Genomic DNA, 215,310 nt, shown 5'->3' with positions numbered 1-215,310 from the left:
CCCTGCTGACTCACTGGGAACCCAACCCACCTAACTCCCCCAACACCAGAGGCACTTTCTCCAAGAGCAGCCAGCCTCGCCTTCATTGCACTCTTTCTTGGAAAACTATCAGAGTATGACAGAAATTAGGAGGGTGGCAACTGGCCTCAGTGTGCTCTGACACTTTTGCTGAGTACCTTCAGGCTCAGCACTAGCACTAAACCAGAATTTACATTAACCTGGTGACCAAAACACTTCCCACTCTAGTGACTCTCTGAGACCCTGCCTCACCCAACGTGCGTACCGCATGAGGCTTGATCAGTGGCTGAACCTTAAGGGAGCTGGCAGGTGGCAGCAAGCTTTGGGATGTCTGGGCGTTTGCAGAGAAACCCCAGGTCTGGTACTGGTGGCAGAGATCCTTAGTTCACAGTGTGGCCTCTCCCACTTTGCCTCCAGTGTTAGTACAAGCAATGAACAACCACAGATCTCTTTGTAGCTCCTATCAGGTAGTCCCTGACCATTCACAGGTAGTGGGTGACCTGGGCCTTCACCAGAGCCCCTCCCAAGAGGTCCCAGAACCATTATACTTGGAGGTTGGCTTCAGATCACAGCAGAACACCACCCAATTAGTCCCACAAACAGCACACCCAAAGGGTGGTCTCAACAGGCACCAGAGCCTGCTGGGGCGAATCTTATTCAGTGGGGTAAGCCCCCCCACCCCCCAGCAGCCTATAAGCTGTATATGTGGCAAAACCCCACAGCCAATCAGCCTGAGGGTCAATCAAACCCATTGACATGCCAATAGCAACCAAGGCTCAACTATAACAGGAAGTCACACACAACCTGCCCAAGGGATGCTCCTGGAGTACCCAGTGCACGTGCTCAGGGAGACTGTGCCACTGAGCTGCACAGGGCACCTACTGCATAAGGCCACCCAGCCTAGACTGGGGGACATAGCAGATCTACCTAACACATAGAAACAAACAGAGAGCAGCCAAAATGAGGAAACAAAGAAATATGTCCCAAATGAAAGGACAGGAGAAAACTCCAGAAAAAGACTAAACAAAATGGAGGCAAGCAACTACCAGATACAGACTTCAAAACAATGATTATAAGGATGCTCAGGGAAGTTAGTGAGAACTTCAAAAAAGAGATGCAAGCACGAGAAAAGACATAGAAACAGTAAAAAAGAGAACTAGTCAGAAGTCAAGAATACAATAACTAAAATGAAGAATGCAGACTAGCAGACTACGTGAAAAAGAGGATCAAATCAGCAATTTAGAAAACAATGTAGCAGAAAACACCCAATCAGAGCAGCAAAAAGAAAAAAGAATCCCCAAAAATGCGGATAGTTTAAGAGACCCCTGGGACAACATCAGGCATAACAACATTCACATCATAGAGGTACCAGAAGAAGAGAGAAAGCAAGGGATTGAGAATCTATTTGAAGAAATAATGACTGAAAAGTTTCCTAACCTGGTGAAGGAAATAGACACAGAAGTCAAGGAAGTGCAGAGAGTCCCAAACAAGATGAACCAAAACAGGCCCACACCAAGGCACATTTTAATTAAAACGGCAAAGGTTAAAGACAAAGCGAGAATTCTAAAAGCAGCAAGAAAAAGGCAACTAGTACCTTATAAGGGAATTCCCATTAGATTGTCAGCTGATTTCTCAACAGAAACTTTGCAGGCCAGATGGGATTGGCACAAAATATTCAAAGTGATGAAAAGCAACGCCCTACAACCAAGGGTACTCTACCCAGCAAGGTTATCATTTTAAATCAAGGGACAAATAAAAAGCTAAAGGACAAGAAAAAGCTAAAGGAGTTCATCACCACCAAACCAGTATTACAAGGAATGTTAGAGGGACTTCTTTAACATGGGGTAGGGAGGCGCAAATTTATGTATAATAAAATGGTTATATATTTTTATTATATATAATAAAAAGCTACATATCTATCAACAATTACTTTCAATTTAAATGGATTAAAAGCTCCAATCAAAAAACGTAGGAGGGCAGAATGGATAAGAACATTTAACCCTTATGTATGCTGCCTATAAGAGAATCACTTCAGGTTGAAATACACATACACAGGTGGAAAGTAAATAGATGGAAAAAGATATTTTGTGAAAATGGAAACAAACAAAAAAAATGGTGTAGCCATACTTATGCCAGACAAAATAGACTTTAAAACAAAGTCTATAACAAGCGACAAAGAAGGACCCAGTAATCCCACTTCTGGGTATTTATTTGAAGAAACCCAAAACACTACTTTGAAGGGCCGTGTGCATCCATATGTTCATTGCAGCACTGTTTACAATGGCCAAGATGTGGAGGCAGCCTGGGTGCCTGTCAATAGATGAATGGATAAAGAGGAGGTGGTACCTACATACAATGGAATATTGCTCGGCCATCTGTGGTGGTATGGATGGACCTGGAGGGTATTGTGCTGAGGGGAGTGTCAGACAGTGAAAGACAGATGCAATGTGATTTCACTTATACTCATATGTGGACTCTAAAGAACAAAATAAACAAAACAGAAACAGGCTCACAGATACAGAGAACACTTTGATGGTTGCCAGACGGGAAGGGGTTTGGACGTGTGGGTGAAAAAAGGGGAAGGGATTAAGAAGCACAAGTCATGGGGATGTAATATATAGCATTGCAAATATAGTCAATAATACTGTGATAGTACAGTATGGTGTCAGATGGTTGCTGGATTTATCATGGGGATCATTTCTTTAGATATATAAATGCTGAGCAACTATTGTGTAGCCCTGAAACTCATATAATATTGTATGTTAGCTATATTTTTAATAAAAATCTTTTTTAAAAAAAGAATACTTGCATAGTATTCCTCCTTTCTGTTTATCTGATTCGAGATGGATTCTACCAACCCTGTACACAATCAATGACCTTGTTCCAGATGGAGATAATATATTTGAGTGGATTTACCTGTGCTCCTGTAAAACTGGGTAGAAAGAAGAAAGGAAGTGAAAGCTGTTGAGTTAAACTCAGTATAGGGATGATTTACAGGAGTATTTTCTATTGTAAAACGAGCACTTGGGGAAAATCTATTTTGTATTGTCCAAAAAAATTAGTAATTGAATTAGGAAACTGATTCCTAGTCATTGATTTTTTATCCTGATAAAGGGGCTTTTTTTTAACTTTATTTATTTACTTAATTTATTTAAGTGTGTTTTTTCCAGGACCCATCAACTCCAAGTCAAGTAGTTGTTTCAATCTAGTTGTGAAGGGTGCAGCTCACAGTGGCCCATGTAGGGATAGAACCGCAACCTTGTTGTTAAGAGCACCACTCTCTAACCAGCTGAGCTATCCGGCCACTCCTATCCTGATTTCTTTTCATTTGACATATGAATGAATAAGGGGCTCTAATAAAAGTGACAAGCTCAGTTTTATTAGAGAACAAAAGTAACCTTACAGAATGATCTGATCATAAATTCCTAACTAGGCAGGTTATGGTTTAAAAGGTTGATGTGTCTTAAGCCAACCCTGTCCATTGTTCTGGTGCATCCAGATTAACACACCTTTGAAATGCCAAAAGTACCCTCTTTCAGGCCCCACAGAGGTGTAAGCACTCTAAGGGAGCACATAATTTTAAGTATCCTGTAAACCAATCATAGAGATTTACCCACCTTGCTTTTTCCCACCTTTATGCAATCTTCCTTACATTCCCTCCTTAATTCCAAATGTATAAAAGGAACAGCAAAACTGTCATTCTTTGGAGCATTTGAGATCTTGCTTCGGGGCATGTCATCAATTTAGCTCAAAAAAATTCATAAAAATTCTCTGCAGGTTTGGATGTTTCATATGTCAACAGATATTATTTATAATTTTAGAAGAACAATCAAGATGGAATGTTTACTGTTACTATTATCTCAGACTTTTGAGAGATGTTACTTTGGAATTTCAAACCTTCCTTTTAAAGGAAACTGAAAGAGGTTACTCCTCATGGTGGCAGGAGTGAGACCAAAACCTGGGCCTCCTGATTTCATCATATCAGCATTTGATGCTGGTATGACTGGGTCTCCCCAGAAATCAGACTCTGAGATAGAGTTTCATGCAGGAAATATATTGAGAAATACATTGGGAATATATCAGAAGTGCCCTGGGTATCAATACCTATGGGTGAGTGAAGAAAAGAGTTGAGCAGAGAGGAGTAATGTAATTGCAACAAAGGTCAAGTGGTCCCACAGGGTGTTCTGGAGCTGGGATGGCCCTTCTGAGATATCCTATCTCAAGGCTGGGCCTGGGGCCTCTACTGTGTTTTTCTGAAAATAAGGCCTAACCAGAAAATGAGCTCCAGCATGATTTTTCAGGATGATGTCCCCTGAACATAAGCCCTAATGCATCTTTTGGAGCAAAACTTAATATAAGACCCGGTCTTATTTTCGGGGAAACACGGTAGTATCCCTCCCTAATCAACCAGCCATTGGAAGCAGGCTGATTTCAGAGAGGAAGCATAGTCTTGAGGGGGTGGTCTCAGTCTTTGTCTGAGGGAAATTTTAGGAGAAGGACTTTGCTGAAGGCTGTGGGTCATCATCACTCTGAGCAGCTGATAAAGAAGGGTAACTCACAGCCTCCACTACCATACTGAACACTGTCTTGGATAGAATTAACCTTTGGTCATTCACAGAATGTGAAAGAATTCACGAGACTTTACAAGAGTAAGAAAATATTTGTTGAAAGTCAGAGAGAGAGAGAGAGAGAGAGAGATCTATTTGGAACTGGCAAAAGGAGTTTTGCCAAGGTAGTCTGATAGGAAGAACTGTGGAAGATCTTGGAAGTTACCAGCAAAGGGAGTTTTGCCAGGGTAGAGTCCAACAGGGACAGCTGTGCCGATGAGAAGGAGTGCTATGGTCTTATATTTTTCTAAGCAGAATGTAGGGTGCTTGTCAGCTTGCAGGGGGGTGGCCATTACTATTGTCTTCTCCTGGGAACTGTCCTGTTCCCATCTATGATGGATGTCAGCTTGCAGGGGGTTGCTGTTGAGATTGGGAACTGTTCTGTTCACATCTATGATGGGTGTTTGTTAGTTTTCAGGGAGTTGCCATTGTGATTGGAAACTGTTCTTTTCCTACGTGTGGTTGATGGAAGGTGCTTGTCAGCTGGTAGGTGCAGTGCTAGCCAGGGAATTCAGAGCCAAGCAGTTAATTTTTAAGCTAATTCCTGCTAACTCACAAGCTCACTGCTGTTAAATCTTTGCTTGTCCTACCCTGCCAGCTCACAAGCCCGCTCCTGTTAACTCTTTACTTGTCTCATCAAACAGTAGCTTGGTAATGATGCTTTCACATAGGTCCACTAAATTTCTCCCACTAGTTAATGAGACTTGCTGATAGATCCTTGATTTTTATCAGGCTCAAAAGAAGTACAACTTATGTAGCCTACTGCTAAGATCCTATCAGGAACTTGATAATATTTATTGATAGATAAAAGTCAAAGAAATTAATTATAATATTAAATGTGGTTTGAAGAAGGTAACTTATATAATGACATTTTTCCTAAACTAAATTTATTCTTTGGAATTAGAAACATGATTTATCATGTTGAACACATCATAATTTTAATATTAGAAAATCTCTTTGCTTTTTGATTGTCTGAAAATGAGGAAAAAATAATGGGGATGGGGAAAAGAAATTAGAAACCAACATGTTATATTAAGATAAAAAAAACATTAAAGTAACCACAATGAGATACTACCTCACCCCAGTCAGAATGGCTATCATCAATAAATCAACAGACAACAGGTGCTGGTGAGGATGTAGAGGAAAGGAACCCTCATGCACTGTTGGTGGGATTGCAGATTGGTGCAGCCACCATGGAAAACTGTATGGAGGTATCTTAAAAAATTGAAAATGGATCTATCTTACGACCCAGCAATTCTACTCCTGGGTACCTATCCAAAGAAATCCAAAATATTACTTCGAAAAAATATATGCACCCCATATGTTTATTTCAGTGCTATTTACAATAATCAAGATATGGAAACAACACAAATGCCCATCAATAGAATATTGGATAAAGAAACTGTGGTATATTTATACAATGGAATATTACTTGGCCATAAAAAAGAATGAAATATTACCATTTGCAATGACATGGATGGACCTAGAGAATATTATACTAAATGAAATAAGTCAGACAGAGAAAGACAAATACCATATGATCTCACTTATATGTGGAATCTAAAGAACGGAATAAATGAAAATAAAAGCAGAAATAGACTCAGAGATATAGCGGGAAAAAAACTGAGCATTGCTAGGTGAGGGGGTGGGGATGGGGGAGAAGGTAAAGGGATTAGAAAGTACAAATTAGTAACCACTATATCATCACAGGGATATGAAATACGGTTTGGGGAATATAATCAACAATGTTGGAAAGATCATGTAAGGTGCCAGATGGGCACTGGACTTATCAGGGCTTCACTTCATAGACTGTGTAGATGCCCGACCAATGTGCTGTACACCTGAAGCTGAAATAGAATAATATTGTATGTCAACTATAATTAATAGAAAAAAAAGAACATTAGAGTAAGCCTGAAAAAACAACTTTTATGAAAAACTTCCCTGTTGTCCTAATTAATTGCACAGTTGCCAAAGAGGAAAAAACCCTGCTAACAGAATTCTAAGTGAGCTTGATATCCTTTTTGATTTGTCGCCAAGGGGCACAAAGTGAATAAATCAATATCCCTATAGCATACACTTTAAAACGCTAAATTTTTATCTCCCTAATAGTTTCTTTTTTATTAAGAAATAGGATTAAAGAAAATCCTTACATTAAAGTAGGATGAAGATTTGAAGTCAGAAGGATATAACACTAAAATAGAAGGCATTGTATGCTACTTATTAAAAATGTGGGTTTGTATTGAATGGCTCAGGTGTTCTCACCCATCTGGAAGATCATTTGGGCTACAGTTATGTTTAGTGTACTTATGTACCTCTGTCCGTGTGCACAAAATAACTTTGATCTAAGGAAAAGATATCCCCGAGTTTTAACTACTGCTCCAAACGGGAAGCAACCCTCAAGAATAACCATAAAAACAGAAGAATCCAAACATCACAAATAGCGTTGAGAACTGTAATGAAAGGCTTTTCGTGTCACTAAAGCATCCCCTGACAGGCTCAGCTGCAGCTGTTAACATTTGGGGAACATTTCAAAGGGAAGATATGCCAAAGTGTGGCAGTAACCCCTTTCAGGAGACAGGCCTAAAGGAGCAGCCACAGAAGCCCTCATGAGGAAGCGGCCTTGCCGTCTCTTGGTTAGTGGCGGGAAGCAACAGGCTGTCTCTTCTATTTGAATCATGACTTCTCAAAATGCCAAAGAATCAACCAGTTGAAGCATAAGCTGAGTTTTAACATTTAAGAATATTATATATAACAACAACAAAAAGTTGTTTGGATATATTAAGTGAGAGCTCAAGATAATCATTACAGAATTTTACAATTTTTTTGTTTTGGTAAATTGTTTACTGAACAATTTCTGAGGCAAAGAAAAGGCGGTGCCTGGTCTCCCACAGGCCTTCGTAAGCAGCACCATGCAGAGAGAGCACCATGATCTGAAGGGAGCTTTGCTGGAATTCTATGATGAGTAGAACTCTAGAGCTGGCATATCATTGCTAGTGTGTCCTCTAGCAATGCTGAAATAAGGCCAATACCTTCACCCCATTTCTTCAACCACCATAATTTACCCTTGCAATAAAGTCACATTCCAAATTTTCCTGTTTCCCTTTTCTTGAATGAGACAATGTATTCATGGAGTTGCCTTCGCTCTATTACCCAATGTCCTTTATCCTTTCCTTTATCAGGAGTATGTCCACATAAAAATAGAACTACTTATGATTCGTTATATCACAAAGAGAACAAGTGATTACCTTATCTACCAATTATTATGGTGTTATGTATACCCAGATCCTCTCATCTGCTAAAAGAACCAACAACAAAAACCTTTAAAAATAAATAAGAAACATTTTATGAAATATATATATAAAATTCCAGGGGGGTTATCAACTTGGAACTTTATAAAGACCACAAAAATATTTGTTGACCACAAAGTTACTCTCTGAAATTATAACTGTATCATATAGAAACATACAATTTGCTTTGCACTATTTTTTCCCAAAACAAAAGGTTTCTGATATCGTATAATAGATATGTCCAGTGAGATCTCTTAGGATGGTTTAAAAAAACTTTGCTCTCTGAACATCAAATATGTGGTGAAAACCTTCTGACTTCTTTAGGGGGGGAGGGTTTGAGGGGGCTTCAATCAACAGCATCTGAAAAATCTCTCCAGTTGTGCCTGGACCAGACCGGTCTCTATAACAGGCTCATTTCTCTTCATACCAGAGTCTCAGGGAATATCCCTGGTTTGCACTCCATAGTAATCTGGTTCTAGTCTTTATACACCCCCTTTGAAACTGGTACCTCAGTCTGCCCTTTCTCCCCAAGTTCTCTATTGTGTGAGTCAGAGATTCCCCCCCCCTTGTTTTGGTACCCCATGCAAAGGGTCATACTCCTACACCTAGTTCTGAATCTCTATATCTTAACCCCAGCCATACTGGATTCTGTACTTACAAGAAAGATAGTGCCTTGGGCGCGGGTCAATGACCACCATTTTGCGTGACTTTTGATAGTGGTAAGCAAGGATTCACAGATCTCACGGTGCCCGGGTGTGGGCAGATTTCAACTACTGCTGACAGCTTGGAATCCTCGCCAGCACTGCGGAATGGGTTTTCAAGAACCCTGCACAGGAGTGTGTGAACCACATCCCATCTAGCCAAGGACCTCTGTACGGTGCTGAAGAATAAGTTTAGAAGTAGAAGCTACTCGTTCCCTATTCAACGTCAATGAAAGAGTTTCCAGTGTGCCCCAAGAAGCAGTACTTCCTCACTCTTTTTGCCCTTATAGTCCTTATAGTTGATTTCTTTAAGAGGGAGGGAGTGCATTTTATCCAAAGGCCACTGTGTGCTCATGTGCCAGGATTCTAATTTATCCTGACCCAGCCCACCTATATACTATTGCATTTTATTTTTCTCTCTATTGGTTTAGGAGACACTGTCTAAATTCATCCAAGTCTACATTTACTCATCTACTATCTCCTTTCCACAGAATATTGACTGCGTATTTGAGGAGCGTGTACATTCCTTTACTTTTATCCAACACATCTACCTCCCCACCACAAAATTCATATACAATTCCACGTGCAACCTCACTCCATCAGAGCTATGGCGTCTACTCCCGCCACCGTGCTTCATGCTCAGCACAGAGCTCCTGCATATAAACTAGCACAGGAAATTTGCTCCAATATTCAGCACACTGATGCTCACACCACCTAGTCTGTTCTCTGTTGAACACTCTTTGTTTTGTGCCCCCATGTTTGCTTCCCACCAACCGCCTTGAACTTGACTATCAAACTGCTTCTTCTTTCCTACATCTGACCTCACCCAGGACTGTGTCCCAAGGCTCCAGAGGGAAACCTATCTTTACATTTTATCCTCTAGTTATTATGCTATTTCTTCTGTCCAGAATACCCTTCCTTGTCATTGCTTTCTTATATAATATGAGCATATGCAGTTTCCCTAATCATTTTCCCTTTCCTAGCCCATATGAATTACTGTCCATTCTGGGCTATCTCTATACCTTTAAATTGCTTCTTTTGATTGTCATACTACGCAGAAATTTATGTATTTATGTGCCTGCTTTTCCACTTGACTTGGATTTTTTGACATCGGGGTCTTTGTCATTTTTGATCCCAATTTCTAGCATAGGGCTTAGAACACAATAAGCCCTCATTTATTTATTCAGTCTTTAGGCAAGTATTAATTGAGGACCTATTGTGTTCCTGCTCTCGTGAAGCATAGAGGAAAGTGGAGGCAGCAGCAGCTAGTCGTTTTTTAAATCAAATTGCATTACAGCTTGACTCAATTGCTTTTCCTTTCATTTTCTGATCCACTATCACTCTCCAATACAGCTTTGTTGGAGTCTTAACTTGAGTTCTGTGGTTGTTGATTCCTGTGTTTGCTTTGACTCTTCTAAAAAAAAAAAAAAGAAGAAAAAAAAAAGAAAAACCTTCAAATGGTAAGTGAAAGGCATTTCCCTTGTACCTGAGCACAGTGATGTCACATTTTATCTCAACTATTGTTTTTTTAGTTAGGAAAACCCTTTTAGGTTATAATAATCCAGGATTTTATTTTTAAGTGTCTTTCTTTTTTTTCAATTTAAAGAAAATTTAAGACTGAGGCACATAGTCATTTTTCCCATGAATTTTGTTTTCAAGCTTTTAAAAAAGTTGTTCTTGACAGAGTTGGTTTAGTCACAGTCAGTGTGGTGTGGTTTGGGGGCAAAGGGGCCTCTGGCTTCAAGTCCTATTCCATGTGCCCAGCCCCAGCCTTCTGGTCACCTCCCCCCCTCCCCTCCAGCCTTCGCTTTCACCATTACAGCTACCAAGAAGACAGCCACTGGGAAGATGCCTGGTGCCCCTGATGCGAAGGAAACTGGCCAAGTTTACACTATAATGACAATAACCCAAATCACTTTATCTTAGTCACTAATTAGCAAGCAAAAGAGGTTGCCTGAAACTCGTGGTGACGTGAGAAGAGTTCATTGTAAATGGGCATGAAGGATCTTACTGGAGTGATGGAAACAATGGCAACTGATTTATGGTTATGGTTGCACGACTTGGTAATTTACTAAAAAAGTCATTGAACTGTACAGTGGAAATGGGTGAATTATATGATATGTAAAATATACATCAATAAAGATATATTAGAAAGCAAGGTGTACAACAGTATATTTAATATGCTACCATTTAAATGAAAAAACAGGAAACCAAAAAGAAAGGCAAAAGAGGCTGAACCTTAATGAAATGGTACACAAAGTTTTTCAGTGAAAATGGTTAGCTTTCTTTATACTTGGACTTTTACACTTATTCTGTGCTTCAGTCTAGCCTTAATATTGAAATACCAAAAATATGGCCATAGGGGCAGGGGGTTGTCTATGGAGAGAAGAGGCAAAAGTGTCTGTACTGCTGTTCACTGGTGTGGCACGTAGAGGCTTTAGCAGGGCGACTTGCTCCCAAAATATCTTGAATTGTGCATGGAGCTGTGTTGTAGGCAATTTAATTTTATGTGTGACCCATATGTCACACTGAATGGGAAGAGGGTGGGAATATGCTTGGGTATCAGGTGGGTGGTATTTGGGTGCAAAGGCTGGAGGTGCAGGCCCTGAGTAAGGCCAGGTGCCGGGGGTGGGGTGTGTGTGTGAATTGTGCATGTGTGGGAGAAAGTATGGAAAGGAGGAACAGCTAGACAAGAAGAGTAGGGGAGGTGTATTAAAGAGGCAGTAAACTAAAATTGAGGTGTGTGTACTAGTATAAGAGACAGAGAGAGACGAGAGACAGAGCGAGAGAGAGAGCGGGAGAGAGAGCGGGAGAGAGAGAGAGAAAAAGAGAGAGCAAGAGAGAGAGAGAGAGAGAGAGAGAGAGAGAGAGAGAGAGAGAGAGAGAGAGAGAGAGAGAGAGAGAGAGAGAGAGAGAGAGAGAAAGAAAGAATTCCTGTGATCACCAGACATCACGAGCTCATGGTTGCTAAGTAGCTTTGTGTGCTTACTATCTTTTCTAGCAATGTTCCGTGACTTTATCCTGAAGTGGACACAGCCATATAAAAATATGTTAAGACAATGCCATCTGAGGAGCATGGCTGATTGCAGCAACCTGGGCAGGTAAAGGAGGCAGGACACCATGCTGTCCTTGTGGACCATCTCTCCTGGGATTTCTTCCTGGACTTCGGTGAAACAGGTTCAGAAGTCACCATGAACAAAAGTGGCAAATGGGTGAGTCTGGGGAAGAGATGTGGTGGTTGAAGAATGTGTTTGATTATTATTATTTGTAGAAGTTTAATTCATTCTACATTTTTGTTTCATGGAACACAGACATTTTCCTTTTTTAAAAAAGGCATCAGAAAAGAATTGGCAGCCCTGCCTGCCTTTGTTTGGAGACCTCCATGCACAGACCTGACAGACCACCTGGCTAGGGTCACAGCTATTCACGCCCAAAGCCAGGACTAAAACCATTATTACTAAAAGTAGTTTTGTGGAAAGGCCTATTTTTGGTTTTCTTTTCAAATGTATGTGTTCGTATAAGTTCACTATTTGCTGGAAAAACAAAAAACAAAACAGATCAGTCCGTCAGACCTGGACTTCGTTTGGCCTTCTGATTTACAAGTTGTTTTTAGCCAATGACATCGTGCTGAGGGTTCAACCTTCATTTCAAATAGTGTTTCCCTTCCTATAAACTGCAGAGCCTGAATTCAGTATTGATTAAAAAAAAAAAAACACTCTAGTGTTTTCAGATTATAAACCTAAATGCAGTATTTTAATAATAGGGAGTGAATTATATAGTGAAGTGAATTGTATGTAGAGTGAATTATATAGTATCAACCCCCAAATTCATGTCCATTAGAACCTGTCAATGTGACCTTATTTGGAGATAGGGTCTTTCCAGGTGTAATTAGTTCAGATGAGGTCATAGAGGACTAGGGTAGGTCCTAAATTCAATGTCTGGTGTCTTTATAATAGAAAGGAGAGAGACGTTCAGCTACAAAGACACCAAAACCCTCACATGGGAAAAACGCCATATGAAGGTGGAAGCAGAAGTGGGAGTGGTGTTGCTGTAAGCAAGCATTGCTGCAACCAGCAGAAGCCAGCAGAGAGTCATGGAACAGATTGTCCCTTAAAAGCTCCAGAGGAAACTAACCCTGCTGACACCTTGATTTCAGACTTGTAGCCTCCAAAAACAGGAGAAAATAAATTGCTGTTGTTTTAAACCACCAGTTTGTGGTAATTGGTTACGACAATTACCTAGGAAACCAATGCAGCATATGTTCCGCCACTTTTACTCCACAGCAGCGCTGCCTACACAGCAGCCTGAGAGACTTCATTACAATGTAAAGCAGATCGTGTGGCTGCTCCGCTCAGAGTAGAGGACAAAGTCATCAGAATGGTCTACAAGCTCTGTACCAGCCCCCATCTCTCACCTCATTTCATCTCTTTTTGCCACACTGTCCTTCTCAGTATATTTTTCTTATATACCTCAGGCTCTTTGCCTTTCTGTCATACTAGAATGTTCTTTTGCTGGTATACACATGGCTTCCTCTCTTACCGCCTTCACATCTTTACTCCACTGGTATCTTAACGAGGCTTCCCCTAACCTCTCTATTGAAAATCACCGTCTGTTCCCTAACCGAATTGATGCCTTACTTTTTTCCTTAGCACTTATCACCTTCTAGCACATCATGTATTTTACTTGCTTATCTCATTTATCCTCTGTCTTCCCGACTAGAGAATCGGCTCTCTAAGGACAGAAGTTTTGTGTATTGTGTTTAATACTGTAGCCCCAGCAAAAATGAGCCTGACCCATAGTTGGTACTCCATGAATGTGTTGGACGAGTGCGTGCATACACTGTTGTGCAGTTGTGCTCTCATGTGTATATATGAAAGCATCTAATTTCTGAATACCTTGCATGTGACTAGCTGCCAAAGCTGGCATCAGAACTTAGTTACTGTTACCAATTCTAGGCTTGCCCCCAAAGCTGGACATTTGGCAGCCAGGGCCGGGAGCACCTGCTGCTCCTGGTGCCTATACAGTGGAGCCTGGAACACCGTGCCCACGAAATCCATGTGGTTCTTGGAGATTAGTGTCTCAGTCTGCTCAGGCTGCTATAACAAAATACCATAGACTGGGTGGCTTATACAACAGACATTTATTTTCTCGCAGTTCTGGAGGCTGTGATCAGGGTGCCAACACGGTCAGGTTCTGGTGAGAATCCTTTTCCTGGCTTGTAGATGGCTGCCTTGTCGCTGTGTCCTCACATGGCAGAAAAAGAGCTCTGGTGTCTCTTCTTATAAGTAGTTCTGTGGAATCAGAGCTCCACCCCGATGACCTCATTTAACCTTACTCACCCCCTCAAAGCCCTATCTCCAATACGGTCACATGGGTGTTAGGACTTCAACACCTGAAAGTCAGGGAGGTGGGCTATAATCCAGTCTATAGCATCAGTGCCGCATCCAGAAGTATGGGGCTAAGGACACTTCTGTGCAGTAGCATTCCATAATCTTTTCTCTGACACAAATGGCACATAATTCCAAATACTAAATTCTTTCAAGTAATGTAGACCATATTTCATTCATATTTTGGCAACTGCCTGAATATAGAAATGTAAGTGATTGATAACCTATAGACAGAGCCTTTGTACAATGAGTTATTTAACTCCCACTTGGCATTTTGTGGTGAGTGGTTAGACGTGCAATCTAGGGATAGTTAGGGTTACAAATGAAACTTACTTCTTTTTTTCTACTCTAAGACCTCCTGCTCTTAAGCAAGTGTCAAAGGTTTAGTCTCTCCTGAGCTTCTTTCCCACCATGACCCGGTCTGAATGCTTTCAATACACCACAGCAGATGTCTCAGATACGTCATCTGTCACAGGGTGGCTGGGCAAGAGGGTATGGATGAATCACTGCTGACTACCCCCACTATTAGAACTTAACGCACATGGCCTATATATAGACTGTGGGTTGATGATATGAAGAGTGAACTTTAAAGCAGGAAAGCAGCTTTGCCTCACCAAGTTATGTGATCATGGGCAAATCATTTATCCTCTTCTGGCCTCAGTTTCTCAATTTAAACATAAGAATTTGGGTAAGTTCCTTCCACCTCTAATATTCTGGGACAATGGCCTATTTACAAAACCTATAAATCAAAGAAAAAACGGAAGTACCACTAGTCAACAAGAGAATGGATTATAAGGTGCCCACTTTTTAAAAAGCAGATGGAGAGGTCTCATCATCAGGTCAGAAACAAGAGGACCTTTTATCGTGGGCTCTTCTTCCGGTGCTTCCACTGAAGTTTTTGTAGGGGATGCTGGAGGCCACTGAGGTTTTTGTGCCTGCAGGGAGCAGCTGAGTGTCTGAAAACTGATAGAAATCAAAATAAAATTCTGGGACACCTAGAGCCTTTTGAATATCATATATAAATTTATTTATTTATTTATAATAATTTTTAATTTTTCAATTACAATTAGCATATAATATTATATTAGTTTCAGGTGTACAACATAGTGCTCAGACATTTATATAACTTAATAAATTGATCATACTGATAAATCTAGTCCCGTCTGACACCATACATAGTTATTAAAATATTATTGACTATATTCCTTATGCTGTACCCTACATCCCTGTGACTATTTTGTAACAACCAATTTCTACTTCTTAATCCCTTCCTCTTTTTCACTCGTTCCCCCAAAACCCTTCCCGTCTGGCAACCATCAAAATGTTCTCTATATCTGTTTTGTTTGTTTGTTTGTTTGTTTGTTTGTTTCTTCAGATTCCAGATATAAATGAAATTATATGACATTTGTCTTTCTCTGTCTGATTTACTCTACTCAGCATAATACTCTCTAGGACCACCCATGTTGTTGCAGATGGGTAGATTTCCTTCTTTTTTATAGCTGAGTAATATTGCATTATATATGTATGTATCACCTCTTCTTTATCCATTCATGCATTGATAGACCCCCAGATTACCTCCATCTCTTGGCTATTGTAAATAATGCTGCAGTGAATATGGATGTATATGTCCCTTTGAAGTAGCATTTTGGATTTTATTCAAATAAATATCCAGGAGTGGGATTACTGGATCATTCTTTTTTCTCCTGTTATAGCCTTTGTCTTAATGTCTATTTTTCCTGGTAGAAGTATTGTTTCTCCAGCTTTTTTTTTTTTAATTTCCACTTGCACAAAATATCTTTCTACATACCTTTACTTTCAGTCTGTTTGTGTCTTTCGATCTAAAGTGAGTCTTTTCAAGAGAAAGAAATAAAAGGCATCCAAATTGGTAAGGAGGAAGTAAAATTATCATTATATGCAGATGATATGATACTATATATAGAGAACCCTAAAGACTCCACCAAGAAACTATTAGAACTGATAGATGAATTTAGTAAAGTAGCAGGATATAAAATTAATATTCGGAAATCAGTTGCATTTGTATATACCAATGATAAAATAGCAGAAGGAGAAATTAAAAAAACAATTCCATTTACAATTGCTCCAAAGACTATAAAATATCTGGGAATAAATCTAACCAAAGATGTAAAGGATCTGTACTCAGAAAATTATACAACACTGAAGAAAGAAATGAAAGAAGACATAAATAGATGGAAACACATTCCATGTTCATGGATAGGAAGAATTAATATAATTAAAATGTCCATACTGCCTAAGGCAATATACATATTCAACGCAATTCCTATCAAACTACCAACGACGTTTTTCACAGAAATAGAACATATAATCCTAAAATTTATATGGGACCATAAAAGACCCCGGATAGCCTCAGCAATCTTGAGAAATAAGAACAAAGTGGGAGGTATAACGATACCTGATTTCAAACTATACTACAAGGCTACAGTAATCAAAACAACATGGTACTGGCATAAAAATAGATACATAGATCAATGGAACAGAATAGAGAGTCCAGACATAAATCCATGCCTATATGCCCATCTAATCTACGACAATGGAAGCAAGAATGTACGATGGGGTAAAGATAGTCTGTTCAATAAGTGGTGTTGGGAAACCTGGACGGACACATGCAAGAAAATGAAGCTGGACCACCTCCTTACACCATATACAAAAACAAATTCAAAATGGCTTAAAGACTTAAATGTAAGATCTGAAACCATAAAATATCTAGAAGAAAATATAGGAAGAAACTTCATGGACATTACCCGGAGTAAGATTTTCACTGATATATCCCCTCGCGCGAGCGAAGTAAGAGAAAAAATAAACATGTGGGATTACATCAAACTAAAAAGTTTTTTCACAGCAAAGGAAACCATCAATAAAACAAAAAGGGATCCTACTGTATGGGAAAAGATATTTGCCAATGATATATCTGATAAGGGATTAATATCACAAATCTATAAAAAACTTACTCAACTCAACTCCAAAAAAACAAACAACCCAATTAAAAAATGGGCAGAGGACTTGGGGAGACATTTCTCTAAGAAAGACATACAGAAGGCAAGAAGACATATGAAGAAATGCTCAACCTCACTAACCATCAGAGAAATGCAAATAAAAACCACAATGAGATACCACCTCACTCCAGTCAAAATGGCTATTATCAATAAATCAACAAACAACAAATGCTGGCGCGGATGTGGAGAAAAGGGAACGCTAGTGCACTGTTGGTGGGACTGCAGATTAGTGCAGCCACTATGGAAAACAGTATGGAGGTATCTCAGGAATCTGAAAATGGAACTACCCTATGATCCAGTAATTCCACTCCTAGGCATCTACCCGGAGAAATCCAAAACTCCAATTCAAAAATCTGTATGCACTCCTATGTTTATTGCAGCACTTTACACAATAGCCAAGATATGGAAACAACCAAAATGCCCATCGGTAGATGACTGGATTAAGAAGCTGTGGTACATTTATACAATGGAGTATTACGCAGCCATATAGAAGAAAGAAATCTTATCATTTGCAGCAACATGGATGGATCTAGAGAACATTATGTTAAGTGAAATAAGTCAGAAAGAGAAAGACAAGTACCATATGATCTCACTTATATATGGAATCTAAAGAAAAGACTATGTGAATGAACTAATCAGAGTCAGTTTTGGGGACGCAGAGAAAAAACCGAGAGTGGTTAGATGGGTGTGTGGGAGGGGGTTGGGGATAAGGGGAAAGGTGAAGGGATTTGGAAGCAGCTGGTAACCACAAGATGGCCTCAGGGTTTTTCTTTTGAAAATTAATTTGGGGAAGGTATTCTATAATGTTGTAAAGATTTTGTTGGGTATCCGATGGACATGCGTCCTATTTGGGAGACCACCTCAGGGATACTGTGGATACCTGATCATGGCATTGTACATCAGAAGCTAAACATTAATGAATGCCAACTATAATTTTATATATATAATGTGATGGTTCAGTGTGAGGTCGGAGGGATAGTGGATGGGGGGAGGGGGGTTCACAGTATGAGGGATATAAATGATGAACGTCTAAGTATTACCTTGTTTTGTACACCTGAAACTAATAAATAAATTGATTAATTAAAAAAAAAAAAAAAAAGAATTAGCAAAGAACCACTCTAAAAAAAAAAAAAATAAAAAAAAAAAAAATAAAGTGAGTCTTTTGTAGGCAGCATATGTAAGAGTTTTATTTTCTTATCCATTCAGCCACCCTCTGTCTTTCATTTGGAGCTTTTAATCCATTTACATTTAAAGTAATGGTTGATAGATATGTAGTTATTGCCATTTTATTACTCATATTTTGGATTTTTTTTATTTCTTCTTAAAGAAGTCCCCTTAACATTTCTTGTAGTACTAATTTGGTGGTTATGAACTCCTTTAGCTTTTTCTTGTCTAGGAAGCTCTTTATCTCTCCTTCAAGTTTAAATGATAGTCTTGCTCGATAAAGTAGTGTTGATTGCAGGTCCTTGCTTTTCATCACGTTGAAAAGCCAATCCTTTCTGGCTTGCAAATTTTCTGTTGAGAAATCAGCTGACAGTCTTATAGGAGCTCCCTTATAGGTAACTAACTGTCTTCTCTTGCTGCTTTTAAGATTCTCTCTGTCTTTAAGCTTTGGCATTTTAAGTATGATGTGTCTTGGTGTGGGCCTTTTTGGGTTCATCTTGTGTGGGACTCTCTGTGCTTTTTGTTCTTGTATATCTATTTCCTTCACCAGGTTAGGGAAGTTTTGTGTCATTATCTCTTCAAATAAGTTTTCAATTCCTTGCTCTCTCTTTTCTCCTTCTGGTACCCCTATGATGTGAATATTGGTATGCTTGATGTTGTCCCAGAGGTCCCTTAAACTATCCTTATTTCTTTGGATTCTTTTTACTTTTTGCTGTTCTGATTGGGTGTTTTCTGCTACCTTCCTTCCCAAATTGCTGATTCGAACTTCTGCTTCATCTAGTCTACCATTGATTCCCTCTAATGTAGTCTTTATTTCAGTTATTGTATTCTTCATTTCTGACTGGTTCTTTCTTATGTATTCTATCTCTATTTTTATGTTTTCTATCTCTGTTGAAGTTCTCCCTGAGGTTGTTGAGCACCCTTTTAACCAGTGTTTTGAACTCTGCGTTTGGTAGATTGGTCGTCTCCATTTTGTTTCATTCTGTTTTTGAAATGTTGTTCTGTTCTTTCATTTGGGTCTTGTTTCTTTGTCTCCCCATTTTTGCTGCCTCCCTATGTTTGTTTCTATGTATTTGGTAGAGCTGCTATTTCTCCTGGTTTTAGTAGAGTGTCCTTTGGGTCCTCTGGTCACCTGCACTGGGTGCTCCAGGGATGTCCTTTGTGTGGGTTGTGTGTCCCCTCCTGTTGCAGTTGAGCTTTGGTTTCTGTTTGCATGTCCATGGGAGGTATTACCCTCAGGCTGATCAGTTGTGGGAGCTGTTATGTAGGGGTTGACCCTATAGGGCAGGATCCATGTTAGCAGGGCTCTAGTGCCTGCCCAGTCTGCCCTTCAGAAGTGTCATCTGAGGACGTGGCATGGTGGTTCTCTGGCATGGTCCAAAACAGGCCACTGGGTGTACCAGCCACAGGGCCTCCTAGAAGGGGCCCTACCACAGGCCCTGTTCAGTCACTGCCTATACCCTGCTGAGGCCGCTTGGTATATGAGCCACAAAATGATCTGCAGATGTCTTCCATTCACTCTGCACTTAGAGTTACCTTGAGAGGCAACTCAAGGTAGTGGAGGCCAACTGCCACTAATGCCAGGCTTGGGGCCATTTAGCAAGAAGTACAAGGCACGTTGAGGCCAAATGCTCATTGTTTGGGGCATGTGAAGCTTTGGGAGATTTTTGCAAGTGTCCACAGCATGAGCCCAAACAGGACATTTGTATGGAAAAGCCACTTGAGTGGACCTACAAGTTTGGTGTGACAGGGTCTCAGGGAATCACCAGGGTGGGATGAACAGTGTAAGACAGGTTGATGGAAACTCACATATGGTGGCTGCCTGTGTCTGCATGCTGGGAGGATAGGGGCTCAACAAAGAAACACTGGCTCCAGCCAGGACTTCTGTCTAGGAAAAAACTGTCCTTCCAGCCTTCATCCTGAAACTAGGCAATTCAGTTCCTCCCATATGTCCCTAGCATCTTTCAAGTTGCTGGCTCAGTGCTGTATCTCAGAGTGAGTGAGTCCATCAATGAATAAGTCTGTGCATGGATCTTTTAAGAGGAATGCCTGGGACTTCAGCCACCCTCTAACTCATTTAGCCACCATCTCCACTGGTTTTCACAGCCAGAAATTGTGGAAGCTTCTCTTCCCAGCACAGGAAACCTGAGCTTGAGAGCCTGGTGTGGGGCTGGGACCCCTAGCTCCTCAGGGGGCACTTCTGCAGCCAAGATATCCCTTCTTATTTTTAACGGCCAAATGTGGGTTTGGAACCAACCCATTCTGTGTCTCCACACCTCCTACCAGTATTGACGTCACTTCTTCTGTATCTCCTTAGTTGTAGGTCTTCTGTTCAGCTAGAATTCAAGAGGAGTTGTTCTGTAGTTTAGTTGTAATTTTGATGTGTAATTATGAGAGGATGCAAGCACAGCATTTATCTACACTACTGTCTTGAACAGAAACCACATCATATGTAAATTTAATGAAGAAAGAAATGTTTTCCTTCTGGGAAATCCCTGAGAACCTCTAGCTGCCTCCTTGCAAGGTCACATGGCCACAGGGACCCTGCCTTGAGGATATGGTCTGAGATAGTCTCCCCTGCCTTCCCTAGGATCTTTCTTCTGTCATTTTGTGTGTTCTGAGGACAACACAAAAACATGCCTTTGGTTGTAGTAGTGTGAACACATTTGCCACATTTTCCTACATCCCAGGGAATCAAAATTGGAAATAGTCACGTGAACATTGACTATAATTTTTGTGTTTTCTTTAAAATAAAGTTTTTAATTTTTTTTTTCCAGAAATACCATCTTTAAGGTCACTGGTTCTCTTGCATGGGGATATCAGTGATTCTAAACCTAGCTACATTTCAGAATTACCTGGAGTGAAAAGGGGATGTAAAATAGTTGTGCCTAGGCCCAACTTCCAGAAATTCAGATTTGGTAGGTTTGAGGTGGGACCCAACATATGTATATTGGAAACAGCTCTGTGTGGTTGAAAACAATGGTAAAAATGATGACACTAGAGAGATAACTAGAGTAGAAAGTTCATAGAGAACACAAATAAGTCACCCTTGTAAAAGCCCAGCTTTCATTGATGACTTATGTGGACACATCCTTATGGTGTGAGTTGATTCTACATGACATAGTCTTCAACTGAAAAGCTGATGTAAAACAAAACTTGAAACATTTTTATAAGAAATAAAACAAACTCCTAATTCTTTAATTCTAACACAAGTGTTTTCATCTTTCCATTTTATCTTATAGTGTTCACATGCTCATGTTTTTTACATATTTATAATCCCAATGTAAATGCCATTTAAAAATTACTGCCTTTTAAGTTCAGGTTTATAAAAAAATATATTTGACATTTCTGCAGTATTCATGGTTTTGGCTTTTAATGATCACATAATATGACATATTTTTGATGCACTATGTTCTTCTCAATGATTTTCCTATTGCAGAAACTTAACCATTCAAGGCTCTTACAGATAGCCTTGCAATAAAAATCTTTGTGCATGTAGATTTTTGCTTCTGTGGGATTAGTTCCTTTGGATAAGTTCCCAGGAGCAGGATTACTAGGTCAAAGTGACAGAACATCTATTGGCTCTTGCTACATATTGCATAGAATGTAATTTTAAAATATTATACATATATGTTTATGCATAGAAAATGGGTCTTATTATAGTAGTATCAGGTTCCCAAGTGTTGGATGGAACTGAGTTCACTCCAATGTACGGAATCTTAGTGACATCTCTCTTTGAAGGTAAATACAGGCAGATACGACTTCCAACAAATTTTAGTCAGTTGTTGTATGTACAAGTCAATGGAAATGATGCCATTTCCATGGGACTTTTGAGGGATTCTCACAACTGTTTCATTTCAATCAAACAAGACTGTAAATTTATGGATTCATTTGAAAGGTTATTCACCACAGTACAGATTAATGTATTCCTCATGGTTATTTTAAATAATGGGTTGTCAAATATTTGTTGAATGAATGAATGTATAATTGTTCTGTATATTGCCTTGTCTTAATATTTAATACTTAATTTTGATGAAGTTAATAAAAAGGTACAAGATCTTTAGCTTTACAAATCAAATTAAAGAGAATTAAAGTACAAGAAATATCACTTTTAAGAATAAAAAAACCAATATCATAGTCCATAATCAATTTGCCACATACGATTTTCTACTCCTCATTGCTTAATTTAGCAGTTCAAATATATAATAGTTAACACAATATTAATGTCAGTTTAATAATTGCCAATTGCTAAAAAATTTGGAGGACATTTTTAATGCCCCCAAATTTACAACTGTTTCTATAGCCCTCTGTGTTTTATATCATTGACATTATTTTCATTGGCATTATTTTCTTACAGAGTTTGGACTCTAAGTTGATGATGAAAATAGGCTTGCGCTAGGCATCAGCTGTCATTTCTTTGGAAGTTTTGATTATTTTAGTCTTTTGGATTCCAGTAATCAAAAATCTATAATCTACCTCAAAATATAAACTCTATCAGCTTTTTCCTTCTTAAAATGTGTATATTTTTAAAACCACCTGCTTAAAATCTCACATTCTGGGATCACAAATGAATATTTACTAAGAAAAATGTTGGTGGTAAAGGTATTGGCCTACAACATCTTAAAGAAAAAGAAGTTTTAGATTGAAAAGGCAGACTGTATGGAAGAGGGACTAGGCACTGGGAGGCCAGGTCCAATCTGTCTCCACTTTTCATGGCTGGCTCTGCTAGCCTTCCAGCCTTCCTCTCTGGATCCATGCATTTACGTTTCTTGCTCCACACTTCCGTGATGTATAGAGCTCCAAGTAGAGGAAGTAACAAGTGCAAAGGCCCTGAAGTAGGAGCTTGACAATAATATTTGAGGAATATAAAAGAAGACCATGTGGATGGAACAGAGTAAGTAGAAAGAATAGTAGTAGAGACTAGATCAGAAAGTTAACAGAGTGGAGATGGGGGCTCAGATTTTATGGGGTCTTAGAGGCTATTGTGAAGACTTCAGCTTTTATGAGGAGTGAGTGGGAAACCATTGGAAGATTTGATCAGAGAACTGACTTGATCTGAGTTACAACTTTAAAGTTTCTTCTGGTTTATAGAATATGGACTATTGACGGACAAGGCAATAATCCAGACCAGACAAGATGGGCCAGGATTGCAGCAGGAGAGGTGGTAGGAAGTGGTCTGATTCTAAATATATGTTGAGCCAGTAAGATTTCATGGTGAATTAAATGAGAGAAAAAAACAAGACAAAGATGACTCCAAGGATTTTGGCTTGAGCAATTGGAAAGGTGGACCTGTTAATGAATTGAGATGATGATGGTTTTGGAAGAAGTAGATTTGAAGGGGAAGATTAGGAATTTGGTTTTGGACATGTTGAGTTTGAGAACCTAATTAACCTTTAAGAGATGTCAGATTATCAATTAGATGTTTGTGTCTGGAATTTAAGAGAGACATCTGCTAGACATAAAAATTTTGGAGTCATCAACATACAATTGATATTTAAAGCCATGACACTGAATGAGATCATGAAGGGAGTGGTGGCAAAAAGAAAATACAAGAAGTGCAAGCCTGAGCCCCAGGGTAACTCCAAAGTTAAGTAGTTAAGCATACTGGTCTGTTATAACATGTTCACATTTTGCTGTAAATGTTTATGCTTGTACTACCTTTCCATTACACTATGATCTCCTTGGAAAGGACTAAATCTTATCTGAGCTATCATTTGTCTGAAAAACACACACCTGTTTTTTAAGTATACAATTCAATGATTTTTAGTTTTTACTCATTTTGAATTTTCAGCGACAGGTATGTGGTAAGCACTTAATAAGTATTTTTAGAATAAATGTTTAAATTTTGAGTGAATTAATAAATGAATCAATGCACGTGATCTTAGATCAGCCCTTTACGTGTCTGGCTATCACTTATTTGTGTACAAAATGAGGGTGCTGAGTAGAGGATTTTTAATTTTCTTTCAACTTTGGAATTTAAATTTAAATGTTCCAAATATTTGTTTAGAAACAGGGAATAAACCTCAGTGACCTGCTCAGGTTTTACCATCACTAGTTTTTATAATGATATAAGGCAGGAAACTTTTAGCCCAATGAGAACTGTTTTTGACTTTGTTGGGTCAGGTTATAGCCATTGTAACTAAGAACATTGTTTGAAACTGAATATCTCACCACCTATCAGGCATAAGAGAGAAAAAACTTGGGATCTAGTACTATTTGGTTTATAACACACATACACACACACGCGCAATTCACACATAAACCTGGGTGAAATGTTAAATGGAACCATATTTTACAGGGTTCCTGTATTTCATATTAGAGTTAATTCAACATGAACTCTAAGTATATTGTGGTAAGTTAAAGATTGTAATCCCTGGGGCAATCACTGAAGACTATCAAGAGATATAACTACAAAGGCAATGAAAAAATTCAAATGGAATGCTACAAATAATGGATGAACACAAAAGAAAATAAGAAAGGAGGAACAGAGGGGGAAATAACAGATGAGACAAATAGAAAGCAAATAGCAAAATGGTAGACCAAAATCCAATCAGATCAACAATTACATTAAATTTAAATTGACTAAGCATGTCAATCAAAAAGCAGAGATTGTCAGATTAGATAAAAAAGCAAGACCTAATTATTTGCTGTCTACAAGAGACACACTTTAAATACACAAACATAAATAGGGTAAAAGTATCAAAAAAGATATGTTTAGTAAATTGTAAGCATAAGAAAGCTAAAACTATATTAGTAAAAGATAAAATAGAATTCAAAAAAAAATTAATAAGAGGCAGAGAGAGACATTTCATAACGGTATATTATATGTTGTTATGATTATATATGTAGAGCTTCAAAATACATGAAGCAAAAACTGATAAAACTAAAGGGAGAAATATATTAATATCTCCAGCTACGTTAATGGATAAATCCAAAATAGCTGGAGATATTAATATACTTCTCTTAGTAATTAATAGAAAAAACAGCCAAAAAAATCAGTTAGGATATAGAAGAGCTGAGTAAAATTATCAACCACAATAACCTGGTTGAGATTTATAGAGCAATGCACTCAGTAACTTCAGACTACATAATCTTTTCAGCATATTGAATGTTCATCAAGACAGACCATGTCCTGGGCCATAAAATAAATCTCAAAAGATAGAAATCTTACAGAGTATGTTCTCTGACCCCAATGGAATTAAATGAGAAATAACAACAATAAGATAAATAGAAAAACGCCAAATACTTTGACATTAAACAGCACATATCTGAGTAACTCATAAGTCAAAGAAGAAATCACAAGGGGAATCAGAAAATATTTTGAACTGAATGATAATGGAAACACATTATATCAAAATTTGTTTTGCTAAAGCAATACTTAGATTGAAATTTATAGCCTTAAATGTTTGTATTAGAAAAGGAGAAAAGGTCTAAAATCAATTATTTAAGTTTTGACCTTAAGAAATCAGAAAAAGAATAGAAAAGTAAACACAAAGTAAGCAATTAGAAAGAAATAAAAAAGATAAGAGAAGAAATAAGTGAAACAAAGAACAGATAAAAACAGAATATTAATAAAATGAAAAGTTGGTTCTTTGGAAAGATCAATGAGCAAAAAGAGAAGGTACAAATTAACAACATCAGGAATAAAAGCAGGAACATAACTATAAAATCTACAGGCATTAGAAGATAATAAGGATATATTATAAATTGGACTTAGATGAAATAGACAATTTCCTTGAGAGACACAATTTACCAAACTATCATAAGAAGAAATAGAAAATCCAAATAATCTTATACCTACTAAAGAACTTGAATTAGTAATTTAAAACCCTGGCACTAAAAAAAACAAAAACAAAAAAACAAACAAACAAACCAAAAAAAACCAAAACCCTAAAAAACGAAAAAACAAACCTCCAGGCCCAGATGACTTCGATGGTGGAATCTACAGGCATTTAAGGAAGAAATAATACAAATCCCTCAAAAACTATTTCAGAAAACACAGGAGGAAAGAATACTTTCCAACTCATTGTATGAAGCCAATATTAACCGACACCAAAACTAGGCATAGATGTTACAAGAAGGGAAAATTACAGACTGATATTCTTCATAAGCATGGATGCAAAAATCCCAAACAAAATTTTGGCAAATTAAATTCAGCAAAATATAAAAAGGATAATACATCATGAACAAGTGAGGGTTTATTGCAGGAATGAAAAAGTTGGTTAACATTTGAACATTGATCAATATCATTGACCATATTGAGAGTGAATTTTTATGATATCTGTCAAGAAACTTGAAATACAAGGGAACTTTTTCACTTTAATAAAGGACATCCATAAAACAAAACAAAAACATCTTAGGGATAAGATCATTCTTTATGTTGAAAGACTGAATATTTTTTTCCAGAATTGGCAATACAGCAAACTTGTTCATTCTCACCATTTCTATTCGACATTGTACTAGAGATCCTGACAGGAAAATAAGGGGGGAAAAAAGGAAAGAAAGAGAAAGAGAAGGCATATAAATAAAAAATGAAGAAGTAAAGCAGGTTTTATTCACACATGAAATTATTATATTCGTAGAAAATCATGAAAACCAGAAAAAAGCTACTAGAACTCATAAGTGCTCAAGATATAAGAAAATAATATACAAAAATCAATTAGTATTTCTACATAATGAAATGAAGAATTAGAAAATCGTGTTAAAATTCTATTTATAACATAAAAAATGTAATACTTATGGAAATTAAGCATGAACAAAGCCTGTACACTGCAAAATACAAAATACTACTGAGAGAATTTAAAAGTCTAAATAAATGGTGAACTACACCATGTTAATAGATTAGAAGACTATTTTGTTAAGATGTCAATTCTCATCAAATTGATCTATAGATTTAATGCAATTCTAATCAAAATTCCACAGGCTTTTTTGGAAAAATTGACAAGCTGATTATAAAAGGACCAAGAACAGCCAAAATAATTTTGAAAAAGAAAAAGTTGGATAAAAAAAAAAAGAAGAGAAAAGATTGGAGAAATCACTCTACCTGATTTAAAGCCTTATTGTAAAGCTGTTAGTAATTATGACAGTGTTGGTTTTCCTAACATTAGACATGTAGACCAACAGAATAGAATAGAGTACAGAAATAGAGATCTACATTTGTGATCAATTGATTTTTGACAATGGTACAAAGGTAATTTAATGGGAAAGTATAGTCTTTTCAAAAAATGGTGCTGGAACAACTAGAAATCTATATGGAAAATAATGAACCTCAACTCTCACCTCACACCACACAAAAACAAAACAAAATGGGTCATAATCATAAGTATAAAAGCTAAAACAATAAAGCTTCTGGAAAAAATAGGAGAAAATCTTTATGACATTGAGGTACATTTAAAAAATGATATTTTTGATAGAATATATAATACAATCCATAAAAGAAAATAATCGTAAATTAGACTTCATTAAAATAAAAAGAATTAGCTCCTCTAATGACATCTCTAATAATATAAAAATGTAAGCCACAGATTGGAAGATATATTTGTAACAGATATATCTGACAAAAGACTTATGTTCAGGATATATAAATGACTTTTACAACTTAAAAAGACAAACTCAACTTTACTAACAATTGTCACCCCAATAAACTTTAATTAAAAAAAAGACAAAAAAAGACAAACACAATTCAATTAAAAATAGAGAAAAGATTTGAAAAGATACCTCACAAAATGACATATAGAGAATGGCTAATGATTACATGAAAACTCATCAGGGAAACACAAAATTGTCATCAGGAAAATGCAAAATGATCAAATATACGGTGATGGAAGAACTGACTCTGGGTGGTGAACACACAACGGGATTTATAGATGATGTAATACAGAATTGTACACCTGAAATCTATGTAACTTTACTAACAAGTGTCACCCAAATAAACTTTAATTTAAAAAAAGAGAAAGAAAGAAAGTGCAAATTAAAATCACAACAAATACAACTTCACGCTCACTAGAAAGACTAAAATTTAAAAGAAAATGTGATAGTTGAATGTATGCGTCAATTTGACTTAATCAGGCGATGCCCAGGTATTTAGTTGAACATAATTTCTGAGTATTTCTGTAAGGATGTTGCCAGATGAGATTAGTATTTGAATGGACTCTGTAAATTGCCCTCCCAATGTGCGTGGGCATCGTCCAATTTGTTGAGAGCCTGAATAGAACAAAATATGGAGGAAGGAGGAGTTCCCACCTTTTTCTGTCTCACTGTTTGAGCTGGGACATCTCTTCTCATGTTCTAAGGTCCTTGGACTGGAATTTACATTATTGGCTCCCTTGGTTCTCAGGCCTCAGGCCTCATACTCCAGCTTGCAGGTCATGGGACTTCTCAGCTTGCATAATCACATGGACCAATTCCTCGTTATAAATCTCCTGTTATATCCTATTGTTTCTCTTTCTCTGAAGAACCCTGACTAATACAACTTACAACCCCAATTTTAGGTGAAGATGTGAAGCAACTGGTAATTTTCTATAAAATGAGATATATACCTGTCTTATGACCCATCAAAACTACTCATAAGTATTTACCCAAGGTGAATGAAAACAAATTATATATATAGTCAAAAAAGCCATATACAAGGATGTTTATAGCAGTTTTCTTCTTAATAGTCAAAACCTGGAAATAATCCAAATGTCCGTTAGCAAAAGAATGGATAAATGAATTTTGGGATTATATCTTTGTAATGAAATACTACTCAACAATAAAAAGAACACTCTTCTAATATATGCAAAAATGTGGATGACTCTCTAAAACATTATGTTGAGTAAAAGAAGCCAGATACAAAACAAATACATACTATATGATTCAATTTTTATGAAATTCTAGAAAAATAATCAATAGTGACAGAATGTAGATCCGTGGTTGCCTGGGGATGGAGCAGGGAGGGGTGCAAGTGGGATGGGGCAGCTAGGATCTAGCTAGTGTTTTGTCACTAACTAGCTGGGTGAGCTTATGCAGCTTACTCCACCTCCCTGGTCCTTTGTTTCTTCAAATGTAATAGATAACTAAATAAACCCAGGTCATATGTACTCGCTGATCTGTAAGGTCCCTGCCAGCACAGTTCTTGATTTTTTTCTGCAAAAAAAAACCAAAATCATGGAAAAGTAAAGGAAATGAGTTTGTTAGTAATGTTTACACTGAATTTGTGAAAGTTAGCATAATTTCTATGAAGGGAACAATTATGTAGCATATTTTTTATTTGCCAGAGAAAATTATGAATTAATATTAAAATAGGCCAGAAAACTTAAGAAAGTTTTTACTGCAAGAGGCCTGTGACTTTGATAGGAAACGCTGAGTAATGGGTGTGGCAAATAGCAGAAGGAAGTGAAAGTAAACAAAGAAAAAGAAACACCACATCCAACGAAATGAGTTCTCTTATAACCATCCAAATTACTTTCCTGATACAAATTAGGTAATGGTAAAAGTTAGATCCATTTATTTTCCTAGTGAGGTATTGTTCAGAAGCTATTATGTACTATTTATGACAGTCAAGCAAATGAGCCCCCAAAATACATTTAATAAGGACATTTCACTAGGCCCTTCTCTTAAGAAACACACTGTCTGTTTCACAACAATTCCGTGAGGGAGGCACTTATCCCATTTTATGGATGAGGAAACTGAGACACATTCTATTTGATTACCTTTCTAAAAACCAAGACATTCTGAATTTGGAAGCACAGCTGGCCTCATGGCTTTGGGATAAGGGATCACAGGTTGATAACTAAGTTGCTCAGTTGTGGTGAAGATAAATGTGATAATATGTATAAATCTCCCAGCACATATTCAGTTTTCTATAACGGGTAGTTATTACTTGAAGAAACAAGTAATTTTAACTGTTAAAATTAGTAAAATGTCTTGAAAAATGGAAGATTAGGAAGGCCCTGGTGGCCAGGCAATCAAAGCAAAGGAAACCATTTCAATCAAGTTAATTGTGTGACAGTGGAGGGCATATTCTGGGAACTGGAAATAAGTCGGTGGCATTAGGTTTGTGGATTGTGGAGATGAGGCCAGAAAGTTTGGTTGGGGCTGCAAATTGTGGACAGCTTGGATTGTTTACATGCAACAGCAGGGAAACTAAAAGCTTTGATGTGTGGAGTTTGATAAGATCTTATTAATGTTTTAGGAAAAGAACACTAGTGACGGAGTAGAGCATGAGATAGAGAGACTAGTCAGGACATTCTTGCAAGGTTTGAGCTGAGATTTAATGAAGGTCAGATATGGGGATGAAGAGAAAATGGAACATTTGGAATACAGTGGGACACACAACCAAGACCTTGGGTGGGAGAGAGTGAGAGGGAGATGCTGGAGCTCAAATGTTTCTGAGGTTTCAAGCATAAGTCACATCTAGCCCAGTTAGGACTTGTGCTTAGTGCTTCAATAAAAAAGGACTAGGTTTGTATGGAAGGATGAGTTCAATTCAGGATGTATGAGTCTGAGATGTTTACAGACCATCCAGTTGGAATTATGGGCCTGGGGCTTGGGAGATGAGTCAATTGGAGGCAGATGGAGCGTCATCCCCTTAAAGATCACAGTTGAAACCGCCCAAGTAGATGAGGTCATTGAGGAAGAACATATAGCATGAGACAAATATCAACATTATTAACCATTACAAGGGTCTTCCTCCGTGCGTGAGAGATCTTGGTTGACAGGGGAAAGAGCATTAACTAAATTAAAAGATCTGAATGTAAGTCTCGCCTGGGCTGTTGCATATGTACTCTCACTAATTCTCTCAAGACTATTGTGAGATAGAAAATGAAGGGAGGAAGGGCAAATCCTTGTTAAGGTTCATATTTTCAAGGTTCAGGCAGAAGAGGAACTGGAAAAGGGAAGAAAGAGCAAGCTTTTTGAAAGTTACATTAAACCTCCAACAGCCAACTTATCATCTGACAGAGATCCTGCCTCTGATACTCCTGGACCCTAGATAAGGGTTAGGATGCACAAATCAGAAGATGTGCAACCACCTATGGGGACGTTAGGGAAGTGCCAATGCATGGGGCAAGAAACTCTGTTTAATTGTGGGTTGGGCTGGATTGAGCTGGTCCAGGAAGGCTCTGAGAGGAGAAGACATGAGTGCTGGGTTTTGAAAGACCGCAAAGCTTGGAGAAGTGGAGAAGAGAGCAGGAGGATCTTCGACATCAAGTATTTCCTCTTAACTCATATTTACAAGTGAGGTATACCAGAAAGTCTCCTACAAACTCATAATAGTTACAGCCTGTCTCCATTTTAATTCTAAAATTTCCTCTTACTCCAAATGTTACTGCAACATATGTATCTGTTCATCAGGTTTGGTACAACAGTGACATTTGATCTTCCTTTTAAAACATCAGCACATTTCAGCTTTTCCTTCAGTTTGCTATTTATTTTAGTTCCAATATTTATTTACAGACCTGTGATTTTTTTTTTCAATGTTAATTCTCTTAATGTCAAATAGGGTGGCTTTCTGCACTATTGACATTATGCCTAGAGATTTTTAAAGAATAATTAATTCCCAATCACTTCCATATTAGTGGTCCTGCCCCACAACTCAGGAGGGACCCTGGAGCAAGGTCATGTCCCAGAACGCAGTAGACATTTGCTGCCTTAGCTTCCCAGCACTCATTCACGCTCCTGTTCTTAAGAGCACTCTGAATTCCTTGTTGGGAATTACTCGCTCCTTACTGTGACAGTTTCAATGAGAGAAGTCAAGGAACCCTGCCTTCTTGCCAAGAGTAGTCATTGACCACACTGGACCAATCATTTTTTATTCTAAGACAGTGCATCTTGAGCAAAGTAACTCAAGGACTAAAGGAAATGGAAGAGGATTCATTTCAATAGCGATGCACTGGGGAGACCATTGATTGCTTCCCACCACTTGGATTATCAGAGCTACCCTGGGTCTAACCTCTGTGAGTCTTGTTCTTCAGATCCTCTTTTGATTCTCCAGGTTCTTTCTCTAGTAAATTGTCTTTTAACTTAGATCTAGTTTCTAGAGTTAAAAAAATTTAAAAATAAAAGCAGACAGACAAAAAGAAATTCTCACTGATCTTACTACAAAATTCAACGGTTTCAATCGTCTGCCAAAGTTACCTCCATAGATGTGGGAAATCAGGAGTGATAGGATGGGTAGGAAAGCATAATTAAGAGATATTGTGACAAATGATACTTTGTCTATTTCTCCCCCAGTAAATTGAATTACTGTCCACACAGTTGCTCACAGAAGAAACCAGATAAATCATGCTTGATAGGCAGCCATGCTATGCTGGGTCTACTCTCTGTCCTCTATCATCTGCTGTCTCCCCCATGGGATGGTTTGACTAGAACAAATCAAGAGAACAAATCATCCTTTCTCTACTGCCATCATCCTGGCCCAAGTCTGGACTGCTGTAATCAATTCCTAACTGACCTTTAATCAGTAGAAATTTGTTGATGACATTCTCCTTATTTAAGCCATTTAAGCCTTTTCCTGGCAACCCATTGCTCTTAGAATCAAGATCAAAACCTCTTTATGGCTCACATGACCTTGGGTGATCATAACCCTTCTTACCTCCACAGTTGGTTGTAGGCCTCTCACTTACTCACACTCACCCACCCTGCATACTTGAACTTTATTGGTGACTTTCTATCCTGTCTACCTACCAAGGTTCTTCCCTGAATCAAGTATGTTAGGCAGGCAGCTTAAAACACTCTTTCCTGCAATTTTCTCCTAACTCCCAGTCAGCTCCAATCATCCTTCAAGTCTCAGCTTCAGTGTCACCTCCTCAGAAAAACCTTCTCTGTTCCCTACCAACACCGGGCAAAGTCTACCATTATTTACATTCACAGCAACCTTATTCAATATTTAACCAATGTTTATTGCACATCTAACACAGGCATTGTCTAAAAGTTAGGAACATATCAGCGGATATCTTCTACTATTTGTACATGGTGTGTATCACAATTTAATTAAAATAAATTATTAATATCTATCTTTAATATTAGATCGTAAATGTCATGTGGACAGAGACCATTGTCTGCCTTGTTTACCAATGCCTGGCTCAGAATAGGTACCTAATTAACATTTGTTGAAGAAACAAAATAATTGAGCTTTGGAGTCAAATAGACTAAATTTGAATACTTGATCTACTACTTATAAACGGTGTGATTTGGGCACAGTTTCACCCTCTTACAAATGTGAATAATGACAGTGCCCACCTCATAGTGTTGGTGTGAGGACTAAGTCAGATGGTAAGTGCAATGTGCTCACAACAGTGTCTGATATATAAGTCCTTATGCAAATGAGGCATTCGATTATTAAAGATAAATTTTGTATCACAGTCATGTCACAGAGCTGTCGTTTTGAGCCTGCCCATTTATTGCAGCCTACATTTTCCTAGTCATGTCTTCCCCTCTTCTTCCCCAGAATTTTTGCTGTGGTGTTGTTCGGCTTGGCTAAATGTACTTGCTTCCATTCCTTCAGGCTTTCTCTGAAAACTTGTACTGAGGCAGCACTTTTTGTTTGCTATAAATTTCCCCACTTACAGGGAAGATTTTTAATATGCATGTACATGCGGGAAAAAAAGGAAAATGATACATATCCTTTGGGAGGATTATGCCAAAGAATTAGCAGTAACAAATAGGAGTAGCTGTATCTCAAAGAACATAATAGACATAAATCAAAGTGAAAGAAAAATAAAGAGTCAGATGGCTCCAGCTTTTGATTATCCTGATCAGGATTATATATAGCAAATCTTGGTATGTATTTCTGCTAAAAGTAGTAAATGCACAGAAGAAATAACTTAGAACATACCCATCAAACTGCCAATGGCTAGGATAACATGCTCACTTCTAAAACCTCAAGGGAAGAATGAGAATACTCATAATTATGGGAAGCACGAGAAGGGATAGTAAAAGCAACCCCAGAAACCTATTTTACAGTTTAGAATCCCTTCCCGGATTCCTCTTTAAGGTGAGGGGTCAAGCTTTACCTACCAAATCACGCTCATCTCCAAAGCTAAGCCTTGGCTCCACCCTAAAGAACATCCCTACTTCAGCAGGGAAATGCTAGAGCCACAGTCTGGAATGAAAGGTGCTTGCTTTTTTAGTAGCATGCACCAGCCTTATGACTTTTGCTGCAGAATCCTGACAGCAGGACCTGTCACTTCTCAGAAATCTGCACGCCAGGGTCCGCCTGGTGGCTCCTAACGCCGAGGTCACTGGTTCGATTCCCACATGGGCCAGTGAGCTGCGCCCTCTACAGCTAAGATTGTGAACAACGGCTGGGCTGCCTGGAGCTGGGCTGCCTATGAGCTGCTGTGAGCTGCCCACCCATCACCAACCGGGGACCCACTGCTTCAGTGGTAGGAGTGCAAGGCTCTTAATACCAGCATGGGCCAGGGAGCTGTGTCCTATACAACTAAACTGAGAAACAATGGCTTGAACTGGAGTGTGTGTGTGTGGGGGGGGAGGGGAGGCGGAAAAAGGGGGGGAAATGGAGAAAAGAAAGTGGAACACATGACCCTTCCCTTTAAAGTTATAGCCCCAAAGTTGTATATGTCACTCTGCTTGCATCCCAAGACCACGTAACACTCAGATGCAAAGGAGCCTGGGTGATGGAGTCATTCCAGTTGCCCATATGTACAGATAAAATTCTGGGGTTTACTTACTGAAGGAAAAGGTTAGAGCTCCCTGACCTGAGCACGCCATCTCCTTGAAATCCTGGTGATTGTTTGCACTCTCCCAGCGCAGGGATGCCTTGGATCTTAATTGAGTCCAATCGGCTCTGATGGTCTTGGACTGATCTATTAGTTGTGGTTCTGCCTCACACACTAACATCCACGTGTGCTCATTCTTAGCATCACAGATTGGTTGTGCTCAGAGATGCTCAGTTACCACCTAACCCTGTAGACCTGTCGTCATTCCTGAGCCTGACAAGACAAACTATGGCTTATTTCATTGCCAAACAAGCGTCCCTGGAAATTAGTGGAATTCAGTACAATTTTCACACTATGTAATTTTTTCACAATGACCACGTATATTTCCTATACATCAATTCAACAAGAAAAGTATTATCCTCGTTTTACTGTGAGGTAAGAGAGGCTCAGAGATGTTAAGTGGCTTTCCCTAGATAACTTCATGGCAGAAGCAGGATAGCACAATTCCTTGAAGAAAATTATTACAAATACAAATCACTGCAATGCATAGAAGTGTGTTAATGAAGTGCAAAGTGCAAATGAAGAGTTCAAGGAATCCATAGTGAAAAATAAACTACTCTGGCTGGAGTGGTCACAAATTAGGGAGGAGATGGACCATGTGGGACTGCTAAGATATTAATACGTCTTGATATGGCTAGTGTATGAAGATTTTTTTTTTTCCAGAGGAAAGAATCTATAGGATGTGTGTGGAAAGGAGGGGGAGGGAGGGAAGAAAGAAGGAAGAGAGAGAGAGAAAGAGAGAGAGAGAGAGAGAGAGAGAGAGAGAGAGAGAAAGAGAGAGAGAGAGAGATTGTTGTAAGAAATTGGCTCACATGATTGTGGGGCTGGCACGTCTGAAGTCTGCAGGTGTGCAGGGCAGGCCGGCAGGCCTGAGATCCAGGGAAGAGTTGCTGTTGCAGCTCAAGTCTGAAGGCAGTCTTGAGGCAGAATGCTTTCTTCCTTGAGGAAGCTGTCTTTTGCTCTTAAGACCTTCAATAGATTGGAGGAGGCCCACCTACATTATGGAGAGTAATCCTTATGACTGTTGATTTAAATGTTTATCTCACTTAAAAATCACCTTCACACTGATTTCTAGACCGGTACTTACCAAATATCTGAGTACTGTGCTAACAAAATTGACACATAAAATTTTGTGTCACAGCTAAGAAGAGGAGAGGCAGACCAGGGTGGGCTTTGAATACTAGATAAATGGTTTAGCTTTATTACTTTATAAAATGTGTATAATAGCACTTGAAGCATAGTAGGCACTCAACTTGTAATTCCTTTTCTCTGTAGGAAGATTTTGAAAGTTGTTGAGTGGCATGACCAAAGCAGTACTTTCAGAATATATTTTTGGTAGTAATTGTATGATATATTAAAAAAGGAATGAAACGAAGAGAAGGGATATAAATGAAAAATCTATTGCCATGGATTAGGCATGAGGGAATAGATCCATCACTAACTATTAATATCTGTCAGGTGCAAATACATGCTTTAAATACATTATCTCATTTAATACTAACAACCACCCAATAAAGTAGGTACCACTCTTACTAATGAAAAACAGACACCACCACCCCCACCGCAAATGAACTTGCCCAAGATCTTATAAACTAGTAAATGGTGGAGATGGGATTCAAACCCAAGTCTGTCTGATTCCAATCTATGCTGTCATTAATGAGGGTCATAGCAGTGGAAATAAAAAAAGAGGGGGACAGATTCCAATAACATCGTGGAATTGAAAGAATGGAGCAAATCATCAGATGTCCCAGTGACAGACCGAGGACTTTCAGGAAAAATAGGGTAGCTCGTATTAGAGGCTGGTTTGGGAAGAGTCAGAGATTTTTGGATTCATTCAAAAAGTGTTCATTTAATGATGATTGTGTAACAGGCTTTGTTCTAGGCACTGGGGATCCATCAGTGAACAAAACAGATTAACATCCCTTTCCCCACACTTTCCGGTGTGGAGAGTCAAAGAAATCAATGATGAATAAGTACATTGCAGTTTATGTCGAGGATAAGTGTTACGGAGAAAAATAAAGTGGGAAAGGGGAATAAGGCGCATTTAGGGTGGTCAAAAAAGTCCTCATTGAGAAGTCACTCAAGTAAAGACCTTAGGGAGGGGAGGGAGCCAATTATGCAGGTGTCTGAGGTAAGCATTCCAGCCAGAGGGAGCAACAAGAAGAGGGAATGAAGAAGAGGATGAGACGAGGGTAGAGGTTCATTGGGTAGGACTTTGTAGATCCTAAGAAATCTGGCTTTATTCTGAGATGAGAAGCCACTGGAAGGTTCTGTGCAGAGACGTGTCAGGATCTGATTTACATTTTAAAAGCACCACACTGGCTGCTGTGTTCAGAAGAGTGAAGTGGGAGGAGGTGGAAGCACAGAGGCCAGGGAGGTGGTTGCTACGACAATCCAGGAAGACCTGATGACAGTGTGGCCCAAGAAGGAGGCAGAGAGTAGTGGTCAGAAGTCGGCGTGTATTTTGTAAAGAGACCAGATTTGTTGATGGTTTGGATGTGAGATCTAAGGGGAACGTGTATGAATTTTAGAGTGAAATTTTTGTATATAAGTGGCAATATCTAATAACTCTCAGAAACATTAAGACTGGAGCCCAAGGGAGGACAACGCTGGAAACGAAGATTGGAGAAACATTCACAGTAGTGCCAGTAAGATGTCTTATGAATCAGCATAGTACTATTACTGCTAATTTTGGACGTCTCCTACTCATGGTGATATTACTTGATTCTATTTGTGATTAAGGCATTTGATCATTTGAGTCATCACATAAAACATCTGACAGTTGACAGAACTTAGATTTGAAAAATCGAAGGGGTGACGGGTATTCTTTGATCTTTTTAGTTCCTTTTGTTTCAGGCTGCTTAATTTGTATTCATGAAAAATGTGTTATATCCACCTGTGATGAGCTATCCTACTCTTCCCACAGACACTAACCTCATTGTTATTTGGATTCAAGGCTTTTTAAAAAATGTATAAAACACTAGGATTAATTAAATGTTCACGTTTGGGCTTATAAATCCTTAACAGAAGTAAAACTGGCTGTCACTGGCTTTTCCTTGATGTGTTCAAGACTCTGATTTATAGTTAAAAATAAGTGTTACATAAGTGAAATTCTCTGTGTGCAAACAGCAAATCTAAGATTTAGCTGCACAGGGAGAAGTCTCCTCTTTTACAGAAAGAAGCATTTAACTATTCAGAATGTTCCAAGACTGCACTGGTAGTCTCCAAGCTTATAGAACTCATGAAAGTGAAAGTGTCCCATGAATGTCCTCCAACTTGACTGTGATTGGCTTTGTCTTTTCTTCATGGTCTCACGTCAGTAAGAATCTCTTCTTGGTTGCTTCTCATCAAGTATGATCACCGCTGTGCAAACATGGTGATAGTTTGGTCAGACCTCCTCTGCATCTCTTCATCCTGCAGCCTGTCCCCTCACACTCTTCCTTTTTTACAGTCCCACAAATTTTCTTCATAGAGAGAATGCTTCTTGCTCCCATTCTTAACCTTCTCCAACTGCTTTGTCGGAATATATTTAGTGACTGAGAAATTACATGATGCTTACATTATGACTGTCATCATTAAGAAATATCTTCCGACATATAGTGGATTCCAGACTGAAGATTTTTAAATTTAGAAGCTTTCGGTTTTTTTAAAAAAATGTACATCTTCTCATCAATTCTAATTAATAGAAAATGAAAGACTTGAGTGAACTTGTAATAGTAACAGTCAACTTTGAGAGCTTCCATTTGTCATGCACTTTATGTATTTTAACTTGTTTAATTCTTACAATAAAATTCTATGAAGCAGGTATTACTAGTATGCCCATTTTACAGATGAGGCAACTGAGTTTTAGACCATTTAATTAACATGGCCAAAGTCATAGAGTCAGAAATTGAATATAAACTCAAGATGTGTGGCTTCAGGGTCCACATAGAGCCTGTACATTCCTCTGCCTCCATACTTCTTCGCAATGAACTTCAAATTTTCTTTACTTGTAATAGCTAGGTTCCTTGTGTTTCTTAAGGGTCACAGAACCTTTGGCAGTTGGGTGGGATAATTCATTGTTGTGTAGGATAGTCCCATATTTTGCAGGATGTTTCACATTCCTAGCTCCTGGCACCGAAGGCCAGTGGTCACTGCCTGGCACCCCCTCCATTACTGAGAAACCAAAGTTCCCTCATACATTTCCAAATGCTTCCCAGTTAAATGTCTCCAGCTGAGAATCACCAGTCCCACAAATTTTTTACAGTCGCACAAATTTTCTTCATACTGAGAATGCTTCTTTCTCCTCAGTGAAGGGGAATGACTGCATAAAAATAAATACATGCATACATAGTCTCTCTCCATCTCCCTATCTCATAACTTCTCTAGAAGTTTCTTAAGTGTTTATAAATTTGTAACCTTTTAAAACTTTTATAACTTTAAAAACACTGCAACACAACTGATAGGTAAAGAAAACGATCAGGTTATGAAAATAAGGTAATATTTTAGATGTGTTTGCTCTTCTTTATTATTTATGAATAAACAAGTTTGAGCCTAAAAAATCTTGGATAGTTTGATATTAAGTAAGATAAACTCTACTGTTTACCCATCTGCCTAGCAAACTTTTTTTTTAAATAGTGCAAAGGTAAACTTGAATTTGGCCTCAGCCAATTCTCAAAGTCATACATTTGAAAGTCATGTTTTTTTTCTCCTATGTCTATTTTTGGCTGTCAAACTTCAGACCATTAAGCAAATGCCTGTTGCTCTTTTACCAGAACCAACTTTTCCTCAAGGAAACTATAATAAGTAAAATTCTTTAGTAGAATAAAAATGAATTTTGGGGTTTTCTATTTTCTAAGCTATCCTAGGTCCACTTAGAATTGGAGCTAAATCTCTAAAGAAGGTCACCCACTTTATAAGGCTGAAATGTGGACTTTTAACTTCATTTGTTTTATTTATTAAAATTTTTCAAGTTGACATTCAATATTAATTAATTTCAGGTGTACAGTAGTTAGACATTTATAGAACTTATGAAGGGATCCCCCCAATAAGTCTAGTATCCACCTGGCACCTATACAGTTATTATATTATTAATTATATCCCTTATGCTGTACTTTACATCCCTGTGACTATTTCATAACTACCAATTTGTACATTTTAATATTTTTACCTTTCTCATCCAACCCCTGAATCCACTTCCCATCTGGCAGCCATTAGTTTGTTCTCTGTACCTATGAGTTTGTTTCTGTTTTGATTGTTCATTTATTTTGTTTTTTAGATTCCACATGTAAGTGAAATCATATGGTATTTGTCTTTCTCTGTCTGAGCACTTAGCATAATACCCTCTAGGTCCATCTGTGTTGTTGACAATGGTAAGATTTCATTAGTTTTTATGGCTGAGTAATACTCCATTGTATATATGTACCACATTTTCTTTATCCAATGGTCTATTGATGGACACTTAGGTTGCTTCCATGTTTTGGCTATTGTATATAAAATGTCCTTCTTTGTCTCTTGTTACAGCCTTTGTTTTAAAATCCATTTTGTTTGATATAAGTATTGCTACTCCAGTTTTATTCACTTCAATTTGCATGAAATATCTTTTTCCATTCCCTTTACTTTCAGTCTGTGTATGTCCTTTGATGTGAAGTGGGTCTCTTATAGGCAGCATATGTATGAGTAATTTTCTTCTCCATGCAGCCACCCTTTGTCTTTTGATTGAAGCATTTAATGTAGTTACAATTAAAGTAATTCTTGATAGGTGTGTGGTTATTGCCATTTTATTATTTATATATATTTTCTTCTTCTTCTCAAAGAAGTCCCTTTAGTATTTCTTGTTATACTGGTTTGACAAGCTCCTTTAGCTCTTTCTTGTCTGGGGAGGTCTTTACCTGCCCTTTGATTCTAAATGAGAGCCTTGCTGGGTAGAGCAATCTTGGCTGTAAGTCCTTGCTTTTCATCACTGAATATTTTGTGCCAATCCTTTCTGGCCTGCAAAGTTCCTGTTGAAAAATCAATTGACAGTCTTATGGGAGCTCCCTTGTAGGTAATTGCTTTTCTCTTGCTGCTTTTAGGATCCTCTGGATCCACCTTGGCATTTTAATTATGACGTGTCTTGGTGTGGGCCTCTTTGGGTTCATCTTCTTTGGGACTCTCTCTGTTTCTTGGACTTGTATGTCTATTTCTTTCACCAGGTTAGGGAAGTTTTCTGTCATTACTTCTTCAAATGCTTCTTTCTCTTTCTGGTACCCCTATGACATGAATATTGTGATGTTTGAAGTTGTCCCAGAGCTCCCTTAAACTATCTTCATTTGGGGGGGATTCTTTTTTGTTGTTCTGATTGAATGTTTTCTGCTACCATGTCTTCCAAACTGCTGATTTAATCCTCTGCTTCATCTAATCTGCTATTGATTCCATCTAATGTATTCTTTTCAGTTGTTATATTTTTCATTTCTGAGTGGTTCTTTTTAATGATTTCTATCTCTTTGTGTAAGTTCTCACTAATTTCATCAATTCTTCTCTTAAATTCATTGAGCATCCCTAAAACCAGTGGTTTGAACACTATGTATGGTAAATTGCTTGCCTCCATTTTGTTTAGTAGTTTTTCTGGAGTTTTGTCCTGTTCATTCATTTCGGACATTTCTGTTTCCTCATTTTGGCTGCCTCCTGTGGGTGCTTCTATTTATTAGGTAGACCTGCTATGTCTTCCAGTCTTGGCAAGGCGGCCTTATGTAGTAGGTGGCCTGTGGGGCCCAGTGGTGCAGACTCCCTGGTCACTTGAGCAGGTGGTCCAGGGGTGTCCCTTTGTGTGGGTTGTGTGTACCCCCCTTTTGTAATTGCACCTTGATTGCTGTTGGCACGTCAGTGGGTGAGACTGACCTTCAGGGTGACTGGCTATGAGGACTGGCTGTGGCTACAGCAGATGAGCTGTAGTGTGGGGGCTAACCCAACGGAGGGAGATTTACTCTAGTGGGCCTCTGGTGCCTGCTGAGTCCACCTATTTTGTGCGTCATTTGTAGAACTAATTGGATGGTGCTCTGGTGTGGTTTGAAGTCGGCCACACTTCAGTGTGTTGGTTCTGGGGCCTCTTGGGAGGGGTTCCAATGCAGGCCAAGTTCAGCTGCTGCCAGTGCCTGGTCCAGGGCCACCTGGAGGCAGCTACAAAGTGATCTCTGGTTGGTAGCTGCCTGTGCTTGACTTGGAGGCACCTAGGAAAGGCTATGCTGGGAACCAAGGCCTACTGCCACTAGCGCTGGGGGCCGCTTGGCAAGAGGTACAGGGCATTTCGAGGCCAGCTGCTGTTTATTTCGGGTTTGTGGACCTTTGAGAGATTTTAGGAAAGCCCATACCATAGGCTGAGGCTGGCAGCTTGTGAAGAACAGCTGCTGAAAAGAGGTTCGGACTGGTGCATGGGTTGGGTAGGGCAGGGTCTCAGGGAATCACCAGGGTGGGGCAAATTTTATGGGAGACTCAGATTTCATGCCTGCTTGGGTCTGCAGGCTGGATGGGGAGAGGGCTCAGCAAAGGAGCAATGGAGCCTGCCAGCACTAACTTCATTTTTAATTGACTGCTTTCTCAAAGATGTTATAATAATGCTCTGAGGAATGTTACTAGGAGGAATACATTTACTGAAGGAGGAAAAAAGTCAATTATAAGATGTGTCCTGAAATAGATATGCATAGAACTTCCCCTCCCTCTTTTGGTTTACTTATTAAAATAGCCTACTAGTCTTAAGCAAAATACTTTATAATTTTAAGCAATAGCTTAGGTATTGGCAACAGCCAGGTGACAGCATGCTTCCAGAGCTTGAACAACGTAGTAGAGGAGATATACCTTGATGCCCCTAAGAACTTAAAATTTAGGCCTTTTATTGTTAGAACTGTTTAATGATGTTGCAGAGATTTAAAATAAAAATTTTCCTTTGATAGCTGTGAAATGAGAAAAACCCACATATACTGGTATCACAAAGTGTTGAAATACATATTATTGAAATTGCCTTGAAATATTTTTTACCTTAGAAAATAAGGCAAAACATATTTTAAAAAGTAGTTTATCCATAATATGAATATATATTTTAATTTCATTAAAAAAAACCCTACCATGCCAAATATTTTTACTTACCCTTTGTGCTTTCTCTGAATAAGGGTTAGAGATGGTTAAAGGAATAGTCATTGCTAGCACTTTCCAGGATCTATTTTGTGAAGGAATACGGTAACCTTCTGCAACTGTAACTTCTGGTGGCTTAAGGCCAGAGGAGTGTGCTTAGTCTGATCTGTGGAAAGGAGCAAACTATTGGATCTGAGTAGTTAATAGGTTTCAGAATTCTTTATGAAAGTGAAAATGGTACTGCCTGAAAGTATAAAAGGATCATGTTGGAAGCATTAGTGAGAAAAATGAAATGCACTTTTAACTTAAAAATTATTTTTTATCTTCAAAAGCTCCAATGGATTAAAGGAAAACATGCACTTATTTAAGTTTTCAAAAGATATGAGAAATATTTTTTCCATATTGATGTTGTTATGTCTAAACAAATTCTCCTTCACAACTGAGAATATTGTCAATGAAAGGATAATGTTGACACAAGCACTACAGGATATATGCTAAGTTGCGGTTGGGGTTAGGGTTGTGGTATGGATCTGGAAGAGTTGTAATTAAACTAAATGAAATAATTTAAAGAAAGAGAAAGACTTTCTATAAAACAGGCTTAACTATAGATGATGGGATCTAAGCAAAGGGAAAAGCAAGAAAAAGTTAAAAAGAGAAAAGTACAGGATTCTTGGTGGAACAATGGTAGTTAAAAGCTACAATTTAAAGTTTTATACACACACACATACACACACATACACATAAAAATATACATATATAAAATTAACTGGATAACTGAGTCAAGTATTTTGGTAATTATAGAGAGAAAAGACAAATCTTGCAATCAAGGGGACATTTGGGTTTGAACTTTATAAGCTGGTTATGTTCACCATTTAATTATTCAGTTCTTATTACATTGCTTGTATTGTCTTGTGTTGTATTTTGAAAAGCAAATCTGAACCAAAATTACATTTCACAGATCTGAAAATTAAAACTACAACATATCTATATATTAAAGTGAAAGGTCACAAAATTGCTACATGAAAGACTGAGAGGCTAAGTCATATTTATGACACGATGACATGTTTAGGGCATGGAGTAAGGGAGCCAATACAGGCTGCAGGGTCTGACCTGTGTTTGAATCACAGCTGCAGTTCATGTTGGGGATGCTTACCGTGTTTCCCCGAAAATAAGACCTAGTCGGAAAATCAGCTCTAATGTGTCTTTTGGAGCAAAAATTAATATAAGACTGGGTCTTATATAATATAATATTGACATTTTATTATATTATATTAGACTCAGTATTATATCAGTCCTAGTATTATATTATATTATATTATATTATATTATATTATATTATATTATATTATATTATATTATATTATATTATATCTGGTCTTATATTAAAATATTTTAAATATATTAAATATATTTAGATATAAAAATATATTTAAATATTGTATTAAAATATATTTTTTATTTTAATATAAGATTGGGTCTTGTATTAATTTTTGCTCCAAAAGACGTACTAGAGCTGATGGTCCGGCAGGGTCTTATTTTTGGGGAAACACGGTAAGTCTCTCTGATGTCTCCTTTCCAGGTGACTCCCCTTAACTGGAGTAATAACTGCTCAAAGAGTTGTAAAGATTGAGAACTACAAGTATTTGTAAAGCACTAAGCATAATGATTCCTAGATTTTTTTAAATGGCTAGATTTCCTACCTTTTGTTACACACACACACACACACACACACACACACACTCACACACACATACCTTGCTCATATTTATTCATTTTAAAGAAAATACTTAGAGGTTTTATATGAAGTTTTTTTGGCTTATTCATTTCAAAACAATTTATATAATAAAATTCAAGTATAACACAATATTAGATTATGCTTCAATTTTTTGTTTTACTATGGGATTAACTGGTACACAATGTGTCACATGTATGAGGCAGATGTTAGTGCTACATATTTTTATACCTATTAAATTTTGATAATATTTTTCATTTACATATGTAAGACTGGTTAATTTTCTCATAAAATACATATTGGTCTCTTTTCCTCTTGATGCTTCACAAAATCAAGTACCTTACATAAAACTCCAGATATTGTCATTCTTGCAACTGAATCAGAAACCCAATGATCCCACAGATACATCTTTTGAAGGTCAAGATCTTTACTTAATGATATATGAATAATACAAATAAATATTTGTGGTAAAAGTATAATGCTTCAACAGAAGTTATTTTTTTCAACATGTCACCAACTTGAACATTCTTTAGTTATGATAAAATATATTTTTAATGATAATCAAATACAATAAACAAATATTTTCCAACTCATAAACATAAATAGAGAAAAAGGTCATTCATACTTAAAACTTTTGAGACTACACCGCACATTTTGAACTATTGACCATTGTCCAAAATGATAATGTTAACCAAATGAGTTTTTAAAAGTTGCCATACCAATATTTTAGTGCCAAACAGAAGTTTGGTAAAAATTTGTTTTTCCACTAAAATTATTTTATTTTATTACCACATTGAAATCTTTCCATGTGTGAAAACACTTCTTAATTACTATGGAAGAAATTTGGAGATCACCAATAGTTTCATTTTTTTAACAAAATAAATTATCAGTTTTTCAATGTTTACTAGGAACCAAGCACATGCTAGGCACCACATATACGTTCTTCCTAATCCTGGCAACAGTTCTACAGTGATAAGACTGCTGTGCAGCCACCAGGAAGATAAGAGTGGCCATGTGACATAGCTGGCCAATCAGATCTGAGAGGAAATTATTAGGAGTGGTTCCAGATAATTTCCTTTTTAAGAAAGTCCAGCTCAGCTGACATGCTTACTTTTGTCCTTCTCATTACTTTTATCAAAGCAAACCTACAAAACTTGAGGTGAAATAGCTAATTATGAGTTGACAAGCACACATTAAGATTGGCACAACAAGTAAACAGAGGAAGTCTTATGTTTTTAATGACATTATAAAACTTAGATTGGACAAATAAGGTCTGCCTGGACTGCCTACCACTGACAAATGTGATAAAAATAACCCTTGTTTTTTTCAGGTTTCTCATTTATAAATGAATGAAACTCTCAACTGATTCACCTGCAAAGAAAATGTTGACCTTTCAGTCAGTGTCTGAGAGGAGGCAACCCAGCTAGTACAAAATAGGACAACATTTGATGCATAAGTATCAAAATTTGAGAACCTTGGATTAGAAGTGTTATAGATCATGGGGAAGATACAATATTGGAAGTTGTTTAAACATTTCCCTTAATTTTATTTCAATAAATTTTCTCCTTAGGCAAGTGTCTTTACCCTTGTTTTCAGTTTATTTATCTCTCTTTTTAAATTTCATTGGGGAATATTAGGGAACAGTGTGTTTTTCCAGGGCCCATCAGCTCCAAGTCGTTGTTCTTCAATCTACTTGTGGAGGGCGCAGCTCAGCTCCAAGCCCAGTCGCTGTTTTCAATCTTTAGTTGCAGGAGGCGCAGCCCACCATCCCATGCGGGAATTGAACCTGCAACCTTGTTGTTGAGAGCTCACGCTCTAACCAACTGAGCCATCCGGCCACCTCACAGTTTATTTATCTTGAATACAAGAGAATTGCACTAGATTATTTCTAAGATTCCTTACAGAGAGAACTATTAAAATACTGTACATATTGGCCTATAGTGAAACAACTCCCTGGCTCTAAAATGCATTATTCCTTGTAATCTTATGAATACTTGTGAACTATAAATGTGCACAATACAAAATTTAATGCATAGGAGTCCTAATATCACTAAAACTTAGAGAGAGGAATAATCCAAACAGACACGTAGTATTGTACTTTGTACTGAAATTTACATAAAGGTGCTGAATGAAGTCACTAAAAGATCATGGTCTCCGGTTTTGAATTTTGCTTTTCTAGACAGATTGTGCCTTTTTAGAAAGAACAAAAGTCCTATACATTTATAGTACAATACAGTAAAATCTCCCTTATCCAATGCTGGTAGGTGATTAGTGGATCCAAGAAGTAAACTAAAGCCAAAAAAATTTTTTAAATGATGCTTCATGCCTTAAACTTTTTATTTTAACTTGAACTACAAGTGTACTTCATTTGTCAATCTTTGGAAATGCAAAATACTTGTAGATTTTTACCTTTTCAAGCCTCTTGCAGTTTTCTTGCTTATGCTTGACAGCAATTTCTTCAGTGACTTTTGTTTCACATCCCATTGGTTTGCATAATATTTAATTAAAATAATTACAATAACAAGTACAACTGGTACAAAGGGGCTTGGGAAAAAATGCAACTGACTCCACAAGCATGGAACTTGCAGTGGGAGCAAGATATATTATATTAAAGGGAATTTTACTACTTTTGAGCATATATGATGCTGTGGGAATGTTTTAAAGAGGGAACAAGGAGCATCAATTAATCTGGCAAATTAAGTGTACGTCAGGAGAGCTCCTATGTACCCATCATCAATGATAGATATTGCATAATCAGATGTTAAGCTATTTTATTCACTGTTTTAGAACATGGGTCTTTGGAGACTAGTGAAATTGAATATTAAAATGATCTTCTCACTAACATCCTAGAAGCTCTTACCCTTTTATCCTTCCCATCTTGTTCTTATGAACGAATTTCTCTCTTATATTTTGTTGTCTCATCATTTTCTTATGTGCCTGAGCCTATGCCTTGTTTTCATGTCAGTCTTCACAGGGATTGGAGCCTTTAGCTTACAGGTTAGATTAAATGATCAAGGGAAGCTGTAGCGGAGTGCCTGGCATAAGTAAGCTATGAAATGTTTTATTCCCATTTCTTCATGTTACTTCCTAACTCAGAGCTCTAACTACTGATATTGTTGAATCTCTGAGGTTGACCACTGCTGCCAGGATCTTTGTCCTTCCGAGCCTGGATGATCAGCTTGCCTGTCCATACTATTAGCCACTAAAGGGATTTTTCTCAAGCACTGAGCCTAGCCCCTAGTCTCACTGGTCAGTACGGTGACCATCTATTTCCTATGGATGCCTCAGTATCTATCCTCTCCACCTCTAAATTTCTCTATAATTGATTCTGTCATTCAACATATATTTAAACACTTAACTATATATTGGTGTATTAGGGTTTTCCAAAGAAACAGAACCAATAGAAACAGAACCAATAGAAACAGAACACAGTATACACACACACACACATTGGACAATTAAGTTCATGAACTTTCCGCTGTGTAAGTGCATGGTGGAAAGCTCGAAAACTTAATTGTCCTTTCGTATATTATATGTGTGTGCGTGGAGAGAGAGAGAGAGAGAGAGAGAGAGAGAGAGAGAGAGAGAGAGAGAGAATATAAAGAATTGGCTCACAGGATTATGGAAGCTGACAAGTCCCAAGAAAAGCAGTCGGCCAAATTGGAAACCCAAGACAGCCAATGATGTCATTCCAGTATGAAAGCTGGAAGGCTTGAGACCCAAGAAGAGCCAATGTTTCAGTGAGTCAGAACACAGGAAAAGACCTAGCTCAGTGCAGTCAGGCAGGAGGAGTTCCCTCTTACTGGTGAGAGGGTAAGTCTGTTGTATTTAGGTCTTTGATTGGATGAGGCCCACACACTTTGGGGAGGGCAATCTGCTTTACTCAGTCTACCCACTGAAACGTTAATTTCAACCAAAAACAGGCTCACAGACACACCCAGAAAATTGTTAGACCAAATATCTGGGCACCCTGTGGCCCATCAAGTTGACACAAAATTAACCATCACACTGGGCACTGTGCTAGGCATTGTTCACATTCTTGTCATTATTTCTGGTCTCAGAGAAGTCTGTGTCCCTTCTTTCACATCCTAATGCTCCCATTTATGCTCTTTACCCTGTCGTCTCCTGTTCCTGAGACCCGCTATACCTCTCTCACACCTTTGGCTTTTCCCTGCTCTTTTTCTACCTAAAAACTTGTTTGGGTTTTTCCTTGACCTCAAACTAAAGGTCCTCTTTGGTCCTTTGAGGTACCATCCCATTCTCTTTTTTAGTGTGAAAAGAGAAGTTTATGGTCTCTGACTTTAGTAATTTCCTAAAATCCCTGGTGATCTAATTAACCTTGTTTCTTTTGTCTCTATATTCCACTAACAAGACCCTTACAAAAGTCAACAATAGCTTTCTCAAATCTAATGGCTTTTGTTTAGTCTTCACTTTGATGTTGCAGTAACTTCTGAAAATACATTCTTTTCAGAAGGGAAATTCTCTTTTCCCTTTGCTTCGGCAAGTTGAGTTCCTGGTTGTCCACTTTCTTCTCTAATTTTTTTTGGTTTCTCTTTCTTGTCCTTTTAGGTAAATGTTCCTCACAGCATTTTGAACTTTTTTGGCATTTATCAAATGCCGCTCCACGTTTTAGTTATTTCTATAGTACAGAATTAAAAGAAAACACCTAGCCCCACGACTTCTTATTCCTCTTCCCTGCTTAATTTTTCTCCAGAGTACTTAACCACTATCTGACATCATATATAGTTTACTTATTGTTTCTTTCCTCCTCCTCAGGAGGGCAGGGATTTGGGACTGCTTGTTCATTAATGTGTCTCTAACATCCATGGCAGTAACTAGTGTTCAAACAATAGCTGTTTAATTATTACACAGATTTACATACAGGGTTGTTCAATGCATCATTATTTATAAAAAATAAAACATCTGGCAATAAACAAAATATCTAGTAATAAGAGGAAAATAAATGATATGACCATGAGATGGGATATTATGCATTTATTAAAAATCACATTTAGAAATTACTTAATGAAAAATACATTATATTAAGCAGGGGAAAAGCATGAATGAAAAGATTAACATAGTCCAATTTTATTTAAAATATAAAGGAGGGGATATATTAAAATGTTACCAGTGGCTTTGTCTGAGCAGCAAGATTAAAAGTATTTTTTGCATTTGTAAATTTTTGACAAATCTTTAAGGTTTTTTTAAATTATTTTTTTTCAGTTACAGTTGACATTCCATATTATGTTTCAGGTTTTGGCAAATCTTTTAAGTACTATAAAAATTTAAAGATCGAAAATTGTAAAGCTTTGAAGAAAAAAATGCTTCTTCATTCAGTTGCTTTATTCTCTTCTCTAGTCTGAATGAATTTCTCACTTCAGTTAGAGATGTGAGTTGTACTTATCTTTTGACACTGATTATATGCTGCTTAGTTTTACATATATGTATTTTCTCTACTAGGCCCTACACTTTCTGAAGTCAGAAATCATATCTTATTTACAATCTGCAGAGCCTACAGCACTTGTTTTTGGTCAATAACTGAAAGAAAAAACACATTAAAAATGTTTTAATCGCCAGGAACAATATATACTGTTAGTTGCTTAGGGAAACCATCAAATAATGTAATTTTCTTATTTGATCTGGTGTCTTTCATGACTGCCTTGAAAATACTCTTGTTTAATGCTATATTAGAATGATGACACTAGTACAAGCATTTTTAGGGTTTGGCCTACCTCTCTGTTGTCTTTATTTACATATATTTTATTAGTTGTTGGTACATTATATGAAACTTTTGATTCTAGAGTAAATTTGAGCATGATAGATTTCAGGGACTGAAACATTAAGTTCGTTAGGCTAGGCTGGTATAACAAAGAGATCATGGTACAAATGGACCCAAAAACAGGACAAGTTTATTTCCTGCTCTTAAGGGTGGGTGTTCATGGTTGGCTGATAGGTTCCTTCCACACATTTACAGTCTCAGGGCCTTCCATTTTTGGCTTCTCAGTATGTCTACAGTATGCTAATTATATTTAATAATCTCTGCCTCCAGGTTAGATTATAAATTCAAGTGAAGCATAAAATTGCCAGATTCAGCAAACAAAAATAAGGGATGCCCAGTTAAATTTGAATTTCAGATTAGCTACACTCAAATTTTAGTATAAGTATGTAATATTTATATTTATTAATTTTTCTTTTTTATTATTTTATTATTAATTTTATATTTATATTTTATTAATATTTATATTTATATCATGTAATATTTAGTACATGATTATACTAAAAAATTATACATTATCTAAAATTCCAATTTAGAGTCCACTTTTGTCAGGCAACTCTATGAGGGTAGGGATTAGATCTATCTTATTTAACACCGAATCCCCAGAATCTAAAACAGTGCCTGTTGACTTTAAGATAAATAAATCTCTCAATAATATTTAATAAAAAATTGGCATTCTGCCTTTCAGGCAGAACCTGTATCAGCAAAGAATACTTATTATTATCAATTAGAATAAAACTGCTATTAATGAGAATTTGTATTAAGTATCAGCAAATACTCATTATTGTTAAGATTAATTGTTAATGATATTTCTTCACCCTGTAAAGAATATTTTTCAACCGGGACGACTTGAACATGTATCAGCATTTCAAACCACAAGTTTCACTAAACTTCAGTAAGCGGATAAAATCTGTCTTCCCCTAGATTTCTGCACTGCTATCTCACTTTTTACAAGTCTCTCTACTCAAATGTCATTTTTTTCAATGGTGCTTTCCCTGTTCTCCTCTTATCTAAAACTGCAACTCTCCTCCCTTTGCAACAGTTACCTCTTCCGTTCCCGCTTTATTTTTCCTCCTTAAATTAAATATACCATATAATTGACTTATTTATCTTGTTTATTGTCTACCTCTCCGGCTAGAATGTAAACTTCAAGGACAGGCATTTTCCTCTGTTTTATTCACTGCTCAATTCCCAGATCTTGCACATACTAGAGATTCAATAAATATTTGAACAAGTGACTGAATAAACACCAATTGTTGTTATTTTAAAGTTACCAATAGTTTGATATTTACTTTACATGACACAATATGGATTTAACCTCAACTATATCATGATTCTGCCTGCATCTACTCAGTTCACCATGTCCTATCAATTCTATCACCTCAGTGTCTTTTATAACCCACTCCTTACCTTCCCTGTTGCCACTTCCACATTCGTTCCAATAAAATGATTCCTATTTGTTCTCTGTATTAATGCAGAAATTGCCTGATTGGTCTCTTTGCCCAATTCTAATCCATCTTCCCAATTGTTACTAAAATTATTTTTCTAAAGTGAGAATCTGATTATATTACTACCTTGCCCCCAAACTGTCTCCCTATCACTCAAAGATAACATTCAAAATATTTTACTTGGACACTTGAAACCCTTTATGATGTGGCCCAGCCGCAACTCCTACCACTCTTTCACACGTTCCAGCCCCAAGTGACTTGTCTGCTCAAATACCACTTACTTTGTAAGAATAGCTGCTCTATCCTCAGTGCTCAGAGGTCTCTGACACTTATTTTACGAACTACCAGCAGTAAATGGTATTTTACTGATTTTACGATGTACAGTTCTGTTTTAACACCTCTAAGATTGGAATTTAACTTGCAATAATGGTATCTTACAATGCTGTCACCAGAAGGCTCTTGTGATGTAGCTATCTTAGCTTGTACATGTGCAAACTTCGTGGTTATTCCTGGTGGCACAACTAGGCAATTGCAAACCCTAGACATTTCAGTCAACCATTTAAAGAAAGGATATAAATCCTGGTTGTGGTCTGAAAACTTTTCATTGATATCTTCTAGTTGGATCAAGAAAGCACCAGCATCAAAACTTGAAGAATGGAAGCCGATGGTTTGGAAGAAAATACTGAAGATAATAGCTGCGTATTCTTTAAAACATGTTGAATCGCTAATGCTCCTGGTTGGTAGAATTTAATACAGTGTGGATAAATTCTAATTGATAAAGAAGCATTATGTCATAGTTTAATTAGTAGCATTTTTTTTCTTTCAGTGGTCCAAAAATAATGGCATTTCTTAGAACCCAAGGTGTCTCAGCATAATGAAATATGGTTATGTTGCCTCACACTTTCAAAACAATCCTCTAAGACAGGTCTTGTTATATCATGCCTGGGGTCTGCTGACTTATCCTAAGAGTATTCTCATCACCTGTTTGTCTGCCTCTGTCTTTCCATTAGATTATAAACTCTCTATGGCCTACCATAGTGCCTGTCACATAGGTGTGCAATTAATATTAATTTTAAAAATTACTGCAATTTTCATGTTCTTTTGCTAGAGAAACTGTTCCACTGTGATTTTCATTCTCAATTTGGATATGTCACTTTCAGAACTGATCTTGAATTATCTCAAACTTCAACTATTACTGTGAAATACTGCTCATTGGAAAGGTCTAATTCCTTTTTAATAGTAGTCCCTAGCAGCATGTTTTCCTGAGGATTGATATTATATAATATTAGGATGACCAAAATACATTTTCTTATATTACCTGAATACATTCTGCTGCATAGCTTTACATCTAATTTTTTATGCTTGTTATGTCATTTTTTTGATGCTCTCAACCTCTCAACCTCATTGACTATTTGTGATCTCAAAGAGTAAAAAGCAAAGCTAAGGAAATGGTGAGCCAAAAGAACCATTGTTAGGTTACATATGAACACTAGATTAATCTGATTATTTTGTTCAGATGGCACATCCAGAAACCATAAGCCGTCATTGGCACATAATTATTTTTAAACCATGTTACCCTGTTTAATTGGTTTAAAGTAATTTAAAAGGGCTCTGGTTGGTTTTTACAAATCAATCTAATCCATCAGTTTTTTCAATTCCGTTAGAATAGCTCTATTTACACAATTTAGGCTATTGTTAAGCAAGAGTCACCATTCTTTCAGAGGGTTTCATAAAATTTATTCATTCTCTTTTAAATGGAAGCCACAGCATTTGGGCAGCACTCCTTTAAAAGCAGCAGCAAAGAGCAACTTTTCCCCCCCTTACCTCTTTTGATCAATGCCCTTCCAGAAAAATCTTCCGTAATTCCCTAAACTGCAACAGCACAGGGCTTAGCACACACTACTCCAACTAGTTTTCTCTCTAGCATTGCAAGAGCTCACCACTTCTTCAGTTGAGTCTGATGAAATAGTTGGCTTGCATTTAGGGGCCATGTCTTAGAAAAATAAGCTGCATATAACCAGAATCTTTCTAGAATCACAGGGATTGAGTAAAGAAGAGATTCATGTTTCTCATGTTTCCCAAGGCCTAAACTCACCAAGGAAAACAGTGGGAATCTCTAGCACTTTTTAGTCTTTGTACTTAGCTGTCCTGATCTTTGTATCTAATCCTGGCTCTACCATACACCTCCACTTATGACCCTAGTATGACAATCTGCCAACTCCCTAGTTAGGGAAGAAAGAGCGATGGCTCCATGGAAAATGATTTCAAATAACTGCAATAGGTAGTAACTGTAATGCATGCTCATCTACTTCAGTAATCTAGTTTGATTCCCTTCAAACACTGCTTTGTACTCAGCACCCCAACTAAAAACTCTAATTTATATGGAAAAAAAAAATCCTTAGCCTGGAATAAAGGCCCTCTACTGTCTAGACATGACCTACCTTTCAGGATGTCATACTATTCTCTGTGTAGCTGGTGCTGCAGTCTTGCTGAACTTCACTGTTCCCCAGGAAGCCATTGACAATGCTGTGCTAACTTTCTTCACTAAAATTTTAAATGTCTAGGACTTTTTCATTGGCAGCTTCCTCTTCCTCTACCCATATATCCAAATCCTTTAAAGGAGTATTTCTCAAACCTGAGTAATGTAAAATAAATTCTTATGATTCTATAGAATACATTTTCAGACAGGCAGGAGTCCATAGACCACAGTTTGAAAAGGACTGACATAGAAAATCTATAGACCAATTCCATGAAAATCAGTTGCCAATTATCACTTAAAATATATATATATATGTATATATATATACATATATATATGTATATATATGTTTTTTAATGGGTAAAACAATTTGTATATTGTCGTTAAAATGAAAACAAAAATTTTAAAGCATCAAAGAATTCTGAGTCTTAGCTCCAGATCCAGGACCCGTTTGAGAAACACTGCTTTAAGGCACAGCTTAAACATACTGACCCTGGAAAATACTCTTTCATCACCCCAGGGTAATGTATTTTTCTCTTTTCTGAGTTATTTAGTATCTAATCACTTTCTGCCTTGTAGTAGCTAGTAATACTAATGTAGTCTTTTTCTAGGAAAACAATAACCTCTTTGAAGGCAGGGACCATATTTTAATCATTTAACTCCACCTGAGGTCCTCAGCAAATATTGCTTGTGAGACCTGTATTGCATCTGTAGCAGTCCCAATCTCCTAAAAAAATCTCTCTTCTATGGCACACACTCACAGGACAGCATGTTACTGAAACAGCCCTACAATAAATGAAAAGTTCAGAGGTTGTTTTAAATACTAGGAAGAGTCCAAGTTATGAAAGTAAAAGATTTTTAAAAAGGGTCACAGAGCATGTCTCTTCAGTGTTAACAGGAACTACTTTTTTCAAATGATCAGTAAAGAATTTCAGCGTGAAGAGTGAAAAAAAACACACACACACACACACACACACAAAAAGAAACACGCAATGCAAGGCCTAGTAAGAGAGGCCCTAAAAATACCTACCTAGTCTTATGAGAACTATTATGTCCCTAATTCAACTTGTATTTCAGGCAGTATTCAGTTTTTTAACTGGTGTGGAGGATTCATTCCTTCAGGTACGACGCCTGAGGCTCCTTTTAACCTGGACCGCCTTCCCTCCCGCCGTGTTTGAAACGAGTCTGAGCGACAGCACACAGGGTTACGGGAACCCCGTTCTCTGGGTCACCTGGGCAAGCTGAAGTCAGTTTTTTCATGTAAAAATCAAGGGTAATGGATTATGGTTTGCTCCCGCCCCTTTTAGCTCTGAAATTGGTCTTCTATGGCCCGTGAGGAAACAAGCTTTGAGAGAAGTATTTCGTTGGGTAGAACCGGTTATTTCCCCCTGAGAATAGAATGGGCAACAAACTGTTTATCGATATGTAACTCTTTTCCCATCCCCTTTACGGCTTTCTTGGCAGGTCCTCGAACAAGAGGGGTCCAGCCCTCACCGCGGCTGCTCCCCGAGGCTGGGCGGACTGCGGGTGAGGTCTGTCTTCCGTCCCCGCTCCCCGCGGGAGCGCCGCGGCTCGCGGAGATCAGTCCCTCGTCATAAACAACCTCTCACTTCCCTTCCCCCGCTCCGGGTCCGCCTACGCTGGGGCCGGCCCTCTGAAGACCAAGGAACCTCTTCCGGAGACCGCTGGTCCGCCGCCTTCCCCTAATTGGGCGTTTGATCCTATATTTATCCCCTCCTCATGGGCCCACCAGGGAAGGGGCTCGCTACAGCGACCTCGGACGGGGAGATGAAGCGAGCCTCCATTTCCCCTCCCTCGACCCCTATCACCTCCAACAGCCAAGGAGAGGCCGGCAGCACTGACGCGCAGGCTCAGCCGCGGCTGGCCTGCGCGCGCCGACGCGGCTCCCACCCCCACCCCGCGATCCTTCCGCGGCCCGTCCCCGCCCATTCCCGGAGCCCGCCTCCGCGTCTGCCGACCCGCCTGCTCGGCCCTCGCGAACGCTCTCGCGCGCACCCGACGCCCCGCCTTCGCGCGTGCTCAATAACAGCTCTGGGAGCCGGCCTGCAAGCTTCTCCCTCCCCTGAGCTGTTTGAATATGCTAATAAGAGGCTAGAGATTAACGAATTGAATTGCGGGGCGGCGCGTCACGTGGCGCGAGGACGTGTCAGGAGGCGGAGCCTCTGCAGCCCCTGCCCGAGTTAAAACCGGAGTGTGAGAGAGAAAAGCGCTTCAGTAGCGAGAGGGGCTGAGAAAGTGGTGACACAGCCGGGGTGCGGAGGGAGTCCCTGAAACTTCTCCCAACAGCCCCAGGGCCAATCTCCCCTTAGCCCACTCCCCTCTTCGCCAGCTCCCAGGTCCCCACTCCCTGCATCGGGGGTGGGGTGGGGAGCCAGGCCCGTCTCCCGCTGGGACACACACAGGGGCCGGGAGCGGGGACGGGACCCCCGAGGCGGGGAGTACGGACCGACAGACAGACGGCCGGGCGCCCGCCCTAGCGGGCAGGCCGGCAGGAGGAGGCGGAGGAGGGGGTACGACGGGGAGGACTGGGTCTGGGAGTTTCCTCTCAACTATCGGGGGAGAAACTCCCCGCAGCCGGAGGAAAGACCCAGACGGTGTTTTCCTCCCGGGGGCCGCGCTCCCCCGCCCCGCGTAGCGGCGGTCGCCGCCGCCGCCACCGGCGCCTCCACCTCTGCCATCTCTTTCTCTACCACCTCGGGCCCCGGTGTCCCCGGCCAGCACTATGCCCATCTTACTGTTCCTGATAGACACGTCTGCCTCTATGAACCAGCGCAGCCATCTGGGCACCACCTACCTGGACACGGCCAAAGGCGCGGTAGAGACCTTCATGAAGGTACCGACTGACCGAGCCCGGGCGGCGATCCCGGCCCGGCGGCCCGCGGGCGGCTGGGGTGGCAGGGAAGGCGGCCGGGGGCGGCGAGGCGGAGGTGGCGGGGACCGGACTGCGGGAGCCGCCGGCTCGGGGACCCCCTCCCCCACCGCGCGGGCGGGCGGGCGGGCGGGCGCTGCGAGCGGGCTCGGCCGGGGCCCGGGCTCCGGCCCCGGGAGGCGTGTGGGGGCCGATCTGTGTGTGGGGGGCGGCGTGGAGGGGTGGCCGCGGCGTGTGCGGTACTGGGGGTGGGGGCGGGGGGCCGCCGGGCGCCCCTTCTCCGCCTCGTAACCTCGCCTCTGTGCTTCCCTCTCGCTCGCCCTGTTTCTTCTCCCGTCCCCCGCCCGCTCCCCCGCAGCTCCGTGCCCGGGATCCTGCCAGCAGAGGAGACAGGTATATGCTGGTCACTTTCGAAGAGCCGCCCTATGCTATCAAGGTAACAGCCCTCGCCCTCCCCCTTCCCTCCCCAGTTCCTGCCTCGCTCGCCCTCCCCGCCCCCCATTCACCCTTCATTATGCTCCCCTCCCCCACCCGCTGTGCTCCGGGAGCGGAGGTCTCTTCCCCTGCGGGCTCCCGCCCCCTCCCCCGCCCCGGAGCGCCCTGGCGCGGCGCGGAGCCGCGGGGCCACCGCCATGCCCTCCCCAGCCCGGCCCGGCGGCGGCCGCGGCGGCGGCGCTGCGATCAACATGGCCGACATTTCCCCTCCGCGGCGTGAGCGGCAGCAATGAACTGTGGGGGATATTTATTCAAGTTCGCCCCAGTGACAGCCGGGCCGGGCCGCGCCGCGCCGGGCTTTGCATTAAAGGGGCATCGGCCCGAGGCTTGGCCGCTCTGCCCCGGCTGGCGAGGGAGCCGGGTGGGAGGCCGCGGGGCTTGGTCTCCGGATTCTTCCCCGGAGGGCTGCGGGCCAGTGGGACAGCTGTAGGTTAACTTCGGAAGTCCTCAGGTCGGCTTCCCACTGGCACTTTGCATCCCCAAATTTTGGGTACGACGTTAGGAAGTAAATCTCCCAGAGAAGTTCCAAAGTAGTTAGGCTGTGAGCTACCCGAAGCTGTAGCGCAGGCAGGTTTATTCTCGGCCACCTTTGGAAGAGAGTTTCCTCGGCAGTGATAACGATTTTAACGCCTTAATACCAAACCATCCTGAAAAGTGAAGCAGCTGCTTAATGAACCACAGACTGTAATGGCTGTCCATGTGTGCAAAGCTTTAAAAGATTAAAAAAAAAGTCTTACATTTTTCTTTTCAGGCCGGATGGAAAGAAAACCATGCAACGTTTATGAATGAACTGAAAAACCTTCAGGCTGAAGGACTTACGACTCTTGGCCAATCCCTAAGGACAGCTTTTGATTTATTAAATTTAAATAGATTAGTAACTGGCATAGACAACTATGGGCAGGTAGGTTGACTATTAAGGTGGAAAAAACAGTTGATTTTTCTTTTTGTGGAAAAACACAGTCCAGTCCAAAACGACATAACATGAAATACAAGTATAAAACATTTCAGATTAAAATACACTGTACACGTAATACAAAAGTGAAACTGACTATACTGTATGTGATTTTTATAGCCCTTTTTTTTCTTAAAATACATTTCTATTCAGAATTAGAATCTGAATTCTTTGCTATAAGATTGACATAAATTGGTTTTAATACCTTACACTCAGGGCATAAAAGGGAAAACATCCTGCCTCACCACACAGTTTCTCTGACTCTATCCACAGGCAGTTAGTCTGCAATGATTATAGACACTAGTTGATTAGTGGTCTTCATTTCTATATTACTAAAAACGTTAGAGGAAATTATTCTGTTTGTTGTATCAGGGTTTAATTTAACCATAGTGTATAACTACTCTGAAAGGTAAGATCTTCATTGAAGTGTCATAATTGGCTGAATACATAAAGATTTCTCAGCTTTTGAAGCATATGTAATAGGCAACTATGCAGGAAGAATTCTGAATTCATTCCTGAATTAAATGGCAGGTCCAGAGGTTATTTATTTATTTTTAACTCCAAACTCTTGGAAAAGAGGCTGTTTGAAAATATGAAAGAACCTTTCCTTCCTTCCTTAATGCCCCCCTTCCATTCACACTTGCTTTTATCTATTTGAAGATGAGACAGGAGCTTTAAATCACATGATGGTTCGTTATGGAATAATGTAAGGTGGTCCATTGTAACTTTTTTTTGGAGATTGCTGGCCTGGAAAATAAAAGATACTGAAGAATGTGTAATGTTACACATAAAAGTATTAAACCCAAGGAATTCGTTTTTTATGCTGTAGTGCAAAGCACTGTTACCACAATGATACATTTAGGTATACATTTTGTTCTTTTCCCAAGTTCCATGAGCCACGGTTTTCATGAGTTTCACAAATTTCAGGGGCATTCTTCCTACAACTTGTGGCTGCTTTATATAGAAAGATACAGAAAATTTCCCTGGTTTTAGTAATGTTTGTACTTTACTTCTTAGGGCTTATTTAGCCATATAGCATTTAAAGTATATTGCAATTCAGAGTCACTTCTATTTTTACTGAACTGCACTCCCATTGTTTAATTAAGTAAATGGGTATTTCCTTACCACATTAATCTTTTTATGTTTCCCCTCTCTGCTGCTTTATTTTGCAACTCTTAGTAATTTAGGCAGATTGGCCATGAATTCTTCAGTTTTTTCTGTAAAATAATGGGTTTCTTTTCCCTTTCATATTCTTTTGTTATATGTAGTGCTTAAGGTTTTGATCTAAACTTTCAGTTCAAAGGCATGTTTGAAACTTAGCATTTGGTTATCTTACTTGGTTGTCAGTATATACTAGAACTATTATTTCTTCTGCATCACATTTCTTAAATGGGAAAGGCGTTTAGAAACATTTATTTCCTACCCGCTAGTTAAGAATATTTCTTAGGGTGCTTCCTTATAAAAACATTGTCATGGAGAGGCTGAGGACGTTTAAACCTGTATTTTCCTTTTCTCAGTTGCCATCTTCTGCTGGAGAATATTTAAATTCTCGTCTATAAAGCTTACAGCAAGTTTGAGGTTTAAGGTGATCCTGCTGTGCTGTTACTACTTTGACCAAGTGAAGAACCTGGAGATGAGGATGTTTTTGCATGTTATGACTTATTAATTCAACAAGGGAAAGGGATAACGCTTCTCAGTTATTTTGATGAATAAGCTAGGATGCAGGGAGTTAATATTAATGCTTATGTCCTGAATTGGCACATAAAAATGACACTAGCATTAAACTCATTTAGGAAGCCACAATTTCGAAATGAAAATGAAAATGATTGAGTAGAGTGTTTAGTGAGAAAACATCTTTCCAGAAGATATTTTTCATCATAAGACTCTATTTCTAATTTAGATATTTTCAATTAAAGGAAAGGATAAATTGTCAAGAATTTTAGATTTCTCAAATACTTAATACTAAATATAGTTCATTTATTTTCTTTGTAAGAGTACTTCGCATCAACCTATTTTCTGTGAAATATTTTTATTCTGTAACCTCAGCGTTTTTATATAAATATTTCCCTTTCGTATTCTATACTAGGATCTGTGGAGCCCACAGTACTAAATGCTTATATGTAATATAAGAATTGAAGGAAATGAAAAAAGGTGAGCTAGATGAAAGACAGCATATTGGTTTTATAGAGCATCTAAAAAAATCTTTTAAGTTTCTGAATAATTTTCTTAATCTAAATGGGGGCATATATGTGTATGTATATACATGTGTACATATATATCTATATAGACACAGAGATACTGCCACACTGCTCCCTCAACATATATGCATAGGTGGTTTTCCATAACCAATTCCAAAAGTGTTTTTAATACCTGTGTTGCATCTGTTAATTTAGTGAACATACTTGCAAATAAAACATTGAGATATTCACTAGTATGCTAACAGAATTTTCAGGACATCAGTAAGGTTCAAGTAGCTGAGAAAAATGATTCCTATTGAATGTTTTCCGCAAGCACTTTGAATATTTCACTAAAAAAATTCCTTGCATGTAGGAGTTCTTATAAATATTTAATTTTGATAATCAGTACCATTTGCTGATATTTCTGTAATCATACAACAATGTGTAGCTTCTAGTCAATCTTTCCTAATTATAGCAGCACCTTATTGCTTATCATTGCAGTGAAATTTGATACATTTTTTTCACAAGTGTTCACCGGAGTTTCAAATAAGGCTGATCTTTTGAGAGCCACTGAAAATCTGAACCAGACTTAATACCTAAAGTTAAGACATGTCTAAAGACATGTCTAATCAGACTTTTAGAAGTCTGATTAAAGTTTTATATGTAGATTGGTTTAGTTTTCATATTGTCCCAAATTGTTGTTTTCTGTCAATATTTTCAACGTTGTCTTTTGTTTAAGTTAGGTACCAGTTAGGTTTAGCTGCTAAATATTACTCTGGCTTGTAATTCATCATTTTTGTCACTGGACTGATTCCACACTTCTATCCAATATGCTACCATGTTTCACTGAAAATATAAGACCTAGCCAGACCATCAGATCTAATGCGTCTTTTGGAGCAAAAATTAATATAAGACCCAGTCTTATTTTACTATAAGATCGGGTATAATATAATATAAATATAATATAATTAATATAATATAATATAGTATAATACAATACTGGGTATTCTGTTTGCTCCTAAAGACGCATTAGAGCTGATGGTCCGACTAGGTCTTATATTCGGGGAAATGTGGTAGTACGGATTAGGTTGTTCCAGGACTTAGAATGGTACCTGATCTACTATTCTGTGTCCTCTGTGAAGATAATCCTTGACAAATACTCCAAAATGAGACACAGTAGTTTAATTTTGGGGGGATTTTCAATGCTAAGTGTTTACCTCATTGAAAAATGGTAGCTTTTAGAAGAGGACAAATGGAATGAATCTTAGGGGGACTAATTTTAACCAGTTTTATTCTTCAGCTGTTTGTGGACTTAGCAGATAATTCAGGTAGAATTCTAATGCTTTTTTCCCCTCCTTTACTCAAGCAGTACCCACTTCGTACTCTGGTAATACAAAATACAGGCTTCTCTTTTAACGTTGGTAGGTCAAGTAATGAAAACTCCCATTTGAGTTTTTGGTTTCTCATAGGTTGTCAACAAACGTATTAATAATAGTTCAGTATTTATTGATCTAGAGACATCTTTCAAAAGAAAGTAATTATACTTGAATATACTACTATTCTGAATATATGGACGGGAAACACAATGATGAATTTGGTAAATTTTTTAAGTCCCTGAATGTTCCTTTAATTTTTAAATTGTGGTAAAGAACACATAACATCAAGTTTACAATCTTAACCAGTCTTAATTGTACAGTTCAGTAATGTTAAGTATATTCACATTGTGCAACTAATTTTGGAACTTTTTCATCTTGGAAAACAAACTCTGCCCGTTAAATAACTCATTTTACCTTCCCCCCAGCCTCTGGCAACCATCATTCTACTTTCTGTGCCTATGAATTTGACTACTCTAGCGATACTTCATATAAGTAGAATCATAAAGTACAGTTGACCCTTGAACAATACTGGGGTTAGGGGCGCTGACCCCTGCACAGTCAAATCCATGTATAACTTGACTCCCCCAGAATTTAATAGCCTGCGATTGACTGGAAGTGTAACTGATAACAAAGTCAATTGACACATATTTTGTATTTTATATATATTATATGCTGCATTACAATAGGCTGGAGAAAAGAAAATGTCAAAATTATAAGGAAAATATTTACAGTAACTATACCTATTTATTGAAAAACATTTGTATATTGGCTTTGTAGAAATGCCTAAGCAAGTCCTTTGCTCATTAAACCTTTTTTTTTTTTTGAGTTGTAGGAGTTCTTTAACTGTTCTAGATATTAATCCCTTATCAGATAATGTGATTTGCAAATATTTTTTCCCACTCCATGGATTGCCGTTTCACTCTGCTGATTGTCCTTTGATGCACAGAACTTTTCATTTTTGATGTACTTCTGTTTATCAGTTTTTTCTTGTGTTACCTCTGCTTTGGTGTCATTGAGGCAGTCATTACCAAATCCAGTGTCATTGAAGCTTTCTCCCTATATTTTGTTTTAGGAGTTTTAGTTAGGTCTTACATTTAAGTTTTTAATTCATTTTGAGTTAATTTTTGTATATGGTATAGGTTATGGGTCCAGCTTCATTCTGCATGTGGACATCTAATATTCCCAACACCATTTGTTGATGAGACTGTCCTTTCCCCACTGAGAGGTCTTGGCAAATCCCTGAACTTTTAAGCCTCCTCAAGTTATTTTCAATAATTATTGACAGATAGGGGACTCTAAAATCAAACTTGCTTAATTGTTTTTTTTCCCCCTCTTTATTTAATTGTGTAAAAGAAGGACAGTGGCCAGGAATGTGAAAACTGGAATCCCAGTCCTGACCTTAACATTGTGTTACTATGTAACATTGGGCAATCAATCACTTTACCACCCTGGTCCTTTGCTGCTTCATTTTCCAAATTGCCAATAATGAAGCCATTGTACCCTTATTGTAGAATCAATGAGAGGTTTAAATGGAATGATATTTTAAAATGTACTTTAAAAATCATGACGTGTTTGCTCAATAAGCAGAAAGCATACTTTTTCATCAATAGATTAGTTTATTTACCTCGTGTTTTCATTATTTTCAACTTTAAATTTGAAATTATAATTATAAAATATCTAGTGATTTAAAGCTGATTTTTATTACATGCTTTGAAATCTAGTAGCATATTAATATATTTTTTCTCGGGCTTTGCATTACTTCCTAGAGAAGCAGTGTGAAAAGTAAAGTACTATAGCTTGGCCAAAGTTGTGTTGATGGCAGTTGATAAGCATGGGATTAATACAGGCATGGTGTTTTAAAAAAAAAAAACGTTAAGTGAAAACGGTGTAAACAGTTTAGCAGGTAAGTCAGAAAGTCATTGTTTTGCAGGAATACAAGTTAGAAAAGGAACTCTTAAGAGACTACACATGCTTTAGGATTCTTTCAAATAGGCAGCTCCCCCTAGTGCGTTTAAGATGAGATTTACACAAGTTTGATTTGCACGGAAGCTTTGAGTAGCACATCTGTTGGGTAAATCAAGGAATATTTTAATCAGAAGGTTTGACTGAACTCAAAGCATAAAATGGATATAATTATTTCCTGTTGAGCGTTAATTTTAAAGGTGGCAATTTAAATGAAAAAATTTAAGACCCAGTTTTTATCTTTGATAACACTTGGTATAATTTTCTTCATAATAGCACTAAATCTGTTATAAAGAATCAGAAACTACTCTGTTATGATCTTTTAAAAGAAAATGAAAAAGAATGTCCTAAAGACATCATTGCATTCTTAGTTAGAAATTATTGAAAACAAATAAGTAAAAAAGGAAAAAATAATAGACTATTTTTTCAAAAATAATTTTTTTTTCGCTTTGTGTAAGAGGATGTCAATAATTATGCATTAAACTGTAGAATTGAAAATTAAAAGGCCAGGAACAAATCCAATACTTGAATGAAAGAAGTCCACTTATTCAAGAATTTTGAATTGATTGAAGAGGTCATTTGTGGTCAGAATTAGCTAAAAGATAGTTTAACCATGTTCATGTCATGGATTTCTTTAAAGAGATTTTACAGTATTTTGTAACGAAAAATTTTTTAAATATTTGAAATTATTATCTATCATAATCCTTCACCCAAATTTATAACCTATAAATCATCTTGGTGGGCTTTTTTGTTGTTGTTGATCAATGCTCATGTAAAGCAGCCACATTTTCTTTCATTTAAAAAAAATTTCTTACATAAATAACTTAATTTTTTAAATCTTATTAATCTGTTTAAGCATGGTCACCAGGCCATAAACAAAATACAGAAGATTTTCTTGTTTTGATTGAGGTTTTTATTCCCTGATCCCTCTTCCTTTTTATTGAGATAAAACTTAACTTTATTTTTCATTGAAATGTAACTTAAAGCACAAATCCTAAATTTGAAGCTTAGTGAATTTTTATATATACTGTTGAAGAAAAATTGAACTTTTGCATCTACTGACTTAACTTTTCATTGGACTTTCTAGAAGTATTTTCTTAATGATTGTTTCATGGGGTTTTAGAATTGAAAATGATGTTAGAAGTTTACTTCATCTTCCTCATTTTATAGGTGAAGAAAATAAGGCCTATAGAAGTTAAAATGCTTAATTTCTTTTTAAAGACATTTATGAAATATTTTAAGATTTCAATTGGTTATTGAACAGTTCTGCAGCTTTTGTTAGTAATTTTTATATTTTTTAAGAATAAATTTTAGTTAAAAGTATAACCAGTAGATCTGAGTCCCTTTTTGAGAGGTATGTGTATGATTTTCTTTCTTTTTTTTTTTTTTAATTTATTGGGGTAACAATTGTTAATGAAATTACATAATTTCAGGTGTACAATTCTGTATTACATCATCTATAAATCTCATTGTGTGTTCACCACCCAATGAAATATGCATTCTTTCATTTCCTCTGAAAAATCAGGCATTTCATTTTGTCAGTGTGTTATATTAAGCCTTTCTTGTAACAACACCCTATTACAATGTTGTTCATCCCCAATAGTATGGTAAACATTTAACAAGGTAAAACTTTCATATCTGAAACCTTTGAGGAAAAAACAATACAAGTTGTTTCATAATTCAACACACGTGCATCATGAGAAGCTAGAATGAGCTCTTAAGTAGTTCCAGCTAAAGTAACATTTTATGCCATAGGTAACACAGTGGTTTTCGGTTTTGAATTGAAGCTCTATAGGTTGCTCCAAAAATACTTTCCCTGTTGATGTTAGAAAAGTCCCCAAGTCTCTATTTCTTGTTCAGAAACAGTTTTATAACAGTGAGTACTTAAAACATGTTTTTGATTTTAAAAGCAAGAAGGCTTCTTTCAGGAAATTTAGATCTGAGTCCATTTCTAGGGCGTTGTAACAGTGTATTTTAGAATTCAAATTGGTGATGGTTGGGGTAGGGGTAAAGGGAGAATGTTTTTATCCAGAAAATCAAATGTAAAATGTATGATCTCTTTCACTGTTTATTATATAATGTAGATTTATTGTGTGTGTGTGTGGGGGGGAAACAATAGGATAAGCCTAGGAAGAACTTTTTCATGGGGCAATATTTCTTTTTTTAGGGCATATGTTGTTTGAAGTGTGATTGTTGATATATTGAGAGATAGCACATAAAAAATATTTTAACTTATGATTAAGAGGATTAGTTGTAACCAAAGGACAAATTTATATCAGCCTAGTGATGTCTTATCACTAGTCCCTATGGACTCTTGCCTTTTTTTATTTGTGCCTTAAAAGGGCATGACATTTGAACATTTTTTTATCTGTTAGTTTTGCCCAGATAAGCTGAAGAACCTCTGGTGAAGGTCTTTGGCAGGATTAAATCATCTAAAAAAGTTTATTATAGAAATAAAAACAGTTCTGAGTATTTGAGAAAAAATAATTGTAGCATTAGCTATTAGGTAATGTAATTTGTAACTAGTAAATGACAGGATTGATGCTGGCATGAGAAAGGAATCCTTTCCCTTTGTCTTAAGGCTGGTGAACCTAATTAGATATTAGGAAACATCAACACAGTCTTCTGGGTATTCTGGTACACTGGAAACATCCAAACAATTATTCTGAAAGCATCAAAAACAATAGGTTATTATTTTTTGACAATAGATTATTTTTAATCACTGTAATTGAAGATGGTTGATATGCAGTGTTCTGTGAAAGGTAGGCTGCAAAATAACCGCAATGAGTGATGTTACAAAAGCTAGGACTGAAAGAAAATGACAGGGTGTAGTAGTACTTTTGGATTATTAGCAATAAGCAAAACGGTGTCTATGGACTTTGGTAATGCCTGAGTTGTGATGATTACTGATCATTTAGGTACTTTGGCAGGTAATAACTAATGTAAAATTACGAATTTTTGTTGTGCAATTTTAGATGTCATTCCCATTTCTTAAATAAGTAAGTTAGGAAGAAAAACCAAGGAATTGCCTCCAGAAAATTGGGCCTATATCAGGTAGTAGAAAGAGTAAAAGCTCTTTATATCTAAATTTTGTTGTTAATCCAGAATGGATAATGTCCAATCACAAACAAGATTAGTATAATGAATGTAAGTCCTAATGCAAAAAAACTATCTTGTCATATTAGATCTTTTGCTATAGCAGCAATCTAAAACATAACAGTCTGCAGTCCTCCATATGTGATACCTGCTTTTTCATGAGGTTCATTTCTAAGGGAAAGCCTTGGTGGGTTTGTATGTATAGTTAGGAAGGCTTATAAAATATTTTTTTTAGCAATAGGTCTGAAATAAGTGGTTAGTGTTTTGTTTCCCAAAATTGTGATCATTTTGAAAATTTTAAAATTTTAAGTCTGTATATACTTGGGAAAGTATTTAGCTCAAGCATCAAGCATCAGTGAGTGAATCGGAATCTAGTACGAATGGATTTCTAAAAACTCTTTACTCAAGTATATATACCTATGCAATGGATTTAGAGAAATTTAAATATTTCCTCCTAAAAAAATCTTACTGAAATTGGATTATTACCCATTCGAGAAAATGAAAAAACATATTTTTTACGAACTAGGGCCGTTCAACACTAATATTGCATTATGATTTATCCAATTATTTGCAGGTCGGCCTTCAGATGTAGCATATGGGAAACTATAGACTGTCAGTTTTTCCAAGCGCTTATCATGAAATTTTTTTCTTTATTAAATTGAATGCTTTATTGATAACTTTACTGATACGCAACATTTATTAGGCAGTTCCCTCATTTTCGGTTGTAGTCTTGAAGATACTTATGTAGAATGCTGTGTTTGAATTTTGTCTTTTTTGTAGGACAGCTGTTGTGTGTGTCAATGATTCTTTTGAGAGTATATTCGTAGTGTGGATGTTTTTAGAAGGAGATTTTTTAACCATAGTGATTAAAGATGTGATTTAACCAGACTTTAGCAAAAGTAATTAATGTCTGTAGATGTGGTGGTAATCAACAACCCAAGTAGATGATTAATCTCAATGGAATAGGTAGATCTGTATGATTTATTGTGATCAGATTTTCAGCATTATTGCTATGTAACTTGTCTTTGAAAATATGTTTCCATCTTGGCTTTTATTTATTTATTTTCTACTTTTCTGCCATGTTTCTAACATGTTTATTATTACATACTTTGCTGGAATAATTTTTCCCCAAATTATTATTACCCAATCCACTTAATACAATGGATATATTAAGTTCTTTATCTAGAATGTTAGTATTTCTTAAGTATAATTATATTTCTGATACCCTCATTACTCTCTATGGCAGTATAAACACCATTTGTCTGCAACTTTTTAAATATAGCCAAAACCAATTTATTTGTTAGAGTAATCTTTTTCGAACTTTGTACTCTAGTTCAAATGAAAAACTCAAAATCTGTGAAATTCTTAAATATTTAATATTTCAGATATATTGAATTTCTCTTACTGCCCTTTGATGCGGTAATACTTAAGTTGTTGAGTTTCCTTAGCGTTAACTTTTTTCATGCAGGTCAATTTTGCAGTTCTTATAGTCAATATTTGTTGCATCATTACTATTTTGTTAATTATTTAAATCAAATTCCAGGGTATTGCTTCTTAGTCATTATATTAAAATGAATATATGGATTCTCCTGCTTTTGCTTGTCTTGATTTTCATGTTTTTCTGTAGTTACAGACTTTAATGTATTCTAGGATACTAGGTTTTTATACAACAGCAGGTTTTTAAAGTTTCATTTTTGGATACTAAGCACATTTTAATTTTGAAGAGTACTTGTTTTGAATATGTAATAAATGCCATGGTTAAAAAGTTCAAGCGTTTATAGAAAGTTATACAGTTGCTCACTTCCATTCTTAGGAGGCCACCATGGTTAGTCAGCTTGTAATATATCCTCAGAGATCTTTTGTATGTAGTCAAAGGTATAATTTTAAGAGCACTAATTTCTTACGGTGAATATTTTAGAATTTTTACACCAAAAGTCTTATTCTATACCACTTGAGAGCTTAACTATAAAAGTAATAATCTTGCTGAATTCTGAAACAAACATAAAACTTGAAATTCTGGCCCTGGAATATTGATTTAAGTGTACACCCCTCAGGCCTTTATTGATAATGTTAATGACAATTACTGAGTAGAAAATATAGTTAGCACATCAAAACTATGATTTCATAGATCTTACTGCCATAGTTTTAGGGTAAAATTGAAAAATGGAACTGATTAAAGAAAAATATTAAGTATCTGAATAACAGTACAGGTAATAAGCAGATACTTGAAAAAATTTTAGTTATGGTACGCAGATATCCAGAGTTTGAGCAATACTGAACTAAAGAATATTATTTATTCTAGTTGAGTTGTGTTGCAAAGTATGTATTAAAAGCTTTTTTCCTCAGTTATATGTAGTTGTAATAGTGTTTATTATTATCAGTATTGTGACTAATAAGACTTGGGATGTGAATTGTATCCTAAGATACTTTTCTTTTAGAAATAAGTTTAAAGTAGAAGAACATTACGTTTATCAATACTTTTGTATTTTATATTTTCTTTATAGAATCTGAATTTTCACAAATTAATAAGGAAATGTCAGAAAGTTTCTAAACGATGTAAGGCAGTTTGTCATACTTGAGAGAAACATCATTAATCTCTTTATCATCTGTGGATAATAAAGTAATAGAGGAAAATAGTAGGATGGATAATGTAGGCATCATTTAATATTTTTGCTATTTATGTAGATTCCACAAAGATATAAATAAAGGGTACCTAAACATCTAATCTAGCAACTTACTGTTAGAAAATTTTTAACAGCAATCCTGCTTAGTAACTGTCTAATATATGCATGATAACCTTTAGTGGTGTAATACATATTTGTCAAGGCAGCCCTTTCCATCTTTTCTGCTTGTTACTGTTATTTACTTGAAAAGGAAGTTTCAGATTGAAAAAAAACACAAGCTATTTCTGGAAGTTTTTGATGTTCTTGCTAGGTGATATGCTATTAACCTAGATGTACAAGATGTTATACATCTTAACATCTCTTTCGTTCATTTCTATTGGCCATAGCTTTCCTGGCATGTAGCAAAATAGCTAGATAGTAAGTAATAGGTGTGTGTTGGCTGAAGATGCTGCCACAGCAGAGCTGACTTTTGGTACACATTTTCCCTTCAGCAGAAGCCTTAAGCTGTGAGAAAACTAGCACGTACAGGTACTTGGCTGTATAGGATTGTTAAAAGGGCTGGTCACAAGGTGGAGCCTGGTGGCACTGGAAGACCACATGAGCCCTTTGGTCCTATAGCGGAGTAGCCACTGAAAGTTTTCTGAATGCTCAGGGCTGCCTTCCTTTTGCTTTAGAAGATAATGAATAGCTAAGACTTCATTACGGGTATAGTAAAATTCCAGTGCCCCTCCCCGCCACTACATTTTAAACGTTTGGGTAAAACTAAAAATTCTGATTCTGAGAACCAGGCTAGTTTATATCTGCAGAGAAATTAGCCTTATATTTACATTTTCAAAGCTGTTTTGTTTGCAAAATGACTTAACATTTGAGAAGCATATTTTTGTTGTTGTTGCAAAAGTGTAATAGTTTCTCGTGGATAAGATCTACTTTAATAATATTCTTTAAACTTTCTTATTCGTATTTTATGTCTTAATTGAATTGCTTAATACCATGAATTTTTAAATTATTGAGAGAACTTAAGTGAAAAATTTTTACTTTATAAAAATTCTTACCTGAGGCTTTGGACCAATATTCAAATCAAAATTTCAAAATGACAGGATTTCCGTTAGCTAATAGCTCTAGAGGTAGAGTATTATACTTTGCAATATATATTTTCTAGTGACATGTCTAGATTTCTTTGCCAAGAACCACTGCTTTCAGAGTGCAACGTCTTGACTTGAAGGCTGCTAATGGCAAAAGTAAACTTTTAGTCCCTCTACTGGCTGCCTTTGTTGTAGCAGAGCTTATTTATTTATTTATTTATTTATTTTTTGAGATGTTATAACTAAGATAAAGGCTGTTTATAACTTTATGACCAAGGTGAATTTTGAGGGAAACTCTAATATGGACTGTTCCCCTAATTAAGTGACTTCATAAACATATTTAAGAATAAAAATGTAAAATACTCTTAAGAATAAAGATCTGAGAATACCTCAAATAAATAAGTGAAATGAGGATAGTCGTATTTTTCTTTACTTTTTTCCTATCTCTGATCTTTATCTGAATTTTCCAAAATGTAAAGCCATTAAAGAACTTAATGTTTTATCTTGTGTATGGACTCCCTCAAAGTTGGTTGAAGTTACATAGTTTTCAAAAAGTAAATACATATATTGCATTATGTTTCAATGTGTTTTTGTTGGGGGGAGGTATATTGATTTATATATAGAAGAATTGATAGTGCTCGCTTTGGCAGCACATATACTAAAATAATTGATGGGTAAGAAATCACATCAATAGGAAACCAAGTAAAGGATTAATCCTATCGTAGTTAAGTTTGCTGCCAGTAGAATATATTAAATAAAACTAAATTGATTGTAACGCCATTCATTATTGTGTGAATCTGGCATAATCCAGGTTGGTGTGGAATTGTATTGAAAATTAGCTGCTACCAGCAGGACCTTTAGGTGCTGCAGAAGGCCATGGAAGGAGTTGCAGGAAGGAATTGCAATAAGGTTCTGGTTTTGGCAGGTACTGGGTGCCTGTGGGTTGTATCATTAAATTCTCTCACCAACTTTTTAGGGTTAAATGAGGTAACGTAAGTTCTTTATTTTTATTATCAAGTAGTTGGTCATTATAGTAATTTCAGGCATAGCCTCTGTGGGGAGAGTATTATGTGTGTAAGACTAGTGAAGTTTCAACTAAAAGCTTTGTTTTGTTGTCAAGAAAAAAACAACTTTGGTTTTAGTGTTTGAATTGAGCTTAAATTTTAATAACTCAGAGACTGCTAAATTTGAGTACATTCTAACTTGATTTTTAGACATTATGGTTCTTAAGAAAGTATGTATTTTTGGATTGACATCCTCCATAAAATTCTTAATTATAAATGACCAGTTCTCTGGGCTCTGGAGGATAATTCTCCGTGCGCAAATACAGGAATAAGAATGGATAGGTGTCAAAGTTTTGGTCAGAAAATACAACTTTGATTTAGGTTAATATGTAGAGGTGATACAGGGACACCTGCAAGTATTTGGTCCATGCTATGGGGGTTTTAAGAGATTTGCTGATTTGTTTTTGCAAGGTAGCAAGTCAACCAAAGTATTACAGTTTTAGCTTAAGGGTGGAATCAAAATACAATGGTTTTGAAGATATTAGGACATCTTGTTTTTCTTTATCTCCCTTTGCCAATTTTTGAGCTAAAATGGTATTTGTAGAGACCAGGAGAGGAGAGTTATTGTTATGTATGTGCATGGGTACATACATTTATTATGTATGAGTGTAGAGATTATGTATTTTGTACCTAATACAATGCCTGATACATTGTAGCCACTGGTTAAGTGTTTGAATGACAAATGTGAATATGAATGGACACTGGGTGGCTGGACAGATAATAGGAGGGTAAAAGTGTACCCTTGGAGGTAGTGTACCCTAGCAGATTCATGGCTGGTTCCGTGTTAAGTTTTGGAAGCATTCATTTATATTGAGATAGAAAGGTAACATATCTATATTTTTTTGAAGCTTATTGAAGTTTGAGTAATTTTAAATGGTTCGGTGAACTTGGGGAGGTTTGTATTAGTCTGCAGTCAGTGAATCAGTGAATAATTAAGTGCCCAGTGCTTAAATATTTTGTGCTTAGGGCTGAGGAAGAAATACAGAGGGTGCCAAAAAAAACTGTAGACACATTTGAGGAAAAGAAATAACTGTATCAAAATTGTAATACTCAATATATACCGATAACAAAAGATGACTACAAGTAACGTGTATACTTTTTTTGGCACCCGGATATGACACGATCCTTGCCTTCACTGTATTGAAACACATGAAACAATAGTAAATAATACAAGATAGTGTATTTTAAAAAAATTTGTAGTAAGAACACATGGTTTCATGGAAGAAGAGGAAGACTTAAACTGGGCCTTAAAGAATGATTAGGAACTGGATGGGTTGTGGGAAGGGGAAAGGAAAAGCATTCTACCTGAGGGAATCAGGTAGAATGAACATCAGTTGGGATGAACATTGCCTGTTTCTAGATCCATGAGAAGTCCTACATTATTAGAATTTATTATTTATTTTGGGGGTGAATGGTGTGAGACACAATATTGTGTAACACCGTATTTCCAAAAATTGACCATGAATGTTGTAGAGGAGGAAGGGAAGGTAAATTCATGTTTTTATCCTGCAAGGCTTCTGTAACATTTAAATGCTCCTGTGCATTTGAAATCTTCTAGAGGTTTTATCCAACGTATTTTATTTGACCAGAGGAAGCTTTATCCATCTGGAACCACAGTTTCTTGGACATTAGTTTGAAAATGTATATGTCACTTAAAACAAGTTGTGTGACTTGATCAAGAAATTTAATCTGTCAGATACCCCCTTCACACATACTTTATGAGTAAGTTATAATCGCAATTACTGTATTTGAAAAAGTATTTGTAAATTCACTCAACCTTCATTTTATTGAGATCTCCAAGCGATTCATAGGCACATTAAAATTTGTCATATGCTTTGCTACATCCTATTTAATAAAATTTCATTCCATCCTTTCTTGAACACAGTAGCAGAGAATTTGATACAATTGATTTCAAACACCAGGTTTACCCTTTTGAAACTTCTACCCTTTGGTCATAGTTTTATACAGAATGTGATTGATATCTCACATGAGAGCCATTTATGGGTAAAAGATAAGCTTATGTTTATCTGAGTCCCTCAGAAGACTTGTTACCTAGAATTGAGCATAGTACTACTCATGGAGTGACTTGGCTAGAGAATTGAATGGAAATTATTGAGGTTATTTCACCTTATGTATAGAGCATTTGAAAGCTCTATGCCACTGTGTTTCATTGTGTCTGCTACTGTTTTTGTACTCCTCTTGTTGAGCAATTTCTTGTAGTAACCACCCTTCTTAATTTTAATTTTTCAGACTATTATTAATTTGCTAAGCTGAGAGGAGTGTTTTCATGGAACCAGCTCTTAGAGCCGGTTCTTCTTTCCATATACCTAGTCACTTGGTTAGACATTTGATTATAGGCATAGATTAAATTACATGGTAATGTTCACCTACTTTTTTTGCCTTCTTTTTAAAGAAGGTTCTCAGAAAATATTTTCCTTTTTAATTTGTAGTATCTAAATATGTCAGACTATTAGAATTGAACTGTGGAATCCCTTTGAATTTAAATATTTAGTGACATAAATATGAATGCTCACTGTAAAATTTAAAACAATGTAGGAAGAAGTGAAAAATCTACCTTTTTCTCTACCTATTTCCATTCCTTTAAGGTTATCCTCTTTTTTCCTTCCAAAGTTTTTTTAAATGTATACTATATGTAAAATATAATAACAAGAAAGTGGGATTTATGAACTGTTCTGAGAATTGACTTTTTACTGAGAAAACTTAAACTAATGTTAAGACCTTAATATGATCTATGTATTTTTGGACTTTAGGGAAGAAACCCCTTTTTCTTGGAGCCAGCAATAATTATTACAATTACTGACGGGAGCAAGTTGACTACTACCAGTGGAGTCCAGGATGAGGTAAGTTATGTTATCTCATCAGGGATTATGCAAATGCAGTGGAAAAGTCTTTATTTTTACGTGAACTGTCAAATACTGAACACCTTACATAGGTTCTTTCTTGGATAATTAGATATAGTCTAGAGTCATCTGTCTCCTAGGACTTAATGTATCTTTGTTGGTTATAACAATGATCTTCAAATTTTCTTGAGGAGGAAATCGCTTCTGTGAAAAAATTTTGAGCCTATGTCCACCCCAATAATATGTGTATTCTTGAGTTTATGTGAGGGTGACAGTATCAGTCCATACAGTAATTTAGTAAAATTCTAATATTCAAGTTAAAAAAATGGGGACAGTATTTTAATAATTTCTTCCCATATTTCAGTGGATTGTCATGTGTACTGTACTGTGGACACTCCTAGACTAGAGTATAGCAAAACCATGAGGAGATTAAGACTAGAAAAAGGGAACGTTTTTGGTTATTTTTATTCTAAGTCAAGTATAGTATAATAATTTGTAGCTTACCTCACTGTTCTCTACTAGCATGCATTATGCAGAGTTGGTTGTGTGCTGTGTGACAAGTTGAATACAATCGAATTATTTTAACTTTAAGCTGTTTATATTGTAGTATTTGAACTGCTTGAATATTTGTTTTTAAACACATATTGATACAGAAAGGAGATGGCTTTAGACTACTCTTTACTGTTTGCATTTGCTTTAGAATCTTAACTTTAATTCTCATTTTATTTGCAAAGGGTTTGATTAAGTAGGAAAAGTATAATTTTTAAATTCAGTAATTTTTAGAAATATTTTCATTGTGTGACATTGTAGAATGCAAATTGGATATGGAATCAGGACATGTGTATTGTATTCTAGTCTTGGTTCAACTACTTTCTAGCAGTGAGCTTTGTACCAGTTACCTACCTAGCATGTCTAAATCTCTGTCCTTGTCCACGAGATAAAGATGATAAGTCTTGCCTTAACTCATAGGATTGTTGGAAGACTAAAATGAAAAATGTATGTGAAAGTGTTTGGTAGGCTATAAAGAAAAGAACATATTATTCTATCATGAAACATTGGAACCAGTAAAGAATTGTGGCTGCCTGATCTTGAGTAGAGGGAAGAGACCCAGGATTGTTTGGTTTGAGCAGTTGATATTAAAGGGAATTTAGGCTATAATTCATGGAGATAAAGCTGAAAAATTTAGGTAGATTAAAATTCATAGTTAAAAAATGAATATAGTCTATACATAATTAGTAGCCTCAAAATGCTCCATAACTGACTCTAATGGATTTTGGGGCTTTCTTGAACTTGTCTAATGCTTTCTTGACATGTATAATGTCTTGCCATTATCAGGAACAGATAGACACTGAGTGTATGTATACATGAAATGCTACTTAACTTTAAATTTGAAACTTTCAAATTCATTTTCCCCACTTTACCCTCTTTTTGAAAAATTTGAGAAAGATTGAGGTATTATCAGGTTAGAAATATTAACAGAACTCATAACAATTAACTTCTTCAATTTTATTTTATATAAATTAGAAGTCTTTTGATGGTTTGTTTCATTTTGTTTTTATTCTTAATGATTTTGATTTGTAGTTGTGATGACTGTAAAGGTGTTTCTGTAATAATCCTATACGTGAGATTATCCATTCGCGGTGCTTTGTCTTACTGCCTTTGTAGATATGTCCTTTGCGGTACAATGTATTGTTTCCATATATCTGTATATGTTTTGTGTGTAATGTTTGTTTTGTAGGACCTCCTCTAGCTTTTAGAAATACCTTGAAATAGTACATGGATATTGGAATTGCTCACTTTTCTTCCTAGATTTTTGGGAAGGATGTTGGAGAAATGGGACTATGTGTTTACAGTAACCTAAAACCACCTTGCTAATAGGTTGGAAAGATTTTCCTGTGTGCAAGAATCTTACCTTTTCTCTTCTATGTTCTACAGTATTTAAGCATAGTACTGAGAACAGAGCTTACATTTAAAAAATACTAATTACAGACATTGTTACATTGAGTCTGGTAGTTATTAAGATGAAAATTGATTACTACTATTTATTTGAGGTAGAAGATTCATTTGTTTTAAGGCAAGGTTTATTTTGGTTCTGTAGTTGGAACATAGGTCTATGAGTTGTTTTGGTTTTTGAGTTCAGGAATGTCTTTGATCTTATGCATGTTTGGTTCTTAATATCCCAGCAAGACTCATCTTGTGTGGCAGAGAGATAATGTACCCCTGATCTGCATATGTTGAAGCTTAATTTTTGCTAAAATGTTGTGATATATTGCTCTGTTCTAGCCCAAATAATTAAATTATGTGATTCATTTCAATTTATACAAAGCATAAGGATGCTTTTTGTTTTGCTGTTTTGTGTGTGTATATACGTTTTGCACGTGTGCTACGTATGATCGATATTGTAATTTCTACTAGAAAAATAAACAAATATTTGCCTTTATGTCTCTCTTTCTTCAGATTTCTTAACTTTTGGCAAAACTTGATTCTTTTTCAGATTTATTGAATGAGTGAACGTGTCAGTAAATTTCACATTAGGCATGTGTGTATATAATTCTTGACTGGCTGTCGTTGCTAGTATTGTGACCTGTTACTATGTATGGCGTTGTGTATCCCACCCAAAAGATATCTTCTGCTCCAGAGTTACAGTATAATATCTCACATGGTATATTTGTTGTGTTAGTGCTGTTTTTCAGGTATAAGTGTTCTTGCTGCTTTAAAATCATGCTTATGTCATATACGAAACATAGAACTCATCTAGTTTTACTGTTTATTTTATAAATGAGAAAATTGAGATACAAGGAGGCAAAGTGATTTGCTCAAGGTTATAATATTTGTTACTGCCAAAATCTGGATTAAAATTTATCTAAATTCCAGAGACATTCCAGCCCTTCCAGACCAGTGCTTTCCCCCTGATATATCTACTGCCTCTCTGATTCTGTTTTTATGTGTTCTTAAATTTTACCTTCTATTTACCTGACTTCCTGTCTGTCTACTTCAGCTCTCCGTGCAATTTTGACATAGGTATTATGTTCTTATTTACTCAGTGTACCTTGAATGACTTAATACAACGGCATTTCTAGGCAATGAGGATAACCATGGTAAATAGGGTGGATTTCCAGTTCTCAAGTTCACCGTCTTATGAGGGAGATCACCTATTAAATGGTTTTATGAATGAGACAATAGATATACCTACTAAATGTATTGGAGCACCGAAGAGGGAGGGGAGGGTTAATATGACCTATCTTGTGCATATGTCAAATCCTGTGTAATGTGAATTTTTATAGTCATTTAATTTTGATTAAATTGTGGATAATTTGGCAGAGGATGTGGCTTATAGTTTATATCTGTGAAATTTATAAAGACATCTGGTAAAGTTGTTTTGATCCTAGAAAATAGTTAATGGAAAAACTTGGTGCCATATTGTCTCTTGACCTGGCGTAGTTTATACCGTCCAGAGTGACCCAATTTCTTATACTTTGTTTGTCAAAATAGTATAGGGATACTGTTTCCTCTGTGGCAGTTCATCACTTAGCCTTGTGTTAGAAGAGGAGCGGCTTTGTATTACAAACAAAAATCTTGAGCTGTTTATGATCATTTTACCTTAATTCATGACTTTATCTTTTTTGGTCTCATTTAATAAAGTCCAGGCCAATGTCTGAGGTCTCATGAGTGTGTTTCTAGTGCAATATTTTTGGTAACTCTCTAGGACTTTTGATAACCATTTGAGTTGGAAAAAAGTATGTGTGTATTTTCGCTTCTTTTTCTTTTTTACTGCAGCTGTTTGATAAAATTGGTTGTTTACAATATTTTCAATCATGAGGAATAAGTTAGGTGGGACTTTGAATCCTGATACACGAGAAAACTGTATTGTTTATCCCCGTAATAGTAGTCTTTGATATTGATAAGCATACTTGTGGCCAAATAGTCATGTTATATTACTGATATATCAGATGTTTTCATAGAATGACCATATTATAATTAGCGTGATTGAAAAATATATTTTTTTCTGGTCTTTATTCCTGCAATAATCCTCTCTAGTAATGTTTTGCAGTGGAAAACTATTCTGTACGATGATTCTAGAAACACGTGGCTACCTAAACTACATTGCTCAAAGTAGCCAGAGAAATCCTGCCAGTATGATCTTACTGGTGAATGACATTCCAGGAAAGTGTAACAGTTATTTTTCTCTTCCTTGAAAGTGCTAATAGAAGTATTATCTTTCAAAATTGAGATTTCTATATGCTGAAGAATCTTTCTGCATCTCTATCAGTGTTATAATTGCCCTGGAGGCTAACATTTTAGAGAAGATGTTTGCAGTAAAAAAAAAACAAAACAAAAAAACTGTTGGCTTTTGACATTAACAGCTTTGCCTTTAATGAGCTTGCCCAGCTTTTTAAGATAACCTAGGACAACTACTTTTTCAGCTTCTTCTTGGCATGTGTTCAGAAAGGGCATATATGTGTTTATAGAAAAAAAAGAGTTATCTCAGCTATATGTTTAAGTGGCTACAGATTGTGATCTTCTCTTTCAACTTCTCAGTTCTCAAAAGGTGATGCAGAAGTTCCCTTGGTCTGTTGATGGGTACTAGTGACTTTTCTGTATCATGCTGGGCAGTGTGAATGGTTTTACCTTTTACAAGGATAATCTGTCATTAGGATCTATAATTATAGTTTGTATTTAACTTTTTGTGATATGTACTGATTAAAAGACATTCTGGAATTTATTGAAATCTGTTTCTAGTATCTGAAATAATTCAGAAACCACATCTCTTTTCTTCTGCATAAAATGTTTTTATTCCACTAAAATCACTAAAAATATGTGCCAAAAGCTGGCAAACTATTTAAATTGTGTCAGTAAAGACTTTTAAACACATATTTAAAAGTTATTTTTTTCCCCTCGACACTTAGAATTTTGGGGTACTTTCTCTTTATTTTTTAGAAAGACCACTAAGGAATCTTGAGGGATATCATTGTAGTATGATAGAATGTGTCAAACAGATCTATGTATAAATGTGTTTCTGAGTTTTCGTGTTTATTCCTTAATAATGGTACCTTTTCTATATTATTAGTAGGGGCTCAGTAGCAATATCAAGATTAGCTCCTGTCTCACTGATTTGTGATTCAAATGTTCTAAACATATGTACAACGAACGTTGCTGTGTATGATAGACTCTATCAACTCTGCTTTCCAAGAATTTGTTGGGTGCACATTATTTGTTTTTCTTTTTTTTACCCATATGTTTGTCTCTGTTCTCTCAACCCCTGGATTTATTACTTCTGATGTGCAATAGAAATGTATACATCTGCAATTATTAGTATATTGAAAATATGCATAATAGAAATGCATAACTAAAAGAAATTGATGAAATGTTTCAATTTAAAATCTGTAGTGAATTTTTAACAATTCACATTTACAATACTTTTATTGAATATATCTTTTTTCAAGGTCATGTGTAAAGAAAAACTCTTAAGGATTGCCTCTGGACAGACACTACAATAGAATAATTAAAAAGAAATGCTGGCTTTAATGAAGCTGTATGGTAAAATAACTAGTATCTAGAAATCTGTAGTTAAGATATATCGAAACAGTTTTTATTCTGAGGGTGAAGCAACTTCACCCTGCATTTATTAGCCTCTCAGAACCCATAAGCAATAAGAGACACTACATGTGTGAGGAAAATTTCTATTTAGAGATGTTTCTATTACTCTGCTGATTCTAGCTCTTCCATATGTAAACTGTGATATTTAGAACAATAGTTTTCAAATGGCTGCATCAAAATTACCTGGGGTGTTTTATGAAATACACATGCCTCTTAGCTCTAATTCGGGAAATTTTGGTTCAGTTTATCTGGGCAGAGACCTGGGGATGTGTGTGTTTGGAAGTGTCCCAGTTGATTCCCATGCACAGATTTGGAAACCATAGTTTTAGAACACAGTATTTCTGCAAATATATCTATTTAAAACTACAAAAAATACATGTGAAAATGAATAACTTGAACAATTTAAAACTGTTTTTGACTCACGAGGTCAGCAAAATATTTCGTTAAAGATAAAAATTAATTCTTGATCTTTAGAATTGTTAAACTTGGGAATGGGTTTCCAAGGGATATGGAATAGGTCTCCTGTGAATGTTTTTATTGTGTTTGATGTGGTTTAGAATCAGTTATTGGATAGCTTTGAAATACTAACTTCTGTGCTGACTGTAGTCAGTCTGTAGTTACTGCTTATGGTTTTCTGTATCGAGGCAGACTCTTAGACCCTGAGTATGAGATGGGGTAAAAAAGGAAAGGGTAAGAAAAGAGGAATAATTACTTCATATTTTCTGTCATGTGCTTGCTGTCCCAGGTTTAGGAGTTTTTATCCAAAGGACTATATAGTATTCTGTATCCTTATGCTTTAACTCCTGGTTTGGATGTCCATAATAGGCATTATTATATATATTGTATGTATGTATACACATATGTATGTATGTGTATATATATACGTATATTATATATATATGTGTGTGTGTGTGTGTGTATATATATATGACCGAGATGAGGACAGTTTATAAAGAATTGGTGATAGTTAACACTTGCTTTCGGGAGTTGCTGCTAAAATACTCTTCCATAATGAATTTTTCAAATTTTGAATTCTTAAAGGATATTTTAGATTAAATTCAGCAATATTTTTTTTTTTGTGATGCATAGTAACTGGTTGCGAATAAGAATAGTGGCACACCATACATTTATATTTAGCACTACTATGTTCTAGGTACTGGGGACACAAAGATGGAATTAAACAAGGCTCTTGCCCCTAGAAAACATACTTTCTGAAGATATGCAAGTAAATAAGCACTTGTAATACATTGAGATAAATCTCATGGCATAAATAAACAGAAGGTTCTGAAAGAGCATAAAGAGAGGAGCTTTTTGAGAGATGACTAAGGAATTGAGCCATGACATTTCAGGAAGAGGAAACAGTGTGCAAAAAGCATGAAGGCATGAAAACAGTGTATTGGGCAACTATAAATTATGAGTGGAGAATGGAAATTGTATTAGGTTGGTTCAAAAGTGATTGCGGTTTAAAAGGTTAAAAATAATTGCAAAACCCGCAATCACTTTTGCACCAACCTAATAGGTAGGATGCTTGAAATGTAGGTAGAGGCCAGATGGTACCACCCTAGGGAGACTTAGCATTTACAGAGGAGATATTGAAGATGTATAGCAGGTGAGCCACATGATCAGATTTGCATTTTAATAAACTTACTCTGCTAGCTAGGTAAAAGAAGATAGATTGAAGGATGGTAAACTGGGAAGAATTGGCAAACTACATGCAACAATTCAGAAAAAACACGGGGCATGCTAAAACTAAGCCAGTGCTGACTCGGAAGGCAGAAATCTGAACCCACGGCCTAGGCTTTGGCTTCAGAGGGCTCTGAATTCCCTGAAATCTCGTCCACGTTGTCTGTCTATGTGTGTGCAAATTTTTCTCAGGGACAGAGGTTTATAGCTTTAGTCATAGTCTCAAACAAGTAAAAAAGAAAAAAGACAGTCTAGTAGTATTTCAAGGTTGCCAACTTGGGAATCGATGTGGATGTTAGTCGTGTTAACTGAATGGAGCTATTGGATAAGTAATAGAAGTATATAAAATAATTGTTTGATCAAGTATCTATCTTTTAGGGTACAAATGTGTTAAAGGAGTTGTGAGCCAACTTTTAGAACAATAACCTCAAAGATTTTTTCTTGCCTTTTAACATTATGTCCTAGGAAAAGTATTTTGTATTGAAAAACAGAGAAATAAGTAGAATTTTATCTCTGGATTCCTATAGTTAAAATTTTTATTTTGAAGCAGATTAAATAAGACTTGTTATTTATATATCAGATCTTTTAAGTTCTTAAATTTAAGGCCATAGTGATGAGAACATTTAAAATTGCTTATTTCAAATAAGTGTGAACATTGAAATTCAGAATGCTAGGACAAGGGCATTGTGTGTGGGGGGTACACCTTGTGTTACTGTCAAGTCACTTAAAGAGGATGCCAGCCCAAGTCCTCTTTCGTTTATCAGTATGTGATTTAAGAATAGTAGTACATAGATTGGCTGTAAGGGCATTGGCAGTTTTCTGCCAATTAAACTCAGTGAAAGTCTGCCCGTTAGGTATGTTTCAGGCCTCTAAGTCAGATTACCATTTGAGAACATGGAAAAGTTGACTACTTTGTCTTTTGATGAGGCACACTCACATAAGCCTTAGGCTGTTAGTCATTTATGAATGCGTTCATTATACTTATTTAGCTGTATTCTATAAAATTATTTTATGTAATTTCCATTTTCAGTTCTTTTCAGATGTAATGCAATAAATTTAAAATTTCTCCGATTTGTATATTAGGAATAAGCTTTGTTCAGTGACTGGAACAATATTGAAACTATGATCTTTCCATCAAGGCAAGGCTACATTTTGATCTAAACAAGGCTATTTTGGTATATTTTTCCCCACGCTCTGTCTTTTCAGGTTGAATTACTGATTTTTTCCCCCTTTGTTTTGTTTGTTGTGGTTTTGATGTTTTTTTTCCTTTCAGCTAAAGGAGCAGTCCAGTGGTTTTCAAGAAGTGCCAAAGTGCACTGACTGGTGCCTCAGGGAGGGTCATGATTCCTGGATACAGGATCGACCTGATCCTGGATGTCACTTCAAGCAGTCAGATCGTGGGGAAAAGCCTTGTCTAATGGCTAGCCTTCCTCACAAGTCTGATGCTAGTCATCTCGGAAGGCCTCAGAAAGAGCCTTGAAGGTGAGCAGAGTAGAGTGTAGTTCTCTCGGGGGCTGTGACTATTTGTTGGAGAATATGACTCAACATAGAATGACATCCCTAACCTGACACGTCCAGGTGCAATTGGTAAATTAACTTTAGTTTATAAATTTGTTGATGATACTCAGACTCCAACTTTGAAAATACTAGAAACTACCCTCTCAACCTTAAGATCTGTAAGGGGAGGAATTCGGTATTTCCTGGGCCCTTCAGAACCTGAGGTTAGTGTCCTAAATGGAAAGCTCCTACTGTCATAGATCAAGAACACTGGTTGCAAAATCACATTATGTTGTGAAGTACAGATGGATTAAAAAAAATTTAGCTAGTCAGGTGTTTTCATTTATATATTTTATCATGTATCTGTTACATGTCAGGCAATTGGGCTTCAGGATATGAAAGGACAAATTTGCATTTGATTTGGTCTCTAATAATTTGGAAAAAACAGCCATCTTTGTAGCAGTTGAATTTATGTAGCTCATGTTTTATTCCATTCAAATTGAAGGATATTAATACTGCCTGCATTATTTAAATAACATTTTTAGCCCCATGAAAAGATTCTGTAGAGACGTTTTGAGCTTTTTTGTTTGCAAAACATTTAATTCTAGGCCTCTTTCTCTGTGCTTTAAGCACCTACAGATTCCCATTGTTTACATAATAACATTTACTACTAAGTTTTCAAACTCTATAACCTGTCCTAAGACCTTCTAGGGTTTTTTTTTTTTTTAATTGAGTCACCTATATTAGAAAAAACAATAACATGGGCGTGTACCATCATGCTGTATTGTATACTGGGGTTGGCAAACTTCTTGTAAAGGGCCACATGATAGATATTTTAGGCTTTCAGCCCATATGGTCTCTGATGGAACTAGTGAGTTCTGTTGTGAGGCAAAAGCAACCACAGACAGTTTTTTTAAATGAATGAATGTGGCTGTCTTCAATAAAATTTTGTTTGCCAAAACAAACTGTGGCCTGGATTTGCTTAGTGGGCCAGTTTGCTGACCCCTGTAGTATACCCTGTTTTATAGACCACTGCCCTAGCCCTTGAAATTGTGGTATACTAACTTCTGTTCAGTTTTAGAGGGCAATTGATCTTCCTTAAAGGAGTGAGCAGAAGAATGCCAAAGGTCAGAATGTATTTACTTCAATTGAATAAATGCTCACAGAACACCAGTGATTCAGATACAAGGTCAGGTGCTGAGATCATGAGTTTTCAAGAGAGATAGGTAAACAGTTATGGCATGGCATAAGAAGTCAAATGATTATGGCACAAGCTGCTGAGCAAGTGAGTGTGGCACTGGGAAATGCTGTCTCAACTTGGACTTTGAAAGATTAATTCAAGTTTGTGAAGTAGATGGGTGCAAAGACATAAAGATGATAGAGCGTGGGGGAACTACATGTTCCCCTCTGTTCTGGTAGTTGGCAGAATGATTAGGAAAGAAGTAGCAGGAAATGTTCTGATAGTTGGCAGAATGATTAGGAAAGAAGTAGCAGGAAATGAGAGTGGACAGATTGGCATGGTCCATTGTTTTTGCTTTGCCAAAAAACTTGGCCTTTGCCTTATAGGTCGATGGTAACCATTGAAGAGATTTTAGTTGAGGAGAAATTGATCAGATTTGGATTTTAGAATGTAGTATGTACAAGGAGAAGATTTTTTTTTATCTCCTTATAAAAGAGATAAGGGGTTGTGGGTTGTTTTATATTAGGCATAAAATAAAGAAACTTCGAACACTATTTAGCAATACAAAGGAATGAACTACTGATATGCTACAACATGGATAAACCTTTTTGCTAGATGCAAAAGACCATATATGGTATGATTCCATTTTTATGGAATGTCCATAAAGTAGATAGTGGCCTCGGGTAGGACTAGGGACTGACTGCAAATGGGCAGGAGGTATCCCTTTGGGATACAGTGAATGTTCTAAAATTGGATGGTGGTCATGGTTGTACAACTTTAAGTTTACCCAAAATAATTAGACACTTTTTAAATGGGCAGATTTTATGGTAGGCAATTATAACACAGTTCTTAAGAAATTAGAAAGACCTCACCTTTGAAATTTGTTGGAATAAAACTTTGTTAGAAATTGTTTCCATACTGCTGATTGCCAAGTAATTGTTCTTTTCTCTGAACAAATGTTAATCTTAAACTACTGGAACCCAAAAAAGGTTTTCTTTATAGATTTAAAAGGGTATACATTGTAACTATAAAGTGTAACTGTAAGAACTACCAACTGAATAAATCAGATTGTTACTAAAGTTTATAGATTTCGCTTTGACTTTAATAATTTCTTAATTTTCCTTTCCTTATTAAATATCATATGAGGAAAATCCTAAGTGCTTATACTGGATACTATTTAAAAGCTAAAACTAGGCTAAGGAAAACTTACTTGATTTTTTTTTTTCCCCAAGGAAATAATTGCTAAAGAACCTGAAGTGTGATGATTTTAAATTTATAAATTGTTTCCTCATAATCTTAAATCATAGAAAATGAATTAAAAAATACAAAAAGGATTGGAAAGTGGTTTTAATTTCACTCAATAAATATTTATTGAGGGCCTACTACGTACTAGACACTGTTTCTTAGAAAGATTGTGAAAGATTCTTGCTATGTTACTTTATTTTATTCCTGGATGCCAAAATAATTTGAGGTTGAGCATAATCATTTCAAAAATATGTATAAAACTTAATTGTGTTACTTTTTATTGTTAAGATAATTTCACAACTCAATTCCCAAGTCTGTGAGAGTAAGAAAAATCAGTCTTAGTATAGTTGATTCCCAAGTAAGAGACAGAGTTGGGACTTGATTGGCTTTTTTCTTTTCATTTCAAGTCTATTGCTCTTTGCACTCCAGTGTGTGGGATTTTAAAAAAAAGTCAAGTACTATATAATGATAGACATATAGATCAATGGATACAATTGAAAGTCCAGAAACAAACACATAATGTTTATGGTCAGTTGATTTTCAACAAGGGAACTAAGATACTTATGAGATAAGAATAATCTTTTCAATAAAAAGATTATGGACAATTGAACATGATCCTTTACTGGTCAACTGAATATTCCACATACAACAGAATGCAGTTGGATTCTTATCTGACACCATATACAGAAATGAAATAAAAATGGTTGGGCACCTAAATGCGAGAGTTAAAACTCTTGGAAGTAAAAAACATTAAGTGTAAATCTTCATACCTTGGATTAGGCAGCAGTTTCTTAGACAGGACACCCAAAGCACAACCAAAGAAAAATTAGATAAATTTGACTTCATCAAAATTAAAAATATTTATATTAATACTTCAAAGGATACTATCAAGAAAAGACAGTAATGGAATAGGAGAAAATATTTGCAAATCATATATCTGATAAGGGCCCAGTATCCAGAATATAAAAGAACTATTACAATACAAAAATAAAAAGACAAACCAATTAAAAAATAGGCAAAGGATTTGAAAAGATATTTCTCCAAAGAAGATAAACAAATGACCAATAAGTACATGAAAAGATGTTCACCAACATTAGTCATTGAAGAAATTAAGGAAATGCAAATCAAAACCATGAGATACCACTTCACACCTATAATAGCTGTAATAAACAAGATGGATAATAACAAATATTGAGGGTGTAGAGAAACTGGAGCCCTCGTAGATTGTTGATGGGAATGTAAAATGATGCAGATCCTGTGGACAGTAGTTTGGAAGTTCCTCACGAAGTTAAGCAGTTAACCTATGACCCCAAAATTCCCCTCCTTGGTAAGTGCCCCGAAGAAATGAAAACATGTTCATATAAAATATATCAGCATTGGGTGGCCCTGTGGCTCAGTTGGTTAGGGCGCGAGCTCTGAACAACAGGGTTGCTGGTTCAATTCCCACACGGGCCAGTGAGCTGCGCCCTCCACAACTAGATTGAAGACAACGAGTTGGAGCTGATGGGCCCTGGAAAAACACACTGTTCCCCAATATTCCCCAATAAATTTTTTAAAAATCTTTAAAAAAAATGTATCAGCATTACTTATAGTAGCCAAAAAGCAGAAACTCCATCAACTGATAAACAAACTGTGGTATGTCCTAAAATGGAATATTATTCGGCCTTAAAAAGGAAAGAAATTCTGAGACATGCTACAACATGATGAAACATGAAGACATGCTAAGTGAAAGAAAGCAGGCACAAATGGCCACTTACTGCACAATTCTATTTCTATGAAATGTTCGGAATAGACAATTCCATAGAAACAGAAATAGTGGTTGCTAGGGGTTGGGGGTAAGAAGAGATGCTAATGAGTATGGGGTTTCTTTTTCAGATGATGAAAATGTTCTGAAATTAGATATTGGTGATAGTTTACAACTCTGCCTGCGTGGTTCACTGTTCTAAATACATGAAATAAAACAAATGGAAAAACTTGGCATCTTTACCCCCACAGACCCTATTTCCCTTTGTAGTGACTTTCTTAATTTCCTCCTTTCTCTTCATAGCAAATTTAGAAATTCTTCCTGATATCTCCTGGACTTCCTTACCTCCTTTTTAATCTTTAATCTACTATAATCTGGCTTCTGATTCTACCATTCTTAATAATGTCACTGATGACTCCCTCATCTTCCAAATCCAGTCGTTGATTTTTAATTTTTCTCTTTCATGTGGTATTTTGCCAGCCCTATTGAACATTCTTCAGGTTTCTCTTGGCTTCAGGGTTTACAGGCCCCTGGCTTTCCTCTGGCTTTCTGTTCTGCTTTTTTTTTTTTTAATTTATTTATTGGGGTGACAATTGTTAATGAAATTACATAATTTCAGGTGTACAATTCCGTATTACATCATCAATAAATCCCATTGTGTGTTCACCACCCCTGTTCTGTTTTAATCCTTGATTTTAGTTTGTTTGCCTGTCACTTAACACTTGTTAATTGGTTTAATCTTAGATTTTTTTTGCGTTTTAATTAATTAGATGTGCACTTCTTGGGTAATTTCGTTCATTCCCATGACTTCATCCGTCAGTATATACAGATTTCCCTCTATGAAAAGATTCCCAAAATTTGATTTGCTAGCCTTTATCTTTTTTTTTAAACTTCCTTATTTTTATTTTTTGATATGGTAAACATTAATAGATAGATACACCAACATAAACAAACGTTTTTAAGGGTCCTCAGTAATTTTCATGTGTGCAGATGGTGTCAAAGTAGAAACTGTTAGAATACCATTGCTACATAGTTTTGTGTGTGTGTGTGTGTGTGTGTGTGTGTTAATTGAGATACAGTTGACATAACAATTGACATAACATTATATTAGTTTTGGGTGTACAACATAAATGATTCAATATTTGTAAACATAGTTGACCCTTGAAAAATGTGGGGGTTAGTGGCACTGACCTCCCATGCAGTCGAAACTCATTCTTTAAGTTTCAGAAATGTTATTGTTCCTTTGACAATTTTTTCCCTTTTATGTCTCTTCTTTCTGGATATCAGACTCTGAATTCATCCATCATTATTATTTATCTTCTGTCTCCTATTTTTATCTTGGAATTTTCCTTAACTGGGTTGGTGAAAGGTTTGGTTTTTGCTAAGGTTTGCATATTTTTTTATTGAGGTGAAATTTACATAACATAAAATTAATCATTTTAAAGTGCACAATTCAGTGGCATTTAGTACATGCCTTCCTTTTTAATGAAACTCTTACACTAGGCAGAAGAAATATAAAGGTGCTATAACAGAGTGCATCGGTTTTGCTCTAACCCCAAGCAGCAAATTCTAGAAAAGGCAGATTTCTTTCATATACCTTTTCTCGGCCAGATGATTTCAGTTTGGGTATCCTTGGATTTTTGACTGTTCTTTTTGGAAATAATCAGAAAAATAACTGGGAATTATGATTATTAAAAGGTAAGACTTTAGGGAGAGAAAGGAAGTTGAGGACTAAATATTGAGTCTTAGAACTTTTCTTATATCTATTGAGGAAGAAGCTGAAATCTGTAAGGGCCTGATGTTAGTTATGGTTTTTTGGTTATTATTTGTTAAGAATAAGCGCTAAGGCTGTTATATTTGAGGAAGGAGATTTAAGAAGTACCCACTTGGTTTCACTAAAAATGTTCAAATTTTATTTGAAGCTCTTTCCATCTGTATCATCCAGTCAAATTTGAGTAATTGGGTAGAACTTGATCCTAGAGCTGCCAGCTTTCTAGTTATTAAATCACAAACACATTTAGCATTAGACTGATTAGAATTTGTGCTTTCCTGCCTTTAATGCGCATGCAGTGCCTCTTTGAATACGTATTTTGTACAACAAAGCAAAACATATTGACAGGCCTCTGATTGAACCTTCAGGGATTCTGAAAATCTTCTGAAATGGTATACTTTTTCGGATACTCGTTCAGCTGCTGTAACTGGGATACAAGTAATAGTGGCTTAAAAAGAAAGAAAACTTTTCCTCTCACATCAAAAACAGAACTGTTTAGGGTGGTACTGCTTCAAGCTATTGTCTAGACCCTCAGGTTCCTTCTACTTTGTTGCTCTGTCTTTGCTTTTATCTGAGTGGTTGATACTGGTCTTACAACAACACTACAACTGAATTTCAGCCTGTGGGAAGGCATGGAGAGTGTGGAGGGCAGCAAGTCAATTACTGTTAATCAGTTAAAGTACTTCAAGTATCCCTTATAAGGAAGCCACTGATTCTTCCATTTTGTTACATTGTCTGAAGTGGGAGACAACTGGGTACATAGTTAGATTATCCTCCTAAGAATTAAGTCTAGTTCACCAGCAGGGGTGTGTGTGCACGTGCACATCTTTTGTGTCCCATGGAAAAGACTGAGAGTGAGTCTTCTCACTTGGATCTTTACAGAGTCACTCTTAGAAAGGAGGCAGATGCAGCATGGTACAGAATAAAGTACCAGATTCCAAATTCAGTGACATGAATTCTAGAGCCTTTTCTTTCTTTCCTTTTTTTTTTTTGCCACTAAATATATGGTGCTCAGACTTTGCATTTGTTTATATTTCCTTTCTTCTTATTGTTCCCTTTGTTTAGCTATAGTTTATATACAATAAGATGTAGCAATTTCAAGTATAAAACTTGATGAGTTTTGACAAATGTAAACATCATGTTATTAACAGCACAATAGTGATATAAAATATATCTGTCATTCCAAACAAGCTCTCTTAGACCCCTTTCAGTTAATTTCTATCACCATCCCCTGGAAACCATTCCCTCTCTCTCTCTCTCTCTCTCTCTCTCTCTCTCTCTCTCTCTCTCTCCCTGTAGTTTTGCCTTTTCTAGAATTTCATGTAAATGGTATCATATAGTGTGTAATCTGTTGTGCCTGGCTTCTTTCACTTAGCATACTGTTTTGAGATTTATCCATATTGTTGCATATATCAGTAGTTCCCTTTTATTGAGTAGTTTTTCATTGTATGGGTACACTACAATTTGCTTATCCATTCACCAGATAGAACTTTTGTTTTTTACTTTTTTGACTATTGTGAGTAAACCCACTGTGTACTTTGGCATACAAGTTCTTTTGTAGACGTATGTTTTCATTTCTCTTGGGTATACACCTAGGAGCGCAGGAGCTCATAGGGTAAGTGTATATCTAACTTGATATGAAACTGCCATACTGTTTACTAAAGTGGCTGTACTGTTTTGTATTCCCACCAGGAATGTATGAGAGTTCTAGTTGCTCTACATCCTTCCAACACTTGAATTTTTTTCAGCCTTTTAAATTTTAGACAATATAGTGGGTGTTAGTGGTATCTCATTTTGGTTTGTTTGCATTCCCTAGTGACTAATGATGTTGAACATCTTTTCATGTGCGCATATGCCATCTGTATATCTTGTTTGGTGAAGTGAGTATTCTGATCTCTTGCCCATTTTTTACTGGGTAGTTTGTAAGAATCTTTTACATATTCTGGATGCAAGTCCTTTATTGGATACATGTTTTCAAATATTTTCTCCCAGTCTGCTATGGCTTGCCTTTTCATTTTTTACAGTGTCTTTTGAAGAGCACGTTTTTAATCTATTTTTTCTTTTATAGATTGTGCTTTCTGTGTCCTATTCAGAAATCTTTGCCTAATCCAGTGTTACTAAGAGTTTTCTCTTGCATTTTCTTCAAGGAGTTTCATAGTGTGAGCTCTTTTAGGGTCATGATTCATTTAGAATTTCTATGTATGATGGGAAGAAAGTGTTAAAGTTCATTTTGGGGGGCACAATATTAACTAATTGTATTAGTACCGTTTGTTGAAAAGATAATCCTTTTTCCCATTGTATTGTCCTGGCATCTTTGTTGCAAGTCAATTGGCCTCATATTTCTGTGTCTCTTTCTGGGCTTTCTATTCTGTTTTGTTGACCTCCATTCCTGTCTTTTACCAATACAACACTGTCTTGACTACTGTAACTTTATAAGTTTCCAACTTTTTATTTTTCAAAATTGTTTTGTCTTTTCTAGGTCCATTGAGTTTGCATATAAATTTAGAATCAGCTTAATTTGAATAAGAAAACCTGCTGAAATTTGGATTGGAATTATATTGAATCTATAAGTTGATTTGAGTCTATAAGTGAATTGACATTTACCATTATTGGTTATTCTGATCCATGAGCATGGTATAGCTCAGAGTTTTTTAAGTCTACTTTTTCTCAGCAATGTTTGTAGTTTTCATTGTATAATTTTTGCACATATATTTTGATGGTATTGTAAATTGGTCTTTTTATTTCAAAATTTCTGATTATTTGTTGCTAGTACATAGAAATACAGTTGATTTTTGTTTTTTGACCTTGTATTCTGTGACCTTCCTAATTTCACTTATTATTAAGTAGCCTTTTCAAGGTTTCTTGGGGTTTTTTTCCCCTATAAGATCATGTTTTCTGTGAGTATAGACAGTTTTAATTTTACTGCTTCATCTCCAGTATCTGTCCCCCTTTGTGTCTTGCCTTAATGTACTGGTAGAAGTGGTGAGAGTGGACATCTTTGTCTTTCTTGTTCCTGATCTTGGAGGATCGGTTGGTGAATAAAACCTTTTACCATGCGAGTGTGATGTTACCTGTAGGTTGTTTTGTATATTTCTAACAGGTTGTGAAAATTTTTCTTTGTTTCAAGTTTGCTGAGTTTTTTTTTTTTAATCATGAATGGGAATTGAATTTTTCAAATGTTTTTTATGCATATGTTGATCATATTTTTCTCTTAAAATGTTAGTATGGTGAATTACACTGATTAATTTTTAATGTTAAGCCAACTTTGTTTATGTCCTTGTTACATATTTTGTAGGTGAGGAAACTGATAGGCATAAGTGGTGATATAAGCAGACATAGGAACCACCCAGAAAGCAGCAATCTGAAATTATTTACTATAAGATCAAGCAGAAAAATGGATTTTAGTAGGGTGACAGTAGAGGCACAACGTAAACATTAGATGGGAATCCAGATACGTAACAAGGATGTAGCGAAGTGGGAGAAGGTGAGTTTAAGTCTTAGTTTTTCCAGAACCTGTAGTAACTTGGGACACATTTGTCAATCTCTTTGTGCCAAGGTTTCCTTACCCTCTTTCTACCTGTAAATAAGTCTATATTTCTTTGATTCTAAGAAATATTACCCACCTATTCCCTACCTCTTCAGAATTTCAGAAATCAGGAGAAATTAGTTAGCTTTCAGCCAGGAAACAACCTGTGATGGACTTGTACTGGGTACTGCCTGTGTCACTGTGTATTTAGGCACAGGAGTGGATCGTTTAGCTGTCACTGAGGCTGGATTATTGCTTTGCTACCGTGTGTCCCTGAAAATAAGACCTAGCCAGACAGTCAGCTCTAATGCATCTTTTGGAGCAAACATTAATATAAGACCCGGTATTATATGATATTATATGGTGTTATATGATATATGATATATGATATTTATTATATTAAAAACTTGGTCTTATTGTAAAATAAGACCAGCTCTTCTATTAATTTTTGCTCAAAAAGACACATTAGAGTTGATTGTCTGGCTAAGACTTATTTTGGGGGAAATGGTAGCACCTCATGTCAGGTGAAATTTTTATATTCTATTTAAAAGAGTTAAAGTGTTTCAGTTTAAGTAACATGAACATTTGGCTAATAATTACGTTTACAGATGGGCTAGTAATAAAAGAAAGACTTCCTTCCCATTCTCATTTCCTTTCCATAGAGGCTTTTAATTGTTTGCATTTTAACTGTTGGGTTGGTTAACTCACATATGTCCAATTTTTCAAAACTTTATAATGGAACTTTCAAACATACACAAAAGTAGGGAAAATAATAAACCTCAAGAACTCTTACAGAGCTTCAATAATTATCCACATTTTATTGGTCTTGTTTCATCTATTCTGCCCGTACCTCCATACACACTGTTTGGGGAAACATTTTAAAGCAAATTCCAAACATTATATCAGTTCACTCGTAAATACTTCTATATGCATCTTTAACATATAAGGATATCTAAATCCATCCATATACACATCTGCAGTGTTCTATAGCCTAACAAAATTTTCATTTATTTTAACAAATTTTAATTAAATTTGATTTATCTATAGTTTAATATTTGAAGGGATCCAATAAATAATCTTAATATTCAATCTATATCCTGATTTCCTTACTTGTCTCACAGTTGTTTTGTTTGAATCAGAATCCAAACATGGTTTACACATTATATTTGATTGTTATCTTTTTTTAACCAGAATTCTCATAGAAGTTTAAGATAAATTTGGATCCCTAATTATTTCTTAAAAATTTTTAAAGGAAATTATTACCTTTTGGTGATATACCTTTTGAATTAGCATTGAAACAAATAAAAAACCATTAGATTACCTAACATACAACAGGCAGTGCAAATAAAGACAATTGAAACTGCCAGATTTCTGAGATGAGAGGTAAAATTTTCAAAACTATGAGATGGTATGATTGTTCTACCGACTATGAAGAAAGTATTATTGAGGAAACAAACATCTGTCCAAAGCCAATCTTTTAAAGGGAAGCATTATATCACCTAGCAATTTATAATTCATTAAACAGATTATAAAATATTCTAATGTTAACCAATTAGGAAATGCATTTGATATGCCTTGAAATTAACACTATTCAAACTAAAGATGCTAAACAGGTCACGATCATAAGCACAGGCTATAAAATAAGACTCATGTTCTGCTTAATCTCTGATGGTCCAAAGGGATTCAGAAGAACCTCTAGCCCCCCAGTGTGGAGAGACCTAGGTTCAAACTCTGTGATACTGGAACTCGATGATACAGTGAAGATGAATGTGATATGAAGCTGGAGAGATAATTATGTGGCTATTAGAAACAAATTTTATATACATTTAATGTTAAATTTGGGGAAAGCAACAAAATAAATTAATGATACACCTTAGGATCTAAGTTATAGGTCACAGGTGTTGGAGGATTGAGATGATTCAACGTAGTATATCTGATTGACACCATTAACTTGTTACATGATTTGGGACAATATTTGATATGAATAAGAAGTTTTTAAGCATTTTTCTCTCCCCGCTTCTTTGAATTATCAAGAAAAGGTTATTATTGTTATTTTTATGGGGTATAATGTACTGTAGAAAGTTTATTGATGGGTTTTTGTGCTTGAAGCATTAAGTGCTTTCAGTTACATAGAAAATAATGGCCCTCAAAATGATTCACGGAGCTTTTACTATATCTTTATTTTTTAAGTTTCTTTACCAGCATGCTTTGAATTAACCTTCTGACCTAATGCTTTATAATTTGTTTCAGCTTAAATGTTTTATGTTAGATTCTGAACAATTGGGGACATTACTTAACAGTTATGTGTAATTATACTTTAGAGTTGATAACAGCATTGTATAACTTTTTAGAAAAATACTCTGTCATGTGTGTGCATGCAAAATGCACGTATGTGTATTTGGAACTTAGTTTTGTAGTTATTTTAAAAAATCATACTCCATATATTACAGTACGTTGTTATTTTGAACATGTTAAACCATCACCAGAATACTGGAGGTAGAGAAAGCATCAGGGCCTTAGGACATACATATATATTATAATTTTTCCTCTGTAATTTATTTTTGGTTATCAGTCCCTTACTTTTTGTTTTTATTAATCTATTTCTTTTTTTCATTCCTATTCCTTTTACCATCAGTCACAGTGGTGCTTTTCTTAAGTATTACATTAGCTCCCTAACTTGCCGTGGTTTCCTTCAATCTGTCATACCATGGCAAAAATTATTCTAAAGCACACCACTTACGTGTATTATTCTGTTCATCATGTTTCATTGCTTTCCATTGTCCACCAGATTTCTTAGTATCCTCCACAGCAGCCAGTCACATTATTTATCCATCTACCTATATTTATTTATTTAGACATATTTATTGAATTTCTTCTATGAACCAGTCACGGTGCTAGGCTCTAAGGATCATATGGTGAGTGAAAACAAGCAGGAGCTCTGCCTTCATGAATTTAGTTTTGAGAAGGGAAACATTAATAAAAGTGTCACATAGATAAAAGTAAAATTGCAAGTGTCATATATCCAACAAAAGGGAGGAATATGTGCTAAGAGAGCTTCAGTATGGGTGCACTAGGTTTAGTCAGGGAGGTCATGAAAAGCTAACATCTGAAGAGGTGAATAGAATTTACTACACCCAGAGTGGAAGGATGGTCATACCAGGCACAGGGGCTGTGAAAGGTTCTTTTCGCAAAGGGAGTACGTTTGAGAAGGAGGGATTGGAAGAAGGCTAAGGTGACTTGGAGCATAAGAGCAGAGGAATCACAGTAAAAAAAGGAAAAGGAGATTGGGCTTGACGACACCAAGACCTGTTAGGCATTGTTGCATTGGCCAAGGAGGTTGGTAGTGGTAGGAAGAAATAGAAAAAAGCAACAGTTTCAAGAGATTTTGAAGGTTAAATCAACCAAATTTGCTGACATACGAGTATTCTCGCATTTTGGATTTAAGGAAGAGGAAGATCGCTTCTTGCAAAACTGGATAGATTATGGTACGATTCACTGAGCTAGGAAATGTTGAACGAGTACTGTTTTGCGTGGAGGAAAATCTTGACTTCAGTTTTGAACATGTTGAGCTTGAGGTACATTAGAGCCATTCAAGAGGGAGGAGTGTCAAGTAGGCAGAAGAATATTTATTTGGTGCTCAGATGAAATATCTAGTCTGATCATATAAAGTTTTAAAATATTATGAGTATAGGTAGTATTTGAGGCTGTGTGTGGGTAGGCAGGTTGAGGTTTTAGAGTTTCACTGTTTAGGTGTCACTGTTGCCTGGGCCCCTTGCTTCTGGTTCCTAGGGCTTCCGTATCTCCATGTGATCTATCATCAGTCAGTAATCTAGTTCAAGCTTCTTTACGTGGCGGCTGCCTCCCAAGGGCATGACAGTGAAGCAGTGAGGCCTGTGTTAAGACTTAGGCCTGGAACGCTTGCACCACACTGTCATCTACCACAGTGACCAAAAGAAAGATCATTGATCACTTAGAGTGGGAGCTGTCTTAATAGAAGGAAGAAAGACTAGAAAATGGCAGCATTGTATTTTCTCTAAACTTGACACAAAACAGACTAATAATTTTCTGAATGCTTCCTGTTTCTTTCCTTATATGCTCCCTTTCCCTGAATATTATTCCTCTGTCTCCCCCATATTAAAATCTTACCAGTTCTTAAAGGCTTTCTTAAAATCTTCAGTCTCTCTTCTTTGTACTTTATTCTCTAGCAGTTCTGAATTTTAACTTAGTTTTTTTATCAGTTTGTTTATTATTATTTCTTGCCTCCTATATTTTTGATCATAATCTTCACTGCATATTCCCTCCAACTGACTAAAGTTTCTAGATTCTCAGTAAATTTTTCATTCTTCAAACTTACTCCGATGCTGTTCCCTCTGGGTCCTGGTTCATCTCCTAGATAATCACTTATTCTTCAGTATCTCATGCATACTTTTACTATTGTACATATCATAACATGTTGGTAGGAAGGTAGGAAATTACAGTGTCTAATGTGTCGTCTTTCATTAAGAATTCCTGAGTTATAGCTTGATTTGTGATCCCCATTATTTTTTTAAAAGGCTTTACATAACAATTAAAAATTGAATATTGATAGTGACCTAATTACTTCTTTAATACTGTGCCGAGTTCATTGGTATTAGCCAGTGCATTAAACTATAAAGATAAGTGATGCTTTGGTGTGTGAGGTACAAAACTTTTGCAAGAAATAATGTGTGGTCACGTTTTTTGTATCTCTGACTAAGGTAAGAATTTATGAGGTTGTATTCTGTGTGGGCCTCGGTGAAAGGACGTCCATATGCAAATTCTCATTGTGAGTATTGTACACTGAGCTAGATGGAGCAGTTGTTACGGCTTCATCATACAGAATGGTTGTTTCTCCACTTCTGCTCCAGGTGTTAGACACAGGTTTCTCAACTCATGTCTGTACCCTCTATGTGTGGTCACCTACAAGGGACATAGAAATTAGCTTTTTACACACATAGGGACAAAATAGTACTCCCAGCTCATTGAGATAAGACTATCTGGTTCTGTGACCCACTGCAAACATTACCCTGGAATCCATGTTTGTGTGTTTGAATCCACATCTATATGCATGTTGAGAGGGACACAATTCTTGGCAGGACACAGAGAGGTGCTTGTGCTCTGGTTGCAGTCCTCACTCTGCCCCTCTTACTCGTGTACTTTCCTTAGGCTGTGGGAATGGGAGGAACAAATTCTATCTATGGTGGGGGGTGGGGGTGGCACAGAAAAGAATCAGATCTTTTCCCCCGCCCAGTAATAGAACCAGTTGGTAGAACATTCAGGTGCCAGGGGACACCTCCAAAGTGTTGGTACAGATCAGTCAGCCCTGGCTTTTATGATCGGCTCTGGTGTGATGGTCATCGAGAAGCCAGTTAGGTTGTTTGTATGCCAAGAGAAATCTGTTTCGTTCCTGATTAAACGTGTTTTAAAAATAAATGTCTTTTATCTTCTTTTAACTGTTTGCTGACTTTTATTTATTTTGTACATTCTGCAAGTTTAAAAAATAATAATATATGAGACTCCTCATTAGTGAGGTTTTATAGTATAGTTTCTTTTAAAGTGAGCTAGCTAACACATCCCAAATCTTGTTTATTTGGCTTGGTATAATTCTTATTAAATCCTGAAATAATGTCATGCTTATGGTAGGCACTCAATGAATAAGTAAATAAAGATTTAAGTTGAGCCTTAGTCTAGTCTTAGGCAAGTCTCAAATAATTCAGGGTCTGAACTGTAATCAAACATAAAACAGTCAAATAAAGGGGAAATTGTACTTCTATCTGTACAGAAAGTTGGAACATTTGAGTAAACCTAATGGTAGACTCTCTCACCTAATCTGCCCTTTGTTTTTTAAACCTATGGAGAAATTTTCTTTTTCTTTTTTTAATAAAAAGTTCAAGAAAGACTCAAAAGTGAAAGGGCAGAAAGATAGATCTCCAAAGGAAAGAAGGAAAAATTTAAATTGGAGTTAGCATTTCCTTTTCTGTCAGCTATTAGGACAATTACTTACGATATCTGGAATGCTGATATTAATAAAATGAATCATTTAAAATAATAATATAGAAAACCTCAATTATATTCAAGTAAAACTTTGTTAGTACAAATAATAATTTTCTTTGCTTAGCGGTCCATTTAGACTGAATCTTTGCCAAGTATAACCTTATGAAGACCCTAATGAAGACCAATAATGTCATAGTTATGGGAAAATTATTGTATTATTGAATTACACATGATTTATCCAGTTCTTAAAATTTTCAGTCTTTCTTGGATGCTCTGAATTTGATTATGTAGCAGGGGTTATTTGAGCGTGTATTCTCAAACAGGTGTCTCCTGACATACAGTCTTCTATTATAACTTGTCTCTAAAGTAGGGATAATAGTACCTACCTCATTGGTTTGTTATAAATATTGTATGAAAAGATCATCGAATGGTGCTTGGCACATAGTAAGCACTCAGTATTGCTAGCTATTGTTTATTTTTATTGTTGTTATATCCCCTGGACTTGAGACTTAGAAGAGACCAGCAAGAGGGAGATAAGTGTATTACTGCCTGTTTCCATTGGATTAAAGAGTAACTGGGGGAAAAGCACAGGACTATGCTTTATAAAAACAAATAATCTAAAATGTTTACAACATATATTAACTAGTGGCTTAAAATTACCAGATTGATTCAGAAATCAATGTTTTAAATTTTTTTTCTAAAAGTTATTCTCATAATTATTAAAGTTTCTTTCCATTTATTAGAATTAGGGTGTGTGTTTTTTAAAATAATATTTCAACACTTGATTTTTTAAAATGCAATCTGTGGTTTCATTAATGGCTAGAGAGAATAATGCATTGTCTAAGAGCACGGAATCAGGGGTGAGATTACGTGGGTTTTAAGTCTGTCTCATCATTTACTATGTACTTTCCAACAAGTTACTGAAGCTCTCTGTGTCTGTTTTTAATCACTTGTAAATTAGAATTATAATAGTGCCTGTGGATTAAATGAATTAATGTATATAAAGGGCCTGCCATATAATAGTAAGTACTATATAATTGTGGTTGTTGTTATAACTAATTTTTTTAGCATTATCTGTTTAGACACTTAAATTTGAGTATTCTTATACTAAAGTTTCCTGCAATTGTCAGAAAACAGCTCTTATAAAACTATTTTCCTGTCAGAACTGTTCAGAACTAAAAATCCTAATAAATATCTTGATGATAGCCAATACTGTGATTTTCCATTTTCTTCTTTGGGTTTGTTAACTTACCCATAACACATCTCTAAAACATTTCTTTAGGAACGTGATCCCTTTCCTCAGAATTCTTTAAGTAGTGGGACTGTTTTTTATTATGCACCTTTTAATCTCCAGAACCAAAACATGACTAATATTTGATAGGTGCATAAAAAATGATGAATGAAAGCAGGCATAATTTTCTAACCTCTTGCAGTATTTTTTAATAGCCAATCAATTCAAACTGTTAAGAGTCCTTATAAGTGTCTGAGTTTTGAGGATAGTGATTGTATCTTATCTACCTCTTATTGAGTTGAGATGTGTATGAAGTTTTCTTGTCTTTGGTTTTGTATAAAATAATGACACTATTATAAAAGAAGTATAGATAACTACTTGAATAACTTACTGGCTTTTGATAGTTACTGCCATATTAATATATTCTATTCTGAATATGAATGTGCAGTAAAAAATTATTTCAGCCGTATTTGCCTAGTTTTGTTTTTTTTGTTGTTGTAGATTTTTAAAAATATAGTAAATGGAACAGAACATTCCAGATAATGAAGGTATAGTTTCCTTTGTTCCTCTACTCAGTGTTACTTCTGCCCCTCTTCCCCATCCCAGAAGCAACATTTATCATGAATTTGGTGTGTGGCCTTCCAGTTCATGTTTTACTATATATTCTTGTATGTATTATACATCTATAAAAGTACACTAATTATTTAATGGTGCATATAGATGCTAATCTGTGTGTATCATTTTACATCTTGCCTTCTTTTTCATCTAATACTGTTTTTGATTCAGAAATGGACTCACATTTGTATAGTCAACCAATTTAAGAAAAATTGGACATAGAGCAGCAGGATGGTCTTTTTAAAAAATGGGGGTTATGTCAATGGGATATCCGTTTGAGAAAAAAAAAACTACCTTCACCCCTACCTCATATCATACAGCAAACTTAATTATGAATGTATTTCACATTTAAATATAAGTGATAAAATAATAAAGCTTTGGGAAGAAAACATAGGAGAACATTTTCATGATCTTTGAGGATACAAAAAGTACTAACCATAAAAGGAAAAACACATTATAATATCAAATTCTGTTTTTTAGGATATTACTAAAATAATGAAAGTGGTCACAAAGTGGGAGAAGGTACTCGTAATATCTGTATACAACAAAGGACTCATGTGGAATATATTAATAATCCTTCAAATCAAGAAAAAGACAGCTAACACAATTTTTTTAAAAAAATAGAAGACTTAATAGGCACTTCACAAAAGACAACAGCAAAATGGCCAAGAAATGTTGAAGGGTGTTCAGCTTCCTTAGACATTAGGAAAAATGAAACCCTACTGAGACACCACTACACACACCAAGATGGCTAATGTGATTAAGACAGCTAAACTAAATGTTACTAAAGGAGATACAGAGCAGCTGGTATTCTCTTGCACTGCTGGTTGAAGTATAAATTGGTACAACTACTTTGGAAAACTGTCAGTACCTGATATAGGTAATTTTATTCCTTCCCTATGACCCAGCAGTCATGCTTCTAGGTGCATATTCAACAGAAATGCATACGTACTCATATGTCTTCCATAAAGACATGTACTATAATTTCATAGTTGTGCTATTCGTAATATACCCAAACTAGAAACGACCCAAATGCCTATCAACAACAAAACAAATGTATAAATACAGTGTTTTCCCGAAAATAAGACTGGGTCTTATATTAATTTTTGCTCCAAAAGATGCATTAGGGCGTATTTTCAGGGGATGTCTTAGTTTTTCATGTACAACGATCTACATTTGTTCAGATACAATCATGTCATCTTCTGGAACATCGTCATACTGTACCAAATGCGTCTGTCTTGCTGACAGTCTTAACTGGGGCTTATTTTGGGGGTAGGTCTTATTTTCCGGGAAACACAGTAGATTATAATATATTCTCCCTCCCACACCTACACATGCCGTATGGCAATGGGAATGTGTGATCTGTACTTAACTTGCAATAGCATGGATGAACCTTACCCCCATAATATTGAATAAAAGAAGTCATAAACCAAAGAGACCAAGCTGTATATAAATTCCACGGATACAAAGTTCAAAATTAGGCAAAACTAATCAGTTGCAAAAAGGGGTATTGACTGGAGGGGGCATGAATTGTAAGGTTCTGTTTCTTGATATAAGTGCTAGTTACACAAGGGCATTCAACTTGTGAAAAATCATCAAGCTATACCCTCATGATTTATGTTCTTTTATGTATGCACACATGAATGTATGTATGTTATACTATCAAAAAATACTGTTTTGAGATCGATCCACGTTGGGTCTTAGAGATCTAGTTTATTCATTTCAACTCTGGTTTATGAACCAGACCTTGATTTATTATTCCCTTACTGATTTATTCCCTTACTTACTGGACTTCTAGGTTGTTTCCATTTTTACTCTATTTCAAATAATGCTGTAGATAATATTCTTTTACATTGCTTCTTGTGAAAATATGTGAATTTCTCTACAATGTATAACTAGAGGTGGCGTTGCTAGGTTCTAGGGTGTGCTCATCTTCAGCTTACCAGGTGTTATCATATTGTTCTCCAAAATGGCTGCATGTAGGAGTGATAGAGCGAGCATTCCCATTGCTGTTTGTACTTGTTATCACTTTTTATTGTCAAACTTTTAAATTTTGCTAATGGGATGGCTGTGAAAGGGTATCTCTGGTATTTTAATTTTCATTGTCTTGTGTTAGTGTATTTGAGCATCTTTTTACCTATTAATATTTGTAGGCCATACAGATTTCCTCAGGTATATTTTTTGCCCGTTTTTCACTTTGGGGAATTATCTATTCATAATTATTGCACTTTTCTCTAATTATATATTTATATATTATATATTTATATATTAATTATATATTATGTATTTTTCTTCTTGATTTATGTGTAATTTGCTTTGATTCTCAAAGTCCATATATTCAGAAAGACCTCCCTTTGTGATTTTAAGATATTGCTAAAATTTTACCTGTAGACTATGGAATAATTCAACCTTCCTAAGAGTATTTTTTTTAGGTTTTTTATCTGTTTCCTGTCCCTGTTTGTCTGCCATTACTCCTTCCTATTTTACTGTCACACTTCAGCTATAGGGAATTCCCCCCCTGCCTTTGGTGATGAGAAAGGGTGGTAGTGATATGAGAATGGGAAATAATGAAAAACAGAAAAATGAGTAAAAATTGGAGAAGTTTATAAAATTGACATAGCTATGTGTAAAATATGCTTGTGAATATTGTTTTTTTGTTTGTTTTACTTAAAATGCATTCTAGATCTAGCATTGTACAGCCAAAGGCCAATTATTTCGTTGTATGTCGTCTCCCTTGTAGGTATTCATCTGATCAGTTGTGTGTGTGTGTGTGTGTGTGTGAGAGATTATCATCTGATTAGTTGTTTGTATATGTATGTATGTGTATGTCGTTTGGGATCTATGATTATTTTATCCACCACTTATATATGAGGTCTCTGCAGTGCTGTTATACACTGGATTCTTGAGATAGTTTCATGTATCCATTATTTCTCAGAGCAATGCATTAACAGTTGAAACCCCTTTCTGCCAGTGCCACTGGTGCTTGGATGTTTCTGTGATCTTAGAGAGAAAATGACACCTGATAGTTGTGCTTCCCTAGTACAAAGGTGGTTAGTCTGGAGTAAAAAGAGATGACTGAATCAGTGCTTTATTTATCTTTGGCAAGGTGTGGTAATAGCAACAAGGGCCTGGAGCTTCTGAGCTGTTTTGCAAGTATCACACCGCCTTTAAGATTAGAAAAACCTTCCTCAGAGAACATCCTGGCCCAGATTTCTTCTAACATTCCTTCCTTATTGCCTCTGAATCTGCCCTAAGTAGAATCAGTGCCAGGGGAGGAGCTCATGACTCCTGGCCACTGTCATAAAATCTTGGCTGATCTTGATAAAAGAACCATATTCTCTTGGCATGAATCTTTTGGAGAGAGGTACCAGTTTAGCAGAGCTTTACTAGGAACTCTCTTAGAATAGAATTTGATTTTTTTTTAATGGTTTGATGTAAATCAATGAAAAATCGTGAGTCTTAAGTCAGTGTAGAATGACCTCAGTCCCCAATTTATTAAGTTCAGAAATCTTTGAGCTGAGAAATAGAAAGGCTTATAAGCAATACAAGTAAGTCTTGCATTATGACAAAAGTAGTGTAAACTCTTGCAATTAATTTGGCAGTGATAATTTTAAAGTGTGTTTTCTAGTTTAAAGAAAACTCCAGTATTTGTATAAATAAGTTCCTGAGTATGCTGGTCCTGAACTTTGTATTTATTTTAAAAACTTTTATAAGTGATAAGGATTTTTGTTTTCTTAAGCACTATGTCATCATCACGCTTAGAATATTGTTAATAATTCCAATATATCTCAAAATTTCCTGATTGTCTCAAAAAATCTTTGCTTTTGAACCCTCCCCACTTACCACTCTGCTTTTTCATGCCATTGATTTATTAGAGAAATTGGGTCATCTGTCGTATAGAACATCTCACATTCTGGAATTTGACTGATTTTCCTTTGTAGTGCTGTTTAACTTGATCCTATACCCCAGCAGTCCCTGTAAACTGGTAGGTAGAACTGAAGGCTTGATTAGATAGAAGTTTAACCTTTCCTTTCTTTCCCCTTTTCCTTTCTATGTTATACTCCCTGTTGCATTACATCCTGAGACATACTGTCTGTCCCATTTATTATGAGTTACGCTAAGATTGATGTATGGAGTCTATTGGTACAGAGTTACCCATTAGAATAATTTTAAAGCTTTTTAAAGATTCTTAAGAATCTTAGATTCTGATTTAGCAGGTCTGATGGGGATGGGGAGAGACATTAAAAAAAAATGCAAATTCCCAAATCCTCTATTTTTACTTAGATGTGCTAAGAATGACTACCTTTAGACATTTAGTATGCAGTTAGAGTGACAAAATTTACTTTCATGCAAATGCTTTGGGAATGTGTTTTGTATAAAATGAAGCACATATAAAATTATTAACTGTGGAGATGTTTGAGGCTGCTGTGGTGTAACAGAAAAGGTATGGACTTGTCCTAGGAGGCCAAATTGTTGATTCTCTTTGAGACTCTTTTTTTTTTTTAATCTAGAAAATAGGAATAATTACCATAGGGTTGTTTTAATGATTAAATGAAATTATTTATTTGGAAGCAGTCCAGCTCCTGGTGGTTAGTTGAATTGAAATTTGAAAAGCATTATAGTAATAAGATTTTTTTCAATTGAGGTCTTCAGAGAAGAGCTTAAGAAGATTGAAGTAACAATATCTCATGTGCTATTTTAGATGTATCTGCATAAGCTTTTGTTTTTGAGCTTGTTTTTTGAGTGATGGGGGACTCATGATGTAGTTTTAATACAAGACTCATGATGTAGTTTTAATACAAGTGTAATTAATGTGGCCTTTTGGGCAAAATAGCATGTGGAAATCTTATTGTTTTTTTCCCCCCTTACTTTCAGCTCCATTTACCTCTTAATTCTCCTTTGCCTGGAAGTGAATTGACCAAGGAACCTTTTCGTTGGGATCAGAGACTCTTTGCATTAGTGTTGCGGTTGCCTGGCACCATGTCAGTAGAATCAGAACAGTTGACAGGTGTTCCTTTAGATGACTCTGCAATCACACCAATGTGTGAAGTGACAGGCGGTAAGTTTTTGCTGGCAATCATTCAGTGACTTAAAGCAGAGTTTATCTGAATGTTTTAATATGTACATTTCAAAAACTCCATGTTTGCTTTGACAAGCTGTAACATTAGGAATTAGTAGACATATATGGTTTTAAAACTGCATCGATAAAGGTTTGTGATTAGATTTGAATAGGATCCAATAATGAATGGTAATTTTTTCTACCCATATAGAAAATACTGGTATTTCAAGTTGTTAAACTTATTTTCTTATCTACAAAGATTGCCAATGATTTATAAATGCCGAAGAATATTTTCTGTGAAAAATGTTTTGAGAATCATCTCATTACCCATTGTCCATGTAATGATTCATGCCTGGTTAAGTTCACCTTTCCCCAGAGGCAAAGAGGAAGCCTGATAGGTTAGAGGCAACACCAACTGGTCCAGGTAGTCACATGCTAAGCGAACATTGATGACACTCTTGAAACAGAATATATAATAGACTCAGAACGTCTTTAATGTGGAATGAGTTAACAGGTGGATTAATTCATATGGATATGTATTGAATGCTTACTGTGTACCAAGCACTGTTCCATGCTTAATACTTCAATAGTGAATATGACAAACACGGTGTTCTTACTTTCATAGAGCATTTAGTTCTCACCTAAGGAATTTGACACTAAAATGTCCAAGTCTGGCATACCACTATTTCGCTCGTGTCAGGGGCCTGTGACATAGTCTTTAGACACACAGTTGGTGCTCTGTTGAGATTCCATCATAGCCCGCTATGTAAGTTTAAGGAAAATCTAAGATCTGTTGAATATTTTAGATGCTTTTCTTCTAAAAGTCCATGGGTATGGAAATCTGCAAAATTCACAGAGAATAAGGTGCCGTACCTACATAGGTATGTGAAGTAGGGAAGTTAGGAGGTTGTCATTAATTATTAAATGTTCTCATTTTATAGAAATACTTTTTGGTGAACTCATGTAATGCCTTCACAATTTAATTTACAAAAGAAAAAAGGTATGTGCACAAATTTTAAAGGGAAAACCTATTATCTAAATTTGAAAATTCACCGTTAACAATTTGTGCCTGGATAATATCTTTCTGTGACAGTCCTAATTGTTTCTGTGGGTGGATGCACATTTGTATTCAGGAAATTTTCGTTTTCAGCCTTGAACTGACCCACTTGCTAAAATCCTGAGGGGAGTTTATGTTTGTTTGGGTTTTTTTTTTTTTAACTCCAGTATTTTTACTTATAACAGATTGAAGAAGGGGTTTGAGGCTGTAATTGAAACATTCGCACATTGGAAAGTCCTTACCGTAAATTACTTAGTTTGAACTTAGAATTTTAAAGTTATGGGACTGTATGTACTATAACTTTTGTCTTCTGGGATCAAAAGTATTCAGAGTATGAAACAGTGAGTGGTATAATCAAAGGTAGTCTGAGAAGAATCAGAGACATCATGTAGTAGTTAATGTCCTTGCCATTGGGCAATAATATACCTAAGTTATGTTGTTTATTCTTTGAAAGGGACATCTCTAGAGAAGATTTCCAAGTTACCTTTGGTAATATATTTTAATGACCCAGAAACCTTAGTTGGTTAAGAAATGAGGAAGCTTTTCCCAGATACACACCCTAAATCTCTCCTGATGCGGCAGTTTATTTGCTTCTTTTCATGCTCTTGCTAACAATTGGAAGCTGCTCGAATGCACTCACCTTTTCATATATCTCAATATGTTTTCTTATTTATTTAAAAAAAATGTTGACTAAAGAAAGTTTTGAGAATAAACCATCAAAAAAGTAGAGGGACCAGAAAAACTAATATCCACTGGTATTACACCATGTAATACATAATCACTGCTAATGATTCCCGTGCATTTTAAAAAACTTAATGATAAGAATAGTGTATGTACATTTATTTTTTCCCATTGTAGAGTAATTCATGTTCACTTAGGAAAAATTGGAAAGAAATTTACCTGTGTTGCCAAAATAATTGCTTAACATTTTATTATACTTTATGTATGCTTTTTAAAAAATTATATAATGGTCATTGTAAACATTTTCCTTTTGCTATCAGGTAATTAATGAGTACCCACTCTATGCGAAATAACTATTCTTGATGCTAGGAATATAGCACGAACAATAGACAGAAAGCTTACATTTTGAGACTGTATGATATAAAGTCATGTAAAGTGAATAAATAATATTAGGGAGTGCTACTTTGAAGAAAAAATAGGGTAAGGGTATAGAGAGTAACTTGAAGCAGAGAATGAGTATTAATGGGAGGTCTTCTGTGGATGTACCTCTCCTCCTTCCCCCCCTTTTATCATAAACCTAAAGGATATGTTTACCCCAGTTTGAATCAGTTTGAAATATTGCTTACCCTTGGAGATTGTTATACTCGTTATGTAAAGAAGTAAATAAACAATAATTATTTTTTTTTACAAATTACGTTTGCATATCTCTAGCCCTGAAGTTCAAGTCACTTATTTGAATAGGGATTAAATCAGCCCTGGTTGTATCTTAAAAATATTAATCCTATTAAAATTATTATCATATCATCAACCCTCTTATTTTCAATTGAGGTATAATTGGCATACAACATTATATTAGTTTCAGGTGTACAACATAGTAATTTGATATTTGTACATATTGCAAAATAATCACAATAAGTCTAATGTATGAGTACAGGTCTGAATAATGCAGAGGAAATCGTACGAGAAGAAACATGCTCTGTATTTTGGGGAGCAACAGGAAGGCTGACATGGCTGGAGTTTACACAGGGAGGAGTAGAAAGTAACAGGTAGATTTAGAGAGGTAGGCAAGGGCCAAATGTTGAATAGCCTTTTAGGTCATAATAAATATTTCTGTTTTCCTAGTGTGATGAGAAGACATTGGAGGGCTTTTTATGGGAGGTGACATCTGATATCTATTCCTGAAAGATCACTTCAGCTGCTAGATGAAAATATACTGTAAAGTGGCAGGGATGGAAGCAGGGACTAGTAGGAGATGACAGTTCTTTGGTTTAAAGTGCTAGGTTTGGAGGTGGTAAGGAGATCTGATGCAAAGGAGAGCCAAGGATGAGGGCAGTGAGAGAAGAGGAAATCAGCGATGATCCCTGGATGATCCAGGTGGCCTGACCAAGGGGAGGTGAATGGTTGTGCCGTGGACTCCAGTGGGTACACTGGGGACAAGCAGGTATGGGGGAGGCAGAGGGATGATATCAAGTAAAACATGCCTAATAGATATGTTATGTTGGTGGAGCTATTGAGGATAAAAACCATTTCATAAAAATTGTAAAACTTTTCTAGATTAAATACATTTAACTTTCTTAGCCCCTGTAAGGACTATTGCCTAACTTCAAAAAGTTCTTTTTGTCTCTTCTCTGTTATACTAAAATGCTAATCTAATAGACTTCTGTCAAGTTGGTTTTTTGTGTGGTTTATTTTTTCACTTTACTGCCTTCAGATTCACTATATTTAGTTTGATTATTTTTGTGGACTCTACATAATCACAAGTGAGCCATCTTCTTGACTTGAAGGTGTGTGTTTTTCTCACTAATAGAATTAGTGATCCTAGAAACTTCATGCTTCAATACAAAGGGTGAGTTTTGACACAGAGAATAAGAGACACATTACATAAGATACAGGCTCACTTTGTAAAGATGGCAAAATTTGCTATTCCTCTTTAACTTTTAAAAGAACTAATGGATTATTATTTGCGAAATGACTCAAGGTTATTCCCTTTTTCTCTAATTTTCATTTAACATCTTTGGTAGTAATTTTATTTCATAGTAAGATCATAACTCATTTACTTATGGTTTTCTAATCAATTAATTGATGATGATACAGGTTAGGGCAGTAGAAAGAATTGTCACAATTTTACACCTTGGTTTTTAATGACTTCTTGGGAATATGCTTAAGTTTCATGAAATAAGATATTCAACACACTTTGTGTGTTAATATGGTCAGCCTTTTTATGTATTGTTTTATGTATATGTTAAAATTGACTCGGAAAAAAATTTGACTTTACTAATTCTTTCAAATATATGTGACTCCATATAGATATTCTGTTTTAAATATTGGTTTCAAATGAATATCATGATACCCTGTAAGGTTTTGGATCTTGGTTGTACTACTATAGTTAACCTTTGAATGCTTTCGTTTTCTCATTTGTAAAATGGAGAATGTAACCTATACATTGTTGCTAGGATTAAATAAATTAATATGATAAAGTGATTAGAATAGTGCCAGGCACATGGACACTCGGTAATTGGTAGGTATTTTTATTATTATGACTATCATTATCATACATAAGTTGTTTGTTACATGATACTTGTTTTTCTAAGCAAAGCTGACCCTTAAGAATTTCAATCGCACTACTGCCTAATGTTCTCATTTCTGAGTAGCCTTTAATACATCACAAATTAAGTATAAATTGATATGAGTAATTCAGATATAATGATACAGCTGTGTTTGGTTAAATTGTTGAAAACTTTGTAAAATTCCATATTGTGCTCATTGCAAATTACATTTTAAGATGTTTTATTAAAGATTGATTAAAAAAAAAAGATTTGTTTCAGTTAAGGTTTTCAGCATTGGTCAATATCAGCACATGTAATAAAATATGACAAGTTAAATGTTATTTTAAATTTTATAGTAGCCACATTAAAAAGAAATAGGTGGAATTCATTTTGATATTATTTAATTCATTATACACAAAATATTGTTTCAACAGGAAATTGATATTTAAAAATTATAGAGACATTTTACATTATTTTCATATTAAGTCTACTAAATAAGGTGTGTATTTTATACTTACTATACGTCTCAATTTGGACTAACCATGCTTCAAGTTCCCAGTAGTCATATGTAGCCAGTGACTATGGGGCAGCACAGGTCTGGATACATCAAAAATCCCTGTTTAAGAGATCTTTTCATTAGTAGTTTTTTCTTAATCACTAGCATTTTAATGCTTCTGAACTAAAAATCCCATGGGTTATAAAATATACAAATGGGAAATTCATTTAATATAGGCAATTTCCAAGTAGGTAAGCCAAATGAAATTCAGAAATGCACTTGCTACCATCTATGTATTAAAATGCAAATATTTAAAATAAGCAATAACTGCCAGCAGATCAATTATATAAGTATCTGCTATGTATTTTGCATTAATCTTAGTGATAATACTTTTATTAAGCAGGAGTAGGATTTTGGGGGTTAGTTACTAGATGTTGTATATGTATAGTAAAGATAAATTGTATTGGATAACAGTTATAGTTTTTTATATATATATTTTTGAAATCATACTTTATACATTGTGTATAATATACATATATAAATAAAACATGATTTTTTATTGTGATTTGTTCAGACCAAGATTTCTATTTTTCATATATGTATAATTAGAAGAAAAAAGTTGATATATTCTCACAAAATGGAATTGTTGGTTTATTGAAAATAACTATTTTTATTCATTCTTTTTACAAGATAATGAAATAAGTCAAACTATCATTGAACCTTTGTTAATCAGTACTGTCAGAAACTCCACTATGGTTTTCTCTTGCTAAAGGTAGGAATTTCTGCAACTGACTAGTTCACTTTATTTATTTTTTATCTCAGGACGCTCATACTCCGTATGTTCTCCAAGAATGCTTAATCAGTGTCTGGAGTCCTTGGTGCAGAAAGTGCAAAGTGGTGTGGTAATAAACTTTGAAAAAGCAGGACCAGATCCTTCCCCTGTAGAAGGTATTATCACACTTTTCTTACATTCTAAACTTGCTGTATCAATTATGCAACTAGAATTTAAAACTTACTATGATTTGGCGTTAAGATTGACAAGGCCAAATTATTAAGATGACAAAACATCATATTGGTAAAGAGGGAAGATTAAATAGGATATCAAGGTAAACTGATAGTGGTTCAGTAACATGACTTTTTTATGTTGATTGTTAATAAACTGAAGTTTTATAAGAGCCAAAAAGCTAAGCATTTACAGATGAGCAACCTCATTTCCTTTTTAGTATTGTAACATTGCCTCTCTCCTGTATGTATGCTTCTCCCATGTCTTTCAATACACAAGAGTGAACCCTACGTGTTTCTTTAACTCTTTAGCTATGTTTTTTCTAAGGATCAAACTGGTCCAAGTGGTGTGTGTGGTTCCAAAAATGAGGAACCAGCCTTTGCCATTAAGCTTGATTACTTTAACTGTAGCTAACTAAGCCCCTTGTGGCTTTATTCTAATATTCTGTGATCATGAACTATTTACATTAGCCAAAGGGTATAAAGAGTTAACTACAATCAATGGAAAGCTGTTGCATCTGGATCCTTTGCATTGTACAATGGAATTTACAAGAATTAGAAAGCCGTTAATGACACTTGGTAGAAGTGATCCACTAGAGTGGGAGAAGAGAAAGGTCAGAGATGAAAAAATGGGTACCCTCAGAGGGAGATTATAGGGGAGGAGTTGAAGATGGTAAGATTATATAAATTTTATCACTGTTTCTGTTTTTTTTTTAAAAAAAAGTTTTTTTCTTTAATTGAATTGTGGAATATGTTTATTTTTAGATTATTTTAGTGCTTGGTTTAGAGTTAGGCACTAAGTAAATGTTTAATTGAAGAGAGTTGCTCTTTTGATAGAATTATTTTAAATTAAAGGTGGGTGCTTTAAATCTGGATTTGAAGGGATTTTTTCAATTATTAGGCTTTAGGTAAAATGATTACTCATTTAGCAATACTTTTGTAGTATTTACTACGCCAGGCACGATGATGAAGAAATTGAGTGTTTACCCTTATCTGGTGGGGGAAATATAGCATTCATTAAACAAGTATTTACCACGAAGTGTGTTGTACATATTCTGATCGGGTAAGCAAAGGATACTGTGGGACCTCCTTTCAGCTGTTAAACTCATAGTTGGCATTTGCAGACTTTACTCTCTAGTGAATTTTAATCTAATCTAAATGTTAAGCAGTCATGATGCTATTCTACCATTTGAGAAAAATAGGAGAATTCAGAATCGAAAAAGTATTAGAACATTTTTATTAAGTTAATAATGGATATAATTTAACCCTTTATGCTTTTCCCCCTTAATGATAAATGCTTTGTCTTATTTCTTTACTATAGATGGGCAGCCCGACATATCAAGGCCTTTTGGATCTCAGCCTTGGCATAGCTGTCACAAACTCATATATGTCAGACCAAATCCTAAAACTGGGGTTCCTATAGGTCATTGGCCTGTTCCAGAATCTTTTTGGCCGGATCAGAATTCTCCAACACTAGTAAGTACCAAAAAGACTATGACTTTGTAATAGTGACCATTTAGCTGCTTTTCATACTAGTTTTAAGTACTACTATCAGTTAAGGTATGGCTAATTTATGGAAATTAGACAGATGTTCAAAGTGCTGCGATAAACTATTAGTTACTTTAGTATACTGTATTATTCATTATGTAATAATAGAAGAAAGGCATCTGTTTCCTTTAGAATCGAATACTATGCTTACGTTTTTATTATTGACATCTGGGTACAGAATCATAGATGTAATGAGTTTCTCTTTGGACTCTAACATAGTGTAACGTGAATATTTGTCTCTGGGACACAGTTTAGAATTTAAATGAAGTCTTAGAAAATAATTCTGATTGTTTGCCTGCAATCTTTTAGGACTTAATGTTGATTTGCATGATTTTAGTTATAGTCAGTGATTTTAGTCTGGAGGTTTAAGATAGAAAAGATCTTCTGATCTTGTTTGCATGATTTATTTTTAGAAATAGTGAAGCTTGTTGAAAGATCATGGTGAATTATTAGTATTCACTATACAGTTCTTATAATACGGTAAATTTATACAAACTAATATCTCTTTAATCTTAATAGATTTTTTTCCCAGATTAGTATTTTTTCTAGTATCTGAGGACATCACAGCATATTTTGTGGGAAAGCATGACAGTGGTTCTTTCCATATTAATCTTAGAAACTAAAAGGTGTATTTCAAAGATCATTTAGCAGTCTTTTAATATTTCATGTAGCTATCATTTATTAATTAAACTGAACCCCGTTTGAAAACCTTATACTTTAAAGTTATATCAACTCTTCAGGAAATATTTACTTTTAATCTATATAAGGTCTATAAAGTTATATCTCCTTTATTCATTTGGCTTTAATGAAATTAATGTTTTATTATTTTCAGTGAGGTATCTTTTTAATTCCTTTCCTTTTCTTCTGATTGAACCATCATAGTGTTTTAGTCTGGTCTAAACAGAAGCTCTCAATTCTTTTTGTCCATTTTACTTTCTCTTCTGGACTCCTTTCAACTCTTGTAGAAACAGGTATCATATTTGTATGAAACACTGTCTTGTTGGTTGTTCAGTCTTTTATATTTATGTATCGCCTACAGTAGGACATATGGGCCTTTTTGAGTCCTAATAGAAAGAAATTCAAAACCAATATCACAAGCATCATATTAATACTACTCTAGTGGTCTATTGCAAATTGTTATAAGCCATAGAGGATTTTGAAGTATGGGTAGGATTTCAGTGGGAGGAGTGAGCAGTATGAGAAAAAAGTATGGAAGTAAAAAAGAACTAAAGAGAACTAAAAAGTAGCTAGGTATAGGCAGGTCATAAGACATATGTAGAATATTGAGAGTACTATTAAATGAACCAAATTGTTCATGATTTTAAATGCAAGGTTAAGGAATTGAAGCTTTTTTCATTGAGGCTCGAAGAACAACTGAAGATATTTTTATACAATACTGTTTTAGGAAAATTAATCTGATGGTTGTTATTTGCAGCAAAATTAGGAGATGAGTTGAAAGGTAAGCAGGTTTCCTACTGGGCCATTGCTATGGTTAGATATGATGGAAGAGAGAATCATAAGAAAGAGATGATATTAGAAAGAACTGGCAAAATTTAATAACTGAAGGATATTAGAGGGGAAATGAAATTTTTATGAATAACAGTGTTTCAAGTAAGAATTGATGTTGAAATTAGATGTGATTTAGAGACTGATTCTGAATTTAAATCATGGCTCTACGAATTATTAGCTATGTACCTTTGGTTAATTATCTTCTCTAAGCCTTAATTTCCCATCTATTAAATAAAGATAATAGCTCCTATCTCACAGGATTGTTTGGGAGATTAAATGAAATAATTAATGCAAAATTTTCTTAACTAAGTTCTAGAAGATTCCCTTTCCCTCTCTTTTCCTTATGGACTGATTCAGTAAGCTATGTGTTAGGTGCATGCTAGGCACAGGAGCACAAGATGAGTAAAACGGTGCTTACCCGTAACTCTTGAACCTTACCAGTACACAGGAAGGTCGGACATGTAAAGATAATACAGTGTGCTAACTGTCGTAGAGGGCAGAGCAGGATCTAGAGGAGGTGGTGTCTAACTGCCTGGTATGTGATTGGGGTACAGGGTGGGAAGGGGTGTAAGGGAAGAAGTTTCTTTTGTGGTTGGTACTTGCCAGTCAGACTCCAGAACTTTGTTTGCAGGATGCAAGGGAGAAAAATAAAGCAGTCATGGATAACATTGTGAAACACAGGGGCATGAAAGACGATCATCTGTTTGAGCAGCTATAAGTAGTTTGGTGTGACCAGAGCACAGGGTGTACACGGTGTGGTGGGTGAAAGGCAGACTGAGACCAGATCATCAAGGGTCTTTGTATATGACACTAAAAGAGTTGACCCTATTCTTAGGTGATTGGCTATTGCTTTTACCAAATAATTTCAGATAGGGTAATCATATGATCATATTTAAATTTTATTACTATGGGATTAATTGGAGGGGGTTGATTAATTAGGGAGACTAAAATAAGTAGTTGTACTAGTCTAGTCTGAGAAATGGTGAAAGCATGAATTAGAGTGATGAGAAATAGAAGATAAATTTCTAGAGAGATGAGAGTTTAGTACTGACAGGTTACTAACTAATACTGAGCACCTGACATATTAATATGTTCTGCTAAGTGTCTTAGAATTTGTGGAATCATTTATCTGGTTCTTTGTGATAATTAAATATGGAGGATAAGCGGGAGATATTAAGGGTAATACCTAGGTTTTTAGAACAGGTTTTAAGGTTTGAGGGAGGAACAGGGCATTGGATGGTCATGTGTCTGAGGGACCCATAGGAGATTTAGCTTATATCCAGTAGGCAGTTGGAAACATAAAAGAAACGAGAGGGATCTGGTCCCAGCACAGTCGTTTGGGAGCCACCATTGTATAGGTAGTAACTGAGGCTAGTAGAGTCCTTTATAGCTGTGAAATTTTGAATTATTTCTTCATAGCTCATATTTTCTTCACCTATCTTCAATTGATGAGATTTTACTCATTTATTTTACACTTTTCCAACAAGTATTTATTATTAAAGTCATGATTCAGAATCCCATGGTGGGGATCGCCATGTACCCAGAGCTCTCTTCACCACCCTGGGAGAAGGATGGAGGACAAAGGAGAGGTGGGTGGAGCCAGTTCAGATCTTCCCAGGAAACATGCCTTCTGCTTGGCGGCTGTCCCAGGCTGACCCCCGGGATGTGGGGCAGCGGGACTTGTACACATGCCAGTACCATTCGCACATGTCGACATTACCTCTTTAATGGTCATTGCCTTCTCACAGCTGTGGAAGTGCAGGAAGTGCAGTTCTGCTAGCAGTTCCTGGTCTGGTTCTGGCTGGGGAGGCGGCTGTGAAAGGGTGCAGTCTGATAGTTCTTAATTTGATCGTGATGTCTTCTGCCATGGTGCTGACTTCTAAAGATGCCTCTGAAACAGCTTGAAGCTCAGTGTGACCCTCAGCAAAGATTTTAAGAAAGGGGAGACTATTAAGGGGGAAACAGAGTAACATACACCCCTCTTTTTTCCTTTGAAGTATTGTGGGTTTTGTATTCCTAGAAGCAGGGTATATAAACCACAGGGATAATCGAAGCAGTCTACTAGAATAAGAAAGGAATACAATAGGAACGTCTATTTATGTTTATTTTTATTTTCCTATTTTTAATATTACGTTGGTATATATTTTGTGTGCCTGCACATATATATACATACTACTTTACAAGTAATTTATAGCTACATATAATGTGGTAACATTGTATATTCAAAAACTTTTACTGATCCAGGTATATGATCAGTTTGGAAACCACTACTCTATATGAGTAATTAAATTGCTACAAGTGAGGACTCATGAAGGTTTCTATATGTTCATGTTTCTTGGATGTAAAAATTAACGAGTACTTATTTAATTCCAAAATGTTGCATTTAATTTCTCTGAGAAAGTTTGCTTTTAAACCTAAAAATATTTTCATTCTGCAGAGAATTCGTTTTCTCGTGAATATTATATAACTGAAGCTTTTCATTTTCGAGTACTTTTTTTTCAGTTCAATGGTGTTTTCAGTAGTAAATTAGACTCTTACTAGCAAAACTAAGGAACTGAGTACATTTTGGTAGTGAGACATACTGAAAATGAGTTCGTTTCTGGTATTTTGTGTAAATAGTAATAATAAGAATTTCCTCTCTAGCCACCTCGGACATCTCATCCTGTAGTGAAGTTTTCCTGTACAGACTGTGAACCAATGGTTATCGACAAATTGCCTTTTGACAAATACGAGTTGGAACCTTCACCACTGACTCAATTTATCTTGGAAAGGAAATCTCCTCAAACATGTTGGCAGGTGAGCTAAATATCCACAGTGACTTAAAAATTTAAGTTAGATATTTCTTATATAAACCGTGGTTTATATAACATTCTGTAAAGGTTATTAAATACGAAGTTTTAACCACTCCTTTTTAACAGGTATATGTGAGCAATAGTGCAAAATATAGTGAACTCGGTCATCCGTTTGGTTATTTGAAAGCCAGTACAGCATTGAACTGTGTCAACTTATTTGTGATGCCTTACAATTATCCAGTCCTCCTTCCCCTTTTAGGTAAGTCGTTCTAATCACATTTTCTATGGCTCAGCATACGTACACATTTTCCTAAAAACAAACTTTGGCAACATCTCTTTGTAAGTTTTGCTGTCTGCTGAAAATTAATGAAATTGATTTTAATATTCTAAAATACTGAACCTGTTGAAGCTTGTTTTATTGCAACTTGGTCACATTTGTGGTAAATTAAAAGGCAGTGTCAAAACACCTTCAAGTTGAAGGCATTATATTTAAAATTTTTAAATTAAGTATTCAAACTTTTTTTGAAGTTAGATTTCTTATATAGTTAGAATTGGTAATTCAGGCTTTGTATTTGGTAAATAAGACATTTTGTGAAGCATATTCATAAGACCTGAGTGTATTTTCTTTCTAAGAATTTATCGATACTTTAATTTTCACTTGGCAAATATTTTTTTTAAATTAAAGTTTATTGGGGTGACAATTGTTAGTAAAGTTACATAGTTTTCAGGTGTACAATTCTGTAATAACATCATTTATATCTCACATTATGTGTGCACTACCCAGAGTCAGTTCTCCTTCCATCGGCAAATATTTTTTTAAATGAATGAATTTGTTCCAAAATAATATGATAAAAGCCTAAGGTAGTTTTTAGGGACCATCTGGCTATAATATTTGAGGAGTACTGTTGGAGGAGACTAATTTTCCTCCGTGGAATTATATCTATATGAAAGTTACTAGAAAATGCTGTGCATAGTTTCTGTCTGTCCTCAAGTCTGTTTCATGTCCAGGTCTAGATAGTGAATAGATTTTCCTTGTGTGTTTTGTGATTCTACCTATACTGTTAGTAATTCTATAACATAATTGGTGCCTTTTCATTTTTAAAATGGTATTACTAAACAAAATGCCAGAACCAAAAATTTTACCATGTTCAATTTTTTAAAAGCTTATGTTTTATGTAACTTTTTGATTTACAAATAAGACAGCAGACTTTAAAAGTGAAACTTATTTGACTTGATTTTCATCTGTGAAAACAATGAGTGATGATAGTTTGTTCACATTATACTTTTGTAGATGACTTGTTTAAAGTACATAAAGCAAAACCAACATTGAAATGGAGACAGTCATTCGAAAGTTATTTGAAGACAATGCCTCCATACTATCTTGGGGTAAGACTATTGTTGTTAAGAATAGAACTTACAAAGTTTTACGTTATGCTTATGGTTTACTATAGGTATTATAAACATGTTTATTGCTGTTAGAGATTAAATGTCATTAAAATTGAGTGTACAAATGACCAATATAGATGTAATGGGAAAGAAATGTTTCAGTGATTTGCAAAGTAATGATGATGATAATTAGTACATATAGTACTTGCCCTATGCCTGGTACTATCCTAAGCCCTTTACATGTATTAACCTCATTTAATTTATACAGTAACCCTACAAGGTAGAAATGATCATTGTTCCTCTTTCACAGATGAGGAAACTAAGGCACTAAAAGATTAAGTAATTTGTCTAAGGATACATTGCTAATATGCAGGGGACTGGAATTCAATCCCAGATGGTCTGACTTTAGAATTTAGGCTTTTAAATTCAATTGTTGTACTACCTTTTTAAATTGCAGTTTTAAAATTATTTCTCTCTAATGGTACAAAATAGTTTTTGTTGCATTATTTTCTAAATCTCCAGAAATATGTTTTTAGGTAGATAAGTATATATTCTCATAGAACCATATATTTTTAGAACCATGAATTTTCTTATTACTTAAAATCTAATTTATCATAGTAGATAAACTACTATTTTATGAAAAGTAACTTAAAAAAAAGACCTATATTGAAAGTACTTTGAAGCATTACTTCTGCTTTTAATGCAGGAATATTACAGCATTTGACTATAATCTTTGTAAATGGTTCCTAATAAGAACATTAATTTCCTGAGCTTTCAAAATCATATTTTATAGTTTTAAGAAATAAGTTGTGTGAGTGTCTAGCACATATTGCTGCCATGTAAGAGAGTGAAAAGGAGGAAACACTTTGAATGTGAACTGTTAGATATGTTGACTCATTTACATTTCATAGCAACCTGGAGGACTTAGCCAAAGCTACGTGGGTATTGAATATCAGAGCTGGGATTTGATTCCAGTTTGACACAAATGCTTATACACTTTCTAATATGTCCATGAATTACCATCCTTTTTCTGTCTGTCCCATTCATGTGTGCTAGACATTCCTGCTTGTGATATTTCCCACTGGTTCTCAATTGTTCTCTCCTTACAATTAAAAATTATGTCACTATACCACATCCACAGTAAATGTTAGACTGGTTTTCCTCTTTATTTTTCCTTTAGAGCTCGTTTCTGTTTTTTCAGCTCAACTAATGATAATAGTAGATTATACCTACTGAATGCTTACTCTGTGCCAGATGCTTTTATAAATGCTTTACAGGTATTAATTTAATCCCATGACAACCCTATGAGGTAGATACTATTATTATCATTTTATAAATGACAAACTAAGGAACAGAATGGTTATACAACCTGATACGAGGTCATAAAGCTAGTGAACGGTTGAGCCACAACCTACTCAATTACCCAAAGTAGAAATCTATTTCTTTGATTCCTTTTCAGTTACTACCCAAGTTCTATCAAATCTATCTCTGCAACGTGTCTTTTGCCCATTTCTTCCAAAGTTAATATCTCGAGTGATACTAAGAAGTACAAGACTTCACTTTTTACTGAGTATTATTATAGCCTCTAATCCTGTTTAACTATTTCAAACTGCCTTTCTTTCATACCACTGACAAATCAAATACAAATATGATTATGTTACTCTCTTATTGAAGGAAAGTAGAAATTTGGAGTGTCAGAAATTTTCAAAACTGAATTAATACACGTAACCATAAATTTTTGACAAGCTTAGGACTGAGTGATGTTTTCTTTGTTGCCTCTAGCCTTTGAAGAAAGCTGTTAGAATGATGGGAGCGCCTAACCTAATAGCGGACAGCATGGAGTATGGACTTAGTTACAGTGTCATTTCATACCTCAAAAAACTGAGTCAACAGGTAATGTTAAGAAATAGAGCCATTAAGTATTTTGAATGGTTTTGGCCAAGATGGTTAACAGGCCAGATGTTAGTGCTGGATAGTTCTAACGGAATTCCATCCGATTAGTATATTACATTTTAAAACCACGTATATCATATAATAACATAATTCTATCTCCAGGTACATGATATGCTATGTTTTGAAATGTTAATTTCAAATAAGTCCTAGTTTATGAAAATGACTTCATTTATATGGTCCTAGACTTCCTGTATGTGAACATTGTTTTCTTTTGCAAAATTTATGTTAGAAAGTTGTTTTTCTTAGATGAAATAGCAGTTTCTTTTGCTTTATGTTTTAAAGCCTGTTGTTTTTTTCTTCGAAAATTGGAGTTTCTTTTGAACTGTTTGTAAAAGACATTGAATTTTGTCGTTATGGGCATAATTCACATTAACAGACAATATGGTAGTTAAGCAGTGTACAGTTTGACAGCCAAGGTATTAATGTTATATAAAATACATTATTTTTCCAGTACTTCTGCCATTTCTACTTTAACTGTTCATTGAAATGCAAGTTGTAAAGAGTCAAAATACTGCTATTTGATTTACAGTGAAAAACTATATCATTATTTCCCATATCTATGAAGATTTAGTTATGTGCTAAAAACAGTGTCTTTCAGTAAATATTGATGAGATGATTTTTTTTCTATTTTATATCACCTGAATTGGAAATATATATTTTCATTTAGAGTGCCTTTATATTTCATGGTTTAAGTGTAGTGGATATTAATAAATAAAATGAATTGAAATTGTATTTGTTTGCCCTGCTCCAAAAGCCTAGAATTCTAATGATTTAAAATCAAAGACATTGTTTAAACTATGTTTACCAAGCATGTGACATAAAGTGTGCTACTTGAGTTTTTAATTTCTTACGTATATTTTAAATGTAATATTTACTTTATAGAAGATGAAAGCTATAGTATTTAATTTGCCAATTTAGATTATAACAAGACAATTCTTACTTATTTTTACTTTAGGCCAAAATAGAATCTGATCGAGTCATCGGATCTGTAGGCAAAAAAGTAGTACAGGAAACTGGTATTAAAGTCCGAAGCCGATCCCATGGTTTATCAATGGCATATAGAAAAGATTTTCAACAGTTGCTCCAGGGAATTTCAGAGGATATTCCTCACAGACTGCTGGACCTTAATATGAAAGAATATACTGGGTTCCAAGTTGCTTTGCTCAATAAGGTAATAGTTACATAAAGTTAATGCTCTAGTTACATTCTGTTTTATTGTTGGATAGATTAAATTTTCTATTAATTGATACTGTTTGTCCAAACTTTCAGAAGTACTTTTATACCTTTGCACAATATTGATCATTTAATCATTGCATTTTATAATTAAAACAGACATTGTACATGATAAGTGAATGAATGAATATATTGACGAAGAGTAAACCAACCTATTCATTTTGTAAATGAGTAAACAGGCTTAGAGATTGCTTAAAGTGATATAGCTAATGGTAGAGTCACTATAGTTTGGTACTTACACTGATGACCTTGGGCGCACAGCATGATCCTAAAATGCTTTATGAATACTCATTATTAAAAAGATCTTTATCCCAGCAGCCTTTTTGTGAAAATAAAATTTATATGCTGATTGTAAAATACATATGGAAATGTAAAGGTACTAGAATAGCTGAAATAATTTTGGAAAAGAATAGAGTTGCAAGACTTGCACTGTCTAATTTTGAAAGTTACTGTAAAGCTGCAGTGATCAACACTTTGTATTGTTGGCATAAGGATAAACGTAAATCAGTGGAACAGAATAGAGTCTAGAAGGAGGCCTTCATACATATAAGTCAGTTTTTAACAAAGGTACCAAAATAATTCAGTAGGTGAGAATAGTCTTTTCAACAAATAGTGTTGGAACAATTGGATATCCATATTCAAAATATGTAAATGTGACTGTTACCTAACATTACTTGAAGTGACCATGGTCGTAAATATAAGAACTAAAACTATAAACTAGAAGAAAACTGGAGAAAATCTACATGACCTTGGGTCATGGGTCATTGAAGATTTCTAAAATACAACACAAAAAACACTTGATAAATTGAACTTCATGAAAAGTAAAATTTTTGTCTTCAAAAGAAACTTTGAAAAACGAACAGGAAGTTACAGCCTGGGAGAAAAGCATGTATTTAATAAAGAACTCATACAACCCAACAAGAAAGAGATAAGCATCCCCATAAAAAAGGGGCGGGGGGCAATTTGAACAGACACTTCACCAAATAAAATATACAAACTTGAACAGGCACATGAAAAGGTGCTCAACCTTATTGGCTGTTAGGGGAACACAAATTAAAACCATAATGAGACCCCCACCTCACACCTACTAGAATGGCTAAAATTTTAAAGACTGAAAAATTTCAAGTGTTGGCGAAAATGTAGAGTGACTAGAACTCTCATACACTGCTGATGGAAAATAGTTTGCAGTTTCTTCAGAAGGTAAATATATGCTTGCTATTTAACCAGCAGTTCTACTTGTAGGTATATATCTGCCCAAGAGAAATGAAAATGTATATCATAGAAGCATTATTCATAATATACCAAAACTGAAAAACAATCCAATGTTCATGATCTGGTAAATGGAAGATGTGGTATACCCATATAATGGAATACTACTCTTCTACAGTAAAAGGGCACAGACTACTCATACGTGAGCAACATGGATGAATCTCAAAAACATGCTGAGTGAAAGAAGCCAGATAGAAAAGATTACACAGTGCAAGATTCCATGTATAAAATGGAATGTAGAGAGACAGAAAGCAGATCAGTGGTTGCCTGAAGCTAAGAATAAGGATTTGACTACAAATGGGCACAAGGGACTTTCTGGGATGATGGAAGTGCTGTAAAACTGGATTGTGGTGATTGGTTTACAGCTCTAAAGTTACTGGCCCTCATCAAACTGTGTACTTAAATGGGCAATTTTATGGTATGTAAATTATACATCAAAACTTTTTTTTAAAAAAAACCTTCAAAGTCTTTAAAATTTGGAAATCCATTTTATAAGATGTTTACTTCTCTTAGCCAGAATGTATAATAAAATCTTAAATTCAATGTGAATTTGAGATTACTTAGTTGAGCTCACAACTGATTTTTTATCTTTTGGTTTCCAAAACAGTACATTAAGATTACAGTATAACTCTTAATCATGTTTTTTAAGATAATTAGTTAACTTGCATATCTTACTTTCAAACCCATTGTGCAGGGTAGAGATTTTAATCTCTTAAATCTATGTTTGTAAATAACTTTTGTTTTTGAATGTTTTCAATAGGATTTGAAGCCACAGACATTTAGAAATGCATATGACATACCAAGACGGAATCTTTTGGATCACTTAACAAGAATGAGATCTAATCTTATGAAAAGCACGCGCAGATTTCTTAAAGGACAGGATGAAGGTTAGATCATGGTTTTAATATTGGTATTTCTTCTGTAAATTTGCTTATATTGAAAAAACATATGATAATACTGTAGCTCTTAAAGAATTATTACAGTAGTATTACATTCTCATTGTAAATTCAAATAAATGAAGTCAAAAAGTGAGTCATCCCTGATTCTTTACATTTCTTCCTACTGTCACTGTTGCCCCAAATTCTATTCCCCAGAGGTTCAACCGCTGTTTCCTTTGTTGCTTTTTCATACGTTTTCACACATCCATATGCACAGATACCACAGTCATTTTCTTATGATATACTAATATCAGATGGTTTAACCCTGGATGGTCAATACGTCATATTCTGATATTTCCTTCAACTAAGAGGGTGCCAAAAAATGTATACACATTTTAAGAAAGGAAAACTATTAAAAGATGAATACAAGTCATGTTTGACTTCTACAATTACAAGAGGTGCTCAAAGTGGTTATCATCAGCATAATTTTAATACAGTTTTTTTCCTTTCTAAAATGTGTTTACATTTTTTGGCACCCTCTGTATATCCATGGCATCTACTACAAATTAAGTCAGATGAGAATTTAACCCTTTGCTACCTCTGATGTAAGCAATAGCTTTACATAAAAAGGATTATCTGGGATTTTTCTGTAAATTCTGCTAAATTAAATTCTTTTTATTTGGAATAGAGTAGAATAGACATTCCTTTTCATAGTAAATTATACATATTGCTTACTCTGTGCACTGAAGTTAGCTGCAATATTTTTGTTTTGTTTAGAAGATAAAATTAATTATTTAAAATTTAAAAAATCTCAAAGACTTCTATGTCACACTATTTATAATGGCAGCACATTCATTTAGAATATGTGGTAAGGGTCTGCCTGGAATAACATCAGGTAGCATTCATATATAAGAAGACATGTGATAACCAGAATCGGTTTGAGTGAGGTTAACTTCTGTTGTCGCTCTATTCTGTCTGAAGATCAAGTGCACAGTGTTCCTATAGCACAGATGGGGAACTACCAGGAATACCTCAAGCAGGTACCTTCTCCGCTGAGAGAACTCGACCCTGATCAGCCACGAAGGCTGCATACATTTGGCAACCCCTTTAAGCTGGATAAAAAGGTAAGTTTGAGATGTTCCATTACACTATTTGTTTGTGCTAGGTGCTATGGATTTAAATTCTTAATGTAACTAAAGTAATCTGAGGCTGTTTTCCTGGTAGAGTATCTAATAAATGTCAACATCGTCAAATATAGTTGTTTTAATGGGAATTAGAATTAGTTGTGCCATTTAAAAACTGTAAATCTAGGCAAATTATATTCCTTTTTGCTCTAGGGTATGATGATAGATGAAGCAGATGAATTTGTGGCTGGACCTCAAAATAAACATAAACGTCCTGGAGAAGCAAATATGCAAGGGATCCCTAAAAGACGTCGCTGTATGTCTCCACTACTAAGAGGCAGACAACAGAATCCAGTTGTGAACAATCATATTGGAGGAAAAGGACCACCTGTACCTATGACTCAAGCCCAGCCAGATCTCATTAAACCCCTTCCTCTTCATAAAAGTAAGTTTGGGGGGTTTTTAAAAACATGATTTGCTGCTTTTTGGTTCTTTAGAGAAGAGATTTTTTAATAGATTATAGAACAAAATGATAAAGTCCAAGAGTGTCTAGAGAAGATAATTTGTTTATTCTAAATTTTGGCGTGTCATTATTTTTATGTCGTTTTAATGAATGAATGTTGAACATTTTATACGTTCATTATGCATTATTAGCTATCCTGAGCTAAAATATTATTTGCAAATCTTAAGTATTTGAAAATAATAGTATTTAAAGAGGCATTATCAATAGCCATACATAGAAAGGTGGTTTTCAATATCAGTTTAATGCAACAACTAACTTAAATACCTGTATTTAAAAATACCTGGTATTTTAAAAATGTTAGGCATTAAGGTATAGCAATGATGACAACAGTAGTGATTTCTGCCTTCATTTATGAGCGAGGAAAGGAAGTCATTGAATATTTCATTAGAAGTGTGGTGAATGTTACAAAAGCAAAGTCAAGTATGTTGTGGACGTATTTGGCAAGACGATTTAACTTGGTCTGTGGGGTCAAGGCACTTTACTGAGGAAATTGTTTAAATCAGCACTTGAAGGATGAATGGGAATTAGTTAACTGAAGCTGTCCATTTGCCTATGCCACAGGAGTAATCTAAGAAGAGAATGTGTAAGGTCTATAGGAAAGAGAAGGTCATTAGAGAGAACTGAAAATTCTAGCATAGCAAGGATGTTGGGAATGAGGTAAGGTGTGACCTGAAAGATAGGCAGAGGCCAGATCATGGAGGGCCTGGGAAGCCATTGTAAAGATGCTAGACGTTACGGACAATGAGAATCCACTGAAAGATTTAAACAGGTAGTGACCTGATCTGATCAGCATTTTATAAAGACCAGGCTGACTGACTATACTGTGTGGAACATTATCAGGGAAGAATAGGAATGGACGTAGGGAACCCTTCATGAATTAATGGGTTCATTAATTATAGATAGTGATCATTCATGGCTTATAACATCTTAACTGGAGAGAAAATAAAACATTATATCCCTTCTGATGGAATTATACAGTAGTACCCCTGAAGTAGTTTTACCAAAAAAAATTTTTTTTGAGCATCAATCTGATCAAGCCTCTACCGATTTATAGGAAATACAAGGGACAGAGAGACGTGTTAAATGACAAAACAGGGATATAATTAGCAAAATCCAGATTATGGGAAACTCTATAGGACAAAGACTCTGGTGTGTTTGTGTGTGTATTTTTGCTTCCAAAAAAAAAACAACATAGAAAAAAGAAAAGTACAGAAGGATTTTATAGATTCAAAGATAGTTAGGAGACATATAAAACAATTGCAGTTTTGGTCCTGATTTGGACCCTGAATCAAACAAAATCGAACTTTTCCACAAATAGAAAATATATCAGGTAATTAAGATTGTGGACACTGACTATATATTTGATGTTGTTAAATTTTTGGATGCACAGGACCCAGTTAGGAAACCCAGGGAAGAGCTAAAGGTGACCTGACAGTGGGTTGCAAGAAGAATATGTGCTTGAGAAATAATTGGACATATCAGCAAAAGACTTGGTGACGAGTGACAGGATGCTGGAGCCAGGACAAGAGAGGAGTCAGGCTACTATCTTGAGAGATACTGGGTAGATGCTGATGATGGTGTCAGGGGTGGAGTAGAAAAAGAGATGAGGAGTGAATTTAATTTCAAAGTACATAGTAGGTAGCCAAGTAGACATCCTAAGTTGGAAGATGATTGTTTGAGTTTGGAACTCAGAAGACGACTGGGCTAGAGAGGTAAGTATGGGACACAGCTTAACCCCCATTGGAGTGAATAAAATCTCACCAAGGGAAATAGCGAGAAGGACAAAAAGAGCCTAAAATAGGATCTTGAAAGTGCCAAAGTTAAGAGGAGATAAAAGATTCAGAGAAGGCGATTGAGAAAGAAGAATCCCAGAAATAGGAAAAAATAGAGAAACATTTAGTGTCATGGAAGCGAAAGGGTAGAAAAACTGAGTGGTTGGTGGTCTCAGATACTTAAACAGATCAGTCAAGAAAAGAATTAGATTCTGCTAGTCTTCGGTTATCTTAGCAAGAGTGATTTTGATGTAGTAAAAGGGATAGAACACTAAAGATGTGGGTTGAAGAGGGAGAGGTGAGAAAATAGAGACAATGAGTGTAAACAACCAGCTGAAGAAGTTTAGCTGTGAAGGGTAGGTGGGAAAAGAGTGTTAGCTAGAAGAGGTCATGAGGTTAAAAGTGGTGATTTTGTTTTTAAGATGATAAGAGAGTTGAGCATGTTTAAATGCTTCTGTGATGGAGCCAGTAGAGAGGGAGCAGTTGAAAATGAAGGTGAGAAAAAGTATAATCAGCACAGTCACTGAGAAGGTTGAAGGGAATGGTCTAGGCCCTAGATGAAAGAATGCTGCGTCTATTGAATGTACGTGGTTACAGGCTTGATGGTGGGAAGCAGAGGAAGTTCCCATCCCACAGCTCTGCTTTTCTGCCCTCTGTGAAGCAGGAGGTGACATACACTGCTGAGAGGGAAGGAGAGATTGGGGAGATCGGAGATGTGAAGAGAATAGAGAAGGTTTCAGTGATCTTGCGGGAGAGGGATAAAAGCTGGTAGTAAGACTGCCAGTCAGTGCTAAGGTCCACGTCCAGATGGTGACCGACCACTCTGCAGAACTGGGGCATATTTTAGTGCTCGCTAAGTGCAGGTGTGGAACAAGCAGCTAGATAGTCATCAAATGTGGGGCTTTGCCTGGCTGCTGTCATGGGAGAGAGAATTGAGGACATTGGTAAAAAGTGATATATTATGGGATATACGTTAGAAAAATAAGCAAGTGGATATCTAGAAGGGATTTGGTTAATAAGAGGGAGGAGTTGCAGGAGTACTGCCAAGATAAAGGTTATGTTGCTCCATCCCTGAATTTGTGTTTGGTTGAGAAGCAAACGTGAGACTGAAAAAGTTCTTTGGAGATGGGAAATTGAGGAAGTGGCGGGCCAGGTTCTTGGCAGTTATCTGCTTAGACATTGAAGTCACACACTACAGCACCTCTCATATTGAATGTGTGTGTGAGTCACCTAGGGGTCTAGGTAAGCTACAGATTCTAATTCGTTCAGCTGGGGTGGGACTGTAGACGAGCATTTCTTGGACGCTCTGATGATGCTAATGCTGCTTGTCCATAGACCACACTCTGAATGGTAAGGACCTAGCATGACGTCCTGAGGGACAGGGAGGTGGAAGTCTGAGCCAGGTGCCGGAGAGATCCATGACCAGAGGTGTGCTTGGGGATCAATAAAGGCAGTGACCGTGGGAGAGAGAAGGAGTGCAGTGACACAGCTGAGCCTCAAAAAAGCACGAGTTTTTCCAGGAGTGCATGGAAAAAGGGTCCTGAGGTGGTATTGAGGGGTGAGGGAACCAGTGATTCCACACCCGCAGAGAAGGAGAGAAAGCAGTTTCTACTTCATGTCTGAAAAGGAGAGCCGTTTCTTTGCAGGAAAACTGGTTTCAGTTAAAGGAGTTGTAGAAGATATTCAGTAAAGTTGGCGTATCATGGAATAAGAATTTACGAGATAGCCAGAAGTCGGAGGGATTTTTGTGGGGATGAGTTTACATTTTGGACAGTAAGTGAGGGAAGCAGAAATGAATTCAGGTGGTGTCCTGGTGGTTTGGTGAGCAATCAGGAAACTTAGAATTCTGCTGCTTTCTGTGGGTAGCAAGTGTACTAATCTAATGTTAACTGGCAGGGTGGCAAGCAAGCTTTTACCTCCGGTTGTCTACTGCTCTCAACTGGGCACCAGGTGGGTTCTGCATTGCTCAAGTTACGAAGACCGGATGGGTGGGTGTGAGAAAAGAGTACTGGGAAATGGTCTGTTTGGTGGTATGTCCCCTGAAGAATATTGAACAGTTTAAACTCCCTGTGTTTGCTTTTGCCTCTAAATAATAATACATGGATAGGGCAGAGGGAGGTAGGTTGGAACGAGCTAGGGCTAAAGAAAGGATAAACATAATAACGTTGATCATTTATATTTCCCTAAAACTCTACTTGTTCAATAAAATCGCCATAGAATACAGCAGAGAACTAAAAGTTGGTTGAAGTTGGCTTTTATTTTATTTCCCCTAAGGGCAGAAATTGTATAGGTTTTGTGAATGTTGTGAATGTCTTACGTTGAATCCACAATATCTTTGGCGAAGCTTAGGAGCTATATCACTTCATTTGTTAATGTGCATCCGTCAAGTGCAGCAGCTGTGATTTGCTATATCCGTTGATATTTTTTCGTAGCTTTCTTTACCACGTGCTTTGATATTGCCTCTTATCATTCCTCTCCCTTATCTTTGTTTTCAGTTTCAGAAGCTAGTAATGATTCGACAGTAGATGATGTGGTGGAAAATCATGTTGCTGACCAACTTTCATCAGATATTACACCAAATGCTGTGGATACTGAATTTTCAGCGTCCTCTCCAGCCAATTTACTGGAACGACCAACCAATCATACAGAGGCTCTCGGTCACGACCATTTAGGAACTAATGACCTCAACATTGGTGGATTTTTAGAAAATCATGAGGAGCCAAGAGATAAAGTACAGTGTCCTGAAGAGAATATACCAGCATCTTCACTCAACAAAGGAAAGAAATTGATGCATTGCCGAAGCCATGAAGAAGTCAACACTGAACTAAAAGCACAAATAATGAAAGAGATCCGAAAGCCAGGAAGAAGTATGTATAGTTAGAAACAAATCTCAGATTTGATTTCTGTGTGTGCTCAAAGAAACAGAAAAGTCAAATTAACTAAAAGCGTAGATGTGATTCTAGATCAGTCTTGTCAATATATAAGCTATACAAGATTTGATTCTTTATTCAGCTGACAAACACTGAGTATCTGCTAGACCCAAAGTCCTGTGCCACATAAGGTAAGCAGGAGGGCCTGAGAGCACAGGAAAACACAGATCAATTACACATGGGTCCTATGATGACAGGAGCCCATAGTCTCGAGTATTCTTTTAGCCAGCAACTGAATTTTAATGTAGCCAGTAAACCCAAAAAGATGTAGTGACTGTTATGTGCCTTCGTGTTTGTCAAGTTCGTAACCACCGTGCCCACCACCGTGTTTAAGATCTAAACTATCATGGCGAGCAGGGATGTGTTTAGGACAAAAAACTAAAGTTATGACGCTGTCTGTTCTACGAATACAAAAGAACTTGGTGGAATAAAATTCCAATATTGTTGGCATTCATTCAGAAGATGTTGACAGGTCACCTGCTGTGGTGGTACAGTGACCCATGGGTGGTCCAGAAGTGGGTAAGACTCAGCCCTTGCCATTTAGGATCTTATAGACCTTGGCAGAGTTGTGTGTGAAAACCTGAAACTGAAATAGCGCTCTCGGTCTGTTTTATTTTCTTGCCTCCGTGTAACCCCCCCTTCCTATGCTAGCTGTAGTTTAGAATTTCAATTATAAGGATGGATTTTTGTAAGGGCAACTTGCTGCTTTTCAGTGGCATCACCAAAAAGCTATTTATTCATCCTTCTAAGTTATGATAAAATATGTGTATACTGAACTCTTCAATGAGCAGGGAAAATTTTATGTAGAATATTTTTGTTTTTGTCTTAGTATATCTTGATGTAATAAACTGCAATAGAAAAATACTGAACAAGAGTATAAAGGAAAGCCACTTAATTTTTGTTTTTGCTTCTCTTGTTTTAAGAATATGAAAGAATCTTCACTTTACTGAAGCATGTGCAAGGCAGTTTACAAACAAGACTAATATTTTTACAAAATGTCATTAAAGAAGCATCAAGGTAAATAATCTATTGAACACCAGTATCTTATAGTATCTATTTTGTACTTGTGTTGTTAATGCATGTCTGTGTGTGTGTCTCTTCTCTCTCTCACACACACACCCCTACGTCTGTCTCTTAGTCTATTGAAAGAAGTTTAGTTAAAAAAATAGCCACACACAAAATCTTTAGAAATTATGGACCTTTTCTCCCTACAAGTTACAGATACTTCCATAATTCTTTTATCCTACTTTGTGGGTTTTTGGTGTCTTTAATTTTATAGCCTTTAATATTTCTTCTTTGTATATATGGACTACATTTAATGTTAATCTGTGATTAGAAGTAAACCTTGAGAGGCAATATTTTAATGCATTTCATTTGTATGTGGGAAAACATGTAGCTAAGGGGACCATAGTCAGACTAATGGGCCTTATTCTGATTGCTTCAGTAGCCCAGGATTATGTCCTTTTGTACAAGGAATATGGATCAAGATTATAAAGGGTAACTATATAGTGCAGTTAACTGGAAAGCGTAGTTGTATGAGTTTAGTGAGTACAAAAAGTATTTTTTCTTTTTCGTTTGAGATTTTTAGTAAGAAAACTTCGGGTTTGTCTTATCTGACCTTCCAAATATACACATTCTTTAATTGGCCCCCAGTTTCTTCCAGGGTACACTTGAAGATTGTTTTAGATAGAGCGGTTAATTTTTGATTTTACTTATTTATTTATTTATTTTTTTTGTGAGTGACTAGAGTATAGGCCACTTTGAAGGTGCAAGATAAGGCCGTAACTTTTTGTGTTACTTGTTTTGAGCAATTAACCTATTCTGCTCTTTATGTAACATTCTGTCAGCTCAAACTTCATCATGGGTTTAGCTATATTCCTGGTGCCTGCACTCTACTTCTGGCACCATTTAGAGATTTGTGTAATATTATGTGGCTATTCATTAGTTTACAAGTAGAGAGGAAGTGGGTATAGATTGGGCAGTATTTTGGGATATTTGAAAAAGCATCAGCAGTATTGATACTTATGTAGACAAATGCAATTTTAATGTACTATACTTATTACTGAAAAAAATTTTAAATTACTACTTGAACTTTAACTGTTCGTTATATCCTGTACTAAAGATGTCTGATTATCCTTTATTTACTAGCTTTCAGATTGTAACAGTAAAACACCGTGGTTTTTAAAGTGTTACTCCCCAACTTTCATTTCTTTTTTCGTTTTGTGGGGGATTATATTCATACTTTGTTAACATTCCTTTCAACATTTAACTTTCAAAGAGCATCAGAAGAAGCTATTGGAGTCATTGCTTTGGGAGCCCTAATTTGCTGGAATATTTGTAATCCTTGTATATCAGGGTTTTTTGGTGTTTTTTTTTTTTTGATTGTGGAAGGAATAACTTCTTTTCCATTATACCTCGGCTGGATTATTTGTTTTAGGAACAAACTATAATACTGTACTGATAAAATAATTTGCTAATCTTCTAGCAGATTTTATTTATCATAAGGTGGTTGAATTTTAATTTTCATTTCACTTTGAAAAAATCTTCCCAAGGCAGTTTCTCTATTTAGAAAGAAAATTATATTAATATATAACTTTATCTATTAAAAAGAAATTGAGAGTGCTATTATTTTTTTATACAGGTTTAAAAAACGAATGCTAATAGAACAACTGGAGAACTTCTTGGATGAAATTCATCGAAGAGCCAATCAGATCAACCATATTAATAGCAATTAAAAGAAAACAGAATGTGGCCACTTATTTCACTATATCTTCTCCAAATACAAAGTAAATGCAAGACTGTTGTGATCTTGCATTCATTTTTTGACATGCATTGTTGGCTATTTGAAATACTAAGAGCAAGTCTACAAATCCTTTTCCCATTATTTTACAGTGACCTTTTCTTCATTTTGGTTTATTTTTGTAATGTGAAAAGTATCACTCTAAAAAAAAACATTTTTATTTAACAAACTAAAAATATTCCTCCAAATCTCTTGCTTGTCATTGACTCTTGCGTGTCAATTTCCCTCAGGTTCTATTTTCTTAAACCAACCTTTAAAATTGTCACCTCTGTTAAGGTTGAACTTTGCCAAAAAAATAAAAAAGAGAAATTACTTTGTAATTTTTGGGGAAAAAAGCACATACATTAAAACTAGGTAATGTTTTGTATATACAGTTATTTTGGATATATTATTGTAAGTTGTACAAATGTATTTTGAAGAATATTTAAGAAAAGCACTTTTGTTATTCCATCAATAAATGCTCTATTTTACTCTTGTGTGGTTTAGGAAATAATCACATTTAAAGTACTCATTTAAAACCATCTTAAGATAATGGAATTTTAAAAGCCTTGCTTTTAGCATTGGAAAAATACACCACTTGAAGTTCATATTTGTTAAGCCTAACTGTAATTACATGGTACATAATATGCATTGTCTTTTTAAAATATGTTCTTAATTTTTGTTGGCCACACCAACGTACTCCCATCTGCCTATTAATGGAAACGACGCTAACTCTGTGGCAGATAGGCAGACACTTTAAAAGCTATTGAAAAAGCAGACACCTTTGGACATTATTGGTTTCCTTTCTTCCCTTCAACCCCTTTTCTTTCTCTTTAGGATTGTGGATGGCTCTAAGTTGAAGCTGTTAGTTAGGGAGTTGTAACTTTGGGGTATATCATGTGCTCTGAAATGTCTAGCCTTTAGCCGCTTGATGTCATGATTACAAAAGTCCCATAACAAACTGGGGGTTCAAAAGGGATTTCTTTGTTCTGCTTTGCTATTCTCACACTTAAACTCTCTATTTTATGTAGAAGCTAAATGGAAAGGAAACAAATTTCAGATGACTTTGCTCATTTTGCATTTCCCTTCATTACCCAGGAAAAGGAAAAATCAACACTTATTAATCGCCCACCCTCAGTAAAACGGCCTCATGTGTCCTTACTGAGCACATGACCCTATAACTTGACCCACTCACCACTCATAGATCACTGCTGTGCCTTGTAGTGCTTTTGGGGTAACCAGGAGAAAAGGTTAAAATGCATTTAGATTAAAAGGGTGAAATGAATTTATAAAATTATAGTAAAATGGAAATATTTTTAGGTTCATAACATTTGAAAATCACATACCCTTATCTTTTTACACTTTAGAACATTTTTTAAATTTCAAGGGTATAGCAAAATGAAATTGTAACTTTTTATGAAGAAAAGTATAGATGAAAGAGAACATGTTTGAGATCTGTTAATTTTAGTCTAGGGGATTTGAAACTCTCCCAATACTGAAGACAAACCCTGTCGAGAAAAAGAAGCATATATAATGTTATATAGTATTTTCATATACAATTCTTTAAACATTTTTACCTCTACAAAATACCCGTAAGTAAAGCAGGATGTCATTTAATAATAGATGGAATTGTTAAGGTAAATACCGACAGTCACATTACTAAATTGAGCAGGAGCTACACAAAATCCAGAATATATTGTCTAGTCTTAAATTATATACCGGGGGTGCCAGAAAAATGCACATGACTTGTATTCATCTTTTGTTATCAGTACATATTGAATATTAAAATTAATAGTTTTCTTTTGTTGAAATGTTTATACATTTGTTTGGCACCCTCAGTATATTTAGATTCTGAGATTAATGGAAGGGATTATAAATCATTCAGATAAAAGTTAATGCTTAACAAGAATACTTAGGAAATGGATTCAGTCTACTCCAATATTTAGCTGCTTTCCTTAGAAAACTCATTTCCATTTCCCAGGTTGCTCATGAGGTAATAAATCCTTTAGACCCTTGACCTTTAATCCATTTTTGGGTGAACCCTAGAGGGAGTTGGGAAGAAGCAGTTTGTTCAATCTCCTTTTTTTGTCCATCCTCTCTCTGCCACCATACTCTACGTCCTCTTCCTAAAGCCTAGTCACAAGGTTTGAAACCCATTGAAACTCAAGCTTACTATCCCATCTCTATCAAGTTTAACACATTTTAAGAAACTGGGTATATTCAGTTAGTGAAATACTGTATAATTCTTGTAAGCAAAGGGGAGGGGAGTAGATTTGAGGGGAATATGTCTTTTAGGCCGTGAGATCACTGGATGACTTTAGGCTGGACAAATGGTGTTCTCCAACAGTTTAATCTTGAGGTTAAGGTCATTTTTCTTAATGGTCTCATATGTGTCCCATTTGTCAATTGATTGAGTCATTATTCACCCTTATTAGTAAGATTGATCAATTTGGTGTACTGAAGGCTGACACTCGTTTTCACCTCTTTAATACCCCTGTCATCAGAAGAATGGCCACTTGGCCTTGTGATGTGAGCAAGTGCCTCCCAGAAGGAGGTAAATAAATTCAGAGGCCTATGTTTAGATGTGCATTGGATATGGATTAGCCTTACGTTTTCATTCTGCTTACTAAGGCTGTTCTGCAAACTCCTATCATAGTGGTGTGTCCCTTACTACTTTTTACTACTTTAAAGATTTTATGTCTTTTTCATGCAGTTGAATTCCAAAAGAGAAAGTGTTCTCTTAACTGTCATCAATCTTTATTGGCTATCAGCTTTTGACAATGACCATTCTGTTCAAATTTAGTTCTGCGTCTTTGTTTCTTGAGGGATTGGAACCTGTCATTTTTTTTCATCGTTCACGTTTTGACATGTATCCTTTCTAGGAGAGGGCTCTCTGTTGCCTGTTCCGAGTGATAATGTGACATTTTCATCTAATATATATGGGGTTGGGATGATCATGGTGAAATACTAGCAGGATATATTCTGTTGGATTTTTTCTACCCAAATAATCCCCAAATAGATTATTTCCTAGTGAATGATTATTTCCATCTTTTTTGTCACAAGTGTTCCTTTGATTTGTAGCACAAGTTACAGCAGTATGCAAATGATTCTCAGATAAAATGATGTTGACAGTATTTCCTTAACAATTTGTATAAAACCTATGCGTAATTTTCATTATTCTAACTTTTGACTTTTTTCTCTCCATAAATAAAAATAATGCCTGATGTTTAGTTAAAGTAGATCCACTTTTGCTTGATTTTGTTAGTCTTGTTCCATCCTATTTCTTTTAACACATTGTTTACACTTGCCAACAACTCTTTACTGAGAATCTCTTTTCCTTCCTAAGCTGATAAATAATTGTCAGAGGGGGGAGGGGGAACCTTAAGAAGAATAATTTGAATACTTTTTTCAGTGTAGTTGATGCTAAAGGACTTCTGCTTGTCCTTTGATGTGCTGAAAGCTTGTTGCCTATACCATTACCTGTTTTTAGATTGAGGTGGTATAGTGGGAATTAAAATTAACAAGGGCAAACATTGGATTTTTGTGTGATTTCAGCAAGCTTGAGAAAGATCAACAGAAAAAGTAAAGAAATCCAGGTGCATTCGTTAGAATATAGGGTTGTTGAGTGTCAGAGGACCACTACTTGGCTACTCTAGTGGTCTGAAGGAACTACCTTTTATCCTACAATGCCAAAGTTAGGCAACAATGGAAAAAGGATTTATCATTTATTTTACTTGCATGATTTTTCTAAGTCTCACCAGACATAGAAACCTGAATTTCAAAATCTGCATCAACTACAAATGAGCTGAGAGATAAGGGAGGAATAAAAACCCCACGGAGGATATTAGTTTCCTTTGTAGTTATGAAATATTCCCCTTTCTCCAGTTATACAACACAGCAACTGGGAAGCTTCTGAAGCACCATAGAAACGAGCTACAGGGAATGCTTGATTTAGGCCACAGTGGACAAATGAGCCCTTGTTGCTTAGAGAGATGCTGATAAATATTTAATTTATCAGAATTTTATCAAAAACACTAATACCTGTGTTGGGTTCTCAGGAAAAAGATGAATGGTCGATCTGCTTTAAAAATAGGAATCCAAGACCTTTTCAGTAACAATAGAGCTGCAGGAAAGGTAATAGAAGAATCCCATTGCATTTTCTATTCATTTGAGGAAAGCCACAATTAAAATTGGGTATGAAGTCAGTTATGTCCCTTGATTTTTGAAGAACTAAGCATCCTAATGATATTCAGATTTATGACGGGGTGAAATGGGGGAAATTAAAAGGAAAAGATACCACTTAGTGAATGCTATGTCAAATTTTTTAAATCTATTCCATGGAATAAATTCCTTAATGAAGGTAATTATCAGAATGACTCTTCCTTTTTTATGGAGATGATGGTACAAATTTATAAAATTGATAAGTCTTCCATCAGTTTTCAAAAACTTTTTTCTCTGTTAACATTTATTTTTTAAAAACTGCTATCCCACATCAGGACTTGGGGTTTCCAGTGGGAAGTTTTAGAAGTGTGAAAATTGAACTGGATTAACCTAACAGATACGGGGGGCAGTGTGACCCAGTGTCGCTGACTTCCCATTTTGAGCATACCTGTAGCTGCAGATGCTTTAGTGCCTTCCTCTGAAACCTCAATCTTGACTTTGTGGATCGCTTCAGAAACATAAAATTCATCTTGGCCTAACTCCAGGAAATAAAACTGGGAATTGCTTATTGCATTTTGGATGCATTTAGTTTAGGGATTTGAGTACATTTTTAAAGAATGCACTGTACTTAACTGCTGCTAACTTGGAGAGATTTATTTGGAAATTCTTAAGGTACAATATTTTATGCAACTATCAAAACCTCAATTTTGATACGTTATCTAAAAATCTAATCAGAGCGGTGCCTTATTGTTTTAGTAGTCATTTTAAAAATAGTTTCTAGTTAATATGTACATCTTTACTTCAGCCAGTATTTCTAAAACTTTGGTGGTATAAGAATCGCCAGAGTGTGTGTTAAAATGCAGATTTGGGAGCCCAGGAATCTGCATTTTCAGGCCCAGATGCTGTACCTTGAATGCCACATTGGACTGTTTTAAGAGCCACTTTTAATGACTAAGTGACAGGTTTGCACTATGGGCTTTAAAAGGCATAATTCAGTGTATTGAGACTGTGTCTAATGCAGGACTGCACTCTGTATATCAGCTATGCAATTAACTTGCTTCATGGGCTAGAGCCTGCAAAAAAAAAAAAAAGAAGTTAGAACTAGATTAGACGGCTGTGTGCTAACAATTTCAAAGATAAGCCTTTGCAAATAGGACTATGAGTGATAAGTTAGGGGAATTGACAGATTTTTGCAATTTAACCATTAATCAATTTTAAACAACTCTCCCCAATGAAATGGTACTTGACACAATAAAGAATGAAAGGTAAGAATCTTTAGAACTAGAAGAAACTTAGAAATCGTTCTGTCCAATCTTTTCATTTTAGTATGCTATTAGTATGTCAATTCAGGTCACATACTTGGTAAGAAGTAGAGTTGGGCATATATACAGGTTTTCTGACTGCAGTGTCCATTTCCACCCATCCTTCCACACAAACCCTACCACCTTTTAAAAAGTACTCTTAAGTCAACTTGAGCATGCCCCTGGAAAGGCACCTGTTGTATGAGTCTTACTCATTTTGGTGTTTATGTATTTTGAAGCTTCTTTCATTTTAGACTAATTTAATTGTTTTGCATTTTCATGCACATATAAGGAAATGAGGGTCATGAGAGAATATAACCAGCCCACAGTATAGAATATGCAACATTTCATCCATCTTGTAAATTAGGTATGCATAGGAAATTGTAAGTTGGCTGATTTCTCTGTAAGGAAGAGTTACTTTCCAGCATCATTGAAGGGGACCAGAGAGGGCCAGAGAAAGAAAAAATGGAAGCATTCACCTGGCATCACTTGTCCTAAAACCAGAGAAGAATCTGATTATTTTAGTATTTGGTCTTTTTTTGCAGATCTTTCAGAAAAGAAACAAATTTTCTGTAATTGTGGATAAAGAACGGTTCATTGATGGTCATGAGAAGGTTTTACTAATCTGTGACTTCATTACTACTAATATTTTAAATAAATGTTAGTGAAATGCGCAAGCTTCACTATGAAACACTTTATCAGCTAAAATACAGTAAATGTGTTTGTGTTAGAGTCCAGGCACCTTGGCGCAATGTGAGAAATGGGACCAGTTGGTATGAATGAGTCCGATTAGATGGGTTTGGCTATTTCAATTTCTTGAGACCGCAACTGATGAGTTTCATTTTAATAGCTTTTCTCCCCCACACTACAGGAATGGTGCAGTAATTGTTATTTACATGTTTGCACAGCCATAAGCCAAGACCCATAACATGTCAGGCCCCAGCGTCCTCATCTCTTAAATTTCATCTGTGGTAAGAGTTAACATTTCAGAAGACCAATATTTGTGATCAAAGTAAGAATTCAGAACAGTTATTTGGCATAAGTGTTTTGGGTCACTAAATATGTCCTGACATTGTGACATGACTCAGCAACTTGATCTAAGTGCCGTGTCATAAAAATTGTGCTGTGACCCTTGGGGGAAAAAAAGAATTCAGGAGTCATCTGTGGGTTAATTTTTCTTCTTGCTTTCTCTTGTATCACAGGGACTTACATGCTTACTTTTGTTAAGCAGCTATTGACATGTTATGCAATTAATGAAATCAACCTAAAAAGGGCCAAGCACAAAGGGATTCTCCTGGCTTTGGTCTCATCCTCTCCTGCAGTGTTAGCAGCAGCTTGATGCCATTGAGGTCACACAATCTATTTTCCGAAAATTTGTTCCCAAGATTGTTTACAGGTGCTAGTAAAAGGGTTCCCTGGTTAATTCAAATGGGAAATGCAGGTTGAGTAGTTTGACACTTGTTTTTAGTAGTGGACTTCGTAGAACTGCCAATTTGCTAATGTTGGTTGGTAGTGAGTCCTACAGGAGGACTATAAAATGTGTTTAACGATGGAACCATCCACACCCTCCCCTTTCTCCAAATTTACCAGATTAACTTTCTGGGGAACACAACTCTGGAAAAGCAGCCTACCATAAACCCATTTACTCATACATTACCTTTTAATATCCAAAGCAAATGAATATGATTCTTCCTTACTCTCCCTCCTGGCATTAGTCTCTACTCTTCTTCTATTACATCTTCTAACATGTTTACATGTTAACCTTTTTAGATTGTTACCTCTTAGGAGGCAGAAGCTGTCTTACTCATTTTAAATATTTTGTACTTTGCTCAACCAGTATAACAATGTTTCTGTGTAGTGAATGTTGGATGAATGAATACTCGCTGCTGCTCACACTGTACATGTGTTTCATTTCCTCTTAAAGATAGCGGCCCTACTGTTCTTTAATCTGATTTCACTTGTAAGGAAATGTTGGCTGGTATCTATAAAAACGTAGGGGCACAGGACAGAACGGGTCTTGGGGAAGTCTCATCCAAATGGTTGTTTCATTGGCCCTTCCCTTTGGTAGTGGAGATCATCATTCTTTGTGGTTGGTTATACTTTCAAAAAGTTTAAGAGTCTTTATAACATGACATTGTGTAAACACAAGATTACGAAATGTAAATCAATGTCCCTACATTTGATCATCAGCTTCACATAAAGCAGGATAAGCATATTTTCTTTGGCTTTTGTCTTTAAATTATTATTACTTACTATTGGAAAATTCAGTGGCTTAAAAAAAGTTATCACCTGAATTTACTTCTAGTTTCTCATCTTTTTGTCACTTAGTTTCAAAAGATGGAGAGTGTGTATCACATAGCACCCAGCCAGGATACATAGAGCTAAAAAGAATCTGAAATGGCCTCTGAAACTAGGCTGTGATTAGGTTCTTTCTCCACTCTCCTCACACCTTTCTTTCTCTTTGCCCCACCTTTATTGAGTTATAATTAACATATAACTGTAAGTTTAAGGTGTTCAATGTAATGATTTGATATATATATATATGTATATGTACATATATATATATGTATATATATATATATATAGTGAAATGATTATCACAATAAGATTAGTTAACACATCATCACCTTATGTGTATTTTGAGATCTACTCTCTTAGCAACTTTCAAATATAAAACACAGTATTGTTAACTATAGTCACCATGCTGTACAGTACATCCTCAGGACTTATAACTGGAAGTTTGTACCCTTTGACCACCTTCACCTATTCCTCACCACCACCACCCCTTCCCTGGCCCCCAGCATATAGCAATCTACTTTTTAAGATTTGTTTAGATTCTACCTATAAGTGATACACGGTATTTGTCCTTTTCTCTCATTTCACTCAGCATAACACCCTTAAAGTTCTTCCATGTTATTGCAAATGGCAGGATTTCCTTCTCACAACTTCTTTATCCATTCATCTGTCAGTGGACACTTAGATTTTTTCCAAGCATTGTTGTAACTTATGCTGCTATGAAAGGAGGGGTGCAGACATCTCTTTGAGATAGTGATTTCATGTCCTTGGGCTTTATACCCAGAAGTGGAATTGCTGAATCATATGGTAGTTCTATTTTTATTTGGGGGGGACACCTCTGCACTGTTTTCCATGGTGGCTGCACCAATTTACATTCCCATCAACAGTGTACAAGCATTCCCTTTCCTCCACATACTTGTCAGCATTTGTTATCTCTTGCCTTTTTGATAATAGCTATTCTAACAGGTGTGAGGTGATTTTGTGGTTTTGATTTGCATTTCACTGGTTTTACTGATGTTGAGCCCCTTTTCATGTACCTGTTGGCCATTTGAATACCTTCTTTGGAAAAATGTCTATTGCAGATCCTTTGCTCATTTTAAAATTGGATGATGATGGTGATGGTGGTGATGATGATTTGCTGTTGAGTTATATGAGTTCCTTATATATTTTGGGTATTAGCCCCTTAACAGATACGTGGTTTGCAAATATTTTCTCCCATTCTATAGATTGCCTTTTCATCTTGTAAGTTGTTTTTTTTTTTGCTATGAAGAAGGTTGTAGTTTGATGTAGTCCACTTGTTTATTTTTGCTTTTGTTGCTTGTGCTTTTGATATCATATCCAAAAAATTGCCAAGATGAATTTCAAGGAGCTTTTTTTCAATGTTTTCTTCTAGAAGTTTTATGATTTCAGATACTTAAGTCTTTAACCCATTTTGAGTTAATTTTTTGTAAGTGGTGTAAGATAGGGGTCCAATTTCATTCTCTTGCATGTGAATATCCAGTTTTCCTAACATCATTTATTGAAGACACTATCTTTATCCAGTGAGTATTCTTGGCTCCCTTGTCCTTTGACTGTATATGCATGGGTTTATTTTCTGAGGTTTAGCTTTGTTCCATTCACCTTTGTGCCTGTTTTTAATGCCCGCACCAAACTGTTTTGATTACTTTCTGATTACAATAATGCATTATGGGAATTCCAGGAGAAGAGAAAGAGAAAGGAACTGAACGTCTATTTAAAGCAATAATGGCTGAAAACCCCAAATTTGGGGAGAGAAGTGGGTTTGAAATCAGAAAGTATAATGCCTCCAGCTTTGTTCTTTCTCTGGATTGCTTTTGCTATTCAGGGTCTTTTGTAGTTCCATACAAATTTTAGGATCTTTTTTTCTATTTCTGTGAAAAATGCCATTGAATTTTGGCAGCAATTGTGTTGAATCTGAGGATTGGATTGGTATAGACAGTTAATAGTATTAATTCTTCCAGTTCATGAACACAGGCTATCTTTCCATTTATTTGTGTCTTCTTCAATTTCTTTCATTAATGTGTTGTAGTTTTCAGTGCAAAGATCTTTTACCTCTTTGGTTAAATTTATTCCTAAGTATTGTTGCTGATGCAATTGTAAATGGGATTGTTTTCTTTATTTTTTTTCCAGATAGTTAACTGTTAGTGTATAGAAACGCAACTGATATTTGTATGGTTTTTTATATCCTGCATCTTTATTGAATTTGTTTAGTTCTAACTAATTATACACCACCATTACAATTTTAGGTAATTAGATTTTGACTATATACTTACCATTAACAGTAATTTTTGCAAATATTTTTATAATGTTCATTAGCATTAAACATTTTCAGCTTGAAGAACATTCTCAGTGTATTTTCTAAGGCAGATCTGTTGATGATGAACTTCCATAGCTTTGTTTGTTTAGGGACATCTTTATCTCCCCTTTCATTTATGAAGGACAGCTTTGCCTGGTATAGTATTCTTGGTTGACAGGTTTTTTATTGTTTTTCCTTTTAATATTTTAAATAGATCATCCCACTCTTTCCCGGCCTGCAGAGTTTCTGTTGAAAAATTCATTGATCACATTATGGGGGTTCTTTGTATGTAACTTCTTTCTTCTCTCTTGCTACTTTTAAAATTCTTTGTCTTTGACTTTTGACAATTTAATTACAATGTGTCTCAGTGTAGCCCTTTTTTGGGGTTCAACTTATTTGTGATCCTTTGGGCCTCAAGAATCTGGATGCCCACTTCTCTCCCCAAATTTGGGGTTTTCAGCCATTATTGCTTTAAATAGACGTTCAGTTCCTTTCTCTTTCTCTTCTCCTGGAATTCCCATAATGCATTATTGTTTCTTTTTTATGTATGTCCCCCAACACCCACAGGCTTTCTCCACCCTTTCATCCATTTTCTTTTTGCTCCTCTGACTAGAAAATTTCAAATGACTTACCTACTTTATTGATCAGGTTTATTGATCAACTCAGGTTGATTGCATCCACTGTTGAAGCTCTCTTTTGAATTCTTCAGTGTAGTCATTGTATTCTTCAGCTTTAGAATTTCTGTTTTTCTTTTTTGTTGTTGCTTTTGGTGGTTTCTATTTCTTTGTTAAACTTATTATTTTGTTCATGCATTGTTTTCCTAATTTTGTTTAGTTGTCTATGTGTTGTTGGTCATTTACTAAACTATATAAGAGGATTATTCTGAATTATTTGTCAGACAGTTCATAGATCTCCATTTCTCTAGGGTAGTTATTGGAGCTTTCTTCATTTCTTTTGGTGGTCCTCTTTATTTTTCTTTTCCTGATTCCTCTTTATTTTTGATGTCCTGCATCGGTATCTGTGCATTTAAGAAAGCAGTCTCCTCTTCCAGACTTTGTAGGCTTGCCTTTGATCTTCACCAGTCAGCTGGTAGCATTCTTGGGCAGGTGGAGCTTGCCAGTAATGTCTGTATTTGGGCATATACAGACCTCAGAGGCCACTGTGTATGCTCTGAGGTTCTGGGGGATGCTGCTGGCGTGGTTCTGTGATTGGGTGGGACTGCTGGCTGACCTCTTCGTTTGGGTAAAGTTTCTGGCTAGGCCCCACAATCAGGTCGCACCACTAGCCCTGCAATCAGCTTTGGTTGGGTGAGTTTTCAGGCTCTTCCATGGCAGGGTGGTGCCAAGTTTTGATGCCTTGAATAGGCTGTTATGGGCAGAGCTCTGCAATTGCTCCTGGTTAAGTGGGGGTCTCAGGCATGCTTCCCAACTGGATGGTGCTGCTGGCTGGGTTTAGGTGGGGCCACAGGCTGTGCCCTGAAGTTGGGTGGGACTCTAGGCTGGGCTCTCTGGGTGGGTGGTGCTGTAGGCTGTTCCTGTAGCTTGTTGGTATTGTGGGCTGGGCTCCAAGGCTGCCCAGAATTATTGATCAGGCTCCCTGATTATGTGGGGTCGGGCCATGCTCAACAGTTGGGCAGGACTGCTGGCTTGACTCTCCACCTAAACAAGGCGATACAATGGGCTTCTTGGCTCTCTGGGTTCTCTGGCCAGGCTTCCTGACTGGCCGCGACTTGAGATTATGCTCAGCAGTTGGTTGGGGCTGTAAATTTGCTTCTTTGCCTCAGTGAGGTGGTAGTATGGCTCAGCAACTGGGGACCCAAATCAGGCAGAACTTCTAACCAAGCTCTCTGTCCAGATAGGGCCACTGTTTCCTCTCTGCAGATGGGTTCCTCTCTGCTGCCTGGGGTCTTTGCTGAGGTGCCATTGCAAGCAGGAACATGCTTACTGTAAGCCTTGTCCCCCACTTCTCCATTTCTCTCTGATCCCCAGTGGTCCTTGTGAGGCGAGACATGAGGGGGCCTGCCAGGAAGAATCCTGTAACTCTGGGTGAGCTGGATATCCACCTTGGGCTCTCTTTTCCCACTGGAGAAAATGTAGGCCCAGGGGGGCATTGTTGGTGCAGAGCTGTGTCAGCCTGGAGGAGGCGTGATGCAGTCAGAGTGTGGCCATTCCTCTTACCCTTCTAATACAGTCTTCCTCTGTGTTTCAGAGGAGTGCTTCAGCCTCGCCCCTGCGTGCTGGGATTTTTACAATGGTGACTTGCTTGTGGACAGTTGCTAGTTGGTTTTCTTGGAATGGGGACTGACATCAGAAAGGACCTATGTCACTATCCCGATGACCGATTGCAGCTCTGAACAGTCCTCAGGTGTGGCGCAAGTTAATCACTGCAGCCAAACAACGATGGGTGGTTTGCTGTAATAACATGAGCTTGTACATCTTACTGAGCATAGATTGGAAACTAATTACTCCCCTATAAAAGTCAAGAATAAAATAGTTTTTTTAGAGTTTCAAGTTTGTGCACAAGGAATATGTCTTGGATTTAGGAAGCAGGGGTTTGTATCAAGCCTGCTGGTCCTGTAGGAAGTGGGATTCATCAAGAAGTGCATCTCTAGCTAGTCTCTTTAGTGTAGGTGAAACTGGGATTACTCTTAAAAGCTTCATGATTGGTAGGGTCAAGGATGCTTGAGGAGACAAATTATACCCTGGGCCCAGTGGGGCCTCGAAATGTTATTGAGTAAGTTCTTCGGGCAGTAAAAAAGGATTTGATGCCATGAAGGAAGGGATAATGGACTTTAAAATGGGGAAGAAGAACTTGAGTAAAATGATTCTGGGCTTTTGAATCAAATGAAAAGAAAAGGCCAAATGTTCCCCTGTGGTTGTTGAGCTTCCATCAATAGTACAAAACTGCTTGGTAACCTCTTGTTAATTGTAGGAAGGGAGGCCGGCATTTTCTGATCACTTACTCTCTGCTGATAGTTTGCTATATGTTAAAGAATTTTATTTCCACAAGTAAGATGTGAAGTGGGTGGTAGCTGTCCCATTTTAGGAATGATGGAACTGTTTGTTAGATTTAGTGGCTATGTCTCTAGAATGAAGTCAATAGCTCACTTGGGCACAGAAGTGACTAGTCCATTGATTATGTTCAAAGAAGGGCCACTAGAAAGCAATACTTTAGTTGGCAAACTTTATCTTTAAAGTTTATCTTTAAAGTTTATCTTTAACTCACCTCAGTGAGTACCTCGTGTGGCATAAAAGGCCAGATATTAAATATTTTAGCCTTTGTGGGCTATATGGTATCTGTTGCAACTGCTCAATTCTGCCATTGTAGCAGGAAGGCAGCGATAGATAATTTGTAAATAAATGGGAGTGGATGTGTTTCCATAAAACTTTATAAAAACAGGTATTGGATCACCATTTGATAACTCCTACCTTAGAGGAACAAAACTTTTTGGGAGAAGATTGTAAGGCTGGTGTGTTTTACCCATAGGAAACATGAATGCAAGCTTTATACTTGGCACTTCTTAATAATTATGTAACAAGCCAGATCCATGAGCCCATATTTCTGCTGACTTAAACAAATACAAGTAGACTTTAATTGCATTTTTACAAATGAGGTTGGGTATCTTACAAAAGGTGATTTTTAAACTAGGTTAGATCCAGTCAGAGGCGCTTAAGGCCTTTGGAAGTCTTTATCGGTAGGGAAGCTGCACAATGTGGGTTAAGCTCAGTCTTATTTGAGGACGCAGGATTGATGGCATTTTAAAATGGACTTCTAGGACATAACAGCAGAGAGAGATTTAAGAATGATGAAGGAACAATCAATGAGTCATAGTGATTAATTGCACGTAGAGTGGTGTGGAAGAAAAGGTCAAGAGTGGCCCCAAAGTTTTGAACTACAATGATCTCAAGAAGGATGGTGTTGATATCAACGGAGATGCCGTGGCTGAGCTCCAGAATTGCAAGAGGACACTGTGATTGGATTTTTCACGTTATTAAAGATAGAGTGCACTCAAGTTCTTCATCCCTTGCTCTTTCCTTGACCTCTAGTCTTCCTCTGCAATGTCAGATTATGCCTGTGTTACCAGGGAAAATTTCTGTTTGAGTCATTCAACCACGTCAACAATACTTATTGGGCATTCACTGTGTGCCAAGCCTTGTCAGAGGCACTGCGCTCATATACTTGACTATCTCTTTGCTTATTTCTCTGCATGTTTAAACAGTGAGTACAGAGTTGGTGGATTTTTAAAATTCTAGAATAAATAAATTCTTCCTTCTGTGTTCTATTTGATAAATCTCTGCCAGTTAGTCTGTTTGGTCCATCTAAAGCCCAAGACAAGACTTCTCTTGCAGACCAAACTCCCATATTTTCTGTGATTGCTTAAGAAAGAAGATTCTGAGCAAAGAAGCAGCAAACTTCTCTGTGCTGTAAGTTCTAGCATTCAAAATAGAGATTCTCAAGCTCATCAGGAAAGGAAAACGTCAAGGCCAATGAAAATGCCTGCTATGGTGTCATCTTCGTACAGATAACTTACTACTATCTATTTACTATTTACTACTATCAAATCATAAGAAAACACAGCTCCTATAGTAATAGCATGTCGACTGTGGGCAGAGAAATTTAATATGGACTGTGAGAAGGAGATAATTTTAGGGCAAGGTTACAGGTGCGTAAGTAATTTGAAGAAAGAAAGTTGGATGGATGAGGAAAAGTTTCAAGGTAGTTCATTAGAAGAGGACAGAACAGGTAGAGGGAGGGAGGGAGAAACAGGGTGATTGTGAGGCTGGCCTGACAGTGGGAAGTCAGAATCCATAGCTGTGTTGCTGCACCAATGTCTCTGGCCTGCTCCTCGTTATGATGGACAGAGGGAGGGCGAGTTGTAGTGTGTCCTGTGGTCATTGGCCTCATGTGAAGGTGGTCTTTGAAAATGGTACTTACAGATTAAAAGAAACCTCCTCCCCCACCGAAATTTGACTTATCAGAAGCAACACATTCTTATGAAAGAAAAGCACCTTCTTTATTCTTTTAAATACTATTAACTCTGGCTGATAGCCACTGAAGGCTCTGCAGAAATGAGAATTCCTTAATCAAAATATGATAAAACTTCCTACAAACACAATGCCAAAAAGTTTGGAAGAACTGTTGTTACCTGAAATTCCTTTCAAGTTAGCTTTGAGTGGATCGAAAAGATCGGTGACTCCGCAAGAATTTAAAATGCTTTTTAAGTCAAAATGATTTTGGATCCTAAATCTGAAAAACAAAAACAAACCATCAACTTTCATTTAAAATTTTCATTCAATATACTTTCATACACACCATATGACATCCAAACTCCCAACTTGGAAGTCAGGGTTCTCCAGGCTCATTTGCCAGCTTTTCTATCATTGTTCCTTCCTGTAAACCCTACTTACTGAATAATCTAACCACACAGGGCTCTTCCCACCTCTGTACTTTTGCTTCTGCTTTTCTTTCTAGGTATCCTCCGTCTCCCTTGATGGCCTTTGAATCACTATCCTTTCCTCTAAGCCCACTTCAATTGTTATCCCCTCCTTTCCAGATGTTTTGCAACCTTTGGCTGTGAAAGCCCCATTCACACTTTGTTCCACTCATTTGATGCATTGAATATTTTGCTTCCTATTACTGTTACTTATGATATTATAAACTACTTGAGAAGAGAGGCAATCCCTCTTCATTTTTTATTTCCTAATAATTAACATTTACTCAGTGCTTACTATGTGCTAGGCACTAAGAAAAGTATTTCATGTGGATTATTTTATGATCACATAACTACATTATTATTATCCTCATTTTACAGACGAGAAAACTGAAGCTCAAGGCATTGAAGGAATTTGCCCAGGATGACATAAGGAGTGTGCAGTGGAGCTCAAGTCACGTCGAGATGGTCTGAGTGCAGAGCTTGCCATCTACACTTCGCTACCTCCCACCTCGTGTGGCATCTCACACATAGTAGGTGCAGAAAAAAAGTTGTTGACTAATTGACAATTAATAGAGTGTCTCATTTAATATGTTCATTTTATTTTATTTTTTTTGACTCAGTATGTCTATATTTGATAAGACATATTTTCATGTTTGCTGTGTGCAGTGTGTGCCTTCGACACACAACAGGGAAGGAATGCAGTTAAAGCTTTGGTTTTCCTAGCAAGTCCTGAGAGCTAGAAGAATCAGCACACTAACTTCGCAATATTTCCCCAAGGGCAAGTTATTTAAAACTTTATTGTTGAAGCGTCTTTAAAAGGTTGCTGACATTATTTTTCTTTAAACATAAAAAAGTTCAAAATGAAATTTAGATAGTCTTTTTCTATAATCCATGTAGAAATGGACAAGATCATTTCATATGAAAGGTCTTCATTGCCATACAAGACAATGTGACACAACTTTTGTATTTTGTATTTTGTTTTGTTTTGTTTTTAAATCAGTAAAAGAAACTGGGTCCTAGAAGCTGCAATGATCTAAGCAGCAATAAGTTTGTGCATTTGTCCTTTTTGTTTTTGTTTAAATATGTTTAAATTATCACACTGCTGGCATACCTCATTTGCATGAAATTCTGCACCATATGTACTAATTTAGTCAAATTTACCCTCCCTCCCATCCCAAGAAAAAAAAACAAAACTACTATGGAAGATAATTTTCATTGAAATCTAACCAAACTTTTTCATTAAACAAAAGTATCAGATTTTCTCATAAAGGGATGTTTTGGATCTTCAGAATAGTTTCTAGAAAAGGTACATGCTTTCTCCAAGCCAATGCTGATATTTCTCAAAAAAATTTTGGACCACCTCTTCTGAAATTTTCTTAAATACTTAAAACACATTCTTTGAAGACGCTTAATGCTGAGATATAGCAGTTAAGAATATGAACTCGGGAATCTAATGCTGGGGTTTGATTCCTGGCTTAGCCTCTTACTAGCTGAGGGAACTGGGACAAGTTACTTTACCTTTTTTGGCCTCAGTTTCCTCATCTGTGAAACAAGCCTAGTAGTGCTTAGTTCTTAGCTTTGTGATGATTAAGTGAAATAATGCTTTTAAAGTACTCAGAACAATGCCCAACACAGCTCATGAACTTTATTGTTACCATTGTGATTTTATTGTTTCTCAATGATACCGCAAAAGGGCTAAGAGATGTTTGCAGCCAAGTGTGGCGATTATGGTAGGTGATAAAACTGGGTAATGTCATTTTTAGTAACTAAAGATAATAGTAAAAGTGAGGTATGATTATAAAAGATGAGTGATTTTTTTTTTCTTTTATGGCTATGAAGGCCTGTCCAGAAGAAATGCTACAAAAATACCTTGAGTTTAAAAAAAAACACCCTTTGCTAAAACCAGACAAGGATAGTGCAAGAAAAGAAAACCATAGGTCAATGTCCCTTATGAATAGACACAAAAATCCTCCACAAATACTAGCAAATTGAATCCAGCAACATGTAAATCACACCATGACCCAGTGGGATTTACCCCAGAAATGCAAAGTAGGTTCAACATATGAAAACCCATCAATGAACAACACCATATTAATAGAATAAGAGACAAAGGCCACATGATCATCTCATTAGATGCAGAAAAAATTTTGACAAAATCCAACACACTTTCATTAAACACAAAAACAAAAACCATTCAACAAATTTGGGATAGAAGAAAACTTTTTCAACCTGGAAAAGGGCATCTACAAAAAAACTCACAGCTAGCGTCATACTTAATGGTCAACAACTGAATGAGTTCCCCCTAAGGTCAGAAACAAGACAACGGTGTCTACCATTTCTATTTAACCTTGCACTGGACTGTATATAAGGCAGTTATGAAAGAAAATGAAATAAAATGCATCCGGCTTAGAAAGAAAGAGGTAAATCTATCTCTATTCAGAGATGACTCGGTCTTACATACATGTAGGAAATCTGAAGGAATCCCCCCCACAGGAAAAAAAGAATGTTAGAGTTAATAAGTGAATTCACCAAGGTGACAGGATATGAGATCAAGATACGAAAATCAACTGTTTCTTTATACTAGCAATGGACAATTTGAAAATGAAATCCCATCTATAATAACATCAAAAGGAATAAAATACTTAGAAATATTTAGAAATAAATTTAACAGAAGCAGTGCAAAACTTGTTCACTGAAAACTAAAAAGCATCACTGAAAAAAACTAAAGAAAATGAAAGATGCTGTGTTCACGGATTGGAATATGTAATAGTGTTAGAAAGCTATATTCCCCAAATTGATCTACAGATTCTGCACAATCCTTACCAAATCCCAGCTGCCTTTTTGGCAGAAGCTAAGTTGTAATCGTTTTTTTTACATATTCTGGATACTAGTCCCTTATTAGATATATAATTTGTAATATTTTCTCCAATTTTGTAGGCTGTCTTTTCACTTTCTTGATGGTGTCTTTTGAAGCATAAAAGTTTTTAATTTTGATGAAGTTCAATTAATCTATTTTTTCTTGTACTTTTTGTGTGATTGCTAAGAAACCATTGCTTGACCAAGGTCATGAAGATTAATGTCTATGTTTTTTCAAGAGTTTTAGCTCTTATAATTAGGTCTACCACCCATTTTGAGTTCATTTTTGTCTATGATATGAAGTAGAGGTCCAATTTTCATTCTTTGCATTCTTTGCACCAGTTGTCCCAGTGCCACTTATTGATAAATCCCACTGAATTTTCTTGGAACCCTTGTCAGAATCAGTTTACCATAAATGTATGGGTTTATTCCTGGACTTTCAATGCTATTCTATAGGCATAAATGTGTATACTTTTGCCAGTACCACACAGTTTTGATCGCTGTAGTTCTTTAGTATGTTTAGAAATTGGAAGTGTGAGTGCTTCAACTTTGTTCTTTTTCAAGGTCATTTTGGCTGGCTATTCTGGGTCCCATGCATTTTCATATGAATTTTAGGATCAACATAGTGTCCAAAAGTTTTTGATCTTACTAAATGAAAAATGGAGGCTGACTATAGGCTGACTTTAGAGCAGGTCATATTAAATGATGAAGGAATGCTTTGCAAAACTGGAGGTAAATTCTTGCTCAGAAGCTGAGTTGTGTCTACCGTGGTCCACAGTTTTGTACCCAAATTTAGACCTACAGTAGTTTTAATTCTTTCTCTACTTATTCCCTAAAAGCTAGTTGGTTTGTTTGTTTTTTCTTTAACTTGGTGAGTTTTGCTCGTGAACTAGCCTCATTTCCCTAAAAACTTCTATCCTTCTTGGATAGTAGTCTTGATGGTCTTAGGGAGATTTAAAAAAAATGTTATCTTACCAGAGGGTAAAGGGGGGATGGTAGGAGAGGGTAAAGGGGGTCAAATATATGGTGATGGAAGGAGAACTGACTCTGGGTGCTGAGCACACAATATAATAAATAGATGATGTATTATACAAATGTACAATTGAAACCTATATAAGTTTACTCAGCACTGTCACCCCAATAAACTTAATTTTAGAAAAAGTTTTCAAGATGAAGTCAAGTATTAACTAATACTTGCATTACTATGATCTCTGCTTTCCCGTCCCTTCCTTGTCCTCTAGTGTTTTTCAGGGTTATTCCTTCCGGTTTGTGAGTTCTAAAAGCAGAATTTGTGACAGTGGAAAGTTCTCAGTGGAGCTGGGCATTTCCCTGGGGCCTCTTCCTTACATCAGCTGCTGCAGGATGAGGTCATCCATCTGTCTCCTAATTCCAAAAAGATTTGTGGCAAATTTCTACACCAGTTTGCATTTCTTCTCTACTTTTAACACTGAAAGCTCCTCTTCCTTCACTGAACTTCCCTCAAACATAGTGGAAATAATTGTGTTGCTTCTGGTCTATGCCAGAGAAATCTGTTGAAATATCCAGACTTCGTCCTTTGATTTGGAGTCCAAATATTTGGTGTGGAGAGATAAACTATGTTAGAATTAAATTCACCTTCTGCTCTGGCTATGCCAGATGCCACTTTAGAACTTGACCCTTAACTTACTGGGTCTCTCTTTGTGTGTTTTTATTCCAGTGCCTGGACTTATTTTTAACTCCCCGAGGGAGCACTGCCAAAGCGTCTGGCTCAGCACTGCTGAGAGCCTGATCGGTAGAGGAGGGCAGTGGGAAGGAGCGTGAAGAATCCACATGCTAAAAATGAGCCCTCGGACAACAGTCCTCACTTAAAGCTGATCTACAAATGAATTATAAATGTACTCTGATATCAAATGTACTGGAAAAGCTTACCATTTAAAGACGTTCAATGAGAAATCTTTTGTAAAGTAGTGAGTTTTACAAATAGATTTTGCTTTGGACAAGCAAAATCTAGCACCATCATTTAACTTTTTAACAATTTGTATTTGTACCTATTGGGTTTACTTAAAGAAAGTCTCACCTCTATTTACTTAGAGGTGAAAGAAGGAAAACTTCAACACAGAGATGTAAAGTCTTAAATTTTTATGACTTAATTTGGCTCCTGATTAGAATTTTATCTGTATTTGTTCAGTTACATAAGCTATCTTACCTCTGGAAAGAATCTTTGAAAAATGACAGTTGTATACGAGTACTCTTAGAATGTGATAGGATTTGGGGTACATTCTCCCAAAGTAACTGCACTGCCCTTCTTTTCCTGCTCAGACAACTGGTTGTGGCATGAAGCTGAAGTGGGGCTCTGGGGCTCTAGTCTGGCCCAGTACAGGTATGGTATCCCCTCTTGAGAAGACCCCAGGAAATTAGTTCTTTTCAGTCTGTGTCATGAGCTAGTCAGCAGTGATTCTGAAATAGACCTAAACTCTAGGGTAACTCTCCCTGGCCTAACCTCTAGGGGTGCATGAGACAAGCTAGCCAAGTGGTTAAGGGCGGACCCTGGAGTAAGACTGCCTGGGTTCTCCAATCCAGACCAGGCCACCTGGATTAGGCAGCAAGAGCACCCGGTGAGGACAACGCAGCTGCTTACCTGGGCAGGAGCACGTCCGTCCTGGCTCTCCTCAGGCTGGAGTCCAGATGTGGATGATGCTGGCTGTGAGATGGGGCTCAGTGGGGTGTCTTTGTCACGAGGCAGCGCCAGGAGTAGACTCGCTGCACTTCCCAGATAAGCCAGCTCCAGTACCTCCATCTGATGGCCCACAGGGTCCTCGTACTGGTCTGGAAGGTCAGTGAATGGGGATTAGATCTGTCCCAGGAGCCAGGGGGACCTACCAGTGCCGGACACTGGGAAGGGCCAGCTCACAGAACAAAAACAATACATTTTATTAACAAGGTGTCTACCTCACTCTCAGGAAGCAGTCTAAGACAAAGATTGTTGGGTGCTGTGGTCACCTTTTCTGGTCTTAGGACCATAATCTCTAAGATACCTTCACAATGTTTGAGTCACAGGGCCCGCAGTGGCTGGACATGGTGGGGCCTATGACACATGGGAGAACCACGGGCCCTGTCTTAAAGGGGCAGGTACTCCAATCCTGGCCTATTGTAGCCACTTGGGGACCCAGGCTCTTGGTGCCAGATCTTCCTATATTTGAACAAATGTTGTAAACCCAGATGTCACATGAAATTTCTCAATTCTTAGAACACTGCATAGGACAAACACAACATGATTTGACCTGAGGGCAGATAATTTGTACCCTGTGACATAAGCAAATAGGTCCTCTGTTGGACAGCTGGGAGTTTGTGGGTAATGGCAATGGCTGGCCATGGACAAGTGCGGCCCATTGAGCAGAGCATAACTTCAGAAGTGCCTAATGGGACAGGTGGCAGTGGACACAGATGGCCAGAAACAGGGAGACCCAGCAAGGGTTGCTGGTGAAGGCACAGGCAGCAGCCAGATCCAGTGATGGGGCAAGGAGGGCAAGTAATATGGAGCGATCCAGGCAGGCTGAGGAGACCTGGCTGCCTCTAGGAAGCCCGATCCCTTCCCTGGAATGACGGCAAGGCCTGGGTCTAGTGTTGGGGGCCAGCAGAGCTGGCTGGCCACTCAGGCAAAATCTTAAACTCAGTGAGGAAAGGCAGGGGCATGGTTCACACTCCTTACTTTATCTGTCCAAACAGTATTTGCTGAGTCTCTGTTACGTGCCAGCTACCATGCAGTTCATCCTGGGAAAAACAAGAGCATCAGGAAACACCAGCCAGCACGCATCTAACAGTCAGCTTATCCAGCACGGGTCACAGCAACTACGGGCAGGTGTTGGGAACAAGAACTACACTACGTCAGTAAATGTACGTTTACTTACCCAAAGGCGGTGTTCCAGTCCCATCTTACTTGACCTCTAGTAATGATTATTGGTCAAATAAACAAATGAATAAATTCACTGAGCACTCACAATATGTCCTGCATGGACTCAAAGCATGGACTCAAAGCAAGTTTTCTAAATGCTACAGTTTCTAAAACACTGATTTAAATCTCATTGCCTTTTTCTTAGATGAGAAGGTTATTAGTCCCACAATGGACTAGTGGAGGGAGCTCAGCCCGCTGATGAGGGAGAGGAGGTGTGAGGGCAGGTCGGCGGGGTCCCTTCCTCTCTTGCCTGCTGGGGCCCCACAGAAGTGTCCACACCACACACCGGTCTGCTGGGATGGGGACACTCACTGGCATCACACACCACCCACCGTCCGGGATGAGTGACCATCAGGCAGGGTGGGCAGGCAAAACAATTGTATGTCAGGACCATGGTGCTTTCAGTGTGGGCCTGCTTTCGAGAGCCTTTTAGACACAACTCTCAACCTCCTATCCTTTGTCAGCACCAAACAGTGAAACGGCGTTCAATATGGGAATACCTGCCGGGGGAAAGGGTTTGGTGCAAACATGTTTGGTTTCACACTAACTCCTCCATTCACTAAGTGCAGAGGGAAATGTCAAGCGTGAAATGGCTTCTCTTCCCCATCTGCTTCCCGCCTGTTCCTTTGAGTTGCACAGCTCCCTGACCTTTCCTTACTCCACACACTGCACAGCACAAAGAGCCACAGGAAAAGTCAGCCTGGCCATTGAAGAGCAGAGACCTGGCCTCTCCTGGCCCGCATTGCTTCCGAGGGTCTCTCACTTTAGACGTGGCTGATGGGAAAGAAGCTCACCATAGTTGACCTCGGCCATTTGGTACATCACGGGAACCTGGAGGACAAAGCCCTGCGCACAGGTGAAAGGCAGGAGCGGAGTGTCTGTGGAGAAGAATCTCTGCCACCAAGCGCTTTGAAATGACATGGTGCTGACAAGCACCAGCTAAGCAAATGCTGCTTCACCTTGGTCCCACGTCCAGCGCCCTGGGCCTTCACCTGCAAGCAGGAGAGCCGCTGCGTGACTGACATCTGCGTACATGCTCTGAGGGGCCGAGGCAACCCCGAAGTTGGGTTTGTAGACTGCTTGTTTGTACCTATTAGCTGCAGAATAGTGTTTATAATGAGCTGTTGCTGAAGACCAAGCTTTAATTCTCTCCTGAACAGGTTGGGATGCTCTGGCTGGTTCCGGATGGTTCCATCTGGGGCTGTTTCCCAGGCAGCATTGGGCATGCACTGCTCAGGCAGAGACCCTTGGGAGGGACTGAGTGCTGTGCTGGGAGAGGCTGCACAATATTACCTTCGCTGTACCCCATCCCCCAGCTGCCCGACTGCTGGGCCTCATCCCTGGCAGAGCTTTTGCTTAGACAACAACTTCCAGGGCACCCAACCGTCCCTCAAGGGATGGTTTTTGTTTCAGGCCTTTACTTATTTAATAAACACATACAGTGGGCTAGGCTCTGTTCTAAATGCTTTTATATACCCTCACCAACTCCTCCCACCAGTTCTCTTGTTATTCCCAGTTTTATAGACGGGGGACACCAAGTCTTGGAGAAGTTGTCCAAAAGCACATACTGTTAGTGAGGAAGCTACTATCCACACAGTTGCCCAAGACAGAAACCTTAGATTTGAACCTAAGCAGCTTGGACCCAGACTCTGCACGGCTGCACCAAATGCTCCTCTTTCTTAGAGGACAATCGCCCTGGGGTTGAGAGCAGTTAACTGTGACCTTGGCCCCCTGGCAGCACAATGAGCTGAGACAGGAAATTTTTAAGTCAGGGTAGGGTCTCCCTAGAGGACAAACTTCTGCTGCAATTAAAGGAGGCCCAAGGACCCATCCACATGGCTTCTGACAAGTAATGGGTGGTATTCTCTTTCCAGACACCTGACATGTCACCGAGATGGACAATTTTCTCTTTCCTGTAGTCTGTCTGGAAACCCAGTCCTCGGTCTTGATGGTGGTGCTGTTGGACTCACTAAGGTTGGCGGGCTCCAGGCTGCAGTTGCCCCACCAGGAGACCTGCTCCAGAAAGCAAGGGGAGAGTGACATTCCGGCTTGCACAAAAAGGGTGCAGGCCAGCTCCATCTTGGTACCTTGCCTGGAGTTGGGTCGCTTGGCATAAATAGCATGCAAGAATTGTCTCACCATTTGGTCTGTGAGAAAGGTGCATAAATTGATAATGGTGCGAGTTGGGAGTTAGCACAACTCTGTTTGCACCCTGCATTGAAATGGGGCCCCATCAATTCCTGTTTTATAAGGTTCATCTACCATACAGTCAGTTTTGTCTAGTCACAGCTAAATCACTCAGGAATTAGCCTGGACCCACAGATTAGAAGTTGGGGGGAAAACATGCTAGCTCTGAAAGAAATCAGGCTATGATTAAGTTGACTAGAAAAACACTATGGACATCCCAAGGCTGTTTTTCCATAACTTCTTGATTCAGAAATGTTGAGCAGCGCTGGAGTAGAGGGCTGGGAAAGCTGCAGGTCTGGTGTGCAGTGCGGTGGGGCTTCAAATATTTATGAAATCAATTAACACTGATAGACAGTAGCCAGAGTGTCAGGTGGTCAATCTATCTTGTACAGGGCCCAAAATCCATCCCCACAACTGCACATCACAAGCCTGAGTGACATTTGGGTGAAGGCTGTTTTAGAATTATGCTTTAATTGGAGAAACACAGAGGAAAGGTAAGAACACGTCCCATCCCCCACTCCCTTGACCCCAGCAGACAGCTCATGTTATTCATGTCAGTGAGAGCCTGCAAGAAGGTTGAGGAAATAATAAGCATTTGAGAGAATTGATAGTTTCCACGTTGTTGGATGGCGGCTTGACTTCCATTTATTTACTGCTTATACAGGAGATTGCTTCCTTTCCTCCATAATCAATAGTGGATTTCTTTTACACTCTATCATTCCTGTCTATGGTTTCTATTCTCCCCTAGGTGTCAGGAGCTGGAGTGAGGCCTTACCTACTGCTGAGTCAGAACACAGCTGAGTATTCCAAGCTTTCTGCTCCCAGTTGTAGCAGTCAGGTCCGCTTCCTGAGCAGGCTGGCTCTGAAACATGGCCCTTCCCTTGTCGCCCTCACCGGTGGTTCCTTCCTCTTGGGCACAGCTCTGTGGCTATCCACAAATCTCCTCTGAGGCTTATGATTTGTAACCTCTTCCTGCACCACCCTGACCCGGCTGTTTCTCTCAGGACACCTGTTAGGATGTATTTCTGAGTTGGCTTGGAGCCCATCCACTCTGACACTCTTCATGTCATAGAGGCCAGGCCATGAGGCAGCAGGAGACCCCCAACTTGCCTGGCCAAAGTTCTCTGGGGGTGGGGAGGGGGGACACGGGCATCCAGGATACACCCTGGCCAGGAAACCCAGCCACCAGGCATGGAACACAATTTTGGACAGATTTCACTCATCCGTAAACTTTTACTACTAAAGCTGCTTCTTAGAATCTACAACTGCAATGGAAAAAAAAAAAAAAAGCTCAGTATATATATACATATATGTATATATATATATAGAATCAGTGGATATATATATCGTGGATTACAGCCTAACTCGAATGCTTGCCTTTTATTTTAGTGAGAAAAGAAAGGAATGGAAAAAAAACCTTATAATCAGGTTTTCCTCTACTATGTACTTATAGTACTATGTACTTATAGAATCATGTTCCTCTAGAATGCTGACTGTCTCCAGGGGCGACTTGAGTCATTTCAGTGGCCCAAACTGTAGTGTGACCTTAGGATGGTCACAGAGCTCTCCTCTTTGTACCCACATCCTCTGGGCCAGGGGACCGGCCTTTCTTTTAGCTGGACTCAGTAAAGCACTGGAGTAAATTGGCTTGAGAAATCTTTCCTCCACCTGAGCCTGGTCTGCCCCTGCTCATCTGCACACAGGAAGAGCTTTCCTAGACGGCGTGGGAATATACACTGCCAGAGTGAAAAGTAATGAAGGTTGACGGTGTTCCCAGACTGTGCCAAACGCTCTACATTCATGATCACGTTTAATTCTTTCAACAATGCTGGGAATTAAGTGCTATTATGGTTCCCATTTACAGATGAGAGAGCTGCGCTCACACAAATGAGTAAACTTGCTCAGTGTCACCAGCTTGCAGGACGGGGTGCTTCACCGCCCTCCAGCCCACAGGTGAAGGACAGGCGGGCTGGGGCACTCTGGTCCTCTGCTCCAGAGAGCCTTTCCCTCTTGGAATGAATGTGGGCACGAAGCACATGGAGCGCAAAGCCTCCGATTTTGCCTTATTGCTGTGCGTTGCCTCTGGCCTTGTTGGCAACAGGGCAAAAAGGGCTGATGTGAGTGACAACAAAGTGCTCATCCCTGCAGCACTTGAATGAGAACCCTGTCACTGCTGGCTTCGTTCCTCCCGGCCTCCTGCTCCTCAAAAGCCGTCTGTCTTTCTTGCTGGACAGGGGCTACATGAGTCTACTAGAATGTTGGGCAGGGAGGGAGGCAGGGGAAAGAAAACCATGGCGGGGCTGGGGGGCTGCCATGCATTAGGAATGTCTGGGGAAGGTGTGGGGTCTGAGGAGAGGGTCCCTGGGATGGGCGCAGAGTGAGAGGAAAGTGCTAGAAGAAGTGGTATCTTCATGGGTCCTGCTGCAGTCCAGTCTTTTAACTCGTTTGCGAGGCCGGCCTGGAGGGTGCCTGCCTTTTTTAACACATTTGCTGAACTGGCCTTCATGAATGTGACACTGCCTCTGACAGGTCCTGACTTTGTAAGGCTCATGTACGTATAAGGTTCATATTCTCAAACCATAAAAACCATTGTTGTGACGCTGATGTTTTAATTGCCTGAAAATTAAAAGAGGGTTAACTTTGGGATGATGTCCAAAGGGTTTGGTTGGCCTGAGAGAGTAACAGGATACCTCTGGGAAAACTAGAGGAGGCAAGGTGCTTATCTATTTGTGCAACTGCTCAGTGGCTTTGAGTGGGGCTAAGGAACGGTGGAAAGAACATAGGACTTGGAGTCAGGGAATCTGGAGCTTGAATCCTGGCTCCACTATTTGCCCGTCGGGTGAGCTGAGTCTTGCCAACTCATTAACCTCTTGTCTTATTTGTAAAATGGGCATTATTAATGGAGACCTAGAGATTGTATGTGGTTTCCATAGGGATTGAATGACATCATGACGGTAAAAGTGAAATCCACACACGTCATCACACAGAATTCTCTCCAAGGCCACCTCCATCTCTGAGGCCTGTGTTTCTAGCAGGGTTCTCGTGTTTGATTGAAAGCTGTAAAAGATTCTTTATTAATTTACGTGGAAAAGCGATGGAAATCCCTAGAAATGATAACATCGGGAAATTGTGTGTTTCATGTAGTGAAAGCGAAGGTGCTCTCTGGGGATACCACTTGTGTCCGTTCTGAATCTCGGGCTGTGTTTGTGTGAGCAGCAGGTGGGAATCCTGGCAAAGGTCCTGGTTGTCACACATTGGTGGGAAATGCAGGGAGAAGAGTGCTCGTGTCCCATTGCAAACGTGGATAGAGCGTTCTGTTCATTAAACAGGAACAAGGCCCCAAGACTCTGGGACATGCTTTAATGCTGAGTGTTACACATGGTTTATTGGTCTGTATTGACTAGGAAAAGAAAGACTGGGCCAGGGCATGTGGTGAGTCCTGGTAGATTGTTTTAAGTAGCACACACGTGATTCTCTGAGCTATCTTGGGGCAAACCAAACTACAGGGGTATTCTATTAACTAGAACTCTGTAAGCGGTACAGTCCTGTTTATAATAATTAACCATGATCCCATAAGATAATAAAGCAGTTTATGAGTAAGGGGGGAAAAAGGTAGGATTATGTCCCACAGAATTTGGCTATTCAGCATTCTTGACATGGTAATACTTGAATGGACTCCATGGAAACCCTGCTAATCATATTTGGTTAACCAGGTGCCATGATTGTACCTGACAATGGACAATTGACCGTGATCAGTCCCCTCTCTCTGCAGGATAGCTACACTTGCATTTCTCACTTTCCTCTTAATCCTGACCTCTTGGAGACCCTGTTTTAAGTTAGGCTGAAATGCCTGCCCCTCTTTCGTATTTCTATTGTTTTTCATAATCCCGTTCAGATGTCATGTCTTCTGGGGAGCCTTCCTGATCGGCCAGTGGACTAACTCATCCCCCCTGGACTAACTGATTTCAAATAAATACTCTTACTTCCCTGCATGAGAGTGTATTTCTAGATGCATCGCTTTGTGAGACCCGGCTGCTTGTGCTCAGAGTTTCCTTCTAGATCTGAAGGCCGAGCTCCTGGCACAGCACCGGCCTGCAAGGCAGGAGCTCAAGAGCACTTGACAAATTGCATTGCACTGAATCTCATGTGGCTGAAAAATAACTCCATAGCTATGTCCATTTCTGTAATATACTTGCTGGCAAAATTAAGCTTGATAAATTGTGTTTGTCTTTGGTTATCCCGAAGAGAAAACACATTTGTCTGTTGGCCAGCAGGATCACGAGAATTGTTTTGGCAGGGGACAGGGTGTGGATGGAGGTAGAAGGGGAGCACAGCTCGTACTTGTGGCCTGACATCTTGAGTGCTAACTTTTACTTGCCACCTCAAGATTCTAGCTCAAAGGAAGTTCTCCCGAAGACTGTGTTGGTATTAGTTCTTGTACTTAGTAAAAAAATGTTAACTTACACAAATGTAACTCCCATCATTTTTTATTGTCAATTTATTCTAAGACAGAGAAAAAAATTATGTGGATGAGTGTCTGTGTTAGCATGAAGTTGGTAGGTTGATACCAAGGCCAAATGTTAAGCCAGAGGCCTTGAGCGTAGGCCAGGTATGCCTGACCTGGCATTCCTGAGGCTCTTGCCACTGCTAGTAGAATTATTCTAAAATACAGAATCAGAGAAAAATGTTGGCAGATACAGCACTCTCTAGAAGTCACAGATTTATGTAAGCAGTTTGGTCAAGGGTATGGGCTCTGGAGCCAGACAGCCTGGGCTTGAGTGTCAACTCTACCACTCACTGGCTGTGTGACCTTTGGCAGGTTGCTTGAACTCTCTGTGCCTACTATTCAGCTCTAAAATAGGGATGATGATATAATTACCTTCCTCAATAGGGTGGTTGTGATAATTAATTAAATTAATATTTGTGAGGCGCCTCCAATATAGCCTGGCACCTTGTAAGCATTGTGAAATGAAATTGAAAAATTGCCATGGGACCTGAACTTAAAAAGAAACTGGAAAAATCATAAGGGTAACCACAATGTGCAGTTTGAATGCCTTCTGCTACATTCCTGTCAAGTGGTCATCTTTCTCTAGGTGCCTACGACTGATAGTGGGGAGTGCTCCATCTCCCGAGGCAGGAGAAGTGGGAGAGCAAGGAGGAGAATGAGTGTGAGTGTGAGAGTAAGCATAAGAGTGAGTGTGAGAGTGAACAGCAGAGTGAGCAGGAGAACGTGCAGTCTCCTACCCTGGGTGGTATAACCCAGGGACTCTGCCACCTGCCAGCCAGTGTTCCCTTGGGCTCCACACTCCAGCTTCTCCAGAGGGATGGACAGGCTGGCAGGAGAAAGGACAACATTTGTTCCATTTCTGTCTTCTGCCACACTCTGGTAGAGGCGGAGTGCAAACTCAGTCTTCAGCATCGTCAGGTCCTCTGGGAGGTTGCTATTTCCTTCACAGAGGCAGGAATGAAGAAGGAAGAGAGTGAACAGGAGAGGCCTCATGGAGGCAGGGAGGGGTCCTGCAGTTCAGAGGGAAGAGATGCAGGGGGAGGCAAGAGACGGTCACATCCTCCCCAGAATGAATGGGAATGTCCCTGCTCTGTGCGTAGGGGCTGAAAATGGCTTGGGGGGGGGGGGGTGTATGTTCATGTAACAAGCAGCCCTCGATGCTTTACTGCATCGTGTGTCTGCACTAGAAGCCCTCTCTGTGAAGCCAACCTGTGAGTTGGAAGACCTGGAGTTTAGGGCTGCTTCTGTCCCTTACTCGATGTGTGACCTTGGGCAAGGTCCTGGTCAGATCAGAAGCAAACCATTATGTTGAAAAAGAAATGTAAGAAGTACATCTTACTCAGTTTCCTTGGTACTTAGCCAGTTTATAGCTGTGCCATGACTATCACTAATAATAGTAATGATAAAAATAACAATAATAATATACTATGCTAAAAAGAACTTTATATTTTCTCAGTTAATCATTACAACAATCTTACAAGGTAGCCGTTATTGTATGTCAAATATAGAGATGATGAGGTTTAGAGAACTCAGTGAATCATTTAAGAAAACACATGAGGAATGACACAGGTCCATGACTCAAGTCCTGGTCTTCCATGATTGGTGTATAAAATACTGAGAATATAAATACACCTTAAAATATTGATTCATGAGCTAATCATACCTAGAATATCAGAATTCTTGTGATGTGAATTATTTTTATAAAAAAGAGCCTTTTCACAGAGATTGGAATTACATTAATACAAACATAGCTCCTATCACAGAACGTCCCCCTCCAAAAAAGAGAGGACTTAGCTGGAAATTAATGCAAAGAAGAGAAAGGCAACGTGAACAGTGATTTTAATGACTATGCCACACATAGAGCCTGCAGCCATTTTGGCCGTTGTCTAACTTTGGTATCAGACAGGGTCGTTCGTTGAGAGAGAGTCCCAGTCCAAAGTCACTTCCTATGAGAAGTTTACTTCAGATAAAGGCCCATGATGAAAAATCATGCTCTTCCTTACAACTCTTCCTGCAGCCAGGCACAAAGGCAGTCCTTGGATGACTGAGTACCGTAGGGGTGTGATGTATGTGTGTGTGGGTTCTTTCTGCGTGTGTGTTTGGAGGTAGCAGATCCCAGCCCAGGGTTCTTTGTAAAATGACCAAGTCCCAGTGCTCTTACAGCTCCTATCACCTCCCACTGGGACACTCAGCCATCACACCTGCAGGCCCCTGCGCTCCCCTTGAACAAACCCTTGCCACCATTCTCCATGGATAAGCTGGTTACTCACTGACTTCTACCAGACCATTGCGTTTCCTTGCTAGGCTCTGTTCTGTGGGTCTCCGGCAGTAACGTGCTCCCCTTTTTAAAAAGTGGAGCAAAATCTGTTTGAATCACAAGACAGCGCAGGGAGGAAGCTGGCAATTGCCATCTCTGCCAGCCATGTCTCTACCACTCAGTCCAAATTCCTGCAGCCAGAGGTCCTGCTGGGAGCCAGGAGAAGGAGCACAGTCCCAGCCAGCAAAGCTCAGCTCAGAAACAGAGCAGGCCCTGGGGAGGGAGCCAGCCACACCCATCAAGCTTTCTTCGGCTGTGACATGGTTGTACCAGCCAGGAACCCCTCAGGTAGCCCTTTGTCATTTTGAGGAATTCCACTGATAACTCTGCCCTCAGGGCGTTTACTGGGTACCAGGTATGACAGCTTCTCCCCTCCTCCTGTGAAGAAAACAATACATCAGTCATGGGGCACTTGAAAGTTTTAGCAAATCAAATTCTGCAAAAGAGAAAGAAAACATGGCAAGATATGCACAGTCAGTTGGGAATAGAGTGACTTGCCTTATTATTAATAAAAGTGAATGCACTTGTTTATTTATATGTAATATTAGCACTATTAACAATCTTGTTCTTCTCAGAGATAACAGTTAATTAATTCAATGACTTAATGTGAGAAAGAAATTGTGTTGCCAATGAGTAAATGTACATTTGGGGAAAGTATAAATAGATTGTGTCCAAAGTCTGTCCTTGTGACCAATTCAGAATTACATACATTTCCATTAAGGTCATAGGCATTGTATAAACTTCAAAATAGATGATAGGTTATATTGTTAAAGATTAAAGAAGACAACGTTTGGAAATGAATGCAATTTTTCCCAATTATTTTTGGGGAAATATTGGGGAACAGTGTGTTTCTCCAGGGCCTACCAGCTCCAAGTCATTGTCCTTCAATCTAGTTGTGGAAGGCGCAGCTCAGTTCCAAGTCCAGTCGCTGTTTTCAATCTTTAGTTGCACAGGGTGCAGCCCACCATTCCATGTGGGAATTGAACCAGCAACCTTGTTGTTAAGAGTTCTCGCTCTAACCAACTGAGCCATTGGGCTGCCCCTCCGGAAGCTCAGCTGCAGCTCGTTGTCTTCAATCCAGTTGTGGAGGGTGCAACTCACTGGCACATGTGGGAATCGAACAGGCAACCCTGTTGCTCAGAGCTTGCGTTCTAACCAACTGAGCTATCTGGCTGCCCTGGAAATGAATGCAATTCTTAGTAAATGTCTCTCAGGCACCTGTTAGTGTTAATAATTGAAAATGAATGAGACTGTCTTTCATCCGACAGGCTACTCATACTCCTGTAATCAGCAGTGGGTAATTCACTTTAAAGCAGATTTTTATTGCTGACACTCAAGCCTAGGGTAGTTTATAGGACTTAGGATAGTTACAGTTCTATAATTGTTTCACATGAAATCTCCTCAAATCTTTAATTTAGATAGAAAAGCATTACTGCATGCCTTGGACTCAGTATGATGGGGGAATAAATATGTATAACTTATTCTGTAGCACCCAGAGAGGGCATCCCATCCATCCATCCATCCATCCATCCATCCATCCATCCATCCATCCATCCATCCAACAAATATCTCTTGCTGTCTACCAGTTCCCAAGACACAGTGCTATGTCCTGTGGATGTCGCAGTGAACCAGCAACTTGGGCTCAGCTCTCATGGGACACAGAGTCTTGTCCACTGGGTGCAGAGTTTTGATTTTGATGGTTTTGAGGAGAAAGAGTGACCCATGAGGAGGACTGCAGTCACTTGCAAGGACTGTCTTCCAAAACCATGAATTCCCTGTAGCCGTGGTTATTTGAGCAGAACCTGATTCACCATTTGCCAGCGGTGGAGTGGGGGAGATGCTTATAAAAAGATTTCCCAAATGAGAAAGGGTCTGGCTGTGTCACTTCTGTGAACATTCCTTCCTAACTCTAAGAATGTACAAAATTGTTTTTAAAAAGCATTCTCAAGAAAAAAAATGCTAGAAAAACTTAAGACACAAAAAAGATTTCCCGTATAGGTTAAACTTCTCAAAGTGTGAATGAATGAATGAATGAATGAATGAATGAAAGATGAACTGCAACTGATTCTTCTTTTGTGTGTTCAGCTGTGACCCTGAGTAAGTCCCTGTGCTCTCTGCCACTTCAGCGGAAATTATCAGGCTTGTTTCTACCTTGCTGGGTTATTGGTTCCACTGCCAAGGGAGGCTCCATTCTGGGAGATATTTATTCATAATTCTAACAACAAAAATAGTGGACATAAATGAGTGCTTACTGTGTTCCTTGTACTCCTATATACATTCCATTCACAATTGCAATGAGTCTTCACAGCAATCCTGAATAAAGTATTATTATCCCCATTTTGCAGATGATAAAACTAAGGCTTGAACTTCATATACCAGTCCAGGGGATTGTGGGAACAGTTAGAGAACCTAAGACCGTCTTGACTCCAGAGCTCATACACTTTGTCACAGACTTGGTGGTGTCTGTCAGTAGCCTAGGGTCTCTTTAAATCCCTCTTGGCTGTGGATTCTAAGACATTTGGTGGCCGGCTCAGACTCTATTGGTTTATAATGTGTGTACATCTGCAGACATTCACCAGGGCAGCTATCACCTATAGACAGATTGCTATAGACAGTGCCCTTTTAATGATTTTTAATTTTTCACAACCCAATTTCTTACAGGCAGAAACACATCACTTCCAAACCAAGAGGTCTACCAAACTAATGTGATGGATAGAAGCATTGCACTTTCATTCAGTTGGAACATAATTAAGACACAGACTTCTCTTCTATGGTGTGTGGGCTGCTTCTCTGGGGTTGTACTGAGAGGGTGCCCACTGTCTTTCCCCTTCAGGAGGCACCCAGGTTGCATCCACATTTTGGCCATTGTAAACAATGCTGCAATGAATGTATGGATACACATGTCCCCTTGAAGTAGCGTTTTGAGTTTCTTCAGATAAATACCATGAGGTGGGGTTACTGGGTCCTTCTTTGTCTCTTGTTATAGCCTTTGTTGTAAAGTCTATTTTGTCTGGTAAAAGTATGCTACCCCATCTTTTTCTGTTGTTTCATTTTTATTTCTGTTTGTTTTTTTAATTTCCATTTTCATGAAATTACTTTTTCCATCCCTTTACTTTCAGTCTTTGTGTGTCTTTCAATATGAAGTGAGTCTCTGGTAGGCAGCATATGTAAGTGTTTTGTTTTCTTATCCATTCATCTCTCCTATGTCTTTTATTCAGAGCATTTAATCCATTTACATTTAAAGTAATTATTGATAAATATGTAGCTATTGACATTTTATATTCATAATTTTGATTTTTTTTTTTTTCCATTTTAAAGAAGACCCTCTAACATTCCTTGTAATACTAGTTTGGCGGTGATGAACTCATTTAACTTTTTTTTCATCTGGGAAACATTTTATCTGTTCTTCAATTTTAAATGATAGCCTTGCTGGGTAGAGTATCCTTGATTGTAGGGCCTTGCTTTTCATCACATTGAATATTTTGTGTGAATCCCTTCTGTCCTGCAAAGTTTCTGTTGAGAAATAAACTGACAATCTTATGGGAGCTCCCTTGTAAGTTACTAGTTGCCTTTCTCTTGCTGCTTTTAGGATTCTCTCTTTGTTTTTATTTTTTGCCATTCTAATCATATATAATGTGTCTAGGTGTGGACCTATTTGGGTTCATCCTGTTTGGGACTCTCTGCACTTCCTGGACTTGTATGTCTATTTCCTTCACCAGGTTAGGAAAGTTTTCAGTCAGTATTTCTTCAAATAGGTTCTCAATCTCTTGCTTTCTCTCTTCCCCTTCTGGTACCCCTATGATGAGAATGCTGTTTAGCTTGATGTTTTCCCAGAGGTCTCTTAAACTATCCTCATTTTTTTGGATTCTTTCTTTTTGCCGTTCTGATTAGGTGTTTTCTGCTACCTTGTCTTCCAAATTGCTTATTCTATCCTCTGCTTCCTCTAGTCTGCTGGTGATTCCTTCTAGTTCATTCTTCATTTTAGTTATTGTATTCTTTGCTTATGACTAGTTCTGTTTTATGGTTTCTATGTCCTTTTTTATGCTTGCTGTCTCTTTCTTGAAGTTCTCACTAAGTTCTTTGAGCATCCTTATAACCATTGTTTTGAACTCTGTCTCTGGTAGGTTGCTTGACTCCATTTTGTTCAGTTCTTTTTCTGGATTTTTCTCCTATTTTTTTTCATTTGGGACACATCTCTGTGTTTCCTCATTTTGGCTGCCTCGCTGTGTTTATTTCTATGTATCAGGAATATTTGCTATGTCTCCAGTCTTGGCCAGGTGACCTAATGTAGTAGGTGTGTTGTGGGGCCCAGTGGCACAATCTCCCTGGTCACCTGCTCCAGGTGCTCCAGGAGTGTCCCTTGTGTGAGTTGTGTGTACCCTCCTGTTATAGTTGAGCCTGATTGCTATTGGCACATCAGTGGGTGGGATTGACCCTCAGGCTGATTAGCTGTGGGGTTTGGTCATGTCCACAGCTTATGGGCTGCTGTGTAGGGAGCTTCCCACACACAGTGTAATTTGCCTTAGGGGCTCTGGTGCCTGTTGAGACCACCCTTTGTGTGTGCCACTTGTGAGGGTATTTGGGTGGTGCTCTGCTGTGGTTTGAAGCCAACCTTCAAGTATGATGGTTTTGGGCCCTCTTGGGAGGAGTTCTGGTGCGGGACCAGGTCACCCACTGTCTGTGACCAGCTGGGGACTACCTGGGTAGGAGCTATAAAGTGATCCACAGTTATTCACTGCCTGTGCTAAGCCTGGAGGCATGTGGGAAAGGCTTCACTATGAACCGAGGATGGCTGACAGCAGTGCCGGGCCTGGGGTAACTCTGCAAAAAGCCAGGACACCCAGAGGGCCTGCTGCTATCTGCTGGCTCCCTAAAGGCTCAGCTGCAGATAATGCCTCATGTAGTAAGCAAGTTGGGTGAGGCAGGGTCTCAGGGAGTCACTAGAGTGGGGAGAATTGTAGTTAAAAGGTTAATGTAAATTCTGTTTTGCTGCCAGTGCTGAGCCTGGAGTGACTCAGCAAAAGTCTCAGAGCACACTGAGGCCAGTCACTGCCTGCCTGGGGCTTGCCAAACTCTGACAGTTTTCCAAGAGAAAGTGCAATGTGGGTGCGGCTGGCCACTCACAGCAAAATGCCTCCAGCTGTGCACAATTTGGGTGGGGGTGGTCCCAGCTGAGTTAGCGTGGTGGAGCAGTGGAGCTCACCAGGCCAATCAGATTCAGACTTGGCCTCTGTGGGGCAGGCTCAGCATTGGCAAGATGACGCCCATCTGTAGGCCTCACGGAAGGAGGACTTTTCAAAGGGAAAATGCTGACTGTCTTCCAGTTTTCCCCTGAAGCCGCACACCTCAGTCTGCATCCACCCCGTATGTCTCTGAGGCCCGCCAAGTCACTGTCTCTTCACCAGAGCCCAAGGTGAGTACTTGTGAGTGAGTGAGTCTGTGCGCGGGCGGTTTAAGAGGACATCTGGGTTTCCTGCAGCCTTCTGTCCTACCTGAACGGTTGGAATTCCCACTGTTTTTCTGTCAGATGTTGTGGGGGCTCCTCTTGCTGGCACCAGTACTCCAGGCTGGGGAGCCTGGTGTGGGGGCTGGGGTCCTTTGCTCCTCTGGGGGCAACCTCCACAGCTGAGATATTCCTCTTGATTCTCAACCTCCACATGGAGTTTTGGGGCCTGTTCCGCATTTCTGCCCCTCCTACCAGTCTCCTTGTGGCTTCTTTATATTTTTAGTTATAGGATTTCTGTTCAGCTAGACTTCAGATGGTTCTTCAGGTTGACTGTTACACAATTTAGTTGTCATTTTAATGTGTTCATGGAAGGATGCAGGCAGTATTTATTTACTCCGCCATCTTGCTAAGAAATTTTGTGGCTTATCAACTCTTAATTATTTTTTTCTGTGAAAAAACTATAGAATGTAAAATGGTAAATGTTTGCAAGTGTCAAAGAGAAGTAGCTGATGTGACCAATACATGTTTGACATGGTCCGATTCTAATGAAGGGTGGATGGCACTGAATTAGAGGCAGTGCTGGGCCGATGTTAGAAAGAGTCGTGGTGATTTACCCCCCTCATATTTTGGTTCTGATTCAGGAGAATGATATTTGTGGTTATGACAAGTTGAAAGTGTAGATTTTGAGAAAGAAGGCATGTGCTGTGAAACAGAAGTAAGAGACTAAATGACAAAGAGGTGGACGGTATCTGGGGACAATATAAATGCTGGGGCCATATGCTAAGGGCCTATCATGGGCTTGTTCCTACTGACAAGCTCTAATGCTTAGCCCAGCTGTCCTACAGTCCAGTTTGGTTCTAGAACTGGTATGAATAGAAATTCTGCCTCAAAACCAGCTCCAAATAAGGCTTTGGGATAAGCTAAAAGCAATTATTACTTAGCTTGGAGAATAGTCACATAAACAGCAAAGTAAGCAGAGAGTAACAAAGATTGAAAATAGAAAACAAGCACCAAAGTGTTTGGCTGTTCTGATTCTTTATATCTTGCTTTTGGTGTTACTTTCTTACAAATTCCTTTATAATGAGCATTTTGCCAACTTTTATATAGTTGGATTAAAAAAAAAAGAGAGAGTTGGGATTATTCCATGTTTTCCCCTCTGTCACTTGGGTTGCTATGAGTACACAGGTGAGGCTGTTCCTCACTAATCCAGTATCATGGTTCAGGAATTGGCAGGTGTGGTCAATAGGAAAAATCAACCCAGGGCTGCAAGCCCAGCACATGTAACTGTCCTTCTTCACCCATGAAGCTGTGGGCATCACTGATGTATTACAACAGTCTTTTCTATGAGCTTGGCCTTGACCTACAAGTCTTCTCAGAGGAGGACTTGAGGGAGCCACTTCTGATTTATCATTGTTAGTTCATGTCTTAGCTCGAGCTGCTATGACAGAATACCACAGATTAGGTGACTTAATAGGAACTTATTTCTCATGCTTCTGGAGGTTGAGCAGGACTCTGCTGGCTACTGGATGACATGGCTGGACAGCCGTGTGGGCAAGCTGCCCAAATCAATTCATATACACTGAAGAGACTCTGGCAGATCACAGACACACACTTAGGTGGCCCTGAAACCTGAGACCTGGAAAGGGAGTTCCCAGGTGATGCCACTGGGCTATGGCCCCATGACTGTGATTCCTGTACAGGCTGTGTGGCTGTGTCCTCTTCGTTTCCCACACACCATTCTTGTGGCCTCAACCAACCACATCAGAAATGTCTGCTGATCACATGGAGGTACAACCTGAGAAAAAATCATGAGCCACTAAGAAGCTGTGCAGGGGTTTATGAGAGGAGCGAGGGTGGCAACGTGGCGGGGATCTGATAAATCATTAAATGGTGGCTTTAAACTAATGCTGCCCAGCGGAGCTGGGGAACAGGGCAGCGTGGTCCTTGGGAAGACCCTGAGAACTACAGGAAGAGCCTGGGAACACAGTGCGAGGTGGATACTTCAACACAATTAATTCTCATTCTGCATGCAAATTGCACATTAAAACAAATTATAACGCTTTTTGGTTTTGTTTTGTTTTTTTGTGGGGAGAGGCGGGAGAAGAGGTAAGGGGTGGAGAGTAGGCAGAACAATTAAAATAAGTTTAAAGCATTTTGTGAAAGCTCTGACATTGAAAACAGCACCGTGGTGTGTGGGGTTCATGTCCTGCACTAGGGGGCCCAGCTCTCACAGCACCCCGACTGTGGGTGTCAGGGAGGCCACACCTCCATCGTCCAGCCCGCTGCTGCAATGGGGTGGTGAGATCCCAAAGTGACAACATGAAGAGGATATTTGAAAAGCAGAGGCAGAATTCCTAGCACGCACATTCAGTTAACATGCCCTTACAGGAGATCAGGAGGTGGCAGTAGGTGGGAGTGAGATTTAAAAACATTATTATTATTTCTATTTTCAACACAGCAGTGATAGTGATGCAGGTTGGTTGGCAGTGGGGTGACGGAGGGAAGGGTCAGAGTGCCGGGGAGGAGGGCAGCACAAAGTAACCACAGGTGCTGGCTCTGTTCTGGAAGGTCTGGATACAAAAGTGAGAGGCATAATGTCTGAGTGAATAGCAACGCCAAGCACAGATTCATCCCCCCAGTGTCCTGAACCCAGCAAGCCAATTGGGAAGAGGGTGCTGGGCTGCAGACACAGGCAGATCCTGGGGAGGGCTCAGGGTGGCCTTTGGGGTGAGGAAGCCCCATCAGCAGGATAGCTGAGGCTGTGAGGGTAGAGGTCCTGGGGGAGAAGTCAGGTCCTATCGCAAGGTTACACTCCTCGGGAAAACGTCACGCCTTAAATGGCACGGCACGACCCCTCAGAGCGGACTCATTCCAACAGCGCCCAAACCTGACTGTTTGGGAAGAAATGGAGAATTTCACACTTGATGGGCTCCCCACACCTCCTTGTGGGGCTTGGCAATGCATATAATGATGTGATGGTCATTTATTCTGAGGAATGATACCTCAAGTCAAAACAAGAACCCACATTTAGGATGTCAAGGAGTAGGAACCATTGTGCACAAACACCACTTATCCTAAGAAGGTTCATGCATTTATTTTCTTCAACAAGCTCAGGAGCCCCTGCAGGCCAGCAAGAGGGGTGGGGATGGAAGCCATGCCCACCTGTCTGGGGCCGGCTTCCCCTCTCTGCTTTGGCCACCACTCAGTCTCAGCCTTTGCTTCCAAGGGTCTCCACTTGTGGAGGCCTTGGTGTCCATTTTCCCTCAAGGCAGGAGTTTCTGTGGTCAGCACGTGGTGGACCGAGCAGCTCAGACACTCTGGGGAGATTCAGGGAGTCAGCGCTCACGTGGTCTGGCAGCCAGGGACTATATGGCAAATGGGGAGCCTGCACACTCTGCGCTGCCTCGTGTGCATTGGTTCGCAGTGACATTCGCTGTATTGGTTGTACCCAAATTACATAAGCTATTAACCATGGGCTCTATACATTCTTTGCAAGTTTCCTCAACTTAACAATATACTCCATAATTTTCTGTACCAACCAAAGCATGTTTATGACTTTGGGGTACAGCAGATGTTTGTTTATCTCCTTTGAAGGGGCCATATACTTATTGGTATCGGGGACAAGCATGTTCATAACTCTAACTACTTTTGAGAAAAGCATGTTTATAAGCAAAGGAATGATTTTGGTGGAAGACCTTGTTTATCAGTTTTCAGCGGAGCAAAGAGGTTTGTGTTCATGCCTGCTGAAACGGAGGGTGAGGCCTCCTTTTCAAAAATTCCCTTCACGTATCACAGACTAGACAGTGGACTACACTTACCACCCATTGCTTGTCTCAGTATGTCTTTAGGTTCATTTGCATTTTCCAGTACACCTGGCTTCTTGTGTACTACCTAGGCACTACCTAGAAGCAGGGTAGTGCCACTTTCCTTTGGGAGCATTTCATTGAAAATATGTTACCAAAAATACTTAGGAGACTAATGGTTAGCGGATGTATGGGGTACTGGTGGTTTGTGTTTGGAGTTCTTGGACACGGCCCTCTATGGGGATGGGGTTAAGTACTTTATTGTTCATATCTGGTTTCCCAATTCTGAGAACAGTCTGGCCTGTGGAAGGTGTCCAATACATATTTGTTGTATTGTAGGATGAGAGGGAGAATGACTCTTTTAATGGATATTTGGTCACCCCCGCCCCAATGCCAAGGAGTTCAAAATACTACATAGATATTACTTTTTACTCCAAAACTTCTCTATGAGATAAGAAGAGCAGCTTCTCAGCCTCTATAACCACATGGGCCAATTCCTTATAATAAATTATATGTATGTACGTATGTATGTGTGTGTGTGTGTATGATATGTTCCTTTGAACCTGGAGGTGGAGGAGACAGCACATACGTTACACGTCCAACCTGTGGCGAATGCATTGGCAGTTGTTCCCAGGGCCTGCAGGAGCCCCGAGTGGAGTGCAGAGTGTCAGGCAGGAGAGGTTCTAGGAGGAGAGGCAATGTTGGACAAGGCTGGAGGCTGTTAGCACAGGGGTCCTGTTTCCTTCCAGGGAAGGCATGTTCCATCCCTAAAGTGTCTGAGCAGCAGAGTGGCCTGGTTAGACCTGCATGTGGGGTGGGTGCTGTGGAAGCCGGGTGGGGCCTTGACTGGAGGCAAAGTACAGTCTTCAGGAGACCACCTAGGAGGCTGACCAGGGGTGTGCTTAGCACTAAATAGGGGCATCAGGGAGGCACTGTGGGAGCCAGCAGAGGAATGCTTGCTTCTTGACTTGGAGTTGCTGGGAAGGATTGGGGGTTAGTGGTGAGGAAACACACACACACACACACACACACACACACACACACACACACACACACACACAGCAGAGGGGAACTCACATGTGACCAAGGCCATAAACACATATGGTGCACTTGGCTTTGACTTCCCATATCCTTGCTGGCTAGCGGACAGATATACGGATGGCTGCAGAGCCCCTTCCACAGCATGACCAGCTCCACAGGGTAGGACCCTGGTAGCCAGATTTGGACCACAGGACACAGTAACCTTGACCCAGGTAATCAGCCAAGGGTGAACACCTGGCCCACAGTGGCCTATTGGCTTCTCTTTCTTGAGATTAGGACTGAGAGACTCAAAGGCTGGGGGTGGGAACTGAGCCCTATTTAGGGCAGAACAGCAAGAGTGAAGCTTTAGAATCTCCTGCTATGGGCTTTAAGCTGTCATGGTTCTCTTTTCTGAGCCCCAGTTTTTCAACTTTCCTTAGAATTTCCTAAGATTATCCTTCCAACAAATTCCTTTTTTTCCCCCTAAAGTGGGTTTTGTTATTTATAACCAAAATAACATTATTTTGGTTATAAATACTCACTGACCAAGATAAATTTGCAAAGCAAAAATAATATACTTCACAAAGTCCATTTCAGATTCCTTTGAGAGGAACCTGCCTAATAGTTGAATTAGCCAAATTATGTCTAAATTTTTGGTCTTATAAAATTCACAAGATCACCTGCTAACCTCAGCTTGGACGTGGGGCTAGCTTTTAGCATGGGCCAGGTGGGTAACTATCTCTGAGACACAATGGAAGGGGAGCTAAGAGACCTCCGCCATCCATCTCTTCTTCCGTTGGGCTGGGCTCACTGGCTTCAGCACCAGTGACGCTGGTTATCCCCAGGGTGATATATGAGCCTGCCCAGCCCATGGGTGGATGGTTAGAGGACAGAGGGGGCAAAGAAGAAGCCAGGGTGGGCCTGGTCCTCAGGCAGTGTGACCCAGATTCTGCCAGGACCTGAATTTGAATGTCCTGTAGATTCAGGCCCAGTAACAAAGATCCACTGCATGCTTGTCTTTCCTGCCCTGCTTCTAAAACACATTTTCAGAATACATTTAAGAAGTATTTGCTGGTCAGAAGGTAACGTAAACTGCTACCATGGAACTCAGCAGGAAGCTAGAATAACATGCATTCTGGGTGCATTATAAATTTAATTAATTTGCCCAAGAATATTTCAATTGCTTTCTCCCTCATATGAATGAAATCCACATGATATCCAATCTGTTTCTATGGTTTCCTTCCTCTGTTCAGATACATTAATTAGTTTGTCAGTTCATTATGGATGTTGGTCCCTTTTTTTCCCTTCAAATTTGAGTCCATATTAATTTAGTTTTGATTCAACAGTGTTTAAAAATAGAGCAAAATTATTTGGGCTAGCATACAATCAGGCCTGTGGGTATTTAAGGAGTTTGTCACAGGAATCTAGATTTCCATTGCTTTTCTTTATCTTGAGCTGAAGATGTGGCTGTAAGCTCCTGTTTCACCTTGCCGCAAGGTGAGCCTGCCTCATTTTTCTCCATAATATTCAGTTTCACTTAAAACCTTCGGCTTTTGGACTGCCAGACAGTCACATGCTCTAAAAATCATCAAGACTCTCCTTAGGATAGGCCTAGGCAAATGTATCATCATGGAGAGAAAGATTGTTCTGCCTTGTGTAGTTAGTAGTTGAAAAGCACAAAAACCCTGAACTCTCTCATGCTAAAACACCAGGGGCCATTATTTAATATTGTTCCAAAGAGCTGATGTTTTCAGTCCAAGTGCTCTTTGGGGGCTGCTCAGCCGCTTCCCGCATGACAGCACTGGGCACAGTGCCCCCCGCTACCCCACGGGTGAGACTGCCGTGGGGCCCACCCAAAGAGGAGGGCCCGAGTGTCTCTGGCTCCTTCCCTTGTTTTACTCCTAGGACAGAGGTGTTCAAACCCGGCCTCGTCTTTGGATCACCTGGGAGAACTTTGAAGAGTAGAGATGCTTGGGCCCCAGTCCAGTCCAAGTGAATCAGAATGTCCAGGGGTGGGGTCCAGATATTGGTATTTTTTAATACCTAACAGGCAGCTGGGTTTGAGAAGGTGCCAACTGCTCAAAGGCCTGGTGACAAGGAGTGTCATGGGTTGAATTGTGCCCCCCCCAAAGGATATGTTGAAGTTCTAACCCCCCCTCTCCCCACCTCAGAATGTGACCTTATTTGGAGATAGAGTCTTTGCAAATGTAGTTAAATAAAGATGAGGTCATTAGTGTGGGCCCTAATCCAACATGGCTGGTGTCCTTATAAAAGGGTGACATTTAGGGACAGCACACATAGGGAGAAGGTCATGTGAAAGGAAAGCACAGACTGGGGTGACGCTTCTACAGGCCAAGCAACACGGAGGATTGCAGACAAACCACCAGACGCAGGGAGGGAGGCTTGGAACAGATTCTCCCTCACAGCCCTGAGAAGGAACCAACTTTGGGGGCTGCTCAGCTGCTTCCTGCATGGCAGCACTGGGCACAGTGCCCCCTGCTGGCCCGCCGGTGAGAATGCCGATCTCTGTCCTGTGAGACTGTCTGAGACCTTGATCCGACTTCTGGCCTCCAGAATGGAGACGATACATTTCTGTTGTGCTAAGCCCCCCAGTGTGTGGTACTTTGTTACATCATCACCCTATGTTTGGAAGTGACCAACCCTGCAGGAAGTGCCTGGGGGCTGCTTTGAAATCACATTTGGGTGTGTCTGAACCCTCCCCGGAGCCAGGGCCTCATCTGAGGGCTTCCACCATGACTTGTAACTGGCCCACGCTGTGCATCGTCTCCTCTGGCCATCGGTGTGGGCACACCTGGCGCACTCAGGCCTGCCCATTTTCTGCTGCCAGTCTTCTTTTTTTGCCTCTGGAATTAGGCCTCCATCCATCCTTAGTAAGTTATGCTCTAAGTCTTTCCATGCTGCCTGCGCTGGCTACTGATTCCAGCATCCCCCGGGGCTGGCCCTACCTACACGCACACGCTTTCCCAGCTCCTGCAACCCCAGTGGGGTTTGCACCCTGGCTTCCCAAATTCTAGAGGCTGGACAAGCCCCCCAAAGTGCCCAGGGCTCTCCTTCTGGTACCAAAGGCAGGGATCGGGTCTGGTATCTGGATATGGAACAGCCTCAAATCCACATTAATCGTGTTGTCCCCAGGCTGAAAGCCTGTTTCAACTTGTTTCATAGATCTGAACATAACAACATTCTTCCCTATGAGATATAGTGACTGGTATGCAAGGTGTGTCCTTACTTCTTCCAGGTAAAAGTCTTCATGAAATTGATATGGATGAAACATAAGCCGTTTCCACTCAGGGCTTACCATATTCATTAAGAATGACCTAAATGACTAAGAAGCACCAGAAAATCATTTTAGAAAATTCCTGAAGATGAGGAAAATAAGATAATCTGTAACGTGTTTGTCAAAAACATCCAAGTAGACAGTGGAAAACTCAGTTTGCCATCCTAATGTTTGTTTTATAAATTTGGGATAGAAGATTTTTTTTTTACTTCTGAATTTTTTACTACTTATGTGTTTTTGCTGTTACCTCTTGACTCCTGCCTTCCCCAACTCTTTTCAGCTGCAGTAACTGAAGCCAGGTACCTGGCTCTTAAACCAATGCTGAACAGGCCAGTAGACATAGGAAGACCCTCCCCGAGTGGGTGAGGCCTGGAGTTCATCTTGCTACTGGGAGCCTGATGATGTTGCTGGTGTGCGCCCTCATTTCCTGAACGCTCAGGGCCTTTAGCTGTGGGCATTTGGGCATGTCGGGTATAGAGATAAGGATTAGAACCTTGGACTCAGATCTGGACTATAGTGCTGGTCTCTGCTTACTGGCTGTGGGGTCTTGGGCTGTTTCGTAACCGTTCCAACCCTCCTGTTCCTCATCTGTAAAATGAGCGTAATAAAGCACTACCTCTAAAGTTGTTGTGAGGCTCATCTGAGATGCTGCAGAAAGCACAGTCCTGGCCTAACAGTGGCTACTGTTGTCTTTAACACCCTGCCTCTCCCTGTTCTGTGCCCCTGGCCTATGACCTCTGGTCCAGGCGCCTCTGAGATCAGGGCCTGTCCCTAGATCTTGCCTCTCCCTGGTCTAAGTGATGACTCCTTACCTTGTATCTGCCTGGGGCCCTCCCAGAACTTAGGCAGACCACAGAGAACTACAGTTTACCTCCAACTGACTTCAGGTATCGCCCTTGATCAGTGGCGGATGGAGGCCAATTCGCCAGCCACTTTGGTTAGTACAGGCAGGCGTCTGCTCCGCCTCTAGCCCAGCCTTGTTCAGACTTACCTTCCCCACCCCCCAGGTCCGCTGCTGAGACCTCAACAGACCGTGTGACCAAACTGCCTGCCTCACGATATTGGCATATCATAAACATCAGGACTTCAGAGAACAACAGACTACATGTCTGTAACTATTTTATATTTTGAATCATCACAGACATTCATCTTTTCAATTTCCATAAAAGAGGAAATAAATAGGAAGCATTATATTACAGAAACCTGAAAATGGATATAAATCTATGTGGGTTTCTTGATGCCATTATAGGCAAAACATTGAATTGCAAAGTGAGAACTTCACAAAACCTGTGTGTGTGTGTGTGTGTGTGTGTGTGTGTGTGTGTGTGTGTGTGTAAATGACACCTGGCCTGATAGGCAAAACATTGAATTGCAAAGTGAGAACTTCACAAAACCTGTGTGTGTGTGTGTGTGTGTGTGTGTGTGTGTGTGTAAATGACACCTGGCCTGATAGATACTGTCAGTGAATGCCTGATGAGTCAGTGTTGCAGAAGCTGAGCCTCGCTCTCCTCAGGTGGGAGGGCCCCCCTGCACCTATCTGGTTATGGCTTGTTCACCTGTCTGCTTCCAGCTGATTGGGAGCATCTTTTGACCTGGTCTGGGCTTCCCAACATATGGCTGAGTTTCTGGCACATAGTAGGTGCTCAGTAAATGCTGGACAAATGTAAGAACAAGGTCGTACTGTGTTAGCTTGTCAGCATCCCCTTACTGCTGTTGCCAGAATGGCCTATACTTGTTGATTTCCTCTTTTTAAAAAGGAACACCAACAAGGTGCTGCGTGCTTAGTTGAACACTTTTTCCATATACTGTTCAGTTTCATTCTCATAAGAACCCTGTGAGAAAAGTACTCTTACCCTCCTTTGGCAAAGGACCCTGAGACTCAGAGGTGGAAGAATTTGCTTAGGTCACACATTTAACCAGAGACAGAATCAGGAATCAGTTCTGGTCTTGGATTAGTTACTCAGCTTTTAAAATTTTTGTTTAACCTTTAAAACTCTGAAAGCCATCAATCCCAACTATGGTATAGCCTCTGTTTTAAGGGTGTGAACCAAGTGTAATATTTCTTTGAAATTCCCACAGTGACAGAAGTAGCTGATAAATAATTGCTGATTGATTCCCATAAAAGGCCTTGATTTCAGACAGCTGACCAGTCTTATGACAAGCCCTTCTCTTTGAGAACTTCGGATCCATGAGTTGGCTCCAGGACAGAGAGCTGAAAACAAGTATTATGTTTGAGGGCAGGAATGGGCAACAAGTTTGTATCCCTGGAAACCTGCTTTACCAGTTACAGTGAGCATGAGTCAAGTTCATAGTTAACGTTCCTAATAGTTTTTAACCTTTGTGCCCTGCATACATAGAGACAGGCAGTCAGCATGGATTAAAGGGGCCCCAATTAACCCCCTAACTCTTCATATTTGGTTGTTGTACAGAAGTGGGCTGCCAGGTACTGGAGTTTAACTGGTCTGGATTATCTGCCTGGGCAGATTAGCTGGCCCACATTGGAGCAGCTGAGTGTCCCTTAGCTGAGTGGAGCTAATCATAGGTCAGGAAAATTCTGGGCAAGGTAGAGGTCTTGAGAAACCTCTGTTCTGTGTTGCATTATATGAGTATTAGCCCGCTCGGGCTGCCATAACAAAATACCAACAACTGGGTGGTTTAAACAACAGACATTTATTTTTCCTCACAGTTCTGGAGTCTAGAAGTCTGAAGTCAAGGTGTTGGTGGGGTTGATTTCTCCCTAGGCCTCTCTCTTTGTCTTGCAGATGATTGTCTTCTTCCTGTGTCTTCATACTGTTCCCCCTTCCCCCACCCTTCCCCCTTGTGTCTGTGTCTTAATCTCCTCTTCCTATAAAGATACCAGTCGGGTTGGATTAGGGCCCACTCTAATGACCTCCTTTTAACTTCATTATCATTTTCAAGACCCTGTCTCCAAATACAGTCACATTCTGGGGAGATGGCGATAGGGCTTCAGCTTACGCAGTTTGGAGGGACACAGTTCAGCCCAGACCAGCGAGATCATTGGTATGATTACTAAAACGGGCTTATCACAGCAACCCTCCTCCCCAGCAGTTGCCATGACATCTGGTATTGTAAAAGGAGCTTGTTTCCTGTCGTGGCTGGGTGGGCTGTAAGACAGAGGCCTCTCAATAAACTTTGACCAGAGGGCTTCGAATCAAAGTTATGCCCCAGGACTTAATAAGTAGGATGATTCTCATCTTGCAAATTAGAAAGCTTTTGAGAGTGAAACAGAGAGAGCTATTACTAATTATATGGGGTCAACCAATATAGACTAGGATTGTCTGGCAAACTGGGTAATTGGTCTTCTTATTAATAAATCATGATACCATACTTTTCTGCTGTCCGAAATTCTACATTGAGTTATATCAGGGTATCACTTCCATTTAACACACGAGAACTTCTGGTTCATTGTTACTGACATACTCAGACATACTAGAGTTCTTAGGGGCAGGCGATAGAAAACAATTAGGGCTGCACTGAGCAGAAATAGAATTTATGTGAAGGATATGAGTGGCTCACAAAATCCGCGGGAGGGCCAGAGAACCAGGTTGTGGTACAGAGCTAGGAACAACGCGCCACTGCCTCCACAAAACTGCCCACGGAGGGCCTTGCGGTGCACTCAGCAGTCTATGCTATTGATGCCACACACCCTGGCCTCTGGACACTGTCTCCTGACTGGACAATTGTGCTGGTCACTCTGCTTCTTCTCTCGCTCCTTTACATTTCATTCTCTGCACAACAGCTGGAGTGATGTTTAAATAGTGCAAATTGTATCACATGTCTCCTCCTGTGTATTCTCATTGCACATGGATGAGCTGGCCCCTACCTAAGGCCCGACCTCATCCTCTTTGTGTCCCATGGATACTGGCTGTTCCCACCCCCGTGCCTTTGCACTTGTTACTGTTCCCTCTGCCCGGGACTCTCTGCCCCGGGGTGGTCAGTTTCTTCTGATAAGTCAGGTTTCTGCTCAAATGTCATGTTCTCAGAAAAAAGACCTTTTCTGACCACCCCATCCACGGAAAACCTCTCTCCAGGGGCCTCCAGCCACTGTAATAACAGCCTGCATTATTGCAGCATTTATCTGAAATGTTGTTCATTTATTTGTTTACACATTGGTGTCTGTTTCTTGGTTCTAGAATAAGTGTTCTGTGAGCACACCTACTTGTCCCTTGCTGTCTGCTTAGCCCAAGAACACTGCCCAATCCAGATAAGTGCTCAGTATTTGTTAGATTTCTTCTTCTTCCACAAATGTTTGCTGAATAAATAAATGAAGGGGCAGCATTTACCGGAGAGGAGGGGAGGGGATTTTGTTCATCCCAAGGCAAGAATGGAGGATTGAATGTTTCTGTCTTTCTCCACCCAAAGGGAGTAGGAATGAGTGAGCATATTTTAAGAGCCCAGAGGGAAGGATGATTTTTCCCCAGAGGGAAGGATGATTGTGCCTTGTAGGACAGTACCAACAGCTGGCTGTCTTGCACCTCCTTCTCTCAGGCAATGGCTCTCCGTGGCCTGCCAGGGAGTGAGGCACACGACCTGGGAAAATGGCCCCAATAGGAGCCTTTTCTGCAGCGCAAGCTTTCCTCACAGGCCCCAGTCTCATAAAAAATAGCAATGTCTGGCCATACGCCTGGAGGTTCCGGTTAATTGGTCCGGGTTGAGGCCTGGGCGCCCCTAGTGGTGAAAACAATTCCTCTGATGATTCTCAGATGAGCCAGGCTTGAGAAGCAGGGGCGGAGATGAAGCTCCTGAAAACTGAACAGCCTGCCAATGAATGCCCTGGGGCGCTTGTGCGACAGCGGATTTCCCCTCAGCAGAGCCCATGGAGCTCCCAGGGAACAGGCCGGTGCTCCGACCTCTGTCTGGGTGCCTAAGATGTACATCCGCCTGAGGTTTAATTTGACAGGAGAGTAGGAGGCTCCAGTTTGGCCTCCTACTTCTGGAGGGCCCTGCATTTTGAAGGCATTGGGGACTTAAACCAGGCAGTTAATAATAAACATGTTTAGGCATTAAATCGTGGAGTCTAGAGATATAGGCATAAGCTTCAACTAAATGTTTCAGCTGCTTTGTTTGTCATGCAGCTTATAGTCAAAGATTTAAATAGTAAGTCATGTTCTAAAGGCCTACCGGTAAAGCAAGTTCCAGGAGAAAGGCTTAAGAGTAAGTACACCTTGCTTGAGAGCTTAAAAAAATATATACCTAGTTAAGTGCAAAAGAGTGGCAGCATAATCGATAACAAAGGTCACAAGATGTCTAGTTTCTGCTTCTTGCTTTAAAGATAACATCACTGACGCACAATTATGAGGTATTTTACAGAATCATGGTTCTACATGCCTTGTTCTCACAATTTAGTTATAAATTGCTAATGTGGTGTCTCTTTATCAAGCAAGAGGAGATAACTTCAGAATCACAAGGAGAATTTATGAGTTTGTTTTGCAGAAGGAAAGAATGTCTCCAAGGTATGTAACTGCCACCAGCTGCTGGCACCCTGGAATCTGATGCGAAAAAGCAAGCGTTATCTAAAACTGAAGAAACACAGATTTCTCTCAGTTTTCTGAAGCTTCCCCTCCCCTACTCCCTAGTGGCATAAAAACTCCCTACTTTTGCTTTTTGGGGAAGCTGGACTTGAGATATGATCAGGTCTCCCATCTTCTTGGTTGGTAACTTCTCGATCAATAAACCTTTCCTTGCTCCAAACTCTGAGGTTTTGCATTTTGGCCATGGCCAGACAGTAATAATATTTCCCTTCCAATTTTGCTAGTGTGAAGTGTGTGCATTTTCTCTAATGGCCAGAATGCCCAGTTGAGGAGGAGTAGCAGGGTGGATCCCTGGGCATAGCTGATTTCCTGCCAAGGTAGAATCCAATGCTAATAAATCAAAACCTCACCTCTAATCCTTGATAGCATCCATCATCGCAGACTTCCAAACCCAGTCTGCTCAGGCACACCCAATCTAGCTTTTCCTTTCCCAGGTTTGTATACAGGCCTCAATGCATCTTCTCCTGCATTCAGCATCCCAGTTTTGCTGGGACCATAGGGTACTAGACTTTAGTCCAATGAAAGGGCACCTCAAGACCTAGAGGATACCAGGTAGGTCCTCTCAGTTCTGACTGCTGCTCTGGACCAAATGGGGTCTTATTCCTTCGCATATCTGTATCCTTCTGACGTTTATACTTCCCAGCCTCTGCCTTCTGGACCATCATCTGGAAATTTTCTAGCAACTTAGCCTGAAACTGTAAGTTCCATTTATGCAGAAATTGTGTCCCATCCATCGCTATGTCCCCAGCACGTAATACAGTACCCAGAGTAGTCATTCTCCAGTAAAGAACTGAAGGAATGAATGCTGTCCTACCCTCTGGAGACTGGACAGTCTCCAGTTCTGACTCCAAGCACAGTTTTCCTTTCACATGGGTATTTGGAGTAAGGGACAGGTTTCTGTTCTACTCATAATGATGCTGTGTGGTACTAGACTTTAGTCCAATGAAAGGGCACAACATACTACTTGGAAAAACCTCAGGGATTGCAGGTTAGACATCTGTAACAATTGTAATTTTGGTTGAATTTACCAACCATCATCTGAATCACTGGTTCTCAATTCTGGCTGTATTTTAAAATCACCTGAGATGGACTGATAACTATAGATGTTGGGTTCCCAGTGCAAATCACTGGAAATATAATCTCTGGGGTTTGAACCTTGGCCATCTCTATAGGTAATTCTGCAGCTCACTGAAGTAAATAAGAGTGGCATTGATATGACCTGGTGCATTGGCTACTCTAGGAGAGCTTTATAGAAAGCTTGGGAATGGTTGGGTTGCTTCTGGCAGGTTGTGTGTATGGAAACTACCTGATGTCTTAGAGCAGTGGTTGTTAAAATGGGGTCCCAGGACCGGGAGTTTTGGCATCGCCTGGAACTCCACTGGAGATGCAAATTCCCAGCTTCAGTCTAGACCTGCTGAAGCAGAAACTCTGGGGATGGGACCCAGACATCTGTGTTTTAAAAGCCTTCCAGGTGACTCTATTGCAGGCTCAGGTCTGAGAACTACAGCTTTAGGACAAAGAGCTCATTCATGGCACCTGTAGGAAGTCTGCACCGCAGGTGTCTGCTCCCTCCACCACCTATATTGTGTCTCAACTGGGTTATTATCAGACCCAAATCCATCCATGCAAACAATATTAATAGAACCTCTACTACAGCTAGGTATTATTCTAGGCTCTGGAGATGCAAAGGTGAGCAAACCAGACAAGGTCCCTGTCCTCATGGAACTCATGGTCTACAGGGGAGAACAGATATTTGTTCAAAATAATAGCCTAATATGTACTAACCAATGAAAGCTGCTGTGCAGAAAAAGAATAGCTTATGCTGAGGGGCTTGATCCAATGTGAGACGGCCACTTTCTCCAAGGATGTGACATTTGAGCTGGGACCTTAAGATTAACACAAGTTAGTAAGTGAGGGATGTCATGGGAGAAGATGTGGGAAGGGCGTGTACGAAGGCTGTGCAGTCGGTGACAGCGCGACACACTCATGATGCTGATAAAGGCCTGTGTAGTGGGAGCCGGGGGCTGCACACTGGACAGATGGGCAGAAGAGTAAGGAGTAGCTATATTAGTGGTTATTGTGTGTGTGTGTGTGTGTGTACAAACACATACACATAGGTATATACACACCTTATTTATAGTACATATGTAGTAATATATATATATAGTGGCTATAGTATATATTTAAATATGTATATACATTATTTATACATATATAAAATATTATATAATATATATATTAGTATATACAGTGGCTATAGTAGTATGGCCACTGGGTCCCTTTGGCTGCGTCTCCTTGGATCACAGCCTGTCATTATGTCCTAGACATGATTTTACATCACTGCTAACTCCACAGCCTTATGGCCACCTTGGAGTTTTTCATCCACCAAGTTCACCTCATTTTGCAGTAATGACAGCCCCCAGGAAAAGCACAGATTGGATTATCGCGTAGTACTGTTATTTCAGCACCCTGGGGATTCACAGCTGTGACTCACAGCTGTGACAAGCTGGTTCACCCACTCCCTTTCTTTAAATCAGCAATGACCTAAACAAACCAAGACCCACTCCTGGGAAATGTAGCTGGAGTCAGTGCTCTGAAAACGAAAAGGCACTGGACACGAATGAAAAGTTCATGGTTCTCAAAAGCTAAAGCTGAAAGCCAGAATTTATTGATTTATCTGTGTAGCTCAAATTTCTCACAGAAATTGCTATTCAGAAGTGTTTAAATGCAAATGCTATGGAAGTACAGTCTCCCTAGAGAATTTCACCAGATCATGAGACTAAATTTGTGGATCTATTTCTCATCTAATATTTTCAAATTAAATTTCACTTTAATGCTATGCTCTTTTGAGCTCCTAAGAGGAATAAGATGCAATGTAAAATTCCTAAGGAATTCCTTAAGGAAGTCACATGTTCCCACAGCCCAGAAAAGGCACCCACAGAGCAGCTGAGTGAGAGGTTAATTATGATATGTGTGTGCAGGGTGGGGGGGAATAAATGAAGCATCACTTCCTTCTGGAGTGGATGGGGAACTGGGTCTTCTCGGACTTTGTTTCTTTCATTGCTTTGAGTTGCTCTTTGGACTGAGAGATTATGGAGGGTAGGAAAGGAGAGTACACCAAGAGGAAACACTGCCTCTGTACTTTAGAGAAATGGTAATGTAGGTAAAGAGAACAAAATCAGGTGGGGTGAAGCTGCATAAAGATGCTAAAACAAAAAGGAGTGGGGAAAGAGAATAAGCTGTGATCACCTGTGGTTGGGCTGGTCTGAGAGGGCTTCTGTGCAGAGAATCAGGACATGGTATCAGACAAATGGGTAGAAACACTGTTCCAAACTTGTTTAAAACAACAAACTGGCCAAATGGTGAATTGGTAAAAATGATTTCTCACCCTTTTTTTTCAGACATTGATAATTTTATTTTGCTAGAAGAAAAATTCAGCAATATTTTATGTGTTAAGCAGTTCTGCTCATTTTCTAGAATATTTTTAATAGTTTTGGATTTTATGGTTTTTATAAGATTTTATTTCCAATTTATTTTCAGGCACATTGACTCTTTCAATTACTAGTCAATGGTTTCATGAAGTCTTAAAATTTTGCATTTAGCTGTTAGTGAATTCTCCATCAGAAAAAAAAAAGATTGGTTAGAAACTAGTGTTTCTAATCACTTGCTCAGGTTTTTGTACCATCTATAAAACTCTTGCATGAAAGTAAAAGCAATTTTGTCCATTAAGCAGATATCATTTTAAATTGTTTATTATTTTATTTTAAAGATTTTATTAGGGAAAGGGGAACAGGACTTTATTGGGAAACAGTGTGTACTTCCAGGACTTTTTTTTTCCAAGTGAAGTTATTGTCCTTTCAGTCTTAGTTGTGAAGGGTGCAGCTCAGCTCCAGGTCCAGTTGCCGTTGCTAGTTGCAGGGGGCGCAGCCCACCATTTCTTGCGGGACTCAAGGAATCTAACTGGCAACCTTGTGGTTGAGAGCACGTGCTCCAACCAACTGAGCCATCCGAGAGGCAGCTCAGCTCAAGGTTCAATCTTAGTTGCAGGGGGCGCAGCCCACCATCCCTTGCGGGACTCAAGGAGTTGAACCGGCAACCTTGTGGTTGAGAGCCCACTGGCCCATGTGGGAATCGAACCAGCAGCCTTCAGAGTTAGGAGCACGGAGCTCCAACCGCCTGAGCCACCAAGCTGGCCTCTAAATTGTTAATTCATTTTCAATTAATGAGGTGATAGCTGTCCCAGTTTGCCTGGGATTGAGGGGTTTCCTGGGACACGGGACTTTCAGTGCTAAAACTGGGAGAGTTCCTGGCAAACCAAGATGGTAATCACCCTAGGCAGCAATGCCTGCGGGATAGAGATGGCCATCTCTCCCTCCAAACATTCACATTTTCCTTTCACAATGTCACCTTTTGGCCCAGCACCAGCACACATTTCCCGGCCTCCCTTGCATCCAGGTGCAGCCATGTGACTGGTTCTCATCAATGGCTGTAATGTGAGCAGAAGTGATGCAGGAGTAGGTGTTTCTCTGCCTTCTCCTGCTGTGCTACCTGGATGTTGACTCCCAAGACCACCTTGGAAATGCGATGAATCAAAGATGGCGGAGCCACTGTCAGCCTGAATTAGTGACTGACTGTATGTGGCCAAAGACCGCCATGACCCTCCTTGCCACCACTGCCATGGAGCTTCACACAAGCGGGACACAAGCTTCTGTTGGGTGAAGCCCGTGCAGTGTCAGCTTCCAGCAGTTGGTGCTATCATAATTAGCATAGCTAGTCAATCTTTTAAGCTAAGTATTTATATATTACATATACATATATATGTACATATATATATATATATATATATATATATGTAAACAATTTTGATTGTATATTCTTTTTAAAATGAAAGGCTAGGGAGTTTTAATATAAAATTTGTTTAAACCATTGCATGATATTCTATAATTACCATTTGATAGGACTTTAGCTGTCAGATTTGAAGACTGACATTCCTCCATGTAGATTCAGGCTCAGTCTGAAGATGGGTAGGGAATTCTTAGAAGAAGAATGGATGGCATCAGTGAAAGGCCTGCTGACAGATTTCTTGTCTGAGAGGGGCAGGAATGAAGGAAGGCTATGTGACCAGTACAGGTAATAGCCTTCATTCTATTCAGCCTATAACATAATGGATTTATTATCCCTTACCCTAGGCTCATGAAAACTGTATGTGAACTGCATCTTGACTCCAAATGTGGGATTTCTCTAGAAAGCTAAGCAGAGCTGGCAGTTCTGTAAATACTGAGGGCATCAGCAGTCATTTTGCCAATTAGAATTTCACTTAGATGCTTTAAAATCTGGGAATAATAGTGCCTACTTTTATGAATTAGATGAGACAATGTATTTAAAAATACCTAGCATACCTGATATGTAGTAGATGTCCCATAAATCTTATTTTCCTTCCTTCTGCAAAAATAAAAGTAGTATTAATTTTTTCCCTTTTACTCACATGATTAAAATGCTCTAGTGCAGTATGTCAGTCTGAGTCCTTGAGAAGCAGACTCTAAGTTGAGATTGGACCTGCAGGAAATTCATTGGGTGAAGTATCTGTGAAGAATAAAGGGGAGAGGGAGCAGGAGGCAGGAGAGCCTTCCAACTGTGGTGCTGCTGGTCTGATATGTGGGACAGGAGAGAGGGAAGGAGAGACTTTTGGGTAGGAAATGCTTGAGAGTTTGGTGTAGCTCTGAGAAAGTTTTGGCCAGCCAACAGGGAGCCCCAGAGCAAAGGTTCCCGGTGAGAGGATTCTGCACGGGCTTTGCCTGGGAGCAGCCCAGGAAGAGCATGGCCTCTGCTGAGGGTTTCTCAGAGATTTCAGGTTATAGCAAAAACCAAACCTTCAATATCTGAACAGAACAAACTGGCGAAAATCCTACTAGGAAAGATTGGATTTTGCATAATAGCCAGTAGGTGGAAAAGCCTCCCAAATAATAAAATTCAAAGCAGCGCAGCAGCCTGGGAATTCAGGGCCGCGGGGCACAAGTTGGGTTAATGTCAGTCCTACCGAGGAGACCGCAAAGTGTGTCACTCCGTGGAGATTCTATCACTGAGAGAATTAAATCTTATAATTAATTCTCTGCTCTTAAGATATGAAATGAGAAGTGCACCGAATCCTTGAGTAGTTGGGAGAATGACACACTGAGGATTAGCAGACTGAGGAGGAAGGTTTTGGTGGGAAACCTATTTTTGTTGTTCATGTCCTGAAGAGACAAAGGTTTAAAAGAGATGTAATGAGAGATGTAGAGACCTGGGCTTTGTTTCCAGCGTTTTCTCTGGTTCAAGTTACTTGACTGGTCTGGAAGTCAGAATTTTTATCAAGAAAATGGGAGTCATTCTTGCGGTGCCAGTTGTAATTTTCCCATGAGAGAATGGCAAATTCAGTTTAAATTGATCATGCATCCCAGGTGTATGTCCAAGTTTTCTGGAGTCTGAAGATGACATAATTTGGCAGGGGGGGGAGGGGCTTTTTTTTTTTTTTTTTTACAAAAAAGGATAGAAAACATTTAAAACATTAGTAAGAATGAATACTTAGAATGAGGAAAAAAATCACAACAAATTAAAAATCGACAGCACAGATATCTGACAAATAACACAAAAATCACAAAGTCCAGACAAATAATGTAACATTTGAAGGAAATAAATACTTGACATGCCTTTATAATACCTTTTTCCCTACAGTTTTTTGGCTGCATGCTTTTTGTTCACCTCTTCTTGTAATAATCATTTTATAATATCATACCAAATCATATTACCTTTTTATAGAAGGACTAGAAAGATAAGGCAGACTTTCTTCTAATGCGGTTGATAAAAAAAATTTCTCCAGTTTTACTGAGCTGTAATTGACATATGAGATAAAAAAATTAATTGATAGCTGGGATGCATGAAACACGTGACTTCGCATAATGAAGTACAAAGTATTGTGTTATTGCTATAGGTTTGTGTGTTATGGACAGGCATTCTGATAAATTCTATTTCATGTACTCCTATAGGAGATAGTATGTGGTATGTTCACAATTATATAAATTATATTATTGAATATATTTTTAACAAGCGAGAACTTCTGTTTTGAGTAGACAACTATGAGAACTGAATTCTCTGCTCACATTTTCACATGCCTGGGGATTGGAAAGTTTTTCCCAGACAAGCTTCGGGCTGGGCACATTTCAAACCTTGTTTCTTTCCACCACCCAGATGCCAGAGGACCTGTTCTGATGATAGTAGTTGACTCCTGGCTCATGGGCTGATAGGGCCCTTCCTGGAAGCCATTCTTACTGTCATGTGACACCAGCCATGACTTAGTTACACATGGAAGAGACTGCGAAACAGCACAGAGGTATATCCCGCTAGACCCAAATGAAATGCATCCCTAGCTTAAGTCCCTGTCAGTGGTATCCCCAAATGCTTATAAGCCTCTCTAATCACCCAATGAGGGGAATGAATGAAGGGGAAATTGGAGTTGAAAGAGACATCAGTGTAAATAACTTATGGTTAACATATCTTACTTTCGTAAATGTACCCAAGTATCTGACCACGTGAACATATTGCCAGGAAAGGGCCTATGCAAGTGAGGGGCCCTTCTCAGTAAACCCACCTCTGGTGAGAGCTGATGGGAAATTGTTCTGTCAAGGGGAGATGCCTGTATTTTGAAGTGAGACTAAAATCTCATATGCTAATGTGTAGGCTGATCCCTCTTCTTAACAAAATGTTCCTAAAACTTGCTAGAAAGTTGACTGAGAAAATTAAATAGTAGATGTATGAGATTTATAGGCAGAAGAGGTGTTCTGATTTTAAAGGGCTCAAAACCAATAAAATCCCAAGTTACACATTCTTTTATTAGGTACAATCTTTATCCTGTATTTTTAGAAAAGGCAGTATATTCATAAGTTTGTAAGGTTATAAAATTAAAAAGGCACAAAAGAACATACATTGAAAATATCCTGCCTCATTTTTGTGTCTCCAACACCCAGGGCTGCCTTCCTGAGGTGACCAATAGTTCTGGTCTCTCGTGCTTCACTTCTATTTATGCCAGTATTATGTATATGAGTAATCATAGTCATATTTGCATTTAACTTTTAAACTATATATATGTATAGTACAGTCTTTTCCCCTTTTTATTATTTATTTTTTAAAGGTATGATTAATATAACATATTAGCTTTAGGTGTACAACATAATAATTCAATATTTGTATATATTGCAAAATAGCACCTCAATATGTCTAGTTAACATCCGTTGTCACACATAGTTAAATTTTTCTTCTTGTGATAACTCTTTTTTTATTTTATTTTTTATGTTTTTAAATTTATTGGGGTGACAATTGTTAATGAAATTACATAGATTTCAGGTGTACAATTCTGTATTACATCATCTATAAATCCCATTGAGTGGATAACTCTTAAGATTTCCTCTTTTATGCTCTCTTAGCATAATGTCCTCAAGTCCATAAATGTTGTTGCAAATAGCAAAATTTCCTTCTTTTTTTATGGCTGAATTCAAATGTAGATATGTACCACATTTTCAACCCATTTATCCATCAGTGGCCACTTAGGATGTTTCCATATATTGGCTATTGTAAATAATGCTGCAGTAAACATGAGAATGCATATACCTTTTGAGTTAGTGTTTTCCTTTTATTTGGAAAAATACCTAGAAGTGGAATTGCTGGATCATATGGTAATTCTATTTTTAATTTTTTAAGGAACATCCATACTATTTTCCATAGTGACTGTGCAAATTTACATTTCCACCATCAATGTACAAGAATTCCCTTTTCTCTGCATCCTCCTCAACACTTATTTCTTGTCTTTTTGATAATAGACAGCCTATCAGGTATGAGGTGATAACTCATTGTGATTTTGATCTGCATTTTCCTGATGACTAATGATGTTGAGCATCTTTTTCTATACCTGTTGGCCATCTGTATGTCATCGTTGGAAAAATGTCTGCTCCATCTGTGCTGAGCCCTAAGGGATAGCTGGTTAAGAAGCTCCTGTTGTGGCAAGAGTGTATGTCTGTCTTTCCTACCCGTTTCAATGTGGATTTTTTGTCATTCATCCAATGTGTAGGAGTTGCTCAGCTAATGTCTAGATTTCTTTCAGAGGGAATTGTTCCATGTGTAGCTGTAGATTTGATGTGTCCATGAGAGGCGTTGAGTTTAGGTGCCTCCTATGTTGCCGTTGTGGACTTGAACCCCAAATAATTATAGTTTTATCTTATTCATTTCAATTTTATACCTGCACTTTTTTTTCACTAGTTGACCACATTGGCTAGTAGCCCAGAACAATGGTAAGTAAATAATTGAGGTGATAGTAAATGATCTTGTCATCTTTTTTCTGACCTTCACTATGGTACTTCTAGTATTCTCTCATTAAGCTGGCCTTTGGGCTGAGAGATAATGAGTGAGCTATTATCTTAAAGATGTATATATCTATCTCTTTAACTAATTAAGATTTCATATCAATACAAAGCATTGATGAAGTACACAGCCTGTCTGTGTATTAGATTAAGTAAGCATTTCATTAAGACATCTGATTTGATGTGAATCTTTGTTTGCCAGACTTGGCATGCCAAATCTTCCAAGTGTATAAAACTAATGGTACATGGACTTCATATCACTGGAGAATCAAAAGAATGCCTTAAAGTATACTTGTTAGGCCCCACCTACCTCTCCCATCCACTTGGTGAGCAGCATGCACATTGCCCAGAAGCACTGTTATCACGGGAGAGCAAAGGGGGAAGCAACAGCTGATTAATGGTGTATTAGTTTCTTATTGTTGCTGTAACAAATAACTACAAATGTAGTGTCTTGAAACAACATAAATGTATTATCATATAGTTCTATAATTCAGAAGTCTGAAATGGGTGTCAGTAGGCTAATGTCAAGATGTCAGCGGGGCTGCATTCCTTTCTGGGGACTCTAGGAAAAAATCTGTTTTTGTTTTTTTTTTTTGCCTTTCCAGCTTCTAGATGCTGTCCCCATTTTTTGACTTAAATGGTCCTTTCTTCCATTTTAAAAGCCAGCAACATAGCATATCTAAGACCCTGCTTTCATCGTCAATTCTCTGTCTCTGATAATCTTCTGCCTTCTTTACTCACTTATAAGGACCCTTGTGACTACAATGGTCCCAACTCAGTATTAAGGTCATTGATTTGTAACCTTAACTTCACCTCTGACCTTAATTTCCCTGTGTATGCAACAACATATTCAGAGGGTTGAGGGATTAGGACATACTTGGTGGCCATTTTCCTGCCTATCACAGGTGGCATTCATTAAGGGAGGGTCTGTGGGGTTTGAGTAGAGGGGAGCAAACCTGAGGGAAGCATGTGAGGAGAAGTGTTCAGCCTCAGGGGATGGCCCAACCCTGGTGCATTGTAGACACCAGGCAGCCATGGGGGGAGCAAAGCCAACTTCTGTAGATCTTCCACTGACTTAAAAAAATAAAAAAAGAATACTTAATTTCTTTAAAGCATCTTAGGTTCACAGCGAAATTGAGGAGGAAGTACAGAGAGTTTACATATACCCCTCTCCCCACCTTCAGCCTCCACTGACTTTGAGGGAGCCCTGCATGTCCCCTCCGCTAAGGAGTAGCAACAGTTATTCTTCTCACTAATGTTTGGGGTGGGGTGGACATGATGCATACCCTGGTCTCAGATGCAGATCCTATCTAGACTTCCACCCCTTTTCTAATGGCCCAGGACACCTGTCAAGGCTCCGAAACAGAGGGCAGCATCCTTAACAACTAGGGTGGGCAGAGGCAGGGGTGCGGAAGAAGAAGTCCCCACCAGTGATATCAATGAAGATCATTCCTATGGCACTAATATCAACGTTTAGATTCTTACTTTCCAGTAATTTGTTAAGATAAAGGCACAATCACTAATGAACCAAGGTGATATTCTGGCTGAATCGAATGGTTGTGGTTTAGAACTGCTGGTACAAGATCCAAGCATGATTTGAAGGCCAAATCAGGCTTGGGAAAGGGTTTAGGAATCTCAGGGTATAGAGTGAGAGAGTTCGAGATGGACAAAATTCAAACCTATAGAAGCTGAGAGCCTGGCAGGGAATCAGCGATTCCCAGATGGAAGGGCATGGAGGCCAGGCCCTCTGTTTGGTGATTTGCCCACATGTAGTAAGGTGAGCTGGTTTCAGCGAGCTGCCTTTGTGGAGTCCTTGAAAATAGAGTGTGAAACAGTCAAGTGTAATAGAGTTTAGAGTCAAATGCTGTCATAGCAAACTCCAAAAGATGGTTTGTAGTCTTGGTTGCACCTGAACTTGATTGCATTTAATATTGCTTGACATGGATGGACTACCAGCTGGGGTTGATCTTTTTTTGCTTCTTGGAGATTTTTATTGTAACTGTTTTTGTGAAAAAGACTGTCTTGCAATGCTTTGAACCTACAGTACTTTTTTCATCTCAATATCTCTGTCACTTCTGAGATAGTCCGATGACAGTGTGCTTTATGTGCTTTATTACAAGTTTTCTAGAAGTTTTTCCTTTTATTTCACAGCTTTGGTGGTGGTGGAAGGGGTCCCTGGGCTATACACAGAAAGAAACAGCAATAGTATGTTATCAGACTTGATTATCTTGGATTATTCAATTTGCTTGTGATCTCCAGGAGTCTACATGATGTTCAATGATTTATTAATTGTTCATATAAATTATGGGGTAAATAATACCTTATTAAACAGAAGCAAGGAAAGCCTTACTATCATTTTCTTTGGTTTGTCAGAGCATGAAAAAGGAACAAGTCATAGCTTCTTAGGATAGTTTTAAGCGTCTTATTTATCAAAATGGCAAAATTGTGATTTTTATCAGGACCTCAGAGTCCATTGGTGTGTTTGTGCCTTTTTTTGCATAGAACCTCTGACAGACAGGTATGAATGCCAAGGCCTGATGTAGGATATACTACCTTTCTTGATTTAAAAAAAAATCAAGTAAAATACTACCAGGAGTTACATATGTGTTGGGCTTTAGCATTTACAAAACTCCATTATACATAATATCTCATAGAGACCCTTTCAAGTGGAGGAAATTACTTGGTGCTCCTGGAGAGTATTAATACATATTAATATGTATGTAGTATGTCTGCATACATCCCTATAGCATTTGCATGATGATTTATAATTACAAAACACTCTTATAAATACATATATCCTCTCAAGAAGAGGAAACTACTTAATGTTCCTGCTCCCTTGGGTATAAATAAATATTAACGTGGGCTTGATAGCCCCAGGATTGCTTTCTCTGTTAAATTAGATCTTTTACTTAAAACTTGGACACCAGCAGACTTGTAGCTTCTGAGGGCCTCTGATTTGTGCTGGGAAGGAGGCATTATTCTGCTGTTACAAGACAACTCATAAGCTCTTTTGAAGCTTTCCTTTGATGTTTTCACAATTTCTTGCAGATGGGAAAATAGAACTTAAAGTGATAGCTCTTTAGCAATTTGTCATTGCTGTGCCTGGATTTCCTGCCCAAATTTCTTATTCTTTTTTCATTTTTAAGCCTCAGATAAATGGCCATTTACTTAGATATCAGTGAGTACTTGGTGAGTCAGATGCTTGGTGGAAGAATGTGCTTGCCACAGGAGATCTTACACCCACAGGCACCATTTCTGAATTCAATTATGCTTGGAGAACTGTTTTCCTGAGTTGTGAGTTACATCTTTTCCTGGCACTTTCTTCTATTTCATCATGGTTTGATAGAGATTGAAAGCACCATCAGATACCAAGTGGGTCTGCTTACATTCTTTGCCCTGATTTGTTGCTTTTCGGGGGTGCTTACCCTGCACAAGACTCTTTCTCTTCCTGACACCTGCTCTATATTCAGAAGACAATTTAATGTGTATGTCACTGAATTAGTGATAATAGTAATTATTTAATGAACCAAGAATTATTTCAAATATATACCTTTCAGAGTCTCACATCACCTGTTCTACTCTTAAATGAATTAACTCATTTTAAGGAAATCTGATACCCAATCTCAAGAAACACCTTAATTATAGTTGTGGATAGTCTTGAAACAAAATTTCCTCTGATATCCATTTCACTTTCTTCCTTTTAGTAACAGAGCTATGTGAGTTAGCTATACTCAGCTTTAAACTATAACTGCCAGCCTCCTTTGCAGCTAGGTATGGCCATGTGATTGAGTTTGGGCCAATGGAATGTGAGTGAAAGTGATGTGTACAACTTTTAGATTTCTATTTAAAGATGCATATCTTGGCTTCTCTTGTTCCTCTTCCTACTACCTGGGAAAAAGGCAAAGATTGGAGCAAGCTTGCAAGCCATGTATTGAGGGCTGTGAAGCTGCCTCATATACCCCTTTCACTTCCCCCAGACTACTGACTGTAGTGTTTGGCACAGCAGCTTGTTCTGTTTTTATGTTAAAAATGAACACTCCTATTAGAGAATACATTACATGTCAGTGAAAGCTCTGTATGGGAAGGTATGGGTAATGATGACTAATGAATGTAACTGCTGCCCTACCTTTTCCCAATCCGTTCTCCAAATGGCTGTTAAAGAGAGGTCACTCTGCTGCTAAATCTCTTAAAATCTTCTGCTGGATCCCCAGGTACCTAAAATCCCAAACCTTTAGCATTTCAGGATTTGTTTTTCCTGAAAGTAATAGAACTCCTGACCAGAAACAATTTAAAGATTAAGGTTTTGGTCTTCTCTAATCGTAGGAAATCTTGAGGGAGGTGTTTCCAAGGTTGGTTTAGCATCTCAATGATGTCAGGATTCTGGCTTGCCTTTGCTTCAGTTCTCTTGGGTTTTCCCTCATAGTTATAAGATGGCTGCAGTGACGCCAGGCTTCACACCCTCTCACCTATCCAAATGCAGGAAGGGAAGAGGAGCTTTTCTTTTTCTTTTTATCAGGAAGGGAAATCTTTCCCAGAACCCCCTGACAGACCTCCCTCACTTTGGCCAGACTGAATCACATGCCAATGCCTTAGCTGCAGTTTGGCTGGGAAAGGGAGTGTCTAGTGTGGAAGGGAAATTCTACTTATGTACACAAGGGGAGCAGGCATGGCTGCAGGGCAGGCAGTTAAGTGTGTGCTCTAAGAGCCTCATAGACTTCCCGAGAACAAGAAAATAAAAGACTAAATTGAAATTAAAAAAAAATTATTTCCTAAGACCATAAGGTCCATTATAAACATTTCTTTTGGATGATGATTATAATTATGATTTATTGGTCAAAATACAACTGACCAAAGTAACATATACAAATTTTGATAAATAATGAAATAAAACAAAGTTGATTTTATTGGCAATCTATTTCTTACTGCTATTAAAACACATTCAATAGAAGAATATTATTTATTGCTGGAGTGGGATAGGATTTAGTTCCAACTGCATCCTAATTTTTTTTATGTTTATGGATTGAGGTGGTAGGTATTTTTGCTCACAAAAATAAATTGATGTAAACATAAGGCATTTTTTTAAATAATTGCAGGTTTGATTAGTTCTTTGGACCCATCTGAGTTATGTGCAAAAATACACATGGCGATCTATAATAAAAATTAATAAGGTTTGGGATGGGTGCGTGGCATGCCTTTCTCTTGGGAAGCAGGAGAAGAGGAAATGGGAAAGGGGATCTTCACCACATCTCACCAAAGAGTGAGCTTAGCAGATCAGCTTATAGGAAGAGGGCAGAGGAAAGTTGCAACTGAAAACTGATTCCCTGCCTGCTCAGTGTTCCTTTTAGAAAGTCTTTGGAAAGCCTCCAGTGATACATGTACAGCAGTTTAAAGACCGCTGGAGGATCAAATGAGACAACATACACAAATGCCGTTTGTGTGCCATAACGCATGTTACAAATGTATTAATAATAGCATAATCCCTATATCATGCTTTGTTTTTCCATAATTGTGACTACAGTCCATGCAGGAAAAAAAAGGCTCTAAGTACATAATGTTGTAAGTCCTGGAAGCTGCTCCCTCTCAGGAAAGTCCGTACCCCACTGGGCTTGCTGAGAACATACACTGAAGAAGGGTAAAGGAAGGGAGCGAGAGGTCACCTGTTCTGGGAAGTACTGCATAAGGTTGCAAGAGGTGGGGAGGTTGACGCAGGTGCATGGGAGAGGGTGTCCTGTCCCCTGGCTGATGTCTGTTCTTCCATGGCATTTGCTGACCAGGTCCTGTCTATGTAAAAGGAGGGAAGAGCCCTGGAGTCACCCTTACCTGGAAGATGTAATCTGCTCAGGGGCTCAGGCCTAGGAGACCAGTGGAGACTGGGGTCTGCAGGCTTGCCAGGTTGCAGAGTGGGGCACAGGAGCTAGCTTGTCTGATGGTGTGAAGCAGCCAGGCCACAGGGTCACTGTCAGTGGTTGTGGGAGCGCCTGGGGATGTGTTCTCTGTCAGCAGAGCTTGGGGATCATCAATTAGATGGGTGATACTGACCACCAAAAGGTGGAGAGCGACCTTAGTGCTTTCTCCTTGGAATTGCTAAGGGTGGGAACGTCCTTTGACCCTCTTATCCTTCTCCCTGACCCAACAGCAGAAGAGCAGGCCCAGGAAAGGGGATGGGAATACGGCCACATGCATGTGCAATGCTGCTCTGATATTATTCAATGAAATCTACCTGGTGGGATGCTTTACACCATAAGAATCAGCAAAAGTTACAATTCAGTGCTTTCTCCTCCCTTCTAAGTTGAGATGTGTTTTAGGGGGTCTAACATCTACCAGCACACCACTGATTCCAAGTCCCTGGGACCAGGGGCCTAGCATGTGGGCACGGCAAGGGTGGGAATCAGATAGGAGATTGAGATTAAAAAATGGACAAAGTTAAGGCTGAGTAACCAACATGTAACTATGTTAATAATAGAAAATGATTGAAAAGGTATTAAATGGGACTAAAATGTCCTTAAGGGAGCCTACTACTGACAAGAAGAGTAGAACTTGGCAAAACATAATGGTATATTAGAAAAATAATGTCTCATGCCTATATGTCACTAACTGAACCTCTTCAATCAAATTGCATATCTCAGCACAACTACAGGCATTGAGAAGGGTCAGTTTTAATCAGGAGTTGCGGAACACGATAAAGTGTCGGGGTTTTAAAGAGTTGTTCCTGGGCATGACCCAGTTGGCCTCAAACTTTTTCCTTCCCTTGGATTTAGAGGCCATGGCCTGTTGACCACTGAGCAGTGCCGATGGGGTTAGAAACCTTGTCTTGTCTCCAGCAGGCGTCGTCCTCCCTGCCTGGCCAGGAGAACAGGCTCAACTCCCCATGGCTGACAGCGCTCACTTCTCTGGGGCGGGGTGGGGGTGGGGAGGGCAGCAGGCGGAATCCTGCCTTGGCCAAGCTGGTGCTCGCTCCAGAAGCAGATTATGCAGAAGTGACAGGATCACCCTCCCTCCAGTACTTGGGCCATTTCTAAGGATGAGCAGCTGTGCAGAGAATTAGTTCTTTTGCAGAACAGAATCCTTCAATGAGAGTAATTGTTTTTATAATAGGACTTTCACAGGAGAAGCAAAACAAGCTCTCTCGTAAAAGCAAATGGATTGTCTGCTCAGAATGCGCATCTTCTGCCCAGCAGGTACATAATTGCAGATGGTGCTTTTACATTCCCAACTGGTTATTTAATGAGGAAGAAGCAGGGTCTAGCTCTCCTCTCCCAGCCACAAACGCTGCCAATGCATTGCCTCTGTTCTTTGAGATTGACTCTGAGGGAGGGAGAAAAAAAACATCTATTTTAAACAAAGTAAAAGATTTAAGATTTAGATGGCATTTAAATTAAGAAGGAAGAAAAAAAACACTATATTGTTTCCGGGCTGACAATAGTTTTAGAACCAAGCCTGTTGTCCATAAGCTGCCAATTCCAGGTGATTTGGGCAACACAGAGAAGGCTTCCATGCTGGTGAGGGCTGAGCTGGCTGGAACAGTAACATTACCAAAATGGGGTCTCTTTATCTCATGTAACAAGTCTGATGTGGGCAGTCCAGGGCTGGTGTAGCTACTCAACAAAGCTGCTGTGGACCAGATTCCCTCGACCTCCCAGCTCTTTCTTTAGCATGGAGTGCCTCTGCTTGGAGTGGCAGGACAGCTGCTCTTCCTCCAGGTACCACCTTTGAGTTGCAGGCAGAAAGAAGGGCAAGAGGCCAACTACAAAAATGATGGGTCACAATCCAGGATTCGTGCTTTTTGCTATTTACCCAAATGAGTTAAAAACACATGTCCACACAAAAACCTGCACACAGATTTTTATGGAAGCATTGTTCATAATTGCCAATTGGAAACAAGCAAGATGTTCTTCAGTAGGCGAGTGGATAAATAAACTGTGGTATCTCCACACAATGGAATATTATTCTGTGCTAAAAAGAAGTGAGTGATTAAGCCATGAAACGACATGAAGGAACCTTAAATGCATATTGCTAAGCGAGAGAAGCCAATCTGAAAAGGCTACATACTGTATGATTCCAACTATATGCCATTCTGGAAAAACTTTGGAGACAATAAAAAGATCAGTGATTACCAAGGGATAGGAGGGAGGAAAGGATAAATAGATGAGGTACAGAGGATATTTAGGGTAGTGAAACTCTTCTAAATGATAAACTATTCTATATCATATAATGGTGGATACATGTCATTCTACATTTATAAAAATCCATAGTATATACACCACCAAGAGTGAACTCTGATGTAAACTATAGAATTTGGGTGATAGTGATAGGTTCATCAGTTGTAACGTATGTATCTCTCTGGGCTGGGATGTTGATTGTAGGAAAGTTGTTTATGTGTGGGGCCAGGGGTAAGTGGGAACTCTACTTTCTACTCAATTTTGCTGTGAACCTAAACTTGCTCTAAAAATTAAATCTATTTATTTTATAATAGCTGTTTCTATTTATCTATTTATAAAAGTGATGGGATAGTTGAGTCTGTCCCTTTTAATCTACAAAATAATAGCTTCTCTAAAAATCCCACCCAGTAGACTTCTGTTTGTACTTCATTTGTCAAAACTGGTCACATGACCACCCCAGCTGCAAGGGAGTGGCTTCCTTCCTTCCTTCTTTTCTTTTTCCATATAATCTGTGGTTTATTTTTTTCCCAGGAAAGACATACTATCTGAGTCATATATAATCAACGAGTATATTATTTTTTTATAGTACAGCTGTGCACTGGAAGGAAAAACAATGTTTCAGAATCATTATGTCGAAGTCATTATTCAGCATATGTTCATTTCAGTTTCAACATGGGTCTGTCACTCTTCTGGGATCTCAGGTACAGGGGGTGGGGCTGGGCAGAGACAAAGAATAAATACCCCTGCCCTGAACAGACTGTCATTCAGAAGACAGGCCATATAGGAGTGACTGCAGGTGACCCCAGGGAGCTGGGAGAGCAGAGGGGCCAAGGCCATGAGCACAGAGGGTGGCATTTCTCTGTGGTATGTCTCTCCTTCAGTGTTCCCATCCCCTCTCCAGCTGCCATAAGGAAGGGGATGGTCTGGCATCTGGGCAAGCCAACGGGTGCTTCCTGCAGATGTCTGTCCCTACTTGTGTCATCTAGGTGGGCAGCCAGCTCTGGTCAGACACAGGCCAGCTGGCAGAGCAGTAGTCCGAGCAGGACCCAGGCTGTAGTCAGGGGCCCACCAGCCTAGGTGGCCTCAGGAGCACCTGCCTCAGCCCCAGAGTTAAAAACAAGGGGCTGGACTGCAGAGACCTACACTCACTCACCTCCGACAAGAAGTAGGCTTGTCTGATCTGTTTTCCTCCCTCTCTCCCTTCCGCCTCCTTTCCTTCCAGGTTAAGGTATACTGCGTCATGACTTGACATACATGTATTTCCAAATGATTACCACAGTAAGTTTAGTTAACATTCAGCTCATATAGTTAGAAATTTTTTTTTCCTTGTGATGAGAACTTTTAGGATATACTTTCTTAGCAACTTTCAAAGATACCATCCAGCGATGTTAACTGTAGTCATGTTGTACATTATATCCCCAGTATTTATTTATCTTATAACTGGGAGTTTGTACTTTTTAACTACCTTCATCCAATTCCCACACCCCTAACTCCTTTGTCTCCGGTAACCACAAACTGATCTCTTTCTCTATGAGCTTTAATTTTTTTTGTTTTTTAGATTCCACATACGTCTATAAATGAGAGCATTTCAATGTTTGTCTTTCTCTATTTGACTTATTTTACTTAGCAGAATGCCCTTGAGGTCCCCTACGTTGTTGCAAATGGCAGAATTTTCTTTTTTTATGGCTGGCTAGTATTCCATTATATATATACATATATACATATATATATGTGTGTGTGTGTGTGTATCACTTTTTAAAAATCTAAATAGAAATATAGGTTGTTTCCATGTTTTAGCTATTGTAAATAATGCTGCAATGAATGAAGTGGTGCAGATATTTCTTCAACATAGCGATTTAGTTTCCTTTGGACATATACCCAGAATTGCTGGATCTTATGATAGTTCTAGTTTTAATTTTTTGGAGAAACTCTGTATTGTTTTCCATAGTGGCTATACGATTTACATTCCCACTGCCTCACAAGCATTTGTTATCTCTTGTCTTTTTGATGTTAGCCATTGTAATAGGTGTGAGGTGATATGTCATTACGGTTTTGATTTGCATTTCCCTAGTGGTTACTGATGTCGGGCACCTTTTTATGTGCCTGTTGGCCATTTGAATATATTCTTTGGAAAAATATATATTCAGGTCCTTGGATCTAGTTTTAAATTGGGTGATTTGGTTTTTTGCTATTGAGTTGCATGAGTTCTTTATATATTTTAGATATTAAGCCTTTATTGGATATATTACTTGCAAATATTTTCTCCTATTCTGTGGGTTGCCTTTCATTTTATTGATGGTTTCTTTTGCTGTGCAGAACCTTTTGAGTTTGATATAGTCTCAGTTGTTATTTTTGCTTTTGTCATCTGTGCTTTAAGTGTCAAATCCAAAAATCGTTGCCAGGACATTGAAGAGGACCAACGTTTTGCTACCCCAAAATATGCCTTTTGGGGTATTGATTTTAAGCTGGTTATTAAACAACAGACTCAGAAAGAACATTTGACCCTCCTCGTTTCCTGCCTAAGGGAATCAGACGACAAGGCCTGCCTCAGGAAGGCAATCTTAGCATATTCATCTTGGCATGTTCCCTTCAGCATATTCACCTTAGCCTATTGAATTAGATATGATGGATAGGAAGGATCCAAACAGGGGTCTATTCTCTGGATTCCTCTCTATGTCCCATTATTTCTGGATTGCCTAGCAGGAATTTGCCTCATGTTTGCTCTTTCTCGTCTACCTGTGAATTGTCTGCTTTCCCTTTGAGGTCCTGGATCCCTGCCCTCCTTCTTTGTCCAAAATGGCATATAAACCTCAGTGCCCAATATGTGTTCAGGTCCTCATATCACATGGCACCCCCTGAATGTACATCATATAATAAATTTTGGACGTTTTCTCCTGTTAATCTGTCTCGTACTAATTTGATTATTAGCCCAGCTAGAAGAACTTAGAAGGTGGGAGGAAAGTTATAGTTTGTGCCCTCACACCCATGTTGACCCCTATGTTTTCTTCTAGGAGTTTTATGATTTAGGTGTTACATTTAGTCTTTAATCCCTTTTGAGTTAATTTTTGTGAGTGGTGTAAGATAGGAGTCTAGTTTCATTCCTTTACTTGTGAATATCCAATTTTATTACCACCATTTATTGAAGAGAATATCTTTTCTCCATTGAATATTCTTGGCTCCCTTGTCAAATATTAGTTGACCATATATGTATGGGTTTATTTCTGGGCTCTCGATTCTGTTCTATTGGTCTATATGTCTGTTTTTATGCCAGTACCATACTGTTTTGATTACTATAGTTTTGTAATTTAGTTTTGAAGTAGGAAGTGTGATGCCTCCAGCTTTGTTCTTTTTTCTCAGTATTGCTTTGACTATTTGGAGTCTTTTGGGGTTCCATACAAATCTTAGGATTGTTTTTTTCTACTTTTGTCAAAATGTCATTGGAATCTTGATAGGGATTGCATTGAATCTATACATGGCTTTGGGTGATATGAACATTTCATCAATATTACTTTTCTCAATCCATGAACATGAGATATCTTTCCACTTATTTGTGTCTTCTTCAATTTCTTTCACCAATATCTTGTACTTTTCAGTGTAGAGCTCTTTCACCTCCTTGATTAAATTTATTCCTAAGTATTTTATTGTTTTTGATGCTATTTTGAATGGGATCATTTTATTTCTTTTTCAGATAATTCATTGTTGGGAGTAACTGTTTTTAAATAGCACACTGTTGTCCCCTCCCACCCAAACTGCAATACTATTAATAAGGAAGAAAAAGAGAATGGATATTATATAGGCAATCTGAAGTGTTTGCCACAGATTCTTCTCCCACCAGCTAGAAAATACTTGCCCCATGGGCTACCTAATACCCCAAATTGGCCAATTAGTAAGTTATCCCTTTTATTTAAAGCACTATTTTCAATTAAAATGTAGTATCCCTGGGAAGGTAGCATATAGGCTTTGTTGGTCATTTATACCTCAGGATGAGTAAGCTTATTATATATTCCCAGTTTTACTCAAGGTCCATTTGCCAGAACCACCCCCACCCCACCGCCTAAAGTCTGGGACCCTTGATCCTCTCTCTGTGGCAGTAGGAGATGCTGCCTTCTGGTCAGGAGATGCGAAGCCAAATCCAGTATCACTGTCCCATAAGTTTACACAAGAGGCCAAACCATTCCATTTACTCAAACCATTCCTCTGTCATGGACATTTGTTATGAATGTGGTCACCCAGATCCTTGAACACTATTCTTACAGTATTTGCTGCTTCCTCAAGGGAGAAAGCAGAACTCATTTTCCCAGACTTCCCCAGAAGCTAGGGCATGGACGTGTGACAAAGGCACAACCAAGGGATACACCTATATTGTCCGGTCAATGTGAGGAAACGGCACGTGTGGAATCCGTTTTCCGGAAAGGACGTGGGTCTGGTTCTGGGGGTATCACTGTAGAGTCTGAGGGGACGGCACGTTTGTCTGGTGGCAGCAGCAGCAGCAGGGGTCTTTGCTGAAGCTGACCCCGGTTAGAGTCTGGGTGCGACTCCTGGCTGCACAGCCTCCAACCGGACCCATTGGCCCTTCCAGAGAGTCAGTGAGCCAACCAGTTTCTTTCACAGATCTTGGCTGTTTAAACAACCTAGTGTGGGTCCTGTTGTTTATAATTCATAACCCTGCCTGGCACAATCTTACAACTTGTTCTCCTTAGGTCACTGTCCAAAATGCTAGCCCCTTTGGACATCTATCCTTTCCCATGCTCTCATGGTCACAATGCTCTATGCTTTTTCTTTCTGTCAGTGGCTTCCGCTTGCCCTCACTACCTCCCTTCAGTGATCCCTGAAGAAACACCACTCTGGTAAGTTAGTTCTTGTACCCTCGGGCCCTCCACCATCTGGCTGGAGTAGAATCCTAGATCCTGTCCTGTCCTGTGCAGAGGACGTGGTCATTCTTCCGTGCCCCATGCACCTTGAGGCCAGCATGGGGGAGAGGGCCAGCTTTTCCACCCATTTCTCCTCTGCCTTTGTAGATGACATCTGTGCCTTTCAAGTTCAAATCATCTGGTCCTATCTTTTCATCCATTACATCTCGATGCCCCCATTCACAGGATGACACATGACTCTGACTGCTTCACTCCTTCAAGGACCAGCTCTTGGATCATATTTCCTCATCCTTGAAAGCCTGAATCTACCACCATGCTCTGCACATTAGTAGGCCCTCAGCAATTGCTTATTCAATACTCCTTTAGTGGACCTAAATCTTTTTTGTTCACCCTCTCCTTATATTCATAATTTCCATATTGCCACATTTTCCCAAGGAAAACACCTCCAAAATACATCTCCCAGACTCCCTTTCCTACTAGGTGCAGCCATGTGACTTAAAGCCATCTAATTAGAAGCATTTACACAGACATAAATGGAAACTGGGAAATTGCAGTCAACGCAGGGAGCCTGGTCTCTTGGGAGGCATGGTGGCAGAGGCCTCTGGCTCTTCTGCGGTGATTGTAGGGAGAATGTGTTGTCCAGTCCTAGGCATGATCTGTGCCAATGATGCTCAGAATAGCACATTTTTTTTCTGGTATAAAAATCCCCCAAAACAGTTTGGCATCATCCCTGGCTGAATTTTTTCTGGCTATGTGGCAATCAAGCGTGGGTCTCTGCCCCTTGCAGAGACTCTATGATATGCCCAGTATCCTTTAACAAATTTCTTTCTAGATCCAACGAGGAGACCAGATTCTGTTGTTGATAGCAAGAACTACTTCCAACCAAGTGGTGTGGAGGAAGTGTAATCATTAAGAGTACCGTCTTTGGAATCAGACAGACCTGAGTCTGAAACTTGACGGAGCTGTTAGCTAGCAGTAGCCACAGGATAGCTTACTTAATCTCACTAAATCTCAGTTCACTTATGGATAAATTAAATAAAATAAAAGCTATCACATTGGGTGTTCAGAGGATTAAAAATAAAATGTTTGGAAAGAATTTAGCACAATGCCTAGGATATAGTTGACACTCAATAAATGAAAGGGTAGTTATTCCAGTGAGGCATGCATATATTCCCTCTTTACCTATTAGGTTATTTAAAAGTTTTTTTTTTCTGTTATAAAGATGCAAAATAAAAGGTTGGAAATGGCTGGAGGAAAAAGCTCCGTTTTCAGTCTCCTGTAGAGGCAGTTTTCCCATCTGTCCTGTTTTGTGAGACATTTGGAACCCTCTGGAAGCCAGTGCTGGGGTCAAGCCCTATCTCTTCAGAAAGTGGTGTGGTCTTCCTACACTGGACTGTGGCTTTGTCACTGGCTCTAATTAGGATAATGCTACAGTAACCCTGAAGATAGTAATTTGCATAGGCCAGGGGTGGAAGAATCCCCAAAAAAGAAAATAGTATCAGGCATGGTTTCAGCAAAGATATCACTGTATTCCATGTAATATAAAAACAAACTCTGCCTAATTCATCTCTTTGTTCCTTCAGCATACATTTTCCCTTAGTGTTTAAATCTTTCATGCTGGCCTCCCACTCCATTTGGTACAAATATCCTTTCCAGTTATTTCTAGTTCAGCTGTTTAGAACATGCTGATTTATGGTTCCTTGCTAGAGATATGTGGTAGGGGAGTGAGCAGCCAAATGCAGTGGAAGGCATTTGCAATTCAGCAGAATGGTCTTAACTGTGGTGCCATCTTGATGCTGTCTAGAGGTGATAAAATGCAGGAAGGAATCTCAGATCATGAATGAAATGAAAAGACAAAAATCCAGACAGGCAGGGTGGTTGGTTTTCTTATGTTGGTTATAGAAAAATAAAATACATTCTCAAATTGATTGTCCTTAACTGGGGGAAAGCTGGCCAAATTCAGATGAGTTGAGGGAACTCTGTGACAAGCATTGACTTGCCAATGGCCTCATTCAAGAGGGAAGTCCACGTGAGGGGACAGAGGACTCATTCTCCTGCACCTTCCACACACCTCATCCTCATTGCTTCGTTTTCTCTAATGACTTCTGGGTTCCCTGTCATCCTCCCTCCCTCTGTTGCACTCCCTAATTCCAGAGGTAACATCATAACTTCCCAAATAGAGCAAATTCATATGAATGTTGTCTGGAAAATTGTATCACATCCTTTGACCTACTTGAAAATGTTACAGATCTGACTTTCATAAACTGTCTGGTCTTGCAGACATTATTCCTTTCTGTGCCCAGTTGTTCTTATTTATGATGAGTTTTAGAACACCTATGCTTTGTGCCCTCCATGGGGTACCATGAGATGAAAATCCTTTCTTTTCCCTTTAAGTTAAAGAGGGTGCAGAGTGCTTTAAGGGTGCAGAAGGCACAGGCATGATTCATGGCCTCCCAGGAGCATGGGGGACCCCACCAAGGCTTCACTGGGGGACCCCACCAAGGCTTCACCCCCACTCTGAGGGCCACAGTGAGGAGCTCCATGGGAGCTTTAGATTTCTTCCATACTTCTTGCCCTTCTTCTTATCCTCCTGTTACTTCCCTTTCTTCTTTCCTTCTCCAAACATTGAAGTGGTAGGAAGAATTCAACCCTTGTTTGGGGGTGGAGAGAAGGCAGAGACTCATTCTTGTTCTTCCTTTTTCTCGCCCCAAACCAGAAAGGCAAGAAGCACCTCAGGCCCTTGCCCAGCCCCACCCGGTTGCTGGAGAAGCTGGTCTCCTTGTCAAATCACAAGTATCACAAAGATATTTCAGATGGGACGCTGTGGCCCTAAGGACACTGATTGACCACGGATGGGCCTGAAATCTTGTATATTTCATCTTCGTAGAACCAGATCTTTCATTTGTTACACATGGGTGCTCCTGACAGCCTTCCAAAGACAGAGTCAGACTCAACCGGCACATTCCTGCTGCCTTCTCATGCAAGTGGGATTTTCCTATTTGAAAGGAGACCATTTCCTATATGGTCAGCCTTGTTAATGGCCATAATTAAGTCATAGGGATAGAATTTTAATGGAGTCTGCTTATAACTTCTGAGACCTGAATTTAGTCCCAAACAGCTACCAGATTTTTTCCATCACATTTATTTAGGTGTTGTGTCCGAAAAGAACAGTGCTGTGATTTGTGCTTGGAATTAAATATGTGAATAAGTGAATAAAATGTGTTAATATTTTATTAACCAAATAATGATGATGAAATAATAACAACATGTGCTATAGTGGATGTTGCTGGTTTAATCATTCCTATTTTGGGGAAGCTCAACTTAAGAAATGTTTCTGCTTGGAAGGACTTTCCCACATTTTGTTCTTAAAATTTTATCCCTCATCAAAACCCAGCTCAGCTGTTACAGGAGTGATTCCCCACTTCTCTCCAAGAAAAGAGTGTGCATGCCACTTGTCACAAACCTCCCTCTTCCTTCTACATGTCTGTGTATGGTTTAACTTTACCTGCTGTCTTGTGAACTTCTTGGAGAATTCATTATATTCCACTTTACCTGTTCTGATGCAACTTAATAATACTCAATATATTTATTTAAAAGAAAGAAGGAAAGAATGATGATAATCTACTGTTTGCTAGTTGTATGATCTTAGGCAATATCTTATCTCTGTGCCTATTTCTTCATGTGTAAAATGGCGATAACTTATACATTTAAGATTAAGTAATATTATGTAAGTACTGAGAGCAAGGCCTGGCACACTGAGTTCTCAATCAATGTCAGCTGCTAGTTTTGCTGTTAACCTGGAATGTATTTTTCAGTAAGTACTTGAAGTAGGGTGGGTTCTTTGCTGATCAAGGGCATAGTGGTAAATGAAGGATGGATATAATCAACTGTATCTCATAAAAGCAAAGTGACAACAGTAAAGCTAAAGGAAATTCAACTGGTAAAATGATGCTTCAAGTTCTATGTACAGTAATAGGCAGGGTTCCAGAAGGGCACGATATACTCTAAAGCTTGCATTCAGTACATAAAAATACAACTCAGTCTCATCATTGACTTGATCTATAGCTCAGATAATCATGTCCATTGTCATGGGAACACATATTGTCCTTGTGGCCCTGTGATACAATGCGCCTTGCATAGTACTTTGGGTAACCTGCTCTTTTAAAAGGACTCTCCAAGGAAGGTTAAAATAACGCCCAATTCTTCTCTGCATTCACTTTCCTATAGCTAACAGAGACCTCCGTGATCATTCTGTGATCCTCAATAGTTTTGGTCAATACCTATTGACAATGATATTGAGACAGTTTCAGTCACTAGAGATTCTTTCAAAGTAAGTGCTGGACCCAGCATCTCTCCCCCTGATGTTCTCCAGATTTTCCAATTTCATCAGAGCTACTCTATATCCCTTTTCTCTGGCATCGTGAAATGTCCCTCACCTTCCCACATCAAACATAAGCATTCACCTCCTCCAGGACGCTTTTCCCAGTTCCCCAGGAAGAGTTCACCGCCTCTCCCCAACCCCCCAGCAATACAGAATGGTTCTTATTTTGTATCCTTGCCATTCCCTTATTGTAGAGCAAGTGTATGTTTAAAGGTTTCTTTCTGCTGGTGGACTGTGAACCACTAAAAGGTATGGATCTGTTTTTGATCATTTTTATGTCTCTGTTCTAACAGGCAGTTTGGGGACAGTGAGATGGACAGCTATGCAGCCTTCCTTGAGCCTGCCTGGGGCACAGTGCCTGTCACTCCCAGGACCAGAGTTCCTCCCAGTGGCCATGGTGGCCACAAGCAGGGATCCGCCCCAGCCCTTCCCTGCTTTCCCAGTATCTCATAAGCCCACATTACTGTGCTCTCTCAAGTGGCTGTGGGAGCCCCAGTGAAGGTGAGGATCAAATTTCCTATGGGACCAGCACGTGGGTGTTTTGGGAGATAACATTTGATCTGTAGAAACAAAGGAATCTGCTAGATGGTGCACTGTAGAGTTCTAGACTAAAATCATACAAGTGCCTGGTAAGTGCTCAACATTTGTGCAGGGATTCATTCATTCATTCATCCCCTCAACACACATTGACAGATCACCTGCTAGAGACCAGGTCCCCAAAGGATAATGTCAGAGGCAGCCTCTGTCGCCACGGAGGGCAATCAAGTCAGGGTCCCAGATACAAAAAATACTACAAGTCACAGATATAGACACTTATAAATTGTGATCGATATCATAAAGGAAAAAAAACAACCCCACAATCCAGAGGCTGAGATGGAGAATACAAGGAACGGAGGGAAGGGCATTCACATGCGTGGGGGTAGACAGATGGATACAGATAGCTAGTCCAGGAAGGCCTTGTAGAAGAGATGGCATTTCTACTGAGACCAAAAGGATAAGAAGAAGACATAGGAGCAAAGAGTAGGGAGAAGAGCATCTCAGGCCGAGGGGACTGCAGATGCAAAGGCTGGGCGGAGGGTCCGACGACCCTGCCGGAAGTCTGGTGGGATCGGAGCACAGTGAGTGAGGTGGAGATAGGAGAGAGGTTGGGTAGAGATAGAGGGGCCAGATCATGAAGGGCTTTGTGGCCAGAGGACAGGCATCTGGATTTTTACTCCGAAGGCAATGGGACTTACAGGGGGATAGTGACATGATCCAATCAATGCACAGAACCCATCACCTTCTCTTTCTGTTTTTTTCTACTGGGCTGTGAATACACTGCCAGCTCCTGCAACACCTGTCTTGTAGTGAGGGGGTTCTTCTCTGCACGCTTTCAGGTGGCCTCCAAGTGTGGATGTGCTAAGAGGAAAGACCAGAGCTTTGAGTACAGAGAGATGGCAGCACCCCCTTGAAACAGGCCGGCAGCCCCCCTTCCTCCTCCTTTGGCCTCACACTGTTGAGCCATTGCCCCACCCTTCCCAGTAACCTAGTGTTGGAGAGTCTGCCAGTTTTCCACTTGGTTTGAAAAACTAGGTAAATAATTGCACAGTCAGTACACGGATATGGTGAAATGCAAAGCGAAGGAGAGAGTTTGGGAACCGCAGCCCCAGGCAATGGCCGCAGCTCTGAGAGGGGTTCTCCGGGAACAGCCTGGTCCGAAAGGACCCCGTTGGCTGGTTTATGTTACGTGTGTGGCTTTATATACTTTTGTACACGTAGCCAACCCTGAGGGAAATTTTGGAAAGTGACAATGGAAAGGATTTTCAGTTTGAGGCAAAGAAACAGGTCAAATACCTGAACTTCCACCCTTGAGAGGCTACAATTTTAACCTGAGAAACAAACATTAGACAGAGCAAATAAATGTGCTCATGCTGTTTCAACGTTTCTTTTCAAACACGTGGAGTGAAGTCACTTGGGTTTGGAATCCATTCAGTTTGTGTTTTTGCCAAGAGTTTTGTGGGTGTAAAGTTTAAAAATAGCTGTGTAGACATGGGCTATCTGTAGGGACATGTGGATAAATTCTAGGCTGGGAAAAGTTTCTGTGAGCAAGAGCTCACAATGGTTAGCCCCAGCTGTTTGTAAAGACAAGAAACCTTCTAGAGATCAGGATCGCGACTGTGTCTTACTCTGAGTCCGAACAAGGGTGTGTCTGTATCCCACCGTGGGTGTGGATGGAGTTACTCAGAAATATGTAATGGGGGGATTAAAGGCCCAGAGAAAATAATTAAAAATTTGAAAGAGGTGATGAGGGAATACGGACAGAAGAACCCCAGAGGCATAGCCTAGAAAAGTTAGGATTTTTCAGTCTGGGAGCATGAAGGCAGATGGGATTGAAACTGAAAAAACAACGTGGCTGAGGTTTAGGTAAGTCCGGGCTTGATCAGTAACGGCCTGCAGTTTTCTTCCCTGCACACCATCTCTCCCTGTCACCTGCCAGGACATTCCGATCGAACAATCCTGATGTAAGCACCTGAGCAGGGTCAGGGGCCTTGACTTGGAAAGGTGAAAATGGGGATCCATTATGAAAGCAGCAGCAGCTGGGCCTGCTGAGGAACTGTGTCAGAAGCAAGTATATCCTGCCTGCACTCACTCAGTCAAATCTCGTTTATCAAGGTCCTGCTTTGCACTAAGGACTAGTTTCTAATCATCCCGGGCAGGTAAGCGTCATACTGAAACAACTCCAAGACCAGGTATCCTGTGATTGGTCCTGAGTCAGGGATAACCAAGTACTGGAACATTACAGCAGGGGAAGGGTGTTCTGACCGTGATAACCAGGCAGGCTTCCTGAAGGAGGTGGTGTTTGCACTGGGCTTCGGTGGACAGTACGATTTTGATGGGCCAAGAGTTGGAGGAATAACCTGAGCTTTGGCCCACAGGTGGGAAAGGTATGTTTAGTGGAGAGTGGAGAGACTGACTGAAGCGTAGAATGGTTAAGTGCTAAGATGGACAGGTAATCACAGCCAGGTGAAGACGTTGAGAGTGTGTCTGGGGAGAAGGCACTCTTGCTTTGTCAGCAAGAGGGAGGCATTGGAGGGTTTGGAGCATGAGGGTGGGCAAAGCACTTTTAAACAATTGGCAGTTGTGTCCATCTACAGATGGACAGGAGTGGGCAGATGTTGGGGCCATGGTCATAGCCTAGGAGAGTGATAACGCATTTCATAGAGACAGTGCCTAGTGGGCAGCATGACTCTCAGGCAACCAGTTAAGGGTGCAAACATAATTCTGACTCAAAGCCATCTTCCTGTGTTATTGGGAAATTCCACTGTGTTCATAACTGAGGACCCTCTCCTGTGAAAATGGTCATACCAGTATCTAGGAGGGTTATGTGGCAGGTGACCTTGGGGAGGGAGCTTATGGTTGCTTGCAGTCCTACTGATGATTTCTGTGCTATTTAATCTGACAGTGTGCATGAAGCGTTTCTGTATCATGAAGACAAACACCCTGAGAGGTGAAGTAAGTATCTGAATGCCTTCAAGTTACAGAGGAGGAAACTGAGGCACAGAGGTTATGGAATTCTTCCAAGGTTTCATAGTAAGGAAGGAGCCAGGATTCGAAGACCCTTGCTCTAATCACTAGTCTATCCCACCTGTGTAACTGGGGTTGGAGGGAAAGGAAGGAACAGAAGCACGTAAAACCTGGAGAGTGTGATTAAGCAAGAGTAGGGACAGATTTCATGGGAGAACCGTCAAAGGTGGCTCGGTTTCCTATCTTTATTTTTTAATGATAAAATTAGTAAGTGCTATCATAGAAAATATGTCAAGTGCAAAAAGGAAAATGAAATAGAAAAAATACCTCCCATGGGTCTACCACCCAGAAGCAATAGCTATTATATTTTTATATATTCCTGTATAATTAGTTTCTTTCTGCACTGTTCTATATGGTCAAGGGCATGTATATGGAAATAAAATTATGTCCTGTGTTTTTTTTTAAGCTTAAAGTTATATTAAGCTTTCCCTTTTGTCATTAAAAATGTTTTGAAGCATTATTTGTCATGGTTGTATACTATTCCATTGCATGGGCTCCTAACTTACTTTTTGAAAAAAATTTACTAATTTACTGCACATTTGGGTTGTTTCCCAATGGTTTACTATAAATTATACTGTGACAAACAGATGCACAGGTCTTTACCTTTGTTTAGGATAATTTCCTTGAATAGACACCTGGAAATTGAATGACAAAGCAGAAACATTTTCAAGGCTATTGATATATCTATTGCCACAGTTCTTTCCAAAAAAGGTTGTACCGATTACTGCTAAAAACCATGTATAAACACACATTGAGTATTATTTTTAAAACCTTTGCTAATTTGAAAGGTGGAATGACCTCTCCCTGTGCCAGGCGTTGCCCTTTGATCAAATTTATTCCTCAGAACGACCCTGTGAAGGTCTCGTTCCTTAAAATAT

The 215,310-nt window shown here is 38.4% G+C and overlaps 2 protein-coding genes across 4 annotated transcripts; one reads left to right on the top strand and one right to left on the bottom strand.

Annotated features, from left to right (window-relative positions):
• The first annotated feature begins 56,663 nt into the window (after positions 1 to 56,663).
• INTS6 (integrator complex subunit 6) lies at positions 56,664 to 154,140 on the top strand. 3 transcript variants are annotated; one of them, XR_013993161.1, is made up of 20 exons: positions 56,664 to 57,288; positions 57,683 to 57,760; positions 58,571 to 58,720; positions 74,924 to 75,013; positions 105,991 to 106,174; positions 111,777 to 111,902; positions 113,278 to 113,432; positions 117,657 to 117,809; positions 117,932 to 118,064; positions 119,097 to 119,191; positions 120,974 to 121,084; positions 122,100 to 122,315; positions 124,407 to 124,533; positions 125,506 to 125,648; positions 125,862 to 126,093; positions 130,439 to 130,810; positions 131,797 to 131,890; positions 133,515 to 133,659; positions 149,536 to 149,687; positions 153,710 to 154,140. XR_013993161.1 is itself a non-coding variant. In XM_081045385.1 (18 exons), exons 1-18 carry the CDS (start codon positions 57,178 to 57,180, stop codon positions 133,606 to 133,608), a joined length of 2,664 nt encoding a protein of 887 aa, XP_080901511.1. In that variant the 5' UTR covers positions 56,664 to 57,177; the 3' UTR covers positions 133,609 to 136,892. The 3 variants fall into 3 exon arrangements, 2 of the variants coding, with proteins under 2 accessions (XP_080901511.1, XP_080901512.1); XM_081045385.1 differs by lacking the exons at positions 149,536 to 149,687; positions 153,710 to 154,140 and having other exon boundaries at positions 133,515 to 136,892; XM_081045386.1 differs by lacking the exons at positions 56,664 to 57,288; positions 57,683 to 57,760; positions 58,571 to 58,720; ... (1 more) ...; positions 149,536 to 149,687; positions 153,710 to 154,140 and adding an exon at positions 83,617 to 83,776 and having other exon boundaries at positions 133,515 to 136,892.
• SERPINE3 (serpin family E member 3) lies at positions 137,407 to 163,550 on the bottom strand (the record flags this gene model as incomplete). Its single annotated transcript, XM_081046646.1, is given in 13 exon segments — positions 137,407 to 137,658; positions 137,662 to 137,707; positions 137,709 to 137,775; positions 138,262 to 138,348; positions 148,870 to 148,970; positions 154,631 to 154,670; positions 154,673 to 154,711; positions 154,714 to 154,818; positions 156,739 to 156,883; positions 156,887 to 156,936; positions 157,035 to 157,173; positions 157,835 to 158,091; positions 163,376 to 163,550. Coding segments are annotated over 13 exon segments (1,413 nt in total). The 3' UTR covers positions 137,407 to 137,496.
• Between the last annotated feature and the right edge of the window lie 51,760 nt (positions 163,551 to 215,310).

Source organism: Rhinolophus hipposideros (genome assembly GCF_964194185.1).
Source record: "Rhinolophus hipposideros genome assembly, chromosome: 4".
Lineage (NCBI taxonomy): Eukaryota > Metazoa > Chordata > Mammalia > Chiroptera > Rhinolophidae > Rhinolophus > Rhinolophus hipposideros.
This window is presented reverse-complemented; position numbering and strand designations above follow the sequence as displayed.

Bases quoted from the DNA above. Each gene is read 5' to 3' on its own strand.
- INTS6 (XM_081045385.1), top strand. From the start codon at position 57,178: ATGCCCATCTTACTGTTCCTGATAGACACGTCTGCCTCTATGAACCAG. The intron at 58,721-74,923 runs GTAGGTTGACTA...TTTGGACTTTAG, and splicing joins GCATAGACAACTATGGGCAG to GGAAGAAACCCCTTTTTCTT. The intron at 118,065-119,096 runs GTAAGTCGTTCT...ATACTTTTGTAG, and splicing joins AGTCCTCCTTCCCCTTTTAG to ATGACTTGTTTAAAGTACAT.